General features: G+C 40.4%; 6 protein-coding genes, 1 non-coding gene and 2 pseudogenes across 20 annotated transcripts; 4 read left to right on the forward strand and 5 right to left on the reverse strand.

Moving 5' to 3' along the window:
- Positions 1–756: 756 nt before the first annotated feature.
- Nr1i2 (nuclear receptor subfamily 1 group I member 2) lies at positions 757–59,938 on the reverse strand. Its single transcript, XM_047565487.1, has 10 exons — positions 59,827–59,938; positions 48,950–49,112; positions 11,141–11,359; positions 8,307–8,440; positions 7,712–7,899; positions 6,616–6,890; positions 4,424–4,566; positions 4,110–4,226; positions 3,691–3,796; positions 757–2,280 (listed from the first exon to the last, which is right to left on the reverse strand). Exons 1-10 carry the CDS (start codon positions 59,936–59,938, stop codon positions 2,136–2,138), a joined length of 1,602 nt encoding a protein of 533 aa, XP_047421443.1. The 3' UTR covers positions 757–2,135.
- Positions 22,150–23,022, forward strand: LOC124992778 (voltage-dependent anion-selective channel protein 1-like; annotated as a pseudogene).
- Positions 59,939–71,019: 11,081 nt separating the features above from the next.
- Positions 71,020–131,674, reverse strand: Cfap91 (cilia and flagella associated protein 91). Of its 3 annotated transcripts, XR_007110335.1 has the most exons (19): positions 131,503–131,674; positions 128,046–128,122; positions 127,447–127,601; positions 126,199–126,282; positions 125,041–125,097; positions 119,638–119,819; positions 114,356–114,533; positions 110,343–110,500; positions 108,671–108,853; positions 107,621–107,763; positions 98,212–98,328; positions 96,706–96,777; positions 94,806–94,952; positions 91,553–91,774; positions 88,766–88,914; positions 87,879–87,970; positions 84,945–85,106; positions 77,565–77,671; positions 71,020–72,277 (listed from the first exon to the last, which is right to left on the reverse strand). XR_007110335.1 is itself a non-coding variant. In XM_047565560.1 (18 exons), exons 1-17 carry the CDS (start codon positions 131,621–131,623, stop codon positions 84,946–84,948), a joined length of 2,298 nt encoding a protein of 765 aa, XP_047421516.1. In that variant the 5' UTR covers positions 131,624–131,674; the 3' UTR covers positions 77,165–77,671; position 84,945. The 3 variants fall into 3 exon arrangements, 2 of the variants coding, with proteins under 2 accessions (XP_047421516.1, XP_047421517.1); XM_047565560.1 differs by lacking the exon at positions 71,020–72,277 and having other exon boundaries at positions 77,165–77,671; XM_047565561.1 differs by lacking the exons at positions 71,020–72,277; positions 77,565–77,671 and adding an exon at positions 77,696–77,849.
- Positions 116,164–116,237, reverse strand: Trnaa-ugc (transfer RNA alanine (anticodon UGC)). Its single transcript has one exon. It is a non-coding gene; the product is annotated as a tRNA-Ala (tRNA).
- Positions 131,675–141,856: 10,182 nt separating the features above from the next.
- Positions 141,857–148,240, forward strand: LOC124992933 (cytochrome c oxidase copper chaperone). Its single transcript, XM_047564323.1, has 3 exons — positions 141,857–142,060; positions 143,492–143,580; positions 148,115–148,240. The coding sequence occupies exons 1-2, from the start codon at positions 141,954–141,956 to the stop codon at positions 143,574–143,576; spliced, it is 192 nt and encodes a 63-aa protein (XP_047420279.1). The 5' UTR covers positions 141,857–141,953; the 3' UTR covers positions 143,577–143,580; positions 148,115–148,240.
- LOC124993661 (39S ribosomal protein L11, mitochondrial-like) lies at positions 147,222–150,656 on the forward strand (annotated as a pseudogene).
- A 14,123-nt stretch (positions 150,657–164,779) lies between these two features.
- Positions 164,780–183,907, forward strand: Popdc2 (popeye domain containing 2). 2 transcript variants are annotated; one of them, XM_047564536.1, is made up of 4 exons: positions 164,780–165,675; positions 171,972–172,080; positions 177,784–178,345; positions 183,432–183,907. In XM_047564536.1, the coding sequence occupies exons 1-3, from the start codon at positions 165,185–165,187 to the stop codon at positions 178,300–178,302; spliced, it is 1,119 nt and encodes a 372-aa protein (XP_047420492.1). In that variant the 5' UTR covers positions 164,780–165,184; the 3' UTR covers positions 178,303–178,345; positions 183,432–183,907. The 2 variants fall into 2 exon arrangements, with proteins under 2 accessions (XP_047420492.1, XP_047420493.1); XM_047564537.1 differs by having other exon boundaries at positions 164,781–165,675; positions 177,784–178,204.
- A 14,369-nt stretch (positions 183,908–198,276) lies between these two features.
- Positions 198,277–237,025, reverse strand: Pla1a (phospholipase A1 member A). Of its 5 annotated transcripts, XM_047564725.1 has the most exons (11): positions 236,796–237,018; positions 214,989–215,190; positions 213,042–213,219; positions 212,456–212,564; positions 211,593–211,694; positions 208,826–208,915; positions 207,833–208,000; positions 206,273–206,362; positions 202,215–202,323; positions 199,639–199,803; positions 198,277–199,030 (listed from the first exon to the last, which is right to left on the reverse strand). In XM_047564725.1, the coding sequence occupies exons 1-11, from the start codon at positions 236,971–236,973 to the stop codon at positions 198,946–198,948; spliced, it is 1,476 nt and encodes a 491-aa protein (XP_047420681.1). In that variant the 5' UTR covers positions 236,974–237,018; the 3' UTR covers positions 198,277–198,945. The 5 variants fall into 5 exon arrangements, 4 of the variants coding, with proteins under 4 accessions (XP_047420681.1, XP_047420685.1, XP_047420682.1 ...); XM_047564729.1 differs by lacking the exon at positions 214,989–215,190 and having other exon boundaries at positions 236,796–237,014; XR_007110252.1 differs by lacking the exon at positions 198,277–199,030 and having other exon boundaries at positions 199,664–199,803; positions 202,211–202,348; positions 236,796–237,025.
- A 6,662-nt stretch (positions 237,026–243,687) lies between these two features.
- On the reverse strand, positions 243,688–253,154 carry Adprh (ADP-ribosylarginine hydrolase). 7 transcript variants are annotated; one of them, XM_047565095.1, is made up of 5 exons: positions 253,030–253,154; positions 251,528–251,716; positions 249,534–249,888; positions 246,995–247,355; positions 243,689–246,169 (listed from the first exon to the last, which is right to left on the reverse strand). In XM_047565095.1, the coding sequence occupies exons 3-5, from the start codon at positions 249,844–249,846 to the stop codon at positions 245,755–245,757; spliced, it is 1,089 nt and encodes a 362-aa protein (XP_047421051.1). In that variant the 5' UTR covers positions 249,847–249,888; positions 251,528–251,716; positions 253,030–253,154; the 3' UTR covers positions 243,689–245,754. The 7 variants fall into 7 exon arrangements, with proteins under 7 accessions (XP_047421055.1, XP_047421051.1, XP_047421052.1 ...); XM_047565096.1 differs by lacking the exon at positions 253,030–253,154 and adding an exon at positions 252,412–252,754; XM_047565093.1 differs by lacking the exon at positions 253,030–253,154 and adding an exon at positions 252,356–252,754.
- Positions 253,155–262,765: the final 9,611 nt, after the last annotated feature.

Genomic DNA, 262,765 nt, shown 5'->3' on the forward strand with positions numbered 1-262,765 from the left:
CGTGAGCTCTTTGGTGCAGCTAACTTTGAATCTTTACTCTTGAAGTACACTTAGTTTTCATAATTTATGTAAATCATATGTAAATATTTGTTTAATGTTTGGGGAACTGCCTGGGTGTTTTTAAGATCAAAACTGGGGAATGGGAGTTTACCCCAATTCCATCTTAATCTCACCTTAACTTTCCCTTACTCCAACCTACATCCAACAACAATTTCAGACTCGGGCAAGTAGCACACTAAAAGTTATTTCCCCCAGGAAAAGAAAGGGGTATATATTACTGATGAATATAGATGAATGTAATGTATATTTCCAAATTGGAAATTTATATTTCTAATTATAACTGATTAAAAATTAAATAAATATAAATTAGTTGAAATTCCTGGGAGCAAAAGCTGTATTCATTGAGCTTGTGGAAAGGCACTCTATTTTCCCTTGGTTTCTTTTCTAAAAATGAGTACTTTATCTCCTTGATGCAGAGAGGTAAAATTAGAGGGATGTCAGGGATATGTTTACTTCTTTGATTTGTATTATTGATGATTTCTTAATGTTTTCAAATTTTCCTTATAAAATGGTGAAAGCTAAGCAATTATGTTTCTTAAAATTCAGTTTATCTTGCAGCTTCATTTGCAACCAAATATTAAACATTTAAAATTCATTTACACTTTAATTATGATATGTATATTCTTTAAAATTTTATTCAGAACAATTATTTTATGAGCAAACCAAGTTAATTCATTTTTATGTTCTTACACTAACAGTCTTCAGGTATATAAAAGGCAGTAAGTCGTAAAAAACTATATGCGTGTGTCTGTATTTTTATTTCTACTTGCCCACTCGTGCATTTCTTTCTTCCCCAGATTAGAAGGCCAAAAATTTTTCACACCTCTAGCCAAAAGTTCATTATTCACAACCTTTTTCCTCAATTTGACATTAAACCAGGAACACCTTTGCTAGACCTATTAAATGCCTTATTAAATTAATAAGAATAAATTATGTATTAAATACCTTATGTAAAATTAAGCTTGTAAAAATGCAAACAGTTTTATTCACAAATAGTTATAAGGAGGTTGACACTTTTACACTTCTCAGTTTCGAGAATAGCATATTGACAAGGAATAGAAGCACATGCAGGTTGTTTTGCTCTAGCACATTTATTCACTGTCACTATAGCCTTGTCACAGCACCAAGTGTTCCAGCCTCAGGAGCAAACCCAGGCCCCAGTCAGATGGGGAGCGAATGTGCCTGTGCCAAGTCACGCCCAGGTACCCAAAGCCACAGTTCCCATCCCTTCTTTCCATAAACATGTCCTAAGGACTCTTCACTGGGTCCAGGTGCCCACAAAATCCCAGTGCAGCTCATTATCCATACAAAATCGTTCCTTGTGCTTCTTATGTGTTAATTCTTCCTTATGTGTCGATCTGCATCACTGGTGTTTCAGCTTTGTTTTCTTAAACATGAACTCTTCGAGGTCAGGGTCCACATCTAAATCAACACTGTACACCCCACAGCAGGTTGCAGAGTGTCAGTGCATTCTTAATGTGTATTTGAGTAGATGCAGAGACACAGAAGGATGTGCCCAGCACAAGGTCATGACCACTTTCTGACATTCGGTGTGGGCTTCTCAGCTTCTCTCAGAGACACCACAGACATGCACCTGCTGATGGCACAGGCCTGAAAACCCACCTGGCAACTCAAGGCAGGAAGCTAAGAGTGAGAATGAGTGGGAAGTGGGAAGCAGGACTGTGAGAGGTAGCAATGAAAAGACTGAAGCCAGTGAACTGGGGTATGTATGGAAACCCAGCCTCTCACCCCTTCCCCTCCACCCACCACAATACTGCATGGGATTTAGTGGGATTCGGGGATTTATTACTGGACCACAGGGCTTTGTCTAAGGGGAGGGCAGCCTGGCTTAACAGTCCTGACCTACAGGCCAGTGCACCCTCCACATAGGGTCCATGACTTCCCTCTCCACAGACTGAACTGGGGACTGGAGAGACTCCAGCCCCCTCCTTGAGGAATGCTAGCCAGCTGTGATCACAGGCTGTCAGTCGTGTCCTTCTGTCTAGCCCCAGATGTGGTAACTCAGAAAGCTCCGGTCTGGCTGTTCCACAGAGGCTCCACCCAAGGACAGTCACTCAGCCATCTGTGGGGCTGAACAACTCTCTCATAAGGGGTGTGGCAAAGGGGTGTGTGTCTTGGATGCGCAGCAGCCTCTGAGTGTGCTCGGCGTTGATGCTGCGCAGTTCCGTGAGTACAGCCATGATCTTCAGGAACAGGAACCTGTGGAACAGCCAGAGGAAAGGTTGGGGTGTAGCCATTCCTCCCCTTGACCCGCCAGCCCTGGCCCTGCTCTGAGGGCATGCAAGTTTACTCAGGTTCAAGTCAGCAAAGACACAATGCTTGACTGAATTCTGCCAGCCTGTGCACAAGAAGGGCAAAACAGCCTACAGGTACTTGAGGTGGGAGCCATACTCTCCCTCCTCATCCGTGGGCCTTGAGTCTTTGTAACATAGACCTTGGTGGAAAATCCAGATCTTGCAGGTGCTATATGCATGGGTTAATCTGGGGTTGAGGGGAATCACTATCTTGGTTAATGTCCAGGGCCCAGGACTGAGCAGAATAGTTGTGGAAGTTAGAGACTGCAGACTGGACTCCCTTCCTGGATCCAGCTCTGGATTTAATGTCTATGCATACCATGTGCCTCAGTTTCTCCATGATGGAAGCTGGCACCTCAAGCCTCCTAGCTCCATACAGGGTAAAACTGAGCAAATAAGTCATGGCCAACCCCAGCATCCCAGGATGCTGAGCAAAAAGAAAGCTGGTATAAGCCAAGTGAGAATTTGAGTTTCCTATTCATACTATAACAACTAGTGCTGGCCTTAATTGTGATGGCTTTGGGTTCTCTGAAATTCAAATTTGTCCTTGTCTTCAGGTCTTTGGGCATCAGACTGGTCACTGGGTCGCAGGGACTCTGAGGATCAGTGAAGTTATGGAAACCCTGGTTTGGGCTAAGTCCCAAGCAGCCTTCCTCTTCTAAGTCATGACCAGAACAAGGTAAGGACTTCCCTACTTCCAGTTTGTTTGTGTTCTTCCTGGGAAGTTCTTAGGTAATGCTCAAAAGCTTGAGCTTTGGACTTGGTTTGACTTGGTCCACTGCCAGCCTCTATACTTCTGGACCCTAGGCAAATGTCCTGAGCCTTGGCTTCCTTTTCAGGTTGGTGTTGGTATACATCTCATGTTAGTGTTTTGAGGATTAAAGATGACAAGATATATGAATTGCTTGGCACCAGATTTGGTACTTCCCAACAAAGCTATTAAAATTTATTTATGATTATCATTATTGATATCATTATCTTTACCATCATTATGGTTATTATTGGCCATTACTAGAAGACCCTACAAGAAACACAGGAGAGTATCTGGCTCCTTGATGAGAGGAGGACAGAAGGCCCTGGCAGACAAGTGTCCACTAAGCTGGGCACAGCCCTGGCCTTCCTTGGGTTTCCCCATGAGTGGACTGGTCCTCAGGCTGACTAGGCAGTATGCCTTAATAGAGGTCACAGAACATGGCCCCAAAGTGCTGGTCATCAGAAGCCACACCAAGCATGGCTCAGAGTAGGCTGAAAGTTAGGCAAGGCTACAGGGAGAGCTCCTCATGCCCTCACGTCAGCCCTGCCTGCTCATGCTCACCGGTGGGCTGGCTGGGGCCGAATGCATTCGATGTAGGCCTTCAGAGTGATGGCAAATCGCTCTTGCAACTGGTCCACCACACCACGCTGCACCACACCTGGGCGGTCTGCAGGAAGGGAAGACAGTGGTGCCAGCAAGGGTGGGAAGGGGCAAAAATAGGCTCAGTCTGACTCAGAGAGGGTAAACTGCTGGCCAGCCACCTTCTGAGTCAGTCACCCAGGCAAAGAAAGGAGGACTAGAGTTCTACATCACCCCACTGACCCAAGGAGAAACCAGTTAGAGTCCCATTCCCACCCTACTGTGCAGGGAATAGGGAACAAGACTGTGGGCTGGGACCTTCCCTGGGGAGGGCAGAAGAGGGGCTGCTGCCCCCTGTGGATCATGGTGAGGGGTGTGTGCAAGCTGGGGAAGGCCATCACCTGGGGAGAAAAGGGAGATGGCCTGCATCAGCACATACTCCTCCTTATGCAGCTGCAGCTTCTTCAGCATGTAGTGGAATTTCATCAAAGGATCCAGCAGAAGTTTCTGGAAGCCACCTGTGGGTGGGTATAGGATGGAGGGGCAGCATTTTGAGAAGCTGACCCAAGAACCAATCTTTCTAAGGTCTTTTGTTCTATCATTCAGTCTTCCTGCCTTATGGTCCCAAGACCTGCATGTCCTGACGTGGCTCCCTTCCACCCACAACTGTCATGTCCCCCTCCCTCTACCAGGGCAGGCAGGGTCTCTTGAGCACCTTCAGAGTCTTCCAAGCAGTAAGCCAGCCGACCACACTCCCAGGTCCCAGTCTCTGCGTTGAACATCATGTTGAACCTCAGTATGCACAGCTCAATGGTGGCCCCCTTCAGTAGGGAGATCTGGTCCTCAATGGGCAAATCCCTAGCAGTAAGGATGGTGAGAAGATGACAGTTCTCAGGGAAGTTGCCCACAGGCTGGTACCATAACCCAGATATTAAGGGAGGAGGTAGGACAGGCTCCTTCCTCTGAGGACTCCTACAATTGCTTCCTGGTTGCCTCCCCTCTCTCTCCGTCACAATCCAGCCAAGCAGGTTACTCTTCTTATCTTATCTCTCCTACTACCTTCAAGAACTCTCCATGCCCACTTAGCTTAGCAGCCAGGTCCTTTACAGCCTAGATCATCTCCTCCAACTCCCTACACAGCCACTGACCTAGTTGATACCTTGGCTCCTGCTCCTTAGTTTTATACCTCTGCCTCAGTTTCCTAACTTGGAATAATTGCCCCCGTAGCTTCACTTAAGTAAATCCTGAGTTCTTTAGGCCAAGATATGTCCTTGGTCCTCCCAGAAGTGTTTCCAGAGTGTGTGGAGTTCTTCGACACATGCCACTCCTTTGGTATGCACTCCATGGTGAGGATATTTGCTACCTGTTTTTTATGTTGGCTTTAATATTTGCCTATTTCTACTGTTTCTCTCAAGGCAGCCTGAATGCTTTGAGCTCCACTCCTAGCACTAAACACGGGCCTAACCACAGCGGCTGCTTAATAAACCTCTGATATTCATGGGCCCATCCTACAGGGACCTCTCTGTCCCAAACTGAGAGAGACCCCCAACTCCTCCCTGAAGAAAATGTTCCTGCAAAGGAAGAGGCTGAGAAACTAAGGTCAGTCATGGTGAACTCCTAAGAAAGCCCTGTCCCTGCCTTCGGTCTCCTTGGGACATTAGACCCTGTGCTACTCACACACATATCACTTCCTTTGCTCCATAATACTGAACTTAAAATGCTATGAAATTGACCTTATTCTTCTGTGTCTCCCCAGAGCCAAACTCAGGCCCTGGAAGGTAGCTGGCTCTGGAATCTGCACTCTGCAAGCACATACTTCCAAATGTGCCCTCCACCACTGATCAGCTGAGAAGTTTTGCAAGTTTCTTACCCACAATGAATCTGTTTCTAGAAAGAAGGTAACAGGGATGCCTGGGGTCACTGTTCTCAAAATTTGTGGTTAGGAGGAATAGCTAATAACCTCCCACCCTGGAGTTAAATCATGACTCAGTGGATACCCAGCAGGAATCTGCCAATGTTCACACTAGTAAGTAGACTTTTCTTCCTGCTCCTTTGAACTAATTTGCCACAGTCTGAATCCTATTCAAGGCTGTTGCCATCCTAATATCATTAAGCCAATCCTGTGTGTCACACAGAGCCAAAGGTAATCTGCGGCTCCTAGAATATAACCTGCCCTCTGTCTGCTGATGCAATCTGGGTTCCTCGCATGTGTGATTCACCTTCTCTGAAGCAGGCTTAGCAAGGTAAGGTGGCCAACCCAAGGACAAACATACCTAGCACCATCTCTAGACCTCCAGATTATCTTATGGGCTGTGGTTCCCACCATACTAACGGGTTCCAGGCTCCTTGCTGAACCAGTTGTCCTGGATGTTGTCTCTATGCCTAACTGTGGGGAGTCCTGGTCCTTTGAATCTCAGGACCACCCATCTTCCCCATGGCCTGCTTGGATATCTCTTGGCAGCAGATAGCTAGAGGCCCGGCCTCTGGTCCTCTCTCTCTCTTTTTTCCTTCCAATTCCTCCATTGCTCTGAAACTGTCGTCTTATGGTTCCTGCCATCATGGGGGAAATAGGGGAAGGAATTAATATCTGAATTTCCACTATGTGCTGGGTGATCTTCAGATGTTTTCTTATTTCATATGGCAGTCCTACAAAGAAGGTACTATTAGCTCCTATCTCCAAATGAGAGGCTAAGACCCACTGGATTACAGGGCAGACCCATATCCACAAAGCCATTGAGCCACACAGCTAGCAACCTATTCCCTGGCAGCACCAGTGACTTGAGGGGCAGAAACAAAGGAGGGGTCATTTGGCACCAAAGTCCCCCCAAATTCAGGGGAATCTACCCCAGACCCTTTTGGTTATTTCCTTTTCCCTTCCACATCCATCCACCAAGTCCCATGTCCTACCTGAAGTAGGAGATGACTTTAGCAAAGTTGATGATACCCTTGAACATGTAGGTTGACATGTCAGCCAGGTGGGGCAGCAGGGGAATGATCTCCTTCCCGTCACTGTTGGTTGGAGGTTTATATTTCCACATGCTGCCATCTTCCCCTCGCAGCTGCAGAGAGATCTTCAGGGTACACAGATCTTCCTTGATCTGGCTCCAATTGACAGGGTCTTCCCCTGGTGGGGTCTGCAGAAACTCTGGAATCTCATGGCCACTGCTAAACACCTCTGGCAGCTGGGACACAAGACAGGAGATGGGGATAAGAGAGCCTCATTTTCATAGATGGGCCCATCCTGCAGGGACCACACAGGTTCCCACACATCCCAGACAACCAGCTGCAGCCTGAGAAGATACACAATTACAAGCACTCATGGTCACACACGTGCCTTTGCACACACATACACACCCAGTACTTGTGTCTTCTCTCTGGCCATCTTGCATCAGTGGGTACTTTCTGGATCCATGAATTAATGGATGCACACATCCCTGACTGGTCGGAATGGAGGGCGAAGGGGACCCCTACCCTGCTGTGTCACAAGCATTCCTGCTATTGGGCTCAGGAGACTTGGAAGGGTTAAGGAGCTGCAGATGGAAAGAGCAGACACTGAGGTCTCTGGGGATAATACAGTTCTGTAAGCTGGGCAGGTCACCAGAGATACTTGTGAGCACACAGGAAGGAAGGGTGCCAGGATTAGAGATGCAGCTAACACTGGGATTGTTAAGGAACACTGGTTCACAAAGCTCACACCCCACAACAGGTCCTGACCCTGTCCTCATAAAGCCTAGTTCAACCTCCACTTAAGACTCAGACCCAGTTCCTATCTGCTCCAAGAGAGTAGATTCTCAAACATGAGCCAGCCAGGGCATCAGCTGGGGGCTATGCCTTACTCCAGGAATGCAGAAGGTGGGAAGAACCTGAAAATTTGCATCTCTCGCAAGTTCTCAGGGGATATTGACTCCTGACCCCGGCCCACAGTGTGGGAAACACTGGGAATGAGACCCCAGCGGGTACTGAGCAACTAACTCAGCATCTGGGGCAGCTCTAAGCCTCCTACCCGGAAATCCTTGAAATGAGAGAAGGTGGAGTCAAAGGTTTTCATCTGAGCATCCATCAGCTCCCTGATCAAGGATCGCTGTTCTTCTGTCAGCCCCTGCACCCCCGGTGGTTGAGCGGCGATTCGTTCCTTCTTCTTCCTCTTAATCAGCGCTCGTCTTTGCTCCACCGCGGTATCGGACATGATCACTGCAGGTTCAGTGGAGCAGGCTCAACACACTTGTCCCCACAAGTTAACCCTCCCCAGTTTGGTTACAAATCCAGGACGGAAAGAAGGGGACAAAAGGAAGCATGCAGGGGCAGCTGAGGGGAAAGAAGGGGCATAGCCCTGATCAGCGATGGCCACCACACCTCTAGAGCAGAAAATAAAAATGGCCTGTATCTCCCAAATCCTTCTTGCAAGTTCTCCTCCAGGTGGCTGCCTGTAGCACACAGACACAAGGTCATGTGTGCTCATGAGCTCACGTGTCTGCTCTGGGAGCACATCTACGAGCGCTCACGCACATGCCCACAGTGCGTTTCTACAGGGCCCCTGATCGCACTCGCACGGAGCGCGCAATGCCGGCGCAGCCCGCCCGGGGCAGCCCGACGCTCACTCTCCTTCTTCATGCCGCTCTCCAGGCACTTGCGCAAGCGACAAGCCTGGCACTGCCTCCGGGTCTTTCGGGTGATCTCGCAGGTGCCTTTGCGGAAGGGGCACCTCAGCCGGACATTGCGTTTCATGGCCCTCCTGTGAGAATAGAAAGAGCAGAAGGCAGGCTGCATGGGGCTCCCTAGGTCGGGGCTCCAGGTCACACCACCCCTCTCCTAGCCCCTCTCAGCCGCGGGTGGTACACACTGACCCCAAGCTCTGTGGGCCTCAGCTTTGCCTTCCCAGTTGAATCAGGTACTATAGGGAAGGCAGGTGGAGGCTCTTCCCTAGAGGTCCTCTAGAGGAGCAGGGAAGATCTATTATGCAGCATTCCCACAGGAAATAGGACTTGTGCTTTTTATGGGTTTCTGCAGCGGGAAGCCACTTTCTGGGACACTTCAACTCCAGGTCCAGCCTCCTCCCCAAGCACCTGTCCCCTCCTTTGTTACTAAGGCAGTGTTTCCATGGAGATGGGCTTCTTCCTGGATTTCTCCTTCTTAAAAGAGGGACATAGTGGCAACTTGATCTAAGAGGATAAGAAACATAGCAGTCCCCTCCTGTCCCCAGCTTTCATTCCAGAGTGGGGGCCCAGGAGCAGTCTGGGGAACCAGTAAGCTAATCCACCTCACTGGACAATGGCTTCCCCCTTGCAAAGTGGGTTCTCCGGCTTGACATGGGGGCAAAGAGGAGAGCCCTGTATGAGCAGAGTGTGTGGGCACTGGGGCTCAGGCCCTTGTATAGGGGCAGCAGGTGGCAGGCAGTGGGAAAGGCCTGGCGAAGACTCCAGCACAACCCAGGGCCTGCCAACATCCCAGGCATCTGAACTTCCCACTCAGACCTTGCCAGTGAAGCCCTAGCTTTGCTTCCCCTCATTTCCATAGCTGGATAAAATGAAAGAAGTTTTCCCTTGCTCGGGGCAAGGAAGACCCTTGAGGAGACCCTTGAAGCTACTCCAAAGTACAAGTCAAACAGGTAAATGGGGGTTGGGAGGAAGGACTCACATTTATTAGAGGCATGCTATCACATGCTGGGCTTGATAGATTGCAAAGCTTTGTAAATTTAGTTTTCAAAATCCTATAAAATTCATCCTGTCATCTACCTGGTAGAGATGAGGGAAACAGAGGCTTTGAGAAGATAGATCACCACCTGTCTTCCAGCTAATCCATGAAATTTAAGTCCAGGTCTGCCTGATACCAAATGCAAGCTTCTAGCTACTATGATATGTCATGTCCCTCTGGGAGTCCCAGGAATAGCACCCGATTGGAGAGAGAAGAGCAGAGGATCTCTGCACCCCAAGGCAATCTACGTGGATGCTGCTTGGACAGATGCTCCAGGCATCCTCTTCTTTTCTGGAAGGATCCTGATCTGGTTCAGATGTCCACCTGCCTTCATGCATCCATGTGCCCAGTTCAGAGATCTATCTGGGGATCTTTGCTAGTAAATAGTTCAGGAGCAGTTCAGGGCCATCTCTAGCCTATGTGGCATAAGGGAATCTTCTGGGAAAGGTTTTCTTGCTCTTGAAGGGAGAAGAGATAGCCTTTTTGTTTCTCTGCTGAATATCATGGCTACTGCCTGGGGACCCTGGCATTTTGTACCCCCATACTGAAATCAGAGTCTTTGGGTAGAATGGCAGAGAGAAAAACACAAAGAACTTAGCTGCAGGATTCCTGAGGTGAAAGCATTTGTCTAGACTTCTTTTTAGGAGTGGTAACACGTTTTCCTGAAGTGTTCTGTGTCTAGTAACTGAACACAGCCTACTACTGCTTCTGCGCCTCACTCTGTTGTAGACCATAGGACAAATGCTCATTTCTCCCTGGAACATGATGCCTTCAGACCTACCCCAGCCATTAACCCCCATACAACCTGAGAACTGCTCAGACCTGGCCATGTCTGCCCTTATGCAGGGGTTTATTCAGTCCACTGTCACTGAACTGGTCTTAACAGAGGCTGCTGCAGTGCCTCCCTGGGATCATCCAGGTCTGGAAGTCCTCCCATGGACAGCTGAGCCCCCACCCATGACTTCCTGACCAACAGTCCATCGTTGGGTTTGCAGGGCGAGGCCTTGCCTCGGTGACATGCATTTCCACTAGAATATCCAGTCAGCAGGAAGAACTCTACAAAGGGCCAAGTCAGTCTGGCCATCTTGTAAATGTACAAGGATCCCAAGACACTGCATGCCCTCTCCCTTCCTGGGGGCAGACTGGGGCTTTTCCGCCCACATTCCTTCTTCCCTTCCCCTCCTTTCTTGATCTGGTTCTCTCTCTTGGTCTGAGTCCTGTTGCTGAGAGTGGTCTCACTGAGCTGACTTTGGTCTTTCTGTGTCTTCAACTAGACAGGTGAACCTTCTGTCCAGGCCTGCTTTCTGTGAGCTGGGATGTTTTAGTCCTTCATTTGTAAATTCTCCCTGTTTTATCTGTTCTAGGTGAGCTTATTTTCTTTTTCATTTATTTTAGGCCACTCTAAATTATTGTCCTACAAAACTGATTTGAACACTTTGTGTTTTGAATTTTCAAATTCTTTACTCTTTGACTGACTGATCTTTCACTGATGAATACATAAAAGGGTATCTTAATGGAAGGGGACTTTTCCCAGGTAGAACCTGGAAGAAAGAGATGATGGATTGCTCTGAGGTATAAATGGTTCATTCAACTCTAATTAGAAGGCCTCTGGGTGGGCTACCAGCCCACTATCTGAATCCAGGAGACAGATCAAACTGAAGCCCTGAGACATTGCCCAGCAGGGTTACTGGCAGACTCCTGTTAGATGTGACCCAGTGAGTGAAGGTTGATGGGTGATTACCTGAAAAAGCCCTTGCATCCCTCACATGTCATGACATTGAAGTGATAGCCATTGGCCTTGTCCCCACAGACACGGCAGATTTGGGGACTCCCTTCTTCCTCATCTGCATTGGTGGTGGGCTTTCCAGATATAGAAGTTGCTTCTTTGAAGTGTTCAAGGTCAGCATGGCTCCAACTTTCTTCAGGTCTCACCTCCAGGTTTGCTTCTGAACCTCTTGGACTATAAGTAAAGGAAAAAACAATAGTCAATGAAAGGGCTGAACAGTAGTGTGCCAAGGCTGCAGAAGTAACACTCAGTCTCTTGTGACTGAGTGGGTTCAATGCTGGACCCCAGAGCTGACCTTTCATGGAAAAAAATGTGGGCAGGAGGTTTGAGTTATTTTCCAAGATATTTTGTATGCAATCATAGGACCCTGGAGTAGAACATATGAACAAAACATGGAAGAGAGAAGGGGAGGAAAAGGTGAAAATAAATAAGAAGAAACTGGACTGGGGATATAGTTCAGTGGTAAAGCACTTGCTTAGTGTGAGTGAGGCCCTGAGTTCACATCCCAGCACCAGAAAAAGAAGTGGGGGGTGGGAGGGAGGAAGGAAGAGAGGAAACAAAATAAAAAGGTACTGTCTGGGCTAGATTGGATCATGGAGGCCGTATTTGAGTAGGTTGAGATTAGGAGGTCATGAGCTGGTCAAAGCCCTGAACAGAGGATAGCTCATAGGACAGACTACTGTTCAAAATGATTTCTGGGGTTGAAGAGCTCCAGAGGAGGATGGTCATTTAGGTGTGGTGTAGCCCAACCTCCCAGAGACTCTGGAAAGGCTAGCAGAAAGAGGGTTTTCACCTGAGTAACCAGGTGGATGGGGATTCAGTGGTAGTAGAACCAGGATCACCATGTAGGAAGAAAATGGCCCTCCAGAAAACTGAATAAACAAGCTGACTAGAAACTTGAATTGCACATATATGTGTGGTGGCGGGGGGTGTCTTCTCTGATTTTTCAGGTCACAATCCTGACCTCAGGCTTGAGAAAGAAAAGAAGAAGAAAAAAAAAAAAGATGTATTTTGGGTGTTTACAAAAACATCAAGCCCAGGATTCGATTTCAAGTGCTTGTGGGTCAGTAGTTCTTCCAGATACCCAGAGAGGTGACTGCACATTCTCCTCTTTGAAGGAACTGACTTTCCACTTTCTACTTAGGTACAAATAGTTACACACATAATTTCTAATAAGTATAAGCAAAAACTCACAAATCATGAGTCAAAAGACTAACAAAGCACCATGAGCTAGAGTCAACAAAAACAGCTTAAAGCAGAATTAAACATGCAAAGACTTCCTGAATCATCAAAACCAAAACGTATTTACATAAACAGTAGAAGAGATTGAAGATGTAAGTTACAAAGGTCATAATATTGAGCAAGCAGATTTGAAAGATGAATGAACATTGTCTATAAAATTGGAATAAATAGCAATTATATAAACCAATAACAATGTCTTACAAGTTAGGAAAAGCAAAACACAACTGAAATTGTCGACAATGTGTAGGTCAGGAGACGGATAAGCATGGTGAAAGCTTTGTAAGGTTCTACATTGTTGAGGAAAGGAGATAGGACAGACCTTATATTTTTAATAGTGAAACATGCTTGTTTAAATGTCTAGGGTAATCACCAAAAGTCTAGACATAGAAAGTATAAGCTGAAAGGGAAAATGGAATTTTTAAAAAGTCAAAAAAGAGACCACTAAAGACATAAAAAGAAACTGAAAGGGTGACAAATGGGAAAACAAGATAAGGTGGTAGAAATACGGAAGAAAACACAGGAGAAATGCTTCTAGATGGTGGGATAGGTAAAGATTCTTTTCTGGACAAGATCTCCAAAATGACAGAAAGTAAAAATATACAATGATATTATAGAAACTAAGAAGCTACAGCACAGCAAAGAAAAAAATAGTTTGAAGAGAAAACCTTCACTCTGGTAGAAAATACAAACTATTCATCTGACAGAAGATTAATGTCTAGAATAGACAAGAAACTCAAATAACTTAATGGCAAAAATTGGGGAGGCATGCTTAAAAAATGGGTCGATGATCTGAGTAGACATTTTTAAAAAAGATATGCAAATGTCCAAAGGGTATATGAAAAAACAATGCTTAATATTACTAACTGTCAGAGAAATTCAAATCGAAACTATAATGAGATATCTCACTCCAGTTAGAATGGCTATTACAAAAAAAGACACATGGTGAGGGGAACTCTCATACACTGTTGGTGGGAATAAAATTAGTACAGCCCCTATGGAAACCAATACAGAGATTCCTTGAAAAAGTAAACATAGATCTACTCAATGTTCCAACTAACCCACAGTCGGATGTACATCCAAAGAAAATGAAATCAGTTTATCAACTAGTCACAAGAGTTACTATATGGAATCAACTAAGATATCCATTAATGAATGGGTCGATAAAGAAAATGTGTCATGTGTGCACAGTGTTATATTTTCAGCCATAAAAAAGAATGAAATCATAGAAATTTCAGCACCATAGATAGAACTGGAGGACACTATGCTATATGAAGTGAGCCAGGTGGAGAAAGACAAATATTGCATGTTGTTTGGAAGCTAAGCAAATTGGTCTCACAGAAAAAACAAAAAAGAAGTAGAATAGTGGTCATAAGAGATTAGGAAGGGACATGGAGAAGAGGCATAGAGAGGGGTTAAATAAGGTACCAAATTGCCGTTAGATAGGAAGAATTAATTCTAGTGTTCTATTGCACAATAGAGCAATTACATTCTACAATAACTTATGATATATTTCAAAGTAACTAGAAGAGTCCAAAGGTTTTCCATGATAAATGTTTGAGGAGATGAAATGCTAATTATGCTGATTTGATCATTGCACAGTTGATTGAATTATTTTACTGTACTCCATACATATGTACAACAGTGTTTCAATTAAAATATAAAAAGGTTTTTAAAGCTAGTAGAAAAATCAAATAAGTTGATAGTTAAATATAAATATATTTAATGCTCCCCTTAAAAAACACCAATAAAAATGGTTTCCGCAGATGACTGAGGCAATCTAAAATTATAGGATTAGTATTTTGGGGTCAACTTTGTATTGGGGAACAAGGGTTGGAGCAGATACCAAAATGGTAACTAATGATTATTGAAACTCACAGTGTTCCAGGTCCTTTGAAAAAGGTAACTCAGCGGGCTGGGGAGATAGCTCAGTCGGTAGAGTGCTTGCCTTGCAAGCACAAGGCCCTGGGTTCGATCCCTAGCACCGCAAAAAAAAAAAAAAAAAAAAAAAAAGAAAAAGGTAACTCATTGTCTTAGTCCATTCAGGCTTCTGTAACAAGATACCATAAACTAAGCAGCTTATAAACAACAGAAATGTATTCCTCACAGTTCTGGAGCCTGTAAAGTCCAAGATCCAGGCATCAGCAGATTCAGTCTGGTGAAGGCCTGGTTCATAGATGGTACCTTCTCCCTGTGGCTTCACATGGTAGAAGGACCTAGCTATCTCTCCAGGATGTTATTAATCCCAATCATGAGGAATCACCTCCACTTTCTAGTGCCATCACCTTGGGGGTGAAGATTTCAACATATGAAGCACTCAGAACACAGCACCAATTTACTCCTCTGGAAGACTATCAGAACATGTATCTATTTCAAACATGTTGCACATCTACTATGCACTGCATACTCTGTTATGTTATGTTTTCCAGGTTCTTCTGGACTTGGGAGTCATTCCTGGGCAAAAATCCAGGACCTTTATAAAACCCTGTAGTCATTCACAGATATGAAGAGTGTTCTGAAGTCGAAGAGCATCATAGCTATAGAAAATTTTATTAACAGGATAGTGTTTCAGAGCGCACATTGGAGAGTATCCTTCCTTAAGTTTTCAGCATTATTCAGGAGCCACTGGGAAGAGCAGCATCTGTGGCTACAGAGACAGTTGGCAAAGATTCTGCACGTAAATTGTGAACTTTATACAACTGATGGTGGTGAAATGGAGCTTTGTCAGCAACAAATTCAAAGGCCATTCCCTAGAAGGAAAGTGATCATTACAACATGACGATATGAATCACAAGAGAAACTCAGCATATGATGTAGATCAAGAAAATAAATGTCACCAAAGGACTGAAGGAAAGACATTTACTTAAACTGTGTCTAATTAACACTTTCACCAGTTCCTTAATGAGGAGGTATTAGACTTAGTGCCAGAACCTCACTCCCTAGGATTTGTATAACTTGTTTTGTTCACATTTACTGTAAAACAGGCAGACTCTGGTACATTCCATAGTGCTTTATCTCATAGCCCCTGAAGCAGGTTAGAGACCCCATGGCAGCTCTTCTCCAAATGTCAGCTGAGGAACCACATTCCCCCGTAGTCACACCCTTTGTAGTCCCCCTCCCAGGAGGAATCTAGGATGTTTGTCACTTGCTTTGACCAGTAGAATGTGGAGAAGTGACACTGTGCCAGTCTGGACCTATGCCATGAGAAGCCCTGTAGCTTCTGCCTTTGCCTTTTGCAGAGGCCTAAGCCACTGTGTGAGAAAGTCTGACCACCCTGCTGAGTGACCAGCTGAAGAAGAGACTGGTGCAAAAAGGTCACGTGAAGAGGGGGTGCCCTGAGATTCCACAGATGGGAGAGGCCCAGCAGCCCCACCTCCCAGCCATCCTCACCCGACTCTAGGCATGAGAGTAGCCCGCGGTCTTCCTGGTCCAGCCAGGCTTTCATATGACACAGTCTCAGCCAAGGTCACATGCAGCTCAACGCCTCAATTTTCCTCACCAACGGAAAATAAATGGTGGTAGGTTTAATCCAGTGAGCTTAGGGGAGATTTGTTACACGGCAGGAGATAATGGGAACAGAACCCCCCCTGGGGTTTTGTTAGAAATAGATCTGATCTGGGGTGGGTGGAGTGCCAACTGGCACCCACAGCCCGGCTCCCATTCTCTTACATCAGTCTTCCTTACAGAATGGTGCGGGGTGGGCAGCAGTATGACAGTAACGAGCTCTCTGGTACGTGCCAAACATCTCTCTTTCATGTGGATTTCATAAGACCAATTAGATGTGTGCTTTAATTGAATACAGCTGTGTTTGTTTCCGAGGGTAGCACCTGCTCCTCGCTGGGCTCAGTGATCTGTGAAATCCAGCCAGAAGAGGGTTGAAATGATGGTCTCTTGTATTCAGAGAGAGTAAACTATTTCAATGGGGACTTTGCAAAAGTAATCGCAAAATCTGGTGTTTAAACTGAATACCAAAGAGAAGTTTACGCTCTCAGCAAGGAAGAGTCATCAATAAATAGTGAATAAGCCAGGGAACTCAGTGTTTTCACATGCCTGGGGCTTGGCACCGCTGGGCTGCACTAAGCACACACATCTTTGCTGTTCTCTGGGAGGGTGATTTGTTGACATCGCTTGGCTAGGAGGAGGTGGAACCAGAATTTGAAACCAGCTCAGGTGGACTCCAAAATGAGTATTCTTAATTCAACATTATGCTGCATCTTTCATAAGATTTGTCTCTGAATAGGAAAACCTTTTATTAAAGTTCTTTCATTTCCACAACAGCCTGCAAACTTTTCCTAGGTGGTTCACCTCAGACAGCCCCTCCATGTCATGTGATTCTTTGATGTTCCTGGGCAGCAGGTAATTCCCCAACGCCTTCAGTTCTTTTCTTGCCATCTCAGTGACTTACTTGAACCATATCTAGAGGCATGTTGCCCCATGCCTTCTAACGTTCTGCAGGTCTTTTCTTGCACAAAGGAATGTTCAAGGTTGGGATGGTCATCCCTGGAATGTTGACCCCTAAGGAAAGCTTCATCTGTGTTCCACATCTTTTTTTTTTTTTTTCCCTAGTAATAGGGATCGAACCCGAGTGTGCTTTACCAATGAGCTATACTCTAGTCCTTATTTTTTATTTTGAGACAAGATCTTGCCCAGGCTGGCCTAAAACTTGTGATCCTCCTGCCTCAGCCCCCCACATAGCACAGATTACAAGCCTGTGCCCCCACACAGGCTACAGACATCTTTGACTTCCAAAGCAAGGCTGAGTTAAGAGATGACCATATGTCTAAAAACATGCAGGTTCTCTGGGGCTGATGCTTCTTGTGTTCTGCTGATTTGGTGCTTCTGGGCTTTGTTCCTCATCTACTGGGCCTTTTACTAAGCCCCTAAAAATATCAGTTCAGTCTAGTCACAACTGACCTTTGTAGAGCTTCGGGGTGGGCAACACATTCAGGATGGTCGCTCAGCATGCTGCCTGAAAAACCGATGACACTGTAGAGGCTCAGGGCCGTGTGGGGGCAACGGACTGTATCAGGATGACGTGTTTCTAAATTCTAAATTTCTTAACCACATTTTAATAATGTCATCAAATATGTTTGGGTAAAATAAAAATAATGAACATTCTTAATGTAATACAAATTAGGGTTCAGAGAAGATAGACTTAATACCAAGTTTTGAGGGTTTATTGGGAATCAGTCATCTCACTGAAAATATCAACTGTGTGACAAGCAGAAAATTCATATTTGAGAGGCCTGGAGGGGACTTCAAAGAGAGAGGCAGCTGCCCTTTGCCCGTGTGGAGAGACAGAGAGAGAGAGAGAGAGAGAGAGAGAGAGAGAAAGAGTGTGTGTGTGTGTGTGTGTATGTGTGTGTGTGTGTGTGTGTGTTTTCCTACTTAGAAGTAGAATACTGGTAACAATGTGCCACATCTCTCCTGATTAAAAACAAATAACAATGGCAAAATTCTTTCTAATATAAGAAATAATAATCTGTTTTACCAATAGCCAAAAACAAACTTTATGAAGAAACATTAGTTTTATCTTCAATAAAATCAGGAGGAAAATAAAATGTTTTCTGTACTAGTGTTGTTAATATTAGTTAGGAAGTTGCTTAATGCAATAAAACATGAGACAAAAAAAGGCATAACTCTTACAAAGTAAACAAAATCAATAGCACTTAGATATCAACGGAAAACTCTGAAAATTGTTTAGTATTCAGTAAAGTGAGAGCTGGAAGATAAAACATACAAATTAGTCCCTTTCATTTATACCATCAATAAATAATCATCACTAAAGAAACAAATTAAAGAAAACCTTAGAAGATGGAAAGATCTCCCATGTTCTTGGATAGGCAGAATTAATAATGTCAAAATGCTCATACTATTAAAGGCACTGTATAGATTCAATGCAATTCCAATTAAAAATCCCAAGATGTTCCTCATAGAAATAGAGAAAACAATCATGAAATTCATTTGGAAGAATAAAAGACCCAGAAAAGCCAAAGCAATCCTGAGCAGAAAGAGTAATGCAGGAGGTATCACAATACCAGAACTTCAACTTATACTACAGAGCAATAGTAACAAAAACAGCATGGTTTTGGCACCAAAATAGACAGGCAGACAAATGGCACAGAATACACAGACACAGAGACAACCCTACATAGTTATCTCATCCTAGACAAAGGTGCCAAAATCACACAATGGAGAAAAGATAGCCTCTTGAACAAATGGTGCTGGCAAAACTGGAAATCCATATGCAGCAAAATGAAATTAAACCCCTGTCTCTCACCCTGTACAAAACTCAACTCAAAATGGATCAAGGACCTAGGAATTAGAGACCCTGCATCAAATAGGAGAAAAAGTAGGCCCAAATCTTCATCATGTTGGCTTAGGACTAGACTTCCTTAACAAGACTCCCAGAGCACAAGAAATAAAAGCAAGAATCAATAAATGGGGCAGGGGGAGCTTTTTCTCAGCAAAGGAAACAATGAATAATGTGAAAAGAGAGCTTACAGAGTGGAAGAAAATCTTTTCCACATGCATTTCAGATAGAGCACTAATCTCCACAATTTATAAAGAACTTACAAAACTTTACACCAAAAATACAAAGAACCCAAGCAATAAATGGGCCAAGGAACTGGACAAACTTTACAGAAGAAGACATACAGGTGACCAACAAATATATGAAAAAGTGTCCAACATCTCTAGTAATTAGAGAAATACAAATCAAAACCACCCTAAGATTTCATCTCACCCCAATTAGAATGACTATTATCAAGAATACAAGCAATAATAGGTGTTGGCGTGGATGTGTGAAAAAAGGCACACTCACACATTGCTGGTGGAGGTGCAAATTGGTGCAGCCACTGTGGAAAGCAGTATGGAGATTCCTCAGAAAACTTAGAATGGACCCACCATTTGACCCAGTAATCCCATTCCTCTGTTTATATCCAAAGGACTTAAAATCAGCATATTACAGTAACGCAGCCACATAAGCAGCTCAATTCACAATAGGTAGATTGTGGAACCAACCTAGGTGTCCTTCAATAGATGAATGGATAAAGAAACTGTGGTATATACACAATGGAATATTATTCGGCCATAAAGAAGAATAAAATTTGCAGCTAAATGAATGGTATTGGAGAATATCATGCTAAGTGAAATAAGCCAATCCCAAAAAACCAAAGGCTGAATGTTTTCTCTGACAAGTGGATGATTATACATAACGGGGGAGGGCGGGGGTGTAAGGGAAGAATGGAGGAACTTTGGATTGTGTGGAGGGAAATGGAGGGAGCGGGAAGGGGATGGGAGAAGGAAAGATAGTGAAATGAGACAGACATCATTACCCTATGTACATGTATGATTACATGAATGGTGTGATTGTGTATAACCATAGAAATGAAAAGCTGTACCCCATTGGTGTACAATGAATCAAAATACAGTCTGTAAAAATAAAGTAAAAATAGAAGTAAATATCATAATAGAACATGAATTTAACAGGACAATATGAGGTAGGAACAAAAGCAAATGTCTGGAAATATTAACAAGACATGCCTGGGAGGAGAGTAAAATAAAAACTCGGACAGGTAGAAAGAGAAAGAGACCCTTAAGATTTAGGATTTCAGAGCTGTCCAATTTTTCCAAATTAATTTATAAATTTGATGCAATTCTCAAAATATTTCAATTTTTTTACTTACAGTTGGAAAAGTCAGGTCTTCATTTAGAAGGGAAATTGGCATACATTAACTTAATTTGTTAGGGGAAAAAAAAGGAGTAGAGATGGGAATGGAGAAGAATCATCCTACCAAATTGTAAACCCTTATTAATCTGCAATGTTTAAAGTAGTTGTTGCTGATAAAAAAGTGAAATAAAATTTTTAAATCCTCAATAAAAGATAATATGTAAGAATGTAATATGCTCATGAGTTAATTCTCACAAATCAGTGAAAAGAAATATTCAATAATTGATACTGAAACAATCTTTTAGTTGGAGAAGGAAAAATTTCATCTAAATCCTAACTTCACACTTCCATCATAGTAGGTCTTAGAAGAACTAAATGTAAGAGACAAAAGCAAAACAGAACAATTAAAAACTAAAGAAAATGTCTGAAAATATCTTTGTTATGAATGGAGACATATTTTTTGATGTCAGAGAGCTTAAACAGACCCCCTTTGCAATTAAAAACAACTTCCTATAACTGCTTCTCTGCATTCTGTACCTCCTCATGCTGAAGGTAGAGGTCAAAGAAGTTAAGACTGATATATTCTCTGGATAAGCACAGCCTAGCTAAGTCTACATACGGATGTCACCTGGATTTCATTCCTATGAATTGTAACTGCTTATATGGGACCTGAAGAGAAGGAATCTAGCTGTGTCTTCCCAGTTTGATCAAACTGTGTAAAATTCATTTTTCCTTTTTACATAGTTTGCCTGTTTCTTTTGCAGGCAGGTGGCTGAATCTAGTCAGCCTGGATCCAGGCAGCCTCCCTGGCTGGGCTGTCAGTAAAAAGATATGGTGGAAATCATAACAACAAAGAATAATGATTCTAACTATGTAGAAATTCCAAAAAATTGTCAAAAATGACAAAAATGGAAATTAAAGATGCTTTGAAGGAAAAGTTTGTAACAAACATGACAGTCCAAAGGACAGCGAGACAATTCATGATAAAATGAAATGCAGTTTTACATAGAAGACGTTCAGTCTTACTAATATTCAAAGAATACATATAAGTAGTAATAATATATCACCTTCAGCTATCAAATCAACAAAGATCTAAAGAGACATGTGTCCTCTGGTGTGTTGCTACTGGAAGAACAAAGCTCCACTTATGAATTATTCTGGCCAAAGGATTAAAGCATTTGTGTTTAACTAGCATACTACAGAAAAAACAGGAGGTAGAGAAGTATCAAAAGATGTTTTGGAAATACAATCAATCAAATCCAGAATGTGAAAATGTTTACGGACAAGGAACTAAATGTTTCTGATAAATAAATCAGAAAGAAAAAAAGGTTTTGTTACTGCTTGGCAGGGAGGTTGGGGCAGGGGGGTGGTGCAGGAGTGGGAGGGGGACTCTTATGGAGTAAAATGTCTTAGGAGGTTTATAATCCAAAGGTGCAATTTGTGGAACTTGTTTGGATCCTGACCCAAGCAAACAAACAAAAGACATTTAAGAGTCAATTAGGGCCAGGCTGTGGCTTACGCCTGTAATCCCAGCGGCTCAGGAGGCTGAGGCAGGAGGATCCGGAATTCAAAGCCAGTCTCAGTAACTTAGCGAGGCGCTAAGCAACTCAGTGAGACCCTGTCTCTAAATAAAATACAAAAAAGGGCTGGGGATGTGGCTCAGTGGTTGGGTGCTGCTGGGTTCAATTCCTGGTACCAAAAAAAAAGATTTGACTAGGGAAATTTGTACACTGATGGTATTAAATTATTTTTTAAAAAGTTATTTAAGGAATCATTAATTTTTTAAAAATTATGGTTACGTTTTTGAAAAATGCCCCTGTCAATCCCTTCTCTCTTAGAAAAATAAACAGTAGTTATGGATAAAATGATATGACATATGGGATTTGATTTAAAAAATCCAGTGAGAGTTTCCTTCCCTGTTGACCGCAGTGGTCACGTAGTGAAAATGCTCCTGCTGGCTCTGCTGGCTCTGCTGGCTCTCCTTCATGCTGCAGCGTGGGCTGTAGCTGCTACCACTGGGGCAGCTCCTGTGGCCACTGCCTCTGAGCAGAAGATGGCTGTGCCTCTTACATCTGCCGATCTTGGCAAATCTGCCAGGGACATCTTCACCAAAGGCTATGATTTTAGCTTAATAAAACTCAATTTGAAAACAAAATCTGAGAATGGATTGGGATTTACAGGCTCAGGGTCAGCCAACACAGAGACCACCAAAGTGACAGACAGCCTGGAAACCAAGTACAGGTGGACTGAATCCTGCCTGACCTTTGCGGAGAAGTGGTACAGGGGACGGCACACTAGGCACTGAGATCACCGTGGAGGATCAGCTTGCACGTGGACTGAAGCTGACCTTCCATTCATCCTTCTCACCTAACGCTGGGGGTGGGGGATGCCAAAATCAAGACAGGGTGCAGACAGGAGCACATCAACTGGGCTGTGATGTGGACCTTGACATTGCTGGGCCTTCAATCCAGGGAGCTCTGGTGCTGGATTATGAAGGCTGGCTGCCTGGCTGGCTACCAGATTAATTTTGAGATGGCAAAGTCCTAAGCAACCCAGAGCAACTTTGCAGTTGGCTACAAGACTGACGAATTCCAGCTTCCCACTAATGTGAACCATGGGACAGAGTTTAGCGACTCCATTAATCAGAAGGTGAACAAGAAGTTGGAGACTGTGATCAATCTCCCCTGGACAGCAGGAAACAGTAACACTGGCTTTGGAATAGCATCAGATTGACCCTGAGGCCTGCTTCTCCGCCAAAATGAACAACTCTAGTCTGATTGGTTTAGAATACACTCAGATCCCAAATTGGCAAGAATGTCAATGCTGGTGGTGGCAAACTTGTTCTAGGACTGGAATTTCAAGTATAAATGAATGCACAATCATTGATTTTAAACTGTTTTGCAGCATAGCTGCCTTCAGAATTTAGTGTACCTTTTAATGTTGTATGTCTGGGATGCAAGAATTGCTAAAAATCATGTTAGACCCTCCAGGTTAAAGAGGATTCTTTTGTACCATTTCAGAGGTACAAAAGAAACCAAGTCCAAAAAAAGGTCCTTTCAGCTATAGACTTGAGTGTGTGAGGGACTTGGTGGCCCCATTAGAGATGCCAGGTTTCTTTTTTTAAATTCTGGAAATGGCTGCAAGTGGAAGCTGATAATGTACAGGTACTTTGTAAGTCTGTATTGAGTAAATGCATGGAACTGTGACTCTCTGAGAATCAAACCTTGGTTTCCTAACCCTAATTGATAAGAAGCTTGGTGGTGTGTACAAACTCATCTGAAAGGGAATTTTTAGACAGATCTTCATGACCTTTTCCCACCCTAGCCCATGTCTGCAGGCTGTGGTCACTTATAGGGAATATTCCTCAAACTTATTGTCAGCAGTCGCTGACACCGTGATCTAAATAAATCAAACAGTCTGGACAGAGAAACAGGAAATGGTAAAGACTCACCATAGACTGTAGGCCTTTGCAGTTACTGAGGCTGAGCTACAAGCTGAGGGGAAGCCTCGCTCAGCAGGCATCACAGCAAGCTGTGATGTGAGTTCGCCCTGCGCTGCCTCACCTCATGCTGTGTGCTGGAGCTTGCCCTTCCCCCAGTCCTTTGTCTCAGACTTGTTTCCAGACAGAATCACTTAGGGACACTTGGTTTGTTTACATTAGTATGATGTATAGCTTCCCTATAGGTTGGTTCTGTTATGTTTTAACAAGTGTGTTAACCTGATTGGATAATGTGCCTATACATGTCTTGGACGAGCCTAAGTAAAATTAGATCTGTGCCTTCCGAGTCTGGTCTCCGATGTCTTTTCTGGGAGGCATTGTTCGTCCTCACTCTCAGTGGGACCCCTGTCTCCAATAACAACAGTCACTTTTTCTTTTTCATGCTTTTGGGATGGAGAGGGTGGGCATGATTAAGTCAATCATTCAGGACTTAATTCCTTTTTGTGTTGTGGTTTTCTTGTCCATAGAATATGATTCTCCACTGAAACTTCTTGCTTCATCAAAGAAGCTATGAAGAGAAGAGAGAAGATGGCAGAGTAGAGGAAAGCGGCATTCCAACCTGCGCCATGGCTCAGGACCCAAGCAGCCAATGTACAACTTCTTGGTGAGAAAGAGGGATTTCACTAAAATTTAATATTGAATACTCAAGGTGGCTTAGGGATTTAGAAGTTTGACTACAATAAATAAAGAAGACTGGATGCATTGCCGTCTACCCAGCAGCCCCATAGGAAGCACTAGGAGGGGGATCCTCATCTTGGTACAGAGGAAGCTGAGATCAAAAATGCCACCTAATCTTGGTTGATCCAGAGCCTACACTGTAAGCTGGTGCTTGAGAATTGTGCTCTGTATCTCAACTGGCCACAGAGGGCTGAGGCAGGAGCCTTTTTGGGGCAAGTGCACCACCAAGGCTACTACAGGACCCAGGACATCAGAAAAAAATAAAAACAACACAAAACACAGTCACAATATCCTGGTAGGTACCTATAGCGTAATCTAGGGTATCCTGGTGGAATGTGAGAAAAACAGGCATGGGGTAGACTGTACCCAGGGGGATTTGGGTCAGAAGGGCAAAAGGGAGCCCACTCCCTTCTCTCTCTCTCTTTTTTGGGTGTGTGTGTATGTGTGTGTGTGTGTGGTGGGGGTTAGTTACCGGGGATTGAACTCAGGGGCACTAGACCACTGAGCCACCTCCCCAGCCCTATTTTGTATTTTATTTACAGACAGGGTCTCACTGAATTGCTTAGCGTCTCACTTTTGTTGAGGCTGGCTTTGAACTCTCCATTCTCCTGCCTCAGCCTCTCCAGCCACTGGAATTACAGGCATGTGAGGCCACTCCCTTCCCCTTTGTGTCTGGCAGCTCAGATGGCCAGTTGAAGCAGGTTGGGAGTCTGAACAGGTGTGGGTGAACACACCTAAGGACTAAGTCCAGTAAAACTGTACTCCTGGGCATCAGGGAGTGGAGGATCAGTCCCCGTCACCTGGCCCATGATTGGACTTCTTGGGAAGCTCCTGAGAACCAGACCCACATGAGAGATGGGTTATTCTCTAGTCCAAGGGGCAGGTCTATCTAGTCTTTCCAAAGAACTCTCCACCCAACAAGACCCCTGAGGCCTGATTAAACCTAAGCCCCACCTGCTGGAACTCCCCCAAAGAATGCTGCAGAAGAGGTACCCTGGGAGTGCACTGAACTGTTCCCAGCGGACAAAATACCAACTGACAGTATGTCCTAACCCATTCCACCTCATTCAAGTGAGAAGGGAAGCCGAGTCTCACATCAAACAACTTCAGTTTTAGGCCTCTCCAAATGGCAGCTCAGAGAGCAACACAAAAATAGGAAAGGGTTAACAACCATCACCCCTTGCTCTATCAATACATGACTCAAGAGGAATTAAAGGACTTGGGTTCTAGCTCAGTGGTAGAGTGCTTGCCTAGCACATATGAGGCACTGGGTTTGATCCTCAGTGCCACACAAAAAAATTAAGTTAAGGTATTATGTCCATCTACAACTAAGTTGTTGTTTTATGTTCGTTTGTTTTTTTAAACAAGGAATTGGAAAGTCTGTGATATATAGACAGTGACCACACAATCAGGTCAACTATTTTGACCACCTCAGTGAAGATGGTTTCTTCATTCTTCATTAAGATTTTGGATTAAAAACATTTTAAAAATTTATTATTGTTATTATTTCTGTGTGTGTGTGTGTGTGTGTGTGTGTGTGTGTGTGTATCCTGGCTGTGCTTATTGGTTCAGGGACATATATACAAATACTTATTTGTTTCTTTTTCTCTCAATTTTTTTCATTTTTTAATGTAAATAATTTTTCCTCGCATTGTCTTTTGAGGGCTTGGGGTTTTTAAATTGTATATTTTGATTTGTTTTTATATTGTTTTCAGTGTCTATTTCTCTTTCTCTCTTATCTTCTCCTGTTAATGCCAAATTCTATTGCTCTCTCTCCCTCTCTCCCAATACCCTGCTTCTGCTATTCCCCCCTCCTTCCATAGAAACATCACCTGTTACATCTCTTCTGCATTCTCTTTGTTCATTTTTTGAAATTGTAAACTCTTTTCTAACTTCCTAACACATTTCCTTTCCCCCTAATTAACTGTATATCAACCCTCTTTGGGAAGTAATTGGTGTATATAACTCCTGCTCCCCTGTTAATGCTAATACAATCATTACTGCCCTGGATGATATAGTTGACACCTGTGTTTCCTTTAAAGTCAGATCTAGTTCATGATTATTGTTTTTACTGTTGACAATTACTGAACCTACCATTCCTCTTTATTTTTATTTTTCTGGTTCATATCAGTACATTATTTTTTGAAAGTTTATTTTTATTTTTATAATTTATTCTTTTTAGTTATACATGACAGTGGAATGTATTTTGATATTTTATACATACATAGAGTAGAACTTCCCATTCATGTGGTTGTACATGATGTGGAATTACATTGGTTGTGTATTCATATATGAACAGAGGAAAGTACTGTTCAATTCATTCTACTATCTTTTCTATTCCCATTTCCCTTCCTTCCCTTCATCCCCTCAGTCTAATCCAAAGTATTTCTATGTTTTGCCACCGTCCCCAACCCCCATTATTGTGAGTTAGCATCTGCATATTGGAGAGAACATCTGGTCTTTGGTTTTTTGGGATTGGCTTATTTCACTTGGCATGATAGTCTCCAGGTCCATTCATTTATTGGCAAATGCCATAATTTCATTCTTCTTTAAGGTGGAGTAATATTCCACTGTGTATAGATACCACATTTTCTTTATCCATTCATCTTTTGAGGGGCACCTAGGCTGGTTCCATAGTTTAGCTATTGTGAATTGAGCTGCTCTAAACATTGATGTGGCTATGTCACTATCATATGCTGATTTTAAGTCCTTTGGGTATATGCTGAGGAGTGGGATAACTGGGTCAAATGTGTTTTTTATATAAGTACTAAAAGAATAAAGATTTTTATTAAGCATTGTAAGTGCATTCAATAGCCTCTGGATAGGCCATACCACAATCCATCGATGGTCAATCGGACCCAACAGCAGTTCATTCTTCGCAATCCACGAGTTAGGGAGAACTCCCTTCATCTTACAGTAAGTTACTACTTAGCTCTTGCAGGCAGGGGTTGGGGAATTATACCTCATTTCTGATCACTAATGTGATAAAGAGCATCAGAAGTATATGAAAACAATAAGTGATTCTGATTTCAAAGTACATTGTTTGGAAACATTAACAAAAGCATCAAAATGATAGATGTATACTTGCTAAATTCTTGATGGAAAAGTTCTCAAGAACAAGCAGTTTGTTTCCTGCTGTATAAGGGGGTGGGGGATTTCTTCAAGATCAAAGGGGTTTTTTTCTCTTTACAGAATTTCGTATTTTACTAATGTGAAGGCATAAAACAGCAACAAAGAACAATAATGCATTCAGCAGTGAATATATCAGGGTAATGTTGATATTTGAAAATAGCTAGATAATTTTGGGGGGTATTTAGAATAAATGCAACAGAAGTCAATAATCACAAAATTTTAAGGTGAGAGCAAAATCGGTCAATGACTAAACAGAGATAACATCTTTTATAGGACTATTAGTGATTATTAGCATTTTTGTTCTGCAAATGGGCACATACTGGTAAGAATGGAAGGAAGGGCAATAACTTGCAAGATATTAAACTATACACTCTAAAAATTATGAACCATGCGGAAGTTTAGCTCAAGTAGTAGTACTAATGGTCTACATCTGATTCAAAATCACATAGTTTATTGATCACAGATGCATGGTATTAGTCACCAATGTGTTTCAGAACACATTGTTGTTTTTGAAAGGTCATTCACATCTCTATGATTTCAACTTTATCTCCTTTTAACTTGCTTAGGACTGGTCCCCGGCTGAAAACGGAGTGATGGCTGAGGAGAAGCCAGTGTCCCAGACGAATGGGAGCCCAGGCGACACCAGGGCCCCCAGTCACTCCGAAAGTGCCTTGAACAATGACTCTAAAATATGCACTACAAATCCTCATTTAAATGCACTAAGTACACAGCACTGCCGCAGGGAGGCTGCTCTGGAGGCTGCTGTCTTAAGAGAGTAAACTTAGGGCTGGGAATATAGCTCAGTTGAGAGTAAACTTATTTTTTTAATAGAGGGTGAAGGATGCTGGAAAGGTAAGGATTTAGGAATAGCTGAAGAGAGAGCCTGCAGTTATGTAAGTTTTGTCCTTTCTGCAAGAGAAAAATGAGGACTTTGGAAACTCACATCCCTCTTTGATCAGAGATTTAAACAATGTATTTTGAGTTTTAACCTGTTGTAGTCAAAATGCTACCATAAAACAAAAAGGAGAGAAAGCAAATGAAGGGCATTTGACTCCTGCACTTAAAATGAAGTGCACACAAAGTTTAAACTGGTTATGACAAAAGCCTAGAGTTGTATTTCTTGAACTATAAAGAAAACAAATTTTGGCAGTCTTTAAGTATATATAGCTTAAAATATAATTTTTACCATTTGGCACAATATGTATTCCATTATACTTGATTTTGCATTACTGTCTCACAATGAAGCTTTGTTTAAAGCTTTGGTTTTTATGATTATGAAAGAAATAAGGCACAACCACAGTTTTTCTTTCTTACTTAAATTTCATCACTGTTGATGTGGTTCTTTTGTGTTAAAAATGCAACTATTGAAACTAAAAAAATTATAGAGTAATATTGCTATTCTACAGATTTTGAATATACACTACATCATACATACTTTACAAATGTGTTTCTATTCCAAGTTTTCTAAGGAATCTCCACACTGCTCTCCAGAGTGGCTGCACTAAATTTGCAGTCCCACCAGCAATGTATGAGTGTACCCTTTTCCCCACATCCTCACCAATATTTTTTGTAGCTTGTATTCTTGATAATTGCCATTGTGATGGGAGTGAGATAAAATCTCAGTGCAGTTTTAATTTGCATTTCTCTAACTACTAAAGCTGTTGAACATTTTTTCATTTATTTGTTGACCGATCATGTTTCTTCTTCTGTCAAGTGTCTGTTCAGTTCCTTAGTCCATTTATTGATTTTTTGGGTTATTTGTGGTTTTTTTTTTTTTTTTGGATGTTAAGTTTTTTGGGTTCTTTGTATAAACTGGAGATTAATGTTCTATTTGAGGTGCAGGAGGCAAAGATTTTCTCCCATTCTGTAGGTTCTCTCTTCACATTCTTGATTGTTTCCTTTGCTATGAAGAAGCTTTTGAGTTTGATACCATCGCATTTGTTGATTCTTGATTTTACTTCTTGAGCTTTAGGAGTCTTGTTACAGAAGTCAGTTCCCAAGCTGGCATGATGAAGATTTGGGCTTACTTTTTCTTTAATAGGTGCACAGTATGTGGTCTGGACTAGGTCCTTGATCCACTTTGAGTTTATTTTTGTGCAAGGTGAGAGATAGGAGTTTAATTTCATTTTGATACCTGTATATTTCCAGTTTTCCTAGCATCATTTGTTGAAGAGGATATCTTTTCTCCAATGTATGGTTTATGACACTCTTGTCTAGTAGGAGATAACTATATTTATGTGGGTTTGTCTCTGTGTCTTCTATTCCATTCCTCTTTCTTGATGGCAATTATTGTTGAAAATGTCATGGTAGGAACTGGGTATTTACTTTACACTGTGTATTGTTGTTTGTCATGGTTGTAACTATTGCTTATTTCACACCATTCTGGAATGTGCTGGCAACCTACAGGGACCCTGAAAGTTCAAAGGTTAGAGATAGCTGCTACATTCCCTGACATTACTCCAACTCAAAGAACGGAGAAGACAAAAAAGCCCCAAACCAACAAAAAAGGACCCAAAGAGGAACAATCAGAGAGGAACTCATGTCCCACCCCTTGGCATCTACACATACATCAAAAACAGAGAGAAGTCCCAGAACAAATAATATCACTATGCACAAAAGAACATATGCAAAAAAAGAGGTAGGGAAATTCGCCTCAATTGATACACAAGTCCAAGACCTCTGAAAATATGAGAAAAAGGCAAAAAAATCTCCCTGCAATACACAACCCCCCAACAAAGGATGCCCCTCATAGTCAAGTGGACAAAAGTTGAGAGAAAGATTATTAAAAAACCTGATTATTAAACTGTTCAATGAACTAAAAGAAGATCTAAGGGAGGAAATAAGAGAGTTATTACAGGAGATGAAAGACCAATTTAATAAAGAAATAGAAATATTGTAAAGAAACCAAGCAGAACTTTTAGAAATGAAAGAAAGACACAACCAATCAAATTGACTCAATTGAAGGCATCACAAACAGATTAGATTGAGTAAAAAATAGAACCTCAACCCTGAATGCCAAACTTCAGACATTGAAGACAGGCTATATGATCTTGAATACATGGAAGGTAACAAAGGAAAAAAAATATAGAACTTAACCACAATATGCAAGAACTTTGGGACAACTTTAAAAGACCAAACCTGAAAATCACTGGGATAGAATAGAACATGGAGACACAAACTAAAAACATAAAGAATGTTTTTAATGAGATGGTTACAGAAATCTTTTTCATATCAGAAATGAGTTGGACAATCACCTATGGGAGACTTACAGGACCCCAAATAGAACTAATCAAATGAAAAGTTAACCAAGACATATCACTGCCAAAATGTCTAACAGCAAATAAGGAATGAATATTAAAAGCCACAAGAGAGAAAACATCAGGTCACATTTAGAGGCAAATCAATAAGTCTCATTTCTGATTTCTCAGTTCATACCTTAAAATCAAGGAGGGCCTAGAATGAGATATTCCAAACCCTAAAAGAAAACAACTTTCAACCAAGACTACTATACCCAGCAAAGCTCAGTTTCAAATTTGAGGAGAAAATGAAAATATAAAAATATGTTGGAATAAACCAAAATAACTCATGAGTACAAGGCCAATACTACAAAGAATACTCAAAGGAATACAGAGGAACTAAAAAACAATTCCCAAAGCTCCCAAACAGGAAGTCCAATAGAAGAATATCCATTAAATCAGAATCAAGACAAGAAAAAGTATAGCAAAAAACTAAAATGGCAGCCAATGACAAACACATATCCATATTAATGCTGAATGTTAATGGTCTCAACTTTCAAATTAAAAAAGATACAGATTAGCAGAATGGATCAAAAAACAAGACCCAACCATATATTGTTTACAAGAGACTTATCTCATAGATAAAGACATCCAAAGACTGAAGGTAAAAGAGTGGCAAAAATATTCCAAGTATATGGTTCAAGAAACGAGCAGGAGTAGCTATCCTCATATCTGACAGATTTCCAGCAAAAATTAATCAAAGAGACCAAGGCCAGGCCACTACATCCTAGTAAAGGGAGCAATCCAACAAGCAGATAAAACAACAGTAAATATTTATGCCCCAAATGTCAATGTACCAATTTACATGTAAAATATATTCTATGTAATTAGAATGGTATTAAATCCCACCTAGACCCCAACCCAATAATACTGGGTGATTTCAACACGTTTATCACCAATAGATAGGTCATCAAAACATAAAATCAATAGAGATATAACCAACCTAAACATGATAAATCAAATGAACCTAATGAACATTTAAAGAAAACTTGATGCCAAAACAGCTGAATTTATCTTCTTCTCGGCTGTGCATAGAAGTTTTTCCAAAACAGTTCCTATTCCAGACCACAAAGAATCTTAGCAAATACAAAAGCAAAAATAGATATGATCCCATGTATCCTATCAGATCATAATGGAATGAAGCTAGAAATCAACAGCAAAAAAAATAATAGAAACAACATAAACACATGGAGATTGAACAATGCTCTCTTAAATGAAGAATGGATCAAAGAATAAATGAGAATAGAAATCAAGAAATTCTTAGAAATGAACAAGAACAAGATACAATATATCAAAATCTCTGGGGCAGTATAGGAGCAGCTCTGAAAGGAAAATGTATAGTACTGAGTAACAATATTAAAAAATTAGAGCAATCCTAAATTAAAAAAACTTATGCTCCACCTCAAGGCCTTAGAAAAAGAAGAACAAACTAGTAGAAGTCAAGAAATAATTAAGATCAGAGCCAAAATCAATGAAATTGAGAATAAGAAAATAATATACAGGATCAATGCAAATGATCAATGCAAATCTTGCAAAGATAAACAAGATTGGTAAACCCTTAGCCAAACTCACCAAAAGAAAGAGTGAGAGGATATAGATAAATGAGATCAGAGAGATAAAAGGAGATATTACCATATATTCTTCTGAGTCCAGAGGATTATGAGAGCCTATTTTGAAAATTACTATAAATTGGGAAATCTGGAAGATATTGACAAATTTCTAGACACACATGACCTACCCAAATTGAATCAGAAAGATATAGAAAACCTAAACAGACCAATATTAAGTAATGAAATTGAAACAGCAATTAAAACCTTTCAAAAAAGTCCTGAATTTTCAGTTGAATTCTATCAGACCTTTACAGAAGATCTAACACCAGTCTTTCTCAAATTATTCCATAAAATTGGAAAGGGAGGAAATACTCACAAATACTTTTTATGAAGCCAGTATAACCCTGATACTAAAACTAGACAAAGATACGTCAAGGAAGTAAAACTATAGACAAATATCTCTGATGAGCACAGAAGCAAAAATCCTTAATAAAAATATTAGCAAACTGCATTCAAAAGCACATCAAAAAGATAATACACCATGACAAATTAGGTTTCATCTTAGGGATGCAAGGTTGAACCAACATAGTGAATCAATAAAAGTAATTCACCACTTTAAACAGAATTAAGGAAAAAAAATCACATGATCATCTCAATAGACGGAGGAAAACCCTTTGATAAAATCCAACACCTATTCATATTAAAAACTCTGGAGAAGCTAGGGTTCGAAGGAACTTACCTCCACATTGTACGGGCCATTTGTGACAAATCCAAAACCAATATTATCTTAAAAGGTGAAAAACTAAAAGCATTTCCTCTAAAATCAGGAACAAGACAAGGATATCCACTCTCATCACTGTTATTCAATATAGTCCTCAAAACATTAGCTAGAGTGATCAGGCAACAAGAAGAAATCAAAGAGATACAAAGAGAAAAAGAGATGTCAAAACTATCCTATAGCTAGAAGACCGCCCCCCAAATAAAACCTCTCCCAGAAGAGTTCTAGAGCTTATAAACGAGTTTAACAAAGTAGCAGAGTACAGTATCAATACCAATAAGTCAATAACTTTCCTATACTCTGACAGTGATTCAGCCACGGAAGAACTCAGGAAAACCATCCCATTCAAAATAACCTCAAAAAAAATTTAAAAGTTAACCTGACCAAGGAGATTAAAAGTTCTACAATGAAAATTGTAGAACACTGAAGAAAGAAATTGAAGACAAAATTTGAAGATAGAAGGACCTCCCATGTTCTTGGAAAGGCAAAATCAGTATTGTCAAAATGACCATACTGCCAAAAGCAATATACAGATTCAATGCAATCCCCATCAAAAGACCAATGGCATTCTTCACAGAATTCGGAAAACAATTCTTATATTCATTTGGAAGAATAAGAGACCTGGTATAGCTAAAGCAATACTGAGCATTGAAAAGTGAAGCAGGAGGTATCACAATACCAGACCTTAAATATACTACAGAATTTCAGTAACAAAAATAACATGGTATTGGCATCAACATAGATATGAAAACCACTGGAACAGAAGACATGAGGACAAATTCACATACATATAGCCATTTGATATTTGAGAAAGGTGCCAAAAATTTATCCTGGAAAAAAGACAGCCTTTTAAACAAATGATGCTGGGAATACTGGATAGCTATATGTAGAAAAATGAAATTAGACACCTCTCTCTCACCCTGCTCAAAACTCAAATTGAAATGGATCAAAGACTCAGGAATAAGACCAGAAACTTTACAACAGCTAGAAGAAAACAGTCCATCATATAGGTACTGGCACTGACTTCCTTAACAAGAACCCCAAAGCGCAAAAAATAAACCAAGAATAAATATGTGAGATGTCAAATCAAGAAGCTTCTGTGCGGTAAAGGAAATGATTAATAGCACGAAGAGAGAGCCTACAGAATGGAAGAAAATGTTGGCCAGCTACGCCTTTAATAGGGGATTATATACAGAACCTACAAAGAACTCAAAAAACTTAACACCCCCCAAAAAAAAAAAATCAATAAATGGACAAAAGAATGAAACAGAAACTCCTCAAAAGAAGAAACACAAATGGCCAACAAATAAGTGAAAAATAGTTCAATTTCTAGCAATTGGGAAATGCAATTAAAAACTACACTAATATTTTATCTTGCTTTAGTCAGAAGGTCAGTGATCAAGAAAACAAACAACAGCAAATGCTGGCGAGGTTGTGGGGAGAAAGGTACACTAGTACAATGCTGGTGGGGCTGCAAACTGGTACAACCACTCTGGAAAGCAGTAGGGAAATTCCTCAAAAAATTAGGGAAGGAACCACCATATGACCCAGCTATCCCACTCCTTGTTATTTTCCCAAAAGATCTAAAATTGGCATACTACAACAATACAGTCACATCAATGTTTAAAGCAGCACAATTCACAATAACTAATTATCAAATCAACCCAGATGCCCATTAATTGATGAATGGATTAAGAAATTACGGTGTATACACACACACACACACACACACACACACACACACACAATGGAGTTCTACTTGGCCAAAAAAAAAAAAAGAATGAAATTATGGCATTTGCTGGTAAATGGATGAAAATAGAACATCATGCTAAGTAAGACAAGCCAAACTCAAAAACTCAAAGATTGAATGTTTTCTTTCATATGCAGAAACAGAATAAAGAAAAGGGGAGGGAAGGATAGAATAATATAAAGAATCAATCAAATATAAATTAATACATGTGTGAAAGGAAGTCTAGTGGAGTAGAGGAAGAACAATAGGAGAGGAGAGGGAGGACAGGAAGGCAAAGGGGGAAGATCATGACAAAAATCAATGTTGGTGTATGTATGAATTTGTCAGGATGAAGTCAACTACTGTGTACAGGGATCTAACTAAAAGAAGGGGAGGAAAGAAACTATGAAGACCAATAAACACATGAAAATATGCTCAAGAACATGAATTATTAAGGACACACAGAAGACAACAAAGAAATATCTCTTAAAGCAAACAAAGAAGACTATAATTAAACAGATAACCATTACTGGTGATAATATGGGGACACTGAACTCTCATTTGCTGCTAGCAGGAATGTCAAATAGCTACACCATTTTACAATTTTCCGTTACTTTAAATGCTGAACGTAAATTTGAACACATTTTGGGTTTCTTACGATGTTAAACATAAATTTGCCTTATGACCCAGCAACTCTCCTGAAAGTCAGAGGACTAGAGATGAAGTGAGCATCATCTTGCTTTCATTGTTACAAGGCAGGTTGTGGCCCCCACCACTGATGTTAGGTTAAGTCTGCTCACTAACTATCCAATGCCCAGCGTCCATGCAATAAAATAAAATGGAAACTGCAAGAAGAGTGGTTTTTGCCTGAAGAGGAAGAGGAGGATGTGCGATCACAGGCAATGTTGCCATAAAGGGACCTGACAGGGCAAGAAGTGAAGAACGGAGGAGTTTGGCGAGGCACCCTGCAGGCGCACACTGTTCTGAAGTTGACCAGGAGGCCACTCCATGGAGGGGAATTGTAAAGACAAGGTCAGATAAGTGTCTGCCATGGAAGGAGTAAAGAATCGCCAGAAGTAAGTTGGAAGGAAAGGAACAGTGCTCAAAGGGGGAGCGAGAAGGAAGCATAGTACAAGACTTGAGAGAACTCAGAGCTCCTATGCAGAGCAAGGAAAGGATGCAGAGACAGGCTTGAAGGATCCAGATTAGGTGGGATCCCCTGTGTGGGCCATGGCCAACAGAGGGTGATGGCTGCACAGAGGCTCCACGCAGTCACTTGCAGGGCCCCTCCCTGCCTTGGTCCTGGGAGAGGAGTCAGGGAGCAATTTCAGGCTCTGTTATCAGACTGAATGAAACCTGTTGCAGTTCCAGGGACCCAGTATTTCCTGATCAACAGAGGGGTAACCCAGGGACGCAGCACACTCAGTGTGAATGTTTAAATACTCTCTGCCCAGTTCCTTGGCCCATTTATTGCTTGGGTTCTTTGTATTTTTGGTGTGAAGTTTTTTGAGTTCTTTATAAATTCTGGAGATGAGTGCTCTGTCTGAAGTGTGTGTGGAAAAGGTTTTCTCCCACTCTGTAGGCTCTCTTTTCACATTATTCATTGCTTCCTTTGTTGGGAAAAAGCTTTATAGTTTGAATCCATCCCATTTATTGATTCTTGCTTTTATTACTTGTACTTTGGGAGTCTTGTTAAGGAAGTCTGGTCCTAAGCCAAAATGATAAAGATTTGGGCCTACTTTTTCTTTTATTTGGTGCAGGGTCTCTGGTTCAATTCCTAGGTCCTTGATCTATTTTGAGTTGAGTTTTGTGCAGAGTGAGATATAGAGGTTTAATTTCATTTTGCTGCATATGGATTTCCATTTTGCCAGCATCATTTGTTGAAGAGGCTATCTTTTCTACATTGTATGTTTTTGGTACCTTTGTTGAGTATGAAATAAATGTATTTATGTGAGTTTGTCTCTGTGTCTTGTATTCTGTACTAGTGGTCTACCTGTATATTTTGGTGCCATACCATGCTGTTTTTGTTACTATTGCTCTGTAGTATAGTAGCTGAAAGTCTGGTATTGTGATACCTCCTGCATCACTCTTCCTGCTCAGGATTGCTTTGGCTATTCCAGGTCTCCTATTCTTTCAGATGAATTTCATGATTGCTATCTCTATTTCTATGAGGTATGTCATTGGGATTTTAATTGGAATTACATTGAATCTATATAGCGCTTTTGGTAGTATGGCCATTTTGAAAATATTAATTCTACCTATCCAAGAACATGGGAGATCTTTCCATCTTCTAAGATTTTCTTTGATTTCTTTCTTTAGTGTTCTGTAGTTCTCATTGTAGAGGTCTTTCACCTCTTTTGTGAGATTGATTCCTAAGTATTTTATTTTTTTGAAGCTATTGTGAATGGGGTAGTTTTCCTAACTTCTCTTTCTTCGGAAGAGTCATCACTTATGAATAGAAATGCATTAGATTTATGAGTGTTGATTTTATATCCTGTTACTTTGCTGAATTCATTTATTAGTTCTAGAAGTTTTCTGGTGGAGTTTTTGGATCCTCTAAATATAGAAGCATGTCATCAGCAAATAGTGATAGTGTGAGTTCTTATTTTCCTATTCATATCCCTTTAATAAAGAACTAAGAAAACTTTACACCAAAAACACAAAGAACTCAATCAATAAATGGGCTAAGGAACTGGGTAGACACTTCACAGACGAAGATATACAAGCAATCAACAAATATATGAAAGTGGTCAACATCTTTAGTAATTAGAGAAATGCAAATCAAAACTGCCCTAAGATTTCATCTCACTCCAATTAGAATGACTATTATCAAGAATACAAGCAACAATAGATGCTGGCGAGGATGTGGGGAAAAAGGTACACTCATACATTTCTGGTGGGGTTGCAAATTAGTGCAGCCACTCTGGAAAGCAGTGTGGAGATTCCTTAGAAAACTTGGAATGGACCCACCATTTGACTCATTTATCCCACTCCTCAGTTTATATCCAAAGAACTTAAAATCAGTATACTACAGTGATGCAGCCACATCAAGGTTTATAGCAGCTTGTTTCACAATAGCTAGATTGTGGAACCAACCTAGATGCCCTTCGGTAGATGAATGGATAAAGAAACTGTGGTGTATATACACAATGGAATATTACTAAGCTATAAAGAAGAATGAAATTATGGCATTTGCAGGTAAATGAATGGAACTGGAGACTATCATGCTAAGGAAATACCCAAAATCCAAAACAAAAGACTGACTGTTTTCTCTGATAGATGGATGCTGATACATAACGGGGGTGACAGGGAGGTTGTAAATGAAGAATGGAGGAATGATGGATTGTATAGAGGGAGATGAGGGGAGGGGTGCGGGGAAGGAAAGTGGAATGAGACAAACATCATTACACTATGTATATGTATGATTACACGAATGGTGTGACTCAACATCATGTACAGCCAGAGAAATGAAAAGTTGTACTCCATTTGTGTACTGTGAATCAAAATGCATTCTGCTGTCATGTATAACTAAATAAAGCAAACAATAAAAATAAATAAATAATAATCTCAGATGATTCAATGGAATAGATCATGACTTCAAACTAGAAAAAAAAAAAAAAATCATGGACCATGGAGAGGGAAAGGACTTAAGGGAAGGTGCTGGGAAGAGACTTTGTGCCCTGAGGGAAAGTGAGAGAGTGGAAGTGAGTGATCAGCGAGTAACCTTTGGAGTCAAATATTTAGACACCTTAGGAGAACGAAAGGTGAGTGGCGTTGCAGATGCATCTGGGCCAATGGGCCGGGAATCCAGTCTGGATGTGGGAAGTGATTGCCTTTAGTGCAAGACAAGATAAAAAGTTCAGAGGAAGATACAAGATGCTGCCTGTTAGGTTGGAAGTTTAGTAGAGACGCACGGTGAAGAAAACATTCCCACTGGAACAGGAACGCTCAGTAGGACAGCAGCCCTGCTCAGGGGGTGGTAGTTGGAGCAGCAGGAAGAGAGAAAGCTAAGGGAGGGAGGAGGGGGTGTAGGTTAGAGTCAAAGAACAGAATGAACGTTCCGCAAGAGACCCGCCTCCACCCTCTGGAAGACATCCCCCTCAATGGGAGCCCGGAGGCGGTGTTAACAGATAAGAGGGCAGTAAAAGGGGTCCCAGAGAAACCAAGGTGATGGGCATGCTCCTTAAGGTGGCATGAGAAAAGAGGGGCAGCTGATTGACACTGAGGCCGGGGAAGAAGCACAGACGGGCCGACAGGCTGCAGTGCGTCCTCCCAACAGGGAGAAACAGCGACCTGGGGAACCAGAGAGTCAGGCCGTGCCAAAGCAGGAGAGTAAGGAAGTTGACAGCATAATGGTTCAGGGGCTTTCGTCACCCTCTTCGGCCTGCTCTCCTGTTCTTGCCAGCTTGTCTGTTACTCAGGTTGCCCCTCACAGCCTGCCTGAGTTGCACTTTGCCCAGGTAAGTTACTCTCTAGAATCACAAATAGAAGGCTGGTCACCGAGACCTGGGGAGTCTCCACTTCTGCCCTTCCCTGGCTCCCTTGCTGGCCTATGCACCCACTCGCCCCAGCCAGTAGCCAACTCCCCAGTCAGTGGTGTTTGCAAGAGAAATTTCACTGGGTGCTCAGTTAGTCAATAGGCCAGTAGAGGTCCCCAGCTTATGCAGGGTCTGAAGCGTACCCAATCTGAGGAGTTCTGGAGACAGAGAAGGCAGTTGTGAATGCAAAATGAGGGGGCGGAGAGAATATGTATTTGTAGAAAGAATGAGAAAAGAAATCATGATGTTATAAATATTTAAAGGGACTAATAACAAACAAAATCCTGAAAAACAGCATAATATTTTAGTTATTTGCATGGCATGACTCTATAATATTCCTTGTTGTGTCCTTGTGGTAGGCAGAATAATGACCCCCAAAGATCATAAATCCTCCTAAGCCTCAGCTCATGTGAATGTGTTTCCTTGTGTAGGAAAAGGGTCTTTGTATATGTGATGAGGATACAAACCTGGAGATGGGAGAGTATCCTGAATGGTCCAGGGAGGCCCAAACTACTCACATCAATCTTAAAGTCAGAGAAACTTTCTTGAGTTTAGTCAGAAAAAGAGATATGACAGGGAAAAGGGTCACATGCTAAGCTGAAAATATGAAAAAGGGCCATGAACCATGGAGGCCAGAGGCACCTAGAGACTGGAAAAGGCAAGGAAGCTGATTCTCCCCCAGAGTCCCCAGGAGGCCTCCACTGAAAGTCAGATCCGGGCTGCCTGGCCTGCAAGGGACTCTGTCCTCCTCTCTGCCACACATCCTCTTCTAACAGCTTTTTATACCAGGGACTGAACTAGGAGTACTTAACCACTGAGCCACATTTCCAGCCCTTTTTATTTTGAGACAGGGTCTTGCTAAATCAATGAGACTGATTTTTTCTTTGTTTTGTTTTTGTGGTGCTGGGGATTGAACCCAGGGCCTCGTGCTTATGAGGCAAGCACTCTATCAGCTGAGCTATCTTCCCATCCCCAATAAGGCTGGTTTTGAACTTGCAATCCTCCTGCCTCAGCCTCCCAGGTCACTAGGATTACAGGTGTGTACCACCACACCCAGCTCACATACTCTTAATCTTACTTCAGTGACAAGAATTGAGACCCCCTCATTTTCATTCTGGCAACTCTGAATTGGGAAGAGTGGACAATGACAAGAAGAGAAGGGTGGGCCCCAGGGTGGGAGGAAAAGTAAGATCTGTGATTTGGGTAAGAGGTCAGTCAAACACCAACTTCTAGGCTGGAGCCGTAGCTCAGTGGTAGCACACTTGCCTAGCATGTGTGAGGTACTGGGTTCAAATCTCAGTACTGCATATAAATAAATAAAATATAGGTCCATTGACAACTAACAAAAAAAGGCCACTTTCTAGGACAGGGATCAGGAAAACTTTTATAGAATAGGGAGTGGCTTCCTCTCCTCTGCCAGCAGAAGACGGGTGTGTCAGATTAGCTGTCAACGTTTGTGAGCACACAAATGGTGTTACAGGTAAGTGTCCACAGCCTCCTGTCCCTGTCCCTGTCCAGGAGACTCAGAAACATGCTCAGCCTGAACTTGCCAGAGGGCACTGCTCTGTAGTAACCCTGCCCCTAACTTTCCTTAGAGGGGCTTCTGATTGGACCAGGTCCAGGTGCCTGAAGAAAGGATCTATAGGCCTCCCCGGGCCCTTGAGGGATGGCATATTGCTCTCTCCCCAGACCAGTGATAGGCACCGCCATGGTCAAAGGCACTAAAACATTCCTGGAACAAATCAGAAATGAGAACTATAAGTTGTTTCCTTTCTATCAAAGCAGTGATCACGGTGAGGTAGAGGTATTCCCTGACAGTGCAGACTGGACTCCAGCGTGTTTGGGGCCCTTCTTTGTCTGTCTCACAGACAATCACCAACCCAGAAGACAGCTGGCTGAAATCAGCCAGACAGACCCCGTGACAGAATCAAGTGTGGTGGAGGGCTGTTTGCAGAGAATGAGTGGATTATTTTATTATCTGAACCTTGATCATGTCTTCTAAGAGGTTGCTGAGTTTGGAAAATTGCACAAAATAAATCACTTATTTTGACCATAAGGCACATGGTACATATTTTTTTATTAAAAAGACATCATTTGCCAAACAGCACCTGTAAAGATGCTCAATATCACTACTCATCAAGGAAACGCAAATCAAAACCACAGTGAAATATCTCTTCACATCCATTAGAATGGCTGCTGTCACAAAAAGAGAAAATAAGGGGTGTTGGCAATGATGAGGAGAAATTGGAACTTTTGTGCTCTGTTAATGGGAATGTAAAATGGTGTGACCACAATAAAAATGGCATAATAGTTCCTAAAAGAATTAAAAATAAAATTAGCATATGAACCAGCAATCACTTCTGGGTATACATATTTTAAAAATTTGAAATCAGGGTCTTGAAGAGATATGAGTACACCCATATTCACAGCAGCATTATTTATAATAGTCAAAAGATGGAAGCAACCCAAATGTCCAACAACAGATGAATGAATAAACAAAATGTGTGTATACACGACAGAATATTATTTAGCTTTGAAAAGGAATTAAATTCTGTAATAGGCTACTGCAGATGAAACTTGAGGACCTTACACTAAATGAAATAAGTCAACCACAAAAAGACAAAGTATTATTTTACTTATATGGTGGGGGGTCAAACTCACAGACACAGAAAGTGGAATGGTCATTGCCAGAGGGAAGGAAAACAAGGAGTTGTTTAATGGGTATGGAGTTTCAGTCTTATCAAATGGAAAAGGTCTGGAGATTGGTTGCACAGCAATGTAAACATTCTTAACATTACCACCCTGTACACTTAAAAATAATTAGGATAGTAAGATTTTATGTGTAATTTACCACCATTTTAATTTTTAAAAAAATCCCTAAATAAATGTTGATCAAATACTTAAAGAAGGGAAACCGAAATGTTAGACTGGCTTGAGAATCTACAATCTCAGTCTCGCCTTGAACACAGCGGCCTGAGTTCACTCAGAGAGAAGGTAGGACAGGAAAGCCCTGAGTCAGGAACAGCTGTGCAGAAGCAGAAGCTATGAGGGAGAGATGAAGCAGAAAGGAAATGGACAGTAGCAAGAGGAGTTAAAAGCACTACATTAATGAATACAAAGTGAGTTTGACCTCATGTTGATGAAGCCACATTTGATCCTGAATGCCCTGAGCTTTGAGTGATGTTTGAACCCTATGCAACTGGGGTCTGCCCAGATGAGATTTTTACTTTTCTTCTCTCTTATGTCTGCTTTGCAATTTCCACTGTTCAAGGTAACCTAGAGCCTGTGCTTATTATATTCCAAGAGAGTGATCTCCAACTTTACTATGCATGCAAACCCCCCTGGGGAATTTTTTCAAATGCACATGGCCATTTGGATGTCTGGAGGTCCCACGCTCTGAATTTCTGACAAGTTCCCAGTGATGCCGATGGTTCCAGTCTGCAGTCCACACTTTGAGTAGCAAGAACCTACAAAACCCAACTAACCAGATGGAAAGCAAGCTACACACAAAGGATGAGCGGTGAATACTGAAAAGAAACAATAAAAAAATTTAAAAAGAATATTTTTCTGGTTTGAGAAGATAGAGGAAATAATCATGCAGACATGTGAGATGACTCCCTTGATAAACTGTTGTTTTTGAAGTCAATATACATTTGGTGGTAAGAATCCTTTCCCAAGAAAGAGCGTGGGGAGGACATGCAGGTACATTTATTCTTCAAATGAGTCACCTCTAAAAGCTTTGAAAGCAAGTCACTGAGATTATGGGAAAGGAAGAGTGGGTAACTTGGGGTTGAAGCAACAGTCTAGACAAGGGTGGAAATGGCAAAGGAAACAGATCTTAGGGACAGAAGCTATTGGAGACAGCAGGCTTATGGGTTTTGGGAGGGTGTAAAGATATTGATATATACATGCACATATATATGTATATATGTGTGTGTGTGTGTGTATATATATATATATATTGCAGAACTGGCCAGAATGTAAAAAAGGGGAAAGAAAAAAAAGCAAGTGAGGGGCAAACAATGTAAGAACACTGAATTTCTAGGAAGGTGACGTGAGAAGCTTATAAAACTGTGGGCTTTGTCCAATAAAGGGAGAAGATTGGTAAGTTCATTACCTCACATTGACATAAGCTTTGTTATTTACAAAATGATTTCAAAATCATGACTTTTACACGGAGGTGCCTGTGAAGCAGAAGGAGCAGGGTTTATCCCCAGTTGGATGGGGCAGGGCAGGACTTGTTGTCTCTTTTACAAATGTGGAAATTGAGGCTCTGAGACAAGCCCAAGTTTATGAAGGCAATAAATGATAGAACCTCTTTTCTTTTTTCCTTTGTTCTGATTATTTCTAGAGTGTAAATAGATACACTATGTAAGTTAAATTTTTATCATGAAATTCATGGGGGTAAAATGACATCGTTTATTTAAAATTCTTTTGAAATCATTCAAGTATTGTGAACAAAACTCTCCTCCCCCTTGCCCCTACATGGGGCAGGCCTCCAGAGAAAACACAGATAGCAAAAATCACATTTTATGAACTCAAATAGGAGAGAGAGGTCAGCACTATGATCAGGTGGCCATAAATGAAAGTTGGCCTTTGTGCCAGGGACTCAGGCATCAGATCTCAGAGGTCAGAAGGCTTGTTACCCGACCTAGATCAGAGAAGAGAGTTGGAATCTGTTCAAGAGTACACCCTGTACCCCTTCCCAATATTTAACAGGACCCAGTGACTTCTGATTTAACTGCCAATCTCTTACCAGTGCACATGTAGTGCTATTATTGCCTATAGTTTTATAATTTGGCTCCTCGTTTGCAATTCACAATGACCTAGAAGAATTATTTTATGTATTACATAAGGGATTTGGATATGTCTCTTTCTCCCAATTTTCAGGTGGAGATTAAGTGTTATTCCAATGTTTAGTAGATGTTCAGGAGGTGTGGTGGTGGGTGAGCAGGCATTGGGTAGCAGTGAGCTCTTCCCAGTCTCCTTCAGTCACACCTAGCAAGTCCCTACATGCCCCCATGTGTATAAAGAAGAGAGAAAAGCAAGTAAAGGCCAAACCACGTAAGAACACTGAATTTCTAAGAGGCTGGCAAGTGAAGCTTTTAAAACTGTTAGTTTTGTCCAATAAAGGGAGAAGATTGGCAAATCTGTTAACTCACATTTACACAAGCTTTGTTGTTTACAAAATGATTTTGAAATCATGATTTTGTGTGGCGGTGCTTGAGAGACAGAGCACAGCTCATCCCAGTTGGGCTCGGTGTGGCAGGACTTATCTCTTTTAAAGACAAGGAATTTGGGGCTGCACATCCTGCACCTGAAACGTGAGGACCAGATTCTGATGGCTCAGCACTCACAGCATGGCAACCACATTAAGAATTTGAATGCATGTTGTTCCCATTTCTTGAATTATCGCTCTTTTTAATGGGAAAATCATGCGAGTGCCTTCCAAGGGTCCTAGTGGCTCTTGGGTTTTCTTTGATTCCATCACACCGGAACGAGCTATCTATGAGTCCATTCACAGTGAAAATTAAGGGAACCAAAATATTTCTCTCTGAAATGTTAAAGATTGTTAGGCTGAAGACAGTCAAAACTCAGGGAGATGCCCTGTCTTCCCTCTCTTTGCCAAAAAACAGGACAGGCAATTACTAAGACAAAAGGTCTTTCTCCCTTCCCTCCCCTTTTTCCATCCTAAAGACAGAATGTAAGTCCTCCTTTACTGGAGAACACTTCTTGGCACTTCTGAGACACCAACAGGGCAAAAGGAATCTGGGAACAGACTTCACTTCTTCCCACAGTTTTACCATCGTGGGCAGCCTGAAACTGCTTGCTCTTTTGCCCTGTTGTTATTCTAAGATGTTACTGTTCTTTGCTGAAATCTTAAGGCTGAGTTCCAAGTCACTGCTTTGAGCATCACTTTCCAGAGAGAGTCACTTTCTTCCTGTGTGATAGGTACTACGTATTTATAAACTTGCTTATTTTTCTCTTGCTAACCTGCCGTCTGTTATAGGAGGCTCCCTGCTCCACCTCAGGAGGGTTGAGGAAAAATGATTCTTTTTCTCCCCTTCACAAATAAGATGAGGAAATTAAATATGCTGAAAATCCCTTGATAAAACTCAATACCCATTTGTGATTTGAAAACTCTTGGTTAGTGAGGAGGAATAGAAGAGAATTTCATTAACTTGATACGGAATGGTTATCCAAAGCTTTTACTATACATCTCACTTATTACAAAAAGTAAGAATAATCTTCATTGGAGTAAAAAATGGAGATTTGATTGCTGGGACTAAGATGGAGAAAGTGTTTAGAAAAGATCCTCCTGGTGCAGCACTCCTAAAAATACCAGAGAGTTGTTTTGAATATTGTTTTTACTTCATGACTGAGCTGGTAGGAAAGTAAAGGAGGTCTAGAAAGGCCAAAATGTATAAGGCATGCTAAGCCAGGGAAGTTAGAGGGGAAACCAGGGATCCTCCTGGGGCTATCTAGAGCTGGTAGAGGCCTGCAGCCTGTGTGTTATTGGGAGGACAGTAGACGTAACCTGGGGCCTAATGAGGCAGGGTAGGAGGTCAGATCAAGAGCCTGGCATAAGATCAGGTCACCCTACAGGTTGTTTCCTCAACAGGACTCCCACAGAAAGAGAGACAACAACTTGTGCGGTTCTCGGACTTGGCTCTGGATAAAACATGGGGGGCAAGGGAGGATTCCTCTAAAAATTTCTAACAAAAAGCCTGTCACCATGTAGGTTTCAGTTAGAATGTATACTACTTGTGTGACCAGTAAACCTAAAGTTATGGTCGTCCCACTTGGTATTGTCCCCAGGTTCCTGGCAAAAGCAAATATAAATCCTCTGGAGGGAAATACCTTCAACTCCAATCCTAAAGAATCCCACAAAGTTTCCAGGAAACATGGGTTCACAGTATGAGATAAAATGGATTAAAATTGGATCCATGACAATAATGCCCAGGATATCTAAGTTTTGTGAACAATACTTCCTAGAATCATATACTATACAACCCACAAACTTATGCATCAGCCTGAGATGATCCTCTGCTGCTTTTGATGTTCAACACTATACTCAAGGGACAAAAAAGTCAATAGGGCAAAAAAAAAATTTAAGCTAAGAAAGGAAGGAACAAAACTTTCACTGTGCATAGAAAATACGGTTGTCTATCCAGAAATTCCAAAAGGATCAACTGATAAACAATTACAACTATTAAGACAATTCAGAAAGCTAACCAGATAAAATATCAAGAATCCAAAGAGATTTCTGACATATCAGGAAAAAAACATCAATTAGAAAAGATAGAAGCTGTAGTGGAAATTGGTTCAGGAAGAGGCAATAAATACAAAAGTACAGAGTATCCGGAAATAAACACGTGTGAGAATTTACTACATGAGAGAGGTGACGTTTCAAGTAAATGTGAAAAAGATGAACTTTTCAATATAATGGTATTGGAATAATCCGTTGAAAAAAGTTCTAGGTGGATCAAAGAGCAAACTTTTAATGATAAAACTATTATAAGAAGGACTGCTTGACAGAACCAAGAACTGAACCACACATAGGCTGTGATGCAGTAGCCTCCAGTGAAACGCTCGCAGGGTTGAACAAGCAGATGTGATCAGTGAGGTTCATTGGTAAACTTGGAAAACCTGGAAAACCCAAGATGCTTGGGAAAAGCCAAGCATCTATCGAAAAGGAAATGGTCACATAAAAAGATATAAAATGAGGAAGAGTTCTCAATGGATATGGTAAGTCTCCAAGCCATGTTAGGAGGGAACGCAGAATGACAATGTCGTGATGTCAAATATATTTATTAGTAAATATATGTAGATACAAATGCAAAGGAAAAGGTCTTGCCATGAACATGTCACACTTTGTGGGGAACAGGGGATTAGGAGTGGCAGGATGGCCAGAGGAGAATTTTTAGATTTATACTGCATTTTCATTTTACAAGGAGGATGTAATGATGTATGATTTTATGATTTAAAAAGTGATTATCTACAAAAAATAGTTTTGTCAGTTTTGTAGTTGTCTGTTTATTCCATAATAATTTAAAAAACCTTTTTAGATGGACTTTATTTTACTCATTTATTTTTCTGTGGTGCTGAGAATTAAACCCAGTGCCTCATACATGCTAGGCAAGCAATCTCCTGCTGAGCCACAACCCCAGCCCCTCCATAATAATTTAGGATGGAGTTGATTGCATTTGGACTAGGAGTTAGCAAACATTTTCTGTGAAGGGTCTGATAGTGTATTAATGCTTTGCAAGCCATAGAGTCTCCTTTGCAAATATTCAATTCTGCTGTTGTAGGGCAAAAGCAGCCACACACAGTGCACAAAGAACGAGCTTGGATTTGTTCTAATAAAAATTTTGTTTTGTTTTTGTTGTTGTTGTTTGTGTGCAGTACAGGGGATTGAACCTAGGGGCACTTTATCACTGGGCTACATCACCAGCCCTTTTTATTTTATTTACTTTGAGACAGGGTCTCACAAAAACTGTCCTCAAATTAATGATCCTCTTGCTTCGGCCTCCCTAGTCACTGGGATTACAGGCGTGCACCACCACACCCAACCAATAAAAATTTATTTATAAAAACAGTTGGGGGGATGGTCAGATTGGGCCTGTGAGCCATAACTCTCCCACCCCAGGTTTAGGCTAAATTTATTATAAAACTAAAACATTTTGAAATACCTTCTTGTACAGAAAAATGGTCTTTCCTATTAACTGATTGATTGAATAAGCCATAGCCTCTGAGGCCTTGCTTAGAATACTTTAGACTCCGGTCGTATCACTGAAGACCAAACACTCATCTCTGTGGAGATGATCCTTGTCACCTTTACATCTGGGTGGTTGGTGATCACTGACCTTCCCAGTAATAGTCACTCAGTCATCCGTGTAGAAGGGATGTGTCACAGCTGACTCATTAAATCAGGTTCAGTGGCCTCCCAGATGCAGAATGACTTTAATGCAATGCCCCTGACCATCATCACCTCAGGCTGTGCTGTGCTGTGCTGTGGGGAAGGAGGAGGGCCTGGTGGCACTGAAAGCCTGAAGGAACAACGGGTCCTCTGGGACAAGGTGCCTCCTTCATAAGCTGAGGTAGAAACTCAGTGGTCCAAAGTCGACTCAGCCACAGGGCTGTGCATGAGTGTGGCCGCAGCTCTGAGGGACCCCTTAATAAGATGAGGAGATCCCGTGACTGTCATGCTGCTGGGCTTGGCCCGGGGGTTGGGGGTGCAGCTGACACTAACTCAGCAAGGCAAGCGGAACTGGGGCTAAGTGGTTCCTGGCCCCCATATTTTGGAACTAGTATTTTCTGGATCAGAAGACTCCAGCCCTGTCAAATAGAGGGGGTTTGCTGTACATCTGTCTCATGATGACTCAAGCAAAGTTGGGGTTTCTACTGGGATTATTTCTCTAGAAGGCAAGCGTGTGCTAGGGAGCAAGGGCTACCGGGCTCAGTATTAAGTGATTTTCTACATGTATTGTTTTTCCAACCTGGAAGTAAGGAGAGCAGCAAGGCCAACATGAGTCCCAGCTTCAATGCTGACCTCAAATGCAAGATCCATTTGTGTTCCCACACACCTTTGGCATGGAGCCGTTGGCTCCCCCATAGAAGAGAAAGAAAAGAAAAAATAAATAAAAACATACCTGCTAGGCTGCAACCTGTTTGCTCTGACTTCTCCCTTGGGGTCCACTTTGAACAAGCAGGAGCCAAGGATCAAGCAAAAGCTCAACACACTCGAAGTGGCTGCCTTGTTACAGACAGGAGGGTTGCCTTTCTCTCTTGCATTTCGTGGGAGGCAACGCCGGGCTCACTGGGAGAGGCTGAGGCTCCTGCTGAAGAAAGGGCAGTGCTTTTTCTCCCCGCGCTGGTCTTAGGCTACAAGGTTCCCGGATATGAGCTAAGTTTGTCTCTCACCTGCATTTCAGCCCAGGTCCAATGTAGGTTCCAAGTGGCCCCCATTTGGCACTCCTAAGTCCCAAGTCCAGCACTTGAACTAGCAAACCGAGAGATTACCGTATTTACTCTCATTATGTCCCCCTCCTTTTTTTCTCACGTCTTCACTGAAAAACACAGAGAAGGGGAGGAGCGTTGCAAGTGTCTGCCTTGCCTAAGTATTTGTGGGCAAATTTTATGTATCTGAGGGTCTCTGTGCTTTAACTACTAGGGGGAAAGTTCATATGAATCTAGATCTCTTAACACTTCTTCCTTGGTCTATGCCACTTTCCTGAACAGTGTGATTTTGTGTGAAAGTGAATAAAGTACTGAATTATGATTGTGCCAATCACCAGAATTGAGGCAGACAGGCACACAGGGAGCGAGGGGATGGATGTGAGACAAAGGGGCTGGGTACGGTTCACAAGGCAACCCTGTGCTCCAACCTCAAGACAGAGGCCAGCCCTAGAGCAGGGAGAATAGATTAGAGGGAGCGTTCTGAGGTTGCTTCCCACCTCCTGGATCTGCCAAGGCTGGGAAGCATTGGATATAAATCCCACTGTATGGAAGGTAGCCTTGGACCTTGGACAGCGAGGACCCGGAAAAAGTGAAATATTTATTCTGAGGAAAAAGGTCCCAGAGGAAGCAACCTTCCTAGTATGCTCCACGGTGGGAGGATAGAAGCATGGGGCTGCTCTGGGCCTGGAGGCTTGAGAAACTACACATCAGATGGCCACAGCCACAGTGCGCGGGAAGGCTGAAAAGGGTTAAAAACTCACCCCAGTACTTTTATTTCCAAGATCAAAAGAAAGGTTTCTGTACTGACAGGCGTTTCTGCAGCCAGGGCACAATCCTAGCTCAGGTAGGGCAGCTTGCCAGGAGTCCTTGGGTCATGGGTAAAACACAACTTTCATCACCTCTCAAATCTCTCCTGGCTCACAAGGGCCTGGTCTTATCTCACTTATAAAAATGGTGAATTATTTACAGCAGAAATAGGAAATGAATAACAGTTTATGAACGCTCTGAGGCAAAGGAGCTATCCTCAGGTCTCTGAAGGTGTCTTTTCCTCTGGGTCTGCTGTGAGGTCACGGACCAGAGACAAGAGCCTGCTGCAGGACTGCCGGGTCTCTCTAGTCTAGGACTTCAGTGTTCATGTTAGGTACGGTTCTGTTTTTGTTTTTGATTTTGTTTTAGTTTTAGGTACCAGAGATTGAACTCAGGGGCACTCAACCACTGAGTCACAACCCCAGCCCTATTTTGTATTTTATTTAGCGACAGAGTCTCACCTCGTTGCTTAGCGCCTTGCTTTTGCTGAGACTGTCTTTGAATTTGGGATTCTCCTGCCTCAGCCTCCTGAGCTGCTGGGATTACAGGCATGCACCACTGTGCCCGACTATGGTTCTCTTTTGAAACAGGAAACACCCGGAAGATACACTCTACTATTAAGAGCAGCTTAACTATACCCCCAGATGAGGACCTGAGTCAACCTCCAGCACAGCTGGAAAGTAAGAGGAAATGGAGTCCTCAACCTCCATTCTACCCTTTGTCTACTGAAGCAACCAGAAAGCAGATTTGATAAGCCTATGGAGTTTCCTTAATGTGAAATCATTAAATGCTGTACCCTTCTCTGGGAAGTATTCATATTTAAAAAATCAATAAATATATAAAAACACATAAATAAAAATATGAGAACCAAACAAGCTAGCTAAAATTATAATGCACTGATAGTGTGAATCCAGGTGGAGCCAGAGGAAAACAGGTATTAATCAACTGCTCAGGTGGTCTTTCCAAAGTCTCGTAGCATTCCTCTGGAATTTGATCAAGAGACAAGAGCGAGGGCATAGAGGTCCCCAAGAAGCACTTTGGAGGAGTCCTCTCCCTTCTTGTTCCTGGGTGCAGGCAGCAGCAAGGTACCCAAGAACCTTCTCTTTGAAAGTGGCTCCATTTATTACAATAGAAGCAGTGACACAAATTTTTCTTTCCTAGAAACGCAGGTTCCAGCTACAGGGGTATAGGGGTACTACTAAAATTGAGCTCTCACTGTTCCAGATCCTATAAGACTCCATGGCTCCATAAATTACCCTTGTTGCAGTTGGAATCCCAATCTCTCCCATTTCAGAATCTTGGAATACTTTGTTTTCACCTCATATAGGAATGCAGCATGTGATTTCTTCCCCTTCTTAGCTGTAAACTCTGGTATAGTTTAGATCTGGAATGTTCCCCAAATATCCATGTGCTAAATGCATGGTCCCTAGGATGGCACTATTGGGAGCTGGTGGAAACATTAAGAGGTGGGGCCTAGTGGGAGGTTTTAAGGTCTCTGGGGCATGCTCCCCAAGAGTAGGACCCTGGCCCCTTCCTATTTCTTTTTTGCTCCATGCCATACGCTCCTATCATGATGAGCTGCCTAATGGCAGGCCCAAAGCAAGCAGGCCAACTGATCATAGACTGGAACCTCCAAAACTGTGAGCTAAAGTAAATCCCTTCTCTTTTTGAGTCACTTATCTCAGATATTTGCTAATAGTAGTGGAAAACTGACTAATGCTATCTCCTTGAGGGCAGAAATCCTCACCTGTCTCTTAGTTTACCTTTTACCAACTGCACTGATGGCTGCTCAGTCAGTTGCGCAATTCTTCTAACTGTGGTTTTTGTTAACACTGCTTTAATAAAATTCTGCTTTTATTGAAAAGAAGAAAAATTCAGTTTATAGCTCTTCCTGAAGCTCATGCCACCATTAAATGAGGTGCATACCTAGCTTTAATGTATTATTAAATGAGTTGCCTCTCATGTGAGATCTCTTAAATTTTAATTTAAAAAGTTTAAACTTATAATGATAGCAAATGTCATGATGAAGATAAATTATACCCTCATAGCAAAGAGCTAATTGGGTATTTAATGTATATGGAATTACCCAAAAACTAAGAAGTGATTTGGAATATTTTTGGGGGGGTATTGGGGATTGAACTCAGGGGCACTCAACCACTTAGGCACATTCACAGCCCTATTTTGTATTTTATTTAGAGACAGGGTCTCACTGAGTTGCTTAGCACCTCACTTTTACTGAGGTTGGCTTTGAACTCGTGATCCTCCTGCTTCAGACTCCCAAGTGCTGGGATAAAAGGCTTATACCACCGTCTCCAGCATGATTTGGAATTTTGTGTTTGCTTGTTTTTAACAAATCACTATAATGTATGAGAAGAATAAAGGAATCAAGTCAGAAATCTGGAATCTACTAACAGATTGCCTCTTTCTAGCAATATTAATGTGCTAATTACTTTTTCTCAACGGTTGTAGCTAATGGGTTTCTTTATGGGTTATATTAGTCCATAATATTATACCAGAAAATCTTGAGAAAAATGCAAATTTAGAGATCATACGGGGAACACTTGTAGCCTAAAGAACTCATAATTATTACTAGTCCATAGACAGGTAACTAAACACTGGTCCCATTTGCAACTATTGGAGTCATTAGCCTATCAATAGACCTATTTTGTCTGTGTAAAATGAGACATAACACTAAATTCCAGAGGAGGAATTCAGTAAATTAAATCAGATATTTAAGTATCTTAAAATTGCTAGTCATATTTTATTTATTTACATTTGTTTTTTTGAAGTATAATTTATCACTCTTTAATTTCATGGTAAAATGTGTATAAAATTAGCCATTTAAAGTATGAGATTCAGAGACATTAATTGCATTTACAGTGTTGTGCAACTACTACCACTATCCATGTCCAGAACCCTTTCATCAGCACAAACAGAAACTGCTCACTAAACAACTTCCCATTTTCCCTTTCTCCCAGTCCCCAATAACCTCTAATTTACTTTCTATCTCTATGAATTTGCTTATTCTAGATATTTCATATGAGCAGAATCATACAATATTTGTCCTTTGTGTCTGGGTTATTTCAGTTAGTACAATGTGTAGATTCATGTTTTTCATCAAGTTTGGAAAGTTTTCAATCTTCCAAACATTCTTTGTTTCTTCCTCTCTATATTCTCCTTCTGAGACTCCCATAATACATATGTTGATACATTTGAAGGTGTTTTGCAGGTAGCTTAATCTTTGCTCACTTTTCTTCATTTGTTTTCCATTTTGCTCCACAGCAAATTTCAATTGTCCTATCTTCAAATGTGTTAATTCTTTTTTCTGCATGTTTAAATATGCTCTGAATCCCTTTAGTGAATCTCTCATTTCAGTTATTATACTTTAAAGCTCCATAATTTCTATGCGGTTACTTTTTGTGCTTCCTATCTCTTTATTGACACTCTCGTTTTGTTTAGACATGGTTTTTCCTGGTTTCCTTTAGTTCACATTCATGGTTTAGTTTTTGATTGTACTTAAGACCGTTGTTTTAGAATGTTTATTAAGTTCAATATCTGGACTCATGCACAGTTTTGTCAATTTGTTTGCCTTTCCTTTGAATGGGTCCTGTTTCTTTGTATGTTTTGTGAACTTTTTGAAAATTATGACACTGTCCAAATTCCCCCTCCCCCAATGGGAACAACTGAGAATGAAGCCTGAAGGTACCCCACCCCAACCACAGCCTGACAGATGCCAAGAAGCTGAGAAAGGAGAGAGTGCCTCCTCAGGCCTGTGCAGCACAGACTAACTTCAGCATATGGACATTTCTTGCTCTTTGTCTCACTTGCTACCACTACCCTTTCTTTAAAAGTTCTGCCCACCTTTGGAATTTAGAAGATAGAAGTTTTGAAACAATAACTTTCTTTCTTCAAAACTCTTCCAGCTGAAATTTGTTGAAAGAAGTTTTAAAAAACAGGAATAGAAAGGAACTTCCTTAGTCTGACAAAAGCATCTATGAAAATCTAATGGTGAAATATTGAATGTCCTCCACCCTGAGATTGGGAATAAGAGAAGAATACCCACCTCCACCACACTTCTATTAGGTATTGTATTAATAAAATATTTTTTTTAAAAGACTTTCCTTCCACATTGCATAGCTCTTGCATTTTAGTAAAAAAAATCACTTAGCTGTACATATGTGGAACTGTGTCTGGACCACCTATTCTGTAACATTTAGGTATTTACCTGTTCTTGTGCCAGTCTTATACTCTCTTGATCATCAAAGCTTCATAGCAAATATTAAAGTAAGGTAGCATGGACTTTTCAACTTTGCTCTTTATCAAAACAATTCTGACTATTTCTGTGTCATTTACTATATAAATTTTAGTATCGGCTAGTAAAACATGTCAGCATTTTTATTGTGGTTGCATTGAATCTGCAGATCAGTTTGGGGAGAATGACATCTTAATAATACTGAATCTTCTAATACACAAACATGTCACAATTCTCCATTTATTTAGATCATTTAGTTTTCTCAGAAGTGTTTTGTAGTTTTCAGTGCAGGGGTCTTGCATGTCTTTTATTAAAATTTATTATTAACTATTTTTTGGATACAACTGTAAATTGAACTAAAATTTTTATTATCTTCTAATAGTTTGCTGCTAGTATATAGGATTATATGTGCATGTGTGTATGTGTGTGTGTGTGTGTGTGTGTGTGTGTGTTTTCTGTATATTGACAGACTACTGTGATTTTAAATAGTTTTAGAAGTTACTCCTTAGTATTACTTAGGATATTCCATGTAAACATTTGTGTTTTCTGCTCATAAAAGTTTTACTTAGGACCATTAAACAATACTGAATAGAAGTGTGGTAGAGGTGGATATTCTTCTCTCATTCCCAGTCTCAGGGTGAAAGACATTCAATATTCCACCATTAGATTTTCATAGATGCTTTTGTCAGGTTAAGGAAGTTCCTTTCTATTCCTGGGTTTTAAATTTTAAATTATTAAGAACACATGTTTTTATCCTTTTTTTCTATTAATATGGTGAGTTACAATGATATACAATGATATTCTGAATGCTGTAGTGACCTAATATCTTTGAAATAAATCCACTTAGTCCCAATATATTGTCCCTTTTTTCTTTAATATAAAATTCTGGGCTTGATTTGGTTACAGTTATCAATGACTTTTGCATCTGTATTCATGACAGGTATAGATTCAATTTTACTTTCTTACTCCCAAGTAGTTGGAAATTGGGTGCCCACCACTGCACCCAGCTTCCTGCTCATTTCTAACCAATTTGCTAGTTTCAGTTTGTAAAGTCACAAAATTTTGCAGCTCTTCCCCAACCTAAAGTAAGTCTTCCCCCTCTAGAAACAGAGATACTGTGTTTTTGCTAAATTCATACTGGAAAACTACTGTTTTAATCTGCTGTTTCACTGCTGTGACTAAAAGATCTGACCAGAATAATCATAGAGGAAAAGTTTATTTGAGGTCTCACAGTTTCAGAGGTCTTGGTCCATGGAAGGTGGGCACCATTCCTCAGAGTCTGAGGTGATGATGAACATCAGGGCAGAAGAGTGTGATGACCAGAAAGCAGAGAGATTCCACTTTTCAGATACAACATATATACCCCACAGCCTCGCCCCCAATTAACCACTTCTCCCAGCCACACCCCACCTGCCTCCAGTTACCACTCAGTTAATCCCATCAGAGATTAAATCACTGATTAGGTTAAGACTTCTTAAAACCCAATCACTTCTCCTCTGAACCTTCCTGCATTGTCTCACATGTGAGCTTTTGGGGGACACCTCACATCCAAACCATAACAACTACCATTCTCTTGACTGAGCTGAGCATGCCAGTTAGGGGAAAGGAATAGACTTGTGCTGTTCCTACCTGAATCTCTGGGAGGATTTCAATTTGCTGTCCATCTTTGGTAAATGTCTGATTCTCTAAAATGGGTGTTTTGGTCAGTTTTGTCAAGTTATATTTTTTTGTGTGTGTGCAGTAAGTGGAGTTCTTACTTCTGCCAAAGACAAGCTGATTTTATAGTTACATTGTAAAATAATGCCATTAACCTTTAATAAAAATAAACAGTGAAAAGGAATTTCTGCATCTTTTCCATGATCCCTGTTGGAGTTTCTCACGTCATCAAATGTTATTTATATAAGAATAAATGGGACAAATTCCTTTCAGGATGTTGTAAGAAGGACTTTCCCCACTATGACTTACTTGGTTTCTCAATAAAATTTGCCTTTTGAATAACAAATAGTTAAGTACTTATTGGAAATGAATATTATAAATTACAACATTGTTCTTGAATCTCATGTCATACCATTAAATGCCAACATATCATAAATGTTCTTTTTTTTTTTTTTCTTTTTGGTATTGGGGAGTGAATCCAGGGGTGCTTTACCACTAAACCACACCCCCCAGTCCTTTTTTGTATTTTATTTAGAGATAGGGTCTCACTGAGTTTCTTAGGGCCTTGCTAAGTTGCTGAGGCTGGCTTGGAACTTGGGATCCTCCTGCCTCAGCCTCCCAAGCTGGTGGGATTACAGGTGTGCGACACCTTGCCCAGTTCATAAATGTTCTCTACAGTCACACAGTGTTTGCTTTTCCAAACATTCTGTATGTCGCATTTCATTCCTCCTGAGGGATTAGCATGTGCCAGAGACTGCGGCCAGGTTCTGGGGAATAAAGACAAGCAAGCTTAGGAGACACAGCTCCTGACTGGCCCTTGAAGGCAGTCAGGGAAGAGATAGTGACCCAGGCAATAACTGTCAGGTATGATATGTGCTGTAGCAGGGCAAGTGCAAGGTGTTATGATAGAGCCCTGTACCACCGTATCCTCCCACATTTTCTTTTGGAATCTTTTAGGTTTTAAAACGAAAAGATAATTTAAAATTGGACTAAGGACATGTCTTCCATGGCAAATATGAATGGTAAATACTCAGGGAGGGACAGCTTCCTTGGGAAAGGCTGTTTCTGCTCCAAACTTTGCATATTAAATCACGTGGAAGTGATTTTAAAACGCCCTTGGCTTGGGCTCCCCTTGTGGAGATTCTGTCTTAATTGGTCTGAGGTGAGGGGCAATTCCTAAGTGTCCATTTCCTAAGTGCTCTGGAACCATAGCAGTTTCCTCAATATTTGATGCTTACAATTAAAGATGCCTTCCTTCTCCACTGATTGTAGAGGAGTTTTCTAGGAAATTCTGCATAATCCTTATGGCTTCCTTCTACTGCTCTGATGTCTGGCAAAGAGGGAGTTCCTGTTTCGGACACCTCAAGGTTCTACAGAACAGAGGGTACCCTTTCCTCTCCCTTCGGTGCTGGATTAGACAGGAAGTGGGGTGAGGATGACAGCACATCCACACCTCTCTGTCTCTTACTCTTCCCTAAATGAGATGGATAAATTCATCTGATCGGCTGGAGAATGATGTGAACATGACTGCCGTGAACTGCACGACCATTAGTTCAGACGCTGGCAGGGGGCGATGGGAGATTAGAAAAGACAAACAGATACACACAGAGAGAGAAAGCTGGAACCAGGTGGGACACTGGCCTTGATGCGGGTACAATGAGCCAGAGCTAGCTTAGCATGTTTATTATATAGGTTTTGTCATCAAAAGGATTTTCTGTGAGAAAATTTCTTCAAAGCAGGCAGTGATGAAGGACGACGTACTGGCAACTAATTATAATTATCTTTCTGTGCGCATAATTCTCTACCCCTGGCAGCTGCAATCTGAACTCAGGGTCAAGATTGATAGTCCTGTGCCTTGCACAAAACCTTTTTAAACAGGGTGTCACCACAGCAACTGGGCAATCTTGACTTGCACCTTTGCACAGGAAGTTCCCAGCACAGGTGCAGGCTTCTGCTGTGAGACAGTCAGAGATCCTGAGCCAAGTCACTGCTCCCCACGCAGGACCACTTTTATTTATTTACTTTTATTTATTTACTTATTTGTGTATTTATGTATTTATTTATTTCCTTTGAGTGGTACTGAGAATGAACACAAAGGTACCACTGAGCTACATCCCCATTCCTTTTAAAATTATTATTATTGTTGTTATTATATTTGAGGCAGGGTCTTGCTAAGTTGCCCAAACAGGCCTTGAACTTGCAGTCCTCCTCCCTGAGCCTTCCACATCACAGGGATTACAGAGACTAGCTCAAATGGGGTCACTTTCTACCTAGGTGTAGGTGTAATTTTTCCTTTAAAACAGGTACATGTTCTATCTGCCTCTCTTTTGTTGTCTGTTCCATAGTAAAAATAGTTTATGGTGTTTATTGTATGAAAACCATATGCTGAGTGCTATCCTAAGACTTTTACATGAATTAATTAGTTACATCCTCACACCAATCCCTTGGTGTCCGTTCTACAGTTGTGTTATTTTAGACATGCGGAAGGTAAGACGTAGTGAGATTACTTAACTTGTCTGACACACTGTGACAGGACTGGGTTTTCAATCCAGACAATCTAGGAATATTGTCTACTCTCTTAACTTCCATATTACTTCACTGCTAGGATTCTGGGTTGGCCTTTGCTCCACCAGGGGTAAGCACAGTCAGAGGTGTTCTCTGTCACTCACGTGCTTGCAGTCATTCTCCATTTACTAATAACTGGCTCTGTGATTCCCCTGCACAACTTGCTGCATGAAAGAACTCCAAGTCTTCTTTGTAGACACAACTTTGCCCCCAAGTGGGTACCATGGCCTAGAACTGAATAGGGGAGTGAGAGTTAGTAATGGATGTTCCCACTGAGCCACTAATACAATTTGTCCGGGAGTTCTGTATTCTAGGAGTTTTGAATCCCCAACAATTTTGTGCTAACTATTTCTAATCCTAAAGTGATCCTTTACTCATACTTCACACTTGTTCTTTGGGCTTTACCTTGCTGATCCTGAAAAGAGTTCCTCAGACAGGGCATTAATCATCCAGACTATATAAAGAACTCAAAAATGCTTAACACCAAAAAAGCAAATAACCCAATAAATAAATGGGTGAAGGAATCAAACAGACACTTCTCAAAAGATGGCTGATAAATGGATAGAACTGGAGACTATAATGCTAAGTGAAATAAGTCAAGAAATACAAGTGTTTAACAAATACATGAAAAAATATTCATCATTTCTAGCAATTAGAGAAATGCAAATGAAAACCACATTGAGATTTCATCTCACTCCAGTTAAACCGGCAATTATCAAAAATACAAATACTAATACATGTTGATGAGGATGTGAGGGAAAGGCACACTTGTACATTGCTAGTGTGACTGCAAATTAGTGCAACAACTCTGGAAAGCAATATGAAAACTCCTAAAAACATTAGGAATAGAACCACAATGATCCAGCTCTCCAACTCTTTGGTGTATATCCAAAATATCTAAAATCAGCATAACATAGGGACATGCCACATCAATGTTTATAGCAGCACAATTCATAATAGCCAAACTATGGAATCAGCCAATGTTCATCTTCAACAGATGAGTGGATAAAGAAAATGTGGTATATATACATAATAAAGTATTACTCAGCTGTGAAAAAGAATGAAATCATGCTTCAGTGCTGTGAGCTCTCCATCTATGATTGTGGCTGCCCACCATCACTGAGCTGCTGCCTCAGTGGTTGCCTTCATCTTGGGACTCCATGGACGCCACAGCCATCTTGACACAGCAGCCTCTGTCTCCGGACACTGACCAAGGCCTGGAAGCCCAACATCAAGGCTGATTGCTTGCTGATCACCACCAATTGCCTGACATTTGTCCCATTTGCTTGCCTTTTGCCTGCCCATCACCCACCATTTGTCTGACAATCGTCTGCTGCCCGATGCTGCCTAGAGGTGTATCATCAGGGTACCTGCAGATTCGGTTACATGCAGCCACCACCATGTTGAGACACTGACCGGGTCCTGGAGTTGAGGGTCAAGGGGCCTATAGGTTTGCCGCTGCACAGTTGTCATCTCAAGGTGTGGCCACCTCAGTCTGGGGACACCAGCTGGGGCCTAGAGATCTACTGTCAGGTTACCTGAAGGTCTGGTTGCACCTGAGGTCTTCCTGCTGGGTGTGCTAATGGCCACCATCTTGCTGCCTCTTTGTAGGGTCACTCCTTTGTGTGAGTGCATCCCTGGTGGTCTCTCAGCAAGTTGAAAGGGCATTGAGATCTTGGGATTGCAGCATGGCAGAGTCTGGGGAATCTGAAGCCCAGATCTGTCAGATTGTGGCTGGGTCTGCATGGGCAAATCTGGGTCTGGAAAGCCTGTGGAAAGCCAGAGACTGGGGGCAGTTCCCTGGGGGAGCACAGGTTGGAGAAACTGAAAAAAAACTGAGCTCTTTCCAGCTTAGTGAGTCCTAAAGTGCTCAGGGACAAAAGGTGCCAGCTAAAATGGGTGGGAAGACTGGAAAAGGGTGTAAGGGCATTTTGCTATGCGCTAGTCCAGCCAACCAGTCCAACACCCACTGGACTGGAGCTACCATCCAACTTCAGACTACCCCACCTATCAGCGGAGAAGGGAAGCTGAGAAATTATTGAAAGCCAATGAAAACAATTGTTCAATTTGCCTTTGAGACTTTCCTCCCCTGCAACATCTCTCCCATCTTTGAAACCAAATATTTTTCATTCATGCATCAATTTATTGAATGGGATATCTGAATAGCATATTACAGTTTCATTGTGCATTCTTATATTTTTATTTTTAAAAAATCTGTATATATTTTTCTCTCACTTATCTGTCTCCCTGGATTTTCTTTCTCACTTCTCTCATGCTAACAATCAACCTCTATTGTTTCCTTCTTCACTCTTATTATAAATTTTTACCTCTATCTTCTCTCCTTTCCCCTCATAAACATCACATCCTATACTACTCCTTTCCCTCTTTGTTCATCATTTGAAATGGTAAGCCCTTATAGCAAACTTACTATTTATATTGTAGACAATAATTGAATGCATTCTTTCTGTTCATTGTACAAAACTGTAGATCCATTAGTAGGAGCTATTTTGTATAAGGCTGTATATTGTGTGCATTGGATGCTGCTAATATTGCCCCCCCACCACTTAAAGATGAAGTACTGGAAGTCTTCAGGGACACTGTAGGACTACAGGGTAGAAACTGTATTGCCTCAGATCCATAGTGCTAGGTGGAAGACACACAAACAACATGAAAAAACAAGGGAACAAAGTGCCTCAAAAAAACCAAGATATTCCAACAATAGAATCCAAAGATAACACAGTAGAAGAAATGTCATAGAAGGAGTTTAGAAGGTACATAGTTAAACTGATCATCAAATTAAAGGATGGTATCAGAGAGAAAAGATAGGAAGTGAAAGATCACTTCAATAAAGAGGCAGAGAGTATAATAAGAATCAAGTAGAAATCCTTGAAATGAAGGAAACAATAAACCAAATTAAAAATTCAATGGAAAGCATCACCAACAAACTAGACCACTTGGAAGAGAGAACCTCAGACAATGAAGACAAAATATATACTCTTTAAAATAAAGTCAACGGTACAGAGAAGATGGTAAGAAACTATGAATAGAACTTCCAAGAATTATGGGATAACATGAAAAGACTAAATTTAAGGTGTGGAGATACAAACCAAAGGAATGCACGATCTTTTCAATGACATAATAGCAGCAAATTTCCCAAATCTAAAGAATGAAATAGAAAATCAACTATAAGAGGCTTACAGGACCCCAAATGTATGAAATTACAGTAGACCCACACCAAGGCACATTATAATGAGAATGACTAACATATAGAATAAGGATAGAATTTTAAAGACTGAGAGAGAAAAATATCAAATTATGTATAGGAGGGACATAATTCAGACATCAGCAGATTTCTCAACCAAGATCCTCAATGCCAGGATGTTCTAGAATCATATATATCAAGCTCTGAAAGAAAATGGATGCCAAACAAGAATTTTATATCTAGCAAAACTAAGTTTCAGATTTGAAGATGAAGTAAAAACCTTCCATGATAAACAAAAGTTAAAATAATTCACAACTAGAAAGCCTGCACTACAGAACATTCTCAGAAAAATATCCCATGAGAAGGAAATGAACAACAACAACAACAACAACAACAACAAAATGAAAACCAGCAAAGGCAGGAACTACACTAAAGGTAAAGTTAATCAAGGAAGAAACTAAGTCAAGTTGAAAACCAACAGTAAAACAAAATGACCAGGAATACAAGTTATATCTCAATAATAACCCTGAATGTTAATGGCCTAAACCCATCAATCAAAAGACATAGACTGGCAGACTGGATTTAAAAAAAAAAAGAACCAACAATATGCTGTCTTCAAGAGACTAACACATAGGAAAAGATATCCATAGACTGAAGGTAAAAGGATGGGAAAAAACATGTCACTCACATGAATTGCATAAACAAGTAGGGGTTTCCATTCTCATATCAGATAAAGGGGACTTCAAACCAGAGTTAGTCAGAAAGGATAAAGATGGACATTTCATATTGCTTAAGGGAAACATACATCAACAAGACATAACAATTGTAAATATTTATACCCTAAACAATGGAGTATCTACATACATTGAACAAACCCTCCTTAATTTCAAGAATCAAATAGGCCACAGCACAATAATACTGGGACTTTAACACACCTCTCTTACTACTGGATAGATCTTCGAAACCAAAACTAAACAAAGAAACTATAGAACTCAATAATGAAATCAATAATTTAGACTTAACAGACATATATAGAATATTCCATCCATCAATGAGCGAATACATTTTCTTTTCAGCAGCACATGGATCCTTCTCTAAAATAGACCATATATTATGCCACAAAGCAACTCTTAGCAAATACAAAAAATTAGAAATACTACCGTGCATTCTATCAGATTATAACAGAATGAAACTAGGAATCAATGATAAAATAAAAAATAGAAGACTATTCCATCACATGGAGACTAAACAACACATTATTGAATGATGAATGAATAACAGAAGAAATCAGAGAGGAAATAAAACATACTTAGAAGTAAATGAGAACACCAATAAAACATATCAAAATCTCTGGGACACTAAGAAGGCAGTGCTAAGAAGAAAGTTCACTGCATTGAGCTCATTCATTAAAAGAATAAAAAGTCAATGAATAAATGACCTAACATTACTTCTCAAAGCCCAAGAAGAGGAAGAACAAATTAACACCAAAAGCAGTACAAGACAGGAAATAATTAAAATCAGAGCTGAAATCAATGAGATTGAAACAAAAGAAACAATTCAAAAAATTGACAAAATGAAAAGTTAGTTCTTCGAATAAATAAATAAAATTGATAAACTCTTAGCTATGCTAACGAAGAGAGAGAGAGAGAGAGAGAGAGAGAGAGAGAGAGAGAACTCAACTACTAAAATTCGTGATGAAAAAGGAAATACCACAACAGACACTACTGAAATACAGAAGATAATTAGAAACGATTTTGAAAATTTATACTCAAATAAAATAGAAAATGTCAAAGACATCAACAAATTTCTAGAGACATATGATCTACCCAAACTGAAGAAGGAGGACATACACAATTTAAACAGATCAATTTCAAGCAAAGAAATAGAAGATGCCATCAAGAACCTACCAACCAAGAGAAGCCCAGGACCAGAAGGATTCTAGCTAAGTTCTACAAGACCTTCAAAGAAGAATTAACACCAATACTCCTCAAATTATTCCATGAGATGGAAAAGGAGGGAACCCTTCCAAACTCATTCTATGAGGCTAGTATCACCCTGATACCAAAACCAGACAAAGACACATCAAGGAAAGAAGACTTCAGACCAATATCCCCGAAGAACATAGACATAAAAATTCTCAATAAAATTCTGGCAAATTACCTACAAGAATATATTAAAAAGTTAGTGCACCACAATCAAATGGTGTTCATTCCAGGGATGCAAGGTTGGTTCAACATACAGAAATCAATAATGTAATTCATCACTTCAATAGACTTAAAGACAAGAATCATATGATCATCTCAATAGATGCAGAAAAAGCATTTGATAAAATTCAACACCCCTTCATGTTCAAAACACTAGAAAGACTAGGGTTAGAAGGAACATGCCTCAACATTGTAAAAGCTATCTATGCTTAACCCAAGGCTAACATCATCCTAAATGAAGAAAAATTGAAAGCATTTCCTCTAAAAACTGGAACAACACAGGAATGCACTCTTTCACCACTTCTATTCAACATAGTCCTTGAAATTCTAATCAGAGCAATTAGGAGAAAGAAATTAAAGGGATATGAATAGGAAAAGAAGAACTCAAAATATCACTATCTGCCTACAACATGATTCTATATTTAGAAAATCCAAAAAAAATCCACCAGAAAACTTCTAGAACTCATAAATGAATTCAGCAAAGTAGCAGAGTACAAAATCAATATCCATAAATCAAATGCATTTGTATACATCAGTAATGAATTTACTGCAAGAGAAATTAGGAAAACTACCTTATTCATAATAGCCTCAAAAAAAGAATATTTGGGAATCAATCTAACAAAAGAGGTGAAAGACCTCTACAACGAAAACTATAAACATATAAACACTAAAGAAATAAATTACAGAAGGCCTTAGAAGATGGAAAGATCTCCCTTATTCTTGGATAGGCAGAATTAATATTGTCCAAATGGTCATACTATCAAAAGCGTTATACAGATGTAATGCAATTCCTATTAAAATTTCAATGACATTCTTCATAGAAATAGAAAAGGTAATCATGAAATTCATTTGGAAAAATAAGAGACCCAGAATAGCTAAAGCAATCCTTGGCCAGAAAAGTGAAGCAGGAGGTATCACAATACCAGACCTTAAACTATACTACAGAACAATATTAACAAAAATGGCATGGTATTGGCACCAAAATAGACATGTAGACCAATGGTAGAGAATAGAAGACACAGAGACAAATCCACATAAATGTGGTTATCTCATAGTAGACAAAAGCACCAAAAACACGCACTGGAGAAAAGATAGCTTCTTCAACAAATGGTGCTGGGAAAACTGAAAATCCATATGTAGCTAAAGGAAATTAAACCTCTTTCTTTTACGCTGCAAGAAACTCAACTCAAAGTGGATGGAAGACTTAGGCACTAGAACAGAGACCCCCATGCCTAATAGAAGAAAAAGTAGGCCCAAATCTTCATCATGTCAGCTTAGGAACTGACTTCCTTTACAACGTGGGAAGCCATCCATGTTTAGCAGAATCAGGCTTGGCTGAGCCATGGGAGGCAGAGGTCTGATTCCCAGGAACTGGCAGCCATGAGAGACTGTTTCAGATAACCTGGGGTAGGCAGCTCTACAGAAGTGGCTCACCACCTGATAAAATGGTAATTCTCTAAGCAAATGGCTTCCCCAACTCTACCCTACCCTGTTTCCTCACAGAAGAAGCTCCTCCTAGTCCCTCTATACCTGTTCGGCTATAAATAAAGGGAAGGTGGGCTGCTCCATCATGTGAGAGGCCAGATCATGGCATGGTTCAATCTGTCATGCCCCTTCCCATTTGAAAAGATTATTGACTCCTGTGTTCATTTAATTAAACAAGCTTCTTAGTGATTAATCAATAGCCAGCACCATCGTCCAACAGAAACCCTTTCCTTCATCCATGCTGGATGTGGTAAGAGAACCCCTCACATTACAAGACTCCTAAAGGGCAAGAAGTAAAATCAAGAATTGATAAATGGGATGGATTCAAACTAAAAAGCTTCTTCTCAGTGAAGGAAACAATAACGTGAAGAGAGAGCCTACAGAATGGGAGAAAATCTTTACCACATGCACCTCCTATAGAGCACTAATCTCCAGGATAGATAAAGAACTTAAAACTTAACACCAATAAAACAAATAACCCAATCAATAAATGGGCTAAGGAACTGAAGACACTTCACAGAAGAAGAAATTCAATCAGTCAACTAATGTATGAAAAAATTCTCAACATCTCTCACAATTAGAGAAATACAAATCAAAACTACTCTAAGATTTCATCTCACTCCAGTCAGAATGGCAATTATCAAGAATATAAGCAATAGAAAGTGTCGGCAAGGATGTGGGGAAAAAGGTACACTCATACCTTGCTGATGGGACTGCAGATTGGTGCAACCACTCTGGAAAGCAGTATGGAGATTCCTTAGAACTCCTCAGTTTATACCTGAAGGACTTAAAATCAGCATACTGCGGTGATACAGCCACATCAATATTTATAGCAGCTCAATTCACAATAGCTAAGGTATGGAACCAACCTAGGTGTCCCTCAACAGATGAATGGATAAAGAAAATGTAGTATACTATATATCTATAATGGAATATTACTCAGCCTTAAAGAAGAATGAAATTACGGTATTTGCAGGTAAATGGATGGAGCTGGAGAATATCATACAAAAGGAAATAAGTCAAACCCCCCAAACCAAAGGCTGCATGTTTTCTCTGACAGCTCAGTGGTAGAGCACTTGCCTAGCATGTGCAAAGGCGTTGGGTTTAATCCCCAGCTCCAGCATGACCACTGCCATAAGAACAACAATCCCCCCACATACAAGGATTCAGCTTTTTTGGGTAATGAGGTTTGAACTCAGAAGTGTTCTATGACCAAGCTACACCCCTTACCCTTTTTTTAGTTTTTGAGACAGGGTTTTGCTAAGTTACTGAGGCTGACCTTGAACTTGTGATCCTCCTGCCTCAGCCTCCTCAGTTGCTGGGATTACAGGTGTGCACCTCTGCACCAGCAAGGAATTAATATATCTGAAGATGCACACACACAGAGGAATTTCTACTTTCTCAGAATTTCTACACACACACACACACACACACACACACAGTTTTCAATGTGATTTTCATATTGCTATTGATTATACTAGTCTACCCAAATTCCCTACAGAATATGAGTCACCATGATCACATGACTTTAATAAGTCTTTCTTATCATTATAGGTGTTTTATTTTCAAGAGTAAAGTTATAAAAACTGAGGTGTTTTTACTTTAAGCTATTAAAAGTAGAAGGTTACAGGTACCAGGAAAAGGTTTCCCACCCTAGTAAACTTGGATTTGTCAATGAAAATTCTGTTGCAATAGGGATTTAGAGGCTGTTTTTGCTAAAAGCTCTGACTCTGAGCCTGCGGATGCCCAGTGGGTAACTAAAAGCAGGACAAAAACTTGGCATCTCTGCCTTTTGTTTTGTATGTGTCTGCTTTTGCTACCTTAAACTTTGGGTCAGACCTGCTCCACTCTGCACATAGGCATGTTAATCATTTAAGGAGTGTCTGTCTAAAAACTTGTAATTCAAGGTCGATTAACCCTAAATCTACCTAACCACTCTAATCGCGTGTCAAGGCTGAAGGCACTAAGATAAGAGTAACTAGGGAACTTTTAAGATTTGCAGAGACGTCATATTAAGATTTGCAGAGACGTCATAATCAACAGATTGTCAACTGTCAGCCGATTCACAACATCCTGTTCCAGAACCTGGAGTGGTGCCTGGAAGTCTTCAGTCATTGCCCCAAACCTGCCAAGAACAGTGAGCCTTGCAGACACATCACTCCCCCACGAGACTGTACCCCTAAGAGGCAGCAATCGCCCATGGCAGGAGCTGAGGCTGCCCCCATAAGCAGGATCCATTACCCCATGATGGCAACAGAGCTTGTTCCTCTAAACAGGAGCAATCATTTCATGATGGAAACTGGATGGGCCTTTCAAGTGATAGACTTCCCACAGAACCACTCCTGAGATAATGATCAACAGACCACAGTTTGATCAAGGCTGCTTAATATGCATGCCTTTTACCCCGGCCCCAGTTCTTCCCGTTTAAACCAGAAGCTTATGTCAGTAACCCGCAGATGAGGCTGATACTTGGTGCCCCTTTTCTTCCTGGCATAGCTTCACTGAATAAAATTCCTACTTCAGCACTGCTTTTCCCATTTGATATTTGGGACAAGAGACTGGACCTGGTAAACTGGGACCCCTTCAAGTCATTGCCCCGGCTTAGGACTCTGGCAACACTGTATTTCCTCTTTGCTTTGGCTGTTTAAATATAAAACTTAGTTTTAGAAAACTAAGGATAAAGGTTTTGTTTTTAGGACATATTCTAATTTTCATTACTTATATCCTTTACGATATAAATTTCATTACTTATATCCTTTTTCAAAGAACATATTGGTTTTTTAACTTCAGTCTACACTGGGGATAGGCAAACTTTGGCCCATGGGTCAAATCTAGTCTGCTTATTTTTTAAAGTTATTTTTTGATTCCTTGTACACGAATGGGGTACAACTTTTCATCTCTCTGGTTGTACATGAAGTAGAGTCACATCGTTTGTGTAATCATACATGTACATAGAGTAATGATGTTTGTCTCATTCCATTCTTTCCTTCACCATCCCCTTCCCACCCCTCATTTTCCTCTACACAATCCATCCTTCCTCCATTCTTCCCTTACTCCCCTCATTTATATATCATCATCCATTTATTAAAGAAAACATTCAGCCTTTGTTTTTTGGGGATTGGTTTATCTCACTTAGCATGATATTCTCCAACTGCATCCATGTACCTGCAAATGCCATAATTTTGTTCTTCTTTAAGGCTTAATAATATTCCATTACGCATATATGCCACATTTTCTTTATCCATTTATCTATTGAAGGGCAAGTAGGTTGGTTCTACAATCTGACTATTGTTAATTGAGCTGCTATAAACACTGATGTGGTTGCATCACTGTAGTATGCTGATTTTAAGTTCTTTGGGTCTAGGTCAAGAAATGGGATAGCTGGGTCAAATGGTGGTTCCATTCCAAGTTTTCTGAGGAATCTCCACACTGCTTTCCAGAGTGGCTGCACCAATTTGCAATCCCACCAGCAATGTATGAGTGTACCTTTTTCCCCACATCCTCACCAACACCTATTATTGTTTGTGTTCTTGATAACAGACATTCTAATTGAGGTGAGATGAAATCTTAGAATAGTTTTGATTTTCATCTCTCTTATTACTAGAGATGTTGAACATTTTTCCATATATCTGTTGATTTCTTATAAATCTGTGAAATGTCTGCTCTGTTCCTTAGCCCATTTATTGATTGGGTTATTTGTATTCTTGGTGTAAAGTTTTTTTAGTTATTTATATATATCCTGGAGATTAATGCTATATCTGAAGTGCAATGGCAAAGATTTTCTCCCATTCTGTAGGTTCTTCCTTCAGGTTCTTGATTGTTTCCTTTGCTAATAAAAATCTTTTTTTGGGGGGGGGAGGTGCTGGGGATTGAACCCAGGGCCTTGTACCGACTGAGCTATCTCCCCAGCCCCAATAAAAATCTTTTTAGTTTGAATCTATCCCATTTATTGATTCTCACTTTTATTTCTTGTGCTTTGAGACTATTGTTAAGGAAGTCTGGTCCTAAGCTGACATCATGAAGATTTGGGCCTACTTTTTCTTCTATTTGGTGAAGGGTCTTTGGTCTAATTCCTAGATCCTTGATTCATTTTGAGTTGAGTTTTATACAGGGTGGGAGATAGGGGTTTAAGCATTTGATAAAATACAGCACTCCTTCATGTTCAAAACACTAGAAAAAACAAGGATAGTAGGAACATACCTCAACATTGTAAAGGTCATCTATGCTAAGCCCACAGCCAACATCATTCTTAACGGAGAAAAACTGAAAACATTCCCTCTAAAAACTGGAACAAGATAGGGATGCCCTCTCTCACCACTTCTATTCAACATTGTCCTTGAAACTCTAAGCAAAGCAATTAGATAGACCAAAGAAATTAAAGGGATATGAATAGGAAAAGAACTCAAAGTATCACTATTTGCCAATGACAAGATTCTATATTTAAAGGATCAAAAAAATTCCACCAGAAAACTTCTAGAACTAATAAATGAATTCAGCAAAGTAGCAGGATATAAAATCAACACTCATAAATCTAATGCATTTCTATTTATGAGTGATAAATCCTCGGAAAGAGAAATTAGCCTAAAAAAATGTTGGGAATCAATCTAACGAAAGAGGTAAAACACCTTTACAATAAAAACTACAAAACACCAAAGAAAGAAATTTTAAAAAATCTTAGAAGATGGAAAGCTCTCCCATGTTCTTGGATAGGTAGAATTAGTATTGTTAATATAATATTGTATTGTCTACACCATATTGTATAATATAGTATTGTTTGTATAGCACTATACAAATTCAATGCAATCCCAATTAAAATCCCAATGACACACCTCATAGAAATAGAGAAAGAAATCATGAAATTCATTTGGGAGAATAAAAGACCCAGAATAGCAAAAGCAATCCTAAGCAGGAAGAGCAAAGCAGGAGGTATCGCAATACCAGACCTTCAACTATACTACAGAGCAATAGTAACAAAAACAGCATGGTATTGGCACCAAAATAGACAGGTAGACCTATGGTATAGGATAGAAGACACAGAGACATATCCACATAGGTACAGTTATCTCATACTAGACAAAGGTGGCAAAAACATAAACTAGAGAAAAGATAGCCTCTTCAAAAAATGGTGCTGGGAAAACTGGACATACATATGCAGCAAAATGAAATTAGTCCGCTTATTTTGAAAGTAAAATTTCATTGGAACACAGTTGTGCTCATCATTTATCTGTTTCTGCTTGCACCCTAACAGAGCAGAGTTGAGTAGCTACAGTGGAGACCATTTATCTGCCAAGGCTAAAAAGCTAGTTGGCCCTTTACAAAAGGTCAGCCATTCTTTCTGTATAGCACCCCTCCCACCTCTGTCTCATCAACTCTCATTTCTCATTTTGTGCTCCTGACATTTTCTTCAAAACTGGATTAAGATAACCTGTACTTAATTTAGGTTAGATTTTTTTATGGAACAAAATAAAAATTTGATTGCTTCCTTACTGGTGTAGTACTTTTCTGTTTGACAGTGATCCTCAGGAGGAAAAAAAGAATTTGCCCAGATCCTAGTTTTCCTAGGACAAGATAAAGTCTTTAAATTTGTACAGACATTTATTTCAGTTCATAAATTTTTTATTCAACTTTTCTTATTGCTATTTTATTTGTTCTGGTTTCTTCTTCTTTAAGAATTTCTACTCCATGTGGGGTTAGCCATCTGGGGCTAACCTTTTTGTCATTTTTTATCTCTTGGCCCTTTCCTTCCTATTCCATATTGGATGATTTAACAAATTTGTCACCAATATTACCCATTTTATTCTCTGCTGTGATACTTCTGTTCTTTTAACTGCATTCAAATGAACATATAAACTTTGTCATTGGATTTTAGTCTTTTTGCATGTTTTTTCTTACCCATCTCTTTCCTTTTCTGCTGCCATCTGTCTGTTTTGCCCTTGTCTGTTTTTATTATTCCCTGCTTCACTCGCCAAAGAGGTCGCTTCTTTAAGCCACCTATTGAAAACACCAAGAAAAATGTTTCTAAACTTTTCTTGCTTCTTACAGTAATATATTTGTTAAGTAGACTTTTATCCTATTTTCTACATTTTCCTTTGTAAAGTCTACACGGCCTCCTGTTGATTTTGTTGCTGGCGCTTTGTTTTTCCTATTTGCCAGTGTTGGAACGGAGAGGGAGCCCTGCGACTCTGATGCTCGTGAAGGGGGAAGACTGCCTTCCGCAGCGCCCTCCTGACGGGCGGGCGTTGTGGGAACATGCGCGTTAGATCTGGGGCTGCACGGTGGGCTGCTGTGCCGTTGTATGAATTCGTCGACATTCACCTTTCCAGTCCAATGGCATGGACACTCGGGCCTCACAGCTCGGGGACCATGATGAACACTGCCTCTGTGAACATTGTCGTCATGCCTGCTGGTGCACGTAGTCTCAAATTTCTGTTGGATATATAACTGGGAGAAGTGCTGGATGAGGGGGTGACGCACAGTCGAAATTAACCACAAATAAAGACAATTGTCCTGTGAATGGCAAGCCGAAACTACTTGAGGAAAATTCAGCAACATTTCTTTTTGTTTGATTCAGCGAATCAGGATATTATCATTGTAAAATGTTAAAACGAGACAAATGAAAATTTTCTCTTGAAGTAGAACATGTAGAAAGCCATCAAAGAGAACAAGGCTCTTCCATTTGATTATTGTTAGGATTATTTTAAATTTTGGGGAGTTTAAGGAAAATAAATATTTTTCCTCAAGAATCACACATGGACAAACCCACGAGAACTGTGTACCTTGGAGAAGCACAGATGCTGAAATTCTTTAGATGATTTTATGGCTTCCTTTAAAGATTTTTTAAAATTACAATCTGTAAAAAACAACACAAATGTTTAAGATTATGTCATCTTTCATAAACATAATTACCAGATCAATGTATTCAGAAAATTATTGTAATACAATGAAATACAGCCCTGACTTTGAAGTCAGACAGACGCAGCTACATCCTAACTCTGCCATTTTTGAGCCCTATGAATCCAATGTTTCTTACCCCACTGTCCCAGTTTGCAAACTCCAGAACTTAAAACCAACTTTACATTGAGGAAGTTATAATTGAAAATTTAATATGTGCACATTTGTGAAATATTCAAACTACAGAAGGACAAGAAAACAAGTTTCCCTGTCTCCAATATCACTTCTAGTCCTCAGCTTCCATGCCTACCAACAAGAACTTACCAATTTCTTGTTGATCCTTCTAGAAACGTTTTGTCTATTGCAGTCATAATGAATGTGTATATGGGTTTGTACTGTGTGTGTGTGTACGTATATAGGTATATATGGGGATGTGCTCCTGCACACACTTGGCTTTCTCATCCTAAGTAGTCAGCATCTTTGAGTATGTTAAATTGCATCGATTGACAGGGGTTCAAACCACATTTACAGGGAGTGGAGAGGTGTTACTGCCATTTTTTCTTTCTATACAGAAAAAATTTTTTCTTCTCGTTTTCACCTGTGTTGTACTTTACCCACCCCAAGTCATTAAACAGTGGGCCCCAGCAAAGGCTTAGCCACATTTGTTTGTTCTCTCACCAAGCAGAGTACTATTTCATGTCCATAAAAGGAGGTAAATTTGCATTCAAGTCCATAGGTCAGCAGTGTCCATGAGTGGTGGGTGTTATTCCAGCTTAACATTTGTTTTTATTGTACCAAGGTCCCCAGTCGTAGGCAGTGAAGGAGACTGTGGAGGAGAATAGAGGCAGCTAACTGTACACCAGCAATCTGTTTTGTTCTGCACCTCCACAGTGGCATTTGCCATTCTGGATACAAATAGATTAGCTCTAAGGACGAAATGTAAGATATTTTTAATAGGTGTTAACACAGGCAAATCTTGATTACTTAACAATACACAAGCAATCTGATCATCATGAATGAGAATAGTATAGTCCATGGCCCATCCCCAGGTTTACAAAGCCATTTTTCTTGTTCCAGTGGTCCTGTGACTTTGGTAAAGAAGCACATAATAAAATGACATATTTTCCTCTAGGGTTCAAAGATCTTGGGTTCCTAGTTTTTATAAAAAATCATAGTTTTCATTCTAGTCCCTTTGCCCATGGACCTAGGAACCATTGCCATCAAGACCCTATTTGCCATTCCCATGGCCACTAGACTATATGGAGCCCTTGTGGAGCAGCAACAGTAAATTATCCTGTGTTCCCAGTGAGTGCAGGTCTACCTCTTAAGCATCCTCATCTTTATCCAGATGGTGCTGTCAGGCAGGCACTGTGGCACGTGCTGCAGTTGTGTTTATTGATGGTCCTTAGAGCTAGCCATAGCTGTTTGTTCCACACTGCCAAGGATCCACCTTCCAAGTCTAGTGTTGTTTTAGTGGGTCATTCATTGACTCGATCCCATGGTAGCTGGGTTAGAAGGTAAGTAGAAATGCCAATGTATATCCAAATTCCCAGCCTGCTTTTGCACCATGTGGTCAGAAGGATGTGTTCTATGAGCGTGTCGCATGTGGTGCCAAGTATTTGAAGTCCACGTATGGTTGCCTTCTGTGTGAACTTTTGGTAAGCATGTGTCCATAGCAGTCCAGTGTGTGTGTCTGTAAACTTACAGCACTTTACTAGCAGCAAGGGTCTCATGATGTCAAACTGCCACTATTGTACAGTTTCCTCCCTTGAACTATCCACTTGCTATATGAGGTACTGGCCACACTGCTTCACAAGATGACAAAGTCACACAAGTACAATGTCTGAGTATCTTTATGGGAGCTTCCATTGCTTTGCTACAGGCCAGAGAGCGCTACTTCCCTGCTGAACTTTCTTCCTATGTAGTCAAACAGCCACATCTTTAGCTGATGCATTTTCTAGTCATTTAATTTACTTTATGTTTTAGTCAGTTTTTCATTGTTGTGACTAAAAGACCCAACCAGCACAATTATAGAGAAGGAAAAGTTTGGGGGCTCACGGCTTCAGAAGTCTCGGTCCATAGCAGACTCCATTCCTTGGGGTTCAAGGTGAGACTGAACATCAAGGCAGAAGAGTGTGGAGGAGGGAAACAGCTCACATGATGATCAGAAAGCAGAGAGAGAGAGAGATCTCCACTCACCAGATACCCCGAAGCCACGCCCCCAATGCTCCACCCCCTCCAGCCACTCCCCACCTGCCTTCACCACTCAATTAATCCCATCAGGTGGTTAATTTGCTGATTGGGTTAATGCTCTCTAAACCCAATCATTTCTTCTCTGAACCTTCTTGCATTGTCTCACATGTGAGCTTTTGGGGGACACCACATCCAAACCATAATAGTTTATCTGTTTCTTGATTGTTTAGCAGAGAAACATGGCAGTACGCCATCACATGATACACACAATTTTAAGTCTGGCAATTGTTCCTAACTATCTTTCCATATCTCTGCCCCCTTTTATAGTTATGACCAAGATCCTAAGGAAATGAATTCATTGTCCTGTTGTTGCCACAGAACCTACTTAAACTCGTAAGAGCAGCTGGAAGCATTCAATTTATACTAATACTAATATGTTCAAGGCCTGCAATTGTTCTACAACTATTTTTGTTTGAGAAAAGACCTTGAGGTGCTCAAGATTCCAGTACTGCTAAGTTTTCCTTTTATACTAAATTACACAATGATTTCAACATCTGTGCTAAATATGGAACAAAGGGATGTAAACATCTCAACTCTCCCAAGAAGTTCTATGACTGGGAGTAGAGAAAATTTGAACTGTACAATCCAGTGTCCAAACAGATAACCCGAGTACATGGCAGACATTTCAGGTCCTTGTGATCTGAAGGAGTTGACAGTCCATCCTTTCTCTTGGAGGTGTAACACCACTGTTTAAGATGCCTCTTCTAGATGGGAAAAGGACTCAAAAGTTATCACCACATCATCAATGTAATGAAACATCAATACTGTGTCAGTTTTTGTCCACCACAACAGAGATGCTACCACCTTCCTATGACATATGGTTGGGTTATGTAAATATCTTTGGGGAACAACACTGAAAGTCCATTGTTGTCCTTCCCAAATGAAAGCAAATTGCTCCTGCTTTTTACTGGACCCTTGTTTTTCCATTGCCTCCTCTCTTTAATCTTTTGATCATATTCTGTATCCTTGTAAGTTTTCCCCCATGTCTGCTACAGCCTAAGCTGCTTGAGAAACATAAAGGCCCACTAAAGGGCTCAGGATTGATACCAGAGCTCCATAACACTGTCCTGGAGCTGTTTGGAGAATGGTAGTCCTTCATTTTTGCTGTAGTTTGCTGCATAAATGGCATGCTTCATCCTAACTTTCTCAGGAGGTTTTACACTGCTGTAGGGTAGTGTGTGTAATTGCTAAGGTAATTTTATTCTTTTCACTCCCTGACAGGCATATGGCTTCAGCACCAGTATCCCAAAGCCACAATAGCCATTTTCCTGTTTTCCCTGACTTTCTGCCTAAACATGTTCCCCAGTTCTGCCAACAAAGCAGAGGATAACCTCTCACGGAGAGATGCATGTGCTAGTCAAGACGGGGCAGATCCTCAATACCCACTCCCACCAGCTGATCTGTCTTTACCTTTTGAGTTATGACTAGTTTATGCCCCAGCAATGGCATCTCAGTTATCTCATATTTCTTCTGAGGGGCTGAGTGTACAAGGTCCCACTTATGGGGATCTCAGTCCTTTTGAGTAGCAACCATCTTTACTCCAGCTCATGATAAATTTAGTTTACTAAGCTACTTAGTTTAGTAAAGCAGCACAGTCCTGTTCCAAACTTTTTAAGAGTGTTCCTTACATAAGCAAGTAACTGCTCAGTAGTTCCTGCTTGAGTTAAATGTGCTTCACGTCCATCCTAATTTGTCCTGCAATTGCTTAACCCAGGTTTGGGTTTGCAGCTTTGCCTCCATTGCTGCTTGCATTGCTGTGCAGAGGGACCACCCTGAACTGCTGCTGTCTTACATAGCTCTTCATTTTTCTTCAGGCCACGTTGGGCAGTCCATGAGTAACAACATTTTCCCTAATCCTTGGGGTGTTTTGGGGGTATCACCATATTCACAAGGTGGCCCTAGCATCCATAATAGCTACCACCTACTCCCCACACATGGAAGTGGAAGGTTGTGACACAGCCATATCGATGTTTATAGCAGCACAATCCACAATAACCAAGCTATGGAACCAACCAAGGTGCCCTTCAACAGATGAATGGGTGGAAAAAATATGACACACACATGCACACACACTCAATGGAGTATTTACTCAGCCACAAAGATGAATGAAATTATGGCATTTGCTGGTGAATGAATGGAACTGGAGAATATTATGCTAAGTGAAATAAGACAGACTCAAAAAGCCAAGAATTGAAATGTTTTCTCTGAAGCCAGTCCAAAATAAGGAAATGTGGAGCTAGTACAAAATAAGGAAAAACAGAGAGAAAGAGTGAGAGGAAAAAGGGGCAGGGCAGTTCCATCAAAAAAGAAGAAAGACCAGTGGACTAGATGAAGGGGACTGAGGGGGAGGGAGAAGAGACAGGATAAGGGAAGAACAGAGGAGTAAATCTAACCTAACCTTCCTATGTACATACATGATTATACCACAGTGAATCTCACTGTCCATAAGACGCTAACCAAAAAGAAAAGAAAAATCTAAAAGTAAATAGCAGAAAGATTAGTAGAGCAGAGGAAAGGGAACAGGTAGAGGGAGGAGAGGATGGAAAAGGGAAGTACTGGGGACTGAATTTGAGCAGACTATATCCCATGCTTTTTAAATTTTGTTATATTGAATCCTATTGTTACATATAACCAAAAAGAACCAATAAAAAACAAATTCAGTTTGATGAATTGTGACTTTACTGAGTAGTCTATTTAAATTTAATGTAATTAAAGATATATTTAGGTTTATATCTATCATTTTATTCAGTGCTTTCCACTGGTTCTATTTCTGTTTTTATCCTCTTTTTGTATTGAGTGCATTTTTTCATTTTTTCCCCATTTTCCTCTATCAGTGTAGATGTCATACATCTCTTTACTTTCAAGTAGGAGTTAACCTTGAAGGATACAAAATACAAGTTATCAAATACAATGTCAGCTGATACTTTTATCCTCCTTCCAGAAAATGCAGGGCCTTTGAACAATTTAATCCATTTGTCCCTCATCTGACTCACGTAGGACTTTCGTTGTATAACTGCAGCTGTGACCTTGGAGGCTTAGCTACTGCAGGAGCTGGCGGAAGATCTTGGTGTCATCCATGTGGTGCTGGTTCTGCAGGATGCTGGAATTAAGAGGAGATGGAGGCTTCCATCAAAATTTCAAAGGAAGGACTGGGAGGCCAAGCAAAGTGTAGCAGGATTGGAACCCCTGAAGGTTGCCCTTGAGAGGGTAATGTGTGAAGCTGTGAAGGTGAAGCTGAAGCCAGAATGGAAGATGAAGCAGGAGCTAGAATGGAGACCCTAGGAATTAAGAGATTACAGTAATGTAGAATGTCTGCAGAGAAAAGCTCTTGGCTGCAGAGACAGTCAGACTAACAGATAGCCCATGTGTACTGCAACTGGCAAAGGCCAAAAGGGCAGGACTTCTCAAGTCCTTTGGAAATCACATCTTGCTGAGACCGGGGCAAAGGAGGATAGTGTAGATAATGAATGATTGGTTTGGGAAGATGGGAGCTAATTCAAAAGGAAATAAAATGCTAATACCTCCAGAACACTTCTCCCTCCTCAAAAACTGTTGCCACGGTTACCTGCCTCCAGGGAATTGTTCCTCCCAGCAAGGAGTTGTTAATGAGTACCTCCTGGGTGACTCCTTTCCCACCTTTGGTCATTCCCTCTTTTTGGTCATGTAGGCAGGATGGGAGGAGGGGTCATGAGAAGAAAGGAAACCTGAAATCTATAAAGGGGCAAGACATGCCCACTCCCTTGGGCACCAGCTCTGGACCCCCCCTCCTCTCCGGAGGACTCTCTCTCTGTTCTGCCTTTTAGATAAAATTTACTTTTTGCTCTTGACTGAGTGTTTCTTGGGTTTTTAATTTTAAACACCAGGGGAACAAGGACCTGATCCTGATTTTCAAGACCAGTTCACTGGCACCAAGTGCCCAGATTCAATGGAGTTACAGAAAATGTTTGCCTGACAAGTTTAGGTCTTGCTTTGGTCCCATTTCTTCTTTCTATGCCCCTATTCTTCCCTGGGAACGTTTATCCCATGACATATTATATTGTATATATGTAACTTGTTTTTTATTTTTACAGGTACTCATAGCCAAGGGTTTGCCTTGAGTCTCAGAGGAGACTTTGGACTTTAGGTTTTGGGCTATGCTAGAACTGTTAAGACTATGGAACTCTTGGAAATAAACTAAATGCATTTTGTATTGTGAGATGGACATGATCTTTTGGGGGCTGGAGGTGGAATGTTATGGTTTGGATATGAGGAGTCCCTCAAAAGTTTCTGTGTTAATGTGGGAAAGTTCAGAAATAAAATGATAACAATGTGAGAGCTATAATATAATTGGTTCATCCCAGTTTAAATGAACTGGGTGTTAACTATACGCAAGCAGGGTGCCCTACAAGTGTTCATCTTCCCTCACTCTGCTTCCTGGGGGAAAAGAATGGAGCAAGTCTCCTTCATCACAACCTTCATGCCTCATCTTGGGCCCAGAGCAATAGACTCAGTCAATCATGAACTAAACCTCTGAATTGTGAGCCAAATAAACCTTTCCCTCCTCTAAGTTGTTCTTGACAGATATTTTGTCACAGCTACACAAAGCTGCCTAACATAATTGGTTTTAAAAAATTCTTATTTCACATAAGCTCCAAATATATTATTCACTCTTTCAGCAGTTAAATTTTGGGAATCAATGGCCTATGCCAACTCTCCCTTTCTCCATTCCTAAAACATTAAGTAATAACAATCTAAATCTATTCTTCTATCCCTTCTGTAATATTTTCCTTTTTCTCTCTTTGTGCTTTTTCCTAAATATTGTCTTCTGACCTGTCTTTTAATTTACTAGTTTTCTCTTCAGGTGTAAGTACTCTGCTCTTAAATCTGCTTGAGTTTTTCATTTTGGTTACTGTGTGTTTAAATTCTAAAATTTCTATTTTCTTCAGATCTTTTGTATTATTTCTAGTCTCTTGAAAATTTCAATATTGGCATTCATCCCTTTGAACATTCTCAGGCTACCATAACAAAATACTGTAGACAGGTGGCTTAAACAATGGAAATTTATTTCTCACAGTTCTGGAAGCTAGAAATCCAAGATCAAGATGCAAGCATGGTCAGTTTCTGGTTGAGGGCTGTCTTCCTGGCTTTTAGACAGTTCCTTATCACAGTGTCCTCACATGGCAGGCCCAGAGAGAGAGGGAGAAGAGAAACAACCCCCAGAATTCATGTCCTTCTCCCGAGCAAAACACATCCATTCTACCCCAACAGTGCCAAAATCTTAACTTGTTTCAGTATCATCCCTAAAATCTAAAGTTCAAAGACTCAATGAAATATATAAATCAGATATGGGTAAGACTCAAATACAATTCATCCTGAGGCAAAATTCCTTTCTACCTGTGAGTCTATGAAACTGACAAGTTAGGTGCTTTCCTATTTCAATGGTGGGACAGGGATAACATAGATATTCCCATTTCAAAAGGAAGAAACTGGAAGGAAGAAAGGGATAATGAATCCCAAGCAAATCCAAAACCTAGTAAGGCAAACTCCATTGACTATTAAGGCTTGAGAATAACCTGTTTTTGCTTAATGCCCTGTATTCTAGGCCCCTGGAGTGGCACATCATCCCCATGGCTTTGTGGGGTGGCCTTTGCCCTTTGACTTTAGGTGGGGGTCCTGTAACATAATCAGTTCATGGCCCAGTTAGGGGTCCTGACCCTTAGCTCCTCTGGGCTGAGGTCCCACTCTGTGGCTTTACTGAGCCAGGGTCTGATGGAGGTCCTGCCTCTAAGGCTCTGACTGGAGGCTTACTGGACTGTTGAAACTGAAGCAAGGTCTTGATGAGCTCAGAATCATTCCAGTTTCCAGGTTAACTACACTCAGAAAATATGATCAACCAATAAATTAAATGATTAGAACATGAAGTTTAGTTACCTCAGAAGTATATATTCCTCTCTTCTTTCTTGCAGAGGGAAGAAGGGTAGTTGTGAGATTATTTAGTAATACACAGGGAAAAGAGAAGTAGGCATGAGTCACTGATTTAAACATATGTCTTAAAAGTCAGCTTTAAAGTAATGGCAGCAGAAACAACAGATGATAGAAATAGATATAAAGGAATCTAAAATATTGGAATCATTAGACACAGACTTTAAAAGTAACTGTTTACCGATATGGCCTTTTGCCTTCCAGAATTGTGAGAAAATACATGTCTATGGTTTCAATCTGGGTCTATGGTATTTTGTTACGGAAGTCTAAGATGAGGTCATTTTCTCGTTCTTGAAGAATAGTGCAACATCACAGCCTAATAGCTCTCTTTTCCTATACTGTCAAATCCAAGAATTATAATAGTCTTCCTTAATTTCATCCTATCTCTGTCCCCTTCAGTTCAAACTGGCAGTGTTTCTCATATAATCTCATAAAATGTTTATCAAATTGTTGTTCAGCATTGTTTAGATATCCTTAGTATTCTCAACAGAACAATCAATTTGTCTCTCTCTCTCTCTCTCTCTCTCTCTCTCTCTCTCTCTCTCTCTGCAATATGGAAAGACTGAAAATTTTCCAAATCTTCAAGTTCTGGTTCCTTTTTGTTTAACAATATCTTCTTCAATTTATCTCTTGCCCATGTTTATATAATCAATGAGGAAGAATCAAGCTATACACTTTTAACATTTTGCTAAAAATTTCCTCAGCTAAATATTCAAATTTATTGCTTACAAATTTCTACCTTCCATAAAACATTAAACACAGTTTAGTGGAGTTCTTTGACACTTTATAACAATAAAGTTTCCAATAATACATTGCACATTTCTATCTGAGATCTTAATAGAATTACTTTTAGTGTCAATATTTCTAGCATGCACTACAAAACTTTCTAGTCTTAACCTATTATCTAGTTACAAAGCCACTCCCACACGCTTAGGTGTTTATTACAGTAGCTCGTGCTACCATTTGGATATGAGGTGTCTCCTCTCCCCATTCTCCTATTGATGCAGAAATACTCAAGAGGTAAAATTACTGGATTATGAGAGGTATAAGCTAATTAGTCCCTCTTAGTTTGAAATAAATGGATTGGGTTGTGGGAAGCCATCCTTTTTTAACAGAATCGGAGTAAGTTGAACCATGGGACACAGAGGCCTGGCTTCTAGGAACTGCCAGGAAGCATGTGGCGTTGCATGGGAGTGGTTCCCTGTCAACTTCTGGAATATACCCCTTAGAGAATGGCTTCCATAACTCCACCTTATCCTGCCCATCACAGAAGAAGCTCCCTCTATCTGTTTATTATAAATAAAAGAGAATTGGGCGACTTGTTGTAAGAGGCCAGAGTTGGTATGGTCAGACCCATCATGCCCCTCTCATTTAAAAAGAGTATTGGCTCTTGTGTGTTTATTGAGTAGATACGTTTTTTGGGTAATTGAGTGATATACAACCAACATCATCCTCCGGCAGTTAACCCTTTTCTCCTCCATGCGGGACATGGCAGAGAGGACCCCCACATTGGGTAACTGTAGGCAGGTGGATATGGTGGGAGGGTCACTAGGGGTGTGCCCTACAAGTTTTCATCCTCCCTGAAGTGCCTTCCTCCTCCCCTCACTCTCTCTACTTCCTAATTCCACCATGAGCTGAAGATTTTTCATCTACTGGGACCCTCCCCAATGATGTGCTGACTCACCTTGAGCCCAGAGCAATGAGACCTCTGAAACCATGAGCCCCCAAAAAACTTTCCCTCCTCTAAGTTGTTCTTTTTGGGTATTTTGATCACAGAGACACAAAAGCTGACTAAAACAGCACCCCATTCCTAGAACCAAAAGCCTATCTTAGTTAGGTGGGGCTTAAGCCACAGAAATGTATTTTCTCACAGTCTGGAGGCTGAAAATCCATAGCAGTAAACATGGTTATTTTAAAACCTGTACCTAATAATTCCAATATTTTAGGTACCTTTAGGTCTGTTTCTATTGTGTGTTGTTTCTGTTGCTGCTTTGTAAAGTTGTCATGTTTCCTCATGTACTTGGATATCCTTTATTATATTCTAGAAACTATATAGGAAAAATTATTCGTGAAAACAAGTTGAGGTCTAGGGTCTTGTTCATTATCTCCAAATAAAAAGTAAGTTCTATATTTCCAACAGTTTTCTTGAGATAATAGCAATCAAGCATCTCCCTAATTCAGTTTCAGAGACTGAGATTTTTTAAAATTTGGATCATTGGATGATTAGAAGTTGAGTTGTTGGGCTGGGGTTGTGATTCAGTGGTAGCACAACCACTGGGTTTGATCCTCGGTACCACATAAATAAATAAATAAATAAATAAATAAATAAAGTTATTGTGTCCATCTATGACTAAAAAATATTTTTAAAAAAGAAGCTAAGTTGTAGTGTATGCAGAGAGAGCTTACTTTCCTACAGCCTTACTACTAGGGAATGTCCTTTTAGAGACCCTACCCAGATGGAGTGGGTTTATCATGACTTCAACCTTCACTTTAGTTTTTCTCCCATTAGTTTGTAGAGCTTTTAAAAGCAGTGCTCAGACTTTCAGACACATTTTCTAGAGCTTATATTTTCCCCCAGGAAAAAAGTGGGTCCAAATGCCAGACCCAACCCTCTGAATTCCTTTCCTCTGCTAGATTTTGACCCACAAGGTCTTCACTATCTTATTAGCTCTCCATTGCCTTCAAGGTCATTTAAAATATATAACATATGTAATATATTTCATATATATATTGTAAGTCAGTGATTCATGCCTACTTCTCCTTTCTCTGTGTATTACTAACTGATCTTACAACTGCCCTTCCCTTCTCTTGTACAAAGGAGGAATATATAATTGGGAGGCAGCTAAGCTTCATGTTCCAACATTTAATTTATTGGTAGATCATCTTTGCTGAGTATCTATAGTTAGACTAACAACTAGATATTTTTACAACTAGCTTTTATAACAATCATATATGCTTTACACAGGTTTCAATGAAATGCACTTTACTTTCAATTAGTAAATAAAAGATGATTTATTTCACTCCTCTGACTTGACATCACAGGTCACCATGGGATGTCACAGAGCAGGTATCATAATCAGGTATATTTGATTCAAATTTTAATTACTAATATTAAATTTTCATTTCTGAAAAATGACAGCCAACACTCTGGCTTACTTTTATTACAATAGTAAGGTAGTCAAAATGCTTTCACTGAATTTATATTTAAGAGATAATAGATGATATTACATGTAAATACATGGTTTGGATCTTCACTGATTTCAGAGAGTATTTCATTATTAATTGAAGACAAAAGCTTCTATGCTATAATTTATAGCCATAAACGGACATTTAAAATCATGTATCTGTTTTCTCTCAGGTCTCTTCCCTTATCTCAACCTTCCTTCCATAATTCCTTTAAATTGGGACTTAGGATTCCAACAGATTCCCCAGCAGAGAGTGTCCTGGTATCATGTGCATGGGCAAACCCTAAGTGAAGGGAAATGATTTGTACAAGAAGATTACAGGTAGTGGCAGATGAATGCCAAGTCCAAACCTTCTGAATGCTAAGACAAAAGTTCCCCCTAGCCTCAGCACCTTCCCCCCACAGGACAACACTTTCAGGGCAAAAGAGCAGGAAATGTGCCTCACCATGAATGCACAGGGCAAGATGGTACAGGCCAAGGTTCACTTTGTACTCTTCTCATGAGGAGTTTACTTCAATTGACTTGTTTGATCTTCAATTCTGGTCCTCTGGGTGTGAAGCTTATAAGCTAAGGAAGCTCTTGTCCCCACAACCTGAATCTCTTTTTCTTATACCTGAGCTCTGTAACCTGGGAGGCTAAAGAAAATAGCTATGTATCCTGTGTGGGTATGGCAAGAACTCCCACAGGAAGAGAAGTGTCTGATGTTGCCCTGTTGGAAACTGTTTCCTTTCTTATATCTGCCATGTAGACTCAACCAAATGTGGCTGGTGTTAGTCTTGTGAGTATGAATGTTTAGTTGAGACTCACTCAACTCCTGGCAGACACTGCAGAACTGGCTGAACTGGGCAAGCTCCATGCCTTGTGCTGTGCTTACAGTTAGCACAGTGCATTGGGGCACACCATGCCCTGCTCCATCAGAACAAGCTTTTACAAATAACACCTACTTGTTCTGTAACTTTATTTGTGATATAGTTACATGTTAAAAGAACCCACAAAAGTAATCTAGAGACCTGTTTTTTAGTTTGCAAGAGTCCAAATGGGTCACAACAACTCTAATGATTTCAACCAGTAGGTACCATAATCTAGATCCAATGTACCAATATAAATGGAAGCACTTTATTTTCTTAAACAATGGACAACCTGTTCACACTGTGCTTGTTAGAGCACAACACAAAGCCAAACAATGCTCCTTCTCCTCTCTTCTTCCAAATGAAAAATCAAACTCACCTTAGCTCCTGTTCTCATTTTGAGTTCCTTCCTCACGTAACTTGTCAGCATTTGAGACCTTATCTTTTGGTTGCTCAACAAATTTCCGCTGGACCATGGCTTCTGTGTGCTGATGGATGATCTGATGGGCTGCAAGAATATGCTTCCGCTGTGCATTCCTCACTGTGCAAAAGGGACAGAAGAATTTTTACTTTGAAGGTCTAAATGAAACCATTCACAAACATTTTTTAAAGAGTAGTAACAAAAATGATAATTTTGTGAACCACATATTTTCTGACTTAGGGCTGACTGGGTTAACTAAAAATGCTCTGCTCTTTGTTGTAGAAGGATATCTTCCTAAAGGTAAACCAAACCCATACCTTATTTGTTGCTGTCCCCTCTATTCACATGCTTCAATTCAGTTGTCATTTTCTCCCCTGCAGACTTGCCTACATGTTACACCTCCGCAGCTTACCTCACTTGGAAAGACTACATTCCAAACTCTAACCTTCTGCAAAACGCAACTCAAGTTCCAACTACCCGAGAAAGTCTGTGCTAATTAGGTCAGCCTTTTTTCTTTTTTCCCCATTTCCCAAGCTTGCATTTTTATTAACTTCGAAGCACATCATGTGAGTTACATTGTTTTCTTCCAACATTATAAATGGCTGATTAGTCTTAATGAGACTCTTGTCTCACACTTCTCTTTGAACCTTAGTTCCTATATGGAGGGCTTTGTTCATTAATGATGAGCTTCTGGGGTCATGATTATATAAGGTGGTACTAGCTCCAGATTCTAAGAATATTTGTAACCAGGGCTTAATAAGACAATGCTAAGCACCTAGGCCCTTGGAAAGAAGAGGTGTTGATATTGATAACAACAATGATGTTAGCAGTTAGCATTTTTCCTTACTTTGTGCAAGGTGCTATTTTAAGCAATCAACATATGAGTAGTCATTTAATTCTCCCACAACCCTAAAAGAGAATATTATTAGTATCCTCATTTTTCAGAAGAAATATAGACACAGACAGATTAGGTAATTTCTCCAAAGTCATATTGGACAGTAAGAAGTACTATGGATTCTTTGCTATTCAAGTATCAGTTACTTTATACAGAGTAATTCATTCAGCTGCTCATTGCACTTCACAGAAGTATGGTCAAAAAAGTGGGTGGTTTGGAGCCATACAGACCACAATTCAACTCTGCAAGTCATGTGTTTCCAAACACCATTTCCTTCACTGAAAAATGAGAATACATGTATAGCTGTTGTAAGAAATTGGATTGTGTGAATACACAATGTGTGAATTGAAATGTGTGAATACACATTTTCAAATGCTTAGTGCACCACTTTCTGCAATTTAACATGCATTTAAAATGTGGCAGTACTGTTATTTTACATCTTTATATATATTTGTTTAAGGTCTTTCTGATTCTATCAGTTTTTTAAAAAAGTGAAATATCTCAACATGGCCTTATATAACAGTATCTTAATTTTTGGTAAAGAGTATACATAATACATAACAACATTTGGTAAGAAGCATATAATCTGTTATTTGAAAGGAGATACAAGTTTCTAGTGTACACTCACTGTCCACATGGCTTTTTTGATTTGGCATAAATATAAAGGGAAGAGACTAAGGGCTCACCTAACTTCCCGCAAAATTCCCTCCACTCAAGTTACTCCTTCAAATCTTTCCCTCAGCCCTAGGAGGAGATGCAGGAGGGGATCTCAAACTAGTAAACATTAAACCCACTATTTCCCCATGTCCTTCAATTCCCCCAAGCAGCATGGCTCTGAAGCAGGCTGATCTCACTTTGGACCTGGGAGAAGTAGAAAGGAGTTGTATATTTTCTTAAGGATCTAGAAAACATAAGGTACCTTTTATAATATAAGATGATACGGAAATACACATTACTTGGTCTGAAAATTAAACTTCATTGATACTGGCACTATCACACACTGTTGCTGGGAGTAGAAATTAGAACAATTCTTTTGTGGGACAGTTATGCAGAATCTATCAAAAGGTAAAATGCATATACCCTATTTCCCAGTAGTAGTACTACTAGGAATTTAGTCTCAGAAGCATGGCCAGGATACATATAAAATGTACTGGTTACAGCACTACTAGTAATAGAAAGTCACAGTGGAAACACAATGAGTTCTTAGCACTAGAGAGGACTGTTTTTAAAATGACACAACAACTTTGTATAGGAGAAAGTATGCTAATTCTTTGTCCTAATGTTAGACCTCTACCATTTTCTCTATCCTTGATTAAGCAAATATTGCACACTTTTCTGCTTTAAACCTGTCCAGAATTCCCTGCATAATCCCAAAAGCTGCTATTTCACCTGAATAATTGGTCTTATTCTGATTGCATCACTCTCTCTGGGATCAGGCCTCTCACCAATAATCTCATAGTTCTAGAAGAATCTACTTTTACTTTTTAAGATGTATTTTTCTTTACTTCTCTATTGACTAAAAGTGTCCATCTTTAATAACATGCCACTTTTGAATATGATAAATTGGGGGCCCTTTTACTTACAGGCCCAGAGGAAACACAGTATGTGTGACTCAGGTAGAATAGCAGAATAGACAGAGGCCTTTTGGGCACTCCTACTTTTCAACACTCACAGTTCACATTGCCCTGCTGCAAAAGGCTGCTATGCTTTGAGTCACAGAGTACACCTCTTCTGGGAACTAGGAACCTCCTTTTAAAAAAGATTGGATCTTGATACTCTGTCAAGCTCATTAAAACTGCATCCCATCTCTACTACACATGACTAAACACGGCAGTCAGACAACAAGAAAAGAATTTGTCAAGTTCTGAAATAAGAAAACTTGGTACATCTTCTTCAGAAATTCTGAATATCTCTGTGAAATTTTAAATCTCTGGGATTTTGAAAATAATTTGCATCTTTTTTAAAACTCCTAAAGTGAAGCATTTATATCAATTTACCTTTTTCTTTGACAAAGTCTTTTTGTACCTCTGGAATCAGAAAACTATAAACCAACTCAGCAACAATCTCCTCTGACTGAAGATATGTTCGACTGAAAAAGAAAAAAAAAAGTTAAACTATTTCCTTTGTTTTCTTTACTTGAGATGATGGACATTTGAATCTTCCTTGCATGTATGAACAACTCCACTGCCTAAATTTTGTCATCACCTTTTCCTTGACTGAATGATCTGAAATAACACATAATGATTGTAATTCTATGAAAAATCTGAACTTGACCCTGTCCTTCATTTACTGGACTGCTAGGAAGGGAATGTTAAAAATACAGAATATACATGGAAGCCCAAAACCTTGGGATCAAGTTCAAATAATGTTGCACACACATATCCACATTGTTTTCATGCTTCTGAGTATTCTAAAAGTACACAGTATCAAAATAATCCAGATTAAAGAGAGTAACTGAGAATTCAATCCCAATGCTTCTACCATACAGAGGTAGTCATGTTGACTTGTAAAGAGTTATGCTGATATAACAATAGACACTGAAGCACAAGTTATACATTGGTTTCTCCTTGGTAGTAAAATCTTTTTTTTTTTTTTTTTCTGGTACTGAGGATTAAACCCAGGGGTGCTTAACCACTGAGCCACATCCCTAGTCCTTTAAAACATGTTTTATTTAAAGATAGGGTCTCACTGAGTTGCGTAAGTGCCTTACTAAATTACTGAGACTGGCTTTGAACTTGAGATCCTTCTGCCTCAGCCTCCAGAACTGCTGGGATTACAGGTGTGTGCCATTGCACCCAGCCTTGGTGGTGAAATCTTAAATTCCTGAAAAATTACATAAATACCAGCAAATGGGCGGTCCATTCTATAATCTCTTGGTGCATACCGGTTTTCCATTTCATAAGCAATGTCATTGATTTCCTCAGCCATCTTCTCAATTTCTGATCTGGCCTGTTCTTCTGCAGTATTCGCTTCAGTATTCAGTATTATGTCTTCCAGATACGAAGTTACAGTACTTTGATGAACTTTAATCACCTGAAAAAAGCAAAAATACCCCTACTTACTAAGAACAGCTATTATAAGCAAGACAAAAAAAAATACACAAACTTTGGTTGGTGGTTTTTTAGCACATGTATTTCATTCATTAAGTCAATAGTTCCTTCTGTTCACCTAACAACTCATCCTGGGCAGCCCCACCCATTTAGAATTGTTTCTTACTTGGGGGTGAGTAATACAGCACTGTAGGAAGATCACAGGCTTCGGCTCAATATTTCTGGCATGGACTCTGCCTTTGTCTTTTTCAACAGTGCGACATGGCCAACCTACCTAACTGTAGCAGAGGCTAGGACATTTCCCAATGTCCTTTTTGTCTTTCCTCTTAAATAACAGACCCTCTGGATTTTAGCTGGGCAAACAGCTGCCTAGAATAAAGACTTCATTTCCTAACACCCATAGGAACTGTATATGTTCATATGATAAAACTCTGACTAAGGCAATATATGCAGAAGTTAGGTGTGCAACTTCAAAAACAATTCTTAAAGGGAAAGCGCTATCTTTTTTTTCTTTCTTATTTCATGGGGACATAATGCTGGAACATTGGTAGTCACCTTAAATTGCCACATGGTCTATTCCTTAGGGGGTAAAGAACAGAAAGATGAGAGGCTCTTGGGTCTCTGAAGAACTTACTGAACTATCATACCATTCCTAGACTGCTTCTTTTTAAAAATTTCTTGAAATCATGAAATAGAATATAGATTTTAAAATGTGCAGAGCACACAAATGTACAGTATAGTAAATTAGGCCAGCACCCATGATGTCACAGCTAGTACCTCAGGACACTAACTGCAGACCGTTTTAATTTCCATGACTGTCCTAGGGCTTTGTAACTCCTCTGCTTTGTAACTTATTCCCTAAATATGAAACCATAAGTGTATGGTTTGTTATGAGGTGTCCCCCAAAAACTTATGTGTTAATTCAGGAATGATCAGAAGTAAAATAATTAGATTGTAAGCTCTGCAACCTCATCAGTGAATTAATTCACTTGGTGGATTAATAATTTGGATGGATTACTGGGTGGTAACTATCAGCAGTTGGGGCATGACTGAAGGAAGTAGATCACTGCTGGGGGAATATTTTGTCCCTGGCTCCCCACTTTCTCTCTCTGCTTCCTGGTGGCCATGAACTGAAGCTTTCCTCCACCATGCTCTTCCACCATGATATTCTGCCTCATCTCAAGCCCAGAGCAATGTAGTCAGTCAGTCATGAACTGAGTCTCTGAAACTATAAGCCATAATAAACCTGTCCTCCTCTTGTTGGGTATTTTGATGAAATACTGAAATAATTTTTATCAATGATGAAAAACTGACTAATACAATAAGAAATGCCTTTTGGCATTTGGAAGGATCATAAGCATCAATTGTGACAAACTGAGTTTTATGACATATTCTATCTCCTCAACAGATTGTGAGTTTCTTGGAGACAGGGCAATTTTCTATCTCATATCTGCATATTTCTTTGGACTTGAGATAATGCCTAGGACTCAGTAACAACTCAGGACCTGTTTCTTGACAGGCACTGCAGCACAACTCTGACTATATGATACTTACTGTACATCCACCAATATGACACCAACTTTGAACCCTTAAATTTTCCATATGAGAGCATCTCAGTGACAGCTCAGTATAGTATCGGCCAAATGACCAACTAACCAAAATATACTTGCTGAATGTCTAGTATGTACAGGAATCTATGCTGGTGTTGTAGAAGACACAGAGAAAATATACAATAGCCCGCTCTGATAGAGGATGCAAGTTGACACCTATATGGAGCAGACAGCTGGATCACAAAACAGTAGAGAGGTGTGTGCTCCTACCACAGTGATATATGTACTTGTATATATATGTATGTCTTTAAAAATAGGCAATTTTCTGGACACATTTGTGTTTACAAGTGTAGGAGTGAATAAGGAAACACAGATGGTTATATATGTGTCCATGTGTGCTTCTTCATATATTTGGTAATTGTGCACACCATATTTTTTTGTGAAATTTTTCATGTATGTACCTGCAAAAGTGTGTTTGTATTTAAAGATGACTCTCTACAGCTTGAATATCCAGTTATTAAAATAACTCCATTCAGTAGTCCCAAGCAAATTTAAATTGAACTCCTGAATCTACTCCTAAACCTATTCTCCGAACTTACCTGCCTCAGAAAAGACTACCATCACCTTTCGGTTGCTTAAGCTCTAAACTGGGTACCATAATCGATGTCTGTTTCTTACTCAGGCTTAACTACTTCAACAGTTTCCTTCCTAGTCTCTTTGTTCCCACTCTGTCTTCCTCCCCCTCTTCTTCACTTAACAAGCAGAGGAACCTCTTTAAAATGTGTTACTAGGCCCCATTTGCTTACTTCATGGAACCACTACATTTTTAAATCATATACTTATGTGTATGTTTTATGTTTCTCAAGTTCCAGGGAAAAGGGACCATGCCTGCTTTTTTTTTTCCTTCCTCCAAAGTGTCCCACAATGTACCTAGCATATAGCAGGAACCCAGCAAATATTGCTGAATAAAATGAAAAACAAAAACCCAATGCCATTTCATGTCATGGGAGTCCTTTGGTCTAACTTTGCTCTTTCCAGGGCATTTCCATACCCTCAGCTTCCCCTACTTGCCTCCTTAAATATCTGGTCCTCCTCACGCAGGCGCCTTTGTTCCACCTGGCGACGACCACTCTCTTCGGCCTCTCGCATCCGCCGCTGACGCTCTGCTAGCATGGCAAAGGCATGGATCCTCCTCTCTTCCTGTAGTCTCACCAGCTCTTTGGACAGGAAGTCAAGCATGTCAACCAGCGCCCTTCCTTCCAGCCCAGCCAAATGGTTTTCAACAAGCGACACCTTAAAAATAATAATACAACTTTAGGGATACAAATTCCACTATGAATGGTGATTAACAAAAGTGTTGGTTTACTCAGAAACTCTGACAGTCAGTTCACTGTCCAAATACAGCTGGTTTTCATTAGGAATGTTATCTCTCAATTGATCCCATCCCAAGCATTCTTACTATGAAAACTTATAGACTTAAATATGAGTAAGTAGATTGTTCTGTCAATCTGATGGATCAAAGTCACTGATGGATCAAAGTCCTCGGATTATGAAGAGGATTTAGGAAAACATTTCTATTAGCAACCACACAAAATATATTTTCCTTTCAATTTTATTTGGAAGGTCAAGTATATCTTTCAAGACATGAAGGGAAATGTCAAAATTCTTACTAAAGATAAAATTGGAGTTTAACAGAATCTCCTAGAAATTCACTCCTAATACTTTTTAATTCTTAAATGTCTGATCCTTTCACACAAGTTTGAGGAGTTTTAAGAGCTTGGATAACATGAAAGTAGAAAACTTTGGTACTTCTTAGTCTTTTAATAACTTCAAAGTCATTAACAACCATCTTTGAAACAACCCAGGGAAAAGTCTAAATGTCTGTAGTAGCTGAGGTAAAACAAAGGACCCATGGAGCTCCTGGCTAGGAGACAGCCACAGTACCTATTCACCAGGTCCTGGTTTTGACACATGGAGAAGAAAAATGTTTAAGATGAGTTGTCCTGTGCAACTTCATCCTGCTCCCTCCCTGTCCTCAGGTAGAAGGAGAAAACGTTCCTCTTCCAGTCATATGCTGCCTTAATGTTTATAGTCCTTCCTCTGCTCAGCTCCCCCCTGGTTTGTATCTAAGGGAAAGAATACTCACAGGTCTCAAAGGTTATGGGGCTATGGGGTGAGATTATCAGTCAAATGTAGCTGTTGCCCTAACATCCCCATCTTCACCCACCTCCCAGCCTACATGTTCCTTCTCTCAAAGTTCAACTTCAATTAGTTGAACTTCACTTAGTTGAACTTTGAGCTATACTAGTGATAGAAAGAAAGGGCAAAACTAGAACATTCACTACTTTATTCATAATCACTAGACATTCAGCCCAGAGGTCACAGATAGATTCTCTGTCTCCAGGAAACATAAGCTCCCTCATCTGAAGCCATATGCAACCATTAAGGTCCTAAGGTGGCTATCTACTCATGTCTGGCCTCCTTCCTCAGCAAGAAATTTGAGTATGCTCAGGTAGGATGATATTAAGTGAAATTAAGTGAAAATACTTAAAAGAAGGTGATTCTGTCATGGTTATAGCATGTAATGTATCACATTAACTGGGAATTGTGTATTTTCTGGACTGCTTTCCACAGAAATAAAAGAAGGAAAGGGGAGGCCCAGCCTTGACATAGGTGTATGTGAGGTGCTCCCTTGGGCCCCAGCAGATTAGTGGTGTACCTAGCATAGTGAAGGTAAGTGGCCTTTGGCTAAGTGGCAGCTTTCCCCTTCACTCTCAGTTGACTTCATTAGCCAGGTATATATCCACCATGTAGGGTAAATTAGTTGGCAAGCCCACTGGCTTAGCTGCCTCTGCTAAACTTCATTATCAAGAACAGTGAAGGGCCAAGAGCCATTTTTGCATTCAGAGTCTCAGGGCTTGCTGCACTCATGACATTCTGATCCTTGTCTGATTATTTTCAGGACTCCAGGACCTCCGGATCAGATGCTTCAGTGTCCACATTCTCCTTGTCTGTGGAGAGTCATCCATATCTAACAGAATCAGACTTGGCTGAGGCATGGGATACACAGGCCTGACTCCCAGGAACTGGCAACCATGATAGACTGTTCCAGATTGCCTAAGGAGTAAGTGGCCCTGGGTGGGAGTGGCTTACTGGCTGATGATATACTAGTTCCCTGAGCAAATGGCTTCCCTAGCTCCACCCCATCCTGTTTCTCACAGAAGAAGCCCTTCCTGATCCAGGCCCCTTTACCTGTGTGACTATAAATAAAGGAGAGGTGGGCTACTCCATGTTGTTAGAGGCCAGAGCTGGTATGGCCCCATCCATCATGCCTCCTCCCATTTGAAAAGAGTATTGGCTCTTGGGTTTATTAACTAGATAAGTTTATAGGAAATTGATTTATAGGCAGCGTCATCTTCTGGCAGTTAACCCTTCCCTCATCCATGCAGCACGTGGCTGAAACCCCCACACTTGTCTTTCTCTGGTCTCTTTGCTGGGTCTCACAGCTTGTGACTTTCTTACTTCCTCCCTCCCAATCCTCAGGTCTACTCTCCCAAGCTCAGTGACCATCTATGGGACCAATGTAAAAGAAGTAAAGATGTGGTCATTTCCAAACTGTTTGCCATTTGTGTTCAATTCTCACACAGCCCAAGAGATATGTACATTTCTAAGGTGGGTCAAATTAACTTGGCTTATGACAAACTTTAGTCTTACTACACTAAACTTTGCAAATTGATTCTTGGATTGATTCATAAGTAAGTGGGGAAGGGAATAAAAGTGCATCTATACTAAAGTCAACATTAAAAAGTGTGTATATAGACAAACACTGAAGAGAACAGGAAAAATTGACAGTTGCTGGTTTAGAGCTGCAATTCTCAGCTGTGTCAGGTGGCAGAGGGACAGGTCAGATGAAAGTCACGGAATACCATAGTGGTGGTAGCATATTTAACCAGCATGGGCTATATATGACTACCAAATGCAAAAGTAAGTGCTGATATTTTTAAATCCCACTTCTCATTTTTTTCATGTTGCTTTTATTACTTACTCATTCTGCTTGGTCCTCACCAACTGAAATACAGTAGAGTTACCAATATTTAGGAAAAACTGGAAAGGGAAACATCTTAAAGTTGAAAAAATGCACTCTTTTTTTGCATAAAGATAAAACACCATATTCAATTCAATGAGGGCATAACCCCAAATTATGCACTACAGCAACATTGTTTATAAATACTGAGAAAGTGCTGGAATTGTGGGGGATGTTCTGTAACATTTCATTTATTGTTATTAAAATGTTGTTTGTGCAACAAGAAAGAAAAGGAAGAACCTTGTGCTCATGCAGGTTCCTCTGCCGTTGTAAGGCCAGGGTCACTTGCTTCTCGGCTTTCTTCACTAGCTTTTCATCCTCTTGGAGTGCATGGCTGGTGCGCAGCTCCTGGATCAACTCGAGTCGCTTTTCTTTCCCTTCAAACATCTGTAGCAAATCAAATCAAAGAGAGATTGGCATGTTACCATCCCTTTTTTCCCAGAACTAGGAGCTTCACAAATGTGAGGCACTTGTGAGCAGAGACTTCTGTTCTGCTGGGATCCACAGAGCTCGAATTTGGTCCTCTTTTCTGTGCGTCAGGGGCTCAAGCAGAGAAAGGTCAGAGAAGGTGACAAAAACAGGGTCATGATAAGAAATTAGAACCTTCCCCTCAACTTCAGGTGCTCCTTCCCTAAGAAACCTGAGGGTGGCATTTTTATGGTTGTGTTTTCATTTCCAATAAATGTGCCCCTGGTTTGTAATACACAACCTGCAGTCTGAACTTACCTGCAGCATTCCTCCTGGGAAATACTGAACGGAGGGTAAAGAATACTGCTGAATCCAAGGTGGCTCCCTTATCCAACTTCCCTGAAATTACTGCATGGACCAAAGTCTTTTAAGAGTTACAGCTTGGGCTGGGGAGATAGCTCACTCGGTAGAGTGCTTACCTTGTAGGCACAAGACTCTGGGTTCGTTCCCCAGCACCGCAAAAAAAAAAAAAAAAAAAAAAAAAAAAAAGAAAAGAAAGTTACAGCTTTCTAGGGGTAAAATTAACTGGAGTTTTAAATAATCCTTTTTTTTTTTTTTTTTTTTTCTTAAGTAAAGTGTGCCTGCTCTAGCTGCACAAATAATCTGGCTAAGGCTTTACAGTCAGGAAGACCAGAGTTGAATTGGCTGGTAGTTAACTAAACCTCTCTGACTCAGATTACTTGCCTATAAAATGAAATTCCTAATAGAAAAAAAAAAATGAGATAATATATGCAGAACAAAAAATATATAATGTCAGCATATAATAGGGGTTCTGTTATGGCTTAGATATTAGGTATCCCCCAAAAGCTCATGTGTGAGACAATGTAAAAGAGTTCAGAATGAAACGATTGAGTTATGAAGGTCTTAACCTAATCAGTGCATGAATGCTCTGATAGGGATTCACTGGGTGGTAACTGTAGGCAGGTAGAGTGTGGTTAGAGGAGGTGGGTCACTGAAAGTGTGCCTTTGGGGTTTATATTTTGTCTATGGTGAGGGGAGCTCACTCTCTTTAGTGCTCGTTCTCCCCCCCCCCCCCCCCCCCCCCCCCCCCCGTCTCTTTCTTTCATTCCATGACCCGAGCTGCTTTCTTCCTCCACAGCTTTCTGCCTTACCTCAGGCCCAAAACAACAGAGTCAGCCATCTATGGACTGAGACCTCTGAAACCATAAGCCCCAAATAAACCTTTCCTCCTCTATGTTGTTCTTGATGGGTCTTTTGGTTACATCAATGAAAAATTGACTAAAACAAGTTCAAAACTGGAGTTACATTGTTAGTCATTTCATTTATAATGCAGGTATTGCTAACCATGCAAATTCAAATAATTGTTATGACTCAGTGGAAAATTAGGGAAACCATTTAATTTGTAAAGCTTTAAAAGTCAAAATTCAGGTGAGAAATTTTGTTGAATAGGTAATTCCAGGGATGACATAAGTTTCATACTACCTTATTTACAACTGTGACAAGAAGCAGTCAGGTCCTTCTACTCCTTAACACGGGGCCACCCACGTGGACAAACAACAGCACCAGAAGGGGATGGGTAGGTGAATTAGGAGGATAGCTGAATAGGATAGCAGGATGCAAGAGGGAGTTCACCCCAAGGACCCAAGCACATATGCATTCTAAAAACCTCATCCTCAAAGGAGAAACACGGTCTGTAGTTGGACCTACACACCATGTTCTGAACGACTCTGCCCCGGAGTAAGCTTTGAAGGTAGATCACAGCCATTTCTACGTCTTCTTCTTCCTGAAAGAACAAAGGGAGAAGAACCAAGCAGCTTAAGAACAGCAGCAGTCCAAGCATCAAATATTTTTTGAAGATTTATTTCAAGCAAGAAATGATGCTAGATGCCAAAAGAATTTAAAGTGAAATAAAGCACAATCTCTGCCCTCATTAAATATGTAATATTTCAAATAATGTTACTTCTTGTATCATTAACATATTATTTTTCATCATAATACATCATTACAAGATGATATTAAAGCAAAAAAAAATGATAGGACTGCTATGCTATCCTTTCAAATTAGGCCAATTCCAAAAAACAAAATCTTTCTAGAAGCAACAAGTATTGCTTAAAATATCCTTTTATCTATAGTATCTTCATGTTTAATCATGAGTTAGCAAAGAATATAACTAGTCCGCAATGGGATGAGGTACTTCTCACAGGAATTTAACTAATCTGGTAAAATCAGAATACACTGGAGAAGATAATCTACAAAAATCACCTTTAATAACTGTGTAAAAGCAGAAAGATCAGGATCTGGAAATCGAATTAAGGTGCCTTTCAGTGTAAAAGAAAGTAACAGCCTGACTGGAGCACGTGCCACCCAAGGCCTGCATGATGTCCAGAACAGAGCAGTGCGGCCAGTCAGTTGGGAGTGCTTCAGTCCTCTACAGAGGCCACCCATCACAGGTGCCGGCAGGCATTCATGAGAGCTCTTGTCAACCCCTGCCCTGATGGAGCACACCGGCCTTCTGAGCACAGCTGGACATTTTGTGGGGACTGCCCTCTACAAAGAGATGCTGTGCTGGCCAGGCAGAGAGAGAGCTCAATCTACCAGCAGGTCTATTTCTCTCAATAAATAACTTTGCACTGTGGCATCTCGAGCAGTTTTTTAACCAACTCTGGCATCTTGCCCAAGGTGAGTTTGGTGAGAAGTGGCCCTGGTTAGGGGGACTTGCCCAGAAGCCAGTCTCTCCTTGTGACACCTCTGGCATTCCCTTCCTTCTTGACTCCCAACAGTCCTCGGCCATTCATGTGGGAAGAGAGACGGTATAGTAACTGATTGTCTTTTAATCTTCTTTTTCTACTTGGCATATGTGAAAGATCACCTTCTGACGCCTATTTTTCATCAGAAAATGTTTCGTGCTTTCTGATTTTATTCTTGAAAAAGATTGGGTTTAGACTTCATTTCACTATGCTTAGTTTTACACGTAGTTGATGTTTGATATATAAGAATAAAGACAAAATCAACTTTAAATCAGAACTTGACAGAACAAATGTGTTTTTTTCTATATAGTTCCTTGCCTTAATAAATATGTAATATAAAATTTTAAAAAATAAAATAAAGCTGAACTTGAGAAACTGTTAAATTAGATTTGTTTCCAACCCAAACTATCCTAAAAATGAACTGACTACAATACCAAATTCTGAATTTCAAATAAAAGTTTCAAACTTACATTGGAACTCATTTCCAAGGTTGGAGTTGGAAGCCGAGGCTCAGGTATGGGGTTTCTTTGAAGGAGGCGCAGAGGTTTCTTTGCTTCCAGAGCTTTATTCTTCTTTTCCAACAGTGCCTGAAATAATGTCAACTAATGTCATCCCTTTGCTTTGTATTCTCCTCCACTAACAGATCGAGGCTGCAAATCTGAATATTAATCAGAAATAATATTTCTATGGCTCTGGCACGTCAGCTTGAGAAAATACAAACTGGGGTGTATGCATTTCCCACAGGGTGCTATGATACTCCTAAGGAAAGGGTAAACACTAAATAAATATGGCACGTATTCTTAGGGAATCTACTTTAATCAAAGATTTGGGAATTTAAAGGATTTTTTGGTGTGTATATGGTACTGGGTATCAAACCCAGGGTCTTGCACATGCTAGGAAGTGTTCTACCACTATGCTTCAACCCCAGCCCCCTTTGGAGTTTTTAAAAGGTTCTGTCTTATGTGCACACAAGCAAAACTCCAACTCCTGTTTTTCCACATGAGCTAATTTGCTGTTTCACATGAATACCTGAGCATTAGGAAAATTTCCTGTGCAGCACATGATTGAAGTTTTTGGTATGTCTCATTGTTACTAGGGAAACTGAAGCCCCAATAGATGCCAAACATCTCCAAGTGGAGAAGAGATCTTTCCTTTGGCCTTGAAACCTGAACACCCAGACTTTAAAAAAATTAACTTGTTTTCTAGTGAAAGAGTATATTTGTGTTTGTATTTTTACATATTTTTTAAAACTTTTGATCACTGAAATAACACATAATGTGCAAATAACACATAATGTAAGCTTTTGCTCACTGTTTCTAATTTAGCTCATGGGGAATATTTTAAAGTTAGAAGTACCAAAAATTCTGATCGTCATTTTAAAATCACACTTTGCTTAATTTTTCATCGTGTAATAAACTTTAAATTATATTTTCCATAAAACATAAATACTATTTTAAACACACACACATACACACACACCTGAAACTGGTAAAAAAAAAATGCAAATTATGAGTAAAATTTAAACCATCTAACTGTGGTTGTAATGGAGCCTCTGAATTTGCCCCCCAAAAAACTGACAGCAAATGATATATCAGCTCTACAATAACCACAACTGGTGAATCCATAGGAAGCAGCAGCAGTCTAAAAGCAATTAATAATTATAAAAGTCTTGAGGGAAGAACCCTGAACAATACCACATGAAACCATCTCACAACCAATCATCCATAATGGATTATGTTGATAAGGATGTGGGGAAACAGGCACTTTGTATACTGCTAACATTGATAAATTATTTATGTAAGAACATTTGGCAATATCCACAAAATAATAAATACACATCCGTGTGGTCCAGAATTTCCATGTCTAGGAATTTATCTTCTAGATATGTTCACATACATGCCAAGTTATATGCAAAAAAAAAAGGTTACTCACTGCAGTATAGTTTAGTTGTTTTGGTTTTTGTTTTCAGGATTGGGGGTTGAACCAGGTGCACTCTACCACTGAGTTACATCTCCACCTCTTTTAACCTTTTATCTTGAGACAAGGTCTAGTTAAGTTGTCAGGGGGACCTTGAACCCCCTGCCTCAGACTCCCAAGTAGCTGGGATTACAGGTGTGAAGCACTGTACCTGGTTTGCAGCATTGTTACAATCTATATCTATCAAAAATACATTTTTGTACATTTATACAATGATATCACAAAAGTATGAAAAATAATATGAAAGTTTCTTGGTAATATTGACATGAATAGATTTCCAAGATATACTAAGTAAAAAATGCAAGAGTAGAACAGCATATATTATCTATTAACATATGAATTATAAAGAATTTTAAAAGATACTTATATGTGTTTAGATACATTTGATAGTACCTATTCTAAAATATACTAATGTACATGAACATATATGTTTCTGTGCAGGTACATATTTAAATACACTCACATATATTTGCTTATATCAAATTTCTCTGACATGAATCTAATAATGTGATTTTCCTCTAGAGAGAAAACTGCATGACTCAGAGACAGGGATGTAAGAAAAACAGTTAAGTTAATACTCTTAAACAACTCATGAATTTTGAACTATGTAATATGTTTCTTAGTCAACAAATTAATTAATTTTAATACAAGAAAAAATGAGGGACTGGGTTGTAGCTCAAAGGTAGAATGCTTACCTAGCATATGTGAGGCATTGGGTTTGATCCTCAACACCACATAAAAATAGATAAATAAAGTAAAGGTATTATGTCCATCTACAACTAAAAAAAATGTAAAAAAAAAAAAAAGAAAGAAAAAATGACAAAATATCCAAATTAAAAAGAAAAAAAATTCACAAAATTGTCACAATTGAAAGATAAACACTGGGTCAAGAAATCCCATGAAAATAATAATCAAGCAAAAATGAGATTTTCTTTGATCTCAGACTCATAATTATCTTGAAAAGTGGAGCTAAGAGAGAATAAGTGTGAAGGAACATGAGAATATTTGAGAAAATGTTTTTTTTTAATCAAACAATACATTTTAATAAGCTCAAAAGGCAAATTTAAAGAACTGTATTTTACCCAGGGATTTTATAAATGGAAGAACAGGTGGACTGGTAGATTTTTTAGTCTATTTTATGACATAGGCAATTTCACAAAGCATCAGGAACATATTCCAGCCTAAATTTTGACCAAACTGGCCTGAAAATACTACACTGTGGCAACTTTTTACACTCTTCTGAATATTTCTCCTCCATGATTTCTATGACATAGCTCATAAAATATTTTTTTAAAAAACTCCTTACTCACAGAAAAACAAAGGTAAGAATTATAGCAGATATCTAGTCAGAAACAATGTAAGCAAGAAAAAAGTGGAGTAAAATCTTTGAAGAGAAATTTATAAAGAACTTACAAAACTTTACACCAAAAATACAAAGAACCCAATCAATAAATGGGACAAGGAACTGGACAGACACTTTTCAGAAGAACACATACAGGCAATTAATAAATATATGAAAAAGTGTTCAACATCTCTAGTAATTAGAGAAATGCAAATTAAAAAAACTCTAAAGATTTCATCTTACTCCAATCAGAATGGCGATTATCAAGAATACAAGCAACAACAGGTGTTGGCGAGGATGTGGGGAAAAAGGTACACTCATACATTGCTGGTGGGATTGCAAATTGGTGCAGCCACTCTGGAAAGCAGTGTGGAGAATCCTCAGAAAACTTGGAATGGTCCCCCTTTTGACCCAGTTATCCCACTCCTTGGTTTATATCCAAAAGACTTAACATCAGCATAATACAGTAACACAGCCACATCAATGTTTTTAGTTTCTCAGTTCACAATAGATAGATTGTGGAACCAACCTAGATGCCCGTCAGCAGATGAATGGATAAAGAAACTGTAGTATATATACACAATGGAATATTATTCAGCCATAAAGAAGAAGAATATTATGGCATTTGCAAATAAATGGATGGAATTGGAGAATATCATACTAAGAGAAATAAGTCAATCCCAAAAAACCAAAGACCAAATGTTTTCCCTGATAAATGGAGAATGATATATAATGGGGGTGGGGGTGTGGGGAGTGAGAGAAGAATGGAGGAACTTCAGATTATGTAGAAGGAAATGACAGGGAGGGGGTATGAAAAATGGTGGAATGAGACAGACATCATTACCCTATGTACATGTATGATTACATGAATGGTATGAATCTACATAGAAATGAAATGAAGTACCCCATTTGTGTACAATGAATCAAAATGCGGTCTGTAAAAATTAAAAAAAGAAATAATTTTTAAAAATTTAAAAAATCTTTGAAGAGTTGGAAGAAGAAAGAAAACAAATTACAATTCTATATCCAGCAAAATCACTCTTCAAAACTTAAAAAAAAATTAAAATCAAAACTTCTTGTATTTCAAAGGGTATTATTAAGAAAGTAAATGGGAGAGAACTTTGTGAATCATCTATTTGCTAAGGGTCCGGTCTTCAGAACATAGTACTTTTAAAAATATTTTATCACCGGCACTTTCATAAATATGGTTCTGGATTTTTAAAATAATGTAAACCTTAAGACTAAGAAGATACATCATCTGGACATAAGCCTAATATTTACTGAATCTCTTCTATTCAATATTCCAAACTGGGAGATTCCATATAATTGCATCTTACTCCAAATCCAAAAGGGTAGATAAAAACAAGTACATTAAAATAATATGAAGCCTCAGATGCCTAGAGCTACAACAAACATCAAACACAGCCCAGCTTCTAACCAAATTAATATAAATTCCAAACTGCGGCTTATTTATCTCAGTTACCATTACATTAGCCCAGATGTTAAGCTATCAATAAAAAATTAAAAGGTCTGCCAAAAAAAAAACAAAAACCAAAAAATATAATTTGGATAAACAAAGCAACCAGACTGACATATGACATTCATGTTCAAATTATCAAACAGGAATTTAAAATAATTATAATTAGTATGTTAAGTAACTTAATGAAAAACAAAGATGAAAATTTTTAAATAGAATAGAAAAGTAAGGCTAGAAATCAAAATACAGTAAGAGAAATGAAGGATGCCTTCAACAGGCTCATAAGTAGACTTGATGCAATCAAGGAAAGAATCAAGGAACTTGAAGATAAGTCATTAAAAACTTCCCAAACTGAAATGCAAAAAGAAAACAGAATGTAGAGAAGAAAACAGAAAAACGTTAATGAATTATGAGATAATATCAAACAGTACAAACTAGGCAAAATTAGAAAGCCAGATGGAGAAGAAAAAGAAGAAATGGAGCAAGAGAAATATTTGAGGTAATAATGGCTGAAAACTACCCAAAATTACACTGAAGGCACCAAACCAGAGATCCAGAAAGCTTAGGGAACACTAAGCAAGATACATACCTTAAATAAAACAAACAAAAAAATAGACATAATATTTAAATTAAAGAAAAGCAGAAACAAAGAAAAAAATCTTGAAAGAAACCAGAGGAAAAAACACCTTAAGCTCAGAGGAATAAAGAGAAGAATGACAGTAAATTTCTAATCAGAAACAATGCAAGCAAGAAGAAAGGAGAGTGAAATCTTTAAAATGTTAAAAAAGATACAAATTCTATATATATCTAGCAAAATGATTCTTCAAAACTAAAAAGATCAAAATTAATTTTTGGGTGTGTGTTTTAAAGCATATTTATTAAGAAAATGAAAAGACAGTTCACAGAATGGGAGAAAACTTTGGAAATCACATATCTGATAAGGGTCTAGTCTCCAGAATATACAATAAACTCTTACAATTCAACAATAAAACAAAAATTTTTTAAATGGGTAAAGGATCTGAATAGACATGTCTTCAAAAAAGATACAAATTACCAACAGGTACATAAAAAGATGCTTGACTTTATTAATCATTAGGGAAATGCAAATAAAAATTACAATGAATTATCACCTCACACACACTGTTCAAACATAATAAAAAAAAGATAGATGGAAAGGTTGTGGAGAAACTGGAACTCTCACACATCGTTGATGTGAATATAAGACAGTCTGGCAGTTTCTCAAAAGTAAAACATAAGTTACCATAGGATCCAACAATGCCACTCCTAAAGATATGCCCAAGAGAATGGAAAACATGTCCACACAGAAACCTGAACACAAAAGTGCACTGTAGCATTACTTGTAATAGCCAATAATAGAAACAATTCAAATATTCATCAGCTGATGAGTGGATAAATATAATGTGGCTTATCCATGTGATGGAATATTATGCAGTCATAAAAAGAATGGAGTACTGAGATGTACTGGAAAATGGCTTGACCTTAAAATGCTATGCGAAGTGAAAGAAGCCAAATACAAAAAGCCATTTAATGCATGATTCAATTTACACAATATGCTCAGCATAAGCAAATCCAAAATGAGAAAGTAGAACATTGGTTGTGAGGAGATGAGGAGAATACATTTTAAAAGGGTAGATTTTTATTGTATATGAATTATACCTCCCTCCCTCTACAATAGTAAAGGAGAAAGACTCTTGAAATAAATAGAAACTGAAGTTCACTGCCAGACCCATGTAAGAAACAATAAAACAAGTTATTCAGGTCAGAAACTTAGATGTATGTATAAATACATAAACAAAGGAAGGATGGCAGAGAAAGAATAAATAAAATTAAATTAAATCTTTTCTTATTTTTTTAATTTTTAATTGAACTAAAAGATAACCATTTGTTAAAGCAATAAGAGTAAAAATGTATTGGGTGATTACAACTTTTGAATCAAAGCAATCACAGGGATGGGAGACAGGAAATGGGAAATCTGCTATCAGGTACCTGTCTTATACATTGAGAGGTATAGTATGATTTAAAGGTGGACTTTGATTATTTTATATGTATAATTATATACTAGTTCACAAAGAAAGCCTCACTAAATTTCAAAGAAGAGATATCACATAGATTATTAGCTCTGATCACAGTGGAATTTAGTAAGTTAATTGGAGAAATGAGTTAAAATCCCTACATATTTGGAAATTTCAAAAACACTGTTAAATACTCACAAATTCAAAAACCACAATGAACATTTTTAGTTATTAAAATAATAATGACAAACACTACATATCAAAACTAATGGATTGCAGCAAAAATCAGTGTTTTGAAGGAAATGTTCAGCTTTAAATACCTATATAAATTTGATAAGTGCCAGAAAAAATTCAACAAAGACACATTAAGACCTTAAGTATCCTTTGCTGAGAGAAAGCTTTTTGGTTTGAATCTATCCCAATTATTGATTCTTGCTTTAAGAGCCTACAGAGTGGGAGAAATCTTTGCCACTCATACGTCAGATACACCAAGAATACAAATAACCCAATCAACAAATGGGCTAAGGAAATGAACAGACACTTCACAGAAGAATCAACAGATATATGAAAAAATGTTCAACATCTCTAGTAATAAGAGAAATGCAAATCAAAACTACACTAAGATTCCATCTCACCCCAATTAGAATGACGATTATAAAGAATACAAGCAACAACAGGTGTTGGCGAGGATGTGGGGAAAAAGGTACACTCATACATTGCTGGTGGGGTTGCAAATTAGTGCAGCCACTCTGGAAAGCAGTGTGGAGATTCCTTAGAAAACTTGGAATGGACCCACCATTTGACCCAGCTATCCCACTCCTCGGCCTATACCCAAAGGACTTAAAATCAGCATACTACAGAGATACAGCCACATCAATGTTCATAGCTGCTCAATTCACAATAGCCAGACTGTGGAACCAACCTAGATGTCCTTCAATTGATGAATGGATAAAGAAACTGTGGTATATATATACAATGGTATATTACTCAGTCATAAAGAATAATAAAATTATGGCATTTGCAGGCAAATGGATGAAATTGGAAAATATCATGCTAAGTGAGATAAGCCAATCTCAAAAAATCAAAGGACGAATGATCTCAGATAAGCAGATGATGACACATAGTAGGGGGTGGGAGGGAGGGAAGAATGGAGGAAGGAGGGACTGTATAGAGGCAAAAGAGGGGTGGGAGGGGTGGGGGAAGGAAAAAATAACAGAATGAATCAAACACTATTATCCTATGTAAAGTACTACTACACAAATGGTATGCCTTTACTTCATGTACAAACAGAGAAACAGTATGTATCCCATTTGTGTACAATAAAAATAAATTTTAAAAAAAACCTTAAGTAAATTAGGAATAAAAGGGGACTTCCATAAACTCACAAAAATCGTCCACAAAACATTCTTACACATCATACTAAGTGGAGAAAAACTAAAAGCATTTCCTCTAAAATCAGGAACAAGACAAGACTGTCCACCTCATCACTGTTATTCAATATAGTCCTCAAAACATTAGCTAGAGTGATCAGGCAACAAGAGGAAATCAAAGGGATACAGAGAGGAAAAGAAGACATCAAACTGTGTTTGACAATAATATGATCCTATAACTAGAAGATCTGAAAAAAAACTCTACTGCAAGACGTCTAGAGCTTATAAATGAGTTTGGCAAAGTAGCAGAGTACAATATCAACACCCATAAATCAATAAACTTTCCTATACTCCAACAGTGATTCAGTCAAGGAAGAACTCAGGAAAACCATCCCATTCACAATAACCTCAAAAAATAAAATAAAATAAAATACTTAGAAATTAATCTAACCAAGGAGGTAAAAAGCTCTACAATAAAAATCATAGAACACTGAAGAAAGAAATTGAAGACAACCTTAGAAGATGGGAAGACCTTCCCATGTTCTTGGAAGGGCAGAATCAATATTATCAAAATGGCCATACTACCTAAAGCAATATACAGATTCAATGTAACCCCCATCAGAATACCAATGACATTCTTCCCAGAATTTGGAAAAACAATTCTTAAATTCATTTGAAAGAATAAGAGACCTGGAATAGTTAAAGCAATACTAAGCAAGAAAAGTAAAGCAGGCTTTTGCTGAAAAATGTTCAACATCTCTAGCAATTAGAGAAATGCAAGTCAAAACCACTCTAAGATTTCATCTCACTCTAGTCAGAATGGCAATTATCAAGAATACAAGCAACAATAAATGTTGGTGAGGATGTGGAGAAAAGGTACACTCATCCATTGCTGCTGGGATTGAAAATTGGTGCAACCGTTATTGGAAAGTGGTTTGGAGATTCCTCAGAATACTTGGAATGGAACCACCATTTGACCCAGCTATCTCACTCCTTGGTTTATACCCAAAGGATTTAAAATTAGCTTAATACTACAGTGATATAGCCACATTAATGTTTATAGCAGCTCAATTCACAATAGCTAAACTATGGAACCAAACTAGGTGCTCTTCAACAGAAGAATGGATAAAGAAAATGTGTGATATATATACATATATATATATATATATATATATATATATATATATATAAAACATGCACACACAATGGAATATTACTCAGCTTTAAAGAATGAAATTATGACATTTGCTGGTAAATAGATGGAACTGGAGAACATTATGCTAAGCAAAATAAGTCAATCCTCAAAAAACCAAATGTCAAATGTTTTCTCTGATATGCAGATGCTAATTCACAATATGGGTAGGGAAGAATAAAGAAACTTTGGATTGTGTAGAGGAGAGTGAGAGGAGGGGTGGGTGGTGGGGATGAGAAGGACAGTAGAATGAGCTGAACGTTATTACCCTATATATATGTATGATTACACTACTGGCGTGACTCAGCACCATGTACAGTCAGAGGAGTGAGTTATGCTCCATTCGTGTACAATGTGTCAAAATGCATTCTACTGTCATGTATAATCAATTAGGACAAATAAAAAATTAATTTAAAAAGTTTTAGAGTAAAGCATTTTTCTGCAGAAGTCACACTAGAAGCCTCTTGTCTTCCAGATAACAAAGATACCTTATGAACCTCTGCCAACTCATAGTCCAGTCTTGCTGCCCTCTTTAGAAAACCAGCTTTAGTGGTAACGATTTTTGGTTTAGGAGTTCTGATTCTTGGTTGTGTCACAAAATCTGGGAGACTTGACTCAAGTTCAACTAGTCCTATGGGAAGAAAGCACATGTTTTTAGTACCCAGTGCTTAGATTTACCATTTCAAACAGATATTGTTGATTTTAGTAGTTGTTTGCCAACTGGCTTCGTTGGAATTGTTGATAAGGTGTACTCACATAATAGAATGAACTCCCCCTGAAATGTAAAGCACCTTTCTGTATAATTAACATATATTCTCAGTGTCTTAAACTATAAAACGAGACATGCATTCTAAAATAACAATGTTAACCTACAAAAGAACAATAAGTTCCATTATGATCAACAAGAAAATTAAAAATGCTAAGATACATGTTGCCATCACTCGAAAGAGTATGTTCACCGTGCTGTCACGTTCTGCTCTGGAGATGGCCATTCAGAGCTACAAGTTCAACGGTGTGACGATCAACTCCTGATCTTGGCCATATGATGCTTCAACTTGTCAACTTAAATTTAAACAATTTAAACAAGCCTCTTGAACTTCATAAAGTAATAGTCCTCTCCATGAATTTATCGCCTGACCACCTGCCCCTCCCTTTGCCCTCCAATTTTCTGACATTTCTTTGTTACAGGTTGATTTCATTACGTATGTTTTGTTTGTTTCATGAACCTGCTATAGAAGTTTTTTTCTAGTTAACTTTTGCATAACTTTGACTATTAGCCATATTAAACATTTTCAAATGTTGAGTAGCTAGTTGCATTTACCTTGTTAAATTGTTCTATAGTGTGTCCATTTATTTATTTGGGTCCTAAGAGTTTTTATTGGTTTGTATGAATTCCTATTAATATCACATTAAATTTGTTCATTGTTGTTTCCTACAAATATTTTTATTATTTAACTTTTCGTCTAAAATGATATATTTAATCCACATATCTCAGATAACTCCCTTATAATAGACTTTTAAATATGCAAATTGTTTACCTTCATAGGTGTTGAGATAGTAGTTTTTTACTACAAAGTCCTCTGAGTTGTTGTCTGGGAAACGGCCAAGGCGTGATAGAGGTCCATAGACTGTCGATGCATAATCAGAATAATCCTTGATGATATCTCTTCTCTGCAGTTTCCCTTCAATGTTCTTTCCCTTTGCTTTGATCTTTCTGATTTCTAAAAGAAAAAATACACCCACATGACTCTCTCCAAAATGCTGTTCTGAATTAGAAATGCAAAATAGTAAACTAATTCTAGTTTCATTCATCGGAAAGCTACTGAACAGAATGAATTTCATGATGATTCACTGGAGCCAGAATGTGACACTAAAAACAGAGGTCTGCCATGAGACAGGCAGGAGTGACAGAAGCTGGATCAGTAGTTCTCAACTCATACTAATCAAAAATCTTTTATAACTGCAAGCTTCTACAAGCTTTGGGCCAAGAGTTTTCAAGGAAAGTTTATTAAATTAAGGAAATTCAAAGTAAATGGAAAAGACAAGTTCAGTGAGTGCTAGGAGAATTCGTCCCCACTACAAGACAATTAAAAGGTTCATCTGGGTTGACGTCAGAAACCGGAAGGTGACTCTGTTTATAGTTTTCAGACTTGTTTGGCAGTCAGAGGGGAAAGGCTGAGCTGCGCCCACCAGGAGAATTCTCAGCTCAGGAGTCAGGTTTAGTCTTCCACCTGCTCTTTTGCTTTCCTCACAGATCAATCCCCTTTAACGGCTCCAGGTGTACCCTCAAGGTGTGAGGCATACGACGTTGCAGCCATGCGGATATTGTCTGTTTAATTCCCAGTGCTTTTGTGTGGGACTGGGAATTTTAGAATTAAGTAAAAATAGTTTATATTTTATTCCTTATCTACAAAGTTAGTCAAATCCTTCACTAGTCACGTACCAAAAAGAAAAAAAGGTGGACCACATCTAAATGAATACCTAGTTGTTACTTAAAAGTCATTTTTTCACATCAAGAAGTTAAGTTCACCAAAATAATTTTTAAGTAGTAATTTAATTTTTGTAATTGCTTTTCTTTTGTTAGAAAACTAATAGGTGATTGTTACTTGTATACATATCAGTTGCTGATTTGCATATAAAGGTAATATAATTTTTAAGTAAATAAATGACATTAAAACTTTCTCAGTTGAGTAAAGTTTTACAATTAAATGTTAATAATTTACAATTTTTAAATAATTTTCACTTGAATTTTATAGTCATTCTTAATCCCGCTCTGAATAAAGAGTAAGCCATATATTTCCTATTTTTATATATAAAGTACAAATACATATGAAGAACATAAACATCTATATAAGAAGTCAGTGGTATTAAAATTTCTTGGAGAGTTGTGATTAGGAAAAAAGTATATTTCAAAGATTACTTTTAGGGGACAATAATGGAAAAAAAAGTTGAGCAACAGGACTCTGTCCAGGGCCTTAAGCATGAATATGAGGAACCATCACTCACCCCCTCCATAACATCAATAACTTAATTACCTATTAGGAGGTGGTCGCTTATGTAGAGAGGGACTTTCCTCCACCTTCGAAAAATAACTCGGCTCTCATCCCTTACCTATTTGATTCACTAGGACCAAAACAGAATTTTATCATAGCTAAATCAGAGAACAAAGCCCCCTTTCCATTTTCTTCCTTCATCATACTACACCATTACTTGATATATGTGTGTGCTGGATTTGTGCCAGTTTGGCTTCTTTTGCTTCCTGCAGTTTACACCACTTGGCATTCAAGTGCTTCATGTCCAATTCATTTTGACGCTCTTCACGCTTCTTCAGCAGCTCTTTTAAAATTTCCAGGCGAATGTCCTGCAGTCTTCAAGTTAATTACAGAGCATTAAGACATATAGAGTATCTCAAATACGTTGTTCTACTAGAGAACACAAGAATAGTTGCTACAAATGGGATCTTCTCAGTGGGCATCATCTTAATATACTTTTCTAAAAGATCCCTCTAGCAAAAATGTGACCAATGACTTCAGGGAAATAGTGAATCCAACATGATAACAATGTGTGGATATAGCTGTGAAGGATGAAGAATGGTATGGCAGGCAGGTGGGGTAAAAGAAGGGCTCTCCAGGCAGATTTCTGGGGGATCAAGAAGTCTGTGGATGGTTCCAGGTTGAGTGGTATGTATTGCTGGAGGGTTAAGGAATGCGAAAGTGAGAGAAAATGAGGTGTGACATGCTCTCTTAAGAGTGAATCTGAAAACGCCAGTGCCCAGTACATAGTAAGTACTCAATAAATCTGTTTCCCTCCCTTTACCTTTAAGTGTTCTCCTGGTGTATCCGACTATGTACAGATGATTGCTCAAATAATTTTTGTGTGTGTGTGGTGCTGGGGATTGAACCCAGGGCCTTGTGCCTGTGAGGTAAACACTACCAACTGAGCTATATCCCCAGCTCAGATTGCTCAGATATTTCTGAACCAGACTTTGTCTGCTTAAATTCCTGGTGTCCCTTGACTGACTAAAAAAAGTACTCATTTTGATCCCCAAGAAATCTACCTCTTTTCTTATATCTTCTTGCCTCTGCCAATGATTCCTCCTCCAACCATTTCTTGCATTCGTTCCCTAACTTGTGTTTATATCCGCTCTCCTAACTGGGACTCCTTGCAGCTAGTCTCCCCTCCTTCCAAACTTTGTTCCATATAGCTGTCAAGGTTCCCTTTCCTAAAACAGAGCTCTGAAAGCACATTTTACTCTACTTAAAAATTTATGCATTCATTTATTCTCTCACTCATTTGTCAAATATTTAGGAGGCCAGAAACAATGATGTGCAAGAAAAGATGCTGCTCAGGAAGCATTGTGCTCACAGAAAAGGCACAGAAACCAACATGTACAATGCAAGGAGATAAATTCTAGGCTAGAAGAATGAAAAGGCCTCCGTGGGAGAAGAAAGACAAGCAGGGGAGTGGAGTGGGCAGGGGAAGGCTTCCTTGTGGAGGGAGGCATGAAGTCAGCAGAGCATAGTGGATAAACGAGGCTTGGGGTCTGCCACATAGACCAGGGAGGAGCTAGGCCTCAGCCAAAAGGACTACAGAGCACAAATATGTCACACCAGCAGAGCTTTTTAAAGTGAATACACGTGGGAGAGTCAGGAAAGACAAATGAGTATGGGGAGGCAGGCACTTTTAAAAATAAGACACAGGCCTGCTGCCACCTTTCTCTCTAGAGCGAGAAATACAGTCATGTTCTGCATAACGACTCTTAGGTCAAGGGTGAACCCATCTACCATGGTAGTCCAATGGGATCATAATGAGCTGAAAAGTTCCTATCACCTAGTGATGCCACAGGCATCACAACATCACAGCACAACACATTACCTTATGCTGGTGTAAACAGCCCTACTATGCATTAGCCATATAAAAGCACAGCACATACGATTATGGACAGTACTTGATAATGGTAATAAACAACTATGTTATTGATTTGTGTACTCACTATATTTTTATCATTAGTTTAAGGTGTACTTCTTCTAAAAAATCAGTTTACTGTAAGACAGTATGCTGTGCTATGCAGGAAGCATCCTCGTGCATCTCCCATTTCCCATCTCCATTGATTGCATCAAGAGTCACACTGTGATGAGTCTGCCATCTGGATTGTTGAGGCCCTCTCTGTGATGTTCACACAACGATGGAATCACCTAACCACACATTTCTCAGAACATATCCCACACTTAAGCACCCCATGGTCAAGTTTTCAACCTCACCACTTTTACCTTAGTTTCTTCAACTGTAAAAGTGAGATAATATTATCCAGCTCACAGGGTTGCTGTGAGATCTAAATGAGTCAGTGTATACAAAGAGCAAGAGCAGTAGTCTTCAAACTTAATTGTGCTCGAGAATAATTTGTAGGACCCACATTGCTGGGTCCCACATCCCAGGATGGGGCCTGAGAATCTGCATTTCTAACAAACTCCCAGGTAATGCGGATGTTGCTGGTCTATGGATCACATGTTGAGAACTACTGACTTAAACACTGCTTGGCCCATTGTAAGCACATTATAGGGTTACTTGCTCTCTGTCATCATCATCATCATCACTGATATTACTGCCCACCTGATGGCTTCTTACACATCCTTCAACACCCAGCTCAGCAGCTACCTTTTCCAAATCACCCTTCTCAAACACATCATACTGTTCTCTCACCTGGATTCCCCTAGCACTTGGTGTAGAAAGCAGCACATCGCTGGTAGAACATGCCTGAGAGGAGTTGTTCTGAGAGTCTTTTGTCTCATCCTCTGCCCATATTCCTACCTCCAGCCCCAGGAGACCATAACGAGCTCTGTTGGGCACAGCAGTTTCCCGGTCATTCTGTTCCCCCATCTCACAGCACAAAGCCCAGCACACAGGAGGGTCTCAAAATATGCATATTAAAACTGTCCTCAGTATAACAGAAGTACTTACCTTCTCAGATGTCCTTACTCTGACCAGATAAATTTTTAATATTTTTAATATCTTCTGAAAAAGACATTCCTTTCCAAAGTATAGCAATGAATTTAAATTTTTGCAGACAAGATTGGGTAGCTTGACACATACTTTGTTCCCAAACACTATTTTCTATTAAATTGCAAGCTTTTAACAACACATCACATATTCTAGATTCAGGCTTAATAAGAAGGTGTTGTGGAGGTTCGGTGGGGGTTGGGGGAGAACATATTTTGAATTCTCCACCAAGCTGAGTCCCTAACTCTCTTGGTCCCTAACTCCCTTGTATATAAGGGGCCTTAGTAGCATTGCTATGAACAATAAGGGCTTCAGCATGGCCTAGAACAAAGGACAACCTTAACAAGTATCCTTCCTTTCTTGCTTGTTAGGGAGTTGTAATTTTTGGTACTATAATTTCTCATCTTTTCTACATATCAGCAATAATCTCATTACCAAAAATATGTCAGTTACAATGACTGATATGCCTTGGCATATTGTTATTTATCCATACTGTCATGTATGCTCATCTTTTAATGGAAGCATTTCAATTCTTCCTTTCAAATAGGAAATGCCTCATCACCTACAGCTATAACCCCTGACATCCTGACTGTGAATCCAGTGTTGGGGGACTAAGGGACAGGACTACTAGGAGGCTGGTCCGTGGGTGAGGAAAAGGACCAAGGCCTAGGGACAGTGGCACTGGGAATGAACACAAAGGGAGAGTTTGAAAGATGCTCTGAAGAAGTCAGCAAGATTCTGCAACAGTCTAGATAGACACTAAAGAAAAAAAATAAAAAGGGCTGGGGTTGTGAAAAAAAATAAAGAGGGCTGGGGTTGTGGCTCAGTGGTAGAGTACTTGCTTAGCATGTGTGAGGCACTGTGTTCGATTCTCAGCACTGCATATAAATAAATAAAATAAAGGCCTATCAACATCTAAACATTTTTAAAAGAAAAATCAGAGATGCTCTGAAGGAGCTGCTGACATTGGGGTTCCATGCTAAACTTCACACACCAGGAGGGCATGATACCTTTTCATGTTACTGGAGAGAAATTTATAGAGAGCTTCTACAGTACATCAGGAGGCAGAGATTGCTCCTGAAAGAACCAGAAACCCTATTTTTTATCTCCATAGGTTGAGATGGCTTCTAGGCCCAGGCATTTGGGAAACTGATTTACAGATGAAAAGAGGTACAAACATAACTCCCATCAGTACAGGATAAGTGTCTGGATGGTAGGTAACATACTTTTCAATCTCCTGCTCTCTAAAGGCCCACTCCTTCCTCTCCATTGCATTCATCATCCTCCTCCTCTTCTCAAACTGGCGGATGTCATCCAGAGGGGGAAGAGTGGCTTCCCAAGCACGCTTCTCCCGGGCTCGTTCTATCATTTCCACCTCAGCCTGTCCTGCTGGGAGACCTCGACCTGGAGGATGAAACATCCCACCTTAGAAACCAGAGGGCAAGTCCATGTTGTGCCAGGGTATAATTTACTCCCTTTCAGCTCCGATCTTCTTCCCTAAATTCAAGGGTTGTGACAGGACAACATGATACAGGAACGCCTTCCAGATATGCCTCTTGGCTTGTGCTGTTGGTGCCCTGCACTGCCTCTTGCTCATAACTGAGCCATGTAAGATGTGGTGAGCACCTCTAAACATGACCTTGATTTAGTCCATCATCTTTCTGGGACCAAAAGTCGATAAAGAAAATGGGGACTAAAACAAGTTTCCTTTGATCACTGAACCCCAATAAACCAACCTTTGGTTTATTTTCATTTAAAAATAATTATAGAAAAGTATAAAGAAATAAATAAGTCCTATTTCTATTAAATATAATAAGCTACTTATAAAATTTATGCTTTATTTCAAATCTTTTGTTAGACTTACACTTGTAAAAGAACACATCATATAGGAATTTACTATCTCTTGTTTTTAAAATTAGTATAATATAGAAAAGGATAAAGTGCTATATTTCTGCCCTTTGTTTCCAGAAGCAATCACAGTGGGCATACTGTCAATGCACTTTTTGCTTTATGAGTGTATGTAAAGAAACTTGTAAACCCATGTGCAAAATAATACACACACACGTTTATATACATATATATGTATATATATATATATATATATATATAATAATGTGTATTTTGTGTGGAGTTTTCTTTAGTAATTTTAAAAACAAAAGAGCACGAAAATAAAACTTTCAATACTCAGATTTAACAACTGCATACACATTTTGTCTCATATATTTTACCTGTTCTAACCAAAGAAATTAAAACATTTAAAATAAAGTTTACCAAGCACAAAGCCCTTGGTTTGATCCCCAGCATCGCAAAATAAATTAAATAAATAAATAAATAAATAAATAAATAAAAATAAAGCTTGCCAACATATCAAGCCCCAATGCCTGTTTCCCTTTCTCAAAGTAAACACAAAAGAAATTTGCAACTCTCCTTCCAATCTTAGTATTTTTATATACAGATTTATATATCTAGATCTTGCAATATAAAGTTAACATTTCTTTAGCATTTAAAATATGCCATGCATGGGCTGGGGTTGTGGCTCAGTGGCAAAGCGCTTGCCTAGCACAAGTGAGGCACTGGGTTCGATCCTCAGCACCACATATTAAAAAAAAAATGAATAAAATAAAGGTCTATCAACATCTAAAAAAGATTTTTAAAAAATGCCATACACTGATTTAATTCATTTAATCCTCCATTAAGCCCTATCATATAAATATAATTACTCCTATTTTCCAAGTGAAGAGACTGAGGGGTCATAGGAGAAGTAACTTATATAAGATCACAGCTGGTAAAAAGCAGAAATGAGGATTTGAAGACGGCAGTCTAAGCTTCGTGTAAGCTTCATGTTTTTATGCACTCCAGGACACTCTTTCTCTAATAAAAATAAATATGAACCAGAAACCAGATTTGGTTCAAATATTAACCAAAAATGAACTATATATAAATAAAAGTCATATTGCTTTTATTTAATATTTATATACATCATCTTGTACTACATGATATATCATTCTGAAACTTGTTTTCCTTTTTTTTTTTTTTGCGGTGCTGGGGATTGAACCCAGGGCCTTGTGCTTGCAAGGCAAGCACTCTACCAACTGAGCTACATCCCCAGCACACAAACTTGTTTTTCTAATTCAACTTTGTTTTGGGGGCTTGGCCATACTCATTTAGCGAGATCTAGGACTTCATTACAATTTAAGCCGTCTTTTCACATGAACATTTAGATTGCTTCTAATTTTTTGATTATGCACAATGCCACAACAAACATCCCTGTACTGGTCTCCTTGTGCCCATATGTGAGTTTCTCTAGGATTCTTAGAAGTGGAAATGCGAGAGTCTGGCAGTCAGATCATAAAACGTGAGCATTTTAATTCAGGATACTGTCAAATTTACCCTCAGGAAGTATATTTTTGCTCATGCTTTCTGAGATTCCCTGCTGGTTCCTCCTCGAGTCCAAGTTCCTCACTTCCTCCCACACTGCTTCTGCCTAATCTTAGTTGCTTTTTGCAGTCCCTACAAATATTTAGTAGTTCATCGAGTATATATAATTTTTACTTTCCTGAAATGGAGTTTGTGGGAGTTCTGTTGTCCTTGTTGCTATTATATAATTTGGGGAAAAAGAAGAGAAAAAATATAAATTTAAACAAGCACAGTTATATTCGGAGTAGGAATTTGAATTAGAATTGCTCGAAGGTATGAATTATTCAGGGAAGAAATCAAATCTATTCAAGCATGAATTTTTCTGTTCACAAACATGGTGTGTCTCTGTTTTAAACATATCCTTGATTTTGAGCTTAAAGAACAATTTATAATTTTCTCAATAAATGCCTTAAATGTATTTATTAAGTGATTTCCTAGGTATGTTGTCATTTGTTGCTATTACAAATGTGTTTTCTTCAATAATTTTGCTAATTAGATATTACTCTCATACAGGAAACCTAGCAGTGTTTGTTGATTTCATAATCAACTCTTTTCTTGTTCTGATAATTTATTTTACTAGGTTTTCCAAACAAGCACATTTGTCTGAAAATATAATTTTGATGTTTCTTTCTAATTCTCATAATTTTTTTTTCTCTTACCTTACTGCATTGATTCAATGCTTCTCAACCAAGGTGCTATTGGCAGACAGTGACTTCTTGTACGAGACAGTCCCATGAAGTACAGGATGTTTAGTGTCCGTGCCAAATTATTCCCTACACCCCATTCCATATGCTAAAGGCCTGAAGCACTTCTTAATCATTATTACATTTAAAAATACCACCCATACTTCTAAATGTCCCTGGCTGGGCAGGAATCATAGCCCAGCTCACTAAACTCTAGAATAGGATCTTCTCTACACATTGCTATGAGATGGTGGAGATGAGGGTATCCTTTTTTTGAGGATAAAGTTTCCAGAGTTTTGCCTTTGGTATTATGTTTACTAAAGATTGTAGAGATGTTTTTTTATTAAGTTTCTAAGTTTCCTCTGCTCCCAATTTATTTTGAGTTTGTATCATGAATGAGCACTGAATGTTATCAAATACTTTTTCTGCATCCAATGAAGCATGTTTCCTTTTCTGTTAAAATTATAAATTACATGGTTGATTTTCTGAAGTTGTAAAAACTTGAATTTTGCTGACTAACCCACTTGGTTACAATGTCAACCTTTTAAAATACAGCAAAATTTGATTGGTGGTATGTTATTTAGAATTTTCTGCATATATTCTATACCTAAGATTGATTGTAATTTTCCCTTCTAGTACTGTCCTTATTCAATTTTTCAAGTCAAATATAAACTATTCATACAATAAACATATTAACTTTCATTCTCTCTTTGCCAAAGGAATTTGCAAAAACAAGAGTTTATGAGATCCTTGAAAAAGTGGCAAACACCTGCAAAACTATTTAGGCCTGGTGCTCTTATAAAGATTTTTTTCTTCTTAGCAAGTATTTTCTTTAGTTATTTATCTATTCTTAAAACCAACTTCTTTAAAAATTGCATGTTTTTAAATACAGCAAAAGATACTCATTGTATTCTCTTACATTTCTTACATCCTTTAATACTCTGTATTTGCATCATTTTTCTTGATGCTTCCTACAAGAGGCTTGGTTTTATCATTAGACTTTATCAAAAAAATCACTTTATGGTCCTAACAGCCATTTCTTTTGCCTTTTTCAAAGCTCTAGTTATTAATTTCTGATTTTAATTCCATTATTTACTTAAGCTGTGAAGATTAAATGAGTTAGAAATGTAAAGCACGATTGCCACTGTTCTTGGTACGTAGTGATGAGGACTCAACTTTTGTCCTGAGTGTCATCCTTTTTCACTATGTCTTTTTTCATACATCTGTTTGTAAAATTTTTATTAATGCATATCGTAAGTACAGAAAGGTGAAAAACGAGTATCTCCTATAATGGCACCCAGATCAAGGAATGCAATGTTACCCAAACTGTAGAGTTCCGATCAGACTCCCTTCCCAGCATCTACCTGCCCCAAGAGAAGTCATCCTCATGCCTAACAGATTACTTTAGTTTTTGTTGTTTCTGAGTCTGATATAAATGGAATCACAATGTAGGTGCTCTTTCCTATCTTACATCTTTCTTCAGCATTATATATGTGAGATTCACCCAGGTGGTTATATATAATTGTATTTCTACTCTCATTATTATATACATATTCCATTGTGTAGAATATACCATATTTTATGTGTTTGTTTTTCTTTGGTATACACCTAGGAAATTTCTGGGTTGCAGCTGTAAGCACATTCCATAAACGAATTTATTTAATCCTTGTAATATCCTTTAAGATAGCTTTATTATGTATGAAAATTTCTTTATTTCACCTTCATTCCTTAATAATATTTTGGCTGGTAAAAAATTCTAGATCTGAAATTACCTTACCATATCTTAAATATAATACTACATAATGTCAATCTGGTTTTAACCCTTTGTGGGTAATCTCACTTTTTTCTCTAATAGTTTTTGTACTTTTTATTCTATTAGCAGTAGATGTGAATTCTTAAATATTTATCCTTCTCAGTACTCAGTGCAATTTTTCTTTGTGAGGGTTCATGCCTTTCTGCAGTTCTGGGGAATTCTGGACCATTATCTTTTGCTGCACTTCTTCTCTATCATTCCTTCTGTTCTCACTTTCTGAAGCTTATAATGCCATTTTCCATGACTCTTTTACCTTGCTTTACCTCTGTACGTTGCATTCTGGAATTCGTCTTCATTTTTCACATATCTGTTGGCCATTTGTATGTCTTCTTTTGAGAAATGTCTACTAGAGTTCTTTGCCCACTTTTTACTAGGCTTACTATTTTCTAGTTATTGAATAGTTTGTGTTCCTTGTATATTTTGGATATTAGCCCTTTATCCAATATATGATTTGTAAATATTTTCTCTCAGTCTGTGGGTTATCTCTTCACTCTATAAGCCAGAGTTGCCTGTATGTGTGTAATTTTTGGAACTCAATAGTGTGAATGGTGATTGTACTGTCATCTACAAATATTCAAGAGAATTACTAACTTACCCCAAGTCAGAGTAGCCAGGGTCAAGAGTTCAGGGATAGTGTCCTGGCATACTACATATTCTGGAGAGTATGGATCTGTTTGAACATCAGTATCCCTATAAACAGTCTGAGTGCCCACAGTAGATTTCGAAGGGATGGTTGGGTACTTAGAAGGAACAGGAGGAAAAATATATGGTTCTGTCCTAAAAGGAAAAAATTAGTTTAAAAATTGAGACTTAATATGATCATTTAAAGTACTATATAATCATGTAGAAATAAATTCTTCAGTTTCACTAAGTCCCTTTACCCTTTAAATGCTGATAGGTACAAAGTTATAAATCTACTGTAACCAGGATTATGCTCCCAAACCCTGCTAGAATTATCTTCTTATTCTCACTTCTGCCTAGAAACTGAGTGGGAATAAATGCCTTGGTCTACACCCCACAGTGTACATTTATCTGGTGTTATTGGGCAATGCTGGAGTACAGAGCTATAAAAGATGGATTCTAGGATGTTGTACAGTACTTCTGGACCTATTCAGAATTGCTGAGTTCCCTGGTTTCTTCTCTGTTTTCAGTCACCCACACACCAATTTCAGTCATTTCTCTCTAGAAATACAGGAGTAGCGGAAAGAGAAGGGATGTTTTCTGAGAAGGAAGGAAGCAAGCTTGTCAGTCAGCCGGCCTGCCTCTTTCTGAATAGATGACTTAATAATTAATGCCAGGATAACTTGGTGTTAACCAATTGGAAAATTTACCTAATCCCTTACACAAAAATTAACCCCAGATCATTTAAAAATGTAAAGTAAAAAATGAGACTATAAAAGCACTAATAGGGGGCTGGGGAGATAGCTCAGTCGGTAGAGTGCTTGCCTTGTAAGCACAAGGCCCTGGGTTCGATCCCCAGCACCCAAAAAAAAAAAAAAAAAAAAAAAAAAAAAAAAGCACTAATAGAGCTGGGCGCTGTGGGGCACACCTGTAATTCCAGATTGGGAGGCTGAGACAGGATGGTTGCGAGTCAAAGCCAGCCTCAGCAATTTAGCGAGACCATAGCAACTCAGCGAGAGACCCTGTCTCTAAAATACAAAATAAGGGCTGTCTCTAAAATACAAAATGTGACTCAGTGGCTAAGTGCTCCTAAGTTCAATTCCCAGTACAAACAAAACAAAACAAAACAAAACAAAACAAAAAAACCACTAATAGAAAATTTAAGAAAATATTTATATCATCTTTGAGTAAAGGTCTTTTTAAGCGTGGTCCAAACATCAGAAACTATAAAAGAAATGGTCATAGAATGAAGAGTAAGTTTAAACTTCTGTATTTCAAGCTATCACAATTTTAAAAGGTGAATGAAAAAGTTGGAAACAGGTTTTGGAAATAGGTTGTGCATATATATGACAAAAAGTTGAGAAGTCTTTTACATAAAGAGCCCTTATGAATCAATAAGAAAATTGAATAATCCATAGAAAAATGGTAGACAAACACAAAACAAAAAATAAAACTTTTAGCAGGTGAAAAGATAATGAACCATAAATAGCAATCAAAGAAAAGTAAATCAAAACAGAGAGAAGTTATTTTATTATGTAAGCAAATCTTTTAAAAGATTGAAAGTACCTAGCATTGATGAAGTTATGAAAAAATGGGCATTCTTGCAAAGTATTGATGGAAATACAAACAGCGGGAAATACAAATACAACTGGCTGACAGGTACTTTATCAATATATAGCAAACCCTTAAATACCTTTTGATCCAGCAATTGTACCCCTAGAAATTTACTCTGGGAAATAATTTGACAAGTGTACAAGGGTACAAAGATTCATATGCATATGTATGTTCACAAAGTCCCATATAAGAGTAAAAAATTAGAAACCTAGATGATCGCAAGCAAAAGAACAATTGTTAAAAATTATGGCACATTCATAATGAAATTTATGCAACTGCTCAAAGTAATACTATAATCTATAATTACAAATATGCAAAAATATTCATGGTTCATTATAAAGCAGGAAAAAGATACTATTAAACAGAATATATAATAGAATTCCAATTTTACGTTTTTAAAAACTGTACTTTTATACATAGAGAAATGCCTAGATGAAAATATAACACAATAATAGTAATTGGTACAAAAAATTGAGTTTTATGGCCAAAAGAAAAATAATAGTAATAGTTCTGGAGAGAACTGCAGAGAGAATTTTTCATCTTTATAGTTTTCTAAATTTTCTTTTTTAACATGTGAACATGTGTGTGTGTTTGTTTTAAAATAAGAAAGGAAAAAAAATAGCCACTTTCATTTTTTAAAAAGTTTTTTTCCCAGTTAGTAGAAGCACTGGTTAAATTATATAAATAATAAATAACTAAAGATAAGGGCCAGGGGCTAAGGGTATAGCTCAGTGGTAGAGTGCCTGCCTGCTGTGTGTGAGACCTGGGCTGGATCCCCAGCACCACAAACAAAACAGAACAAAAACAAAAAGATATTTCCATTTTAAAGAACAGAGGTAGTACAGCATATTCAACGACTTAACTCTAAGAAAAAAGGAATTTCAAGCCAGTTAGAAAGAAGTACTTATTTGGAGGTTCAACCTGTGAAGGAACAAATACTTTGCAATCAGTTTTCCAGTAGTTGCTGTGATTTCCTAACATGTGTAGACAATATAGGTATTTATGGCTTCTTAAGTTTTCAGCAGAAATAATTTTATTATAAAATCCTAGTTGAGAAAATAACTAGCTTTATACCATTCCAGATTACATGAAAGTTTATTATCATACCATGGGGCTAAGGAACAGAGTTACTTTAGATTAGGTAAAGGGGAGTGAAAGAGGGGAGGGGGTATAGGAGCAGGAAGGACAGTAGAACAAATCAGACATTATTACCCAGTGTACATATATAACTATATGATTGGTGGGATTCTACATCATGTATAACCAGAAGAATGAGAAATTATACTCTATTATATATGATGATTAAAATGCATTCTACTGTCATGTAAAACTAATTAAAACATTTAAAAATTTTTAAAAGAGAATATTTATTCCAAAATAAATAATTATTCATTTGGACCATTTTATCAAATTATGATAAGGTCTCAAATTATGATAAGGTCTAATGAATTCTTCTGACAAAGTTTTCTGATGGTTAGTGTCTTTGTAGACGTGCCCAAGAAAGGGATGCAATAGAGGAATGCTACTTTGATAGGACTCCTGCATTTAATACATAATTTTCTAACTGATTTATTTTTCTAACCTAAGCTTTCCCCCCACTTGGTTTTACGGAGTGTAAAATATGAATGAGAAAGAACAATGATCTCTTTCAACCTCCTCCTCAGGACTCAGACCCAAAAAACTCCCCCACCTACTTTCTGTTTGACCTGACCCCTGCTCTGTTCCAGCCTGTTGTCTTGGTCACATACTCTGGCTTGGTAATCCTGGCAGCAGCCACTGCAGCTCTGTAGGCCCTCCTCCTCTCCCACAGCCCAGGTACCAGGGGCCCTCACTGTCTGCCACACCCAGTCTTCTAGATTTTCTCTCCCAGATCCAACAGAGGGGCATACAAAGAGGGACTTCATTGAATGTTTTCAGAGTATTAACTTCTTATTCTCAATGCCAAGATGTTTACACAGAATCAAAAGATTCAACAGCCAGTCATGAAAAGGCTGTGGCTGGAGAAGGCCAGCTGCTCCTTCTAACACAGGTGGCACTTTCTTCACTGCTCAGAAACTCAAACCTGCCAGGATTCAGAGATGGCTTTGCTCAGAAATACTGATTCATTCTTTTAAAACTTCTATAGTAAAAACTTTGAGCATGCCAATGTCATGGTTTATCTTTTGGAAAGAATGTTTATTCCTATGTCATTGTTACTTAGGAAGGAGCAGAAGACACATGTTGTTAAGCACTGTAGGCCTTGAACTCTCTATAATCTAACAATGGTTATATGAGAGGCAACTATGACCTCCAAAGTAAAAGGTCCATGAGTCTGCTTCTAAAAAATTGCCAGAGAGATCTGTAGGGATCCACCCATCTCATTGCTCCCCCTTTGCTCACACAAAGCATTTCATACAAGTCTGCATCTCTCCCTGATAAGCTGGCACCTGACAAAGTTGCTCCATCTGGGAAGAGCAGAGAATCTATTCTCTATCTCACAGTCTTAAAAAAAAAATCAAGGGAGAAGTAGGATCTTATTTGGCATTTATTTTGAGGATTATATATATTTTATAACATATGTCTTATTCACATTAAGAATAACTACATCCTTTAAATGTTTGCTTGAAGCCTAGTCCTAAACACCTTTCTATTCAGAATTTGAAATCTAAAAAAAAGGCATCTTTTCCTGAACATATCATGAATATGTTGGACTTTCTTTTTCATCACAGAGAAATAATAAGGTATATTAACACAGGAAAAAGTGTAGCAAAAGGTAGACTTTCAATGTAATGCTCTCCCTAAACTGCTGCCTGACCCTAAAAAATTAAAGATATCTGTCCCAGATTCAGCCCTTGAATTTTACTTCTCTCACTGTGGTTCAATTCTATGTGCAAGAAAACTATATTTTACTTATCTTTGTATATCACATTGCCTTGTATATGTTAAATGATTATTAAAATATAAAATTCTAGGATTCCAAAAAATTCTTTAATTTATTAGTTTTCCTGATAAAATGTTGAAGAATCATCATCAAATAAGTGTGTGTTTCAGGGAAGCAAAAGAGGACATTTAAAGAATTTTCAACTTTTTTTTCTCTTAATCATAACTACTATGGTTTGAATATATGTCTCATCCAAACTTCATGTTGAAACTCAATTCCCATTTTAATAATATTGACAGGTGGGGTCTATTTTGGAAATGATGAGTCCTCATGAGTGGATCTGGTACCTTACAAAAGAGTGGGAGGTAATTAACGTTAAGGTCCTTTTTGTCCTTCCACCTTTCACAGAGTGAGAACATAGCATTTGCTCCTCCAGCCAAGTAAGGACAGAGCAAGTCCTTACCAGACACCAAATCCTAGTGCTTTGATCTTGGACCCCACCCCAGTGTTCAAAACTATGAGAAATAAATTTCTATTATGTATAAAATACCCATTCTGTGGTATTTTATTATAGTACTTAAATGGACTAAGACAACAACTCATAATAAGAAATACGTTTTATATATATATTTTTATATATCATTATATACATAAAAACATGCATATATCTATCTTAAAAGGTATAACAAAGAGCAACTCTCCTTAATATGTCTGATACTTCGATTATTTTCTATTCTGTTGTTTATTTTTTAAATGCTTCTCATGACCCACTAGAAAATTCCACACTTTCCAATGTTCATGATTTGCAGTTTGAAAAATATTGATTTAGAGAACTATCTTCTAACAGCAAACATTGAAGTAAATAACAAATCAAAAGAGAGTTTTGAAATAATGGTCACTTACTTGGTTGCTGCAAAAACAACATTGAGTGGCATATGTTGATAAAAGGGAAGGAAGGGCCTGGGAGGAAAAAGGAAAACAGATGTGTGGGAATTTTGCATTTTGCATTTCTTCTAATTTTAATACCTGTTTCTTAAAATCTTTCAATATCCCTGTAAGAATAATACTCAAACTTTGGCATATATAAAATCACTGAGGGAAGGAAGAAGGTTCACATTTAAAATGCACATTCTCTGGTCTGGCCCAGCAGACTCAGTAGCTGTAGAGCACAGCCAATGAATGTACATTCTCAGAAGGCACACCAGTATCTTCTCTGCAATGGCAAACAAACCACGATTTTAGAAAATGCTCTCTACTTGAGTCTGCCATTAGCCCCAGAGCAAGTTCTTGAGTTCCCTGAGACATTTTGAAAATCCCAATGACTTAGTTTAAAGCATCCCCCTTTCCTCCCAAACAAGTCTAGGAATTGAATATGCTTGAGTTAAGAAGTTAACATTTCTCTGAAAAAGTCAGCATCAGAAAAGTTTCATAAGGCAGCTGCTCATAAATAATAACATGGATTAGAAGTTTACTTTCTCAAAGAAACTTATGCAGATGTGGTACCAAGGCTGTTTTTTTAACCTACATAACACCTACAGGAAAATTCCCATCTCATTTTAATTAGGGTATATAATTATTACATGACATTAGTCTCAGATGAAATAAAGTGAATCTTTTTACTGTGTCGGTTTTGGCAATGTTCATACAGAGAGCAAACGTTGACCATTTGAATACTTCTTAAACAATTTTCCCTGCTCTACAATTTCATGGTATCTCTGCCGTCTTCAATTGATGACTCCATTTTGCTTGCAAATATACAATCTTAGTTGCAATTAGTACCTCTAAAGTTAGGCAGGCTTAGTTGGAATCTCAGCTCTGTCACAAGCTAGCTAGCTCATTGACTTTGAGTAATTTGCTTCTCCTCTCAGTTTCAGCTTCATTATTGGTAAAATGGAGGTAAAATATATCTTATGCTACATTTCTGCTGTAAAGATTAGACAACATGTATGTAAAGCACTTAAAGTGGTGCCTGGTGTACTGCATGAACTTAAAATGATAGCTGCTATCATTATTGTAAAGGGAATGTCAAGCCTTAAATGTTCATTAGCCATTACTTGGTACCTGTCAAAGTACTTATAGCGATTCTTTCCAGTAACATCAGGATCTTCATTAATTTCTTTAGGTATCTGAAAAGAAGTGCCCATTCTAAAAGGAAGCAGGAAAATATTATTCAAGTGTATTATTTCCACCTATAATTTCTACTTAACATTTCTACATCTATAGAGTATGAGTATTTCATAGTGACAGGGAAGTCTTCTATATCATGCACTTAACTGTCCTAGATTTTAGACTATCCGTGATTATTTCCTGTAAGCCAGGAAACAAGGCCTTAGTAACAGGGAGTAAGGGTTTGGAAATTGGTATATTTGTGAAATCCTGCATATAAAAACACCCACTTTTAATTAAAAGCACATGAGGATAACAAAATTCCAGAAGCATTATTATTTGTTAATTTACTAAATATGAACTTGTAAGTAATTCTAAGAAAAGCAATGATTTCAAAAGTAAGGTGTTTTGGCTGTAATTCTCCAAAAAATATTTTAGACACTAGCAGAAAACAGCACTTGCAATTTCTAAGATGGATCAAAGTAACAAAAACTCAGTCATTCCTATCTTTGGTGGAAAGTTTTCAATGACTGTACATATATTCCTGCCAAACTTCAGGTAATTCTCAGAAGGCATACCAGTCTTTCCCTGCAGATGACAAACAAGCTATGATTTCAGAAACTACTGTGTACTTGGGCTTCAGGGGTCATTAGCCCAAGCAAGCTCCCCAGTTCCCTGAGATATTCTGACATTCCCAGTGTCTTAATTTAAAGCATTCTCACCCCAAATCTAGGAATTGAGTATGCTTTAGTTAAGAATTTCACATTTCTCAGGCATGTAGCTCGATGGTAGAATGCTTGCCTAGCACATGTAAGGCCCTAAGTTCTATCACCATGAATCTCTCACACACACACACACACACACACACACACACACACACACAATTTAACATTTCTCTGAAAAAAATCAGTATCAAGATATTTCCATAAGAAGTTTGCTCACAAATAATAATTTGTAGGTTAGTGATTTACATATATATTTTTTTCATGTCAACCTTCTGAGAACATCTAACCAATAAATGTACAACCCTTGCTCCTTAAACAAGCTTATTTTTTGAAAAAAAAAAAAAGGTTTTAACAAGATAATTTGGCCCAGGTAAACATTACAACCATACATTTTTAAGTAATGCAGAGTAAATACATCAAAATTTTAAAAAATAAAAACACACAAGTATTCTTAGGAGCTGGAGCCACTGACACTTACGTGGCAAGCTGCCAGAGGACTTCTTTGTGCTGCTCAAGTCCCCTCCATTCTCGACTGATGAAGGCTGGGACAGGATCGGACTTGCTCCAATACTGGGAATATCTTGGATAATGGATTAGGTTACTGAACATGGTTCTAAATCTGGGAACTTTTTTCTAATGTTAAGAAAGGCAAGAAGGGAGAAAAAGGACACAATTACACCATCAGATTTTCTAAAGCATTTTAATTATATTGTAAACTTTCTAAAAATGGTACACAATGAATATTGGGGAAAGAATTGTTGGTAAATGCAATAGACTGTTGCTAAAAAGATGCCCAGAAAATTTATGACAATGACCATTTATGTGGCAGGGCTAGAATTAGTTCATACTGCATATGCTTTCAGACTACTTGCATTTGCTCAACTGAAATAAATTAACGAATGGCTCTTTTATTCACAAGAATCAAGATGCCTTGCCCCTTGACAAACATAGCAAAGCAACTTCTGCAGACCCTAAAATTCAGTGGAGATCTGATGATTAGTCAATCTGATTAAAGTGGTTAGCCATGCTAGATAGTTCAAATTCATTAGGTTGCCTTAGTAGATGAATTAGACATACCAGTCGGCTTCCAATCAGGGTGGTTTGAATATTTGCCCGCATGTGGTCTTTCTCACTTGACACAATAAACAATGGATCTGAGAAAAAAATAATAAAGTAGCATAAGGAATAGAAAATATATTCTCCTTGGGTGAGAATACTAGCAAAACAACATAATTTCTTTCTTTCTTCTTTTTTTCTTTCTTTCTTTTTTTTTTTTTAATGGAGTTCTCATTATGTTGCCCAGACTAGCCTTGAATTCCTGGGCTCAAACCATCCTCCTGTCTTAGCCTACATAGTAGCTGGGACTATAGGTATGTAACACCATGCCTGGCTTGTAATTTCTCAATTGGAAAACAAATTAGAAAGTTTAGATATTGCCTAACTCTGCAACAGCTAATGGCCCTATTATTCAATACTATCTACCAATGAGAATTTGTTAGATCCACCTCTTTACTGTGTAGTCCAAGTCGGTTTATGGAATTGGAATGCAAAAATAAAGTGGAGCATTTTTACAAGCACAATATCCTAAAAAGCTCTCTTCTTTCCTATGAACAAACTTCTTTCTGGGTCTAGGTAGTCCGGAAAATACTTCAAGAGGGAAGATGTTATACATACATAAACACTATGCCCATTTACAAGTGAAAGAAACAATAAATTTAGATACTATTTTTTATATTCAGTGTACTGAGAAGAGGCAAATATGGTGCCTCAGAATTGGTAGACATGGTAAGGAACTATCAACCTCAAATAAGACCATCTATCTTCAGAATGCACTCCTTAAGTGTACAAGTACTGTACACTGATGATGGGCCTAAGTTATCTCTCTGAAGTTCAATAGAAGATTAAACTGCTATTATAAGAACTTACTTGTTAGGTATATCTTTAATGATGAAGAGTACTAGTGATTGATCATATCACCCATTAAAATGAACCAATTTGACACTGAACTCAAAAGCAGACTTTAGAGAGACACTTGATTTCCCAAGTAGATTTATCTCTGGGGAAATAATACCCTAGCAACTGGATGACATATATTTCTTCATAGAAATTAATAAACTGGTATTGTGACTTTAGAAGTAAGTCTGTTTTGAATTTGGGTAATATGAGTCAATTCTTAAAACCTAACAACTCTGTGGTTACCCAACAAGAACAACTTGCTGGATGTAGTCATCTGATATTTCCATCAAGACTGAAAATCCTCTAGGGCCTCAGGCTCCCATTTCCCTTCATACAACAAATGTGTTTTGACTAGCTATGTCCTAGGTGCTTGGACTACATACATTAAAAAAAAAAAAGATTTTTAAAATCTAACTTCATGGGAAACATATTAAACAACAAACATAATAAACGAGGAATTATGTAATATGTTAGATTTAGAAGATAACAAAAGTGCCATTTTTAAAAAGAGAAGATCAGGGTAAGGTAGACTAGGTTGCAATTTTAAATTTGAAAATTCCATTGAGAACACAACATGTAAAGAAATTGAAGGTGAGGGAGTTTGCTATATGGATATTTGGAGGAAGTGCATTCTAGGAGAGAAAATCGCTAGATGAAAGGCCCTAGGATGAAAACATGACTGATATGTTGGAGAATGACAGAGACCAGAATGAATGAAGCAGAATGATGGAAAGAACAGTAGGTAAAAAGTGAGGGAAATTACCAAAAGACTAGATCCCACAGGGCTTCTTAGGTAACAGTTAAGGAGCTTGGAGGTGTTCATATTTGTATCCCTGACCCCCATACCTACCTCACCACAGTTTTTTTCTATCAGATGGAAACCAGACCCAAAGTCAACAAACTTACTGGCTGGTCAGCATCAATCTTATTTCTCAGTTAAGTCTTCAGTTAAGATAAATGAAGACTCAACTCTATACAATCCGTGGTGAGCTTTAGGATCAAGAGGTCATTTATAGTACTATGCCAAACCCTGTCCTAGAAAGAGAAATCCACACAAAAGTGGCAGTCAAATGGAAAAAGGAAGCACATACATGGAAAGGATGCACATGCCAGATAAAATACAAAGAGCTAGAGTAGCCAGCTAAATCTGAATTTCAAATAAGCAATTAATAATTCTTTAATATAAATAAGTCTCAAATATTGCATGGGATGGAAAATTTATACTAAAATATTATATGTTATTCTTGAAATTCAAATTTAGCTGTGCATCTTCTATTTTTATTTGCTAAATCTGGCAATGCTGATAGGGTAAAAGACCATAAGGTCAAAGAAAGAAAGCAGGAGAAAATGGCACATTAGTGTTTACTTTTCCTGTCCAGGTTCTAGACTGTTCTGATTATACTTTTCTCTTGCATGAGACTGCCTGTTTTACTGTTACAACACAAACTTTTACTTGACCTATTATAAATGGATTTCCAAGGGATATGAAAAAACTTAGCAATCTCTCTGCAAAAGAGACACTTAGAGATAAAACAAACAATAAGCTTAATAATCCTTTGTCTTCATTGAAGATGTTTATCTTCCTTTGTAAATAACCTTTGAAAGCAACATAGTGATATGTCTACGGGACTTTACTAGATTTATTTCATAAGAGGAAACCAAGAGTGAATGAAGAAAGCCACTGGCTAGAATATGTACGCAATCATTACACAGCTTCTATCCAGTAAATGGGTACCCTACAGGTTACCATTCAAAGACAACTCTGGGAATCCCAAAGGCAACGCCACGTGTTTGGAAAATATGCTAGATTCACGCCAAAGGCTGGAGCTACTGAGGGCAAAACTGGAAAAAATCACGTTTTAACTTTTTTAACAAACCTAACAGTGAATTCAGTAATTCAATTAACATATATGAAGTACCTAGCATACGTACCATCCTGAAATAGACTTGAGAAGGCAACAAAAATGTATAGAATAGAAATTTAAGGTCCAAAAGAGTTTGAACACAAGTGGAAAATCGGGGAATTAAAGTAAACTGGAACTTTATTAGCCCTAGAGGAACCTGGTTCTTAAACAATGTTTTAATGGATAAGAAAAAATTTAATAAAAAAAAAAACGCTAAAATCAAGTGAGATAATCTGCAATCTCTTTACCTACAATGCAAAATTTGGAGCTGCCCAGCGAATGAGAGCGGGAAGATCATTTTAGCTGGGCGTTGCATGCAGTTTGAATGCGGGTACGTTATATGCATGAATACCCAAGTCCGCAAATCGCTCCATACTTTTCTGGACACCCGCCGGAACTAGGCTTCGGGAAGACAGTTCAGGTCTGAGCAAATTATCTGAGGAGGGGGACAAGGAGAAAGGTGGCACCGAGCGGTGCTCTGCGAGTCATAGCGCACCAGAGCTTTCGGCCACCTGAAGGATGCTGCCCCCGCCTAACAATGGACAACCTCGGACAGGGAGTCTATCCAGAGGTTCGTCTTTCGTTCTCCATGCCCCTGGCAAGGTCCTACCAACTGCAAGGCCAACCTGGCCTAAGAGTCGACAGCCCACGAGCGGGGTCTGGGGCAGTCTTACCATAAAGGAAATCGTACGTTCGATTGGAGGAGTAGCCCCTGGCCCTCGACTTCTCGCAACCCCGTTGCTGAGATATTTGAGGGCCAGTCGGGGGCTTCTCGATGGTCACTACGTGGCTCATGGTGCTGCCTCTTTCCTCCCGCCAGCCTGGACAAGCTAGGAAGGTCTAGTCTCTGTGTGCACCGTAGCTATGGTAACCTCCCCTCACTCCAAGGGCGCGCGGGGATCAGGGGCGGGGCGAGGCGCTGGAAGGGTGGTGCCAGGCGGGGAGGCCGGGCGAGGCACTAGAGGGGAGGGGCCAGGCGAGGATGCGGGGCGGGGCGAGGAGCTAGAGGGGAGGGGCCAGGCGAGGATGGGGGGCGGGGCGAGGAGAGGCGCCTGAGAGGAATGGGCGTGAGGAGCCCGGAGGCGGGTTAGTAGAGGAGAACCTAAAGGAGCAAGGGAAGAGCGGGGAGGGAAGGGGTGGGAGGGGACAGCCTCAATCCCAGTCAGTGAGCTTGCTAGAGGCGGCCCGCAGGTTTTTAGCCTCCCACGCAGGGTCGACGCTGGAAGCTGAGGAAAAGGCCACTCTAACAGCGATTTGCCAGTTCTAGCCTGTAATCTCTTTCGGAAATCCCTGGAAAGTCTCAGAACCTTCTAGAATAGTTGGGTGCTTTCATTTCAGAAAGTCCCTTTCCAGGGGACTTGTGAGAGAGATGAGGAATTCAAGCGCCCCAGTGTTGGGACTTGGCACAGTAATCCCATGCGCATCCGACAGTAACTTAATCCTCAGACTGCTGCCCCTTACTCAGCCCTGGGCATTAGATCAGCGAGGAAGGGCTGCAGGCCTTCACTCTGCTTCTAAAAACTATTTATAATAGCAAAACTTAAAGATAGTAAAAAGTGAGCCCACTTTTAATAAAATACCTTTACCCAGAATCACCATTTATTCTCATTTTCCCAGTCTAGTTTCATCTTTCCCTCCTTTTTAAATCTCAGACATACTATTTTATTCTTAAAGTTTCATCTGTATCCCAAAAGTGATGCGGACTTTTAAAAATGTTTAACTTCCATTATTATATCTAATAAGATGAACACTTAATTCCTTCGTGTACTTTAATACTACGTATTCGAATTTCCCATCTTGAGTCCAAGATGTCGTTTATAGTTAGTTCTATTCAAGATTCAGAAAGTTCTCACGTTGTTTTTTGGTGTCTATATTTAGTCTTTTGGTTTATAACAGTTCATTGCTAGTACTCTCAAAGATCCTCTATCTTAGGGATTCTTCCGTAAAAAGAACTTTCTCAAACCAACTCATTGGGTTGAAACAGAGCTTATAGAGGAGAGACTGGATAAATGTTGGAGTTTGTCTCTTAAGTATCAAATTCGGAGAAATGAGTCAATACTCTATCAAACTTCAATGTTAACCACAAAGTTTTTTGTTTGTTTAACATCATTATGAATGCGTGCATTTTACATATTGTTGTCTTAATCCATTATGATGATGATTCTTTATGATGCTAAAATCATCCCATTAGGCTAGTGGCACTCCTTAGGGTGGCTTCTTTGTGTTTTTGTTTCTTTGTTGTGACTCATAGATACTTCTTGACTAAGCTTGCTGACTGCTACTCTTCTTTCTGCACATACTATTGGTTTTCACTCACTGTATCTACTTCTAGACTTCTTGGGGTTTGAGAAACCAGGTGTACTTTGTCACCTTCAAACATTTGCTCAAGCTGATCCTTTTGCCTAAAATGCCTTTTCTGAATTTATGCCCCTAAGAGTCTTTGCTTGGCTAAACTTTGGGCATAGTCCTGTACCTTGTCTTAGGCCTGTCTGTGAACTTTCTTGTAAAATCCAGCTTTAGAAAAGAGTCCTACTAAGTCAGTTTGGCAAGATCTTTCTTCCCTCACCCCCATCCTCACTTTCTGATCACCATCCATATCTGACTCGGTTCCTCACCCTCCGCCATTCCCCAGGTGACTTTGAACATCATGGCCTGTTTTTGGCAAAAATTCTGGTAAACTGGTTTAGACAGAATCCTCCTTGATGTTCCCTCTTACCAGTTTTCCATCCACAGATGCCTGCCCTGCTCCTTGGCTATTAATTCCCACTTGACTTTGCTGTATTCACAACTGAAATTGAGCATGATCTATTTGCCCCACTGCAAGACCCTGTTGCAGTGGTTCTTAAACCTGTCACAGTGGTACAGAATACACTCTGCCTACCTGTATTTTAACAATTTTTTTTCTTTAACATTCCCCAACTATCTTAATCTTGAAGATGCAGTTGTAACTTTGCCATCTTTATGCAGTTTCCCCAAATCATTCCCCCCACATAAGAGTAAGGTATCTGGTTTTTGTTTTTGTTTTTGTTTTGTTTTGTGTGTGTGTGTGTGTGTGTGTGTGTGTGTGTGTTTTGTTTTGTTTTGTTTCTTTTTTCCTTACAGTGCTGGGGAATGAACCCAGGAGAGTTCTACTACTGAGCTACATCCCCAATCCTTTTTACTGTATTTTGAGACAGGGTCTTGCTAAATTTCCTAGGCTGGCCTTAAACTTGTGATCTTCCTGCCTCAGTTTCCCAAGTTGCTGGGAACTATTGGCATGTGCCACAGCATCCAGCTCATTTTTTCTTCTAAGGCTTTACTGTAACTAATAGCATTGACCACTTTGCATTTTAATTGTTTCCAACTGTACTGCCCACATCTTTTTTTAATTTCTTTTTTTTTAGTTGTCCATGGGCCTTTTATTTATATGTTTATTTTTATGCAATGCTGAGAATCAAACCCAGGACCTCACACATGCCAGGCAAGTACTCTACCACTGAACCACATTTCCAGCCCCTACTCCCCACATCTTTGAATTCATTGAGAACACAGGCCTTCACATGGTAATTTTTGTATCTCTGAAGTACCTGGTATGTGAATGAAGGCTTAATAAAATGATTGCTAAATGCATAAATCCATCAATTTATTAAACGAATTCACCGTGTGTCTACTAAATAATATGGTGTTGAAGATTCTGAGATAATTTGTACAGTTCATTGGATGGTGGAGAAAGGAGACAGAGAAACAAAGAAAATACAGTGGTATAAAGGTATCATATTTTTCTGTCTGTGGGTACTACTACATTTCTCAGGGACCCCTACTTGCTGTTCCTTTTTCTCAGAATGCTCCTCGCTCCTGCTGGCCCCTTTCTGCCACGTTCTCATGGAAGGTTCCTCATCATTGGAGGTTAGTTAAAATGCCATCTCCTCAGAGACACTTTTTTTCACTTGATCTGATAAATTATCAGAAGTAGACAATAGCCAGCCTCCTCCACAAACACATCTGAAGACACTATTATATTACCTTGACACTTTATAGCACTGAAATTTATTATTTATCTCCTCCCCCTAGAATGTCAGTCCTGTAGGATCAGATATTCCAAATGTCCTGTTCATCAACCATCCATAGTTTTTAGGTCACCACCTAGCATAAAGCAGGTGCTGAAGAAAGAAATCATTTGAATGAATTGGTCTACTTGACTATTCATCTAGTTATCTGCCTGCCTACACTGACCCTCATTTCTATCTCACTTCTGATTTCATACCTCCACAATCTTTAGGACATTTCTTCTCAAATGACCAAGCATCAACTAGTCAAACTCAATTCGTCCTGAGTAAAATTGTAACATTTCCTCATACTGCAGAGACTCTGATTAACTGAACTAGTGGTGTTCCTGGTGTTAGGATTCAACTTCCTAGGTTGAATTGTGGTTCTGAAACTTAAAGTTCATATGACCTTGGGCAATCATATAATGTCCATGTACATTAGTTTCCTCTTCACTAAAATGGGGATACATAGCAAGAATACCAGGGAAGATTATAGGAGATAATACCTACAAAGGATTTAGAACAGAATATGGTAGATAGAAGTGCCTAATGAGTGTTGGATACCATTCTTTCCTAAATCCAACTATCTTTCCAATTCCTCCATTTCTGTTGTTGCACATTTAAGTATCCTGTTACCAAGGGCTAATATCTGATATTCATCTTAAAGTCTATAAGCATTCAAGGGACAAATGTAGGAGTAAAGAATAGAAGTAAAGTTAAAGTTATATAGTCAAGACACATGCCTTCCTTATGGTAATTTTAGAAAATATGTAGATTCATTCAGAAAGAATAAACAACTGATATTTAAAAATAATATTTCCAGTTTAAACTGGCTCATTATGAGAAATTATTTTAATTTAAATTGTTTTAATTTACAGTTTGGTTTTTGTAAAGTAGCATTTGATTTTGCTTAGTGTTATGGTGCTTTGTTGGACTTTGTTCTGGTTTTTGGTTTGTGGATTCTCAAGTATGAAAATGGGGAAATTATGTCCAACTAGGAATCAAAGGCAAAAAGGCATTTGATTTCATTTTTGTATAGTTTAACAACTTCTCTTCATTTGTAGGTAAGTTCCATACAGTCTATTTGGGTTTATCTCTACCTATCAACTGTGGTAGACAGGATCCTATGGTAGCCCCCAGAGTCTATCCTCCTGGTGTTCGTGTTCTGATTTGATACCCATTCCTTGAATACTGTGACTAATTTTAACCAACAGACTATGCCAGATGTGATGGAATATACATTCTTATGTGATTCTCTTACAAAGACCCATTTTGCTGTGTTTCTCTTTCTCTCCCTTGCTGTAAGTAAACATGTTGGACAACTTTACAGCTACCTCCAACCGATAGCTCTCAAGAAGCCAAAGCCCTCGGTCCTATAATAGCAAGAAAATAAATTCTGCCAACAAACTGAGTGAGACTGGAAGCATATTTTTACCCACTAGAATCTCAGATGAAACTACCTTCTCCAACAGTCCTAAATGAAATCTTGTAGGACACTAATCAGAAGAGTCACTTAAGCTAAGCCCAGACTCCTGACTTAGAGAAAGTGTGAGCTGATAAATATGTATTACCACTAGGTTTGTGATAATAATATTACATGGCTGTCTTAGTCTTCTTGTGTTGTTATAATAAAAATGCCATAGATTGATGGCTTAAACAAAAGATACTTGTTTCTCACAGTTCTGGAGTCTAGGAAGTCTAAAATCAAGTTGCAGTTCAATTCTGTTCCTGGTGAGGGTTCTAGTCCTCTTAAAGGCTTGGAGATGCCTACCTTCTTGGTTTGTTCTTACATGGCAGAGTTAGGGAGGTAGGGGTGCCTCGATTATTTCCCTCTTGTTGGTGTATTAATTCCTTCATGTGAATTCCATTCTTATGACCTAATTGCTTCCCAAAGCCCTCATCTCAAAATACCATCACACTGGGGATCAGTGCTTCATATATGAATTTCAGGGGACAATAAACATTGTAGTAACAACTGTAAATGACTAATATACCATCTTCATGAAATTAGGTTCTGTGTCATTTAGTCTATTTGTTTAAAAGAAACTTTGATATTGAAGTTATACTTGGTCATGCTGTTTCTCCATGGGTTCTCTTGTTCCTGCACATCTTGTGAGGCAGGAGGCAGGGGTCTACCTTTGTTCCTTTGTGTAGGAAACAACCACAGAAGATAAGAGATAAGGCAGACAATTGTACTGCCAATTATTAAATATCTGAGTTACTTAAGTGTTCCTATAAAGCAACCTAATTTGCATGCAACTATTATTTGGCCTTTTTTGGGGCAGGGCAGGGAGCGGGGTTACTGGGGATTTAAGGCAGGGGTGCTTTACCACTGAGTTACATTCCCACCCCTTTTTCTTTTTATTTTGAGACAGAGTCTTCCTCAGTTGTTTAGGGCCTCACCAAGTTACTGAGGTCGGCCTTGAACATGCAATCCTCTTGCCTCAGCCTCCTGAGCTGCTGGGATTACAGGCGCATACCATCCAACCCAGTTATTTGGCCTTTTTCACATCACCCTGTCAGAATCAGGGCTTAGGGAACTGGAACTTTGCTGCTACTGCTGTAAGAAATAAACTGTCCTTTATCTGTGTCCCTGTAGTTTGATAGCTTCTACTAGCATTCATGGAAGCAGCAGGCAAGTAAAATTTCAAAATTTTCAGGCACTTGAAAAGTTATAGAGAATGTTGTGCAGCAGGTACTTATTTACCTGTGGAAATTGGAAAGGTTTTTTTTCCCCCAAAGGCAGATATGTAAATACTCTGCAAAAATTATCTTAGCTTTGTAAGTTAGGTGATAAAGTCTACCTATTAACTAGGCAAATGAGAATTTAAGTCTTGTAATTCTTATGTCTCAACATATGGTGTCACTCCTTCTCCACCAACCATAAGAACCTACCCTTAAGTTGGTTTAGTTAGGTGTAAAAATGGTTAAATTCCTATATGATAGAAGAATTTTATAAAGTATTTCCTTCACTCTTGCTTGTTACATTACCAGGGCTGTCTTCCCATCCACGGAATGGCTGTTTGTTGCTACCTGTGGCTTTCAGCCCCATTTCAGTACCACACAATAAATATATTCACTGTGCTATGAAAAAATCCACTCAAGTCACTATTTCAAGCTTGTTGCCTACTTATTTAGCAAATTATAGCAATAGCAAAGAGTTCTAGAGATTTGAAAGAGTAAAGTATTGCTGGTTAAAATCAGAACTGAGAAACAAGAACTTAATACAAAAGATACTAATAAACTAACTTCAAGGTTTCCTTTGTAAAACAAATGATCTTTTTAAATTTAGTCTCCATTTGCCTTCTACTCTCAATTTAATATCTAATAATAGTTCTTTAAATTTGTTATTTTTCTTGGGGGGAGTAAGTTATGGAAATTTTTCTTGGGGTGGAATAGGAAAATTTCATGTTCTATACTCTTACTTTCCCTCCAATACCAAAATAGGTCATCTCACCAGTCTACAGGACTTAGGGTGAGGGAGAAAAGCAAAACTTAGTGAAAATGTAAAATTCAAAGTTGGCCTTAAGGCTTATTTATGCATAAATTAAAAGGTAGAAGAAAAAGTAAAACATATGTGTTGGTTAGCTGTACCATTCTAAAATAAGAGGAGAGCTGAGTATAGAGCAGCATGTCTATAATTCCAGCAACTCGGGAGGCTAAGGCAGGAGGATCACATGATTAAGGCCAGCCTCACAACTTAGCAAGGCACTGTCTCAAGATAAAAAAAATAAAATAAAATAAAAAGAGCTAGGGATATAGTTCAATGGTAAAGCATCCCTGGGTTCAACCTCCAGTATCTAAATTGATTAATTTAATTAAATAAAAAAAGAGGAGAGATATATTGCTGGATTTAAAGGATTGAATATTTCACTTTGGAAAAGAATATTCTTTAGTCTTTTCTCTCAAGGACAGGAGACTGTTCCATCCTGAAGAAGCAGCTGTTGAAAGAGTGTAAGGGGGGCTGGTGAGATAGCTCAGCTGGTAGAGTGCTTGCCTTGCAAGCACAAGGCCCTGAGTTTGATCCCCAGTACCACAAAAAAAAAAAAAAAAAAAAAAAAAGAGTGTAAGGGTCACAGTGCTTAACAAGGAAGTGAAGGATTTGTCAATGTCTCGAACATAGCAGCTACCAGGAAGTGTGGGGCAGAAGATTTCTTTGCTCTGCACCTGTCAGTACTAGTCACCAAGAGAACTGTCACAGCCAAGTATCCTTTCTACTGATGTAGGGAAGGAGAGTAGGGGAAAATTTTTTTTCACAATTGCAGAAAAACTATTTAGTTTTTAAAAATCTGTATCTGTGTCAACAGCTTATCTCAATTATCTTAACTCCTTAAATTCTTTTAGATATGTCTCTCCTTTTCCTTCCTCATTCATTTATTATACAAAAAAATTCAGGAGCATAAATAAATACAGTTCAGTGATTAATTTTAAAATAAGAAACACTCACCTTGCATTTAGACAAATTAAGTAGGATTATAACTAGAACACAAGGAGAAGATATTGAACCTTAGGATGGTCACTTGAAAACCTATGTGACCTTAGCAAATCATGTACATTTCTGAACCTCAATTTGTTTGATTTTTGGGTACAAATGTAAATAATAAATTCAACTGCTGTGGAGATTAAATGATGATTCACAAACTCAACAGCCCTATAAGGAAACTATTATGGCTGAACATTATGTTGCTTCAATTAATTACACATTCTAAGTAAGCTTTAGAAAAAATTTAAAATTTAGAATATTTAGATATTTCAAGTATCTTCTCCCAATATGCCATTTATTTGTTAACTTTGTCTATAGTGGCCTATATAAAACTTCAAATCTTTATTTTGGTGTAATTAACTTCATTTTTTTAAATTTACAATTTGTGCTTTTGAAATGTAAAGTTGTCCCACACACCTAGGTATTATTATATGCTTCTCCACAATGTATGTGAACTTCTTAGTTTAACTTTTCAGTGTGGGCCTTTAGTGCCTTTGGAGTCCTTTTTTATTAGTGTTTAATTTTCTCCAAATGTTAACCTATTTTCTTTCCCCCATTGATTTGTGGAACCACATTTACTGAACATTGTTTCCAAGTGATGATGATGTTGCTAGTCCAAGAAGTACTATTTGGGTAGTAAGATTCTAAACAATGTGAACACATAGTTCAAAGAATTGATAGTAGTCCATTTGACCCAGCTATCCCACTCCTTGGCCTATACCCAAAGGACTTAAAATCAGCATATTACAGAAATACAGCCACATCAATGTTCATAGCTGCTCAGTTCACAATAGCCAGATTGTGGAACCAACCTAGATGTCCTTCAATTGATGAATGGATAAAGAAACTGTGGTATATATATACAATGGAATATTACTCAGCCATAAAGAATGATAAAGTTATGGCATTTGCAGGCAAATGGATGAAATTGGAGAATATCATGCTAAGTGAGATAAGCCAATCTCAAAAAACCAAAGGAAGAATGATCTCGCTAATAAGTGGATGATGACACATAATGGGGGGTGGGAGGGGTTAGTGTTAGGGTTAGAGTTAGGGTTAGGGAGGGGGGCAAGAATGGAGGAAGGAAGGACTGTATAGAGGGAAAAGAGGGGTGGGAGGGGTGGGGGGGAAGGGAAAAAATAACAGAATGAATCAAACAACATTACCCTATGTAAATTTATGATTACACAAATGGTATGCCTTGACTCCATGTACAAACAGAGAAACAACATGTATCCCATTTGTGTACAATAAAAAAAAAATAAATATATATCAAATGTGAAAAAAAAAGAAATTACCTTTAAAATTGCTAAGAAATTAATGACTATGGTTCAGGCAATTTGATCATCTCAGCTGTTTCTATGTCAATTAATAGCTACAACTGAAAATTCTGTGGAGGTGCCGAAAAACTCTTGAATACCAATAAATATTATGTTGTGCTAGAGAAAAAAAAAAGAATTGATAGTAGTCAATGAAAGTGAAGTTAGAAGAATATTAGGGTAATATGTTGTTCTACTAAACACACATAAATTCACCATGAAATAAAAACCATGCTTATTAAAAGTTTTCAGATGACAAATGGGGATAATCTTAATAATTTGAAAATACACATGCAGAATTACTTTTATACAGCACCGGCTTGCAGACACGTCTTATAGATTTTTTGAGCTAAATCTCTGAAATATAGAAACAAACTTTGGTCAAGTGATACAAGTTTGAGTACCCCCAAAAATCTATCACGAAGCAACTCTTAATGCCTTGATGTCCTGCTTTAAAAAAATGAATTAATGCCCCTTTTCTAATAATTCTGTGCAGGAAAAAAAAAATGATTATGTTCATTTTGTTGCAAATAATATACTAGTTTACTTAACTACCTAAATCCAAGAATTGCCAAAAAAAGGGTATTTTTCACTATTATTAATCCGTATACTAATAGGACTGAATGACTCATACTGAAATCTGTTGGAGGAGGGGATCTAAATGCAAATTAGTTGAGGATTTAATGTCTCAAATTAGTTGAGGATTTAATGTGTGTGTTTAGGAGGTTTAACGGGTGAGGAGACTGGTTTTCCCCAACAGTGGTGGACTGGATTGTTCAAACGTCCTGCTACTCATTTTTAACTAGGTCAGTGAAAAACAGTACAGGCCTGCAGCAGGTGGGGTGGGCAGGTCAAGAAGACAGATAATGCCCAGGCAAGGAATATGGGAAACATTTCCATACTCAATGGAACTGGCTTTCACTAGTGGTTTCTCTTGTTTAGCTTGGACAAGTCATTTCACCGTCCTTAGCTTCAGTCTAGACACTTTTGGGGGCTAAAAAGGTAGAGAAGTCCCTCAGAGGTCTCGCTGTCATCTGCCTTTGCGAGTTACTAAAGTCGACCTACGTCATCCGTGACCTTCACGCCGGCCTCTCTACGCGTGCGCAAGAGCGGCGCCATCGGGTGAAAACCCTAATTTCGCCTCTCCTGCGCAGGCGCGCTCCTTTTACCGCCCTCCCCACGCCGAGAGGCAGGACTTCCTGTATTCTTTAGGGAGACTGCGGAAGTGACTGGGGACGAATCCGAAACGGCCGGAGAGATTAGCTTGCGTACGCCTGTAGCTGCTTTCGACTTAAAAGATGCCAAGTCTGGCGGCCGCGAGCCCAGCTCCGTCTGAGTCTCAGGAGAAGAAGCCGCTGAAGCCCTGCTGCGCCTGCCCGGAGACCAAGAAGGCGCGCGATGCGTGGTCAGTGCGCTGCCGGGGAGGGGGCGGCGGCGGGCCGGCGTCTTCCGCTGCCTCTGCCTTCCGCCCTCTGCCCTCCCCATGCTCTACCGCACTCTGGAGAGCGAGAGGACCTTATAGGTTTCGCGGTCTGCCCTGTGTACCGAGCCCGCAATTCTGTCCCGAGAGAGGACAAAGGTCAAATTGGCCCGAGGCTCGCGTCACCTATTCATTCCTTCCTGTAAAAGACATTTTTAGCATCTTACGTGTTAAGCACTGCGTTAAGTTCGGAGATGTAGAAATTCCTAAAGATGCTACATCATTTAGAAGGTTTTAAAACATACGGAGACGCATGCCAGTGATGGCTGTATCACGTGCTAATGGCTATGGTAGATTGGCAGAAATGGAGAATAAATTTTTCTGGTAATTCCAAAACGTAAAGAGCAGGACACAGGGTACATGCCTTACAGTTCTGAAGAGTTCCCACTTTAAACAAGCAAAAGTTAAAAATCAACTGGTCTACAACGTAGGTGACATTATAGTATTCAGACTAGTTAATCTAGGTTATCAGTTTACGAACGGTTTTTTTTTTCTGATTACACTTTATATAGCCTGTTAGAACTGATATCATTAAGAGTCCATAGATAAGGCTAATATGAACCTCCTGGTAGTCCCTTTTGTCTTAACAAAGTTGAGTAGACATAAAAAAGAAAAGAAACTGTAATTGACAAAATTCACATACTAGTATAATTGTAATTGATAAAGAGTGTAGGAGCTCAGCTTTTATTAATACTACTACTTTGCAAATAATACTGTAAAGGGGGAATTGACAGATTGTATTCAGACTTCTGTGACTTCGCTTTAAATATCTGTAGTCTGGAGTCACTTATTTCTTGTCATTGAATTTGGCTTAACTTGATTAGGTGTTAAAATTAAATTTTTGGGGCCCTAGAAATAAAACTTTGTGGTCCTAGTTTTTACTTTGTGAATCTTACCAGTGAAAAGTTCTTTCACCATCAAAAGGGGGATTCATTTTGGTGCTCCTGACTACAGACTTTTTTTTGTTCATGTTGCTGGGTGTCTGATTATTAGAAGATTAATTAGGTGGGATTGAATATAGGGTAGAAACAGAAATTTACTTCCTCTGTCATGATAGGCGAAAAAGTAAGCTCTTCAGTATGCCCTTCATTTAAGAGCAGTGATCTTCCTTGGATATGAACTAAAGGTGACATTTGATATCCATAATTGTTTCTCCTAATCACATTCCCCCAAAAAACTAGTTCTGTGGAATATTTTTGTAGTTGCAGAACAAAATGAAATAAAAATAAAACTGTTTGGTATAATGGCATCTTTTTAAAAATTCCAGCCACATTTCATCATTCTCATGTTCTGCTGCATAACTATCATGTGCTTAATACCTGCTCTGTTAGACAACAATCACATTTTATTTTACAGCATCATTGAGAAAGGAGAAGAACATTGTGGACATCTTATTGAGGCCCACAAGGAGTGCATGAGAGCCCTTGGATTTAAGATATGAAATGGTGAGCATATTGCTTTAAATATGTATATTACCTTACAGATTTAGCAGCCATTGGGCAGTATTCTATCTGAAAGGTAATTCATCTGGTTAATACAACATGTGTGTATCACTCTAAAAATAACTTTTCATTATCTGGTGTAGAATGTAAATAACACTAATGAATTGAGAGGCATTCAGTGAATTTGAGAAGGGGAATCTGAACCTTTCAAGAAAGGGTTTCACAAAAGTTTTTAGAGTTATATTAGAGTTGGAGGAACTTGTGGCTCTAGGAAGTTCAAAATACTCCATTTTCTGAGTTATATGAAGTAAACAGAAAATGTTATCCATTTCTTTTTTCTATGGATCTTCAGTAAATGGAAGTGTTACTTTCTGCAAAAGAAAATGGAATTGTTGCTGTTTCTTTTGTAACATGCATATTCTAATAAAACTAAAGCCTCAGACCTTTTTATTGAAGACCTTTGATTCTAAATATTTCAATGAAATATGCAGCAATACCACAAATAAATGATTTCCTTTTTGGAAGCTCTTTGTTTACCCCTCCTTTTTATTCAGGTCTTTTGAAAAGTCTTTTTATTTGAAAGTCTCCCTCAACACCCCAAGTGAACTAGCATCCCTTCCTCATCATTCTGTCTCAGCTCTGTCCAATAGGAACTTTCTGTAATGATAGATATGTTCTATATCTGCCTTCTCTACTGTGGTAACCATGAGCCTTATGTGACCATTGAGCTCTTGGATTTTGGCCAGAGAAATTAAGAAACTAAATTTTTAGCTTTAAAAAATTTTAATAGCCACATGAAGCTAGTGACTACTCTTCTTAAACACTATCACTTGCATATTAAGCAGGAATTTTCTATTCTACTCAATGCCGTATCCCCGGCACCTATAACACTGCCTGGCACATAGAAGGTGCTTAATAGAGAATAATGAGGAAATTAAGGCTTGTAGTTATAGAAGGCTCTTAAGGTAGGTTAAGCAGGATCAGAACTGGAACCTTGGGGTCCAGGACAACTCTCTCTCCTTTGTGCCCCTCCCCTAACATCTACACCACACTGCCATTTTTAGCCTCTTAGTGATAGCTGAGAGATAATGTCAGAGCCACATACCAATTTAATAGTAATAGAGAGCCTGGCTTTTTTCTCTTTCACTTCTTTGTTGCCTCTTTAGAATTTCACATATGACCAGTCTTAACTCTTTGAGGTATAAAAAAGGAGGGATAAGGAACTTGCTGCTAGCTGATAAAAAGTATGACTGTAGAGTGGAAAGCAGTCTAGACTGAAAGTCCTGAGGCTTCATTTTGAAGCTCTCCTGATGTCTCCTATTGTTAACATGTTTTTCACTTCAGCCATGTTAAACTTTTGTCAAGATATTAATCCTCTCTGAATTTGAGCCATATTTTCGTCTATAGATAGTAAGTATAGTAAACCTATTATTGTGTATATATGATACACAAGAGGCTTTTAGATTCGATGATTATTTAATGAAATCCCATAGTGAATCGTTTTATAAAATAAGTAAATTTAGGGCAGAATGTATTCTTAAAAAGTATACCTATTAACTACTTTTAAAGACATAGAACCTCAGTGTTCGTATGTGGCTTCCTTGTTCATATTCTCTTTTACTAGTCATTTGTGTAAGCTATTGGCTAGTATTGAACCTGCCTTTATAACAGGACAATTGAAAAAAATGCTAATTTTAGAAACATCAACAGTTCTCTTGAATTTCTTGTGAGCTGTAAAGGTTGTACAGTTGTTGTTATAAGTAGCAAATGTTCAGAAGGACTGGAAGATATTAGAGTTTTCTTTGTATTTTGTGGGCAGATGAAAGAGTGGTAGCTATGCTCTTGATTTGTGTATTAAAGAAAATGTAAAAGCTTTGGATATAAGAAAACATAATATTTAACTGATCGTGTGGTCTTGGATAGGTCCTTAACTTTCTAAATATTAGTTTCCTCATCTGTCATCCAGAGATAACTGTACATATCAAAACTACTTTGTAGAACTGTTGCAATGAATAAATGATATATGTATGTATATGTTTTCTTAATTATAAAATGGAAACCAGAACAGAGTAGCCCATACCTGGGGAGTTGTGGATAGCAGACATTCATGTGAGGTCTGTTGAATGTATGACCTGGTTATGTATTTTTGAATACTGGTTACTGGAAGAACAGTCTGAATCCATGTGGGTCTTTTCTAGGAATTCAAACTGTCATGATTTCATTTTCAGTGTAATAATACTTTTGGAAGAGGAATAGATATTTGGGTCCTTCTTGGTCTCAGGTGTCTTTATTTCCTTAGCCTCCATGGAGAAATCAACGCATAGGGAAGTCAAAAAAGACTTGCTCAAGTGAAGGGCAGATAGTAGTAGAATTAAAACTAGAGTCCAGATCTTTTATAATATTCTCTAATTTACAGGCACTTTACATTTCATTCCTTGCACTTAAGAAGATTTTATTGCCAACATACTCATTTTTAGGATTGTACATTATCTTAATTGTCAATTTTAAAACTTTATTATGAATGCTAATGAGAAAGACCTATTGCTGAAATGCATTGATGCATGCAACTCAGTAAGTGGGCTATTGACTGTAGAGTAAAATTCAGCAGTGTCTGCATTGCTCTGAGATAAACTTAACTAAATTGGTTTCCCTTTCTCTAATTAGACTGCGTTTTTCTGAGAATAGTTTCAAAGAAACAATATTTTGCAAACTCCAGAAATGATCATGAAAGTTTCTTAATTCAAAAACCTTAGGAATAATTTTAATTTTATTCCTAAATAAAATAGATCTTAATTGTACCTTCTCAGTAGATTGGGGGTAAGTTTATTACACCTCTTGTACATTTTCTATGAAAATAGGGTACACTCAGCCAGTGGTCTTACCCAGAGGTAAACCTTACAATCACCAGAAGGAATATTTTCCAAAATCCACAAGTCTGGACCCTGAACTGCTTTTGTTGACTCAGAAACTCTTTGCTGATTTTTGAGTTCTGTCCTCTAACAACCACTGGCCTAAGTTTAAAAAAAGTAATAGGGAATATGCTAAATATAAGTGATCTGATGATTTAATAGTAACAAAAGACTTGAAAACTGTAAAACAAAATAGATATGATGATAGTGATTCCAGATAATTTTTTCATCTTATGACTGCTTTTTTAAAATATATATAGAAAGAGAAAGTAGACAAATCCAAAACCTGAATAGAAATGTAAGACAATGAATGGCTAGTGTCCTTCTGCCTTAAGAAATCAAAATAAACCTGGAGAACCCAGTTTGGAGGTTACAATCAAATTAAAGGACCAGTATTGAGTAGTGGTGACCTTCAGTATTATTTAAGTTTAACTGAACTTAATAGTTGGGCATTTCAAATATGCCAGTTTTAGGGCTGAGGATGTGGATCATTGGTAGAGCATTTGCCTAACTTGGCAAGGCTGTAGGTTCCATCCCCAGTGACACACAGACACACACACACACACACACACACACACACACACACGTGTCAGTTTTACATATACACAGATAAGCAACTGATTATATATGAAAATATGAACCTGGGATAATCCAGAAAAAAAGTTATTTCTACCATTCAGACATTTTTAAAAATACATATTTATTAAGACTCTTAAAATTTTCAAGAGGAGAAAGATGGCCTCTCCAGTCCAGGACTTTATACTTAGAAATATAACCAAGATTCTAAGGGAATCCTTCCAGTATGTAATCAGTAGCAAAGAGGTAACAGTGCCATGGTTGGCTTCATTTTTGGTTACTTTTCCTGGTCAAACCTTTCCTTAAATGTATTCTTCTGTTAGCTTTTTAGAAAAGAGTTTATAGTGTGTGTCTTACTTGAGGCTTATCTTCTTATCTAAACCAAATGAAGGGGGACCCATTAGATGAGACTTTAGACTTGGAGAGTTGTCTAGCAAGATTTAATTATTGGAATTATTCTCTGTCTTTTGGGAGATAGGGACTAGGAATGGAGGTGGGGGAGAGCTATATGGAGAGAAGCCTAATAATGCTCAGTATCCTCAGTAACCCTATCCTCTGCTACTCTCCCTTTTTGATCTTTCCAAGTGAATTTATGAAGGGTTGCCCTTATTTTGCCCTTGGGATTAAGTAACTTTCCACAGGAAGTGCTTTGTGTACTGTGCTGACCTTCTGCCTTCCACTTTGTGGGTCTTTTCCAAACATTCTTGTATCAGCAAAGAGAGGGGTTTGCAGATCTCTTATGTTGAATATCTGTAAAAATAAAATGCTAACCTTTTTTGGAAGAGAATATGGAGAAGAAAGTTACTGTTTTTACCTCAACAAAAGCTTCTAAGGATTAAGTGATATAATGAATTTTTCAGTGATGTTTTTAGTTAGGCTCAATTAGAACTTTATAATGTAGATCTTTATTTTATGACTGGTTTAGAATAATTGTGGCAATTAGTTGGTCATACTTTACTGAAGCATTCATTTTTAGTGGTCATAATTCCCTAAATCTATAGATCTGACTTGGTGTTTGAAATCTGACTTTCTGAAATAAATCTTTTCTGTAGGTGGCCTGCTCTGTGAATGAATAATCCCTGAAGAATGAAGAAGATTAAATAAGTCTTGAAAGTTCTTTGATGAACTTTGATAAATGGATAAAGTATTTATAATTTATTAAAAAAAAAAGATCTTCAGGTGTGTTTCTTTTTGTGTTCCACACATACTCATAGCTTCATTTTGTTTTTTCCCTTAAAATATATAGTAGTAACAAAGTTTGTGATATGAATTTCTTTTGTTCTTATTACTATATCATTCTGGGAACTGTGGGATGTTTGTTAAGGGAAAGCAGATACTTCTCTCAGCCAATGAAATCCTTAAAATTGAGTACACGCAGCCGGGTGAGGTTATGCGCCTATAATCCCAGCGGCTCAGGAGGCTGAGGCAGGAGGATCGTGAGTTCAAAGCCAGCTTCAGTGAAAGTGAGGCACTAAGCAACTCAGTGAGACCCTTTCTCTAAATAAAATACAAAGTAGGGTTGGGGATGTGACTCAGTGACTGAGTGCCTCTGAGTTCAATCCCTGGTCCCTCTCACCACCACCAAAACAAAAAAAATTGAGTACATGTAAGTAGAAAATTCACTTTACCAATTCAGAATAAGTGTGTTACCCATATGATCTCATTCAAGACTTATACTTTGTTTTGTATTTTTAGATGGATTTCATTTATTTATTTATTTATTTACTGCACTAGGAATTAAACCCAGGGCTTTGCACATGCTAGGCTAATGATCTTCCACTGAATTACACTGAGCTATAGACTTTTAAATTTTTAAGGTAGGTCTTGCTAAATTGTCCATGCCTCGAACTTGTGATTCTACTGTCTTAACCTTCCAAGTAGCTGGCATGATAGGTATGTGCCATCACATCTGTCTGTTATTGTTGTTTTTTACTACAGTAACATCTTTTGGAAAAGTATGTTAAATTTTCGACCAAGTTAGGGTGGTTTGGCTTGAGAAATCTCAACTATTTGACATAATATGTATATTACTATTTACATTGTAGCATGGACTAAGTTCAGAAGTTAAGTGCCTCAGGCCCAGAGAGTTATATGTTACTATGTTAGCTTTTTGTTCCTGTGATCAAAATTCCTAATTAGAACAATTTACAGGAGGAGGAAACGTTTATTTTGAGCTCACTGTCGCAGGAATTCAGCCCGTGGTCAACATTAGTTGGTATAGCAACTTTGTGGTCCCCTTAGCTATTTAATTGCTGTGAAGCAGTTGATCATATTCTACCTTCAAGTACATTGAGTTTAAAAACCTCAAAAGCAAAAGATAACTGTGGAACATAACTAAGAGGATATGCAACATTCATGTGTTATGGGATGAGAAAATTTTCTCCTTTATAAAAGAACCAAACTACGTAATTACTTTGGACTCCTACTTAATTGAGGTTAAGAAAATAGCTTTGAAATATGACATTCTTGAGTTCAACAGCTAGCTATGAGATGTCGAATAAGTCATGGTGTCTCTTCTGGAAAAAAAAAAGGAACAAGTAATAGCTAACTTAAAAGATTATGAGTGAAAATGATGTAGATAAAGCATTTGGCACAGTATCCAGCAGTTGGCATTCTCTAATTTGATTCTGTATTCCTGTTTTTACTTGAATATTCATTTGGATATAATACTTTTAGTCAGCTTTGTATAGTTCATAGAGAATCCTTGTACATGAACAATAGAATCTTGACTCTTAGTGCTGCCCTGAGTTAAAGTTGAACTGGGCCACTCAAACCCTTTGGGAAGCCATAGGCCGGGTGATCTGGGCCATTCTGTGTGCAGACCAGGCCATGCCTATCCCCCACTTGTCTCTTCCTGAGTCAGCAGAGCGTTTTTTTAAAAAATATTTTTAGTTGTAAATTGATACAATACTTTTATCTTATTTATTCATCTTTGTGCGGAGGATCAAACCCAGTGCCTCACATGCTAGGAAAGTGCTCTACCACTGAGTTGCAACTCCAACCCTCAGCAGAGCATTTCTATCAACCAGTTCTGTAAAGAGTTCAACAAGAAGATGAAAGACATCAAAGAAGGCATTCTCTACCTACAAAGATTTTTGTGAAGCCTCATGAGACCTTTGAAACAAGATTGGAAAATCTGTTATTTCCTACTTCTTGAAGGCAGCTGCTGGGATTGAGAAGGGGACCTGGCAGACAGGAAAAGAGGTGGCAGGCTTGGTGTCTTTGAAGTTCATATATTAGATTGCCCATGTCAAAGCTAAGGATGATACATTTGCCCTGCAGGATGTACTCTGTCCTCTGTTGTCAGCTCCATCATCCTCTCTGCCTGTTTGTTCCCTTGACATGGTGAAGGGTCTCTGTGTGGAAGAACTGGCAGTCTTTCAGAAGGAACCAGCCACATTCCTGGCTGCTCAGAAGGAGGCAGATTTGGCAGCCTAGGCAGAAGCTGCCAAGAAGTGACACCTGCCCTTTGCACTCCCAAGAGTTTGAAGGAAGCATCTGAAAAGAAGGCCAGTGGGAGGCTGCACCTGAGGGAAGGAAGGGAAGTCACACCAACAAACTTGTTTTCCTGACTTTAAACTATTTTTTTTACATGTATGAATATATCAAGGGATTAATCCTGAATAAACATTCTTTGTTGCAAAAAGAAAAAAAATAGAATCTTAAGACTCCCAAGTCGAGTATAAACTAACTTCTCACCCAGTACAGATCCTTGGCAGATTGTATCCAAATCATACTTCAATATGCCCTGGGACTACAAAAAGGAAAACAAAAATTCATAACTTATTACCTAACGTTATTTTTGATTTATGGTGTTCTAAAGTTTTAATAACCTTTTTTAAAAGTTTCTTTGTGGGCTGGGGATATAGCTCAGTTGGTAGAGTGCTTACCTCGCATGCATAAGGCCCTGGGTTCAATCCCCAGCACTGCAAAAAAAAAAAAAAAAAGTTTCTTCGTTGTAAATGGACCCAATACCTTTACTTTATTTGTTTTTATGTGGTACAGAGAATCAAACCCAGTGCCTCACACATGCCAGGCAAGCACTCTTACACTGAGCCACAACCCCAGCCCTTCATTAATGCAGTTTAAAAAAGATTCTTGTACTTATAGATGGACACCATATCTTTTTTTAGTTTTTATGTTGTGCTAAGGATCTAACCCAGTGCCTCTCGTGCTAGGCAAGTGCTCTATACTGAGGTATAATCCCAGCACCTCATTAATACTTTTTTTTTTTTTTTTCCAGTGCTGGGGATTGAACCCAGGGCTTTGTGCTTGACAGGCAAGCACTCTACGAACTGAGCTATATCCCCAATCCACAATAATACATTTTTAAACAAAAAGTGAGATCCTTTTCCTATGCTACACATTTTTAATTCGAATTTAATACTGCCTTTTCCCCTTAACATATTTTACCATTAGTAAGCATAGTTCTCCAATGGTATTTGTATTGGGTCTGTATAAATTCATTGTGTGGTTTACCATAATATTTTATAGGGTGCCTACTATGTTGGATGCCCCTCCAGGAATTCTATATATCTCAATCTGGGACAGGAAACATACCAAATCCCTAAATTCCAATTTTTTTTTTTTCTGTATTTGGCTCTTTGCTTGGTTTTATGGAAACATAAAGAAGAAATCCCTTGAAATTCCACCAGTCTACACTGCACATATACACACTTTTTACCAACCTGCCTTTTGAGTACTCCATAATAGTTTTACCAACACCTGCCTTTTGACTACTTCATAATACAATTGCAGTGGAAGACTGCATAGGAAAGTATTTACAAATGTAAAGATCAAGTAAGGATGGACCAGAAGCTGAAAACACCCAGAAACCACTCATGCAAGAGATTTTATTAGATGGACAGGCAGAGTGTCTGCTCGAAGGATGAGAGAGTGCGCGAGAGTGAGAGTAAGTGAGAGCACACACAAGAGCAAATGCCAGGGAGAGAGAGAGTGGCGGCAGAGCCATTCTTAGGAAGTCGGGTTGTTAGAATTTCGAGGGCTAGTAACAACGGACCAATGGCTGGCAAGGAGGTTCGCAGGCTAACAACCTGGGTTGCAAAGTAGTGTGGGGAGGGAGAATAATGGTGACAGCAAAATAGCAGATGTGATGCCAATAAAAGCTATATGTTTTCAAGGTTTTTGGACAAGTACAGTCTGGTTGGTCTCTAGAAAGAAGGTATCTGTTTATACCTTAGTATCTGAAGGTGCCTATTCCCCTTAGTTCTTGGCAACAGATAGATTTTCTTTTTAACCTTTGCAAGTTTGTTGTGCTTAACTCATTTGTAAGGGAACTGAAGTACCCTTCTTGACCTCTACCACTGTTGAAGATAAGTCTCACAAAACTGCCAGTGCTTCCCTAGTGTAGAAGTCTACCCAAAGATAATGTGCAGCATTTCAGTAGCTATGTTAAAAAGATGTTACCACAGTAACATCTTCATTACTGAGTAATGAAGAACTTAACCTCTTACTGGGTGACAATCACATTCTAACACACCTCTTTGCTATGTCCCTGTTATGTACAATGATTTCTAAACTCAGAATATAGTCATTCTAACAGTTCCCTTTGTCTAACCTTAAACTGTTTAACTTGCCATGTCCTAAGGCAAGACCTAGCTTAGGATTACTATACTTTTCATAGGTTGGATGTGAGGCTGATGGAGAAACTAATCCCCATTTTATAGTAAGTATAGGTGCTCAGAGAGGCTAAAAGAATCACCCTGGTCAAATAGATAGCAACCTGGGATGTGAATTTAGGTCACAAGAGTTCAGGCTCAAAGTTCTTAACAGTCTATAGCAGGCTTCTAATATAAGCACCACATATTTATAGGTTTTTTTTTATTCGTTCAGCACATATTTAGTGAATACTGATTCCATGCAAAAATGGACCTCTTGGGTGTTGAGTGTTCATGTGTGAATCGTTATAAGGTTCTTTGGTTCAACATTTACTGAGGGCACAATGTATGCCAATTATGTGCTATGAGTAGCATACAACGATTTGTAAGACATGAACTCTGGTTTCAAAGAACTTACAGTCTGATGATATGTGAATATAAGCCATAAAAATATAAAATTAAATGCTCAGTGCTATGATGGATATTGCAAGATATTTTCCTCAAGAGTTCATGTGTGACTGCCCCGTGTTTCTTTAGCTGTTTAAAACTTAGGTGGTAGTTCCATCTATGTCAATTATGGTGCTTTAAATAGCAAGTAATAGAAAATTCTCATCAAGGAAGACTCTGAGATAACTTAAGTCCAGGTTTGAGGCAACCTTCAGAAGCAGTAGTAATCACAGGTTCAGTGATGCCTTCTAAGATCCAAGTTATTTTCATCTTAGAGCTCTTCCTTCCAGGACTGATGAAGCTAAACAAAGTCTTTCTTGTCCAACGGAAAACACAGAAACCATTCCCCAGACGTGGACTCTTTAGTCCCTTTTTTTTAGTCGGATTGAGCCATATCAGGTTACATGTATTTTTATGTAGTCATAGTTGAGAGCAGCATATCTTATGCTAATTGGTTTAAACAAGGTCCCACCTTCCCCTGAAATTCTCTTTAAAGGAGGAAATAAATGGATCTTGAATAGGTAACCAGTTTTGCACTAAACTGTCTTCTTCTAGCAACCAGGTCATCTTTTTTTTTTTTTTTATTATAAAATTGTAAACAAATGGGATACATGTTGTTTCTCTGTCTGTACATGGCGTAAAGGCATACCATTTGTGTAATCATAAATTTACATAGGGTAATGTTGTTTGATTCATTCTGCCATTTTTTCCCCTTCCCCCCCTCACCTCCCACCCTTCCCCTCCATCTATACAGTCCTTCCTTCCTCCATTCCTGCCCCCCTCCCTAAACCCAACTCCAACCCCAACACTAACCCCTCCCACCCCCCATTATGTGTCATCATCCACTTATTAGCGATATCATTCTTCCTTTGGTTTTTTGAGATTGGCTTATCTCACTTAGCATGATATTCTCCAGTTTCATCCATTTGCCTGCAAATGCCATAATTTTATCGTTCTTTATGGCTGAGTAATATTCCATTGTATATATATACCACATTTTCTTTATCCATTCATCAATTGAAGGACATCTAGGTTGGTTCCACAATCTGGCTATTGTGAACTGAGCAGCTATGAACATTGATGTGGCTGTATCTCTGTAATATGCTGATTTTAAGTCCTTTGGGTATAGGCCAAGGAGTGGGATAGCTGGGTCAAATGGTGTTTCCATTCCAAGTTTTCTAAGGAATCTCCACACTGCTTTCCAGAGTGGCTGCACTAATTTGCAGCCCCACCAGCAATGTAAGAGTGTACCTTTCTCCCCACATCCTCGCCAACACCTGTTGTTGGTTGTATTCTTGATAATTGCCATTCTAATTGGGGTGAGATGGAATCTTAGGGTGGTTTTGATTTGCATTTCTCTTATTACTAGAGATGTTGAACATTTTTCCATATGTTTGTTGATTGCTTGTAGATCTTCTTCTGTGAAGTGTCTATTCATTTCCTTAGCCCATTTGTCGATTGGATTATTTACATTCTTGGTGTAGAGTTTTTTGAGTTCTTTATAGATTCTGGAGATTAGCGCTCTATCTGAAGTATGATTGGCAAAGATTTTCTCCCACTCTGTAGGCTCTTTCTTCGCATTGCTGATAGTTTCCTTTGCTGAGAGAAAGCTTTTTAGTTTGAATCTATCCCAGTTATTAATTCTTGCTTTTATTTCTTGTGCTATGGGAGTCCTGTTGAGGAAGTCTGGTCCTAAGCCGACATGTTGAAGCTCTGGACCTACTTTTTCTTCTATAAGATGCAAGGTCTCTGGTCTGATTCCGAGGTCCTTAATCCATTTTGAGTTTAGTTTCGTGCATGGTGAGAGATATGGGTTTAGTTTCATTCTGTTGCATATGGATTTCCAATTCTCCCAGCACCATTTGTTGAAGAGGCTATCTTTTCTCCATTGCATATTGTTGGAACCTTTGTCTAGTATGAGAAAATTGTATTTATTTGGGTTTGTGTCCATGTCCTCTATTCTGTACCATTGATCCACCTTTCTATTTTGGTACCAATACCATGCCGTTTTTGTTACTATTGCTTTGTAGTAGAGTTGAAGATCTGGTATTGCGATACCCCCTGCTTCACTCTTTCTGCCAAGGATTGCTTTAGCTATTCTGGGTTTTTTATTCTTCCAGATGAATTTCATAATTGCTTGCTCTATTTCTGTAAGGTACATCATTGGGATTTTAATTGGAATTGCATTGAATCTGTATAGCACTTTTGGTAGTATGGCCATTTTCACAATATTAATTCTGCCTATCCAGGAACATGGGAGATCTTTCCATCTTCTAAGGTTTTCTTGAATTTCTTTCTTTAGTGTTCTGTAGTTCTCATTGTAGAGGTCTTTCACCTCTTTTGTGAGATTGATTCCCAAATACTTTATTTTTTTCGAAGCTATTGTGAATGGGGTAGTTTTCCTAATTTCTCTTTCTGAAGATTCATCGCTTATATATAAAAATGCCTTCGATTTATGTGCATTGATCTTATATCCCGCTACTTTACTGAATTCACTTATGAGATCTAAAAGTTTTCTGGTGGAATTTCCTGGTTCCTCTAAGTATACCATCATATCATCAGCAAATAGGGATAGTTTGAGTTCTTCTTTTCCTATTCGTATCCCTTTAATTTCTTTGGTCTGTCTAATTGCTCTGGCTAGAGTTTCAAGGACGATATTGAATAGAAGTGGTGAAAGAGGGCATCCCTGCCTTGTTCCAGTTTTTAGAGGGAATGCTTTCAGTTTTTCACCATTTAGAATGATATTAGCAATGGGTTTAGCGTAGATGGCCTTTACAATGTTAAGGAATGTTCCCACTATCCCTATTTTTTCTAGTGTTTTGAGCATGAAGGGGTGCTGTATTTTATCAAATGCTTTTTCTGCATCTATCGAAATAATCATGTGATTCTTGACTTTAAGTCTATTGATATGGTGAATGACATTTATTGATTTTCTGATGTTGAACCAACCTTGCATCCCTGGGATGAAACCCACTTGATCATGGTGCAGTATCTTTTTAATATGTTTTTGTATGCGATTTGCTAAAATTTTGTTTAGAATTTTTGCGTCGATGTTCATTAAGGATATTGGTCTGAAATTTTCTTTTCTCGATGTGTCTCTGTCTGGTTTAGGAATCAGGGTAATATTGGCTTCATAGAATGAGTTTGGGAGAGTTCCCTCCTCTTCTATTTTCTGGAATACTTTGAGAAGTATTGGAATGAGTTCTTCTTTAAAAGTTTTGTAGAACTCGGCTGAGAACCCATCTGGTCCTGGACTTTTCTTTGTTGGTAGGCTTTTGATGACTTCTTCTATTTCATTACTTGAAATTGGTCTATTTAAATTGTGTATGTCCTCCTCGTTCAGTTTAGGCAATTCATATGTCTCTAGAAACCTGTTGATGTCTTCGAAATTTTCTATTTTGTTGGAGTATAGGTTTTCAAAATAGCTTCTAATTATGTTTTGTATTTTGGTCGTGTCTGTTGTGATATTTCCTTGTTCATTCCGAATTTTAGTGATTTGGGTTTTCTCTCGTCTTCTCTTTGTTAGTGTGGCTAAAGGTTTATCAATTTTGTTTATTTTTTCGAAGAACCAACTATTTATTTTGTCAATTTTTTGTATTGTTTCTTTTGTTTCAATTTCGTTGATTTCAGCTCTGAGTTTAACTATTTCCTGTCTTCTACTACTTTTGGTGTTGGTCTGTTCTTCTTTTTCTAGGGCTTTGAGCTGTAGTGTTAGGTCATTTATTTTTTGAGTTTTACTTCTTTTATTAAATGCGCTCCATGAAATAAATCTTCCTCTAAGTACCGCTTTCATAGTGTCCCAGAGATTTTGATATGTTGTTTCTTTGTTCTCGTTTACCTCTAAGAATTTTTTAATTTCCTTCCTAATATCTTCTGTTATCCATTCATCATATAGTAGCATATTGTTTAATCTCCAGGTGTTGGAGTAGTTTCTGTTTTTTACTCTTTCATTAATTTGTAACTTCAATCCATTATGATCTGATAGAATACAAGGTAGTGTCTCTATCTTCTTGTATTTGCTGACATGAGCTTTGTGGCATAATATATGGTCTATTTTAGAGAAGGATCCATGTGCTGCTGAGAAGAAAGTGTATTCGCTCTTGGTTGGATGGTATATTCTATAAATGTCTGTTAAGTCTAAATTATTGATTGTGTTATTGAGATCTATGGTTTCTTTGTTCAATTTTTGTTTGGAAGATCTGTCCAGTGGTGAAAGAGGCGTGTTAAAATCACCTAGTATTATTGTGTTATGGTCTATTTGGTTTCTAAAATTGAGAAGGATTTGTTTAACATACATGGATGAGCCACTGTTTGGGGTATAGATGTTTATGATTGTTATATCTTGCTGATTTATGCTTCCCTTAAGCAGTATGAAATGTCCTTCTTTATCCCTTCTAACTAACATTGGCTTGAAGTCCACATTATCTGAAATGAGGATGGATACTCCAGCTTTTTTGCTGAGCCCATGTGCATGGTATGTTTTCCCCCATCCTTTCACCTTTAGTCTATGGGTATCTCTTTCTATGAGGTGAGTCTCTTGCAGGCAACATATTGTTGGATCTTTCTTTTTAATCCAATCTGCCAGTCTATGTCTTTTGATTGATGAATTCAGGCCATTAACATTCAGGGTTATTATTGAGATATGATTTGCATTCCCAGTCATTTGGTTCATATTTAAAATTTTTGACACATCTTGGTTCCTCCTTTATTTGACAGTTCCTTTAGGATAATTCCTCCCTTTGCTGATTTGCTTCTTTGTTTTTTATCTCTTCCTCATGAAATATTTTGCCGAGAATGTTCTGTAATGCTGGCTTTCTTTTTGTAAATTCTTTTAGCTTTTGTTTATCGTGGAATGATCTTATTTCATCGTCAAATTTGAAGGTAAGTTTTGCTGGGTATAAGATTCTTGGTTGGCATCCATTTTCTTTCAGAGCTTGAAAAATGTTGTTCCAGGCCCTTCTAGCTTTTAGGGTCTGGATTGAAAAATCTGCTGATATCCGTATTGGCTTCCCCCTGAATGTAATTTGGTTCTTTTCTCTCACAGCCTTTAAAATTCTGTCTTTATTTTGTATGTTAGGTATTTTCATTATAATGTGCCTTGGTGTGGGTCTGTTGTAATTTTGTGTATTTGGAGTCCTATAAGCCTCTTGGACTTGATTTTCCATTTCATTCTTCAGATTTGGGAAATTTTCTGATATTATTTCTTCAAATAGATTGTTCATTCCTTTGGTTTGTTTCTCTAAACCTTCCTCAATCCCAATAATTCTCAAATTTGGCCTTTTCATGATATCCCATAGTTCTTGGAGATTCTGTTCATGATTTCTCACCATCTTCTCTGTTTGTTCAACTTTGTTTTCGAGGTTAAATATTTTGTCTTCAATATCTGAAGTTCTGTCTTCCAGCTGTTCTATCCTATTGGTTATGCTTTCTATGGAGTTCTTAATTTGGTTTATTGTTTCCTTCATTTCAAGGATTTCTGTTTGTTTTTTTTTCAATATCTCTAACTCTTTATTGAAATGATCTTTTGCTTCCTGAATTTGCTCTGTTAACTGTCGATTGGTGCGATCGTTCAATGCCTGCATTTGCTCTTTCATCTCATCGTTTGCTTCCCTAATCATTTTAATTATGTACATTCTGAACTCCCTTTCTGTCATTTCTTCTGCCATGCTGTCGTTGGATTTTATTGATGTAACATCTAGATTTGTTTGGGGCATTTTCTTCCCTTGTTTTCTCATATTGTTCAGGGATCAGTGGGTCATTAAGATATTGCAGATTTCCTCTATCAACTTATAATGTCCCTGAAGATTGCTAGTATATCCCCTCTTATCCTTCAGTAGCCTGAAGTCTTGGAGGAGGTTGATAATGCAGAGCTCCACGAAGAAGCTGCCTCTCTAGGTGTGTTAACCCTCAGGTGGCGTATATTCCCTGCTAGTGGGCGGAGGTGACTCCACTTGTTGACCAATGGTCATCCAATGGGGAAGTAGACTGTGGGCTGAGGCAAGGCCTGTTTGTGCCTATGTCTCTGGCTTTACCGTCCCTGTGGGAAAACCTCCCCCGGCTGGGAAGAGTCACTCGGTGGGGACGTCTCGCTAGTCAGTTGCCCTCCTAGAGGTTCCCTTCAATCTACAACTACCTCCTGGGCTGGGCTGTCTTCTTCTGCAACGATCCCAGGGGCCCGGACCTACGTCCTGGGCCTGGGAGCCTCACCCTTCGCAGGCGAGTCTCCTTAGGCTGCCTCTCCCAGAGAATCTGCCCGCAGCCCTGGAAACTTCGCTCCGCCCCTAGGCGTGTCTCTGTGCGGCTCTTCCAGCAAGAAGCCACCTAGCTCCTGGGACCCTGCTCTGCACCAATCGCCTGGCTATGCAGCTCCTCCCCTGAGCCACCACCTGGAGCCCTGTACAATAACTCCGAGACACAGAGACCCGCCACACACCTCCTCCTCCGGACAGCCGCCCGGTTTCTGACGCAGTCACTAGGAATCCAAACAACTCACTTCGGGTCTCCTCCTCCCGCCAACCACCCGTAGCCCTAGGCATTCACTCCAAGTCCAAGTGACCCGCCCTGTTCCTCCTCCTCCTCCTTGGGGTAGCCCCCCAGGTGTTCAGGAACGGTGGCTCCGAGACCAGGTGACTCACCACGCTCCTCCTCCAGGCAGGCCACCGGTGTTCAGGAGCGGTTGCTTTTAGTCCAATCAGCTCACCACTCGCCTCCTCCTCTGGCAACCGCCTGTGGTTCTGATGCAGTCACTCCCAGGCTAAGCGTCCCACCGCTCTCCTCCTCCAGGCAGGCCACCAGTGTTCTGGAGCAGCTGCTCCGAGTTCAAACAGCTCGTCACGCAGCTCCTCCTTTGGCAACCGCCCGCAGCTCTCATGCAGTCACTCCCAGGTCAAGCAACACGCCGCGCTCCTCCTCCTCCTCCGGGCAACCTCCTGGCACTCAGGAGCGCTTGCTCTGGGTTCAAACAGTTTACCACGCAGCTCCTCTTCTGGCAACCGCCTGTGGTTCTGATGCAGTCACTCCCAGACCAAGCGTCCCGCTGCGCTCCTCCTCTTCCTCCAGGCAGTCCCCTGGCGCTCAGGAGCGCCCACTCTGAGTTCAAACAGCTCACCACGCAGCTCCTCCTCTGGCAACCGCCCGTGGCTCTGATGCAGTCACTCCTAGACCCAAGCGACCCGCCGGGCCTCTCCTCCTCCTCCGGGCAACCCCTCGGTGTTCGGAAGTGGTCACTCTGGGTCCAAACAGCTCGCCACGCAGTTCCTCCCCAGGCAGCCACCCGGAGCCCCAGCGGCTGCTCTAGTCCAAGCGCTATGCTGAGCCGCCTCCTCTACGATGATCCCAGTTGTCCGTGTTTACCGCTCCAGCGGGGGGAGGGGCGTCTCGCTGAGCAACTCCACTTCACAAATTCCCTGCGTTCCGGGGCTACTGCCCCATCCGGGACGCCTCCCCAACAGGAGAGACTCACCCGGCAGTTTTGAGTTGGTCCCAAGTCTCTCACTATCTCCTCTTTTGAATCTTGCATCCTGGAGCAGCGTGAAATGCAGCCGCCCTCTAGTCCGCCATCTTGGCCCGCCCCCCAGGTCATCTTGAAGAGTCAAACTGAGTTTATAGGAGCAGTTCCTCTCATGGTATACTCAAACTATAAAGGGCAAATTGGTAGAACATGATAAATTGTCTGATTTTTAATTTTTATAGAATAAGACAATTGGCAAATGTTCAGACAACTATTCCCTGAAGAAAATCCTTATGGAAATCCTAAAGGGGATCTGAGTCAGAATGGATTCACTTCCAAGTACTAAAATGCCCAACTATAGCAACATAAGCAATACAGAAATGTAATTTACTCCTGTTGTGAAATCTGGAGATTGATAGTTGTGGGTTTGTGACAATGGCCTACTGATACTTCCAAGAACCTAGATTTGTTCTGTTTTTCTGCTCTTTATGCTTCTCATCCTTAGGCATATCATATCTCATGACCATGGCAGCTTTAAGTGTTACATTGTCACACCGCTGTATTTAAGCTGAATGAATGGTTATAGGCATCCTTATTGCCTGTGTGTATGCTTTTTTCCAGAAGCTCCCTACATGCTTCCTCTTTCATCTCATTGGTCACATGTTCACCTGTAAGCCATCAGGGTAAAGAGATACTGTGCTTGACTTCTATCAGTCCTTGCATAGGTCCTGGAAACTGGGAGAAGAGCCCACCTTCCTTACCAAATTGCCCAAGTAAAATCAGAGTTCCATGAACTAAAGAAAAAGGGGGAATAGCTATTGGAAGATAACCTCTATGTCTGCTTAAGATCAACTTGGCAGTACATGTCCAAAATCAAAAATCATACCTCTGTTCTAGTTTAGCATTTGAATTAGGAAAGCATTAATCTCAAATCCAGTGTTTTTCAAACTATATGTGGTGAAGAACTAGGGTTTTTTTTTCCCCCATTTCATCACAGACCCATAGTAAGAAAATGAATTGTATGTGTTTCCCAAATTCTTCATGCCTCCATCAGTGTTTTTCCTTTGAACCCGTACTAGATCAAAAATTTCCTTGAAGATGGTAATTGTCTTGTTCATCTTTATATCTGATGTACTGGCACAGTTTGTCCTGAATAAATGCTTACTAATTGAGCCAACTCAACAAATGACCTGACTTACTTCTTTCTTTTCTTCTCCCTCAAATATTTTCTACTATATTCCTGCTTGCATGTTTTGGGAATTCTTAATAAGAATATATCTTTTTGACACTGGGAATTGAACCCAGGCGTACTGTACCACTGAGCTCTCTCTCCAGAACTTTTTATATTTTATTTTGAGACAGGGTCTGGCCAAGTTGCTGAGGTTGGTCTCAACCTTGTAATTCTCCTGCCTCAATCTCCCAAGTAGCTGGAATTACAGGTGTGCCACCATACCTGGCCCTGAGGCTAGTTCTAAAAACAAACAAGATACAACTTTACATTGTTGAAGTCTGATCACAAGTCCTATTCTATGGGTATTAATGTCACTATCACTGCATGCATGATTCTCTGGTATGTATGTCACCCAGCAGCATGCTCAAAGCCCCTGTGGCAATAATAATAAAAACTCCATAAAGCACCTGGTAGGATGGTATAGTACAGAGAATATCTAATTTAGACTCACACTGACCTAGGTTTTCTTCCCTATTCACATGCTAGCTCTGTGACCTTGGGCAAGTTCCTTAGCCTCTCTAAGGATACTGTTTCTTCCATTAAAAATAAATATATCATCTTAGTATAACATGAGGAAACCACAACTGCTTGACAAAAGTAACCTCTGCTGAGATAAGCATATGCAGATTGACAGGGAAGTGGACTGAGTTCAGCATTGGGTCTGCCTGTCTCTTTAAAGGGTCAGGGCCAACCCTTTGGGCAGACTGGGAACGATGACCTGCTTTGAAATTCTATCTGGGGTAGAGCCTTGGTTGCTTCTGTTTCTGTGGTCCAACTTCCTTGCTTACAGCTGGCAGGGACACCTACTCTGGAAGCTCAGGGGTGCATGACTAAGGTGGACAAATGAGCAACTGCTTCTTATTAAAAGTAGGTGGGATGGTTAGAAGGCAGACAGTGACATAAAAGCAAATGGAAATCCCTAAATGCCATTGCTCAAATGGTATCATGGGTCCAAGTCATTGTCACGAGTGGGGCATTACGGGCATTTCTTTTTCAAGCACTCCAGGCCTTTTCCTTTACTACTAACTTTTTTTTACCCCATGTAACTTCAGAAAGAAGGAAATGTGATACACATTTATTTGTCAGTTGAATTTAATTAAATTAAAAACTGGCTTCCTTCAACATGTCATATATTTCCACACTACTAACAATGCTGTTCTCTCTCTGCCTACCTTAACCACTGCACCTTAAATCAAATACTGGCTTTTAAGTCTTCCATCCCCAATGCCACCCTTCCTTCTATGCTGCCACTTTTCTTTAAACTTTTTTACACAGGCAGTCACTGTACTCCATACATGGAATTGCTATTGTTTTCTGAGGTCTCTTTCCCAATAGAGTGAAACTTGGCTCATAGTAGTCACTCAATAAATATCTGTTGAGCTGAAACTTCAACTCAGCATATTTGACAAGTTCTCATATCTCCTTAATGTTAGTTAGATTATAGCAGTATAGCAAATGTATGGATTGAGCACTTAGTTAGTTCTGGAAGGTTACTGAGCACTACTACATGTTCCTTAGGCCCTTTAAGAGATGGTGCTATCAACCCAATAGCCAGGACAAAGAATCAAGAGTCATTTGGAAGATGATGACATTTTTTTAGTTTAATGTTTGCATATTCCAGATTTACTTCTTGGCAACCCAAAGTAGATCCCCAAATTCACCCAGAAGTCCTCAGAAGTCATCAGTCTTATTGGAGTGTGGGTTGAAAGACATGGATCTACTCTGCATGTCCACTTACTGTGTAAACCACTTGGGACAGAGTACTCAGTCTGATAGTATCAGGTTCAAATCCTAGCTCTGCCTCTTAACTTCCTTGGGGTATGTATTACCTCTCTGAGCCTCAGTTTCTTTCAGATCTAGAAGGAGGGTTGTTGTGATGACTGAATAATAAATATATAAAATGTCTAATGTAAGTCTGGCACTGAATGGGTGTTTAATTGGTAAACATCCATTAACTGCCTGTCCCTGATGCTCTCTGGCCAGTAAATAGGCAAATAGGTTTATAGTTATAATTTAAAAATACTGGGGTGAGTGAAATTATGATCTGGGCAATGTATTACCATTTCTTAAGTATTACTAGATCCAGATAAGGCAGGAGAGTGTCCCGACCCGCGGGACATCAACGCAGGACGGCAAACCTAAGAGAGAAGGAATGAAGGGACAAGAGACGCAGGGAGAGACAGCAAGACAGGAATTCTGATCAAGCTGCAAATTTTTATTGTTCACACAGGGGTATTTATATGCTCAGGGAATGAGGGGTATGACGAGGTGCAGCCTGGTTGGTTGTGTTCTTCTATTGGGCTCCTGATAGGCTGCAAGTTCGCGCTGGCGGGAAGGTGAAGTTCACGCCGGCGGGAAAGTGTAGTCCTGGAAGAGAAGCCGTGGGCGCCATAGGCGCCATACTGTCAGAATTATCAGCCAGGAGGGGGGAGGGGCGCTGCTGCTTATTGTAAAGGTCAGAATGTTCTCAGAATGAGAACTTCTTGGTCCCTGACAGGAGAGAGTCAACTTAGAAGTGAAAAACTTGCTTTACAGAGCTACTTTTGTTGAATGCATGTCAAATAAACATCTAATGATATCTGAGTATGACTTAATAAAAACTTGCAAGGGATTTTCCAGCTTTCACTGCTAGGACTTTTTCAGATAATACTCCCATCCTTTCCTTCTTTGATGTGTCCTCCACCTCAGGAGAACCCTACAGGGAGCTAGGGACAGTGTTCTGCCTGTGGCTCTGAGGTAAATTCCATGCTCACTTTTCCTTTGTCCCTCCTTGCCTGCCTGTCTTGCCCCAGGTCTTATCTTGTCTTCTGGGAGGTATGCTAAGTGCTTTGCCAGCCTGCCTGAATGCCTGGCCTGTTTTTTCTCACTGCCAGTACCTCTTGGATTCCAATTCCAAACATGGTATCCCTCTGGGGTCACCCTTTCTTCCGGTGCCAAGAGACAACACATTCCAAATGGAACACAAGTGTGCCGCCCGTGCTGGGCTCTCCTCATTCTGCTTGGGAACAGCAGAGAGCAGGATGTGGCTGCTTCATCCCTCACTGCTGAAGTTTTTAGTCTCATGGTCCTTTCTCTTGGGACAACTTAGGTTTTGGGCTAAGAATCAAATATGAAGACTGTCCTGAGAAACCTGATGCCAAGGAAGCTTGCCAGAGCTCTACAGGAAGGGCCAGCGCCTTGCTGAGGGAGAGAGAGAAAAAGAAAGAAAGTTCTAAAATTCTCCATGAAGTGTACTATGTTTTGGCATTCCTTCCCAGCGCCACCAGAAGCATTCCTCCCAGCAAAGGTAGAGTAGGTGGTGAAAAGCCGGAGGTGAAAAGATACCTGGGAGGACAGATTAATTCATTTCTTGAGTTTCCTTTGAGACACCCCAAAGATGAGCGCCAACAGCAGCACGGTAGGACAGCTCCTCTGGCGGGGGCCGGTGTGCATTAGCTGGAAACAGGATCTGGAAGGGGCTGTCTACCACCTCGCCAACTGCTTCTTGCTCCTGGGATTCATGGGAGGCAGTGGGGTATATGGATGCTTCTACCTCTTTGGCTTCCTGGGTACTGGTTACCTGTGTTGTGTACTGTGGGGCTGGCTTGATGCCTGTGGGCTGGACATTGTCCTCTGGAACTTCCTACTGGCAGTGGCCTGCCTGCTCCAGCTGGCACATCTGGTGTACCGCCTGCGCATGGACACCTTGCCCGAGGAGTTCGATCTCCTCTACAAGACGTTGTGCCTGCCCCTGCAGGTGCCCCTGCAGACCTACAAGGAGATTGTTCACTGCTGCCAAGAGCAGGTCTTGACTCTGGCCACAGAGCAGACCTACGCTGTAGAGGGTGAGACACCCATCAACCGCCTGTCCCTGTTGCTCTCTGGCCGGTAAGCTATTTTGTCATTGTCACTGCCCAGAACTTCTTTCCCCAGCCCACACTTCTCATTTCCCTGGTGTCCCTTTCCATTTCATGTTCCCTTTCACTGAGGGAAGGATGTGGCAAGTCAAATAAACCGAAGCAGATTTTTCTAGGAGTGAGTTTGCTTCCTTTTTTAAAAACATGTTCCAAGAGGAAACTAGATCATGAGGCATCTTCTTGGTTGGCAAGAAAGATTAATTTTTTCCTTTTGTATATGTTTGACATTTGCTAAGCACTAACTAGGTATAGGAAACAAGGTCAGAAATGGAGGGGGTCACCGGTAACACCTCTTCTCTGCCAGGGCATCAAGAGACAGCCCCACCTGTGTTTGGGGTATCCTGTACCAACTCTAACTAGTCTGTGTACAGCCAGGTAAGGAGCAGGAATACCCTTTTGTCTACTCTTCAATATGCTGTTTTTTAATTGAGATTCTTGCAGACCAAGAAGTCAAGTACTGTGAGTTTGGGCGCCCTAAGGTGACAAAAGATTAGTGATGCCTACATGTGTGCCATCTAGGATTTGGTGGAGACATCTGCTTCTTTGAAGAAGACTGACAATTGGACATTGGCAGCAATCGTCTCAGTCAGGATTGGTGTGTGCTCAATCACCTGCAAACTTGGCCTTTGATGTTTAAAATTTTTTTCTCTAATTAATACCTAATGAGAAAATACCATGGGACTCTATGCTTCACACTTTGTAGGCAATTGTGGATTTCTTGAAATATTGCATTAGTGGTATTTGTCCACTTCTCACACCAGCTTGCTCAAGATGAAGAATGTGATAGAAAAGTTAAGGGGATGATCAGAAGGTTGTGAATCTAAGAAAGAAGAAAATTTAAAAAAAGAAAAAGGAAAAAAAAAGTAAGACTTCCAATGACAAGTGGGGAAAAAACTCTTGAGGATGTTGCTGGCATGACTACTATTATAGTAATAATACCCTTATGTATTAATTTATAGAATCTAAGGTATTATATAGAGAGGTTTTATTTCATTTTCTTTTCAGAGGTCCTGAGTTGAGTGAATTATGAGGGGAGAGATATGAGTGAATTGAAAATGTAAGAAAATTTAGTTTTTTAAATAAACAAAATATACATCATGACTACTGCCAAAATGTTTACTACTTATAAATTCATGCTTAAAATAAAAACAGTTTAGGGAACCTACTCTTTCATCAGATTCATGATGTTATTTGCTCTTTTTGTGGCTCCTCTGTTCAATGGAGGAATCGAGATCAGTAGAAGTCCGCCCACCCCCACTGTAGAGTGTTCTTGCTGAAAGCACATTACTATTATGAAATGGTTCAGATATCTTATACATGACAGATTTCCCATGAACTTATAAGACCATGCCTCTGTCAAGGGGAAAGGAGGGTGTGTCCTCTCTGTAGCTTTTCCTAGAATACTTATCATCAAAAGCTGAAATTAGAAATCAGATGATTTTGATTTTTTTTTTCTTTCACGGTTTGGATTGAGGATGTTGTTGTTGTTCCTGTTGTTTGGTTATCTTTCAATGTCATCCTCTCCCAGCTTGGCTAAGCTGGACAAGGGAATGAGGCTTCTGGTCTATGACTGAACTCTGGTTTTAAGGAAGAATCACTGTACCCAGGGCTGGTTACATTGTGGTACCAAACACCTCAAGTAGCAGATAAGAATGCTGTACCAGGAAGTGGGGGCCTCTTTGTAGACTTTCCTGTCTTACATACAGACATGGAGCCCTTTGCTCAAATCTCAGAAGTCTTTTTTGTATTATTTTATTATGGGAAGTCAGTCCCTTTCAAGATTTAGAGAACAAAGCGTCTTCCTCAAAACCTACCACCCTGTTAATCAAACTTACTGATGGAGAGTTCCTCTCATATAAAATTCATAGCACAAACTCCTACGTGTTTAGATCCCTGAACACGTTAACTAACTATCTAAGCTATTCATATAGATGGAAATGACCAACATGTCATCCAGGAGATCAAAGAATAGGAACAGACAAACAATAAAGGACACAGTATACCTGTTTAAATGACTCCAGTGAGCCTTGCCAGACTCATTAGATCTTACTCAAACTCTGAGTTGTCACTCTTATGTGGCTTTCCTGGGGAACCTGAGGAGGTGAGGGATGATCTGATGTATGCCACAGCAGCTGTGTTCTCTCCTGGTATCTTCCTTTCTTAGAGAAGTGTGTGTGTGTGTGTGTGTGTGTGTGTGTGAGAGAGAGAGAGAGAGAGAGAGAGAGAGAGAGAGATCTTGATCACCTTTTATGGAACACAAAGGTTTACTGGTTCATTCATTGTTCCTTTCTTCTTTCCTTCCTGCTTTCATTCCTTCCTTCCATCCTTCCTTTCCCCTTTTCACAAATATTTATTAAGAGTACTAGGACTCGGCCTCCAGTGCTACATGTGAAAAATATTGTCTTTGTATTCATGGAGTTTACTGTCTATCGAAACAGTCAATAGTCAATGTGTGCCAGAGTGGGTAACAATGGATATAGCATTTTCATGGAAAAATGCAAAGTGCAATGAGAGCATGTAACTGTTAACTGATGGACCTCACTTTTCTGGGGAGGTCAAACAAGACCTCCTTTCTGTAATAGGGTGTATTCAAGCTGAGACTGGAGAAAAAGAGGTCTAGCTGGGAACAGTGTATATGAAGACCCTAAGATGGGAGAATATGGCACTTAATTTTCTCTTGTTTCCTTTCATTACTCATGGAGCCTCTGCCAGGAAGTCTTTCCCTATATATTACCTGGTCTTATAGGAATGTGTTTCTGCCTTTTGGAAGTTATGGACCGACTCCATGATTAGCTTGGTTTCAGACCTACATTCCCTCAGTCTTCCTACTATAGGTGGTCAGATAAAAGGTAATACCTTATTAACTGCTAATTTATATTATATATATAATATATATGACATATAAAAGTAGATCATACATAAGTATATGTATATATGCCTATGTATATATTTAAGCATCATTAAGAGCAAGACTCATGAGTGCTAATATCCCCTTGGCTATACCTACTGGGAAAGGAGGTAGGGAGATGTAGTCTTAGTGGTGAAACCATGTATCCAGTTAAAACTCTAGCACTATGGAGGAAGAGAAAAGGCAGATATTGTAGAACATACTGCTAGACTGGATTTCCCAGATCTCCCCATCCTTATCCTATTTATCTTTTAAACTCAGCTCTAGCCTCCCTCCTCTTCCTGCTCCTCCTCTTCTTCTTGCTTTGTTTTTGATTGAACCATATACACTTATTATGAACAATTCAAGCAAGAGAAGTAAGTGCAAAGAAGGAAGTTGTATGAGCCATCTAATATTCCAACAAGAAAATTACCACTATTATATCAGGCTAACATTTATTTCAGGTATCTCTAATAATGTGAACAAAGAGGACGGTAACTATCACTGTCCTCTGGTTTCCCCCTAATTTGCAGCCCTCTTTGTCTCTTAAAACCTCTCAGAGGTAAAGTCATGCCAAGGTTAGACCCAAACCCTCCCATCAGCCAAGTTCCCATTGGTCCCATAGCTTCAAAAGATACCTGAATGCCAATTCAACCCAAATTTGCATATTCAGTCTTGTTGCTGAATAAATTGGTCAGCTAGATTATAGGGAATTGGACCTTAGTAGAATTATTTTTCTTAATTTGATGCATTATAATTATATACAGTAGTGGGATTCATTATGTTATTCATACATTCACATAACATGATCTGATCAATTCCATTCCCCAGTACCATTCCTGTCCCTCCCCTCTTCCTTCCCCCTGATTCCCTTGCTGTAATCTACTGGTCTCCATTCTATATTATGATGATGATGATGATGATGATGGTTTTTAAGTTAATGCATTATAATTATATATAAACATGGGATTCATTGGAGTATATTTTATACATGGACATAGCATAATTTTGTGGACTTCATTCCCCAGTACTTCCCATGCCCTCTCTTCCTCCCTCCCTCTCAATCCCCTTCCTCTACTGGTTTCCCTTCTATTTTTGTGAGATCCCTTTTTTATCTGCGCCCTGCCCCCTTTTGCTCTCTCTAGCTGCCACATATGAAAAAGAAATGTCACCTTTTTTGGGAAGACTTCCACCCAAAAAGAACAAATCTCTCTCCCTCCTCAGTGCTCCTCTTCCACAACAGCGCTTATCACATTGACTTGCAACCAGTTATTTATGTGCCTATGACAGTAAACTGCGCAGCCCTCAAAGGCGAGGACCAGATTGTACATCTCTGCATGCCCTGACCTCCAGGAAGTATTCCATGAGTATTTGTTTAACCAGGAAAGATCCAGAAATAATGAAAGGATAGCTCCCTCCAAATGGATATGTGTATCTTGGAGATCCTCTTTGTGTTTTCTTCCTCTTCTACTGACAGAGACATCTTCTCAGCTAGTATAACTCACTTAGAAGAGACCTAATCTTTTTTTTCAGATGCCACATCGCCTCTGAAATATGCTCACTCTCCCCAAGCATGGTCAGGCATGCCATTGATTCTAACAAATCCTCCCAGAATGCAGTCCACATTCTCTGCATGAGGCTAGGTGATAGCCACAAGGATACACAGACTACAAGCAGCGTTAGTGTTGTTTCTAATCCTGAGCTGTGAAGCTAAACCTGTACAGGCAAGTCAAGAGCAGTCGTTTAACCTGTTGGTAGAGCAGAATAAGAATATTCCTAAAATTAAAACATATTAATTAGAATTTCTGGTTGTCACCATAGAAACCAACTGCAGCTAGTTGAAGGGGAAAAGGTCTTTTAAGAAATACAAGGATTTCTCACCAAAGAAGGAAAGGCATGCACCTGAGCCTCTGCTAGGAATAGAAATAAGAACATGTTCTATTGGGCCTTTTGTTTGATTTTAGCTTTCTCTTCCCTATAGTTGATTGGAGTACATGCTTTTTCAAAGTCTGAGCTACATGATTTAAAAAATAAGGTTTTGTTTCCTTAACAGGGAAACTTAAGTTGTGAATGCCTACTAGTTGTCCCCATCCAAGACATGAGTCACATTTGCTTAATTCCAGTTCCAAATTCTCATGGAAGGAGTTCAGTTCAGATTAGGTTTTCACCCAAGGACTATCCATTGAGCAGGGTTCATGGGCTCTTTTGTCCAAAGACAGGAGCTGTTATTGTCATATTATGGCTAGTAAGGGTAGAGATGGGGCAATGCTAAGAGTGTCCACCATCCTGCCAAAAGTTCTGGGAAAATGGTGTCGTGGTAAAAACACAGAATCTTAACTCTGCCACTTGATAGCTGAGAGCTTAAGCTTACCACTCAGCCTTTCTGAGTATGAGTTTTCTTATCTATAAAACACAGAAAACAATAATTTACCTTGAGTTATTGTGATGATTAAATAAGAGAACACTTGTGAAGTATCTAGTGGACTCACCACTTCCTTTCAAAGTCCAAAAAGTGGTTAAAAATGCAAGCATGTGACGTTTAAAGCATGGCTTCTCATATAGTCTACTAGGAAGGGAAAAGGAGAAGTTCCCCAGGCTGAACCTCTAGAGCAGCACTGACCAGGAAAACTTTCTGTGATGACAGAAAAAGTCTATATTTCTGTTGTACAATATGATAATCACAGGCCACATGTGGCTATGGAGAACCTGAAATGTGATTAGTGTAACTGAATAACTGCATTTTTTTATTTGCTTATTTGTTTGTTTGTTTATATTTGCAGTGCATATGCTAGACAAGCACTCTCATTGAGCTACATCCTCAACTCTAATTTTATTAATTTTAGTGACCGTATACTTAAATAGTCACATATGGCTGGTGGACACAATAAAATCACTGGGAAGATTTTTTTTCATGTTTTTATTGGTGCATTATAATTATACATAACAGTGGGATTTGCTGTCACATATTTCATACATTGACCCAATAGAACAATATAATTTGGTCAATATTGTACTGGGGAGATTTTTAAATTAATAATTTCCAGATCCCACCTACAAAGATTCTTGTTAATTGTTCTGGAATAAGGTCTAAGTCTAGGTGTTTTTTAAAGCTCCTCTGGGGCTTCTCTCTGAAGCCTGGAGTTAGGAACCATGGATAAGCAGAAGGAGGGAGAATAGGAGGGTTCAGGAAGTGTCCCTGGGCTCCCTTTCTAACCAGCTTCCATACAGTAATCAGGCCTCTCCTGCTTTGGGTTTTACCATGCTTTGGGCAAGGTGTTTCTGCTGGGAGATTTGTGTTAATCCGCAACACATGACATAAGCAAAGGGGGTTTCAGCAGCCAGTTCCCTTTCCCACGCGCTCTCTTCTCTCCCTTTGCCAGGATTCGAGTGAGCCAGGATGGGCAGTTTCTGCACTACATCTTTCCATACCAGTTCATGGACTCTCCTGAATGGGAATCGCTGCGACCCTCTGAGGAAGGGGTCTTCCAGGTAATAGAGAGCCCCATGGTAGCATTGCCTCGCCTTTTCTGCTGTAACCTGGCAATGTCCATGCCTCCATCTCTCCCCTCTCAAATCTGCCCTTGGACCACTGCCAATATGTTGCTAGGGTAAGAGCATCATCACCTCTTCCTCTGTGGAAACAACGCCTGAGCATCTGGGTTGGGGACAGGGTCCGGAGGTGCTGGTTCCTGAAATGTGACTATATCACTTCTCTGTCTAAAACCCTTCCAGAAGACTAGTACCCACAGACTAAAAACCCACACTTCTTAGAGGTTAACGTAAATCCTTTAGTGCCCTCCAGCCTCTCTCCAGCCCTCTTTTCCTCACACATTTTGCTTGCACACGAGAAGCAGCTGCTTCTCTCAACATGACCCATGACAAATTTCTTGCCTTGGTCCCTCCTGTCCCTTCTGTCTGAAATGCATTTCCCCTTCCAGATGAGAGGCCATGACACCTCACTTCCTGTGTTAGTCAGCATTTTGTCACTGTGACAAATATCTGAGAAAAACAAAGGAGGAAAGATTTATTTTGGTTCATGGTTTCAGACCATGGTCAGCTGGCTCCATGCTTTGGGCCTGAGTAAGGCAGAACATCATGGTGGAGGGGTGTGACCGAGGAAAGCTGCTCTGCTTATGATATATGGAAAGTGGGTGGAGAAGATATAGTTCCCAAGGGCCTCCCCCAAGGATTCATTCCCCTCTGCTAGGTCTCTCCTTCTACAGTTTTCATCCTCTCCCAGTAGCACTCAAATCATGACCCTTTCAGTGGACTACTCCATTGATAATATCAGAGTCCTACTGATCCAATCACCTCCCAAAAGTCCCCCTCTGAACCTTGCCGCACTGGCCACCAATAGCTGAGCCTTTGGAGGGTGTTTTCTATCCATACCATAACACTTCTTCTGTGACCCTGCCAGATCAACCTCTCAGACTTCCACCCCAAAGTGCACTATTCCTGCCTGCCCACCTGTTTTCTTCCTTTCATGGATGCTAACTGGTGCACAGTTGCTTTCTTCCAACCAACTGGGTTCCTTTCTGTCTTTCACATAGTGAACTCTTTGGGCATCTTCCTCTATCTCCAGGCTCCAAAGGACAGTCCCTAGAACGCAGTAGGTGTTCAATAAAGGTTTGATGAACTGGCTTGCCAGTGGGCTGTTGGTGCCTCAGAGGACTCCATGGGGCATCACTTGCATATGAATGTAAGTGGGGAACCTGGCTGCTCAGTCTTATTCTCTTCTCTGCCAATCCTTCAGATGGTGGTTACTTTGTAATTCTCACTGAATGGCTAGTATGTGCAGGCAGTGCATATTTTATTACAACTCTTGGGGTTAGATATTATTATTACCCCTCTTAACAGATGAGGAAACTAAGATACCAAAACATCGTGAAATTCAGCTAGAAAGTGGCAAAGCCAAGTTTCCTGGATCTTCTATTGATGTTTTTTTAAAAATGGAAGGACCACCAGAACAGTGGAATTTAAATATACATACTCACCATCCTTACGGAGTCCTCATCCAGATAGTTTGCAAGTACTGGGTTCTGTGTGTCTCCTACCACTTCTATCAGGGAGTCCTGCAAGCCAGCATATGAGCCAACCCCAGAACAGACACATGCCAGGCAGTGCCATTTGGCTTGGCTGGCTTCTGACCCCACCCTGATGCTTTGCTCTGTGATGATGAAGCTTAAGAAATAGTCTTGATCCCACTGCCAAGACCACCAACCGCAAACCCCCTTCAATCATATTTCCGCCCCTACCTCCAAACACATCCCCACCCTCCCTAGCTAGTCCAGCAGTCTCCTTTGGGAACTCCCTCAGGCTGGAAGAATGTCCAGGAGGCTGAGACAGCCGGACCAGGACGTCAGTTCCTGACCGGGAGGAACAGGTGGTGGGTAGCCAGGTGCCCTCCCCTATGTTATACTTGAAAGGAAGGGCTGTAACCCCAGATGGCCTCTTGGCCTGGAATGTAAGTAGGGTCATATTACTCCAGTTTGTATTTTTAGTGTGTGCCTCGTTTGGGAGCAGTGAGATCCACACATCTGCTATTGGCTGTGTAAAGTCCCATTTCCTCTTTGCAAATGTCAAATGTTGTCCCAAGTTATAGTTCACTCTGTCCTTGTCTTTTGCAATTACTTAGTCTTTGTTGACTAAGAGAGCAGTCCATAGTGACTGTCTAAATCATAATTCATCTTGTGTTTAACACAAATCAATTAACAGTCCAATCGCACCTCTCATCTCACACATCAGAACTATTGACTGTTCACTGCTGTGACACTCTCAATAGTTATTAGGAACAACACAGAGAGACAAATAAACACTGTATGCTCTAATTTTTATGTGGAATCTAAAAAAGTCAGACATACAAGAGGTAGAGAGTAGAATGGTTATTACCAGAGGCCTGGGAATGGGGATGGATAGAGAAAGGGGAGACATTGGTCAACAGGTGCAGACTTTAAATTAGATAAGAGGAGTGTTCTGTTGCACAGTATGCTGACTAAATTAATGTAAATTTCAAAACAACTAAAAGAGAAGACTTTAAATGTGCTCACCACTAAGAAATGATAAATATTTGAAGTAATGAGTATGCTAATTAGCCTGATTTTATTATTCTACAACATATATGTTTATCAAAACATCACATCGTATCCCATAAATACATACCCCATAATAATTTTTAAAATAACATAGTACAGGAGGCATCACACAGAAATCATCATTATTCCTCCCATTTGCATCCTGTTTTACTGGAACCTAAATGTTGTTTACATTGTTATCTTATTCAGTTCCTTCAACCAGCTTCTGAGGTGAGTATTAAAGAAAAAACTAGATACTTGTCAAAACTTTGTTATATACATGCCCATATATATGTGAGAACCAATCTAGAAGCACCAATCCAATCCAAACCAATCCAAAGCACCTTTGGGAAAGGATTTTATACAGGACATGAAAAGGTGACATTAGGTTGTTTTGCAACATATAAGATTCATAGTCTTCACTTGATTCATTCATTCACTTCAGTGATATTTATTGAGCACTTATTATTTACCAGATACTGTTAAATGTGTTCAGAATACATTAGTGAACAGAAGAGATAAAGGTCCCTGTCCTTGTGCAATCTACATTCTAGTGAGAGAGACAAAAATAAGCCACAGACACAATGAGTAAGTAAATTATGTAACATGTTAGAGTAGGGTAAGGGAGAGATGGTCACAGTTTTAAATAGAGTGGTCACAGAGGCCCTTGTTAAGCAGATGAAATTTAAGCAAAGATCTGAGAGAGGTGACAGGGTCAGCTCTGTGAATATCTGAGGAAGAGCTTACCAGACAGAAGAAAGAGCCAGTGCAAAGGTCCTAAGATGGGGCTAGTGCACTGGAGGTACATAAATGAGGCCAGAGCAACTGGAACAGAGCTGAGACAGGGGACTAATAGGAGAAGAAGTTGGAGAGGCAATGGGGGAGCCCAATCAATGTTGGGCCAGAGCATGTATTTTCTGGATACAGCTAAAAGGGTTTCTGAGAGAGTTAGACATAAGATGTGAGAGAAAGAGAGTATCAGGGAAACTCTGAGGTTTTTGACCTGAGTCACTGGAAGAATGGAGCTGCTATCAACTGAGAAAAGGGAGCTGCAGGTAGAGCTAGCTTGGAGGGAATAGGAGGTTCACTTTAGGCTATCTTAGGTTTGCACTGCTTATGGACAGTTAAATGAGATGCTGCATAAGCAGTTGTATATTTGAGTCTGGAATTCAGGAATGAGGTCTAGGTGTGAGACAAATTTGGGAGTCAGTTGTATAAAGCTGATACTTAAAGCCATTGGATTGGATAAGATCACCAAATAAATAAGTGTGGACAGAGAAGAGGTTCACACAGTGTTAAGAAGTTAGAGAGAAAAGAGGAAACAGTGAAGAAATCTGAAAAGGAGAAATCAGGCGACTGCCCCTGGAGAGTATGGCATCCTGGGAACCAAGCGAAGGAGGTGTGTCAAAGAGAAGCACCAATGGGCATCCAAACTGACCACTGGACACAGCAACTTAGAGGCCATCGGTGACCTTAATGGGAATAGCAATTGTGGCCTGCAGGCTACAGAGTGAGAAGAGAGGAATGGAGACAGTAAGGATAGGCAAATTTTTTTCATAGAGTTTTTCAAAAAAGAAACAAATTAATTTAGTGACAGCTAATCGGGGAAGTAGGTGAAGAAAGAGAATTTTCAATTTTTAATTTTTTAGGATAGAAAAAAGCCCCATGACTTTTGTTCATGGGAATGCCCAGATTTTTTTTTACATTATGCACATTATTTTCATCCAGATGAGCTCTTCCTCTTGAGAATTGTTAAGTACGTCTAAGGTATGGCTATGGCAGATTATGACAACTACTTGCTAAACTATTAGTAATAAACAGATCGTGAGTGTTATTTTCAGAATTCTTTCTCATAAGACAGCATGTTCAAAGATAGCAATTTATCTGCTGTTACATAGCTGGAATGTTAGTCAAAGTGTCATGGCTGTGACCAAAATACCCGACCAGAACACCTTCAGGAGGAAAAGTTTATTTTGGCTATATCAGAGGCTAGTCTATGGTCTTCAAACTCCATCGCTGTGGGCCTTAATTGAGGCAGAACATCATGGCAGAAGGGTGTGGTGAAGGAAAGCTGCTTAGCACATGGCAGCAGAGGAGAGAGAGAGAAAGAGAAAAAGCACAAGGATCCAGGGACAAGAAATAATCCCCAGTGATCTACTTCCCCTAGCCATGCCCCACCTGCCCACAGTTACCACCCACTAGTCCATTCAAACTATGAATCCATCCAGGGGTTTAATCCACTGATGAGGTTACAGCTCTCCTAGTCTACTCTTTTCACCTCTGATCATTCCTACACTGTGTAACACATGAGCTTTTGGGGAGTGGTAGTAAAGAACTGAACCATTATAGCTGGTAAAAAGGTAAAGCTGAAACTTGAAGCCAGCTTCCAACTTTGATGATGTAATTTAGGGCCCTGCCTGCTATGCTTACAATTAGGGGACGAGGGGGGGGATGTAAGGAAGAAATAAAGGGAGATCTTTAATTTTCTGTTCTCGAGAGCTTGTCTTCCTCTGTGCTCCTTTTCTGACTTTAGACATCAGATTCTTTTGGTTACTTATAATGACCGAGGTAATAGGGACTTCATAACCCAAATCCCAGGCTAGTGCTTTGTCCACCTGATAGAACCTGGCATACCTTATCCAAAGCTTTTTCTTTAACTGAACATTTTCCCAACTCATCGTGCCCCTGCATTGTCCTACAAATGCGCATCAGCATTTTTCTCTCTCTTCAGTGTACTAGGAAGTCTCCCCATCCCGCTTCTCTATCTGTCTCTCTCTCAACTCAGAACCTTTTGCTGCCATTACTGGTACCAGTCATGGAACCATAGACTATGAGAGCTGAGGAAATAGGATATGCAGAGAATATGATAGGATATGAGAATACAGAAGGTGATGGACAAGTGAGTGAATGACTGACCCCAGGGCTCCGGATGCAGGACACTCCCCATCTCAGTGCACACAAGTACAAGTCAACCAGAATCCTGGCCCTCCTCCAGTCAAGCTATCGAGGGGTACTGCAATGAAAGTACAGGCATTTATCAAGTAGTCATATGCTTCTGTGTGCTGAGCTTTGACACCTTTTCTGGTTTAAACCTCCTCTTTCTTCTGTTGAACCCCCTCAGGTCACTCTGACTGCGGAGACTGAATGTAGCTACATTTCCTGGCCCCGGAAGAGCCTCCACCTTCTTCTAACCAAGGAGCGGTACATTGCCCGCCTGTTCTCGGCCCTGCTGGGCTATGACATCTCAGAGAAGCTCTACACTCTCAACGATAAGCTCTTTGCTAAATTTGGGCTGCGCTTTGACATCCGCCTCCCCAGCCTCTACCATGTCCTGGGTCCCTCTACCCCAGATGGAGGGCCAGAATCTGAGAAGGATGATGAAGAAGTCTGCGAGCCAGCCTTGTCCCCTGTTCAGGCCATGCCCACCTCTGTCCAGCATACGCCCCCTCGTACGCCCCCTCCTTCTCCCCCGCCAGCTGCTACCAACCTTCCTACACCTCTTTCCCGGGCCAGGATGTCCAGGCCTGACAGCGGCATCCTGGGTGAGGACTCCACCAGTCTGGTGCTGGAGGATTTTGAGGAGGTGTCAGGATCAGAATCGTTTATGGATTATAGGAGTGATGGGGAGTACATGAGGTGAGGGCGGAACTAACATGGGCACTGTCACCGACTCAGGACCCCATGTAAGTACACAGAAGGTGACTGCCACCTATTTCTGCCAGCAGCTGGCCTTAACTCAACTTGTAAGGACAAAAACACCATTTTATGAAGTGTCATCTCTCAGAGGACTCACAGAAAGTGGCATTAACCCACCAACATTGCAGACCACAACTCACTCCGGGTGCATGTAAGGCATGAAGGGATTTTTAAAACTCATTCATTATAAACTATGATTGCATCTTGGTAAAAGGGCTGGTTGACATTTTGAACAGGCAGGTAGGTTGCTGAATTCTCTTGTAAGGTTGTGCTGGGGCTAAAGGAGATTTATTTGTGGCATGTATTTTAAAGGAAAAAATTGCTGGCATGGTTTTACTTCCTATTGATTGTTTTCCTGGCATGGAGTCAGTTCTGGAAAGCTGTTGTTTCTTAGCCTGGACTAGGCAGGAGTCTCTGTTAAAATCACATATTTGAAAGAGGCTTGTGCTTGCAGACTAATAGTTCTGGAAGGAATATGTCCCCATCTTGCTTTCCTCCTTAACGTAGGATGTGTTGATCACTTGGGCAGAGGACCGAATGCTGCTCTGATTAAAGGTTACTATGATAGGACAGGTGTAGGACAAGGTGGATTTCCCCACCAACCCACACATATGGGAGGTGGGCTGGGCATGAATCTGGGAGGTCAAGATTTCCCTCACAGGAGTGTGTACAAGAAAGACCAGACTCATTAGTTCTGGGAAATTGCTTTCATGTTCCCCCTGGCTGTTCTCACAATGCTGTGACATTTTCCTCTGGGACTCTACCCAACCATGGTGGAGGTCTGGCTTTTCCTGAGGAAAATCCCACCATCCTCAATTTGTAAGGCATTTCTAAGTGAAGGGGATGCCAAGAATACCACCATTCTTTGGGAAGCATCAACAGATTTCTAGAGGAAACAGTCCAATGCAGGCCTCCAGGGTGTACAAGTGAACAAGTGAATGTTTGTGCATTTTGAAAACGAAGTTATATGAGTAGTGAGAGAAGCAAGAGAGGTGAATGGTAAGGGAGGATTATATGGTTTCTTAGGGACTTAATCACCTTCTGCAGTACCAGTGTCCTCAAAACCATACGTGAGCAGATTCTGGGGTAAGTCAGAGGATCTAATACCCATAGTCACTATATTGACTTCCCTCAATGCACTGTCCCCTCTCACAGGCCTTTCCCACCTCTGGTGTTGGATTCACTTCCCTCTGTGTCTCACTCTCAGGTATTCCTGCCAGTTATACCCTGTGGGTCCTCACTCTGTCCAACATGCCTACTAACCTGTACATTCTCTTATCCTGTTTTCTCATGTTGTTCTTCCCTATTATCTTTTCTTTTCATAACTCTATTCATTTTATTCCTTCTTACCTCTCTTTCATTTCTGACTTCTGCTCAGTTTGATGCTTTTTTTTTTTTTTTTTGTACCAGGGATTGAACCCAGGGGCACTTAAGGACAAAGCCATATTCCCAGCCCTTTTTTATTTTTTTTTTTGAGATAGAGTCTTGCTAAGTTGCTTAAGACCTTGCTAAGTTGCTAAGACTGGCTTAAAACTTGTGATCCTCCTGCCTCAGTCTCCCAAGCCTCTGGGATTACAGAGTTTGCTGCTCTTAAGTGTCCCATTTTTTCCACTTAGTTCAGTTTCTCCATTTCCTTTGGTCCTCTGTCATCTCCCTTTTTATTGTTCATATATCTAACTTTCTTGTTACCTTCATTTCCTTTTGCCCACTTTCTGGCCTTGCTCTAATCTATTCTTCCTCCCAAATCACCTTGTGCTTCCATCTTACTAGTTTTAAATTCTAAGTGTTCCAAAATCAATACCCTTTTCTCTGACTAAAGAAAACCATTAAAGTAAAGGTGTGTAAATAACCAACTTTAGGAATGTTTTCAAAATATCAGGGGGAAGAAGCATGGGAAAAAAGAAAGACCACAACTGGGAACTCAAAGTCATGGCTTCTATGTCTGACTCTGCTACTAAGCAATGTGTGACTTTTTGCAAACCATACAACCTCAATGAACCTCACTTTCTTCATTGAATGGTTGAACCAGCTGTCCCAAAGAGCCTTCTTGAATTGAAGTGAAAAGGCAAAGGATTAGCTTTTCAGAGGAGGTAAAGAGAATCAGTCTATCCACTGAGCAATGAACATAAGCCCCAGGACATCTGCATGTCTCTCAGCAAGAACTCTGCTATATTTCACTACCATTTCTCTGGTCACTTGGGACTGTTCTCCCTTGAGTAGGCGTTCCTTCTTGGTGGAAGTTCCCTCTCTTCTGTACCTGTAAAGAATTATCACTTGTCATGTGATTGCAGTACATATATTCTATATGAAAAGGGGTCACTATTTCATCCCCACACCCTCTAACCTTAACACTATCATATAAAATACCTCTTTTCAAATTTAGATTTTTCTGAAACTTAAGATGAGAAAACTGCTAATGAAACTTACATTCTAAGTACTGGTATTTGCAACACAAAGAAAGTAGGTGGTTTATGTTTGTTTCAGTAATAGGGAAAAAATACATTGTTTACTTTTTAAACCAGAGAGTTTTCAGAACAACTTGAAAACATGCTCAAATTGACCAAATCTCAGATGGCTTTCAGCTTAATCTGTGATAATGGAATAGTTTAACTTGAGATCTTTTTCTGAAATTGTGTTTTTGAATGTTTGGTTTATTTGCCAGCAAGTTCCTTATAGGGTTATTACTTTAAGGAATAAACATATTCCCTTATGATTGGTCACAATTTGCTATTGTTTCCTTTATAAAGCAGGTTATAATTCACCATCTATTTCCTGGCACTTTAATTATCAAAATTTTAAGCTCATTGCTATTCATTCCAGCAATAGCACTTACATAAGAGGTTGAATTCTGTATTGTTAAGAATGACACAGCCACCTCACACTGACATCAGGGCTTATCTCTCACACCAATTCAATTTAAGAGCAACTAAAAATAGTCAGAGCTAACATTAGAGTTCTTTTGAGAGAATATTTTTTTTAGCCCAGTGGTACCCAAAATTGAACTGAAAATGGTGCTGCTTCTCTTAACAGGCAAAGTGCTGCAGGATCATATTTTCATGAAGGAACCTTCTGCCAGATTCCGAGCTATTCCTAACTTCACTAGGGTTTTTCAACTGTATTCTGTGGACAGTCTCTAAAGTGTTCCGTTCTATGTCTTAGGGGCCATGTTGAAATGCATCTCGGAGGAGGTCAGTTAAGTTAGACAATGAATCCGTTATCACAGACTAAATTGGAAGCTGTCTGTGATTTGGCCAATTTTGATTGTTTTCATTGTTGATCTGAAAACTCTGGTTTGGATAAAAAAGACTTTATATTGTAAGCTGGATGCAGTGGCGTACACCTATAATCCTAGTAACTCAGGAAGCTAAAGCAGGAGAATAACAAGTTCAAGGCAAGCCTCAGCAACTCAGCCAGACCCTGTCTCAAAATAAAAAACCAAAAGGGCTGGGGAAGTAACTAAGTGGCAGAATGTTTACCTAGCCTGCAGAAGGTCCTGGGTTCAATCCCCAGTACCAAAAAGAAAAAGACATTTTTTACAACTATGTATCATTTTCTTTCTCTCTGTTATTTACATAAGCAAATTATAAACAGATTACAATATGGAGGCTAATCCCGGTTGAAGGAAGGAGCCCAGAACCAGTATATAGTACCAAGGCTAAAGAACCAACTCATCATTTTCTATCTAGCACATATTTCAGGCACTATTCTAAGCACATGAGCAATAGTTCAAAGAGTTAAAGGTATTTAATCTGCAAGAAAAGGGAAAGTATAATATCTTCAAGATTAAAAAAGAACCGAAATTAGAATTTGACTCAATTTGGTGTGTTCTTGTGGGCAGAAATTTGAATTAAAGTCTAAAAGTCATAAGGAGAAAAAATTTGGCTTAATATTAATAATGAATTTTTTGTGTGATAGTGAGTTGCTCATCATTAGGAGAGTTCAAGCAGGGATCAGAAAAAATCTGGAGACTATAAGGTGATTTAGGCTCTGGGAAAAGAATGCCTTAGAGTATCACTATTAAGGTAAGGACTCTAGTTCTGCCATTAAACACCGTCAGGAGGAGTTCCTCATCTGCTCTGTCTACCTTACCAGGTTGCTGTGAGGACCAGCAAGATCAGGTTTCTTCAAAGTTGTAAAGTGCTTATTAAATGTATAATATACTTTAAAATTCTGTGATACATACAATTGTTTAGCCCTCCCTTATTCTTTCTCTTTGTCAAAGATATATGATTCTCCTTATTTCCTCCAGTTCATCTTTCCAGGGAAGGTGGCGGCTGGTAGAATCCCTTGAGCAACCGAAAGGTGGAGGCCTAAAGAGAACCCAGAATAGCTCCCCAGCTTCTGAACAACCAAGTGAGAGCGGGGCCTCTGGCTGTTCTCCTGAATTTATTTGGGAAGAGACAAATCTGTCACATTGTGTTCAGGCTTTCTCCCTCAGAAATGACTGTAAGGGGCTTTGTAGCTGTCAGTGTGAGTCAACGGCACTTTTCTCAGAAATACTGGAAAGACCCCTGTGGCAGAAACCTTGCTTTTGAAAGTGGCACGGCAGGACTAGGGTCTCTAGTAGTGCTGCCTCGGCCACCAGCTTCCCCCTATCAGTCAGGTCCTAGAGCAGCAGTTCTGCCTGCAGCCTGGGGCCCTGCAACCCTGTAGCTGCGGATTTTTCTTCCACTTCTGTGTTAAGGGCCCCATCACTATACCTATTCTTCTCTGTCGAAATAAAAAACAGGAGCCCCACTAGGTTTACCATATTTCAATAGGTTTTGTTTTTTAACTCATTCAGCAGGGTTAGATAGGAAGGAGAGTTGTATAGGTTATTCACCAGAGGTATCACAGCAGATCTCTTGGTCTTGTCACTTATAAAACAAGAGGATTAGATTATAACTTCAAAACTGACTCCCTCCAATATTCTAGAATGAAAGGATTCAAATGTACAACAGCTCTACCATGTCAGGCATTGGGTACAATTAAAATTGGGAATTGGTGGATTAAAAAAAAGAATGAAAAGAGCCATGACTTTAGGCACTATCTGGAACCATAGTGCTGAAATCCTTCCTCTTTTTCTTTCCACAGCCTCTAGAACTCCTCTCCAAAGCTCCTTTCAAGTTAAGTCCAGGGGTCAGGCCCCTTTGACTCCGATCCACACTCCTGAACTTTAAGGATCACCAGGCTGCCTTTTCTCTGTGGCCAGTACAGCTCTCTTCCACGTTCACAGGATGGTCACTTGCATGCATGCCCCTCCTCTCACCCACTGGAAAGTCCTGGGGCCAAGCAGGAGTGAACACAAGGTGCCAGCCCTGCAGCTACACAGAGGTCCTGGGTGACACTGAGACACTCTAAGGAAGACATCCACAGGCATGAGGCCCGTCTTCCATCCTTCACTAGCTGCAGAGTCTTGGCAAGTAACAGCCTCTCTGAGCCTCATCTCTAAAGTGGGATTATAAAACCCACCTCACAGGGTTGTTGTGAGGATCACATGAGTTGATTTAGGTGAAGCACCCATGCCATGGTGTGGCATCTAGTATGCACTCAATAAATCACTCAACTCCTTTTCCTATGTTATTTCTTTGAATAAATCACTCAACTCCTTTTCCTATGTTGTTTCTGGAAGGATCAAGAAGTTTTCACTGGTAGTTATTTCTTATTTTTCAATTAAGTTTCAATTTATGGCAGTAGAAATTGAAGAACCTAGTTTTCCCTTAGGCTTTTAAGTTCATCTTACAAATCTCTTCTATCTATGACTCTGGTATTAAACAATAGTTTTTAAAAGGATTTTTACAAACTTAGCAAATTAGGCTCCCTTAAACATTTAAAAGTGGATTTATAAATTCACTGTATTCTTTTCTTTTTTCCCTAAATACATACATAACACACACACACACACACACACACACACACACACACACACACATTCTGGTTATCTATCCTGTGTAATACTTAATCTAAAACAATGATTTGAAATGGTAACAGTAGTTTTGTTAAAGTTCTCTTTGCCTACCTGTCTGGGGCCTCCACTAGGAAAACCCAAACAGTTGAGGAATGAACCAGTTGGGAAAACTTGGGTTTCTCCTTCTCTTTCTCTCTGTCTTTATAAATGATTCATTTTTATTGCTGTATAATATATCTTCTCTATGTGTGAAGATAGCATAACAACTTATGTAGCTCTCTGGGATGTCACAAAATAGAGCTGCCATGGACATCCTTGTACAAATGCTTGGTGTACATACATGTATATTTCTTGTGTATATGCCACCAAGTGGAATTTCGTAGGCAAGTATATATTCAACCATAATAAATACTGCTGAGAAATTTCCCTAAGTGATTGTACCAATTTACATTCCCTCTAACAGGGTGTAAGAGTTCCAGTTGCTTCTTGTCCTTCCCAAGTTGTCATTGTCATTCCCCATCCCACCCCCATTTTAACCATTTGGGCATATGTAGCAGTATAACATTGTTGCTCCAATTTTTATTTCCCTGATGAAAAATGAAGTTGAGTACCTTTTCTTTTCTTGGCCATATCTATATTTTCTATTGTGAAGTCTCTATTGTAGGTTCTTGTCCATATCTCTATTTATATGCTTTTACATATTGGCTTAAAGAAATTCTTTAAACAATCAGGTTAAAACTCTTTTGTGTTTGTTGCTTTTCAAATATATTCTCCTATCTTGTGTCTCTTCCCCCCCCATGACATCTTTTGATAAATGTAAGTTTTTTTATTTCAATGTAGTAATTTTTCAGTCTTTTCCTCTAATTAGTGCTTTCTGTGTCATGTTCAAGGGAACTTTTCTTCCCCTGAAGATATTCTATGTTACTCTCTAGATGTAAAGTTTTACATTTCACAGTGAGACCTACAATCAACCTGGGATTTGGTTTTTTGTTGTTATGAAGTAAAGGTCAAATTTTTTTTATTTTCCACATGGATATCCACTTGACTGAGAATTACTTATTAAGATTATTATCCTACTCCTATTAGTATTCAGGGTCCCCTTTGTCATAAATCAAATGACCCTATATCTGTAGGTCTCTTTCTGGATCACCTGTTCTGTTCCATTTGTCTATTTTTCTAGCTTTTGACAATATACCTTATTGCAGTTATTGTAACTTTATAAAGAATATTCATATCTTTGAACATTGTTCTTCAAGTCTTGATTATCTCTGGTCTTTCCCTTTGCATTTCTGTATAAATTTTAGAATCAGCTTGTCAATTTTGAAAAAAAAAAAAACCTTACTGGAATTTTTATTAGAATTGCATTTTCATTATGGATCATGTTGGTAAAGAATTGATATCTTTATGTGGATTTTTCAATCTATGAACATAGTTTAATATTTCATTAATTTTGTTATTCTTTCTGCTCAATATTTGTTTCCACATAGACATCATTGCAGGGTTTTTTTAAGATTTGTTTCTAGGTGTTTGATAAATTTAATGTGATTGTAAATGCTATCATACTTTGTAATTATTCATTACTGCTATATATAAATACAATTTTTTACATAAATACAATTTTCATATCTTTAAGTTTCATCTAGTGATCTTCATAAAGTCAACATTAAATCTAATCATTAATCCATATAGTTTTTAGTATTTCCATAGAGATAATTATCTCATCTATAGTTTTATTTCTTCATTCCTGACTTGCACTTTCCTTCTCTTCCTTCCCATCCTCCTCGTTCCCATCTTTCTTCTTTTTTTGATACTGTGTTATGCTGTATAGGACCTTCAGTACAGGGAAGAATAGAAAGAAAGAGTGATGGAAGACAACTTTGTCTTATACTTGATCTCAAGGAAAATATTTTCAGTGTTTTACCATTGATATGATGTATGCTATTAGGTTTTTAGAATACTTTTATCAAATTAAAGAAGTTTTCTTTGTTCTGAATTTACTAACTTTTAAATGATGAGTGAGTATTGAATTCTATCAAATTATTTTCTGCGTTTTTGAGAGTATCTTCTTCATTCTGTTAATGTTGTGAGTTACATTAATAGATAAACAAATGTTAAAAACACCTTGCATTCCTGAAACAAACCCAACTTATTCCTCAAATAAATTCATCTCTATTATGATATATTTACCTTTTATGTATTTCTGGATTGAAATTCTGGATTGGTTTGAAAATATTTCATTGAGGATTTTTGCATCTATGTATTTTATGGTATCATTGGGTTTGGTGTCACAGTTATGCTGGTTTTGTAAGATGAGTGGGGAGCTCCCCTCCCCACCCCCAGCACTCACACTTCTCTTTCTCTCTCCCCAATTCTCTGGAAGAGATCTTTAAATCAAAACATACTTTTTGAGTCCCACCCCACTTGCCTTACCTTCTACTCACCCTATTTTATTCTCTCAGTTGCTTATACCCAAAACCTTGGAGTCTTCATCAGTCTTATCAGTTCTATCTTGAAAAATACATCCTGCATTTAACTCACCCTCTCTACCACCACCATTAATTTCAAGCCACCATTACTTCACAACTGGAGTACCTGCAAAAGACATGTAACTGGTCTGATCTCTCCTGTCCCTTCTCCCCATGATCTCTTTGACACACACAGAGCAAAGTAGTAGGATTCTAAATATTTTCACTGTAAAGAAAATAAATGAACATGTGTAAGAGCTCTTCATCTCTACCTCAAAAGCACAAATGATTTCCTATTATACTTAGAATAAAGTCCAAACTTAGTATGTGATATTAGTCAGTGTTGGTTTCCTTACAAGCACAAAGGCTTTTTTCTTTCTTTCTCAAAGTCCACTAAGAGTCTATGTGACTAATAAGGGTAGCTGTGCTTCATGCCACAACTCTGATTCATCTAACTTGACCATCAGGCTCTGTCATATCAAGAAAGAAGCAGCTTGACGTGCTTGTGGCAGGCTTTTCTCTACTTTGGCCTGAAAGTGGCAGAGTCACTTCTGCCCACAGTCTATCGACTAGAACTAGTCACATGGACCCACCTAATAATAAGCTTTGGGCTTTGTTTATTAAGGGGTTGAAAATTTGGGGAAGTTGGTGGAAAGTTTGAAGAGTTCTGCTCTTATAGCTACATAAGAGTACAAGGCCCTACCTGCCTGTCCCTCCAGCCGTAGCTCGTTCTGCTCATGCTCACTCATCATGTTCCATCTACACCGGTCTTGTCGCTGTTCCCCTGGAATACCCACCACCTTTACATACTAGGGTAATTGTAATTGTTTGTCTGGAAGGTTTTTGCTCATACCATCTCTTGGCTGGTTTAATCTCATCTGGTTCTCAGCTAATGTCCCCAGTCCAACTAAGATGCCCATGTCACCTCCCCATCACACTCAGTCCTGCTGCCCTGCTTAGACTTCAAAGTTATATTCTCTCTTTCCCCTCCTCGTAGAATTCCAGTTATGTGCTTTGTAGAAGTTGGGTGTCTATGTCTCTTGTGTTCTTTATTAAAATTATTTTGTGTGTGTTTATTCTATTTCTTCCATGCACATTTCATAATAGAAGGCCTCTGTCAGTCTAAATATTCAATAGCTCTCCTGTCAACATTTTGAGGGCTGTTGTGGAGAGTAAATGAAGCAAACAACAGAGCACACTGTTCACTGTAAATTAGGCCTCAGTCTGGGTGTGGTGCCCTTCTCCCACCTGGAGGATCCCCAAGGCAGGTGTCTTTAGACACCTATGGTATATAGCAGTGGTTCCACAGGGTTAGACTGCTTTTATTCTTTTTCTTTTTAAGGATCAGACCATATATTTTAGAAGTGGTACTTCTACCTAATGCATGTGTAAGGCAAAAAACATTTGGATTTCAATAAAGACTTTAAATAAATTTGTGGTTTCTAAAAATTAACTGTAATAATATCTTTATATATTTGAAAAAATAGTATCACATATAGGTACAAAGCATTTTATTTAGTCTACAGAAATGTTTGACATGATGTGGATTATAATAACTACACTAAAGGTCCACATATCTGGAAGGAAAATCTGTGGTTTTTAACTTATTATTTTTAGTAATAAAGTCTGACATACCATCAGATTTGTTCCAAGGAAAGGACAGTAAATATTCTTTTTATCTTGTAACTATTTTCTGAATGTCCCCTGCTGCCAAACACTACGCTGGGGACTACATACTTCACTAGGTGAATCATCCCTGGTCTCTGCCCTCACGATCTCAAGATCTTGAAAAGGAGATGAAGGAATTACAGACCCCCCTCCACTATATCCCCACCAAGTCCTTATTAAGTCAAGCTCACAGGGCTTGACTCTCCTGAGGATTAATCTTTTCTCAGAAGACTCCTCAGCCTCTTGTGTAACTGGTCATCCATCCATGGGCTCATAAATAGCTCAGGATGAAGCTGGCTCCCTGACACATGCCCTGCCAGTTGGTTGGGGAAACCATGGCAGGAGTGGTTGAACCACTCACTACCTGAGCTACAGCTCAGCAGAAGGTGTTCCTTCTGCTGAGATCAGGAAGTGATCACGGAGAAACCGACTGTGACCTGTGGGACAGAGAGTTCTGAGTGGTCAGCTGTGGCATCTGGGCTCTAATCAAAAGGCAGTGGGAAGTGAGCAGGAGATTGGTGCACTCAATGCAGTGTTTATGGGCAGGTGTCTGGCAGAGCGTGGCTGTGTTAGAAATATTCACGTTCGAATGGGCTTGAGTAGGGAGAACAAAGCCAGGAGAACAAAGCCAAGAGAACACGGAGGCAACGGAAATGGTCAGTGGGCCTGTGGGTGCCCAGGCCTGGAACCAACTGATGGAAATGGAAACAGAGGCAAAAACCTGTGAGAGACCCTGGGAAGAAGAATTGCCTGGAGAGGGAAGCAAAGCCCCCTCAGTGGTTCTGCACCTTTTCTCTATATACCTGACATCCTGGGTTCCTGCAGACTCCCACACAAATCTTAGGCACTGAAGTGTGAGACTGCTGTCAGCAGTCTCACTTCCAATTGTCACTAAATTAAAATGCTGACATGTATCCCACTCAGAAATTTACCTGGAGATCTTGAGACTTTATTTCACTTTTGGTTCACTTCACTGACATGATCCTTCCCAAAAGTTTTCTCTCTTACACAGCACACAGTTACCAACTGCCATAGGATCACTCCTCTTAGTTGGGTGAGCCCAAGACACACTCAGTACACAAAAAAATTCACCCAGTCTATAAACTGAACCTTTGTTCAAGGGCCTGGTACTGCCCGTTGCCCTCTGTCCTGAAATCCTATTCATCCCTCAAGATTAATACAAATGTCCCTCCTTCCCACAATCTCCCCACCCTCCACCCCACTCCTGTCAACATTGACTGATTCCCTGCAGGATTCTGAATCCCAAGGACCCCCTCCCTCAGCTGGCTATCTCCAGGATCCCTCTCTAGGCATCTGAGTGCTGGGAGGCTCTGTTGCTATGGTTCCAGAACCTCACGTGGTGTCAATGGGTGGCATAAGTTGGTAATTGTTAGACGTCTGTTGAACATTAGTGGAATGATTCACACACCCTTTAAAGATGGGTAAGGTCAACCCTTGAGATTTCAGAGACCTCTCATTCCACTACGCAGTTTTCTTGTGCCTTGTTCCCCTAGTCAAGCCAGGACCCTTTCTCTTGACCTCTCAGTCACTAGGAAGGAGGTTTCTCTGAATGTTTTCTTGAGACCCTGCCGAGTTGCTCAGGCCTGATGCCCACTCACACCTGCCATCTCCTGCATCTGTACAACTCGACCTTCATATCTCCCTCAAGTGTCTGAGAGGAAAATTACTATCCTCTTTGGTTTCTTTTCTTTTCTTTGAATTTAGTTTCTTGTAACCTAAATTCGGAGAAAAGAATTTAGATAGAATGAAAGTTTCTCTTTATTCACTAATCTTCTATTTTCTCCTCTCATTCCCCACACTATTCTACCTAAACTAACAGCTGTTTTTTCTTCAACACAAAAATATTTTTTAAGACACTCACTTTACTTTATCTAACGTAGTAAATCTACTTTAATAATTGAGAAGACCTCTAATGTTTTCATGTGTGTGCAGCCTCATGATTCCAGCTCCTGGCCTGGGTCTTCTGGCCCCACTAGAGAAGCCTCTCTTCCTGGGATCCCAGATATCAGAGCTGCCATTAGCCCTGGAGACGCCAGGAGCCAGAGAGGAACTATGGAATTCTCTTCTTTTCTATCTGTGGTCAGCATTCATTGCTCCCCTTCCTGATTTCTCTGTAACCAACACATACTTCTATGTTTGCAGGGATCCTACTATAATTATTCATTTAGATCGGTGATCTCAACCCCAACTACATATTAAAATAAACTGGGAGACAAAACAAGACAGCCATGAAAAATAATCACTGTTGAAGTTGATGATACAAAGGAATTCATTATGCTATCTTTCTAATTTTATATATGTTTGAAATTCTCCATAATAAAAAGATAAAAGTAAATATCTAAAAGCATATATTTGTATCAGTACATGCATGCACATGCACACACATAAAAAATTATCAAGAGTCAGAATTCCAGGGAGCCTGAGGCTTGGAATCTAAGGGATTCTGAGAGTTGAAGGAGTTTATAAGGAGACATGAAAATAATTGAGCCGCTGGTTGTAACTGTCTCTGGACTGTGAGATTCTGATGAAATGTCAGGTGACTGTCCCTAATTCCTCATTTGGATAATTGATCAAACACCCCTAGGGTGGTTTCTAAAGCTAACTCAAATACCGCATAATCTGTGCTGGCGTATTTTAAGGTACATTGTAAACCACTAACACTGGCACATATAGCTCTTGTTACTATTTTTCTGCTCATGTATGAGTTTCCAAAGGCAAGGTCCTTGTCTTGTTTGTATTTACATTCTCAGCACCTCGCCCATGGCCAGTCACCATGCCATTACAGGCAACGTCTGCTAAATGAAAGTGCGTGTGTGTGTGTGTGTGTGTGTGTGTGTGTGTGTGTGTGTTTAAAGGCCATGGGGTGATATGAGTAAGCAAGGGTTAGGATGTTCTATCACTAGGGAAACAGGGTCACGAATACAAAGCTCTGTAGTCAGACCAGAGCAAAATTTCAACTCTGCTACTTAACTTTGTTTCATTTTCTAGTTACTTGAACTGTTCTGTACCTGCGCTTGCCCATATGTAAGACAGAAAAATCAAAACAACAACAACAACAACAACAAAACAATGAGGAAAAGTAAACCTATCGCATGAGGCTATAAAAATGCATTGAATCTATATCTATGACTTTGTCTATGTCTATAAAAGCATTTAAAATGATGCCTTGCACACAGTAAGTCTTCAGTAAGTTATAGTTATTATTAAGAGGGTTTTCATCAGAACGGTGCTTGGCAAGTCATAGGCACATAGCAAAGGTTTGCTGAATGAGTGACTAAATATGGTTTTGTGATTGCTCCTGTCCAGTTTTACCTATTTCTGTACTTTCCAGATATGAAATATGGCTGAGAGCAGATTCTGGATTGAAACTTGGCTAGAATTAAAGGGAATGATCTCAGGACTGGGGAGACAGAATACTAATCCCCTCCCAGGAGGGATGAGTGAACACTGGGAGTTTTAAAGTTGGAAAGGCTGGTGATGAACAGAGAGAAGGAGCATTTTAGCTGAGGCAATCTGACCCCAGCATTGCAGAGTGGGGACTCCACCTATTGGGCTGCTCATCCCTGGATATTCACTTAGATGTCCTTCCACCTCTCCACCCTCCGGTTATGTCCAAAATAATAATTTGTCTACTGGCTTAGGCCTGAGTAGATGTTAGAGAACCAGAGCTTCGAGACAGCAACAGAAGAGTAAATGAACTATTTACTTCCCTTGTTTATCTTCAAAAAGTGATTAAGGTTCACATTCACATGTCAAAAGGAATCAGGGTTATCAAAAGCGACTAGAAGTGCAGTGTAATGTAAATGGAAGACTGGCTGTGCTCTGCTCTGGTGGCTCTTTGGCTCTGGACAATTCCCTTAACCTTCCTAGGCTGAGGTTTCCTTTCCTGACACTCCGTGGGTCGATGACTAGTCTACAAGTTTTATTTAAAGAACATGGTGAGAATCATAGTGGACCAACTCTGAGGTTAAAATTTTTCTTTTGGGAAAGAGTAAGAGAGAAATTGAGAAAAATGGTAAAAGATCTGGCCACAGAAGTTCCTGGAGTCCAGGTCAGAAGTCAAGGAAGTCCTTATTCTAAGGACATTAGGAGGTTCAGTGAAAACCATGGCAAGTAAACAAAATGAACCATGGGAGGGGGGGTGGGAGGGGGCTGGAAAAAAAAGAGACCAGTGAGAGATTGAGCCAAAATCTAGAGCCTTACAGAGAGAACAGAAGGAAGAGACAGATCTCAGGTACATTTGAAGAAATTGAGAGACAGTGTCTGAAAGTAAATCAGGTATTTGAGGGGAAAGACAGAAATGACTTTTTTATTTTTAGCACTGTGATGTTCTGAGTCTGAGATGACTCAGGCTTCAAGCCTGGGTGATTGGGATTACATAAAGAGAAGAGGAACAACTTAGGGGAAGATCTTGATTTGGTTTTGGATGGATTGAGTCTGGGCTGTTGGCAGCACACTAGATGGACACATGAAGCAAGTAGTATGGTTTCATAGCTGAGGGGTGAATACCAAGGGTCAGAGAGGACTTGAGGGTCTTCACAGGAGCATGGAAGGACTTGGGCACTGTGGTATTCTCATCACCCCAAAACTTTCCTCAAAGGGGAAGAAGCCAGACTTTTCTAGGGTGGAGGATGGACTATAATGGTCATTACAGGGTCTGAGCTGTGCCTGAGAACGAAGTCAGGGTATTTTTGAGACTGGGGAGAAGAGTATATGTCACTTTCAGGGTATCAAGCCTGGGGCCACTCAGCAAGGAGATCAAGGGCTGGGTGAAAATTCAGTAATGAGGGAATATTTATGCTTTAATATAATATCTTTTATTTGTAACTATTACCTCTTCCTATAGAGACTTAAAATGTTGAAATGTAACACTGACAAGTGAAATATTAAAGATGAATAAATGAAGACCATTCTAGAAACTTAGGAAAGACATCAACTGCTCCTTTAAAGTTAAGCCTCTTTGTGCCTGAACTACTTTCCCTGCCTTTGTTGCCATAATTAATATTACTCTCTTTCGTTCAGATCAAGTAGCTTTCCTTGCATCCTTCCAATGAGTTATGTTATGAGAAAGAGAAAACTTAGCCCCTGCTGCTAAGGCCCTTACTATCTCATCATGAAAGCTTGGCACGGATGCAATAAGCTATCGATCACTGGTGCAAGGCACCATAGGTATTGACTGAAATGACATCAGAGGGCCAGGTTTCCTGGAGGACACAGAACTGGAAAGTGGACCCTGAACAACTTGAGTTTCAGGGAGGCAGGGGAGAGCAAAATCGTGGAGGAGACATTGACCATAGTATGTTTTAGGTGACCACAGTCTTCAGCACCTTGGAGACAATGGCAGATAATTTTAGTTAGGCAGAGTGGGTTCAGACCAAAGAGACCTCCATTTAGATTAGACATTTTGGTTGCAAGTACTAGATGTCCACTTGAGCAGGTCAAGCTTTCTACATAGAAGTGACAGCCCAGGTTCCAGATTCTGACAGCCCTGGCATGAATCCTGATTTCATCCAGTGCTAGCTGCATAATCATGGGCAGGTTATTTAATCTCCCTGACCCTCAGTTTCTTAATATTTAAAATTAAGTACTACATGGAATTATTGGGATGAATATATAAAATAATTTAGGTAAAGTGGTTGGAATCCTATGTGGCACATACTAAATGTTCAGAAAGTTTTATTATTTTTTGTTGATGATAATTTGATGAAGCAAAGAGAATTTATTATAAGGACACAGGGGCGTCTTAGGGAATCCAAGGTTGGAACTGCCACTAAGTTTCAATTTGGGAGTAGACCAGGGAAATAGAAAGCCATCAGGGAACCAGGCACCATCTTCTTTCTGTTTCTCTCAGGAGACCTATAATGTGTTTCTCTTTCCTTACATACCAGCCTTTCCTGTTTCTACATTCTTGTGGGGAAATATAACTACCATCGGCTCTCAAGTTCATCTAAGAATTCCAACTATCTAAAGAGAAGGACTGGTTTCCTCAAAGGCCCACAATGGAAGTCCCCAGGACTGGCTACATGATTTTCAGAGAGAACTGCAAAATGAAGATCTGTGTTCTTTGCTAAAAAAAAGTTAAGAATTCAAGATGATGATAGCAGAGCAGGAAACAAATTGTGGGCACTTCTAAATGTAGGGCCCTGTATAACAGCATAGGTCACATGCCCAGGAAGCCAATCCTGCAGCCACTATTAATGCCCAGAAGTGCTGGACATTCCATCGAACTTGTGTGGTGTAACTGACTCTAGACCCAGACAAAGCTTCAGTTGGCTAAGGAAGACAGTTGTAAAGGATGAAAAAAAAAATTTTTTTTTAAATGTTGTAGAACCTTTGGGCGAGGTGCAAGTGTTTCTTACAGACATTCAGATTCTGGGGTCTTCCAGTGTCAAGCACCACTTCATTTTCAGGCAAACCATAATTAAGGCTCTTTACAGTTACAATTTCAAGTTTACAAAAGAGACATATACCTGGTCAAGCTTGAGTCAAGTGTCCACTGCTGGTCCAATCAGCTAGGGTTAAGGACAAGGTCCTACAGTATAGTTAGGGCTACCCATCCCAGACAGGGGTCAGTTCTCAGAGAAAGGATGACCTTTGAGCTCAAAAGACACCTCAAAATGTCTAGGCTTCTCCAAAGCACTCTAGACTACTATCCTGAGGAATATGATTTTCAGACAATGGTCTCCCTCTAGGAATTCCAAAGGAAGCTGCCTACTAAACAACCACTGGGGCTCAGATTTGAGTGAAAAAATTAGTATATTCTATACCTCAGATTTTATTGAGGATTATTTTAGAGAAAGTTCCATTCCAAATTTGTATCCTGAAACAGATATTTGAGTCCAGAAGTGAAAAATAAGTAATTGGTATGTAACAGAATAACATTTGATATATTAACTAATTATCTTTTCCCCAGAACCCTGTAACCTCCATGACACTACAATTTGGGGGCAGTAGGACATGAAGAATCTTTTGCCTTTTGACTAATCAAAAGTGAAAACAAGAGTCAAGTCAAAAACTTGGCTTTTTCTATTTAAAAAATTGTGGAAGATATCCAATCAAGGTAAAAAAATTAATAAAGATTAGAATGAACATTAATGAAATAGAAACTAGAAAACCTAAAGTTGCTTCTTAGAAAGGATCGACATAATTAACAAAATTTCAGCTGGATTTCCTCTGTTGAAGATGTGCCAGCCCTGTTCTTCAGAAATGAGCACACACAGTCTTCTTGCTGTTGAACACCCAGCAGTCCCTAGGCAACCTCAGAGCTATAGGACATAGCTGGAAGGCCTTTCCTTGGTCATCATCAGACATCAAAAGATGTCAGGAAGTAACTTTCTTCCTCATCAATTCACCATAGGCCTCTGGTGCTCCAGATGTTGAGGAAGATGGTCCCAAATGCTACTGGAGATGGGCTCCCTACCACCTGTCACAGTGCTATACCTATGGGGGCCAAACTCTCCCAGCCTCTAGTGAAGAAAGGGTTAAAGAGCCTTAATTATGGTTTGCCTGAAAATGAAGTGGTGCTTGACACTGGAAGACCCCAGAATCTGAATGTCTGTAAGAAACACTTGCACCTCGCCCAAAGGTTCTACAACATTTAAAAAAAAAATTTTTTTTTCATCCTTTACAACTGTCTTCCTTAGCCAACTGAAGCTTTGTCTGGGTCTAGAGTCAGTTACACCACACAAGTTCGATGGAATGTCCAGCACTTCTGGGCATTAATAGTGGCTGCAGGATTGGCTTCCTGGGCATGTGACCTATGCTGTTATACAGGGCCCTACATTTAGAAGTGCCCACAATTTGTTTCCTGCTCTGCTATCATCATCTTGAATTCTTAACTTTTTTTTTAGCAAAGAACACAGATCTTCATTTTGCAGTTCTCTCTGAAAATCATGTAGCCAGTCCTGGGGACTTCCATTGTGGGCCTTTGAGAAGGACTTCCTTCTCCTTGGGTTTAGAGTGTCCTGTTCCTGAGTTTGGTTTGAATACTGGTTAATCATCTGCTCTAGAGCCATACAGCCAGTATTTGAGTCCTAGTTCCTTTATTTACTAATGCTGTAATCTTGATAGTTCTTTAGCCTCTATTTTTCTATCTGTAAAATGGGGGTAATAATTGCATGTATCTCATAAGCTCGTGAGAGGATAAAATGTCAGCATTTTCAGTGTGAAACACTCAAAACAGTGCCTGGAGCATAGTAGCTGTTCCTCTTGTGTGGCTATCCAGGGTCAGGGTGCTTTGCAGTTTCAGCAGTGTGTCTTGTAGTTGGTGGTGAATCTGACTTTTGACTGAATTAGTTCTGCAATAGCCTCTGCTCAAGAAAAGGTCTCAACCAAGTGCTGTGGGTGATGTGGGTGTGGAGGGGGATCCAAGCTCTGCCTTTGACCTGCCATTGAGCAGAGTTCCCGTTAGCTCTCCCCTATTCCTAACCCCACAGACCTCCGACCTACTCACGCCAGGTTTCCCAAGGTGAGGGCATGTATCCTGCACTAGATAACTGTTAGTGGCATACAGATCCACCATTAAATAACATTAAAATCCCACAGCCAGAAATCTTTGCACATTTTATTTTCTTTTAATCCACTGGTTATAAGTAGAAGAAAATCTCCATCCGTTGTTGATAAATTTGTAACATCGCTTCTGTACTTGCCAACTTTCCCTTTTTAATTGGGAGGACAACAGGGGGAATAGTCCTGGGGCTTAGAGCCTCCAGCAGACCACAGTATTTAGTTGGAATTTTAAACATTGTTGTTTCTCATTATATGTATTTCTAGGGTTAATTTATAAGGGAAGCTTTTTTTTCCATTTAAGGTAATGATCTAACGTTTCTGATGGGAAGCAAAATAACATGTGAGTGGATTTAGTGCTGCTTTAAAATAAGAAGCTATTAATGAAGAAACATCCCCAGCTGTGCCCAAAAGCAAAATGGAAAGTATGAGGCCAGTGAAAAGCAGGACAGGTCATCTTAACCTCAGTGGCAACATCATGGGACATGATTTTGATCACAGAAGGGTAATATAATTTATCCACACGTGGAAGAAAAGCAACAGGCAGCAAGGAAAATGAAGAAAAAGAGTTTTTTGATTTTGAAAAAAACAGAAAATCACAAGCCTACGTATCGGGGAACACGTGGATTCCTCAGATGTGTCATCTGCCATTGGCTGCAACAGTGCAGATACTCAAGCCTGTGGGCAAACAGTCACGTGGCATCCCCTGGCCTTTGGCTTGTTTCCACAGCCTGGAAAGGCGGAAGCTCTGGCTCCTGCTGCCCCGGGTGAGTTGGCCCAGATGGAGTAACTGCAGCCTGCTGCGGACGTCATTCTGCCCAACTTTGTTTTGGAGAAAGAATCAACAAGTCAGCAGTTTCCTTTTAAAGCATATTTATTTCAGTTTTAAAATAGTTAATGAAGAGAAGAATCCAAGAGGAAAAGTGGCGACGGTGTACATCATATCTGTTCGTTTCCCAGAACATTTTCCATCCCCCGCGCCCATCCCCACCCTTCTTGTCCTGGTGTTTGCCCTGGACCTGTTTGGACCACACTGATGTGTTTCTTGTCTTTTGGCTTCCAGTTGGGGGTCACTCGATGGGGAGCATGAGCAAGAGTGGGGTCAGGAGTGGCTTCCTTCCTGCAGAACTGCAGAGCCCTGGCTGCCCCCAGCCCCCTCGGCCTCCAGGCCCAAGTGCTCCCTCCTCACATCCTCAGGCCCCAGGTAGCAGCAGCCCCCAGCCACTAGCCCCAGACAACTGCACTGTTCTCTGTGGCTTTCCCACAAAGAATGATTGAAAAGAGTACTTTTATTAAATTCTCCTCAAATTATCCAATTTGAATTCACCATCCATTTTTGTTGTTGTTGTTTTGTTTTTCTGGTTTTGTTTTGTTTTGTTTTTGCTGGACTATGATTGATTTTTTAAAAAATGTTATTTACAAAGATCAAAATCTGGGAAATGTGACCCAAAGAAAATTCACTTATATTTCCAGAAGATCTCTCATTCTCCAAACCTTCCAGAGATGCAGCGGAGGCAATGGGAAGGGATGGTAGTGGCCCACCCCCTCCCTGCCCTTCATCCCCTCTTTTGTTCCAACTACTTTTCAGTTGCTATTTTAATACAGAGAATTCAATACCTCTTTTCTCCAATCCCACAGACTGTAAATCATTTTTTTTCTACATAATGGAATTTCTATTACAGTAAAATATTTAAATGATTCAGAAATTCCATGATATTTTATTAAAAAAAAAGTCTCTATGTTTCAATGGCATCCTAAGTATAGATGCCCAAGGATGTGAGGCAATTGCAGTTACGTAGGAATAAGGAAGCTGGAATGGCATCTGTGTGGGCTTTTCAGATTAGCAGTGGAGATCAAGTTCTGTAAAATGAGTCATCTCCCCTCCATGGAAACTAATTATGAGGAAAGTAACCAAGAATTTGACCTTCCTCATTAGTAGCAATAAATCTAGCATAAGTTGTACATACATATACATATTCCTCACCATATTTTCCTCAAAAAAAAAAAAAGTCCAGGGAGATATGCCCTACCCAAGTTAATACTATACACAGGCTATTTTCAGGTCATGAAAAACAGACACACTTGCTTGTAAGTTCACTGGCTCAGGCGGGCAGACCATGTTTTTACTGCAAGAGAAGAGAAACAAGAGGCAGGTTCTTGGTTGGTCAAGAAAGAGGGCTATCGATTATTTGTCTCTGTGGCCCCATGATGTCCAGTGACAGGAGTCTACAGTCTTCTACAGTGGAGCCTATCCTTGTCCTCCAAGTGCCCCGGGGTGGTAAGACTAATAATATAAATGCCTGCTAGAGGGAGGGGAAAAGGGATGTGGATTTCAAAATCCATAACCATGAAGGTACTACAGACACAGTTGAAGTGGAGGCTAAGGAGGAGGAAATAGGCAATGAGAAAACTTTCTTCCAACAAAATCTTACATGGATACCAAAGGCATAAAGCAGATAAAAGAGTTTCTTATACTGAAGTGGGGGTGGGGAATCAAAGCCCACCCTCCTTGTTGTCCTTCCTAACATGCCCAACCCTACACGCCCCACAGGAGCTTCAGGAAAACCCTAGGTCTTGTCATCTCTGCTTCTAAAATGGTAATTTCCATAACAAAATTGAATGTCATCGAGCAACACACCTAAGGCTGGGGCGGTGGTTGTGTAGTGTGTATGTGTGTGTGTGTGTGTGTGTGTGTGTGTGTGTGTCTGGGGTGGGGTTGGGTACTGGGGCTCACCTGTCATTGACGGGCAGAGGAGCCATGCAGAACTTCCCGACAATGGTACTTCTGTTTTTATTCCAAACCCGGCTGGAAGCCAGAAACTTGAATTTCACTTGTTTTATCTGGCACTGCGGGTCAGGGTGGGCTATGATTCCTCTCCCCTGGAGTTGCTGTCTAGGTCTGGGGACAGGGAAAGGGAAAGTGAATGTCTGTGGTACTTTCTGCTTCGCTTCCCCTTTGTCTCTGGTCAGGCTCTGCTGGTCACACTAGCTGGCTGTCCTGCATGTAGGGACTAGCTCCTTGTAGGTGGGAACCATGGTCCTTTGTATCAGCTTCACCAGGCCCTCTGCCCACACATTCACAGTCATGACCATGACCCAGGAAATACTTGTTGATTTTTGAGAATAAACAATTAGACCCTGCAGCAGAGTAGTTGCTCTTAGAATTTCATATCTGGAAAAATGCCCCTCACTCTTGGATTCCCAAGTTGAGGAGAGCTTTTCTTTCAGATCCAACTGTCTGGAAACAGAAACCCTCTTTTAGGGCCCTCCAGTTCAAAGAATGTAGCGTAGGAGTCACTGCATTAAGTTTAGGTATGAATGTATGGATGGAAAAACAACAATAGCAACAACAAAATAGGTCTTGAAGTCAGACAGAGCTCGGGTGGAACCCAGGTTTTGTCTCTTCCTAGCTGTCTACCTAGCAAGGTAGCCCTGGAGTCACACAGGCCTAGGTATAAATCCCAGCTTCCCCATGTGCCATCATGAGCTCGAACCACAGTGTTCAGAACAGGTGGCCTTCCACCTAGAAGGCCCAGAATAGGCCCAGAATGAAAACGCACAGGTATTTCTTAATCCACCCTTTTGGCCTTGCCCTCAGGCCCCCCATCAGTGTCCAAGCCGCAGGCACCACCTCATCAGTGACAAAGGTGAAGAAGGAGAATGAGACAAAGATGGAGGCAGATTCTGAAGTGCTCAGCCTGGGGGAGTGCTTCAAAAAGGGCTGTGGGACCTAGATAGAGGCCAGAGATGGCAAGATCCGAGTGTGGAAGAAGAGACATTCCATGAAAGTCACCAAATTTGGAACAAGGCTCAGCCCTCCCAGCAGAGTCTTAAGGGTGTTATGTGGGGGAACCAGGAAGAACCCCAGCAAAGGCTGCACTGGGCTGGAGGGAAAGAACTTGCCTCCTGGGCCCTGTCTGGTCTGCCCACTCTTGCTGTTCCTCCCTGGGCTCTGGGGTAGAAGGAACTCTGAGAAAAAGGGAGAGAAGGGCCACGGCCCCTTCCACACCACGTAGCAGGGTGGGACCTTCCTTACCAGCCCAATTTCCCTTTCCTTTCTGACCTTGGCAGTGATGACATATCTTTCAGGTACTATTTTTGAGTCCAAGGTTAGGCAGATAGTTTGTTTTTTCCTTTGTGGGAAGATCCTGTATAACTGTTTAAAAATTTCCCCCCCTCCAAAGTGGTTTGAAATATGTTAGAGAAAAAAAGAAGAGTGTTCTTTTTTTAACAAACTGCTTACATTGAGGAGTTTATGAAATAGAAGGAATATGAAAGATGCTTTTTTAAAAACTAACTTGTTTTAATTGTAGGTGGACATGATACCTTTATTTTATTTGTATGTGTTGCTGAGGACCAAACCCAGGGCCACACGCATGCTAGGCAAGTCCTCTACTGCTGAGCCACAACCCCAGCCCGAAAGATGCTTTATGTGAGTAGTTTGGGACTTGACTCAGGTAAATTCTCCATTTCAGAGTTAATGTTGGTGTTGTTCAAAGTTAAAGAATATAGGAGAAAGAACATATTTTCTCCTCAGAAGTCCCACCCCCAATTTTTGATCTTCAAGATAAAACCTCAAGAAATTGAAGGTAGAAGTTAATATGTTCTGGTGGCAGTCTTCACGAGTCACGTAAATCTTTTTTGGGAGGAGGAAATAATCTGTGGACATCCATTAGACTCACTCATTAGACTCACTCATGGGGCTTAGGCTGTGGAGCCTAAGCCCGGAGATCCTGGTGTGGTTCATCTGGGGTGGACTTTAGTGCCAGCATTTTTAAAGCTCTCCAGGTGATCCTAAGGCACAGTCAAGGCTAAGCATCATTGAAATAACTCTACCATGGTTGACCAACCTATGGGCTAGAGAAGTGAGCCAAACACCCTTCTAGAAGAACCATGACCTTGAACTGATCTAATGGAAAATATTCAGCTTACTGACTTGCTGTCACAATCCTGGGCTTCCCTCTCTGGGCCAGTGACTGAAGCCCTCCTACCTAACTGGATTCCTGAGCACTGTTTCCTACCAGAGACCTGATTCCTATGTTCTAACCACCCGCTGGGACACCCCATTACTGCTGCCTGCTTGCCTTGTCATCTGAATACCCTATGCTTGGACCCATACTAATCCCAAACCTGGGACCTTCCCCCAGAATTCACCTGGGGAGTCAGTCTATGTAGGTGCTGCCCAAGCCCAGTCACCTAGGTCCAGCCATTGGCAATCTCTGCCTGACTTGGATGTTGGAGTGTGTACACCTGGACAGTATAAAGGTGACTCCTGAAGAGAGGGGTCAGCCATGTGGGACACTTACGTACATGGTGATCTTGACTGAGGAGGTGACATTGCTGCTAACAAAGGTGACCTCAATGCTGGTGTCCTTTCTTCTTGGCTCCTGCAAGTAAAACTCCACGAAGCTGTGATGCACTAGGAAACCAAAGCACAGCAGAGACTGGACCAGAAGGCAGAGATGCAATGATCAGAAAGCCCCCGAGAGTGGCGGAGCAGTTCAGAAACTCGCCTCTATTTCTAGTAGCTGTTTACCCCACAGCGATTATCTATCACCTCAGATCCCAAGTCATCCCAGATGTAAATTGGGAATGGTAAAATAAATGTCCCACAGGTCAGAATGAGAAGTAAGCAGATTAACACATATATTAGGATAGTGCCTGTACCTAGGAAGCATTCAGTATCAGTTTTATTACTTGCAGTACTAGAATGTCTCACTCTCCCTTGTTTGGTGACTTTACTGTGGTTATATAATCTTGAAAGAACCAAAAAGGACCTAGCATTTACTGTTATGGTTGGAATGTTAGTTTCCCCTCCAAAGTCACGTTTGAACTTAACCCTCAACCCAACAGTATGAAGAGGCGGGGACTTTTGAGAAGTGATTAAGTCATGAGAACAGAGCCCTCAAGAGTAGTTCAGTGAGCTGGGCCTGGTGGTGCACACCTATAACCCAGATATTCAGGAGGCTGAGGCAGGAGGATCACAGTTCAAGGCCATCCTGGAGAACTTTATTCGCTAGTATATTAAAAAAAAAAAAAAAAAAAAAAAAAAAAAAAAAAAAAAAACCTCAGGGGAACTAGCCAGGGTCCTTTGCTCCAAACTGCCTTTTTGCCATAGGAGGAAACAGTGATGCAACAACAAGGTGCCATCCTGGAAGCAAAGAGAACAGACTTCATAGACACCAAATGCCAACACCTTCATCTTGGATCTCCCAGTCTCCAGACGATGAGAAAATAAATGTCTGTTCTTTATAAATTAGCCAGTCTCAGATTTTTTGTTATAGTAGCACAAATAGACTAAGACATATACAAAATAATTCACTCCTAAAAGACAGTAGTGTCCCTCCCGCTCCCAATCACAGTGTCAGAGAACCAAGCTATCTATGTAAGAGAAGGCTATTCCCCTCCTCGTGGCAGCTGGTCACCTGCGTGGCATCTGGACCCTCCCTGGGGCAGCATGGATGCTGGTACTCTCAAAGAAGGTGTCGTTGACACAGACTGGGCAAGCAGCCTGCAGATGGTGATATCCCTGGGCCTTGTCATCCCTTTGGCAAAGAGAGGTGAAGGAAGATTACAACTTCCCTAACACACCATCCTTGGCTCCTTGGGTGATGGGAACATAGCTAAAGATGCACTCCCCACTTCTCCCCTGTCTGTACGTTCTCACTTACTTCATTTCATGGGTGAATATTGGTTGGTGGTGAGGGGCATCCAAGGGATGTGGGTAAACTCAGTACAAGATGGAAGAGTGCTGTGGTTCTTCTGGGCCTAACAGGATTAGTAACAAAGCTCATTGGCAAGAGCCAATATGCCAGGAACTCATGAGGAGAAAAGAGGTGCTTGTATGCGCCCCTCTCCACAGGGGAGAACACCAAACGCCATATGTCTTCCATCTCTCCCTCCCAGTTGTTTACTATGGGATGTTGATTATTATGGGGACAGGCAAAGTCCGAACTTGAGTGGATATCTGTGAGGCTAGTTTATGAAAGCTTTAGGAATTTAATTCTCTGGGATGAGTTTAATACATGATATCACATCTTCCTTTGCCAACAGACATGATTGATCAAGAAATTTTCCAAAAGTTCTGCTTCTCTTTTCTTTATGTCATTCTGGAAACTTCAGGAAAGCCAGGACTGAGGTTGAGTGGATGGGAACTGGTAGTAAGATCAAATCTGTATGGGAGTATGACATAGGTAGCATGCAGAGCCCTGAGTGGCTGTGGAGTTCTGGATCCAAGGCCAGTCCTGATGTTCACAGGCTGTGCCACCTGGCCTAAATCACTGAACCTCACTGTGCCTCAGTTCCCTCAACTATAAGCAGTAAACCCAACAGAACCTAATAGGATTAGATGAGGTAATAGAGAGAAGGCACTATGTGAAACATTTTCTATAAGGCAAAATTAATATTGTTAAAATTATTATTTAGTAGAAAATCTTCTGCTCATACTGTCACGTGCTTTGGCAGAAATCGAGGGTGACCACTGTCTTCATGGGTACTCTGAAGTGGAAGTAGACCAAGAGGGCTGGCATGGGACCCCAATGCCATGAAGGCTTGGGAGTGGCTGGAAGACTGTGAGCTGGCAGCTGGGCCCCACCTGAGATTCCTTAGGTAGGTGGCCCATGCCTGATCCTGGAGGGGAGACCTGCTTCCATCCTCAGAATGAGAGGCTCACAGCACACAGGCAAGCAGGTGTTCATACTGGCTTATTTTCTTCTCTGCCTCTCTGGTTTTTGAAAAGACAGGGCCATGTTTGTGGGTAGAAGGATAAGGTCTCACAATGAACACGACCAGAAAAATCAGGAGTCTGTGAATCTACCTCAGCAGAGACCTTAAAATTCTATTAACCTCCAAATGTCCCAGGTTCTCCTGCAGGTGTATTCCTAGCTGTGCAGACAGGGTGGAACCAGTTCAGGTTGCTTCCATATGTCGGGGAGCTGGAATCAGAAGCCAGGACATCTGGCTGGTAGCCATGCCTCCACCTTGAGACCCTGCATCCTCCCTCAGCCTCTGTCGGAAGAGTGATCAAAAAACATGGAGCAGAAACAGAGGCCAATGTGGAGGCAGAAGCTGTGTGGAAAGGGCATAGGTTTGGAAGTCAGAAGACTTGGGGTTGATGCTGACTTTTTCACCCAACTGTGCACTGTGGGCATGTTGTTCAGTCCCTCAGAGTTTCCCTTTCCTCACCCCCTCCTCTCAGAATTGGACTGGCCAATAAGCTGACATGTATGGAAAGCCCACTGTAAACTCTGCAACCTATTCTGGCCCGGAGAGATGTTGCCATGAACTCTCTCTGGCCTGAAGGTATCAATACCTCCATCTGTTCTCTCAAATTCTCTAAAGGAAGGGAATGCTTCTTTATTAGGTTTCAATCACTGTGCCAGGGACTTCCCATATACCATTGTTTTATCCTCACAATTAATTCTTGCAAGTAGGTACTGTTATTATTCCCATTTTTCACATAAGAAGTCCAGAAAGATTAAGTAACTTGCTCCTAATCACACAGCTGGAAAGTGGAGAAGCTGAGATTCAAATCCAGGATTTGTGTGACCAGAGTCTGAGCTCTGGGCTCCATATCACATTGCATCAGACTTTATAATAACTGAAAGAAGTAGTAACAAAGACCCTTCCACTAACTTACACAAGCTAATCAGAAAATCAGTTAAAGTGAGGATGCCCACATAATGTATTATCCAAACCAGCACAATTATGTCCTGTACACACCACAAAGTAGTCAGGAAGAACTTAACACAACAAACCTAAACCAGGAAGTATAGTTAAGAGACATATAGCTTGGGGAAAAATAAGCTACACTTGTAATGTAGTTTATGGTTCTAAGACAGACTTTCATATTGTACATCTTTTAGAATCACCCACATTTTAGCTTCAAAGCAATGCAGTGAGAAGCAACTATGGACCATTTGAATGTGTCTGTGAAGGAGAGGGTGGGCAGAGGGTGAGACTGTCTGCATTACACAGGACCCTCATCCAGTAGGGCTGCCACAATGGGAGACACATGCAGTGCTCACCAAGGAGGGGGAAGTATATAGGAGGGAGGACCCAGAAGCATGAGCCAATACGCTCTAGACAGACCCACCTCCCAGGGCAAATCTGGGTGAGAGAAGAAAAGAGGATCAGTACATAAACAGTAGAATACCCTAGGACCTCATCTGTGGAACTGTGGACTGGACTCATTCTTACAGTTCTGGTTCCATCTAAGACCAGGAACTGCTCCCCCACTTCCCAGAATATCTTTGCCCCAGTACTTCACCTCACCTGGGCTCCCACACTGGGCTGAACACAGCCCAGATTGGAGTCCTGGACTCTTCCAATGGGCACATTGACAGAGCATGCATTTTGTCCCTACTCACCACAGTACGGAGCCCTGGACGTGGTCAGGAGGTAGACTCTCACTTCCTTGGGAAGCGGCTCTATCTTGACACCACTTTGTTGCCCCAGTCCTGGAAATAAAGAAGCAAAGAGGAGGCCATTTCAGGGTTGCACAGCACCCAGCCATGTATAGATTAATTTACATACACAGTATTCTACAGACATATACATTGTGTGCTCATTCTGGGTACTGGGAATTGAATCCAGGGCCTTATACATGCTTGACAAGTACTCTACCACTGAGCTACAGCTACAGCCCTTTTTAAAAATTTTATGTTGAGGCAGTGTCTCACTATGTTGCCCAAACTGACCTCAAACTGCTGATTCTCCTGCCTCAGTCTCCCGAGTTGCTGGGATTACAGGTGTGTGCCACCATGACTGGCTATATGACCCATTCCTGATAGATAATTATAAGAAATTAAAAAATATATGTCTCTTTCTTGAAAATCAGTCTACATGACAATTGTTTTAATGGCATTTGGATCCTGTTCAGGGGAGACACAGTGCAAGGGGAATATTGGACTTGAAGACTGTAGATGGCAGTCAGGTGTTCAGGGCAGAGAAGAGAGTTAGGGCAAAGGCCCACATGATGAGGAAATGTACTATACACTTGGAAGTATATGTGGTTAGCATCTCTGGGGTGCTCGGTGCAAGGGAAAGTGAAGAGAGAGCTGAGGTTGGGCAGTCAATGGGAAGTGGCTATTACATGTGACTGGTCCATCACATCTGGGGGGAATGCAGACATACACCCACTGAGACAGAAATAGTGTCGGCTTCTTTTGTTATGGGAAGATACCCTTCCTCTAAGATTTTATCAAGCTGGCATCCATTTCATTTGTACAAGCAATGTTAGGCTGCTGCAGTTTGAAGTGGTGGGAGGTGGGAGAGTGTGGGATGGGGAGAAGCATTTCCATTACCCAGGAGTTTTTCACCCTGGATAACCCCAGGATATCTGCAGCAACAGTCCACACAAGTACGTTAGAAGACAGATCCCTCAGCTTTCTCTCCCCAGACTGGCCTGGATCATCCGGAACATGCCCAAGTCGCCCAGCTATTAGTCAACTCCCTCTACACCAGTTGACATGTAGCTACCACAGTGTTGCACCTTTAATGTGGGGCTGTGTGCCATTTTGGAGTTTTTCCAAAACACACTGATGAAGGGACTCTGAAGAGCTGGAGATGGCCAGCCTAGCTAGGAGGACCTGTGGAAGCACCTGTCAGAGAAGGGCAGGGGCTCTGCACTGTGCCAGTGTTTCTAGAGAATGTCCTTAGGCTGGACTTCCAGATGAGGGGCTGTCTGTGTGAAGAGTGTGGTGCAGAGGAAGGGTGCTAGCAATGGGCAGGGGAGTTGGTGAGGGGCGGGACTCAGGGCCAGCTGCATCTTCTGTGAGAACAGACTGAGCACTTCTTTGATTAATTTTTCTTTCCCTCGGTTGAATAGATCTTTTGATTATTGGAGATTAGAAGGTAAAGAGGTGATAAGTGGCGAGATTTAAACTATCCCCAAAGTGTCAAGGGGAGTCCAAAGGGTGACATTTTACCTATCCTTGGACAGGAAAGCAGAAAAGGGTTAAAGCAATCCAGACAGTTTCCAGCAAGGAAGTCCTTGTAGCTGGCACAGGGGAAGGCCATCAATGGACAGGAATTCTCCAGGGCACTGATGTAGAGATGCACAGCCCTCATGTGATCACAGATCAGATAACTGTAACCTGAATAGGGGAAAAAAAGCACACAGCCAAGTTTTCAGTCAAGACGAATGGAAACTCCCTTCATGCTACTTACTGTAACTACCAATTTCATATTACAAAAGGCTATAAATACATAGGATATCCCCTGACTCACATTCTTAAAATATTAATGGACATGGTTACCACTTTCTCCCTTTTCCTTTTCCTGAGTTATATGAGCTTAAACTGCAGTGCAAATTGCCTGACTTGAGAGCCATTCTTCCGTGATCATGCAAATTCTCTCTCATAAGGTGGGAGCACACAGAGAGTTGAAGGTGCTGACTCCACTTCTGGACATGGTTGGCTGCCTGCACTTTCTTATCTTCTTCATCTCCATCCACACTAGCGATTTTTTACAACCTCATTCTACCGAACCCAGCAATGAGACAATCATGATCAGTTGTCAGGGCAATTCATGATAATCTCTAAAGCGGAAGTGCTGAAGCTTGACTGGCCAAATGACTGATAAAAATAAATCTGCCAAGTTTCCCAATTTACTTGGCTCTATTGTTGTTATCACTCCCTACTTTTTTTTTTTTTTTTTATTACTCCCTACTTAAAAGTGTGCAACGACTCCCATTGGCTGGATTGGCAGTGGCTAAGATTGGGGGTGAGCTACAACCCCAGGCAGGCTTCTGGAGTCTTTAGCAATTGCCTGCACCCAAATCAGGCACTCTTGTCTGAAATTCATGGTCTCCAAAGATTCTTGATAAGTGCAGAGTGAGGCATTGTAGGACACAGCAAAGAAGACCGGTGTTGATCCCCAGCCTGCAGGGCAGGCAAACACCAACGCTCTGGCTTTCTGACCTGCATGAATGAACGTGGGACAGCCAGGTTGGTCCTGGCCTCCATTGACGAAGTAGTCCACATGTCCAACAGGAATCCGAATACCCAGATCTGAAAGAAGCAGAACCCCATTACCTTCAGGGACATATTTTCTAGGCCTACAGTAGGATCCACTGGCAGCAATGCCGGAGGTCTTGCCTTAGGAGCCCACCCTAGTCTGTGTCCACCTCATTCCAAAGAGCTGTGAGACTTTATAAGATGGGTCATGCTGAGCCAAAAAAGAATCAATATATAAAATACCCATACTTGCCTGTAATCCCAGTGGCTGGGAGGCTGAGGCAGTAGGATCATGAGTTCAAAGCCAGCCCCAGCAACTCAGTGAAGCCCTAAGCAACTTAGCAAGAATTTGTCTCAAAATAAAAAAATAAAAAGGGCTAAAGATGTGGCTCAGAGATTAAGCGCCCCTACATTTAATCCTCAGTACCAAATAGAAACAAACGAACAAAAACTGGTACCCACATTCACCAAATAAAATCAAGAAAATACTCCCCAATCAAGTTTGTATAAAACAATATTATAAGCTTGATAAATTTCCCAGTTTCTGTTTTCCTTCAAGCAACAGTTTGGATAAGTAAGTTTTGGGGTCACATTTCCGTAGTCTCCCACAAAACATATTTTTGTGCTCTCTTGACTGAGTGGAAATATGAGGTGACTAAAAAGAGCTGAGTTTAAGACTCCAGCCCTTCTCTTGTCACCTGTGGCCATATCCCAGGCCCTCCCACATAGCACACCTGACCCCCCTCCCAACCTCAGGCTGGGTTAGCCCAACCACCAAGGACCCTGATTTTATCCTTCAGGTCATCTGTCACTGTTGTAAGAAACTGATTGTGTTTTATTTGTTTAATGACATCTAAGCTGAGTAAGACACAGAAATCACCCTTAATCCCAGCCTTCTCACTCCCCACACTCAGCCCATTAGAGTGTGGTCAGCTCTATCTCAGAATATATTCAGAAATATATTCTGAATCTTTCTACTACTGTCTGTCTCTACTGCCACCACCATGGCCCAAACCACCCTTTCACCCAGATGACTCCTGCAATTGCCCTGTCCTGGGCCTCTGGGCCTCCCTTAGCGATCTCCTATAGTTGGTTCCTTGCACAGAAGCTGCAGTCTCTTAAAGCAACCCAAGTCTCTGCCCTGTTCTCAGTGATCTTAGAACCAAAGGGAAGCTCCTTGCTGAGGCCAGTATAGACTGTTCCCTGTTCTGCAACCCACTCAATACCTCTTCCTCCTTCACTGCCCTCTAACCACGTGACTTTTTTTCTTGTCTCTAGAACAAACCAAGAGCTCGTGTCCAGGCCTGCATTTCACTTCTAGTTGGAGGGATCTTCTCCCAGGCTTCCCAGGGCTGACTCGTTCTTCTCTGCTAAGTCTTACCTCACATCTTCTTGAACAGATGATCTCCAATAATCCTGTGAAGCAGATCCCCTACTGGTCACCCTCTCTCACTACTCCTTGATTATAATAATCACAATGTGTAATTATTGCATTTGTTTCCTTGGATATAAGATCCACAACGGCAGGTCTTTTGCCTAACATTTATCTTTATCTTCTGGGTCCTTACCACCTAGTACACTTCCTAGCTCACAGTGAGTGCCTACAAGTTATTGAGTGAATAAATGGATAGGTGCCTGACCATGTAGCCTGTGAGTTCCATGTGGGCAGGAACCTTGTCTGAAGCCTATTCACTGCTGTATTCTCAGTACTGATTACATGGCTCAGTAAAGATGAATTGGATAAATGGAATGATCTTTTTTTCAATCCCATCAGGAACCTTAAAGGGCCTAAGACCTATCTCAGGTAACTGGGGACCTAAGTCATCTAGTTAGCAAATTTAGGGACAGAAGGGACTCGTGTTATTAATGAACAAGGCTAATTCACCTGACAGAGGCAGACAGAGTAGCATGGGGTGTGATTTCCACTCTGTTCAGGGAAGGTGGGAATGAGGCTGCGTGGGCTTCTTCCAGAATCATACATCTTGGATGCTAAAGAATGCTGTGACCACAGGGAATGAGACACAGACATCTCTTTCTTAAACTGCAACTCCTTTGGCCAAGGCCAGATGTTATTTCTCCTTGCTCCAACGACTCTGAGTACAGTCGCCTGGCACAGACTCTGGACATTTTCCATCAGGTAGAAATGTGGAGGACCAACCACCTCCTTTCCCAGTTGGTCAGAAGGGCTTAATTTGGACATAATAGATTGAGAGTTGGTCTTTCCTGTACCTGTCACTATTGGAAGGGGGATTCTGATTCTCCATTGCACTGAGGACTGGACTTGTTGACAGGGGAGGAGGAGAGTCCAGATGAGCTTTGTGCCTGGGGAAAGGAATCCCCCACATCCCTAGGGATCAGACGCAGTCACCCTGAAAAAGCAGCATGGCTTTCCCATAAGTCAGCAAGACAGCGATTTCCTCCCCAATTCCTTCTCAGCACAAAGTCTGGTATTGAATCAGAGAGTGCAACCCCAAACAAGCAATTTTCCTCCAGAAATGAAAATCCTGCAGAGTATTGGCAGCTAAAAAGAAAAACCATTTGTCTCGGTGGTGACAGAATGATTCCTGGAAGAGATTTTGAAGACCATCCTGGTAACTCCTCACTGTAGAGCAGAAGCCCTGAGGGAAACAGGGCCACACCACTCGATGCCAGCCTCCTGGCCTCTGCCTTGTGCTTACTCCCTCTCCCCAGGCACATCATACACACACACACACACACACCACCAGCTCACTGTCAGTGTCTGTGTGGATGGCTTCCACAAAGAGGGCGTCCCCAGCATCCAAGCGCTCCTCCAGACTGGCACTGGTGTACTCTGGTCCAGCAGGGTCCAGGCCTGAAAGGACAGACTGCTATCAGTAGCCCCCTTTCCTCTCATCTACAGGAACTGCCACAGGCCCACTGTATCCCTCACGGGCTGCCCCTCCAGTTCAGATCATGGAGTCTTCCAGCAAAGACCAAGGCTTGGGAGAACTAACTGGGGACCACCTTACCCAAGAAACCCCACTCACTGTTGTCTCTCTTGAGGTAACCTTCAATAACCCAGTTTTTCTGGCTCTAAAATGAGTTTGATAACACCAACCATTTGGCAATGGCTAATGTGATAACATTAACCTTCAGGAGCTACTGGTTCTTACCCCACAGGGGCCTCGCTGGAAGATTATGTGGAACATGACTCAGAATTATCCCACCAAAAAGCCAGGAAGTTGGGGTATTTACCACATCGTCCTAGTCCCTTATTGATCGAGAGTGGCTCCTGAAGCATAAAGTGCTCCTCCCACATTGGAAGGTGTGTAGCAAAACCGAAGGTGATTCCCACAGTGGGCCAAGAAGACACGGGATTTTACAGCTCATTTTATAGATCTAGACACTGGGGCTCAGAAATACACAACCTCTGATGCTAATATTAGAGATCTTACAATAGTAACAATAGCATTTTATGTAAAACAACTACAATAAATAAATGTCAGTGGTAATAGACGACTCAGTCATAAGAACAAAGGCTCAACACACCACTCTGCCCTTCAAAAGAGGCATGTCCAGGACAATTCCTTTCTATCTCTAAACCCTGGGAGGATGGGCAGGGAGAAACATTACCTGTGATCCGTCCCAACTGGCCTTTATAGAAATGTCCCACCATGCCCCCAACGTGGGCCCCCAGGCTAACTCCAATGATGTGGATAGAAGACTTCGACACACCCAGCGCCTGGAATGGACATTGACAGTGAATTCCTTTGGGCCACAACAACTTTTCCCTGAGACTTCAGAGGCCGAGCACCCTGGGCAGACACATCTGCCACTCGGGATTTGGAGAAAAGGGCAGACCTCTCATCCATTAATCACTTATCTTCTTCTGGAGCTCCCCTCCTTGTCAATCCCCTCACTTCAAAGTATGTGACTAATGACCAGGACACCCCCTTTTGAGGGGTCACCAAATGCCAGGCAATCTGTACTCACCATCTACTACTCCTTCTACAGAGGAGGAGCAGGAGCCTCTGCCAGGTTCAACACCCTACCTAGTCAGCACCGCCAGTGGCTAACTCGAGATTTGATCTAAAGACCAACAAGCCTTGAATGGCTCTGCTTCTGCCCTGAGCCTCCTTGAGGGATGAGTCTTTTCTCTTTGTGCCCCATTTCTCCTCTGTAAGTAGCCCAAACTCACCCTAAGTTCTTTAGCACCTACCAGGAGTTTACTGAGGAAACGGGAAATCTCCAGGCTCAGCTTAACCACATTGTCCACAGCCGAGAAGTAGACACCTGTAGATCCGTAAACCCAGTCCACAGCGATCACATTAGCATCTACTGCATGCAGAAGGGCTCTAATGAATGTATTAATCCAGGAAGGCTTTTTTCCTAAAGCCCTAGACATGGGCACAAAAAGGAGAGGAAAATGACCTGCTGAGTTGATATTTATTGTCATGGAAGCCTCTATTAATCCCAAACCCAGAGAAGTCAAAACTAGGAAATGGGTACGATGGGGGTCCATCACGCAGTGCTTTGGGCACAAGAAGGACATAATTCCAAAGTTGCCCAGCCTCCTGCCAGCACATGGGGAGGCTTCATGTAATTACACCAGGGTGTCTTATGGTCCAGGTGGTTGCAGCCTGGTGCCAGGGCTCAGAGCTCAGGCTGGATTTCAGCACACCTCTTTTGGTCAGGCACATTTGTGCAGTACATAAACTACATAAACCACAGGCACTGCTCTACCCCTGTTTGTGTTGTTTGTGAAAAAGATGACTTTGTACCTTAAACTTTAGATTTATGATCTTAATTCTCATTCTAGAATATAGGCTCTTTCCTTGAGGATGTCTTCATTCATTCATTTGCCCATCCCCTCATTCAACAAACTTTTGTTGAGTACCATAGCCAAGTAGTATGCTATGTTATTTGTAAGAAATAAAGACAAATAAGTTATAGTCCCTGTCCTTCTGGAACTTAAGGTATAATGAGACTTTTACAGAAAAAGAATGATGGAAATTTTTTCAGAAATCTTTCCCAACCAATTGGGATCAGAAATGAAGTTTTTCCAGTAACCTCCGCTGTAGTGATGATCTGAGCATGCTTTTGCACGCAGAGGAGTGCAAACTGGATTGTGCCATGGAAAGTGGTTTGGGGGAACTTAGAAGCCAAGAGAGCAACTGGCCTGATGAGCTCTCTGGCTCTCTTAGCCATCCCTGCTTTGAGGCAGAGACTCAGCCTTGGATATTGACAGAATGTGAGACTTGCTAGAGGAGAGACTTTGGAACGAGAACGAAGAGGGAATGTCTAAGGAAGTGTGTAGCTGGGCCCTTGAGTCCAGGGATCCAGGAGGCAGGGAGGGCAGGACTCAGGGGGTGGTGATCCTCTGTGCCCACCTCTTCATCAGATTCCCTCAACTTGAGTTGTTGTATAGTGCTGCTATTCCACCATACTCTCTCCCTCGTTCCTCCTGGAAACTTTTCTGTTCTTGGCCTTGTCTTGGGCTTTGAGTGAAAGTTTGTTGGAAGGAAGAAGTGATTGAATTGAGAGTCAGTGACTATATATTATGACAAAATTTGGACCATATAGTATCAGAACTTGCAGAAGAGGAGTGTTCCTACTCCCGAGAAGTGCTAACCTTTGGGTATGACGATGTACCCACAAATAGAAGTTTCTCAGGTCACAAAACCAGGGAAAAGGTGAAAAAAAGGAAATAAAACCCTAGGTAAAACACCATGCTGTTACCCCTGGGTAACTTTACAAAGCCTGTGACCTCACTGTCTGAGATGAATCATGTCATGCAGCCCACACTTCAGGGATGACAGCATGAAGTTTTCACTCAGGAACCACTGAGACCATCCCTAAGACTTCTTCTTTAAATCAGATGTGGAAACTGAAGCCCTGTGTATAACATGACCTGTCAAAGGCACACATATATTCTGTTTGTGAGTATGCAGACAAGACTGAGTGGAGGAGTGACATCCATGACCAACAAGAATGAGGAACACAGTGGTGTGCGTGTTTAGAGACACCTTCGAAAATGGCAGGGCTTGAGGGATGGATGGTGTGATGGTCAGTAAATACTCCTCTGGCTCCCCACTAATTTCCTGTGGCACTATGTCCCCTTCATAGTTCTCAGTTGAAGAGATCATATTGACTTGTTAACTCCCACCTGAATCCGTGAATAATTAGTTTGGTTCCCAGAGTGGCATTGAACCCAGAGTTTTGGATGTCATTGCTTTCTTCCAGTAGCTGCCCACAGCTAAGATCTGAAGGTGCAAAGAGGAGAAACTGCACTTTGAGATTGGTGCCTCGGAGGAGGTTGGCATTCTGGAAGTCAGTGCACTTTGGCTGTGGGGTAGGAGGTACATCCCCTGGAAGAAAAGAAAATAGAACAAGAACATCCAGAGTAAGGTTATCTATTTTTAGAGAGAAGAAAGATGTTCTTGGAAGGAAGAAAGAAACAGGGACTTTCAGGTGTGGGGTTTATTATAAGTCAGCTAGAGCAAAAATCACTTAATGATTAAAACCTGCATTAATTCTGTAACCAAAATCTGTGAATATTTTTCATGCCTAAGGATAAAATGATAGAGAAGAATATGAATAGTGCTCAACTAGAGGAGGTTAAAGCCCACATGGAAATGGCTATTATGAGCTGAGAGAGTGTCCCTTCCCTCAAATTCTTTTGTGGAAGTCCTAACCACTAATAATTTAGAACCTGACTACATTTGAAGAGAGGATCTTTACAACAGTAATTCAGTTAAAGTGAGGCCAGTATGGTTGAAACCAAAATTAAAGGAAATCAGGTCCAACTGAGGAATGAAGGCCATGTGAATCTGGGAAATTCGAGACCACCCCTAGGAGATTGGAATGTCTCCTGGAAACCTTTCTGTTCTTGGCCTTGTCTTGGGCTTTGAGTGAAAGTTTGTTGGAAGGAAGAAGTGATTGTATATTATGACAAAATTTGGACCATATAGTATCAGAACTTGCAGAAGAGGAGTGTTCCCACTCCCGAGAAGTGCTAACCTTTGGGTATGATGATGTACCCACAAATAGAAGTTTCTCAGGTCACAAAACCAGGGAAAAAGTGAAAAAAAGGAAATAAAATCCTAGGTAAAACACCATGCTGTTACCCCTGGGTAACTTGTCTCCAGAGCCCTTTGATCAGCAAGGTCACCTGCCTACACTACCCCAACTAAAAAGGCTGCAGACAGGGAATTGCTAATTAATGCCCCTGGGCCCCTACCTGCCTGAACCACTCCATTTGGCCCTTCCCCCTGCCCATCTGCTTCTCACCTTTTTGCCATCACACCAGCATCTCCTGGGCCTAGTCAGGAAGGAAGGAGAGAGAGAATGGGGGGGGGGGGGGCGGGAGAGCAGGAGATAATCTATAAAAAGGTTAGGGCACACTCACTTCTTGGGATACCAGAACATTAGCCATGACCCCCTTCTCCCTCCCAGGAGAAGTCTGTGTTACTACCTTTAAATAAAACCTGCTTAATATGCTTGCCTCAGCGTGCTTCTCTGGTGTTATACTTTAACATCTGAGGAAGCAGAACTCGTCACTGATAAAAGGCAGTATCCTAGTGATCCCTAATCCAATATGACCAGCATTCTTATAAGAAAAGGAAATTTGGACAGCAATCAAGGAAAAATGATGTGAAGAGGCAGAGGAGGAAGGCAGCCACCTGGAAGCCATAGAGAGGCTGGAAAATATCCTTCCCTTGCGGCCCTCAGAAGGAACCCACCCTACCAACGCTCTGATCTCAGACTTCCAGCCTCCAGAACTGTGAGATACAAAATTTCGTTTAAGTCTGTGGCACTTCATTACAGTCACCCCACCAAACTAAAACAATTTTCTAAAAAGAACCCTTGACACATCAAACGAGTCATTGCCCTGGGGACCAGGCTCGCCCTGGGAACCAGGCTCATCCTGGTCTGAAAGTCCATCCTGGAGGATTTCAAACGCCCTAGTCCCCCATAACCAATTCTTGTTCTTATGTGGAGTCCAGAGAAAATCTAGAACCTTCCAGCATTCAGCCATTGACTGCTAGCCAACTGGTAGAGAAGAGCTTTAACAAGCTACACCTACTCAGCAGCACCTTACAATACACACCACTAAACTGGATATTTTCTGGTCAAGGTCACTGAAGAGTCTTTTACAATATTAACTTCCTTTCCAGGAATTTAAAAATCTGGCCCATGGTCAATACCCAGCATCCCACACCCATGTCCTTTCTTGTGATGCAGAGGTGTGGTCCCTGACTTCCAGCACCTCCAACAGGGAGAGCCTGGCAGGAGCAGCGGGGTGCACCCTGACCCCAGCACAGAGGTCAATTGTGGTGCTGTTGGCAGTTTCCTAGCAGTACTGCCACAAGACAAAGTGACTCCCAGAATCAGTGGTTCCTAGAAAAGCCCAGATTGCAGACTTTGTTTTATGCAGGCCCCTCCACTGAGAAAGACAGCCATTTTAGATTCTGCAGTGGTTTTCTGCTGTCAGAGGAAACGCAGGGGCACAGACACAAGGCAGGTATGGATCTGGGATGTACTAGAAAGTCGAGCCACAAGTGGATTGTGGGAACCCAGTCCTGAGAGAATATACCTCACACAGCAAGGCCTTCGGGAGCATCACCCCCATCACTGCTTCTGAGCCCTGGATCTTGTCCCCAGTCCCCTGGCATAGCCCTTCCGAGCAGCCAGGTCTTGGACACTCCTGGAATCAAGCCCTCTCTGAGTGCAGCTTCCCCCACCCCACCCTTGAGTTCCTCAGCCGCAATTTGAGCTCCTGCATGAGAGAGAGATACTTAACTGTACTATTCATCTGCCTTCCCCAGTCTTTGGCTTTATAAAGAAAGGATGAAAGAATTCTGCTTAAACATGACAATTTAAACTACATAAGTTAATACATTTGCTCTATTGGTCATACAGAAAAATTTGTATCCATATAGCAGAATTAAGAGTCCTTTTGAATAAGCATAACATGTCACAAGGCAAGTTCTATGGATTGAGTGTAATTTGGGTGTCCCCCAAAGTTTTATATGTGAAGTCTTGATCCCCAAGGTGGCAATCTTAGGAGGTACAGTAGGTCTATAAGAGATGGGGCTAGTGAGAGGTCCTTAGGTCATTGGGGATATGCCCTCAAAGGGGAATGTGGGTGGGGCCCTGGACTCTTCCTCTTTCTCTCTCAACTCCTGACTTGAGATGTAACATTTCGCTCCAACATGGCCCCCCCACCATGATGAGCCACCCAAACTGGAGGCCAAACCAAAGAGGCCTCCTGATCTTAGACTTGAACCTCTAAAACCATGAGCTAAATAAGCCTTTTCTCCCCACCCCACCCCTCCTGTGTGTGTGTGTTAATGGGGATAAAACCCAGGGGGAGTAGCTCTACCTCTGAGCTATAGTCCCAGGACTTTTTAATTTTTATTTTGAGACTGGGTCTCATTAAGTTGTCAAGATTGGCTTTGACCTTGAGATCCGCCTGCCTCAGCCTTCCTAGGCTCTGGGATTAACAGTGTGCACCACAGTGCCCATGTCCCTTTTCTCTTTTTAAAATGAGTTGCCTGGGGTCTTTCATCGTAGTAACTCTATTCTAATATAGCAAGCCTCAACAGTCATCAAAGAATCAATATTATCCAGACAACATCATCTAAATAAAATGTAATAAAATTAGAAATCAGTACCAAAAGTTATTTAAAAAATGCATTTGTTAAATGTTAAAATACATCTGTGAAATATTAAAAACACTCTTCTAAGCAATGTGTAGGTTAAAGAAAAGTCACAATGAAAAGTAAAGAATATTAAAAACTAAATGACAATAAAACCAATACATATCAAAATTTGTGTAATGAGACTAACATAGCACTTAGAGTGTTCAAATAATTTATCGGGAAGCCATTATCCTGAGGCTGCTCTAGTGCTTGAGTTCCTACCTGAGTAAACTGAAACCCAATAAACGGAGAACATCACACCCTGGGAAAATGAAACTTAAGCATTACTGATCTGAAGTGGCCAATTAATCTATTACTAGGGACTTTAATGCTACCAATCTGCTTTTCTTTCTTTGTGGTACTGGAGATTGAACCCAGGGGTGCTCTCCCACTGAGCTATGCCCCTAGCCCTTTTAATTTTTTATTTTGAGACAGGTCTCTCTAAGTTGCTAAGGCTGGCCTCCAACTTGTGATCCTCTTGCCTCGGCCTCCTGAGTCACTGGGGCTACAGGGTGCCACTGCATCCAACTCTAATTCACTTTAACCACTCAAGTATTTTCTTTGCCTTCCTCCACATGTATCTTAAAAGTTTTCCCTTCGTGCATCTTTGGTGAAATCCTGGACTTCTTGTGGCAGGAGCTGTCTAATTCATGAATCTCTGTTGGCTCAAATAAACTTCTACAAGCAAATTTTAAGTGCCTAGATTTTCTTTAAACAGAAGAAATGCACAACCTTAAATTAAAATGTTAGTGGGAAAAAGGGAAAGATTTAGATTAGGCAAGTTACTCTCTTAACTCAGAAAAGAACAGCACATCAACTCCAAATAAAATACAGGGAAAGAAATATGAAAATGATAGTTGAAATTAAGAAATAGAAAACAACGAAACACAAGCAACACTATCAGCAACTCAGTAACTGCAATTCTGCAGCCCAACCTTCTTGGACATGTCTTTTTTTTTTTTTTTTATTAATGAAATTAACCATCTTACCACAGAGCTGTTTGAATTTTCTTTTCTGTGAACTCTGTCATTTATTTAACTTTTGTGTATGTGGGTGGGGGACTTTGGCGTTTGTAATTTTTTTTCTTTTTTTTTTTATTGTAAAGAAATGGGATATATGTTGTTTCTCTGTTTGTACATGGCGTAAAGGCATACCATTTGTGTAATCATAAATTTACATAGAGTAATGTTGTTTGATTCATTCTGTTATTTTTTCCCTTCCCCCCCACCCCTCCCACCCCTCTTTTCCCTCTATACAGTCCTTCCTTCCTCCATTCTTGCCCCCCTCCCTAACCCTAACTCTAACCCTAACACTAACCCCTCCCACCCCCCATTATGTGTCATCATCCACTTATCAGCGATATCATTCGTCCTTTGGTTTTTTGAGATTGGCTTATCTCACTTAGCATGATATTCTCCAATTTCATCCATTTGCCTGCAAATGCCATAACTTTATCATTCTTTATGGCTGAATAATATTCCATTATATATATATACCACAGTTTCTTTATCCATTCATCAATTGAAGGACATCTAGGTTGGTTCCACAATTTGACTATTGTGAACTGAGCAGCTATGAACATTGATGTGGCTGTATCTCTGTAGTATGCTGATTTTAAGTGTTTTGGGTATAGGCCAAGGAGTGGGATAGCTGGCTCAAATGGTGGGTCCATTCCAAGTTTTCTAAGGAATCTCCACACTGCTTTCCAGAGTGGCTGCACTAATTTGCAGCCCCACCAGCAATGTATGAGTGTACCTTTCTCCCCACATCCTCGCCAACACCTGTTGTTGCTTGTATTCTTGATACTCGCCATTCTAATTGCGGTGAGATGGAATCTTAGGGTGGTTTTGATTTGCATTTCTCTTATTACTAGAGATGTTGAACATTTTTCCATATGTTTGTTGATTGCTTGTAGATCTTCTTCTGTATCTTCATTTCCTTAGCCCATTTGTCGATTGGATTATTTGCATTCTTGGTGTAGAGTTTTTTGAGTTCTTTATAGATTCTGGAGATTAGTGCTCTATCTGAAGTATGACTGGCAAAGATTTTCTCCCACTCTGTAGGCTCTTTCTTCGCATTTCTGATAGTTTCCTTTGCTGAGAGAAAGCTTTTTAGTTTGAATCTATCCCAGTTGTTGATTCTTGTTTTTATTTCTTGTGCTATGGGAGTCCTGTTGAGGAAGTCTGGTCCTAAGCCGACATGTTGAAGCTCTGGACCTACTTTTTCTTCTATAAGATGCAAGGTCTCTGGTCTGATTCCGAGGTCCTTAATCCATTTTGAGTTTAGTTTCGTGCATGGTGAGAGATATGGGTTTAGTTTCATTCTGTTGCATATGGATTTCCAATTCTCCCAGCACCATTTGTTGAAGAGGCTATCTTTTCTCCATTGCATATTTTTGGCCCCTTTGTCTAATATGAGAAAATTGTATTTATTTGGGTTTGTGTCCGTGTCCTCTATTCTGTACCATTGATCCACCTTTCTATTTTGGTACCAATACCATGCCGTTTTTGTTACTATTGCTTTGTAGTAGAGTTGAAGATCTGGTATTGCGATACCCCCTGCTTCACTCTTTCTGCCAAGGATTGCTTTAGCAATCCTTTTTTATTCTTCCAGATGAATTTCATAATTGCTTGCTCTATTTCTGTAAGGTACATCATTGGGATTTTAATTGGAATTGCATTGAATCTGTAGAGCACTTTTGGTAGTATAGCCATTTTGACAATATTAATTCTTCCTATCCAAGAACATGGGAGATCTTTCCATCTTCTAAGGTTTTCTTTAATTTCTTTCTTTAGTGTTCTGTAGTTCTCATTGTAGAGGTCTTTCACCTCTTGTGAGATTGATTCCCAAGTATTTTATTTTATTTTTGATGCTATTGTGAATGGGGTAGTTTTCCTAACTTCTCTTTCTGAAGATTCATCACTTATGTATAAAAATGCTTTAGATTTATGTGCATTGATCTTATATCCCGCTACTTTACTGAATTCACTTATGAGTTCTAAAAGTTTTCTGGTGGAATTTCCTGGTTCCTCTAAGTATATAATCATATCATCAGCAAATAGGGATAGTTTGAGTTCTTCTTTTCCTATTCATATCCCTTTAATTTCTTTGGTCTGTCTAATTGCTCTGGCTAGAGTTTCAAAGACGATATTGAATAGAAGTGGTGAAAGAGGGCATCCCTGCCTTGTTCCAGTTTTCAGGGGGAATGCTTTCAGTTTTTCACCATTTAGAATGATATTAGCCATGGGCTTAGCATAGATGGCCTTTACAATGTTAAGGAATGTTCCCACTATCCCTATTTTTTCTAGTGTTTTGAGCATGAAGGGGTGCTGTATTTTATCAAATGCTTTTTCTGCATCTATTGAAATAATCATGTGATTCTTGACTTTAAGTCTATTGATATGGTGAATTACATTTATTGATTTCCTGATGTTGAACCAACCTTGCATCCCTGGGATGAAACACACTTGATCATGGTGCACTATCTTTTTAATATGTTTTTGTATGCGATTTGCTAAAATTTTGTTTAGGATTTTTGTGTCGATGTTCATTAAGGATATTGGTCTGAAATTTTCTTTCCTCGATGTGTCTCTGTCTGGTTTAGGTATCAGGGTAATATTGGCTTCATAGAATGAGTTTGGGAGGGTTCCCTCCTCTTCTATTTCGTGGAATACTTTGAGAGGTATTGGAATGAGCTCTTCTTTAAAGGTTTTGTAGATCTCGGCTGAGAACCCATCTGGTCCCAGACTTTTCTTTGTTGGTAGGCTTTTGATGACTTCTTCTATTTCATTACTTGAAATTGGTCTATTTAAATTGTGTATGTCCTCCTCGTTCAGTTTAGGCAATTCATATGTCTCTAGAAACCTGTTGATGTCTTCGAAATTCTATTTTGTTGGAGTATAGATTTTCAAAATAGCTTCTAATTATGTTTTGTATTTCAGTCGTGTCTGTTGTGATATTTCCTTGTTCATTCTGAATTTTAGTGATTTGGGTTTTCTCTCATCTTCACTTTGTTAGTGTGGCTAAAGGTTTATCAATTTTGTTTATTTTTTCGAAGAACCAACTATTTATTTTGTCAATTTTTTGTATTGTTTCTTTTGTTTCGATTTCGTTGATTTCAGCTCTGAGTTTAACTATTTCCTGTCTTCTACTACTTTTGGTGTTGGTCTGTTCTTCTTTTTCTAAGGCTTTGAGCTGTAGTGTTAGGTCGTTTATTTGTTGAGTTTTACTTCTTTTATTAAATGCGCTCCATGAAATAAATTTTCCTCTAAGTACTGCTTTCATAGTGTCCCAGAGATTTTGATATGATGTTTCTTTGTTCTCATTTACCTCTAAGAATTTTTAAATTTCTTTCCTAATATCTTCTGTTATCCATTCATCATATAATAGCATATTGTTTAATCTCCAGGTGTTGGAGTAGTTTCTGTTCTTTACTCTTTCATTTATTTCTAACTTCAATCCATTATGATCTGATAGAATACAAGGTAGTGTCTCTATCTTCTTGTATTTGCTGACATTAGCTTTGTGGCATAATATATGGTCTATTTTAGAGAAGGATTCATGTGCTGCTGAGAAGAAAGTGTATTCACTCTTGGTTGGATGGTATATTCTATAAATGTCTGTTAAGTCTAAATTATTGATTGTGTTATTGAGATCTATGGTTTCTTTGTTCAATTTTTGTTTGATCTGTCCAGTGGTGAGAGAGGCATGTTAAAATCACCTAGTATTATTGTGTTATGGTCTGTTTGGTTTCTGAAATTGAGAAGGATTTGTTTGACATACATGGACGAGTCACTGTTTGGGGCATAGGTGTTTATGATTGCTATATCTTGCTGATTTATGCTTCCCTTAAGCAGTATGAAATGTCCTTCTTTATCCCTTCTAACTTTGGCTTGAAGTCCACATTATCTGAAATGAGGATGGATACTCCAGCTTTTTTGCTGAGTCCATGTGCATGGTATGTTTTTCCCCATCCTTTCACCTTTAGTCTATGGGTATCTCTTTCTATGAGGTGAGTCTCTTGCAGGCAACATATTGTTGGATCTTTTTTTTTAATCCAATCTGCCAGTCTATGTATTTTGATTGATGAATTCAGGCCATTAACATTCAGGGTTATTATTGAGATATGAATTGTATTCCCGGTCATTTGGTTCATTCTTTAAATTTTTATTTATTTATTTATTTTTTTTTACATGACTTGGTTCCTCCTTTATTTGACAATTCCTTTAGGATAATTCCTCCCTTTGCTGATTTGCTTCTTTGTTTTTCATCTCTTCCTCATGGAATATTTTGCTGAGAATGTTCTGTAATGCTGGCTTTCTTTTTGTAAATTCTTTTAGCTTTTGTTTATCATGGAATGATTTTATTTCATCGTCAAATTTGAAGGTAAGTTTTGCTGGGTATAAGATTCTTGGTTGGCATCCATTTTCTTTCAGAGCTTGAAAAATGTTGTTCCAGGCCCTTCTAGCTTTTAGGGTCTGGATTGAAAAATCTGCTGATATCCGTATTGGTTTCCCCCTGAATGTAATTTGGTTCTTTTCTCTCACAGCCTTTAAAATTCTGTCTTTATTTTGTATGTTCGGTATTTTCATTATAATGTGCCTTGGTGTGGGTCTGTTGTAATTTTGTGTATTTGGAGTCCTATCAGCCTCTTGAACTTGATTTTCCATTTCATTCTTCAGATTTGGGAAATTTTCTGATATTATTTCATTGAATAGATTGTTCATTCCTTTGGTTTGTATCTCTGTGCCTTCTTCAATCCCAATAATTCTTAAATTTGGCCTTTTCATGATATCCCATAGTTCTTGGAGATTCTGTTCATGATTTCTTACCATCTTCTCTGTTTGTTCAACTTTGTTTTCAAGGTTAAATATTTTGTCTTCAATATCTGAGGTTCTGTCTTCCAGGTGTTCTATCCTATTGGTTATGCTTTCTATTGAGTTCTTAATTTGGTTTATTGTTTCCTTCATTTCAAGGATTTCTGTTTGTTTTTTTTTTCAATATCTCTAACTCTTTATTGAAATGGTCTTTTGCTTCCTGTATTTGCTCTTTTAACTGTCGATTGGTGTGATCATTCAGTGCCTGCATTTGCTCTTTCATCTCATCATTCAATGCCTGCATTTGCTCTTTCATCTCATCGTTTGCTTCCCTGATCATTTTAATTATGTACATTCTGAACTCCCTTTCTGTCATTTCTTCTGCCATGCTGTTATTGGATTTTATTGATGTAACATCTAGATTTGTTTGGGGCATTTTCTTCCCTTGTTTTCTCATATGGTTCAGGTATCAGTGGACCGCTAAGATATTGCAGATTTCCTCTATTGACTTATAATGTCCCTGAAAATTTCTAGTGTATCCCCTCTTATCCTTCAGTAGCCTGAAGTCTTGGAGGAAGTTGATAATGCGGTGCTCCACAAGAAAGCTGCCTCTCTAGGGGTGGTGACCTTCAGGTGGGGTATATTCCCTGATAGTAGGCAGAGGTGCCTCCACTTGTTGACCAATGATCATCCAAAGGGGAACTAGGCTGCGGGCTGAGGCAAGGCCCGTTTGGGCCTGTGTCTCTGGTTTTACCGTCCTTGTGGGAAAATCTCACCAGCAGGGAAGACTCACCCGGTGGGGAGGTCTCGCTGGCCAGTTCCCCTCCTAGATGTTCCCCTCAATCTACAACTACCACCTGGGCTGGGCTGCTTTCCTCTGCAATGTTTCCAGGGGCCCGGACCTACCTCCTGAGGGAATGCTTTCAGTTTTTCTTTATTAGGAATGATGTTGGCTGTGGGCTTAGCATAGATAACCTTTACAATGTTGAGGTATGTTCCTACTATTCCTATTTTTTCTAGTGTTTTAAGCATGAAGAGGTGCTGTATTTTATCAAATGCTTTCTCAGCATCTATTGAAATAAACGTGTGATTCTTAACATTAAGTCTATTGATGTGATGAATTACATTTATTGATTTCCAGATGTTGAACCAACCTTACATCCCTGGGATAAACCCCACTTGATCATGGTTTTAATATATTTTTGTATGCTATTTGCCAGTATTTTGTTAAGAATTTTTGCATCTATGTTCATCAGGAATATTGTTCTAAAGTTTTCTTTCCTTGATGTGTCTTTGTCGGGTTTTGGTGGTGATACCAGCCTCATAGAATGAGTTTGGAAGGTTTCCCTCCTTTTCAATTTCCTGGAATACTTTGAGGAGTATTGGTATCAGTTCTTCTTTAAAGGTCTTATAGAATTTGACTGAGAATCCATCTGATCCTGGGCTTTTCTTGGTTGGTAGGCTTTTGATGGCTTCTTCTATTTTGATGCTTGAAATTAAACGTGTCTTTTGATTCTTCCCGTTCTCTCATTGTTGCGGGAAACAGACCTGTCCAGAATTAGCAAGCAGCACTCAGAGAGGAGAACTCCAAACTTTATGCTGGCGGGCACAGAGGTGAACAAACTCCAAATTCTAAGCCCTCATCCACAGTTTCTCACAACATTTATATGTTATTTAGCATCATCTTAGATGCGTCCTATCACTGGGGCTTTTTTCTTCTTTTAAAAAAATTCCTAATCTACCCAGCTACAGGTCTTGTGCAGGGTCTTTAACCGAAAGATTGCTTACAGAAACAGATAAGAGGAAAGGACACTTTTCACAGGTATCTGTTAAATCTCTAACCTTGAAAGCCTGGTCCCGGGGTGTTTACATTTCAAGAGGGAGTAGTAAGACTCCTAGGGCAGTTATTTATAATCCAAAAGGTAGGGACCCATGACTAATTAGGGTTCCTGAAAAAGACTGAGAGAGGGGAGGGGAACTGACCCTTCCCCAGGCATTAGTTTCTTACTAGAAAGTTTGTATGATTTCATTTTACAACACAAATGCTAAGTAAATCCTGTTGGCGTTACCATTGGAATCAAATGTTCAAAATTTAACCATTTACGCAGTTACAACCTTGGTCCAAGTCACCATCATTTCTCAAAGTTATTGTGATTGCCTGTCACTGTTTTTCCTGTCTATGCTGTTGGCCCCTTTGGTCTAGTTGCAACACAGGAGATAGGTTTACTCTTTTAAAAAGTAAGTCGAGTCATGTAACATGTCTGTGCAAAAGCCTCCAAGGCACAAGCTTTAAAAAACCTTTGGTGTAAACCTTTGATGTATCAGAAGTCCTAACAATGGACTACAAGACCTTAAGTGCTCTGACCGCTCCTCTCAAGAGCCCTTTGCTTTACCTTACTTAGGTACTCTGTTCCAGCCAGAGGTCCTCCTTGCTCTTCCTTCTGCTGGGGGCACTTTGCACTGGCTGTTCTACCTTGGATCCACCTGGTTTATTCCCTCCCCTGCTGGTCTGCTTGTTGAGTGCCATGTTCTCTAACCATCTTTTTTATTTTTTATTTTTTTAGAGCTTTATGGTTATACGTAGTAGTTGGGTTGGTGCCCATATACACATACATGCATGGAAATTGATTTCAGTTCATGATGTCTCCTTTTCCCTCCTCTCTTCCCTCCCCTCTCCTCCTCTACTAGACTTCTTTCATTCATCTATAACTTGTATTTGATTTGTTCTTTATGTATTTCTAACCATCTTTTAAAATTGTAATCTGCTTATGCCCCTCACCCTAGCTCTCTCAGTCTTCCTTACCCTGATCTCTTCACTTGCAAAACAATCATCACTTTCTAATCTATTATGGAATTTGCCAATTTGCTACACTTACTGTTTACTGATCACCTCCCCACATTATATTATACTTTTAAACAAGAAAGGGATTTTTATCCTTTTTGTTTATTCCACTGCTTAGAATAGTGTCTCCCATACACAATAAAGTTCGAGAGCTGGTTCTTGGAAAAGAATGATAAACTAGATGTACTTTTGATAAGACAGAGTAAGAAAAAAAAAGAAGGAAGTCACAAGTAAACAATATCAGGAATAAAAAGGGGATATAAATATAGATCTGGTAGATATTTTTCAAACCATAAAAGAGCATGTTTGTACCTAGCCAAAAGTTGAAAATATGAGTGTTTTCTTAAAAGTGTATGATTTCCTAGATAAGCATAACCTACCAAAACTCAGTCAAGAAAGAAAAATATCAGAAAATCAAATGCAAAACTATAGCATAAAGAAAATGAAACAGAAGTTTTAAATACATCCATCAAAACCCTGTAACAGGCCAGCTTTACAGAGGCGTTCTACTAATCCTGCAAGATTCAATTTACACATATTGTTCCAGAGAATAGAAAATAGGAGATAGAGCCTGGCACGGAGGCACATGCTTATAATCCCAACAGCTTAAGAGGCTAAGGCAAGAGGATCACAAGTTCTAAGCCAGCCTCAGAAACTTAGCAAGACCCTTAGCAACTTAGCAAGACCCTGTCTCTAAATAAAATATAAAAAAGGGATGGGGATATGGTTCAGTGGTTAAGCACCCCTGGGTTCAATCCTGGTACCAAGCAAAAAAAGAAAATAAGAGTCAGAATCCCAACTCATTCTATAAGAATAATAAAAATATTTAAACTAAATAAAATCATCAAGGATAACAAGATCAAAAAGCACAAAAAAATACATCATGAGCAAGCAGAGTTTAATCCAAGGAATAAAAGAATTGTATAATATTATAAAGTATATTAATAAAAATTATATAAACATAATTAGTAATTAATATAAAACCATAAGCTCATCTCAACAGATGCAATTCCATTTAGTGGTGTGAATAAATAAGAATACCTTCCATTACTGCTTCTGTTGAATATTGTACCGCGGTCGTAGTCTTAACCAGGGAAATGACATTAAAATGGAATAAAGTTATAGGTTTTGACAAGGGAGAGAAAAGGAATTGCCAGTCTTTGAAGATGGTCAAACTGCTGATCATTCAAGAGAGAGAACATAGTCCAGTGAATCCTGCCAGAACACCTCCACCCCCATCCCGCCAACCCCTGCTCCAAACCAAAGAACAGTGACAGATGAGACTCAAAAGACAGGAAAAAAGGACTTTGATTCTTGCTCTTGGGTTTTATTAGATATCGCTTATGAAAAGGTTTTGTTGTTGTGTTGTTTTTCTTCTTTAGTTTGTTTATGTGTGAATTATATTGATACATTGTGAAGGATTAAAAAAAAAAACCTTTTATAGCCAAGCACAGTGGTGTACTCCTATAAATTCAGAGAGGCTGAAATAGGATCACAAGTTTGAAGCCAGCCTGGGCAACTTAGCAACCCTGACCCAAAATAAAAAGGTAAAGGGGCTACTCAGTGGTAGCATACCCCGGGATTCAATACTCAGTACTGGAAAAAATTCCTTTTGTTCCTTGGATTAAACCCTGCTTGTCCATGATGGGTTTTGATGTTGTTGTTGTTCTTTTTATTATCCAATTCTCTAATTCACTTTTTAAATATATGTTATTTTATCATTATGCCTGTTTTTATTTCATCATTTCTTAAGTGTATGTTTTTATCCCTGTATATTCTCAGCATGCCTATTTTAAATTCCACAGCAGGGTAACCCCTGTTGAGTCCCCTCTAGCCCTGCAGGAGTTGTCTCTTTTCTTCTCACTTGAATAAATGCTGCTCTTTAAAAAACACACAAACGAACAAACAAACAAAAACATATATATATATATATATATATATATATAAAATCTGGAAAAGAAAAAGATTTTCATGTAAAAGGAGTCAATACTCTAATACCTACCACAGAAAGAAGTAAGAGAAACTTAAATATTTGAGTAAAGCCAGAAACAGTGCCACATACCTATAATCCCAGCTACTCAGGAGAGAAGGCAGGAGAATCACAAGTTCAAGGTAGAAAGTGTACAGGTTTGAGGTATTGTTCTGTGGGCGCGTGCATGCTTAGCATGTGCTGGGTTTCAGGTTCAATCCCCAGCACCAAATAAATAAAACATGAAAGTGTAGTTTACAAGTACAGACAATACATGGAGAGGCTCCAACATTTACCTAATATTTGTTCTCTAAAGGAAGAAAATAAGAGAAAAAGTAATATTTTTAAAGATAATTGCTAAGACTTTTCCACAACTTAAAAAAAGTACAAATTCTCTGATCAAAAATTATTCTCAGAATAATGAGTAAGATCAAAACATAAGTAAATCTATACCAGGCACCAGATTAGCAAGAATGAAATAATCTGATAACACTAAATATTACTGATAGAGAACAAGTGGTCACATACAGTTTTGGTGGGGATCTGAAATGAGTCAACCACTTTGGACAGCAATCTGGTTACACATGGTAAATCTAGAGAGCCCATTGCCTTGGGATCTAGTGATTCCATTTTTTATATCAATCTTAAATTTTTCATATTGCAGCATGTACATTGTAGAAAATATCTGGAAACAACCTATCTGTGTCTTTGTGGAAATGAGTAAATCAACTGTGAGTTAATTTATAATTGAATAGCCTGCAATATTAAAAATGAGGAGTAGTAGTTCTCTACCTGAATAATCCCTGTTGGTGAGTAAAAAGTAAAATCAGAAATTTTAAACTTTTCTTCCCAGGAGTAAATTTTATGCATCTTTTCTTCTGAATCTTTCCAGGAAAAAACTGTATACATGAACAGGCATAAACTACATATATTTAAGTATTCCTTTTGTATTTATTTTGTAGTGGAAAATACCTAGAACTTAACCCAAGTGAAGAGAATTCTATTTTACAAGTTTAAAAGCACTGGGACTTGCAAACTACGTCAATCAAACTGGAATACAACTCAGATAGAACACAGGACTCTTTAGCAAAACGGGAAGTGGTAGAAGGCAGGAAAGACCTTAAAACCCCTTCTAGGATAGTTAACCCCTAGGATAATTAACTAAACCCCTTCTGTTTAGTTAACAGAAATGGGAGGTGATAAGGAGAAAGAAAGTAGTCCGGGCAGTGGGCACCATAATTCCCTGGGAAAGGAGAAAAATGGGTTGCTGAAGCGCCCTAATTCTGGGATCGTTTCTCTCTGGGTGAAGTTCAACCAAGGTATTAGGCTCTGGGTGCCAAAAGTTCCTCTGCTGACAGGGGACACAGCAAACAGAGGACTTTTGGGACCAGAAAGACCCAAAAGTCAGTCATCGAGCAGAGAGGATGCTTCTCATTCTGGAAGGCACATCAGCATGTGCGAGCTACACGCTCTGCGGATGACTTTCCTCTGGGGTTAGGGGGATATTCCTGGGTAATATTGTGCTATTGCCTTCAGTTTTTATTTTGGGAAAAGAGGGTTCTAGTCTTGATGAAGAAAACTTGGAAAGTCCAGGGAAAGGAAATAGTCTTGGCAGGTGACTAGGATGGCAGTCAAGTGGCAGGCACTAGGAACTGATGGTGGCCATTTGCCTTTTTCATTCCCATTTTTGCAAAAAAAAAAAAAAAAAAAAAAAAAAAAAATTTCTTGGCACAAGCACAGGACGTGGAAGCTACTCCCACTTGCATTCCATTCCCTGTACCTTCTTCTGCATGTTTCCACTCCTGTTCCAGCTTCCTTCTATGTGGGTTAGTGAAGTTTTACAGGTCACCAAGGTGCTTTGTGACTGATCATCCAGTGCTTCTAAAGGCCATTAGAGGATCTCTTCAGCCAGGGAGCAGAGGATTGTATTCCATTCTGATTTGGAGATGAGCATGTCCTTTCATGTGTACTACCAACCTGTGCTCTGGGTGGATAGATTAAATGGAGATTCTGGAGACTTTACCATGTGTCTCGCTAGGGCTATAGAAGAAATAGTGTAAGATAGGAGATGTAGTCCCCACCCTCCTAGAGACCACACTCAAGCTGGGAATAACCAAACCAGACTCTGTACTAGGGTGGAACTAAGGGAAAGTGAGGGGGCAAGAGCCTGAGCTGGAAGGATCCTCACCAAGGGGATGCTCATACATCGCTAGTGGTGAGGAGATTCTAGATACCAGGCAGCAGGAGGGAACCCGGCAGAAGAGGAGGACTTGGCAGATTTAGTGGAGCTGAGTGCAGGTTAAGGCAAGGAGAGCAGATGGAGATCCAAGGCCTCAACACAGGAACCAAGGGCTTGGTTCACATGTGAAGTGCTTTTCTGAATGAAGTAGGGCAACTGACAGTGAACTCTGGGCATAGGAAGAGCCTCGATGTGATTGCTGAAAAAATTTAAAAGAAGAATCTTCCATCCTCATCTCTGCAGAGCAAGAGTCCCCTGTCTTCTGAGTCTTACGTGTTAAGGGCCACTTCACCAAGACCCCCAGGGCCCACTTTAAGGTGAGGTAAGTGAAGAGCTGGTTTGGCCAGGACTCACTGAGGACTTGGAACTAGAATAGCTAGATGATTTAGAAAAAGAAAATGTGGTGTGTGAAGGGAGAAGGAACAGCGCAGGTGAAAAGCATTTGCTCCTCGTATGCTAAAGAACTAATTTTTATAGAGCTTTAACAATTAAAGGTAAACTATGACCCAGTAAAAAAGAGGCAAAGAGCCTAAACGGGCAATTAATTGAAAGCAAATGAAAATAACCAATAGATACATAAAAAGATGTTCAACCTTAATCATAATCATAATAAGAATTAAAACAACATTGTAAGACTATTTTCCCTATCAGATTGACATTACAAAAAATGTTTGATATTACAGAGTATTGACAGGTAGGAAAATGATCATGCTTACAAACTAATGAACAGTTACAACCTCTTTTTCTCATATTTATAAAAATGTATAATATATAAATCCTTCCAACACAGTATTTAGTATGTAAGCAGTCATTAAAAAGAATAGAGTAGGGCTGGGGATATAGCTCAGCTGGCCCTGGGTTCAATCCCCAGCACCACCAAAAAAAAAAAAAAAAGAATGGGGTAGTTATATTTGTTGATATGGAGTCTTTCACACACAGGCATAGACATACATATAGTACATATGTAACATAAATAAACAATATACATAAATAGTGAGGTTATGTCATATCTCTAGAGTTGTTTTTCCTATTTGCATATATTTCCATGTATCACTTGTACCCTTTTGAAAATTAAAAAAAAAATTTTTAGTTGTAGTTGGACACATTTTATTTATTTTTATGTGGTGCTGAGGATCGAACCCAGTGCCTCAAATGTGCTAGGCGAGCACTCTACTGGCTGAGTCACAACCCCAGCCCTTTTGAAAAATTTTGAATCTTAAAACTTACAATTTTCCCTTGGGTTCACTTTATCTCTGTGACATGCCCAGGCTTGCCAGGGGTTTGTTTATAAGCCATATGAAAGAGAGGTATAGAATTATACATCAGCTTGTCCAAGTCTGAAAGGCGCCCATAGTTTCCCATTTTGGGGCCTGAGTGCTCAGCAAGTGTGAAGGAAAGGGTCCTGGGGACGGGCACAGCCCGGCTTCCCCCCTGGGAAGTGAGTCTCGCGGCCCAGGGGCACAGCACTCCTTTCCCCTGCCTGGGCTGCTCGTGGCTCACACAGTTGACCTGTGTTCTGTGAGTGTTAGAAACATCATCTTTGTGATCCTGCCTTTACTTGTCTGAGGTGTGTTCTGCAGACTGGTATCTCACACATGTTTTTGTTTTAGAAAGTTTTCTTTGGCTAGAGCAGTCTGATTGTGTAGCCTAGGCCAAGAAGGGAGTAGGGTGGCCTGACAAGAACAGAGAGGGCTCAAAACCACAGCTGGACACTGTGCGGTTCAATAAGGAGGCAACGGAGGAGCCAGAAGTGTGTGTCCGGTGTTTTGGGCTCCCTCCACCATGCTCTCAGAGGACACTGCAGGGTGGGAGGAGGGCAGAGGCTCCCACCACAGCTGACTTGAGGGTAGACTCTTGCCAGACCCAGTGAGGATGGCCCTGGCTGGCTTATGAGAGGCCAGCATTGCAGGTCCAACCCTGGCTGCCTCTCCTCAGCCACCTTTGCCCCCAGCTCAACACTACAGGCCCTGAACCTGCACACCTTCTGCAGCCCCAGCCTCCTCAGCAGACACAGCCATGTTCTCTGATGACCTACACAATTTTTCAGCAGTGTGACTGAAATTGTTCACTCTTTTGAACCCCATATTTTGGTGAAGTCTTGTTTCAGAACTGGGGTTATTTAACTAACCTACCATATATGTGAGGAAGTGGCCAGGAGGCCTGTAACCTACTCAGTTTCTCCGTCCAAGCCCCCATGGCCTTTGGTTCATTGAATGGTTCCTGAGAGCCATGACCTGGGTTAGGCTCTGGGGATTTGAGAATGAGTAAGGTACCAGCCCCCATCCTCAGGGACTCAAAGTCCAGAGGGAACATTAAAGTGAGCAGGAAACCGCACAGGACACAGAGATATCGGGCCTGCAGCCAGGAACACAGGTGCTGAGAGAACACCTAGAGAGGCTGCCTGACCCATGTAGAAGACTTCAAAAACCACCTAAGGGAGCACACAGAGCTGGCCTGCAGGCACAAGGGCCAGTTTGACCAAGAAGCAAGCTCAACAAACTTGACCTCCCCCAGTCCACAGAGAAAGCTGCTGTGACCTAACTTGTTGTGGAAGGTTGTGCAGTTGCCCAGCCAAGAAACAAGGGGGCTATCTTCCACAGGGCCTATGAGCATCAGCTGCCATGCTTGTGTGACAGAGAGACCCTCCTGATCGACAGGCACTCAGCACCTCCTTAACCTCCCTCCTTCACCTTCATTTGATTTCTTCCTTTCCTGTCCCTTACCTTTAGACTGCCTTAATGCAGTTATGCTCTTTTTCCTTTCCCCTTTGGCATATGTCCCTCTTGGCCACACACGCACTATCTCCACCTATCCACCAACTCATTTTAATTTCCAAGATAGCACTTTTAAAAGAACAGGAAACATTAATTTGATATATATTGTCACTGTTGACAACAACACACTCAGTTAAGGTGGGAAGGAAGAGAGGTAGATGGGAAATAGAGAACCTTCCACAAGATAGGTGTGAAGAGAAAAGTGGAAGCGGACAAAGGTCCTGTTAATAAGTTATGACCAGCTTACTTCCTTCCCCAGGTGCCTAGAATGCTATCCACACATGTGGATGAAACTGGGTCAGCTTTGTCCTGACCCCAACCCACCTACCTGGGTCAGTATTTCTGAACTCCTTTTTTTTAAAAATTTTTTAAATAAAAGCTTTTATTTATGTATTGTAGTTATACATTCTGACATAATAGTGCCTGCATGGAATATAATTTGCTCCATTTCAGTCCCCTTCTGAGTTTTTTTAGTCTGTGCCAGAGGATCCAGGCTTGCTGAGATATGAAGTTCCAAAAAGAGTTTGAAGGCAGTTTGCTACTAGTTTCCCACCTTGAGCTTCAAATCAGTACAACCAAGCAGATGCTTCCCGGCCCCACAGCAGGCAAGGAGCTGCTAAGCAGGAACAAATTGACCCACCAAGCCCACCTCTTGGAACAGCACCCACAGCTCACCTGAGAGCCTTCAGGGACACCTCCAAAGTGGCTCGTGGCAGCCCTGTTCCCTACTCCTCCATCGTACCATGCAACCATTCACCAATAATAAAATCACCAGAGAATAAGCAACTGCAAAATGTTGGACCCTGTGCACAGGTTGTCTCATTTAGCTCTTAACAGTGCCCATCTGATAAGGATAATCTCCAATTACAGGTAAAGAAAAGTCACTTCCTCAGAGTAAAACAACTGAAATGAAAAGAACCAAAGTAACACCATTTTGTTCTGACCTGACTCCATTTTATGCTTGCTTAGGATGTTTTCTTTTTAGCCTCCTGACAGTTTAGCAGGACCTTCCCACATCCCTGACTATGACCCTGATGTATAACAAAATGACTCTGAAATGTATAATCAAAACAGTTCTCTCATGTAATGAAAGTATCTGTCTCAACAGGGCTTTCTAACCTATATGTGCCTCAATTGTTCTTGTGGTTATTGTTGGGTTTGCCTTTATAGACTCTGTACTTCCAAAATTCAGGTGCTGGGAGTTCTCTAAGGCGTTAGCCTGCTCCAGCAGTTTGCCTGACATGCTCATTAAAGGACCTTTATTTTCCCTTTCAATCTGGCTCAGTAAGTGTGGTGGTCTGTAATTCTCGAGCACTCCATAACACAACTATGGAGAAACAGAACCATGATTCCAGTCAGTTTGTCCTGACCCAGAGCCTGTTCCCTCTGTTTGATCTGGCCTCCGCTGAGAAGCCATGCAGCAACGCTCACCGAGCAGCTGTGGTATCCAGAGCACATTGCTAAGTGTGTTAAGAGAGGCAGGAAGCCAAATCCCCACTTGGAAGAAACAAATGACTGAAGCTGGAGAAAGCCCATGGGAAACCTAGGAGCACCTTGAAAAACCCCCAGATGCAGTCATGTGAGGTGGACTTGGGAGCAGGGAAGGGGTGTTGCAGAGGAATGAAGTGTTGCAAGGGAGAGAGGAACCACTGGAGGCCTCCTGGAAGATGTGAAGAATAGAAGTCCTCCAAGGGTCCAGGTGAGACTTGGTGGCATGCACCTGTATCCCAGCAACTCAGGAGGCTGAGGCAGGAAGATAGTGAGTTTAAAGTCAGCGTCAACAACTTAGCAAGGCTCTAAGCAACTTAGCAATACCCTGTCTCAAAATAAGAGAAAAAGGGGTTGGGGCGCGGCTCAGTGGTTAAGTGCTCCTGGGTTCAATCCCCAGGACTGGAAAAAAAAAAAAAAAGGCAGAAATAACTCAAGGGTGGTATAAGCAACTCCAGGCAGAGGGATGACACATTCTAAAGTTGAGGGATGGGAAGCATCTTGTGAAGAAGACTGAAAAGCAATCCACTTTCAGAAGCATAGGGAGGGGCTCTTTCTGAGGGCGCTGCCCTGCTGGGGTGAGAAGGTGTGTATGAAGCAAGTGGGACCCATGGCTGTTTCTTTACCAGGGGAGAGATATGATGCAAATGGCATATGAGGGAGTTGCTCTAAGGGGCATCTGTAGTTATCATAACTTGAGCTAGGTCAGCAGGATTAGAAAGGACATCTAACAATCTAATGGCAAAATTATGATGAGATTGTAAACTTTAATTTTTAACATTAACTATATCTTGGAACAATGCATATTTAGAGGATAAAATGAATATTTTGGAATTAATTAAATTTTGTTTTCTTATAGTCACCCTGACTTGTGCAAGGTGAAGAGGATTGTAATGCAGGTTTTAGAAAAATGAGTCAACCAGGGGAAGTTCAATTTTTATGACCTGAGAAAGCGCCCTGTTTACCAATCATTCCCATTATGATAGTAGGGGTTTTTTCCTCCCTCTTTTAAATTCACCTTGGGAGAGGCAAAGAATTTTTAGGGGACCTCCCAACAGTTAGTACTGCATACATAGACAATTTAAGAAATGCATTCTTTGACTAAGATAAGTTCCACTCAAGGCCAGAGCCCCCAACATACCTGAACTTCCAATGCTGAGCCACAAAAGGGGTCCCCACAACCAGAAGCTTCTCGCCCTGATGTCTGGGGGCATCGCTGATGCTGAAGTCTCAGAGCTAGTATAAAGCAGACCCCTAATACCAGACAGAGCACATAGTCCAGCCTCCCACCAAACGCCCAGTTGGGGCTCACTAATCATTAACTGGTCTCATAAGCCGTAGAAGAAAAATAAACTCTTCCTATTTGTTTAACCTCTAGAGTTTTCCATTTCTTCGTCTCAATGAAAACAAATACCCTTTACTTTTTTTTTCTTCCGCCAAACCAGGGGACATTGAAACATACTGTTCTTCCTTTCTGAGCCAAATATGACCAGGAAACCATTTCCTGAACCTCTCCCATTTCCCATTACAAAATGTCAGTAATGCCCAGGGTTGAAGTCTTTCATCTCTAGGTGGTCACAATACTCTCACTGTACTGGAATTGTCTGTGGGCATGTTTTTCTCCCTGGAAAGACTCTGAGCAACTTAAGGGTGGAGACCTTCTCTTTCACTTTTGAATCCCCAGGGCCTAGAACGGAGCGGCACCAATAAGAGGCATTAAGTGTGCATTTATTAAACAGAATGAAAGACAATGAAATTTGCTTCTAGAGAGGACTACCTTTAGAATTTTGGGTCTAGAAGTAAAAATCATCCTCAAAGAAGAGATGTTCATCTTCCTGAATTCACAAATACAGAAACAGAAGAGTAGAAAAGGAAAATGACCTAGAGAGATACTGTTGGTGAAAGTGGCAGAGCTGGGTCTGGAACCAGGGCGGGTCCACTATATCGTGGGTCCACTTCACCCAAAGGAGTGGTAGAAACCACAGGAGGCTATTTCTAGGCAGGTGGAAGGAGGAGGGCAGGACACTTGTCTGAGTAGTACTCCCTAAATCGCAACACATGGTTACAAGGCAGGCATCCCCGGAGCAGGGTCAGGATTGTCCTTTCTGACCAAAAACTCTGTGAGATGAGTTCTGTCTACACAGATGTGTGTTAGACAGCTGCCAGGACATGGACAGGTTAAGTAACTTGTACGTGGTCATGCAGAGCTGGGATTTACAGATTAACCTCAGAATCCACACTCTCAAGCCCTACTGGTACAAAAGACCCTGAAGAGGCATTGGTGCCATCCCATCATGGCTGAAGCCAGCCCTTGCTTCCCCTTGTGCAGATGATCCCACTGTTTCAGCCCTGCTACCACCAGGAAAGAGCACAGCAATAAGCAGGGCACGTTGAAGGCCATTCTGATGTCAGAGACCAGGCCAGATGTATTAATTCAGGTCTTGGGAGAAGGCTCCAGGGTGGGACTAGATGTGCAAGTTTTTTGGCCCAATACCTGTGAAGAATAAGGAATGCTGAAGAAGGTGGTGACAGCCTTCAGATTGGGACTCAGTTCTGACACCTGTGAAAGAAACTGGGAGGAAAAGAAGATAACATAGGAGCAGTCATGGACTCTAGCACAGTTCCTAGAATATGCTTCCCAGGCCAACAGGGAGTCCTTAAGTCAAAGTCTCCTGTTAAAGCAGCCCCATGTTTTGTAGCAATGGGCCTGTATTGGCAGCCATGCGCTGCTCAGCCATTAACTAGGGTCAGCCTCAGCAGAAAGTGACTCTGCCTCCATTTATTTATTCTGCATCTTGGGGGGAATAATGGGGAACTACTGCCTTGGGATGGGGGCGAAACAGCTCTAAACCCATCTTAGAAATTAAGTTTAAGCCTCACCAAATTTGACTACAAAATGAGTTCACGTCAATTTTTAAAGTGTTATAGTTCTATACACATATGCTTTTAAAAAAATTAGATTGAATGAAAGCAGATGGCAAAAAAATAAATCTCCACATGCTCCCATTACAGGTTCTCTAGAACCTGGAAAAGGCAGTCATTATCATCATTTTCTTTCATATCTTTCTAGAGATATTCTATCTTATCCATTCTCAAGTTTTACATATTTTTGACACAAACCTTTCTGAACCTTGCTTTTCACACTAAACAAAATATTTTGGAGCTGCCCCAGTCTTTCTTTAAGTTTGCATAGAATCCCATTAGATAGAAAGTGTCATGAAATTTTAGTGTTGAATTCACAATGGTTCAAGCTCCAGGCCTAGGATTTTTTGTAGAGTCCAATCTTTTGCCAGGTGCCTTTCCAAGTTGAGGTGAATAGAACGAATTTGGAGCCTGCGTGCATTTACAAGTATACACTCCACTCAGAGAAGGTCATCCTATAAGAGCATAGTACAGAGCAGTTAGTTCTCTGGTGGTCTTGGATCAACCCAGTTATCCCCACTTCTTGCTCATAGTTCTTAAGACTAATTGCAGAATGTGCTAGGAACGCAGCATCCTGAAATAGTGGAGAACTGACTGGAACAACCTGAGCCCTCTTCTACTCCTCCCCCTTCCCAGAATCAGGATGTCCTTCAAAGCTTTAGCCCAGCAAATTGTGTGTCCTCAGGGTGTAAAACCAGGGCAGGCTGCTCGCTGGGGCCCCTCAGCTGTGGTGCAAATGGAGCACATGCAGATGAAACTCCATCTGCCTAGGCAGCATTCCTGAGCTTGGGGAACTGGCTGCCAATGAATCTCTGCTTCCTGGCCATGAGAAACCAGGCTGCTTCCTGTAACTGGTGTACATGGGTGTGCGGTCTCACCAGACTCTGACATGTTGGTAATCAGTAGGCAGTGAGCCTGCTTCACACAGAGAACAAGCTAAATTCTTATGGACAAAGAAAGCACTTCATGCCCCTTTTATTGCAGACAACATAATTCTAACTTGTTTTTCCTACTAGGGATGGAATTTAAAGCCTCATGCAAGAGCCCTACCGCTGAGCTACAGCCCTGGTCCCCAGTCCCCAGCCTTTATTTTGAAACAGCTTTTTATCTGTCTGTTTTCTCAGAAAGAATAGGTGGAGTCTTTTACATTTATCCAGATGAAAGGCCACTGTGGTTTTGACCTAACAGAGAATTTTTGTGTCTCCACATATTGACAAGAAATTGAAAATTGTTGGCAGCTTTGAAATGAGAGTTGACATTAAAATTCTATGGTTAGAATTTGTTCCTTGAGATCTCCTAACTTCAAGGGAAAATGATTTGTGAGGCTTCCAGGCTTATCGCTGGATATGTGGTGCTGCTAGTCAGTACCACAAGAAAGTCAAAGGGAGAGAAAACCCTGCCGGCCCCTTGGGTTGTGTCAGAAGTTTCCCAGATAGTGGAAGAAACTGGCTGGAAGTGATGTGTCTGGGGATTTCCCTGGGTCTCCCATTTCATGACAGGCTGGCAGAAAGAAGACTCTAGATACATTAAAAAAAAAAAAAAAAAAGTAAGATATAGGTAGTCTGTGCTGACTTCTTCCACTTTGGAGTATAGGCATAGGCCAGATACTATTTGCAAAAAATACAATTCCACAAAGTAGATGCTACTATTGGCCTCATTTTACACATGTGGAAAGAGGCAGAGCCAGGTTTGATACCTTGTCCAAGACTACACAAAATGACAGAGTAAGGGTTTTAATCTGAAAAACTACCCTAGTCTCATCCTTAGGACAATGTCAAGTCTAGCATCATTAGCCCCAACTTACATTGTCCTCAATAATTTGAGACTCAGTGGACCAATAGCATGTACAGTAGCAGAACAGGTTTCAAAGGCAGCTCTCTGCAAAGTGTCACAGAGCATGCCTTTTCTTAGGCCTAAGTGCCTAGTCATCCCTATACTTCTGCAGTAGGGAGCAAATGCACACCTTCAGAGAAAGAGTGTTCTCTTTCCAAGTCTCCTTGATTCAGGCCTGGTGCAATAAGGACACCAGAAAGGCCACATCACTTCACAATGTACCTCCACTGAGCAATCTCCAATGGACATCATCCTGCTGGTGGTGTAGTTCAGTGGTAGAGTGCTTGCCTGGCATGCACGAGGGCCTGGGTTTCATCCCAGCACTGCAAATAAAAATAAAATCATCTTGCTGAAGATTCCATGTTTGCTCAAAGCCATGTTTTCCAATTTCATTTTTTCACCTTCTCACCTTCTCTATTCCTGCCATATCTACCCACTTAACACCCATACTAATATGGATTAGAGGTTTTTATTTAAATATGCTTTAACAGATGTCTCTCAGAAGGCAGATTTACATGAAGACACAACAAGCCTCAGAAGTATGCAGACAGGTGGAATGTGTCACCTTCAACTTCTGGAGTCAGCAATGGGGAAGGACCAGTATAGACCAGCTAAAATGATGGGAAACGCTGATTTGAGGCATGGTCCCTTACTAACCATACAAACTTCAGTGGGTAGATGGGTAGACACCGAAGGACTCTTTCTTTGATCCTGTCCCAAGCTTCCCACAAACCCATTTTAGACTCACATTCTTTGGATATCCGAGTCTAAACCCGGAGATCCTGAAAGGTCACCCAGCCAGTGTAGATGATGACAATAAGACCTATAAAGGGGAAGTAGGAGCCTTGGCAAAGGAGTGGGAGGCAGGCAGCTGTAACCAAACATGGCACAGAGACAGAAGTGGGTATTAAGGTCAACGCGTTGGGCGGGTGCTTCTCGATGACCGAGGGGTGGAACGAGGGCAGAGGCAGAGGAGGCCTCTGAGGAAGAAGAGTGCTGAGAAGAGCGTGAGGACACTGCCCATCTCATAACTGTACCTGGGCTCCGCTCTGCCCTCTTCCCACCCTGCCACCAAATGTGGATCTCAAACCCACAGGCTTTCCTCTGCTCAGCACTTGGTGTGGGGAAGCGAACTGGCCCGGGCTCTCCATCACCCACTTCTCCTGAGTTTCATTCATCTCTAAGGAATGATTTTCTAATTCTTGTAATTAACCATTAGAATGTGATAGAGTGCAAAGATAAAAGGCCTTGGAGACTGTAATGCTGTGATACAATAAGAAATATATACATATATTTAGTCTCTGTCCCTACTTAGTTCCTGTCACAGAGCTCCTAAAATCTTGATAGATGAGGATGCAAGAGAAACTTTCGTTCTAGTATTTGGTCTTTGATGCTGGTTCCTGACACAGAACTCCTATGGTTTTTGCAATTTCCTAAAGTTTCTCTTTTTGTTTTGTTTTGTTTTTTGTTTTTGTTGTTTTGTTTTTGTTCTAGTGAGGTGACTCTACATGAGCTCCTGGATAGCCTCAGAATGAAGACTGGTTGCCAGGGGAAACACTGATTATATGATCAGTGGAGCTCTCATCCCCACCCCCACCCCAACCTCCAAGAAAGGGAGAGAGGCCGAAGGCTAAATTGGCCTCCAATGGTCAGTGATGTAATCAGTCATGCCTATATAATGAAACTGCCATGAAACCCAAAGGAACTGGCTCTGAAGTTTCCAAATTGCTAAAAGATAATACTTTCTGGGGGAACACCTTGCCCTGTGTCTCGTCCATCTGACAGTTTGTCTGTAACCTCTGTGATCTCCTTTATAATAAACTGATAAGCCCAGTAAGTGTTTCCCTTAGTTCTATGGGCCACTCCAGCAAATTCATTGAACTTGAGGAGGGAGTCATGGGAGTTCTGATCTACAGTTGGTTGGTAAGAAGCATAGGTCACCATCTGGGACTAGTGATTGGCATCTCAGGTGGGGCAATCTTGTGGGAACAACTCCTCAACCTGTGGGATCTGATACTAACTCGACGTAGACAGTGTCATAATTGAATTAATTTAGAGGGCCACCAGTTGGTGTCTGCTGGAGACTTGCCTGGTATATGAGGAAATTACAATACCTGCCGTCAGAGTGTTGAGTCATGTAGGAGAGTAGGAAAAACACTGTGGCTTGATTTTTCATTCTTTTATAGAGACAAACCTGGGTTTAAAACCCAGCTCCCTCTCATTCTAGCTGTGTGACTTTGGACAGATAGCAACCTCTCTGAGTCCAATGTCTTCATTTTTTAATAGGTTGCTGTGAACTGCCTGACACACAGCAACACTATTCCTCATTTATTTTCCTTTCCCAAACAGAAGGAACTTCATCTCCTCCCTAGGTGTCACTCTTCCCAAACCCAAAAACAACCACAAAAAAATCATCAAGGCCATACCCAGTTCCTATCTGAATGGCCCCTGGATCTTCGTCAGATCCCAGGCATCATTCTTTGAGCAGCTGGTCCAGTAAGTTGATCGGATTGTGAAACTATGAGAGCCTCTGCTCCTGGTTCACAACATCCCAGCAGTTTTGTGGCTGTTTTTTTTTTTTGTTTTGTTTTGTTTTTTTTTTTAAAAAGATACAGGTTCACTGACTCTGAATAGGTAGAGAACGAGGAGTGAATGGAGAGTGTGGCTTGAGAAGGGGGTTCAACCAAGGCTGGCTCTGCAGATCTTGAAAGAAAATCATTGCTAAGTGTGTTAGCTTAGTGCCCCTGTCACCAAAACACCTGACAAGACCAGCTCAGAGGAGGAAAACTTTATTTTGGCTTATGGTTTCAGAGTTAGTCCATGGTGGGCTGACTCCATTGCTCTGGGCCGAAGGGAAAGTGGGACATCTTGGCAGAAGGACATGGTAGAGAAGCACTGCTCACCTCATGGTGACCAAGAAGCAGAGACAGAGGGAAAGGACCTGCAGGGAAGACAAAGGCTTCCAGGACACCACCTCCCAACCCGTGACACACCTCCTCCAGCCATGCCCCACCTGCCAACAGTTACCTCCCGTTAGGAGGACTGGATTGCAATCCTTCACGTTACCTCTGAACATTCCTGCATTAACACAGGCGCTTCTGGTGGACACCTCCTATCCCAGCTGCAGCACCAAGACTTCTAGACATCTAGCCATCTTAGGTAACAAAGAAAAGCCAATGAAGCACCACCCACAGCAGGTCATGAAAGCATCCTCAAACCCCGTAATGATACATGTGGTCTATTCTGCTTTCATTGCACAAATGTTAATGTGATTAACATGAGAAACTCATAACCATGCTTGAGACTACTTTATTGGTTTACTCTAACATTATGCATATAGTGAAGTTTATCTCCTTTCCCCATTCATTCTCATCCTTCTTCTTCTCCCTCTCTCTCTCTGCAGCACCATGGTCAGGAGGGACGATGCAGGTGGATGGGCAGAGGTATCGATGGGATGGTGAGACTGTTTTCTTCTCATTGCTTCTATTTTCTTAGAGAAATAGGAAGCGAGGTCATCAACCAAAAGTGAAGTTTGGGAGGAGGTGTTGAGGTTTGAGAAAAAGGAGTCTGAAAGTCAACTTTTACATGTGCTGGTGATGAAGTGAGAATCAGTACTAAATATAATAGGTTTTTTCCTTTTTTCTGGTTCTCTTCAATTGTGGTGAAACACCACAGCACAGAACAGATGCCGAGACACTCCCAACCCTCCCTCCACCTCCTCCACCACATCCTACCGAGGCTGAAGGACTTGGAAAGACAAAGCCCTATAGGAGTGAGTAGGAGGTAGCTGGACTGCTACTGCCCACACCCCCCACCAGCTGAAAACCAGGGATCTGCAGGAGAAATCACAGGAGTCATATTCTGGGCTTGTACTGAAAGGGGAAGGAAAGAAGTGCACATCCTTACCACCCAACAACACCCAACAAGGGTGGGCCCTTACCGACCCTCATGGCAGACTGGGGGTCACCACACAAAAGTAACGATGGCATCACTTCCAAGTCAGTGCTGGGCAGTGTGCACCTGAGGGTGACCCAGAAGACACCCAATCACCCCATAACAGGATCAATATGGTTACAGGGCTAGGATAGAAAGCCATGGATAAAGTGAGGTGATAGTGGCCAACTGCACGCCAATTAGAGATTTCACTTGTCAGGTTCTATCTGAGTTAGGCCTTGAAGGATGAGTAAGAAGTTACCAGGCAGAAAAGGAGAAAGAAGTGCATCAAGAAATAAAGGGCCTGATGTATTCACCAGAACATGACTAGAAGTTTAGCATGATCAATTTATTCATCAAGATAACTCCAGAGGGTCATGAGGAGACACCAGAGAGGAGGAGAGGTAGCAACATTCATTTAATATATACTGATGAGGTGTCTACTGTGTGCCCAGGCACTGCACTATGTTCTGTCAGAGGAGAATACAGACAAGCAAACAAATACTAACACAACTGGGTAATATGCAAAGGGCTGCGAGAAACTCCTGAGAGCAGCTAGCAGCAGCATCTGCCTAGGCCTGAGTGCCTTGGATTGCACAATTGAACTGAAAAATACTCAGTGCAACAAGGTAAAAGATCTAAAGTATATTAAGAGGTACAAGAGCCTAGCAGATGCTGTTAGGGCCTCACGTGCACCTCTCACTGGTCCCATATAACTTATAGCTCACTGCTGCAAGAATCTCTGGGTCTGTATCTGAAGACATTCATGTTTGGCTTGCACAAAAGGCAAGTTGAGATGTACCAGGGAGTTAACATCCCTGGGTGTGGTCCTCAACCAGGGTCAGATGGAAGTAGGTGGGTAAATACCCCAGGCTTGCTTGCTCTTTAGGGGGAACAACTCTGCAGACTGCCTTGGGCAGAGGGTTCAGATGGACTGCAGCCCAACTGTCCACAGTGGAAACCTGCTCACTCGCACACCCTGTTTGTTTCCCTTCCCTCCCAGTCTCACTTCCCCATTCTCCTATTCATGCTTCCTGGAACTGCCTCCCAAATAAACTCCTTGCACTCAAATAAATCCTTATCTCAGAGTCCACTTGGGACAGGGGGAAACCCAGCTGAAAAAAAAAAAAAAAAAAAAAAAACCAGAAAAATCTTTTAGGATGATTAGATGACAAAATGAAAACTCATAGATGAGGCTATGAGATTTCTAGCTTGGGAGACGGTGGATCCCATCAACAAAGATAAAAGACTCTCTATATACAGAAAGAATAGGGTGAGTCTGGAAAGCCTGAGCTCAATGTGTGCAAGGGACTTGTCTCAAAACTTCCTAAGTACAAGGTTAAGACTCTTGACTAGAAAAAATGAAAAGAAACTGAACAGAAGGAGCCCTAGGAAATGAACCACACATCTTGCTAAAGATTGACTGCAGCATCTTTCTCTGACCCAAGAGAATATAAAGCCCTCGCTACCTCTTCCAGCCTGGGTCTGTATTCTAGTTTCTCATAGTTGGAGGGACTCACTCCTTTAAAACCATGCATAACTCCCCACCAGCAGCCAGCAATGGCTGCTGTAGAATCGCTGTCTCCACCATGGAAAAAGGCTCGGTGGGCAAGCTCCTTCCAGGAGTCTCCTGCAGCAAGGATGGCATCATAGGCGATCATGGGGGCATCATGTCCACTGCTGCCACCCCAGCCAGAATAGCTCAGGGAGGTGTAGAACTGATCCCTCTCCTTCACGTTGAAGGGCTGGGGGAAGTTAGGGGCTGACTTGCCATCAGAAATTCCTCTAAGTTTCAGGTAATTTTCCCATTGATTTTGGAAGTAGGACCTACAGAAGAAAGAAAAAAAAAAAAAAAAAAAAAGAACTATAGTCAATTGACAAACTGAAGTCCAAAGCCATAAGGAGAAGTACCAGGTGGGTGTGTGAACAGAGAAAATTCCAACTTCAACTTCTTACATTAGTACTACAAACTACATAGAAAATCAAAATCGGTTCGAAGTGCCATTCATGCAATAAATTTTAGCTAAGTGTCTACATCAACAAGACACTGATCAGGCTGCTAAATAAAGAATATAGATACATATCAAGTTAAAGGGTAAGAAATAAAGGTTTATTTTTCCTAGATTGAGAGTAATGCCAAATGCCATCTCTCCTGGGGAACTTTAGGACATCAAGACCATGGGTCACTTCAGCAGAAAGTCTCAGGACCTTTCTATTCTAAGAAAGAGAATAAAGTGAATTCACAAAAAAGGGAAGATGAGGCCGTACCACTTATTATTTAGCTACTGGGAAAACCTAGCTCTCAAGCATTCTAAGTATTGTCAAGACAATACTAAAAAACAAGCTCCAAAGCAGGAAACTGTTCTTGGAAAATAACATAAAAGGGTCACGAAAAATAGAAAACTGTAATCAGAACTGAATCCCAACATCACAAGGAGGCACTGTAGCTACACTGCTCATTGAGGTGCCCACTTGGCAACCGTGGTTGGGAGGGAACTGGAATTCCTCGCGGGTTCGAGAGGAGGTGGCTGTGTAGTGAGAGCCACGACGGCTGCGGGCATCTCTCCGTCTCAGGTATACGTGCGCAGACGCTCGTGCGCCCACAGATTCACCCACATTCCAGCAGAGGCAGGCATCCATCCACAGACTCACCAATGCTGAAGATTCTCCTCTACGAAGTAGCCTGACTGGACAACGTACTTTTTGGCTTCTGGCAGCACTTCCATCAGTCCTTTTCCCCATTGCCAGGGTGGTGTGCCATTCACAGCATATGCCGTAAAAAGAGCTGATGCGAGGGCTCCCAGGTAGCCTGTTGGGTGGTGGTGGGTCATTCGACCGCTCTCAATGCTCACTTGGATCAGCATGTCCAGTTGATTGTGGTAAGGGAACCTGAGACCAATGCACATGGCCCGCATGGCAGCCCCACAACCACCCTCATGGCTGTTGAAAGGAATCCTCCAGCCATTGGGCTTGTCCGGCTCCAGCTGCATGGCGTTCTGCACAGAGGCGCCACCTGGGGGAATCGGGCCGGCGAGGCGGTCAGTAGAACCAAAGCAAAGCCCAGGGAGGAAGAAAGAACTTAATCTGTCTACACGGTCCCTGATGGAAAGGGAAAGGCAAGAATTATGACAACAGATGACCCTGAAAGCCCTAACCCAACAAGGTGCTGTACTTCATATATAATCCTTAGCATGATAATATTAATTTAAAAATAAGAAGATTCATATAAAGAGCCCTGGAATCTTCACCAATTATCAGAGACATCACAAGAACTCAAAAAGGTCAGTACAGCACATTATTCTCTTTTTTAAGTGAATAAGATAAAGCTCAGAACCCTATTAAAAAATCACATAACTAACTAGTCAGTGGCCCAGTAAAATCCATCACACTTCAAAATCCAGGTCCTTCAAGAGCTCAATATGAACCTGATAATTAAGAGTCCATAGATATCAGAAAGAGGTCCCAAATTGTAGGGAGAAGCACTGGGCTCAGATGAGGAGCGTGGACCTTGGCTGTCCCTTGTGACAGTGGCATAAGCAGCCTTGTCCCACTGACTTGTTGTACTGGGGCTGTGAATACACTTGGCGTCAAGCAATGGCAAAGCATACTTTAGAGTGTAATATTATTGTTCCCTTATTAGTCAGTTTATTCACAGCTATGTTCATGGATAGCACAGGTGGACAAATAAAATATTCTATGTGCTAAACTAAGGAGACTTTAGCTGCTAAGAAAGGATGATCAGAGATTGGTTTCTAAGGCCCATCCTTGAGTTCGTGAGAGGCCCTGGGTGTGGTGGAGAGGAGCTTTCATTAGAAGGTAATCTGGGCTGAACTGTGTCCTCCCAAATTTATATTTTGAAGCCCTAACATCCCTCAATTTGGAGACAGGGCCTCTCAAGAGGTGACTACACCAAAATGAGGCCATTAGGGTGCAGAGGAACCTGGACACACAGAGATACCAGGATGCATGCACCACGTGAGGACACAGAAGATGGTCATCAAGCCAAGAGAGGCTTTGAACGAAATCACACCTGCCCACTCAATTTTGATTTCTAACAATCAGAACGACAAGAAAAAAAATGTTGTTTAAGCCACCCAGTTTATGGTATTTTGTTGTGGTAGCCCTAACAGACTAATACAGGAGGAGAAGTCAGTCTGATGGGAAAGAAAAAGGTGACCCAAATCACCTCATGGCCTGAGGGGCCCTAACAAGTTCCCAAAGTGGCCAAGACCACTTGTGAGCAGACCTAGGACCATATGAGGAGTCTCTACAGAATCCTTTCCATTTTTCTTTAACAGAAAAAAAATGTTTTTCTTTATGCTTGTTCATTACAAAACCTTAGAAAATATCAGCTATTTGGGAGGGTGGGGCAGAAGGATCACAAATTAGAGGCCAGCCTGGAAAATGTAGTGAGACCCTGCCTCAAAATAAAATTCTGAAAAAAGATTGGGGATGTAGCTTAGGGATAGAGCATCCCTGGGTTCAATCCACAGTACCACAAAAACAAAGACAGGCACAAAACAAAACAAACAAAAACACCAACAACAAAAACTTTAAAACCACAAATAAGTAAAAGGAAAATAAACAAATACTCCTATTACTTAAATAAAATTATTAGCATCTTTGCTTATATTCTTCCAGACTTCTCCCAACACAGAGCTACATATCTATACTTTTAAGGACAGCAGTTTCATAAAACATCTACTGCTTTAAAACCTACTTTTTTTCACCTAATATATAACACCTTTCCATATCAGCAACTGTTCATCTGCCAAATTTTACATTTGAAAATACATAGCCATAATTAAGGAAATTACAGGACATTTGTTTCTATTTTTATCACAACTACTGTCAACTCTACTGTTTCCTTGGTATTTATTTATTTCTATTTGTGGTACTGGGGATTGAACACAGAAGCAATGTCACCGAGCTATATCCTCAGCTGACTCCCTCTCCTTTTTTGAGACAAGGTCTCTCCACATTGCAGAGGCTGGCCTCGAAGTTGTGATCCTCCTGCTCAACTTTCTAAGTACTGGAATTACAGGTGTGTGCAGCCACCATGCTGGCATTCACTCAACATTTAAGTGAACATTTAAATCATCAACATTTTTTTGAGTTTGTACCACACTTAGGGAAAACTTTCTTAAAGACTTCCTTGGCCTGTATTTTGTTCACCCTCCCTGGCCTTCACCTGGTGCCCGGCCGTCCATGTCTTCCATGCAGTCTTGGTAATACTTAGCAAGGAGAGAATATAGTCGCGTCAAGTCAGGGGCTTTCCCAGCTTCCAGGAGGGCCTCTGCTGTGGCCAGGTGCATCACAGTGTCATCGCTGACTCTCCAACGTCCCACGTCGATGGCTTCCAAGCCACCCAGCTGGGCCAACTGTTTGTGTATCTTCTCCCCATCCCGGAGGAATTCCCACTTCCCATTGAAGTACCCCAAGGCATCTCCAGCTGCACTAAGCACCATGGCAGCCACATACCTCTCCAGCAGTCCCCCACACATGCTGGGCTCTGCAGGGGCTGTCTTAGGGGGCGATTTAGACACCTGAATGGTGAAGAATCAGAAAAAACAAGAGCTTCCTCTACATTTTATTGAGCATTTTTTACTCATAGGCATCCTATTAAGTACATCTCACTTATCCTCATAACTACCTCTATAAGGACTGTATTATTAGGCCCATCTTGCCTCTGAGGAAACTGAGGATCATGGAGATGACACAGTTTCAGAAATATTAAGAGACTCATCCCAGGTTACAGAACTAACAAGAGGTAGGACTGGGATTCTGATGGAGGTCTATTAGACTACAAAGCCCATGATTTTAACTATGACTGTATCTTTGCCTCTCAGTGAACAGTAAACCCATTAAATTCTGCAAGTCAATCCAAGTGTTTCATTTTCTTTTTAGTTGAGACTTGGCCTTGGAAGTGCATCCCTCCTTTATATAAATAATAATACTTTTTATTGGTATCACAATGCAGTTTGGAAAGCACGTACACACTGTCTCACTAGTAGGGAAGGACAGCAGTACACATTTCACAGGTAAGGAAACTAAGGCATGAAGAAGCTATGTTTACACATCCAGAGGTGAACACCTTGGGATTTGAAATCTTCTAATCACAGGCCAGAAATTCCAGTGTGTTATTCCATTCTGCCTCAGCCCTGACCTACTTACCTTGGGTAACCCATTGGGGCTTCAGCCTCCACATTTGTAAAATAGTAATGATAATAATAGCAACAATCTAATAGATTTGTTGTGAGGAGCTATTTTTGTAATAATTTTTATTATTCATGTACAACCAGAGAAAAGGTTTTTTCATTTATGGAACTAGAATAACTTCTCCCTACAATCTTTGCTTCAACAGCAATATTTAAACTTTGTTTTTCTTTTAAACCACTGAATTCTATAGTACTGAAATCTCAATATGCCCAGCTCAGATTAAATTCCTGCTAAGTTATAGTTAAACTATGGAACCAACCTAGTTGCCCTTCTACAGATGCATGGATAAAAAAAATGGTACGTATACAAAATGGAATATTACTCAGCCTTAAAGAAGGATTAAATTATGGCATTTGCTGATAAATGGATGGAGCTGGAGAGTATCATGCTAAGTGAAATAAATCAATCCCCAAAATCCAAAGGCTGAATGTTTTCTCTGATATGTGAATGCTAATTCCCAATGAGGGGGGGCTGTCTAGGGAAGAATAGAGGTACTTTGAATTAGACACAGGGAAGTGAAGGGAGGGGAGGGGGTATGGGGGTGGGAAGGACAATGGAATGAATCAGACATTACTATCCTATGTGCACATATGATTACACGACTAGTGTAATTCTACATCACATACAACCAGAAGAATGAGAAGTTATACTCCATTTATGGAATATTTGTCAAAATGCATTCTACTGCCATGTGTAACTCATTAGAACACATTGAAAAAAAAATTCCTGCTAAGTTGCTGCCTTCCCTGCAGGTGCATTTCCTAACAGCCCTCATCCTTCTTCAGTTCCCCAGTATGCCACATTCCCTGGGGCACCAGGTTCAAATCCCTTCACTATCTGCCCACACTATCCATCCACCTCACTTGCACAGGCTAGCAAACACTTTTAAGGACTGAAGGACTAGCTCACTCTTCCTTCTGTTCAAGCTCTTTCTCCATTTAATTGTCCTTCTTCCTCTCTACTTACCTAAACCGTATATTTTCTCAGGGTTTAGAGCAGGTCCTGGGGCTTCTGGAGTCTTTCTCCAGCTGTACTGCACTGGGTCAGGGACTGCAGGTTGGCAAGCCCCTAGAGAGGCAGTGAGCGATGAAGATGAACTGAACATCCAAAGCACTGTTTCTGATCAAGCTGAGCTTCTTGGCTCACAGATGGTATCTGTAAAACATTATTTACATGTTTTGTTATTTTTAAGTGAAGCCTAGGAACTGGAATTCTGGCTCACACAAGAATTATTGTGTGACCGTAAACAAGTCATCTCTCCTGGAGCTGGAGATTTTCCCACCTGTAAACCCGACTGCAGGGAAGGAGGAGGATGTAGATGCCACCCCGAGATCTTGTCTTGCTTGGGCTGAGACTTTCTGAGCCCAATCTTAACTGTCCTCCGAGGGTTAACTTTTAACACCCTTTACCCTCTCTCCCCGTGTCCTCGGCTTCTTTTCCGTAATTCTTTCTGGCTCCACCCCAAATGTGTGTTTTTGTGAGTTGCAGCCAAGTGGAGGAAGAGGACCACCACCTTTTTCTGAGATTCCTTTTGCTTTCGCTCATGACCTAGTCTCCCACACGGAACGCGGCTTTCCCTTAAACTTTTCTAAAACTTCACAGTTCACATTCACGTTCTGTACACTCAAAACCGCAGTCCGTTCTCCGCGGTCCTCTGCTTTCCTTCCTTTTTGGGGTGAGGGCAGCATACAAACACACCGGCTTTGCAAAGCGGCTGGCACCCACGCTGGTCATCACCACGGCCCCGCCACGTTCGGGATGCGCGAGGGGCTGGGGCCTGGCGAGGGGCTCTACCTGGTCAGCCTTGGGGAGGTGAGGGCAGGGGGCGGCGGAAAGGGGTACCAGGTCACCAAGAGGAGAGCGGCGCCGGGTGGAGAAGGCTGTGCCTTGTCACTTCTGAGAGAAGAGCGCCAGCACCGGGCGGGGCCGGGGCGCGGGGTTCTGGTCGCGGAAGAAGCTGGGCTACGTCGCGGGGCGGAGCGGCGGGCGGCCGCCGGGAGCCGCGGGCGGGAGGAACAGGGCGGCGCCGCGGGGCCAAGGTCGGGCGGCGCCCTGGTCCACCCGAGTGCGAGCGAGCGCCCCCTCCTTGCGCTTGCCGAGCCGGATCCCAGAGCGTCTCCGGCCAGCAAAGCGGCTTCCGAGTGGCGCCGAGCATTTCCGCGTCCCAGCCCCGGCGTTAGGAACCCTGTCCGCGACCACCGGCGCTCTGCAGGGCTCGGAGACGCTCCTGGTGCAGGAGAACGTGGAGACTGGGGGATCCTGGCCCTGGTCTGGGCGTCTCAGTGACCCACGTGTGACCCTGGGCTGACGCCTTGGCCTTTATTTATGCCCGGCTTTCCTGGACTAAAATGAAAAAAATATTTATGCAAATAATGTGAAAAAGTACGGATGGCGGCCTGGCCTTGGTTCTGTCCCCACTTCCCGCCTCCCCAAAATGGGGTTCCACCACCCAGGTTGTATATACTTACAGTCTTTATCTTGAGCCCATTGAGGGTGGGATGCGGTCATTTTGTAAATACGATTTTTAAATCCTTTTTCTAAAACTCCTTAGCTTTATCAATTACTCTATCGACTCCAAATGTTCAGATTAGGGAATGCTTGTGGGATAAAATCCCTCACAGATTGATATCAAAAGAGTACACAATTGCTCTCCTAGCACAACACCAGGGCCAAAATTGAAGAAGGAAAACAGAAGCACAGAAAATCAAAAAAAAAAAAAAAAAAAAAAAAGAAGAGAGAGAGAGAGAGAGAGAGTCTACAAATCGCTGACACTTCATGGGCCTGCATGTGTACAACTACCTAAATGAGAGTTAAAAAAAAAATTGTAAAGGGAAAAAGTGAGCTAACAGGAAATGATTAATAGACAGGGCCCACTCTCTAGCAGATACAAAATAGCAGCAAGGCTCAAGGGAAAATATATGCCACAGGATATAAATTTATTAAAAGGAATTAAAGCGGGGAAATGAGGAAGATGGAAGAAAGTTAGTACAGGAGAAATAGGAACCCCAAAGCATCTGCTCACATATCCTGTATAGTCAATTCAAAAAGACTCAGGGAGCACCTAGATTGCTGAGCTTATGTGTCAATTTGCTGGGCCACAAAACCCAGATGTTTGCTCACGTGTTATTCCAGATGTCTTTGTGAAGATATTTTAAAAATGAGATTAACATTTTAATCTGTAGACTTTAAGTAAGGCATATTGCCCTCCATAATGTGAGTGGGCCTTGTTCAATCAGTTGAAAACCTCAAAAGAAAAGACTTGCCTCCCCCAGAAAAGGTTAATTGTGCCAGCAGATTGCCTTAGGACTTAAGCCACAAAATCAGCCCTAACTGACCCAGCAACTTACAAATTGGAAGCCAGGCTTAGCAACTTAGTGAGACACCCCATCCTCTCAAAAAATATAAAAGGTTAGGGGTGTAGGTCAGTGGTAAAACACCCCTGGGTCCAAACCCCAGTACAAAAATAAATAAATAAATACTGGCCTATACTGCCGATTTTGAACTTGCCAGCCTCCACAATTTTATAAACCAATTCCTTAAAGTAAATCAATCTCTCTCCATATATATATATATATATATATGTATATATACAGTATTTGTATATGTTATTAGTATATAGTATATTAGGATATATTATTATATATATTATTAAGATATTATTAGAATGTATACAGCATTACACACATGTATGTACACTATTGGTTGTTTCCCTAACTAATATAGCATCTAAGAGTGCCAAGCAGCTAGAGTAGTCAGGCAATAATTGGACCAGGAAGAGACTTTATAGACTATAATGACATTAGTCGGTAAAGAACATGATGAGGGCTGATTTTTGAAGAATATTAGGAAAGGAAACAAAATTTGCCAGCTCAAAAATGATCCAAACAGATAGGATGCAGGAGAAGCAATTAAAGAAGAAAAAGCTAAAAGCAAAGATGCAGGTGTAGGTTAGCATTTCCTCCTTGAAAGATGCACAATTGCTGGCCCCAGTGTGGAGAACCCAAATGAGCCTGGTCCCTGGATATTGAGAATATATCTTAAGAGTTCTCATTTCCCGAGCAGACACTTCACAGAAGAAGATCTCAAGCAATCAACAAACATATGAAAAAATGTTCAATATCTCTAGTAATAAGAGAAATGCAAATCAAAACTACACTAAGATTCCATCTCACCCCAATTAGAATGGCAATTATCAAGAATACAAGCAACAATAGGTGTTGAAGAAGATGTGGGGAAAAGGTACACTCATACATTGCTGGTGGGGCTGCAAATTAGTGCAGTCACTATGGAAAGTAGTGTGGAGATTCCTTAGAAAACTTGGAATGGACCCACCATTTGACCCAGCTATCCCACTCCTTGGTCTATACCCAAAGGACTTAAAATCAGCATACTACAGAGATACAGCCACATCAATGTTCATAGCTGTTCAATTCACAATAGCTAGATTGTGGAACCAACCTAGATGCCCCTCAGTTGATGAATGGATAAAGAAACTGTGGTATATATACACAATGGAATATTACTCAGCCATAAAGAAGAATAAAATTATGGCATTTGCAGGCAAATGGATGATGTTGGAGAATATCATGCTAAGTGAAATAAGCCCATCCCAAAAAACCAAAGACCAAATGATCTCTCTGATAAGCGGATGATGATACATAATGGGGGGTGGGAGGGAGGCAAGAATGGAGGAAGGATAGATTGTATAGAGGAAAGAGGGGTGGGAGGGGTGAGGGAAGGGAAAAAATAACAGATTGAGTCAAACATCATTACCCTATGTACATGTATGACTAACACAAATGGTATGACTACTTCATGTACAACCAGAGAAATAAGTTTTACCCCATTTGTGTACAATGAATCAAAATAAATAAATTATAAAAAAAAAAAAGAGTTCTCATTTCACCTCTTACTGTGTTGCCCTAACCATACCATCTGTAAGGCTGAATATTTTAAAGAAGACTAGGAAAAAGACTAGATGAGCTCAGCAAGGAAAACAGAACAGAAAGAGACCTGTGGGAAGTCCATGATGTCCCCCCTTCCCTGCTTCCCCCAGGCAGTAGTTTGCTTCCCAAACTTTGGAGAGCTCCAGTAGATTTTAAAATCTATGGTACATTTCTTAGAAGATGGCCTCTACTGCTTCCTTTCTCCTAGTTTTGCTGGGATTTCACAGAAAGGAACGCTCAGCTTGCCCTCTGACCCCCAGCTCCACTTCTTGGTCTTTTGATGGATCTTGGATGCTGCAGCCCACAGCTCTACCAAGGGGTCCTCACTGCCCACTGGGATCTCAGTGGATGAAAATACAACATCTTAGAAATGAAAGGCAACTAACTACTCCTTAAACTACAGATCGCAGGAAGCTTTGCTGAAGTTATTTCCCTTCCACACAGTCACAGCCCTATGATCTCACCATCTGGGTCAGCCTGGGTTAACCTACATGATTCTGCTCTCATTTCTGTTTCCAGAAGAATCCTGGGGACAGAGAGTAAAGAAAAATCTAGCCAACCAGGGGACATTTAATTGCTCTTGCCTCTCCAGCCTACTTCTCCTTCCGAGGAGGGTCAGTCACTTATCCCTTGGTCTCTGGCACTACTTCCTAAAATTGCTGTTTGGAGACAACTCCTGAAGCTTAGGGTGGGGTATCTCAAAAAAGGACAGCCATTTTAGGCAGGTTTCCTGGTTGGGTCTGGAACTATAGAAGGAGTTACTCACCTCCCCCACAAGTAACCACCAGAGAAATAAACTCAAGGCTCCAAAAGATTGAGTCTGACTGTGTGGGAAAGGCCTGTACTCCGTGCAGTTGTTCTTCCTGGTGCTGTGGTATATACACTGGGTCCTTCTACACAGTCTTCATAAGGTCAAATTCTTTCTCATATTTAAATGGACCATGCAAGCTATGCTTTAAGTGTTGTCCTTTCTAGAAAGAGTAAAGGGGAAATTCCCCTTTCCATTCAAGTCATGCAATTTCTCTTTACTTTTATGAACAGAATTAAATTCCCCTTTTTTTTTTTTTTGGAACCTGGAAACCATGACCTTTTGTTAAAGACCATTTTTCTATTACATTGTGAATAAGAAATGAATGGCAACTGTCTGGTTTACTTTTCAGAAAAATATGCAAGAAGGAAGAAGGCGGAGTGAGAGAGCAGGGAGGGAGGAGGGGAAAAGAGGGAGGAGGCAGTTTACTTCATTTTGGGAATGGGTGAATAGCTCAGTGTGAGTGAGCCACAAATAACACCCTGATGAACAGGCCGTGCCCAGGGCTCTCCAGCTGGCACTCATCACAGCCACTCTCCTGTTTTGAAAGCACCAAGTTCATCTCTGACTTTCTCCAAGTTCATCTGACTTTTTCCCACTGCCTACTCACTGGATCCTTACTCTGTTTCTCAGGGAACATGAAATAGAAAACAGTAAAGTGTGACTTTGTTAGGAAAGGGGTGAGATGTGGCAACCAGTGGCTGTAGTGACTTTTCATTCCAGAATCAGGTTCCAGAGGGCAACAAGTTTAGCTCTCCTGGACAGACACTGGTTTGCCTCTTCTTTTCTTTTACCTTTTTTTTTTTTTTTTTTTTTTCCTTCTTGTTTTGTAGTGATGGGGCTTGAAACCAGGGTCCTGTGCATGTTAAGCAGGTGCTCTACCACTGAGCTACATCTCTGGCCCCCTGTTTCTTCTTTTTTAATCAGGGATTGAACTCAGAGGCATTTAACCACTGAGCCACATCCCCAGAACTTTAAATTTTTTTTTTTTTTTTTTTTTTTGAGACAGGGTCCCACTAAGTTGCTTAGAGCCTGGCTAAGTAGCCAAGGCTGCCTTTTGAACTTGTGATCCTCCTGCTTCAGCCTCCTGAGCCACTGGGATTATAGGAGTGAAACACTGTCTTCTTTTTTTAAAGCACCAGGTATTCAAACTGCAACCTTCTTTGAAAGTGGCCCTTTCCAGTTTCACCACGAAAAATTTTCCTTAAATTCAACAAAAGTTTCTTCTGCTTTAATTTCAGCTGGTTTTCTCCAATTGTCCATTGCATTCTGAAAACAAAGCTCAAAAACAAATACCTTAAGGCAATAGAGAATCAATATCAAACCACCTGGCAGGTCTAAAAGATTTCAGCTCTCCATTCCTCTATTCTCTGTCCATTTTGGCATCATCCTCTTAGTTATTACTTGTTACTCTTCTCTGGAACCTCTCCATTTTCTATGTTCAGTTTGAAACTGGATGTAAAATTTCATTAAAGATCTGGGCTCCCATAGAAAGAACTGAACCCATAAAGATAATTCCTGGCCCTGGTAGCTCACATTTCCATTCTTATTTCACAATGTTTCGTGTGCATTTTCCCCTTACAGCTGACTCACATTTAGCTTATTACCCTGACCGCCTTCTGCTGTTCCTCGTCCAAATAGCCCTCGGGATCCGTCCACCTGTTCTCATCTCCCTGGTCTAATCTTCTTTGCGTTCCCCAGTGCTAAGCACAGTTGCAGGCACACAGTAGGCACTCAACAAATTGGGGTGGGGGAGGAATGAACTGATGTGCTAAATGAGTCCTACAGACATTGGGAACTCAGAGAAGGGAAAGAGTACGCAGGAAGGAGAGACCAGGAAAGCTTCTTGAGAGTGGGCATCTGGTCTGGCCCTTTAAGGAAGGAAGGTGTTTGGATGGGCAGAGAGCAAGGGGAAAGCCTGCCTAGAAAGTGGAAGGACAGTGTGTCAAGGTTTACAGGCCGAGAGAGGACAGAGCAAGTGGAGAAGGGGAGTGAGCAGGGTCCCCTGTGAAGAGCGCCCTCGATTTAAACAGGGTAAGCGCTGACTGTCCCCTTCTCTTTTTATTTTAAGCATTTTGGTGATTTCCATTTCAAAGAGCCAGAAAGAGTGTCATAGTGTTTGAAGAGAAAAAAGAGGTGACCCGTCTCACTCTCCACCAACTTCAGCCAACTGGCACGACTTGGAAGCACTGTGGCCTTAAAGCCCAGGTCTGGCCACCAAGAGCTGGGTGAAGGCCTCGTCGACATGGTGCTGAGAGGCTGAAGGTCACTGTGGTCATATTACATGGCAGAAATCAGGGTGCAGGTCACCAGGCAGTGTCTTGAAACAGTACCCAGAGAGCTTCTTGTGACTCTTCACCGCTGAGACTCTTCATGCTGCAAAATGAACTTCCAGTCCCCATGTGGGAAGATCATGTCAAAAATGAAAAAAAACAAACTTCCCTGAAAATTTTTGTCAGTGTATTAATGAGTTTTGTTCCCTTGGCAACAGTGAGCCCACAGTGGGAAAGGGGTTTTCCCTGGCATCTAGTCGGTCCCAGCATCTTAGACCCTGGGTAGTCAATATGCAAATAATGAAATTCACAGGAATTCCAAAGAAAGAGTAAGGAGTCTGAGCTCAGTCTGGCATCATCAGCATGAGGAGGTGAAACAGCTCCAAGGGCAAGAGGAAGGAGTGAACATCATTTCTAGAGAAATCATGCCATTCAGGGGACAAAGCAGGGGACAAGGCCTGCCCATACATACCATCTTGTCTAGACCTCAAGTGCCTCCTAAATGGCAGGGCCACATCTCCCTTCTACTTGTCCTTTCCTGAAGGGCTCTCTCTATCGCACACCTAGTCTGTAACTGTCTTAATTCTTTTCTCTTCTTCCATCCTTCCTTCCTTCCTTCCTTCCTTTCTCTCCTCCTCCCCTTCCACCTCCTCCCCCTTCCTCCTCCTTTTCCTTCTCCTTCTTCTTGTTGTTGTTGGTACTAGGGACTGAACCCAGGCATTCAATTTAACCACTGAGTCACACCCCCAGCCCATTTTTTTGTTTGTTTGTTTATTTTTTGTTTTGTGGTGCTGGGGATTGAACCCAGGGCCTTGTGCATGTGAGGCAAGCACTCTGCCAACTGAGCTATATCCCTAGCCCCCATTTTTATTTTTTATTTTAAGACAGAGCCTCACTAAGCTGCTGGGATCCTCCTGCCTCAGCCGCCGGAGCCACTGGGATTACAGGATTGTGCCACCACACCTGGTTTAATTTCATTTTTGATGTTTTTCATTGTATAAATATTTGTACTATGATGAATTTTGATTTATGCATTTTATATATATTATTTCTTTTTCTTGGCTTCCAGGTTTTGTGTTTTGCTCTTTCACCCCAGAATTATAAAAAAAAATACTTTCACAAATTTATACCTTAATTTTTTCTCATAAAAATTTAAACATAATTTCTTTTGCTTTTTTAAAGTAAAACTATATGTGGATTAGACCACCAGTGGGGCTGAAGAACTCAACATTGTGCAGCAGGAGTTCCTGGCTTTCTTCCTTCCAACTGCAGGCCTGCTCCTCAGAAAAAACTCCTTTGAACTCTTTCAATAGAGTTTTCCTTTTGATAATCCAGGAACTCAGACTTTGGCTTCCTTTGTGCTGTCTCATGCATCAACTCCATCCACTTTCCATTCTCCAGAAATCTGCCCCAGAAGTCTTTGGTCCACAGATTGTTCTATTCTCATTGTGATTATGGTCACACCTTGTGTGTGTGTGTGTGTGTGTGTGTGTGTGTGTACACGTGTGCGCGCATGCCTGTGAACTAGACATTGAACCCACAGGTACTTTATCGCTGAGCTAGATTTCCAGCCCTTTCTATTCTTTTTATTTTTTATTTTGAGACAGGGTCTCACTAAATTGCCAAGCCTAACCTCAAACTGGCAATCCTCTGCCTTTGCTTTTGGAGTCGCTGAGTTTAGAGGTATGTGCCTTGACACCCAGCAACCAACTAATTAAATAAAACAAACAAACATTAATGCAGTGGGATCTCAGAAGGAAGAGGGATCAAACACATGCCATTATTGCAAAGTCTTGGAAGAGAAGCTTTCTGTATTTTACAATCAGGAAGTAGGAACCAGCCGTAAAGCACCTAACTCGTGTCCCTTTCCTTCCAGTCTTTCTGATTAATTCACACTAGGGCAACGATGACAAAGGTTGTTGAATATGTGCTTCTCCAAAACACAGTGAATTTTCCTGGAACTCTTAAAACTTGAGTGTGTCTTGTGGCCTTCAAAATTTTTGCTCACATACCCCCAGATGAAATTTACAAAACTATGAATTTCCTTACTCATTTAAAAGACATCTATAATTTTTAATGTTACTTTAAATATCTTCAAAGGATATCATTTCCAACATGTTGTGCCATTATCCTTTTAGAAAAAAGTTACATCATTCTTAAACATAATGTGCAAAATCGAAAGTGGCACAAATTTGGCAAAAATCAGCAAAAACATTTCTTCTAAGACCTGGATAAGAGAATATAAAACACAAACCTACCTCTGATGTATACCCTGCACTTGAAAATGTTCTGATGCTCTACTAGAGGAAAGGCAGAAGCTGTTACATCCTTCCTCCTTGTAATTATTCAAATATGCATCTGAGGCAAGGGGGAAGAGGGTGCGCATCAGACCCTGTCATACAGAGAAGATGACAAAGCGGTGTGGTCCTCTCATAGCACAGTGCGTGACCTGCTTTCCAGAGCTCTAATATGCCAAAGCCCTTCCACTAACTTGGTTTCTCTCCCAGGCCCTGTTTGCTCTTCTAGCTGTCATGGGAGGGCTAGTGTCTGTGAAATGCACAGGAAGTAGGAGAGGCAAAGTTCATAAAATAAAAGCTGCCATCATCCTACTACCCAATGTACAATACATCTGCTTCTAATGCCATTTTCTACTTAGTAGAACTATGGACAAAACAGAAGGCACACAAAACCCTACCCTGGGCTCAGATTATCTTGATTTAAGGAGAACACATTGATTAAAACACTTGTATTGCAAATTGTGCCTTTACTTGACACCCTGAAATTTTTTGGGTTTTTGTTGTTTTTGTTGTTGTTGTTTGCCAGAACATTGCATCACATTCAGATTCAAATTGGGTAAAGGGTAAGCCTTTCTTTTTAAATAGGGAGAAGGCCAAAATTCTTCTTACTATAGGAAAAAAAAATTTTTTTTTTCAATGCTGGGGATTTGAACCCAGGGCCTTAGTGCTTGTGAGGCAAGCACTCTACCAACTGAGCCATATCCCCAGCCCTAGGAAAATTTTAGGAAGAAAAGAAAGTGAAAATGTGGACACTAATTCTTTAAAAATTAATAGGACCATCTACCCTTTGAAAATGCTCAGGTGCCCCACAGGGATAGACATAACTCAGCTTGAAGACCCAGCCTTCCTTCATTCAAACGAATACATCTTCTGGCAAAGAAGTGCAGGCATTGGTGGTTGCTGGAGGTGCTGGGGTTGTGGCTCAGTGGTAGAGAAGGGATGCTTGGGAAGTGGACCTATCTGATCACATCGTATAAGCTGACCCTCACTCTGTGTAGAAGATTTGCCTCACACACAGACAATGATTTACAGAAGCGTGGGATGAATCCTTTCTAGAGAAGGCCTGTGCTGGCCATCCCCAGGCCTGAACAGAGCCTACGCCCAATCCCCACATGGAAAGGCCTTTATTCTTCCACCCTGAGGATGTTTTTGCATCTCCCCAGGCACATCTGTAGGCGGTACACCCCTGTCACTCTTCCTGGTCAATTTTTACTTACAGAGATCTCAGTGCCTTCAATAACACCGACAAACATAGAATGCATCGCAACTCAAGTATTCCCAAAAAAGCTTGTTTTCTGATAGCTTTAAGTCCATATTTCAGATGTTTCTGTACTATATTTACCATGTTTGCCACATTTGTGCACCCTATCTACTATCATTTTCTTTTTTTTTCCTTTAAATTCACCTTACTACTTTTTTTTTCTGTACCAGGATTGAACCCAGGGGTGCTTAACCACTGAGCCATATCACCAGCCTATTTTTAAATTCTTAAATTCTGAGATAGGGTCTTGCTAAGTTGCTTAGGGCCTCACTAAATGGCTGAGGCTGGCTTGGAACTTGTGATCCTTCTCTATCTGGAATTACAGGCGTGCACCACCACACCCGGTTCACCGTATTACGGCTACGACTTTACTTTAGAAGGAAAACTGTTGATTCTCTAACATACCAAGTACCTGGTCTTAGCCTGGATTGTCTGGAAATCAAAGCTAGAAAGAAAGTCCTGAGTGAAACAGTTTGTTTGAAAAATTGAGCCCAGTGATGCAGGACAGAGAGCAAGATAGGGAAGGAGGGAAAGCCAGTGCGAGAAGCCTTGCCAGGCTGACCACCCTCAAAGCAGCAGGGACTCAGCCCACCTGGGCCTTCTGGAAGCCTTGTGAAAT

The sequence above is a fragment of the Sciurus carolinensis genome, chromosome 9 (assembly GCF_902686445.1).
Source record: "Sciurus carolinensis chromosome 9, mSciCar1.2, whole genome shotgun sequence".
NCBI classification, from domain to species: domain Eukaryota; kingdom Metazoa; phylum Chordata; class Mammalia; order Rodentia; family Sciuridae; genus Sciurus; species Sciurus carolinensis.

Bases quoted from the DNA above. Each gene is read 5' to 3' on its own strand.
- Popdc2 (XM_047564536.1), top strand. From the start codon at position 165,185: ATGAGCGCCAACAGCAGCACGGTAGGACAGCTCCTCTGGCGGGGGCCG. The intron at 165,676-171,971 runs GTAAGCTATTTT...TCCCTTTGCCAG, and splicing joins TCCCTGTTGCTCTCTGGCCG to GATTCGAGTGAGCCAGGATG. The intron at 172,081-177,783 runs GTAATAGAGAGC...GAACCCCCTCAG, and splicing joins CTGAGGAAGGGGTCTTCCAG to GTCACTCTGACTGCGGAGAC.
- LOC124992933 (XM_047564323.1), top strand. From the start codon at position 141,954: ATGCCAAGTCTGGCGGCCGCGAGCCCAGCTCCGTCTGAGTCTCAGGAG. The intron at 142,061-143,491 runs GTCAGTGCGCTG...TTTATTTTACAG, and splicing joins AAGAAGGCGCGCGATGCGTG to CATCATTGAGAAAGGAGAAG.
- Cfap91 (XM_047565560.1), bottom strand. From the start codon at position 131,623: ATGAGCCACGTAGTGACCATCGAGAAGCCCCCGACTGGCCCTCAAATA. The intron at 125,098-126,198 runs GTACCAAGTAAT...TTTTCCTCCCAG, and splicing joins CGCTATAAGTACTTTGACAG to GCCCTTCCTTCCCTTTTATC. The intron at 98,329-107,620 runs GTATCTTTGTTA...ACATTATTTCAG, and splicing joins AGTTGGCAGAGGTTCATAAG to GCACTGTTGGAAAAGAAGAA.
- Adprh (XM_047565095.1), bottom strand. From the start codon at position 249,846: ATGTGTGGGGGACTGCTGGAGAGGTATGTGGCTGCCATGGTGCTTAGT. The intron at 247,356-249,533 runs GTGAAGGCCAGG...CGATTCCCCCAG, and splicing joins CATGGACGGCCGGGCACCAG to GTGGCGCCTCTGTGCAGAAC. The intron at 246,170-246,994 runs GTGAGTCTGTGG...TTTCTTCTGTAG, and splicing joins GAGGAGAATCTTCAGCATTG to GTCCTACTTCCAAAATCAAT.
- Nr1i2 (XM_047565487.1), bottom strand. From the start codon at position 59,938: ATGGTGGTGGCTGCATGTAACCGAATCTGCAGGTACCCTGATGATACA. The intron at 8,441-11,140 runs GTAATCACCCAT...CTATTCTCACAG, and splicing joins GGATGCAAGGGCTTTTTCAG to GAGGGCCATGAAACGCAATG. The intron at 3,797-4,109 runs GTGATGGCCTTC...CCCTTCCTGCAG, and splicing joins CATCTCCCTTTTCTCCCCAG to ACCGCCCAGGTGTGGTGCAG.
- Pla1a (XM_047564725.1), bottom strand. From the start codon at position 236,973: ATGATTAGTGAGCCCCAACTGGGCGTTTGGTGGGAGGCTGGACTATGT. The intron at 206,363-207,832 runs GTAAAATGTCAC...CTTTATTTCCAG, and splicing joins GCTTTCCTGTCCAAGGATAG to GACTGGGGCAACAAAGTGGT. The intron at 202,324-206,272 runs GTGAGTAGGGAC...TTGGTTTCCTAG, and splicing joins GTCCAGGGCTCCGTACTGTG to TGCATCACAGCTTCGTGGAG.